The following is a 288,358-nucleotide window of genomic DNA, read 5'->3' as shown; positions in this document are numbered from 1 at the left end:
GGGAGGTGCTCAGGAAGAGAAGGGGTTGTTCTTTCCTGGCCTGCTTATATCTTTAATCATCAACTCTTCTTGCCTGCAGAGGCCTGAGAGGGAAGAACTCCACAGGCCTATATCAGAGCAGCAGAGAGAGGGAGAGGTGCTCCTCGAAAGAACTCATGCTTTCCCTTCGTGGGGAATTTTTTTCTGTGTCTGCCCCACCTGTGCCTACTTCAAAATGGTCTTGGACCTGGCTCCTTGCCCGCAGAGGGAAAAGTGAGGCAACATCACTTGACCCTCAACTCATCGAAGAAATGTGGATGCACCCTGCTTTAAGAAAATTCAATTCCTGGAAATCCAGATTTATGAAATTGAAATTGTCAAAGATCAGGTAGGTTTCTCATTTAACTTGAGAAACATTGAAGGATACCTTAAAATAGTATCTCCCATCGAAGAGCATTTGAAATATGATATGATTCTTAAGAATTTGATCTCAAATCAAATTTTGGGGAATTGGATCATGTATAGTTTTAATGGGAGTAGAGAGACTCATTAACTACATCTATGCAGTTACAAGGTTGGGTGGGGAAGCGAAAATTCTCAGGACAGAAAAAGATTCACTAATTAATTGACCACTTTTATAATTGGTTCCGATTTAATCATAACTTCCCATTTTGCTGGGTGTCTATCCTCACACATCACATCAAGATCTTTGTTGGACACTCTCATGTGGTCAATAATACAATGCAAATCAAATGCAAATTGATTGCAACCAAGTGAAATTGCATATCCTGCAAAAGATGCAGGCTTTCATCCAACGTGGATGAGGACACAATTTGAGCTTCAAAAAAGAGTGATTTAAATATCAGAGAATTAAAAGAGGCCCTTGGGAGAATGAGTGAAGTCCTTTAATACTTTTGCAAAAAATGACCCATTCAATAATTGTGTGGCAAAAGTCAAATATGAAGGTCATAAAATTTTGTCAGTGAAGTTAAGCTGAAAAACCAACACTTGATTCATTTTTCATTCAAGGGTGAATCTTGAGCTAATATCTGTGCCAAAGTTCCCCTATTTTGTATGTGGGTCGCCACAGTAGCATGGCTGCTGACAAGTGGTGTAGGTCCACACCCGGAATCCAAACACGAAAACCCAGGCTGCTGAAGCGGAGCACGCTGAACTCATGGAGCCAGCCCCAAATACTAACTTATTTTTATGTTTCATTTTTAATGATAAAATTCAATCAGTACTTTAAAAAATACCATTTATGGTGAAATTTTGGTAATTGTTTTAAGTGATTTCTCCTTTAATTTTTTAAACATCAATTATCATTAAGTAATGAGGACCACCTGTGGTTCTTTATCATTTCATGTATATTTTGTATATTTCATTTAATACTCACAGCCATCCTATCTGTTAGACTGAACAGGTATTAGCACCATTTTACAGGTAAGAAAATTGAGGCCCTGAGAGGATGATTTGAATAGCCCCATAAAGTTAGTAAATATTAGCTTCAATTATGTAGGCAGTGCAAGTATTCTTATTTTGTAAATAAGAAAATTGTGTGTCTACGAGATTTAATGACTAACCCTTGGCCACACGGCTAGTAATATTAGTCATATTCAAACCCAGGCATTCTGACTCCCAGATCAGGCCTTATCCTACTGTACCACCAGATTTCTTTACAGATAAAAACAGCAAATCATCATATAACTAATATTTTGAGCGCTTACTATCTACCAGGTACCATCCTAAGTGTCTTACGTGTTCATCTCATCTAATCTTTACAATAATTCTGAGACAAGTACTGTGCTTTCTCCCCACTGTACAAATGAGAAGTGAGACTCAGAGAGGTTAAGTGAATTGCCTAATGTCACACAGCTGGTAAATGACACCAGCTAGAATTAGAATCCATGTTTATCTGTCTTTGTGCTCTTAATTGACACACTACTGTGTCCCTTCTGAGGAGTAGATCTATTCCAGAGAGTGAGGCTTAGGATCTTTGCCCTTAACAATTACAGTCCTGCCCTTAATGTATAATGCTTTATGTTTTCTGAGGCATATTGCCCTAGAACTCTCCTTCCTCGGCTGGTCTACTGGAAAGGAGAAGCCTGAAAGAACCAGGCACAGGATAGTTAAGTTGTACGGAGTTGTTTGCGAGCAGGGATGGCAAATAGGCTTCTACCATGTCAGATGGCAAACCGGCTTGATGGTAGAGGCTGCTAGAATGCAGCCTAAGGTCTAATCTGGGCTCCATAGGCTTTAAACAAAGCTGCCTCTGGAGGGAGGATTGGCCCACACCGGGGCCATGTCCTATCTTACCCTAGGGTAGAGGGCCAACGTATGGGCACTTGAAGATTCAATGGACTCATAAAGATTATATTCCCTCTTATTTCACACCACAGTGAGTGCACAGGCTGCCTGAGATCGCAGGTGAGGGAGGGAGGTGAACATAAAAAGCGTCAACACTCCAAATTCAAGAAAGAACCACTGCCCTTTGATCACAGGAACAAGTAACCGCCAGATTTAGTTTTAAACCCTTCCCAATCAGTTAATGACGACTCTGAATTAGTAACCATGCTTGCAAAAGCCAGCCAATCAGCAACAGCCACACCTGAGTACCGGCCTTCGGCGGCAGCAGGTCAGCCAATCCCCGAGCTCTCCCGCTTCTGAGAGGCCGCCAATCTCTGAGGCCCACGCTTCCCCAGCCCCACCTGAGAGCAGCCATCTGCCTTCTCCGGAGAGAGTGTCTTACAAACGTGTCCCTTGCTTAGCAAATAATGCATTCCGTTCTTTGTTTCAGGTATCGAGTGGTGGTCCCCTCGTTGTCCAAGGGAAAGGGCAGAAAACGAAAAATACGAAAAAAGACATTTTTATTATATATCTGAAAAGGTGAAAAAGAAATCTCTATCCAACGCACATAATGGAAACACAAAAATCCCTAGAAATAAACACACGCACACACACACACACATTCAACTTTTGTACTAACAATGTCGAAAGGGAACCTCCAGCATATTCAGGGAGCAGGGCTCCGTGCAACCTCCATTGCGAGGGAGGGATAATCGCTGTTAGATTCAAGTATATGTTTAATTCATTTTAGATTGAGTTAAATTGGCACTTCAGTCGTGAATACAGGAGGCTATATTCTCCTCTTTCAGTGACCCATTTGCCAAAAGTACCACAGTGATTAAACACTAAGCAAATACATAGGTAAGATAAAAATAGCACTCAGATGTTGAAAACCTAAACTTATCCAGCACATTAAGCCTAGTGCAGCAAGACATATGTGGTATCTGTTTTTATTAATGGATTTCTATTTCTGGCTTCTTTTTCCCTTCCTGCGTTGGTAACACTAGATGTATGTACAAAAATCTGGATATTTATTCAGAAATTGGTACTTTATCACTGATGAGTTGATACAAACAATATAACTGAGGCCATTATAATGTTAAGTGAGTTTTGAACAAATAGAGTTAGAAATTCAATTATCTTTCTATAGAAAGCTTTTGTGTAGAATCATTGTTAAATAAAGGAGGGAAGCCAGTGGGAGAGTTAGAACGGCAATTTCTCCTGCCTGCAAAAGGACATTGCAGAATTTCATCCTGCACATACATTAATCAGTTCATAATGGCCACCCCCCTGCAGTCAGCCCACAAAGATCCCTTCCAGCTGCTGGAAGCTTCATTTTTTTTTTTTTAGGGTTGGATCTTTTTTTTTAATTGAATGTATTTGACATATAACATTGTGTAAATTTAAGGTGTACAGCATGTTAATTTGATAGTTTTTTATTTTTATTTTATTGAGGTCATATGGGCTTATAACATTCTGTAAATTTCACTTTACACTATTATATTTCAGTGGAAGATTCCTTTTGGAAGTGGAGCAGAGAGTCAGGAGCATATGACTTGGGTAAGAAATTAAAAGATGAAATGTAGATCCCTGCACTGGGCAAATGGCTTGGAAGGCAGAGCACCCCTCTCCCGGGACCTCAGTCTAGGGCCTTCAGAGCTTACCAGAAGTGACAGAAAACAGAAATGCCTTAACAGTGGTTCCTAATTGACTGGCCTTGGGTCAGCCTTGAATTAGTGCCTCTCAAACTTTAATAGGCACATCAATCACCTTGGTATCTGGTTAAAAATGAAGGTTCTGATGAAAAAATTTGGAGTGAGATCTGAGATTCTGAATTTCCAAAAAGATCGCAGGTGATGCCCGTACTGTTGGTCCATGGACTTTGAGTAGTAAGACTCAAAATTATCCTAAACTTAGTTGGGACACAGAGTCTTCCACTTGACTCTCAGCAATGGCTGTTAAAACTACAGTCAGGAGAGAGCTTAGAGATCCTCTGACCTTTGAAAATTACCAGCTGTATGACCTTGGGCAAGGTATTTACCCTCTCTATGCCTTGTTTTTCATAAAAGTTTGGTCATGAGGATTAAATGAAATAAAGCTTACTACAGTGCCTGATATTCAGCATTTGCTTTGTAAATCTAACTAAAACCATCTGGCTTCCTGCCTTCATTTGCAGATATAAAGATAAGTCATTCTAGGATGAAAAATCTTGCTCAGCATGACACAGCTTGGTAGTGCCAGAGGTTGAGCGGGAATACTACCTCCTGATTTCTAGGCGAAAGCCCTCTCTGCCATTTAGTTAGAGCCCATTGCTAACTGAAAAAGCTGGCCCGGACGTGTGCCCAGCCCCCTTCCCTGCCCAGCCTCAGACACCCACAGAGCGACTGTGGCTTAACCCACACTCCGAAATATTTTTGCTACAGCCAATCCTGACAGCTCCAGTCTTTTGCTGTTAATTATGAAGATTATCCAGATAATTGATTTAATTGGGAACAGAGAGTATCTCAGTGCAACCCGCCAAAATGGATTAGATCCCATTATTGCACTATGCAGAACCCTGCAGCTCTCAAGGGAGAAGGCATTTCCCCTCTGGGGAAAATTATGGATGCCCCAATGGAACCTAAGGTATAGTAACTATGCAAAACACGAGTCTTGGTGACATGGTCCCCAGGGATAAAGTTAAATCTAGTCCAAATGTTGGGCACACACAGTCCTCTCTTCTTCCCTGCCATCTTTATAAACCCTCAATAGAGTTTTTAACGCCCACACTTGACAGTGATGTCTTTGGGAAGGTCAGAAAGCAGAGACAGTAAGAAATTCTCTCCCAATGTGGTTTTGCAAATGGACATTAGCCATAGGCTGTTCCAGCTCAATGGTGAAGAGTAACACAAACTCTTTCATTTTTCTGCAGTAAGAGGAAAGAAATGATTTCTTTCTACAGCAGTGCTGAGATATGAATAACTGAACTGGAAAAAAATATTAGCTGTCTGTCTAGTGTTGCTGCGTAATACAAAATATATCATTCCAGCATCTAATCCAGTGAAAAATTGCAAACACACTAGCAAATGCATGCTACAAAGTATCATCACTTTTGTTGTCCTCATTATTGGTGAATTCAAAATAGGGTTATCAATCTAGCTGTTTGAAATTGACTATTTTAGTATCCACTTATCCTAAAGACACAACCCTTTTAACAAATCAGCCTCACATCACTTTAACCTCTGTGGAATATTTTTTCTGTTTCTACATGTATTGAAGCCATGTTGAAAATCTAGTAGGTAGAAAGCCCTGGGGAAATAAGCTACCTGAGCAAGGTACAGGAAGCTGGTGTTATTGATACAAATACTGAAAGATGTGTTCCTGATATCTTCAAATTTGAGACACTAAAAATAAGATGGTTCTGGAAATTGGTGATGGGATATTAAGCCTTTATATTTTAGGTGACTGTTGACATTCTAATCAAGGTGAGATGGAAAAATAACGCAACAGAAATACTTCTATCCATTGTGGATACATTGTTGGATGTCTTAGTTTCTTTCAAAGTCTCCATGAACCTGCCACTACAAATAAAACCTATCTAAGATGTTACCTTACATGCTTTGGTAACATTCACTATTTGATGGGGTCAGATAATTTCTCATTCCCTATTATGGGTTGGATTGCGTCCTCTCACACACACACAAAAATGTCAGAGTCCTAACCCACAGTACCTCAGAATGTGACCTTATTTGGAAATAGGGTAATTTCAAATGTAATTAATTAAGATAAGAAGAGGTTATACCGGAGTAGGGTGGGCGCCTAATCCAATATCACTGGTGTCCTTATAAAAAGACCGCCATGTGAAGACAAACACAGAAAGAACACCATGTGAAGATGGAGGCAGATATTGGAGAGATGTATCTACAAGTTAAGGAATGCCAGGGATTGCCAGCCATCAATTCCTGAACATCACTAGAAGCTAGGGGAGAAAGATTCTCTCAGAGCCCTCAGAAGGAACCAACCCTGCTGATACCTTGATTTTGGACTTCTAGCCTTCAGAACTGTAAGAGAATAAATTTCTACCACCCAATTTGTGGTACTTTATTATAATAGCTCAAGGATACTAATATAGCCCCCTTCTAAGGATTGTTACATTTTCATCCTCTATGTCAAGTTAGATGCTGGTTGGCCCTCTGAGATAAGAATGAATCTTAAATTCCAGGAAATAAATGAGCTTGAAGATAGGAAACTTTCCCAGCCCAATGCTGGCTTTGGACTGAACCAGTGTTTTGTTAGATTTGTGTCACTTTTTTTAAAAAAACATACAGACAACCTTGAGTCTTCTTGACTGTCAGTCTGGGACTTGTCAGTGTGAAGCAAAACACATTTGGAAATGTGAAATTTTGGCTGCACCCCTTTCAACTGATCACCATCCTTTGATTCATTCAATGAATATTTATCCTCTGTCCACAGGGACAGGAAACTGATGTGTTGAGAAATTAGAAGAGACTGGTCTTATCTTCATTTGCCTTTCCATAAACATTTATATTCACAGCATCAGTGTCACAATCTATAGTTGATTGATTTGGAAGTTGTGTGTTTCTCTGAGCCTTACACCAGCTTATGAACAGATAAGACCTAGCAAAATTTCTGCTCAGAGTCTTTACATAAACTTGAACCACTGGCTATAGTTTATGCTGGAAAATAACTTTCATCTTGTATAGCACACAGTAGGCCAACGCTAATGGACTGGTAATGAATGCCAAGGCCGAGAGCTTTGTATTGAGGTCAATTATGAGACCACCCCTGGACTCAGCAGGAACATGTGATGTCTATGCTTAGTATATAGAGGTACAGCAGTGGTGAATGCGCTGAGTACCCCCCCGATCTTCAGGCTCAAATGGAAAGACTTAGGTTAGACTCTGAAAAGAAAACCACAAAGCAAAAAATATAACTTTAATAATAGAACGTGTGACACTGTGAATCTTGGAGAACAGCTTAAGAAACACAGCAAGCACTTTTCCTAGCCCTTCTCTAATGATGATGTATCTAATAGCTCAAACTAAAGAAGTAAAGTTGGTATTTTGCTTTTTGGATGATCACTTCTGCTTTCCAAGCTTGTGCGCCTGGTTTCTTTCAGGGCCCATGTTCAAAATCCTTCTCCTATTGCCTTAGTGACTCACATGTCAGAGCAGCTACAGCATCTCCAAGAGCTTGGAAACTATTAGCCAACTATTTCACACAACCCTTGTCCTTCAGAACTCATTAATCTAGGTTTAATGTGAATATCAACTTTCTAGACATCCCCTCTCCAAGTAGCTTGTGACGATAATAGCTACTTATTGAGGAAAACTAGTTTCAACACGTGTGTGTTTGAACAACTGCATCCCGTGTAATATAAGAACGTCTCTGGATCAGTCAATCTCTTCCCTGGGGAATTTCATGCTGGTTTTTATATCATGTTAAACAGGTTGGCAGATCAAATATCATCAATCTATGGATTAGTTCCACTCCTTTGGCTGTAAGAAACAGATAACACCCATATAGTGATGCCAGTGTAGACGCTGACTAGCCAGTTTAGGTCGCAATCCTATCCCTGTGGTAGTAGGGTGTGGTGCTCCATTGATAACCCTATCAAGATCCTAAAAAATGGGGGAGAAGTTCCTCTGATTGGAACCAGCACAATAGGGATGGGACAGCATGCTGATCAACAGTGACTGTGAATACCAGAGTCCACTTCAAGATCCTGATCCCCTTAAATTCAGGCACCCCATATTATATCTCTATGCATCCTCCATGGTTTCCAGCACTGCACTTGGAAATAACAGTCTGTCGATAAATGCTGATCAAACACAGAGGATGTAGTGAGGCAAAGAGCTCTTCTCCACACCTCTGCCTCACCTCTTCTAGAACCTGGTCTGATGCCAAGGCAGAAACAGGGCCCCAATCCAAGCTACAGTGGCTCTGGGGCTTCCAATTTGCACAATTTTATGTGGTGGAGGGTCACCTTAGTGTAGAATGGAGTCCACTAGGCTGGACTGACAGTGCCTGGGCTCATCACAGTTACCTCAGGCCTCATTCGAGTTGGATGAGAAACCTAAGGCTGGTTTAACAGGCTGCCTCTAGGTAAGGCCAGAACTGAATTGTGCCCTGTGGCAGTGAAATAGACAGAATGAACTGCTGTCTGGTGCCTCGCAATCTCTGCCTTGTCAATCACCATGCATTTCTCAGTCTGGGCTCTACAGCACCGATTTCCCAGAATCCTCAGATACACAACAAATCTCCGCTCTTCTCTGCAAGAAAATGGACTTCTGTTTCCACTCCTTGCTCTCCTCTTCGGGAGCTCCACTACTCAAGGCCCTCCAGTCAGTCCCTTCCCCTCTGAGGGAATGCTAAGCTGGTTTGGAAAAGAGCACACTTGATTGTCAAGCCACACATCCCTCACATCTTAGAACTTACTGACACCTGCTGGACAGTCTCCCTCTCTCTGGAAAGCATCTGAGCAGAAGCCTTTGCCGTGTGTGATGGTCCCAGGACATTGGCTTCTGGGCTGGGATAGGAATGGAGAAATTTCCATGCCTTGCCTAGTGCTGTGCCTGCTCGGTGAAAACGTGCCTCCTCCCTACAGAGAACAGACTTGAGAATCTCCAGCCAACTTCAAAGACAAAAACCCTGATGGTAAAAATGAATGCAGGAACATCAGGCAGAACAGGTCAAAGTTGGAAGGGTAGAATTGATGATCATAGTCAAATTCTGGATTCCTACGTTTTTTCCTCCTGGAGAGACTGAACATAAAGCCAGGCTTCAAAGGCATCTATTTCAGAGCGTAGGCCTTATCCTGGGCTCTGGGTTCCTAGAGCCAGGAGATGCTGCTCGACTGAGTCTGTGTTGGCCCGTGGCAAATGCTAAAGGAAGTAAATGTGGCCCTCGGTACTCTCTGCTCTCTCAATTCAAAACATTTAGTTATCTTTGGCTGCCTTCTGCAATTCCTAATGCTTTCAAGGCAGTGCACTCCTTTTATCAGGGAGGAATGAGCCAATAGAATAATTTATTGCATCCTGGTGAAACTGCATTTTTAAAGAGAACCTTGGGGTGAGATTTATGCTAAAATGCAGTGAATCCATCCTGATGGTAGCATTTTTAACCTCCAAGTAGGCTAATGTGGAAGCTATTGAGGGGCTTCCAGGGTCCCTCCAATTAGAACATGCGGGGCAGCTATCTGCAGGCGGCTCTTGTACACAACAAGGTGGTTATTGCCGCCATCTTGGCCAAGGAATCACCCTGCATGGAGACCGACTGCTGGACTTCCCACTTCCAGCTTCCTCTCCCTCTCTCAGGAAACAGAAGCACATGCTGGCTGGCTGGCTGCTCACAGGCTCACTGGAAGATCTCTTCTAAAAAAGCTGCCCTTCAGCAGCCCTGTCTGAACCGCCCCTCCCATCTGGGGCAGTGGGTCACTGGAGCAGCCCTGAGTCTCCTCCCAGCTTCTCTCTTGTCCGAGCTGGCATCAGACCAGCTTCCTTTCAGCTTCAGCCCAGCTAAAGGCAGAAAGAGGGAGAACAGGCCGGTGTGTGCCTCCGCGGAGGCAGAGAAGCCAGAAGCAGACCTGCAGCCAGTGCTGAGGGGAGAGGGCCTCCCTGGGAGTGGAGCTACACCCCTCCCTACAGGAACACAGCCTGCCCAGGCCAACCTCAGAAACCACACGCCTTCATTTCAGGCAGGAAATGCCAACCTCAAAGGGCCCCCACCTCTGGGCCCCCTCCCATCTCCAAAATGCTTCAGGCCAGAATTTAGGGAGAGCTCTGAAATTTGAGTTCTAATAGCTGGGTGTTGCCTACACTTGCTGTAAATGACCTCTGGCCTCCTGGGGGTAATTATACAGTGGGCTTTGAGGGTTTGGGGCGGGTAGGCAGATACTGGCAAATGCCAAAAGAATGTACTATTTCCCTTAAAAGCCTGTTAGGGCTAGAGCCTCCAGTGATGAAAGAGGTCAGGAAAATGCCATGATATTATTTGCCTTCTACCCTAACGTTTAGCCTCACTGAGACATTACACAAAGAAGCCCGCACTGCCTTGTCAAATATGAAAGACATTGCTACTTATCAATTCAAGGACAAGTAGAAGATTTACTCCAACAACCTAGAATTCAATGATTTTCAGAATCTAGCCTTTATAGAGATCTCTAATTTTTCCTATGAGCCCTCTCCTCACAAACCCCCCTCTCTCCCCTGGGCATACTCATTGTTCAAGCACAATCCTTTGTTCATAGTGCTCCCTTAGACCCAGCTGCACCTCTGGAATCTTTCTCACCACTTATCTGAGTCCCAGTCATGTTTCAGCATCCACCCCATGTCCCACCTCCTAATGAAGCCTTCCCCACCCACCGCTTCCCTCCCCACCCACAGCTCTCAATATCTCCTCTAGTCTGTGTCATGTACTTCCTACATTGTTGCTTATATTTTTACTTAGGCTTCCTTTCTTCTGGAAGAAAGTAGGCCCCATGAAGGTAGGTGCTTTGTCCTACATCTATTTGTACCCCAGTTCAAGCTCAGAGCCTTATCACTGCAAGTCACCTTGGGAGGAGCCCCAATATGGCTGAAGACGCTCATCCCATCTCTCCATGAACATTTCTGGTGACAGAATTCTCATGACTTCATCCCAGCCCATTCCTTAGAATAGCTCTAAGTTTTATTATGTTCTTCTTTCTACAAAGCCAAAATGAGCACTCTCTGGATTCTGCATGATGGGCAGCTGCTATTTCTCAGTTTTTAAGTTAGGATTCTCTTCTCCAGACTAGAGATCCTCAGTTTTTTAGCCTGGTTCTTCACTTATCATAGTTTCCAGATCCTGTATCATCCTGGCAATTCTCTCCTGGGAAACTTCTGGTTTCCAATAGCCCTCATGAAATGTGCTGACCAAAACTGAACACAGTTTTCAGCTGTTGGAGGTGTGCACTCTGAGTGATGAGTACAGCACAGGACAGGGGGCACTCGAGAGGGATTTTTTGATGATAATTGTGATGACCGTGATCACGACTAGATTCCAATGATCTTTTGCTTAAAACAAGAGGAAATGCTTTTTGAAGAAAGAAAGCAAGTATTTTACCCAACCAAGGGTTTCCAGTTTTAAAGGAAACCAAAAGCGTAGGAATTGGAATCACCTGGCTTATGGCAGCCATGGAATCTATTTGCTCCATTTTATCTCATAGCCTTCTGATGGCACAGTTGTGGCTCGTGTGACTTCTACAAAGAAGTTCACGTAAATGGTTGTCCAGCTGTAAGTGCTACCAACCAGAAAGGTCACCAGAGCAAGTTGGAGCATGAAGGGTGTCAAGGCTGTGAGCCTCCCAAGCTGACACTGGCTCACTCTATGGATTCTTGTTAGAAGGCAGCTGGTCAACCAAGTACCCTCAGCCTCCTGGAGGTGCTCCTACACCCCCGGGTCTCCATCTCTGCAATCCTTGCCCATCCCTAAGCCTGCTCCTAGCACCTCAAAATCTCTGAAGTTCCTTTAAATGACCAAATCAAGAGAATGGAGTCAACAAATGTGAGAGGAAGGCCCCAGGAATACACAATTTATTTTTTCCCAAGCCACTCAACATACCAAGTAATGCCTGACTTTAGGGTTTGGGAGGCCAGATGATTTTCTTTGGTTCTTGAGGGCCTTTTGTGTATCTGCGTGGCCTTAAGTACATGAATTCTCCTTCCTGACCCTCAGTTTACTTCCTACTCCAAAATCTATGAAACTAAAAGTCGACAGGTAACGGAGGAGAGAAGCCTGGTTTCCTTTTGTCCTGAAAGTCTAAGAAAGCAGAGGATTTTCCTAATCGCTCCAGCCCATGCTGATCTTTTGTTTTGTTTTACTTCTGAGGTGTTCATTTTCCATACCATTCATGTTAATCTTTCACTGTCCTTTTACTATTATTTTCATAGATAAAAGGAATAGTCAGCCCTGGAAGGAAATTCATCTAACTCCCTCAGAAAGTTTAAGGAGCTCGCCTGAAGTTGCAGAGCTGGTTAGTACAACAGCAGATTTATCCACCTGAACTAGATGCTAAGCTCCCAAGAGGCCAGAAGAGACCAGGCTGACACATCCTTCTTTCCAGATCCACCCAGTGGCTGGCTTTTGATAAATATACCCCAGGCCACCTTAACACCAAACTAGGTTAGAGCTTGGGTCTATGACAGAGGCTTCTTAGAGACATGTGATGGAAAGGAACTGCCCCTGCCATTCAGTGTAGCGCTGAGAGACTTCTGGTTGCAGAGACCCTGGTAGTCATTTACTCACCTTTAGGATCTGCTCATATTCATGATCTCTTATCCCATGCACGGTGGTATTTTGAAAGACAGCAGCTGGGGTGGCGGGGGCTGGCCCCGTGGCTTAGCGGTTAAATGCGTGCACTCGCTGGCAGCCCAGGTTCAGATCCCAGGCATGCACTGACACACCGCTTGCCCGGCCATGCTGAGGCAGCATCCCACCTACAGCAACTAAGAAGGATGTGCAACTATGACATACCACTACCTACTGGGGCTTTGGGGAGAAAAAGGGAAAAAAAAAAAAAAAAGGAAGAGGATTGGCAATAGATGTTAGCTCGGGGCTGGTCTTCCTCAGCAAAAAGAGGAGGATTGGCATGGATGTTAGCTCAGGGTTGATCTTCCTCACAAAAAAAAAAAAAAAACAAGACAGCAGCTGGGCTTAGGATAAAGAAGATGTAGCTCACAGGCTCACTCTTTTGCTCTATCACCTGGAGTCCTGATGAATTTTCTGCCCAGATAGGAAGTCGAGGGGATGTCTTCTTCTCCCAGGCTTAATCCCAGGAGCCTGTCACTACAAACGTACACAAAACAGAAACCCATATGGTGATTACAACATATGCCTAGATATAAGCTGACTCTAAACACGAGGTGATTGCCCATAAGAAGATCCAAAGGAAAGTTTTTGGCCAATTTGAATATATAAACTTTTAGGGATATAGATGAAATGTTCAAGTGTCTGCTCATAATATTTAATTTGTTAATTATATATTGATATTAAAAATTATGTATTACATAAAATAATGCTTAATTTAGAATTTTTTCCACTCTCATATTCAGTCTTCACCTAAATTTTCCATCTTCATTGTCTCCTTCATCACAATGGGCAATATTTTTAAATCCTTTCCTGAGTTGTCCAGAGCACATGTCTTCATGCTTCAGCTGTTTGACATATATAGGACTTTTAAAAGTCGTGTAAGATGATGTCGCTGAAAAATCTCTTCCAAACCGTAAGCTTTCATAACAATAAGAGTTTCCATTCATCCTGTAGGTTGACAGCATAATCATTTACCTTTTCCCTTTTTTAAGTGTTTGCAAAATCCAACAACTGAAATTTTGAGGGATTACCCCCAGGAATAATGACTAAATCTGTGTCAAATTTTGGTACCTCCTTGTTAGAACTCATTTCCATGGTTGACCCCTGTAAAAATGCAAAACTAGCAGTGATTGAATCATTTCAGGATGTCTTACCAAATAGCATTTTGTAGTTAAAAAAAAAGAGGAATTTGAAGTGATCTAGAATATGAGAAACTTCATGAGAACTTGAATAATATCTATATTTATATCCGTATCTCCCTCCTTTCTGTGAAAAAGCTTTGAAGAAAAAACTTTGCCCTATAGGTAAGAAGGTCCAAGTTTATATCTATTTTCCTATAATTATTCATAGTGCCTCTTTTTATTCTCAAAAATGTCCCAGTTTGGACAATAAATTATATAGTTACTCTACTTGTAGCAAGGAGTATACTATATATTGTAATTCTGTGGCCTTGCCAAGGCATTCAACATATTGGCCTTTCAGCAAGTTTCCTGTGAGACTAATATCTACAAGGCTGCCAGACGGAATTCAGAGGCACAGTAGTTGGAAATGAAAGTAATGCAGCTAATTATCTAAAGTGGTATTAAAATGTCTAAGATTCTGGTAATTTGACTAATAGTCAACACAACACCTGCTTCCAAAGGAAACATTATTTTTTTTAAATAATTCTTTAAAAAAAAATCTAATTACAAAAAGCTCTTTTAGTTAAGAAGGGCAGCTTTGATCTGAGAACAGTCCATTTAGTTTATTATTAGTTTAAACTAAATACTTAGTTTAATTTTTCTAAATATTTGGAGGGAAATTGTCTTTATTTCTTATTTTATGGTTTAACCATTCATACTTAGAAAGATGTTTCGTTTAAGGCAAAATTCATTTCCAACTGACTATCTTGCAAGTGAGCGTGTTGTGTGAAGGGTGTGGGAGCAGGTAGACCAGCTGCTGAGGGCTCTGGGCCCATGAGGCTCACTTCAGAATTCCAACCCTTGTGCAAGCCCGTGAGCTTTCCTTGCTTTCTTTGAGTTGGGCTGACTGCCTGCACGATACTGATGGTTATGAAGAGACTGAAGAGGTGAATGTGGGCAAATCCATGCAAATCCACTCCCACCCATCAGAAAATCACTCTGAACACCAACTCCCCTCATCAGAAACTCCATCTTCACACATGAAGTCTGCCATGCAAGGTAAAAACCAGCAAACAAAAACTCAAGAAGTTGTTTCTTAAAACTAATCTCCTCAGGGCCAGCCTGGTGGCGTAGCAGTTAAGTTCATGCATTCCACTTTGGCAGCCTGGGGTGTGCTGGTTCGGATCCTGGGTATGGACCTACTCACCGCTCATCAAGCCATGCCGAGGCAGTATCCCGTATAGAAGAGCAACAACTCTACAACTATGATACACAACTATGTACTGGGGCTTTGAGGAGAAAAAAGAAAAAGAGGAAGATTGGCAACAGATGTTAGTGCAGGGCCAATCTTCCTCAAAACAAACAAACAAACAAACAAAAATTAACCTCCTGGTTAGAATGGCTATAATCACCAAGACAAAAATCAACAAATGCTGGAGAGGCTGTGGAGAAATAGGAACCCTAATCCACTGCTGGTGGGAATGCAAACTGTGCAGCCTCTGTGGAAAACCGTATGGAGATTCCTCAAAAATTTAAAAATAGAAATACCTTATGATCCAGCTATCCCACTACTGGGTATCTACCCAACAAACCTGAAATCAACAATCCAAAGAGGCTTATGCACCCCTATGTTCATCGCAGCATTATTCACTATAGCCAAGACATGGAAGCAACCCAAGTGTCCCTCGACTGATGAATGGATAAAGAAGATGTGGTATATATATACCATGGAATACTACTCAGCCATAAAGAAAGACAAAATTGTCCCATTTGCAACAACATGGATGGACCTGGAGGTTATTATGTTAAGTGAAATAAGCCAGACAGAGAAAGACAAACAGGGCATGATTTTACTCATATGTGGAAGGTAAACCAACACACACACAGATAGAATTGTTTGGTGGTTACCAGAGGCTAGGGGGGTGGGGGTGGGCACAAGGGGTGGAGGGATGCACTTATATGGTGACTGATAAACAATAATGTACAACAAAAATTTCACAATAAAAAAAAAATTTAAGCTCCTGTACGTTTCTCTGCTCCTGCCTCTAAGAGTTGACTGCCTGCATGTAAGTAAATCAGCCCAGGTCAGTGAGATATATATCCCATAGATAAGGCATTTGTCACACTGGGTTTAGGATATGGGTTTTATTTAGAGGGTCATTAAATAAACTGCTTGCCTTCATATCACCTGCTGTATTTTATGTTAAACACAGCTCAGAAACCTCATGACAGTTGGTGAGATTCGAGCTCTTTCTATGTGTTCAGCTTTGGGCAGCCTATCTCCCTGGATCCATGGATAAGGCAGTGGAAAAAGGGCCTTGCCAAAGGGAATGTCTCTTAGGTATTCCCTCTCCTCAGCCATATAAGCATCTCCTCCAGATGCCCAGCAGCGTAGGGAAGCTTCTCATGGGATACAGTGCTGGAGACATACTTAGTCTATGTAGAGAACTTCTATCCTCTCTGCTAAAGCTCTCCTCTGATTTTCCTTGCAGTGAGTGGGCCTGAGCAGAGACTAACCAAAGGAGGGCAGTCCCTCAAAACAACCAGGACCTCCAGGCCTTTGCCCTGGCCCCACACTGTGAGGATAAGAGAAAAGAGAAAGGAAGAGAAGTATCTCGGGCGTCTCTCCTGCACTCTCCAAATTCCTAAGAAAATGGCCCCCTCAGCTCTTTCTTCTTGACAAGAGTTTTCTCCCTCCCACCATTTCCTATCCTGACCAAGAGCATGATGGGAGAAATAAGGAACAGTAAGAGTGCTGTGGAGGCCTGTTCTACTTCTTCACCACCTTTTATGTCCTGGCTGCCCTTTGTCCCACCTTCAATGATGTCCTCTTGCCTTCTAGGGTTTCTTCTTCAATATGAGGCCAACTTTCCCATGTGTCCATGGAAACTGAGGATGTGATTTTTATCCCTCCACATCCCTCTTCTACTAACCCCCCTAGACACATTGGTCCTACATTCAAATGTGTCAGGGACGTCCTCACTGGGAGGTTGAGGGGCCTCAACCTGCACTAAGTGTGCACAGATGTGCACACATATGACCCAAAGCCCACTAACTGACTGGCAACCCTGTCCCCTACACTCTCCACTGGGCTGAGGCCTTTCCTGTCTTTTGCAGCCTATCCCTGTGGAATGGTGCCTTGGCCTCACTGTAAACCCCAACCAGTGGCCTCTTCATCTCTCAGGTCCCAGGTTTGCAGTGACCTTGCAAATGACTTGGCCTTCCAGTGGTCCAAGGCTTGAAATTGTCCTGTGGTGAACCCTCAAGGCCTCTGTTCTCTGGCCTCAGCCCACTGGCATCCTCACCTGCTGCTCCCCCTCCTAGTAGAGAACGGCTCAGGTCCACACCAGCAAAGTCACAGCTCCGCTGTCATTTTTAGTTCAGAACTGCCCTGGTGTTATTATGCTTATCCAGAGCTTTTTTTTTTCTCTCTCTCTCTCTCTTTGATTTTTCTGATCCTGACTATAGACCAATAAAAAGGAAATTTTACCAGATGATACTTTTTATTTTTTAATGACCAAATTGCACCTGCTCCAAAAAAACAACTTCTCGGAAAGCTTTTAAAACACTTTCTTTGAGTGACATTTTTCATTTTGCAAAGACTACAGCCTTTTCTTAAACAGATTTTTATCTTTTTTCTGGTGTCTGATGTGGAAATCTCACTAAATTCCTCCATCTAGAGCATGTCAGTATTTGAGTGAAATGTGAGTTTGAAGTCTCGCCTGTTAAACCACTTCTCTTTGTATCCTTTTAAAATTAATTCACAGTTTTAAAACTAATGATGTATTTAATATTGAAAATAAGTTAAACCTCATGATGACTCGCAGAGCATTTCAAATAGATGCAGAATATCACCACCTTGTGGCCACTGTGGAATCTGCCACTTAGACTTTTGCTGGTTTTTCCCAGGGTTCGGGGCCCTACTGCTAATTAAATTAAAGGACTTCTAATGTGATCTTTTCCCATGCAGTTCACATCCCAATTCTGCTGCTTTGTAGGTCAACTTGCAGAGATTTCCTGGCAGTTTGGGGAACAGAGGCTATTCTGAGTAGTCTCAGTGGTTTAATTGAAGGAAGCCTTTTTGGTCCTTATTAAGCTTAGTTTTCTTCAGGAGAGGAAACTACCTCTGTGGAGCCCAGGTCTTTATTTTACTCAAACTCTATATGTTCTTATTCCTATATTTTGAAAAAGTGCTCCAAGATGATACATGTATGAGCATCCTTGAGGAAGATATTAAAAAGGTAGGTTTCTGGGCTCCCCTACCGGCAAACCTCAGAATTGGAATGTCTAGGTATGGGTTCTAGGATTTGTCTTTTTTTTTTCCTGAGGAAGAGTAGCCCTGAGCTAACATCTATTGCCAATCTTCCCCCCCCCACACTTTTTTTTTTATTGAGGAAGATTAACCCTGAGCTAACATCTGTGCCAATCTTCCTCCACTTTATATGTGGGTCACCACCACAGCATGGCTGACGAGTGGTGTAGGTCGGCACCCAGGATCTGAACTTGTGAACCCAGGCCACCAAAGCAGAATGCGCAGAACTCAATCACTATGCCATGGGGTCAGCTCCTGGGATTTGCATTTTTAACAAGTTCCTTGGGTGATTTTTATGCACATTGAATTTCTAACAATGCCACATTTTAGTCTACTAAAGGAGGAAATTAGACAGAGGCCTAACAAATTAAATGGGTTTGACCCTAAGGAGTCTCCCCCAGGCACTGGGAGGGAGAGGATCGGGACTGAAGAGAGCTCAAGAGACCAACGTGGCAAGTTTCAGAAGCTCCTGCCAACTCTAATGTTTGCTGCTTCAGCAAAGGAGACTCCATTAAAGACTGCAGTGGCCTGTTGACTTCAGTTGAACCCTCTAAACAAGAAGCCATCATCTACCAATAGGGTAACCCACTTGTATCAGTTACCTCCCTCTGGCCTACGTAGGAAGCAGTGAAAGGCAATGAGACAAAGGAGAGGCTACCCACGCTCACTGTGTCCACCCCCTCCAGAAGCTCCTCGTCATGTAGTCAAGGGGCATCACCCAGGCCGAGGCACGAGGCAGGAGACCAGCTTCCAGGCCTGGCTCTCCCACTGACCAGCCATGTGGACTTGGGCAGATCACTTCAGTTGTCCTCATCTGTAAAATGGAAGCCATTGGATGACCATTACTGAATTTCTTCCCAGCTCTCACATTCTGTGATCTCATAATTTTGAGCTTTCAGAGGGAGAAGAGGCTCCCAGGAGTGATCCTGGGAGTCTTCATTCCAAGCTGAGGACTAAGTCTTTGCTGCTTGCAGGAATTAATTCTTAGAGAGTGTCACAACGAATGACAAGATCCTCTGTCAACACGAAAATATCACACTTTTGCATGTCAACTCTCTGTGGGAGAAAAACAGACCACTGGGCTGAAAACCCTCCAAATGTCCCCACAACCCCATGACTTCATCACTGCCTTTCCCCTCCCCCCATTATTATCCAAGACTTCGGGTCACCCTCTCATCAGACTCCCTTCCGTGCCTACCACCCCCAGGCCTCTGGCCTATGGACCTACTTCTTACCCGAGAGCTTATTTTGGAGGGCACTGAGACGCGTGCAAGAGATTGTCTAGTCAGAGACCACTCGGCCCATCCTTTTTCTCCATTCAAGCTCACTGCCACCAGCTGCCACTCCTCTGTGACTCCATCACTACCTGGGCATACATGTGACATCATGTATCATCTATTTACATGCCGTAGTGCTAGATGTAAGACCTGTGTCAACCACATAGTGAATATTCAATAAATATTTCATTGAATGAACGAAACTAGGAATGAAAAAAATGAATGAATGAATAAATTAAAGAATTAAGAGAATGGAGGCTGATTATTATACAGAACCTCCACATCCATTTTTTGCACAAGCCTGGATGAAGAAAGAAGGACCTGGTCTAGACTCGATGGGCCCTGGAGTATTCTGGGGAGAACCTGGGAATGGGGCACTGTGCCTAGGGTTGAAGAAACATGGCAACTTATCATTACGTCACTTGTCAAAGTGCAAGTCACAGCCCATTAGAGGGTTGTAAATCAATTTAGTGGGTTCAGACCAACATTTTAAAATGAAACAGAACAGAATAGAATAAATTAGAAAACATGTCTCTTAGTAAGAGCAGGTACTGTTTCATGGAACTTTTGTTTTTATAACTATATGTATGTATATAATGTCATATATATGTATATCATGATGCAAAAATATACTTCTCTTCTACACATGGTGGTCAAAAAATTTAGAAGCCACTGATCTAGGAAAGGTCATCCCTATGCACTTCATTGACACCATTTGAAAAAAGTAACTTACCTTATGGGGACCCATTTATAAGTAAATGAATATGGATTCCATGATTCTTTTGAGATATCAATATATTTTCTAATTATATGAAATGATAATTATCTGATCTTACCTAATTTCATTTATGTTCAGAACAGGGAAAATCCTTTCTAGGGATTTTTATAGTAAGAAATAGGGACCTTCCCCTCTGTTTTTCCTTTGGTGTCTACCCAGGTATTACCTTTCTATGCTGATAGCATGACACCAGCCCTCCCCGCTTTCCCATCAGGGTGAAAAATCCACTATCTAAGAATTAGTGGAAAGAAGTGATGAAGGCAAATTAAAAGCCTTCAATTCCAAAGCCAAACTTTAAAAAAATCTATCTGAATGTCTCAGTGGGGAATCACAGTGGAAAGTGAGATTCTAAAATTAAAATCACAAAGGAAGGAAAATAACAACTGACCTTGCTATGAACTTGAATCCAAGCGCATAGGATATACACATTCTCTCTGCCATGTTTTGTCCTCTTCCATTGGACAAATGGCCATGTGTTAGGATTCCCCTGGTTTGGCCATGACACTGTCCCCAATCTTGTCTGTTGACATTATATGGGACCATCACTGTTCCTTGTTTACAAAGTGTCTCCTTTAATCCCTAATATGGAGATTTCAAAGGGGTGACCGGCAGTCAAACCCAACCCAGACATGTGCTTAGGTAGACTGGCTCAGTGTTTATAAAAACATTACGCTGACACTTAAAAATCAGAAAACTTCATTTAAAAGTTTGGAAGTTGGCTTCTCTTGGAAAATCAAAATGTTTGGCACGACAAGGCCCATATTGCTGCACAGGGATGACTGCTCTTAACCCGGGTCTTTGGGATCCTTGTATTTTAACATAATTAGTGTCTTTTGCAATCCCATGTATTTTATTTCATTTAAAACGTCATCCTGAGAAGAGATCCAGAGGCTTCCACAGGAGCCCATGGCCCAATAGAGGTTAAGGACTCCTAGCCTATAGTCAAGTAGCAGCTGTCCCCTTTACCCATAGTTGGCCACAATTCTCATCATTCTTTGCTTGCTCTGAGGCCGTGCATCTATTTCCATTTTCCGGTATACTGACGCTTTTACTAGAGTTGTGAAATACTTCCCTGTAATCATGTCACTTTTAAAAGTTGGAAAAAGAGAAATGAATCAAGAGGACCTTGGAATTCTTACCTAAGCTGTCTCACTTATTTATGCTTCTTCAAGGGTCTCTGTCCACAGGGGTTCTGTTCAACATCCTTGAACATTGGTGGAGCATGGCCACAGCCAGTCAGAATGGTTGCCAGCCGTAAACAGACAATTCCACGCATGCCATCTGAACTTCAGCCCTGCGCCTGGAGTCTTTTTCATTCCTGCTCCAATGGGCTTCTCTAGCGCTGTGGACATTATTCCCTGCAACATCCTCCCTTCTTCCTGGGATATCAGAGTCTGTGTGTAGAGGGCTGTTTAGAGCGTGTTTGGAAGTGTCAACACTTACAGTATCCTGGGAAGCTAAAAGAAGATCAGCTTCTCTTCTATTTTGCCTTCTCAGCAAAGGAGCAGAGATGCCACCTCGACCCTGCTGTCCAGTCTTTGGACTGGAGGGTCCACATAGCTGGTCCTAATAATACCCATACTTGCATTGCAGTTTACACTGCTCTCTCCTTGGACCTCACCTGAGAGGATCCTCATACCAACCCTTCCAAGGAAAGAAAAGGAATTAACCTGCTTTGTAAATGAGAACCACTGAAGTTCAAGGAAAGTGAGAAGCACAGTCAGAAAGAGAGCACAGACCTCCTGAATTTTAGACTATTCGAACACCCTGAGGGGGAAAGCAAAACACCCGCTTTTCAAAAAAGGTGACTTTTTGGGAATTCCACAGCAAGTGTTTAACAAGTGTTGTTTAATTGGATGCACTAATGTTTTAAGAGTGCAAGTCTGGACCTCTCAAGTAAATCTGGTCTCTTCTCAACAGCCACCTGAGCCTTTATGCTAACTACAGAGAGAGAGAGAGAGAGAGACCTTGGATCTTACAAGGGAGCTGGGCTTTTTTTTCCTTATGGCAGTAAAATGTTGCCTTTTATTTTACTTTTTAAAATTATAATACAATGAAAGTGACTTTTTTCTTTTGGTATATAGTTTTATGAATTTTAACATATGTATAGATTTATGAAACCACCTTCAGGATATAGATCCATCACTCCAAAAAGCTCCTTAATGCTAGCCCTTTGAAATAGTTTTTAAAATAATTACACTGGTGTAGACATCAATTGAAAGCTACAGGGATATTTGTAAAATAAAGTATGCATTTTGTTTGCAAGACAGAATTTCTGTGTGTGTGTGTGTGTGTGTTAGAGAATTTGATTTCCTTCCACTTTGGAGGATATAAAAATTGTTGAGAAATAACCCACACAGGCCCTTGTTAAAGGGCCTTTTCAATAATTTTTTAAGGCAAAATGATGGTTTGACTATTTTCAGACTGTTACAGAAGACATTACTGAAGACATTACTGACGTACTGTAAACGATGGGTGATGCATAATGAAAATGGCCCCAGGAAGGAGGCCCCTGTGCATTCTCCCCCACCACCACCCAGTGGGGTCCCGCCCTCCCCACCTCCTGAGCCTGCCCCACTCCCAGACTCCCTCCCAAGCATTGGATCCTGGTGTCTCCCCAGCTTCTTCCTCTCTTCCTTTCATGCCTCCCACCTGTATATCCCACCCCCTTGCCCCTTCCTTACCTTCTTTTTGCTGTTCTTCTCTCATCTTTCTATCACCTACTGCTCTGGTGAGTATGTTAGGAATGGAAGAGTCTATTGACAAGAGGGAAAGAATTTCCTTTTTCCTTCCCACTAAAACTCTACTCTGCATAGATTTACTGTGCACCTAACATTACAACATTCCCTGAAATAAAGGGCATCTGTCCACACTGCCCAACTGCTTTCCAGCCAGAGAACTAAGCAGCACACTTTCCCCAGACAGGTGGGAAATAACCATACCCAGCCTTCCAGCCTGCGCTTCTCAACTCAGTTGGCTGAATCTCCCCTAGGCTTCCTCCCTTAGAAATAAACCGAGGCTGAGAGTTGGGAGAGAAGGGAGGAACAATTGAGTACAGATAAAAAGGAAGCTAATGCTCACACAGTGTATTGCTACAGGGAAAAAAAGACACCACGCCACATTCCCTGCCCTCTATAAATACTGAAACAGAGGATGTTAGTGTCATCCAAATGGTCTTAACAAGACCCCTCAATTCTGTGAACAATTGCAGTCTTACTAAATATTTTTGGAAGCAGATATTTCATGGGAGTTCACAGAAAATAGAACTTTTAGTCAATGACTAAAACTAGTGTACTTTGGATAATGCTTAATATGGCACCACATAAAAGAAACTGTTTACTAAATGCTTTTCATTGGTTATGATACAGTCTAGTTATTGTATGTGACTTCAGTGGGAAAGAGAAGAAACAAATAGATGAATCGTTTTCTCATTTTTTAGACAGCATTTTCATTATATCTAAATGGGGCTGCACATACTGTGTTAAGCTGAAGGCTATACTGTGTGTGTATGTGTATACGTATATGTATGTGTGTAAATATATATATTTAACATATGTATTTAATAGACTACAACTATTTTCAAAGAATGTAAGCTTAAAAAGAAGAAACAAAGGTAGAAAATGAATTGTTTGTGCTTCTCTGAGAAATGTACGGGAGCTCAATGTGATCAGAGAATTGCAACTCAGTGATGAAACTGTCAATAAACAAAAAGCATTTGAGTATTCCAATTAGTTTTTGGACTTAAATTTAGTTCCCCGTATATGGGGAACTAATCAGCTTTTGTATGTCCAAAAACAACAACTCTAAACCAGGTGTTGGGGGTATGAACTTTTCACAATGTCAATACTCAGATGTACAAATATTTGACTTCCTCTAAATTTCTATAATAAGTGACTTTAGCTTTTGAATCTTTGTTTCAACTTGGTGGCATAAATTTTAATTTTGCCTATTTGAAGTACAACTCAGTCACTTCTGGAGTTAAAATCAGTATGTTTTGAGTAAACGGTCAATTCAAGATTCTTCTCTGTTCCCACTTCCATCCAGGAGAGTTGTAAGTGCCAGGAAGGCTAATGCATTGTCTAGAGAAGTGAATTTAATAGCTTAAATATGTTGCCCTATTATTCACAAGGCACTTCTGGGTCACCTTTACTATAAACCTGGAGAATATTTTTTAAACAAAGTTAGGGCACGATCCATAAAAGTTTTACAACTCACTTAAAACCATAGAAGAGCTGTATATTTCATGATGAAGATTTAAACTCCGGTTATTTAGCAGGGTCTTGGGAGGTAGGAATTGCTGTGTCAACTAATGTTGTGTTCTATATTTCATTACTGCCTTTATGCTTTTTTAAATACCTCAAGAATAAAGTTTATTTAAAATGTCACACTTTGCCAGCAGCACATTATATCCATAGAATATACTGTTACCATTGCATTACTCTTATTTATTACCGTAGATTACTTATGGACCCTCTGCCATAATATCTTGGCTTATTAACATACTGCATACTAAAAAGTGTAATGAATGGCCCCATAATGAGCGGTTACAGAGTCTAGTCACTCATTCTTCCTTGGCTCTCTCTTTTGTGCAGAGGGAAAAATTGAAGAGGATTGGACTTATGCCTGAAACATGAACCATCTGATTCAGCTTGTAAGGTGAGGAGAGAAGGGGACTTCATTATTGAGAAATTCTTGGTCTTCCTCCAGGGTTAGAGACAAAGGCTAGCAATCATCAAGGTTGCCTGAGCTAATCTCAAGTTCAAATTCCACAGGAAGAGGAGACGGGCTTGGGGAATCAACACCTAGACCCACGGCATTTGTTTATCCAACTCAGTTTAAAAAAAAAATGGCAGAAGCACACCAACAGTGTAGAACACCACAGCACTATCTAGTTCACAAAAATTTTTTTTCTAACATAAATCGCCCATCAACTTCTGTACAAGGTAAAGCCTTTAAGAGACAACTTGATCCCCTCAAGATACTCAATAAATACCAAGGACACTAAAAAAGGGTCTTCATGGAAAGGACTGATAAAAATCTTCTTTCAACCGACATTTTAAAAAAAGGAATCTTTTAAAAAAAGTTTGTTAGTTTTTTTTTTAATGACCATAATCAAGGTGAGTTAAATGATGCTCAGAAGATTTCTTATGGGATAGAAATGCAGGTAATTCTGTTATCTATACTGTTGCTAGACCAAGTTTTCTGCCTCCTACAAGTCAACGTGGCTAGCATTCTGAAAAACTCTATCACCATAGAACCTAAGGATTCTTTTGGAACATAAGCATTATTTTCAAAAGAATTTGGGACCCAAAAGTTACTTGGAAACCAAATTTCCCTAGGAACCTCAAAGGTTTGGCTGTTTTGCTGTGTTGGACTGGGAGATGTGGAGGAATTTGGTGTGACTCTTTCTAGGGGGCTGCTTTTGTGTTTTTGATAATAGTGAACAACTGTATCCATCAGTAGCAAATTATACAAGGCACATGCCTTATGTTTCATTGCTTAGTTTTATGCTGTGCAGCAGCAATTTGCTAAGCACAGTCCTCATGAAATAAAGCTGTGCAGCAAAGGGAGCATATATTATCAGAAACACATTTCTTTTCTGACTTAAGGGAAAAAAAGTCCAAATTAACGTACTTTTAATAAGAGATGGAGTGCCGTTGGAAAACTGTTAAGAAAACTGTGGCTTTAGCTTGGATTCTGGGAAGCTCATAACAAAATTGTACCACCTTCCAGCTCAGTACTGCAGCAAGGCCCATTCAGCAGAGCCCGCCACTGCTTCATTGACTCAGGGGAGTATTGCTAGATGGGATTGTTCTACAAGAAGCAATCATCCATTGATGGGCTCCCCTGCTTAACTTTCCTAATTGATTCCACCAGACCCTCCTAGTAGACTAGTCGCACCCCCACCCCAGCCCAACTGTAGCCTGCTCCTCATGATGGCAAAGTCTTCAGAGACCACTTGCCAGTTCGAAGCTGGGCCTCAGAGCTGCAGTTCAGGCTTGTCAAGCAGATGTGTGGTAAAGGCTGCAGCCAAGTGCACAGCACATTTTCCTATGCGGAAAAACTGTGTTAGAGACAGAACATTACTTAACAGTAGGTGGGCAGTTCATTCCTAAACAGCTCAGTTCTTCCCCATCAGGGACCTAGCAAAAACACGCTTCTGCCAGCTCTGGGAGTAAGAGGCAGCTCTTGGAACTGTTAGGAGCAGACAGTGGCTACGGAAGACAGTCTCTTGGGAAGCCCCTGTCTGTGATTTTCCTACGTAAACAACATGAAACTAGACCCCTGGGCTTATCTCTCTTACAAACAAGCAGTACAAAACTTTCTTCATATGCATGTGCTAGTTTGCTGTTCTCCCTGTAGGTTTTACTGCTCTGCAAAGGTGCTTTTTCTCCAGATATGTAAAGATGCCTGGAAGACTGATAGGTAAGCACACTTCTCCTTCTCAGGAAAAAGAAGTGCTGATACTACTGAGTGCCTGTTGCCATCCAGGGACTCTGCACCCATTATCTCTTCTCTTCCTCACCAAATACATTTATTCCAAGTGAGTTGCCCAAAATCCACTGCTGGCACCCAACCTGAGGTTATGCTTCTGTTTTCATTCTACCAGAATGGGAGACAGAGAGTCACAAACGGTGTGCTGTCTTCTCACCTTACTAACCACCTCTGCCTCAGGCCTTTCCACATCTGGGACTAAATGTCTGATCCTTGTCAGCCGGACCCACCCCTAACATCTGTGGGGCCTAGGGAAGAGGGCAACCAGAGGCCCATGTACCATATGTCTAAATATTTAAAAGTTATAATGTGCATCTAAATACGGGCACCTCATGCCTGCATCAGATATGTGCACCAAGATTTATGTATAAGAATTAGTTAAAATAGCATAAATTAGAAACAATTTAAATATTCAACAATGGGGCATTTTGATTAGTTATAGTATCCAGCCATATAATAGAATAACTATGGGCCATTAAAAATTGTTAATAATAGGTGCTGGCCCAATGGCATAGTGGTTAAGTTCTCATGGTCTGCTTTGGCTGCCCGGGGTTCACTAGTTTGGATCCTGGGCGTGGACCTACTCACCACTCATCAAGCCTCGCTGAGGTGGCGTCCCACATAAAAGAGCTACAACTCTACGACTATGATACACAACTATGTACTGGGGCTTTGGGGAAAAGAAAAAAGAAAAAGAGGAAGATTGGCAACAGATGTTAGCACAGGGCCAATCTTCCTCAAAAACAAAATTGTTAATAATATAGAAAAATGTGAAGTATTGTTGAGTGAATACGCATTATTAAAGTGTCTTTGTAGTTACTCTTTTGTTTAAAGTATATGTATACATAAAAAGAAAAATAGCCAACAAAATTGTAATAGTTACTATCTCTGTGTAGTTAGCTTATTAGGAATTAGATTTATTTTCTTCTATGTATTTTTAGGATTTCTTAAAAATGTTATAATGAGGGAAAAATGGAATAAATTTATAATAACAATATTCATATGCTTTAATCTAATAATCCTTTTTTCAAGAATCTCTTTTAAGGAAAATCAAAGATGTGGTTAGAGATCACAAGGGAATTCATCACAATGTTATTTATAATAATAAAAATTATAAATAACTAAAATTCCAAGAACAGGGTAATAGTTACATAGTTAGGGAAAAAATACAAAGAAATATTATAAAGACTCAAAATCATATTTTCAAAATCTAAGAAAACAAAATGCTCAAAACAAAATGTTATAGAGAAAAACAAAAGTGAACTTAAATTATTTTAGCAACCTAAGTTGCTTTAGTATTTAAATAAAATCCAAACAATGCAATGGGGAAAAAATTTCCTTTTGATTGTGTGCATCTTTCAAATATCTTAAAAGGAGAAAAAACTCAATAATATTATTGAACCTTTGCAACTTCCTCATGTTTGTTATTTTTTATTATTCTCTCTATGTGGCAGGGAATACAGGGGTGCTTGGGAAAGTAGGTGCAACACCAAAGCCAGAACTGAGGAGGAGAAAATACCCAAAGGTTAAAGAGGGTATTTACTGAGTCAAATAGAGAAAAAAATAGGATTCTTGGTTTACACTCAAACAAAGAAAGAAGAACATACATGGCCATAGCAAGGGAGGGGAAAAGGCCCCAAGGTTCAATAAAGGAAGGAAACTTGTGGTTTCTCCAGCTCCAGAAAATAGTAAATGCACGCCATCCACTTACACTTACCCTGGGATCTTCCACTCATCTAGAAAGTCTTTCACTTATCAAGCAAATAGTTATTGGGTGATGTGATAGACAGACAGGAGTGGGAGGGAATCTGTTTTAGGTAGGTGTGTCAAGCTATTCATCTCCTCCTTCTTTAGAGAAACTACTCCTTCTCTTTCTCTCTCTTCAGATGTTCTGTCTTTTCACATGACCCTACATCCATGTCCACAGTGATTGGCTGAATAGTGGCCAACTTACCCAAGCTTAGCCAATCAATGTATCTCATTCCCTGGGGCATTGCAATTGGTCAAAGGGTGGTCATGTGGCCCAAAACAGGTCAGTCAGACTTCTTCTCTGGCTTTTTTCAAAACTTAGCTGGGAAAAGAGAGCTTCTTCCCTCCAGTTAAAGGGCTGTGAAGATGAGAGCCTGGAGGCTGCAAAGAGCCAGATAAGAAGCGGAGGCGAAAAGGAGGCAACAAGCAAAGGTACGCAGAGACACAGGATGAAGAGTCCTACTGGCATTCAAATCCCTCTTTCAGACCTCCCTGATTGACCATTTCCTGTGTCCCTCTGGGTGTTTGGTTACATGGGCCATTATCTTCCTGTTCTTCTGAAGCTAGATCCAGTTGTGTTTCTGCCATGTGAAACCAAAGAGTCCTCCCCAATACAGGCAGCTGGCATTGCAAGGCTCTGTGTTAAGTGGTAAGGACACAGAGACTGATAAGAAAGCCTGCCAGGTCTAGTGAAGAAGACAGGTGCAAGGTCAAATGCTTTAGCAGGATAATGAGGGAGCTGATGGTGCCCCCACTGGAGGGACTTTATTGCACTCCCTCTAAGCTTATAACACAACTCTCCCTTTATTCAACATTAATTTAACCAGTATTTACTGAATACCTACCAGTCTCCTCTCCAGTCCGTGGCCTTGTCAGTAGAACTGATGCATTCTCATTCTTCTTTGCTGATTTATTTCATCCAGCCTACAGGGAAAATTAAGAGAGAGGATCTCACTTATGCCCATAACTGTGAAAATGCAACATATCTTTAGTGGAAAGTCTACAAATAACCACAAGATGGGGCTGTCATGCAATGAAAGTAAAATTTTATGGGGCACAAGGAGAGGATGCAATATTCTCCAACATCCAGAACAGGATATTTAAATTTTTCCTCGCTAAAAAATTAGAAAAAAACATTTTATGAGTGGATATGCCTCTAAACTTTTTATAAAATCAAAGCACTGCTTATAACAAATTTAGAGAATATTCCTTTTAAAAACCTAGTGATTCCTTTTTGGGAAAAAAAAATATGATTATTACATTAGATATTTTCCCATCGGAGATTCTGCCCACATTGAGGTTGCTTGTCTTTCTTCCTGGTCCTTTTGTCTTCATTCCTCTGTCCCTTTCAGTGAAAGACCATAATATAAAACGGAAATGCATTGATTTATTTTTTCTCTTACAGACTCCTATGTCCTCTGTATTCAATTTCAAAAACAAATGAATGGCATTTGACATTTTCTATCAACGTGCTCTTGTTTCCTGGTCTCTTCCACCTCAATCTAAATTAAATCGCTTTGACCTCACTCCTTGTCCCTTCAGGTTTACAGTTTGAAGATATAGACTACTCTTGATTAATAACGGTAACATAAGGTCGCCACTCTTTCAGAAAATCCAAAAGAGATACAAGGAGGGAGAGCCCCAAGGACGCCTTTGCCTTCTCAGAGACCACCCTGCTTAATGGGGCAAAGTGACCACAGGGGGCAGCCAGCTGGAGAGTCCCAATCCACCCATGAGATGCACGAAGCAGGGAGTCCCCGGATGGAAGCAAGGGCAGCCGCAGACTGGAGGATCCCTCCTCCTTCTACAGTGCGATGAGTCTGTGCTGCAGTGACTCAAAACTTGGAGCGTCCTGTTGAGAAATGGAAAACCTAAAAATAGGCCTGCAGAAAGTACTTTGACCTTGGCTTGAAAGGCAGCCCAGCGCTACGACAAGAAAGACATTTTCCATGAAGATTATATTCTTAAAAGCCATGTTTCATCTGCATTGCAGACTCGCAGTAAAACCACACAGAAAATGCGCATCTTGGCTTTCTTTCAACGGTAAAATCATTATGTTTGGCTCTGGCTATACTGGACATTACATGTCCGTGGAAGGGTTTCTTTCCAAAATTCCTCGCACAAAATGTTAGAGGTTATAAACTGGATTAATAGTGACATTTAAGCAAATCTGCTATTACTGTATGTATCCAATACTTAATGATTTTTGGACAGAATTCAAAGACAAGGCAGGAAGAAATGTTGCCTTCAAGTCGTACAGAATATGCACGCTTCAGAATTAACTTCAATAAACTAATAACTTCTCCTGAAGAAATCTATCCAGAGTACCAAGAGAATGTATTTTTTAAGTTTTAGTAATTAAATCCAAAACTAGAGGGTACTGTCCTATAATTTCTTGTGTATGTTAGAGTTATAATATTCAAAAATTTCAATATCAAAGAACTTCAGGGGACCTTCATACGTATTCCATATATATTTCAAGGATAACTCTTAAACCGTGATTTTAAAAAAGCTATTAAACAGGGAAGAAAACTCACTTTTATATACTTAGGGAACTTTCTAAGGAACAGCTGCCACCAATTAAACAACACATACCTTAAAGACTCTTGGGGCTTCAGTGTTCCTTCAGTGGACTGAAAAATCTGGAAAAATGGACTTCATTAGCTACTACAAAATCATTGAAAGGATATTTGAAATGGTGTTTAATACCTGCTAAGACAGGAATAATCAGTGGTTTAAAGTTTCACTGTAAAGATTGGTAAATAATACTGATTACAGGTCTTATTCAAACAGAAAATAATGAATACGTGATGAAAGGAGAATAATGCTCCAAATTGTTCTTAATCTTGGAATTGTGCCTATTGATTGGCCAAGGAATAATGGTGCTAATCTTATGGTAGGAAAGCCAAATGCTTGAGAAAGTCATTAACTTGGGGGGAACAGGATACCCATTTCATTGTACTAGCACAGTATTTTATTGAGTAAAGCCTTACAAACAATTGTGCAGTTATAGGAAAAATTCTACTGTTAACCCAAGTCAAATAACATTCCTCTCCATTCCTGTGTAACTTGTAAAAGCTATTTAGGTATTCTTTATAACTCATCAAACATTTACTGAACAGCTACTGTATGCCTCGCACACAACAGGATCAAACAAGTTATCTAGCATTCCAAGAGATAATTACTAATCTCATGTTGGCTTATTTCTAAAAGCTGAAGAAGTAATGACCTTCTCAAACCACTAAATTTACCCTTTAGACCAGCATTCCTGAAACACTCTAGAAAAGTTTCATGAACAAACATATTTGTAAGCAAGAAATCATATTAAAAAGACACAAAGTCTTTTTAAAAATCATGATTTCTCATCGCTAGGAAAAGCCTCAAAGGATTTAGAATTTGAAATATCCTTACTTCCCCTTAACTTTTCTTGAGGACCCATGGATCCAATTACAAGTTAAATTTACTGTCATTTTAATTCATTTTTGAGACCTTAAATGTATTCTTAGATCCTGATCTTGACAATTGATCACTCTTATTTTAATTTAAATGGTAACACATAAGCATCTGATTAATGAAAATAGAAGTGTAGGAAAAAGTCACGCTCCTGTTAGCAAATGTGTGTTGACCAAGAAACTAGTGAGTGTTAAGGCCTGCCAGGTGGGGGCAGCAGAGAGCACTTTGCAAAGACTGGTTAGCTGAGGACCTCGAGACCGGGTGGTTGCCAGGGAACCCTCAGGGCGCCAGGAAACTGGGCAAAATCAATCTGTTGTGGGGAAGTTAGCTGAATAGAGAGGCTGGTCACAGGAAGCATGAGCCAGGAGAAACAAGGAAAGGGAACAAGAAAGGGCTGAATGCAAAGAGGAACGAGCTGGGGCTTTGAAGTTGCAAAAACCTGACTTCTGACACTTACCAACTGGTCACCTCAGGCAAAGGACTTAATCTCCCGGGCTTGGTGCTTTTCGTCTGTAAAATGAGTATAATGATATTATATCACCACCTCACAGAATTATTACAAGGTTGTAAGATGATGCATGGAAAATGCTTGGCACATTGCCTACCAATATACAGAAAGGGCTTAACAAATGTTGTGGGCTATTATTATCACTTACTGCTGCTGCTGCCAGAGAGGCTGGCAAAGTGGAGCTGAGTGCCAGCCTCAGAGAAGGAAATGAATGAGTACCTGACAGAGGTCCAAGTCAGGGGGTGAAGGAAGCAAGGCGAAGGGAGCCAGGATGGTATCCTAACTGAGCTGAGCTGATGGTTTTTTGGACACTAAAATCTTGTACACTTAAATCATCCCTGTAGGGACATCCACCTATCCCCACCCTATCTTCGAGATACCTTTTGAATCCAGTCATTTGTAGTAGCTACTCTGGAAAGGAAATCTGGTGTCACTTCTGATCAAAACCCAGTTATCTTACAAATGCGTTTATTAAATAAGAACAGGAATGAGAGGCTCATTGCATAGAACGCCTCCCAGAGGTATACTGGTAGGGTATCCACTGGAGATCGTTTTTTAGCTTGTTTACAAAAACAACTGATTCTTGGAAGTTGCTTTTCTTTTTTATGTATGTGAATGGACCCTTTATTTGCAAAAATGTGAAGCAATAACCTCTCTCTTTTTCTTGGAGAAGATGGCAAGGTTTCTATACATCTGAGTACAGACGTTGCGGTCTGTGAGATGTGCAGTGTTCTGCTTCGTAGTGGAAATTATAGACATTTTTAACTGGACTGTGCTCTTGAAGAATTCAAGAGATCTTTTTCTGGCTATAAAGTGTTTGTAAACTGGACTATCCCCGCACCCGCTGTACTTGAAGACTGAAGAGCCCAGAATTTGGGGAATATATTTTGGGGCATTTTGCTGATTGCCTTGGCTGGGGAGTGTAGCTGAGGTCATCCCCCATGTGGGGGATGATTTTTTCCATCCTTAATCATCCTAAGGTGGAAGATGAACATGTCTCAGAATAGAAGAGGAGAGAAAACGATTTGCTCTAAGGGGACTACTGGGTTAGGCATGGGACTGAGGCTTGCAGAGGCCTGGACATTTTGCAGGTGGGATTTGAGCTGGTTCTGGCCATGCAGAGGCCTCCAGGAGCTAGGCTGAGACCCCGAGGTTTGTTTGGGGCCAGCTGTAAGCCCAAGAGTGCCCACTGGTCTCTGTAGTGTCAAGCACTCAGCTTGAGATTCCTTTAGCACTGAGAGTTTTTATTAAATGCAATAGGTTTTTCCCATTTTTAATAAATGGCACAGCCATACAAATTTACCCAAACATTCAAACTGAAAACTTCCCTATTCTTTCCCACTCCTACCCTGAATCCATCTGCAAGTACTATGGCTTCTGCCTCCAAATAGGCTAAATTTCAAGCCCATGCTGTTTCCCTTTTGTCTCTACGGCTCCAGTCCAGCCTCCACGGTTTTCCACCTGGGTTATAACAGAGCCCCACTCAGCCCGCTTCTTCTCTTGACTGGTCCACCTCATTCTTTACAGAGCAACCTGAGGATTCTTTTTAAAATACAAACGAAGTCAAGTCATTCCCTTCTTAAAACCTTTCAGGTTTTCAGTGTTCTCAGGATAAAGACCCAAATATTCAGCATATTCTGCAAGGCCAAGTCTGGACTTGGCGTGCTTTGGAGAGTTTAATGCAAGCCCTGGCCCCTGGGAAGAGCTGCCTGGAAAACCCAATTATAGGTCAGTGCAAAGTGACCATTCAAAGTGTGGACTTCTGGGTAAGTGACAAGTGACCATGACAGATTTCTTGAGATTCCTTCTGGAAGGCAACTCAATAGAAGAATGGAATTCTTAGTCCTGTAAGTGGGAGATGTGGTAGGACAGTAAAGGAATGTGATTAATTAAGTAGGACAGGTTAGTAAAGTCTGGGGATATATCGGTGACACACCCAACCTGGGGAAGGAAACAACTTCACTGTAAATCAAACAACCCTCCTTATCTTAGTTGCAAAAACAAGAACCAAAAATTGTACAACTTACATATAATAAAGGCTTCTGTTTATCAAGTACCTGCTAAGGGGCTGGCTTTATGCCAAGCATTTAACATATTTGATTACAACCTTATAAGATAATTATTATCTCCACTTTTGATATATGAAAACTGAGGCTCAAAAGGTTACTAAAAGTCAAATGATTAATAAGGCACAAAGTTTTAAAAATTACCAAATCACCTTTCTTCATGAAGGACAGGGACTGATCTAAAAACACCAACTGATGTGTCATATATAAGACATCTGATATAGACAGTGTCTGCTCAGAGCCCTGCTTAAACAAGGATTGATCCATAGACTGAAGAAATGAATGAAGAAGTGAATTTTGACAGCTGCTTTAATTACCCCATGCTTTTGATTTAGAGCTTTACAAAATAGGAAAAATTAGTGTGAATATCCATGTGTCCATAGATTTGGCGTTAGGTATGTTTTTCTTATTCTCTCCACTAAAGAACTGCTATTAAAATACAGCTATGCCTTGTTCCACCAGAGGTTTCCATTAGCAACAAGAATTAATTAAATTATGAGTCATCAGCAGATGACATACTGAGGCAGATTATCTCCCCACGATTATTGTTTTTCTGTTTTTCTAATTATAAAAGTAATATAGTAAAGAACACAAGCTGGATTTATTAATTTAAAAAAACAAAGTATGTACTATTATGAAAAGATTTTTAAAATATATTTTTAGTGGGAAAAAAAACAAGATGCAGAATAATGTTCATGATATGCTTGTATCCCAGGGGATAATAATAACAATCGTTATTGAGAGCTCACCAGGTGCCGGGCACTGTATTATACCTGCTACGTGAATTATCTCATTTAATTCTTTTCCTGACCTCATGTTGTTAGTACTGTACTTCCATTTTAAATAGTACTATTACCCCATGTTAACAGTTATTTTGGTCTTTATTTTGAAACAATTGCAAAGTTAGAGAAAGGTTGCAACATACAAAGTACACACAAACACATATATGTACGTTTTACATCTCTATTTCTATTTCTCTGTATACTGCAAATCATGAGATCATACTAGTATCTATCATTCAATTCTTATATCACAGAGTTTTAGCCTTCTCTCTTTTTATGTGTATATTTCTCTTGTCCAATAACGAGAAGCCTGACTCCAATTGTCCTCGATATATTTCCTATTGCATCAGTCCCCCTGCATATAACCAATCTCCTGTTGCCTCCACTGTCCCCATCCTTGGCGGGGGTGTCTTTCTCATTCTACCAGTCTCCAATGCTCCACATTAGCCCCTCCTGCACCCACTCTCCACCTTCCCCCATCATAGAACAATTTCCTCCCCCCGCTCAGGCTCCAACACCCCATGGCAGCACAGAGCACAAAGACCCTCCTTCCTCTGTGCCAGGCTCTCCCTACTCCACTTGAGATGTGACACTCCGCCCCCCATCTCGCCCTAACATGGCAGGGACAGCTCCCTTGCCCATTCAGGGATAGCCATAAAAAAACATCTCTGGGGGTCCAAAGTTTTGAAACTGGGTCAAACCTAATACGTTAGCGTCTTCAGTCACTAATTCTTGAAAAGACCAGAAGCAGAAATGGTCATTTAGCCACTCATTTGCGTGAGAATGAAACATGAAAGGTGAAAGAAGGAAAAAAAAAAAAGGAAAGGAAAAAGAAAAAATAATTGCACCAGTGAGGAAAATATTTCATGAGCTGAATCCCAAGCAGCAAAGTCACCACTGATGTCACAACAGTGTTGCCAGCTAATAATGGGCTGCTTCTTAACTGTCGGGAAATGCAAACAGCACAACATTAAAATGGTTCTATTTTTTCCATCCTTACAATAGCAACACAGCAACAGAGTGCTGGTCTCTGAAAGACAAAGGCTGTGAAAATAAATATGCACTTAAGCCAGGGGGCATTTGAGTTGTGAGTTTTCCTTTGAGATATTAGGTAATATATCCAAAATACTCAAACCACCACTGGGACCATCTCTTGAGATACCAGCCTGGAAATCACCCACCAATCTCAAATGGCTCAGCAAAGCTCTTGCTCGGTGCAGGCTTGCCAGACAGCCGGGCTTTCTCTTTTCCTCACTTGCCTTGGCTGAGTTGCTTCTGAGGTGTTTCAGAAAGCAAAATGCCGGATTCAAAATAAAGAGCAGACTTCTGGGCCAGGCCTGCATTTTCCTCTAACCGCGTTAATCCTCAGCTGCTTGGCCTCTGGTTCATCTGCCACAGCCAAAGCTGGACTGAGGCCTGCTCTTTCCCTCTAATTGCAGGATTGCCTGTGGTTGAAAGTATATCTTTAGTACTTCTTACTTTCCATTTTGCTACCACTTCACCCATTTCCTTGACTTCACTGTTATCTGTATATTTTCCAGCAACTTGGTTCTACCTCATCTCCCTCTTTTACTGTTACTATTATTAATTTTTATTCCCCTTGCTCTATACCTGTGGCTTCCTCTCTAAAGACTTTGAAAAATGAGGTGAACTTTATGTCTGTGGAAGATGCTGAGAGGCGGATCTTTAAAGCCATCCCCAGTCTTCTCCTCCCACATGAGTCCACATGAGGTAACAGCTCTCCTTTCTTGATGCAAATTCTCTCTAGTCAACCAGTAAAGCTACTCCTTTCAAGATATGGCTTGATTTAGTTCACAAAAAAGAAGAACAAAACTTCCTGTTATGAGGCTGCATATTTCCAGACATTTGCAACTGGCATTTTGCTTTCTTTTTTTTTTTTTTTTGCTAAGGAAGATTGCCCCTGAGCTAACATCCGTGCCCATCTTCCTCTACTTTAAATGATACGCTACCACAACATGGCCTGACAAGCGGTGCATCAGTGCGCGCCCAGGATCCAAACCTATGAACCCCGGGCTGCCAAAGTGGAGCGCACGCACTTAACCACTTGTGCCACCAGGCCGACCCCCTGCATTTTGCTTTCTTAAATACCAGACTGTGGCTAGCAATCTGTGTCCCCATTCCTGGTTGTAGAAGTTCAGAGTTCCCTACCTCTGGACCACGGAAATCCTGAGCATACAAAGGCCTTGTGAACATGACCAGGAATAGGTTGTTCTGAGAATAGGGATGGAACCATGAATCCAAAGGGACCAGGAGACTAACCAATAGGATCAAGGTAGTTGTAATACACACACCCAGGGAAAAGCATCCAAACTAAGTCCATGATCTAGGAGATGCTGGATGTTTCCTGTTTGTTCCTCTAGTCTACTCTTTTCCTTTTGCCACCCTTCTCTGTGCCCCAGGCAGGAGGCTGGCCTATTGGACTGTAACATCAGGTTCCTTTGTCCTGTGGCTTTCTGTTGGATTCAGCTAGTGGGGAGTGCTGGAGATCAGGAAGAGGTAAAGGTCAGGATATTTATTCACTGGCTCCTTCTCCATGGGGTCACTACAGGCTGGCTGAATATCCCAGCTCTGTCAGATGCCCCCTCTCTCTGATACTAGTCACTCTTCTGTCCTTTGTCCCTTCAGGCCTTGGAGAACAGCAGTAGCTTTCTACTAGCCCAGGGTCCTGCACTACCCCTCGTGATTTCCCTCTAACCTGCCAACATCTTTGCTAATAATCCCTTTATTAAACTCTCTTCAAATTACCCAATTTGAACAGACCATCTGTTTCCTGCTGCTAATTTGATGCTTACACAAGATCTCTGCTTAAGCAAGGCAGAAACAGGTATATTTGAGAAATTGCAGTGGGAAATGATCAGGAACCCAGTTACTTGGAAACTGAGGCCCATAGGTAGGAATTTAAGCCACTCTTGACACAGAGAGACAAAGGAAAAACTTCTTTACTGAGGATTAGTGATACAGAGAAGTGAATAAATTTACTGACACCTGGAGTTACCAAGCTCGGACTATTGATAATAACATAAGATTTACCCTGCCTTTATTATAGGCCAGGCACTGTGCTAAATTATCACATTTTAGATTATTTTAAAGATGAGGAAACTGGGTACATTGATCACCGATGTTTGTCTACCCAAAATCCCTCCCTCAACATCTTCCAGTATCAGAACTGTTCTTTCCTGCAAGGAACTCATTTTACATGTGTTAAGTAGGGTTAACTCTGGCCTTGCCAGTCGGAACGATCTGCCTTGCATAGACAATATTTGGTTCAGTGATGGATATGTAACCCAAACGGGCCAATAAGTCTTCCTTAAGATTTTATATGTAGACTTAGGGAAACAACTAGAAGAATGATGATGTAAGCTGCCACTGTTTGGGGTCACCTGTCCCTCTGCCTGGAGGAAGCCATCTCCAGTAAGAAATCATACAATATCATGCAAAGAGAACCAGAGACAAGAGACAGATGGACAAACAGCAAGAGCAAAACACAAGAGAGATGATCTCATTTGCTTCTGCATCCACTGTCTTCACGTAGGTTCTATCCCTGGATTTTTCTTGTGAGCCAACAAATATTCTTTCTAGGTTTTACTTAATCTAAGTTGGGTTTCTGTTATTTATCATCAAAAATATCCTGTAAATATCTTGAAGCTTACTTAGAGATTCTTCAGCTGAGTAGTGATCAACACGCGTGTGTGAGGAAACCACCCAAGTTTGGGGAAAGACACTCAAATGGAGCAGGGGAACAATCCTCAGACTTATGTAGATCCAGAAAGAGTAGATCCCACAAGCCAGAATGAAAGACCTTGTACTACACAGGACACCAGGTAGAGTACTCAGAAATATATTACATGAGTACTAGAGAAGAAACATCAGTCCTAGACTTTGTTAGTCCTGCATAACAAACCTTAAAAGCAAGCCTCAAAAGGATCAAACTATTTCCAAGTAAATTAACTATATCCTAGAACAAAGCTCAAGAATATGTAAAGAAATATAAGAATATGCAGCATCTAAAAATGTAAAGTTCACGATTGTTGGCATCCAATCAAAAATGACCAGGCATGCAAAGAAGTAAGAAAATATGACTCATAATGATGAAGAAAAATCAATTAAAACTGATCCAGAATGACACAGATAATAGAACTAAGCAGTCAAGGGCATTGTAACGATAATCCACATGTTCAAGAAAGTAGAGGAAACTATAAGCATGTTAGGGAAAGAAATAGACAATGGTATGAAAGAGACCCAAATTAAACATCTCGAGTTGAAAAATACGTCTGAGGTGAAAAATATACTGGATGGGATTAAGAGCAGATTAGACAATGCAGAATAAAGAATTAGTGAATTTGAAGACATGTCAATAAAAACTTTTCAAAATGAAACACAGAGAGAAAAATTACTGAAAGAAAATTAACAGCACATCAGTGAGCTGTGGGACAATCTCAGGCAGCCTACTATACATGTAACTGTAGTCCCCAGAGGAAAGGAAAGAGAATAGGGAACAGAACAAATATTTGAAGAAATAATGGCTGAAATTTTTCCAAATTTGTTGCAAAACGTGAACATACAGATCCAAGAAACTCACTAAGTCCTAATAAAAAGGAACATAAAGAAACCATACCAAAGCATATCATAATCAAATCAGGGAGCCCATCTCAATGGCAGCATCCCCAACAGTAATACGTGGCCTTCAAATGAGAGTGTTTAAAGCACTCTGTGCTTCAAACCACAGAGTGTCTCAAGAATGCAGATATTTCCTTCACTAATGTATTTCTCAATGGCTTAATGAAGGGAATGCATTCTGGGTCTCCTAGTGGAACACAAGTATGGGGATGGGCATGTAAATTGCACGTAATAAATCCAGTCCGACATTATTATCTCCCTAAGCCTATGGATTCCCTCTCCATATCATGCCAGGGAAGCTCTGGCATGTCATCTCATTAAATGTAGGCCACCACTGAGTCCAAGTTTTAGTCAATCAACCAAGAAAGATGTTAGAGCCACCTCCAGCTGCACGAGTTGACACATTAAATCCAGAATCTCTAGGCAGTACACCCGTGTCAATGAGTTCAACCCAATCTACTGTTACATCTTCTTTGTACAGAAGCCCTTAGAATGCACCCCTACAGATGTTCCCCAGGTTTCTACTGATATGTGTTATTAGCAAGGTCTTGAAATTGTTTGGGAGTGTAAGTTATTTCCTTCTAGATCATAGTGTGTACCCCTCCTCCCAGAACATGCTGAGATTTGACCCAATCCACGGGTCCAGTGGTAAGTAGGAGAGATTTTGGTAAGTCCTATGGAGAATGGACATCCCCTTTCAAGGCATCTGCCCCAGGTGAGGTTATCACACAGTTTTCCCAGCAAAGGACGTGTGACAATGGGCTAAACGCTCGTGGAATTACGTGGTCTTACGACAGACTCATTTTTTAAATATGGCTGGACTGTTTGAAAGCTGGAGTGGCTTACTGAAGACTCAGCTACCGTGGCAATTGAGAGACAATAGCCTAAAAAGATGGAGTTCCGTCTTACCAGGTGCAGTATATGCTTTGAATCAGAGAACACTACATCTCCTCCACAGCCAACATGCATAGATCGAGAAATTAAGGAACAGAAGTAAAGGAGCAATCTGTCCTGAAAAGGGAATTCAAAATTGTATCTCTGGTGAAACAGAAATTTGCCAACAATTTAAAAATAGCTATTTCCAGTCCCTAGTCCTGCTTTCTCCCCATTACTACTAAGCAACAGGGCTCCAGAAAAATATTGAAATCCAATTTTAGCTGCCTAAAAATGTGGGGATCTTTATACATGTTCAATAGTATATTATAAAATGATAACCTTACAATAAAAGAAATGAGCAAAGATTCCCAGTAGAGTGTCTGGCAGCAAAACAAAAAATAGGAGAGCCAGAAACAAAATATTATATGGTGTCCCCAATATGTTTTCCTGATTCCATGATAAGCTCTCTAGTTCACCCTCCTATTTGATCTAATAATCAAACAGAGAAACAGTCCCCTAATGTTACAGGCAGACAAATTACCCTTAGAGTTTAGGGCACTATTCCAAAGATACGTTGTGAGAAAACAATAGGAAAGTATTCCTGCATGCAGCCATTCCTTCAGCTTGCGGCACTCTGCCACTAAGTGGTGTGAGGACACACTGTTGAGGTTAAAAGTTAAAGGTCAAGTTGATGTTATTACTGTCTTAGTCCTTTAATTGACTTAAAAGTATTAGTTGAGATGGATGCAGTTCATGAAAATAATTATGGTTACTTTATTAGTATGACTGAATAAATGTTTTTTCAGAATGACACACTGAAAGTATGTCATATTGCCCTAAAATTACTTACTCAATTTCTGGCCAGAGAGGGTTTCTTTATAAAAATTCTCTGCTAAACTTCTCATTAATGTGGGCCCTGATCAATATGGCCTCCAGAAAAGCAAACCTAGGATTTGGAAAAGTATCTGAGTCCCTGTGAGTAATATCTGAGCTTACCCAAAAGGTTGATTTTCAGCTTGCTTCTTCTCTGCTGAATTCTAGAAAGCTCTAGAAGGGTTTGATGACCATGCAAATCTTCAAAGAATACCACTCAAGCGTAAAAATGGCTATCATATGTTTAGAATTAATTGGAAGAATATTTTCTTTAGGATCTAATTCTTATTTACAAGTCACTTTTAGGAACTCAAAATTAGGCAACAATATGCAACAACATGACTAACTCTGACTTCAGATGGGAAACCATCCATTTATTTTGATAGGCGGTAAACAAGTTCTAGGACAATATGTGATAGAATAAATTAATCACAAATCACTTAGCAAGAAAAGAAGAGCTCAGAGAAAATTAGAACCACGCTTTAAAAAAAAGGTATGTTTAGGGAATAGTCATGTCTCCTAACCAGAACTACAGTAAATAAAGATATAGCCAAAACTATGGTCAACTATGAAGAAAAGCTTTTCTCCAAAGGAGAGAGAATTTATTCTCTCTCCAATCATATGAGCATAGTGTGTGTGGTGTGTTGGCAGGAAATCTTCTGCTCTCCTGAGGTTCACAGTATGTACCTAAGTTTGACAAGCAGTTAAAAGGAGAAAACCAAATAGATTTAGATCTAAACTTTAAAAAGAGGTTTATACAAACAGGCATTCTTGCACTGAGCTGGGACTATATATGAGTAAAACCAATCTGTAGGACAATTTAGCATATACATCAAGGACCCTAAAAATGTACGTGTTCTTTGAATAGGATATTTCACTTTAGCCTAAGAAAATAATCAAATTTTTTTACAACAATGATCTTCATAGCAAAAAAAAAAAAAAAAGGAAATAATTCAAATGCCCAAGAAAACTATTAAAGTGGGTTTTTTTCCAAAATTATTAATGCTTAATACATTAACTAGAAAAAAAAAAAAACCCAGATCACAAACCATGTGCCCATTATTTTCTATTTTGTAACTTTGCGTGTGTGTTTGCATGTGCATATGAAAAAAATATGAAAGGACTAAGAATAATTTCTCTAGAGTCTTTCTTTTTGTATTTTCAAATTTTTCTCTAATTTAAAAAAAAAGTTCTTTCTTAAAATTAAAAGACTTTAAAAGTAGCCCACTACATCAAAGAGTATTATGAAGTTACGATTAAATAAGGTGTTTGAAAATAAGGCACCAGTGCAGTGCTGTTCACAGAGCATACTCTTCTAAAATACCCTCCTCGGGCCGGCCCCATGGCTTAGCAGTTAAGTGTGCGCGCTCTGCCACTGGCGGCCCGGGTTCAGATCCCGGGAGCGTACCAATGCACCGCTTCTCCGGCCATGCTGAGGCTGTGTCCCACATACAGCAACTAGAAGGGTGTGCAACTATGACATACAACTATCTACTGGGGCTTTGGGGGGAAAATAAATAAATAAATAAAATTTAAAAATATAAATAAATAAAATACCCTCCTCCATCTTCTGTAATAGCTGCCTGCCTTTCAGTGGGCCTATAGCCTCAAAAAAGTCATGAAATTGTGCCAATATGTGTTCCACCATCCCTTAATTATTTGTGCCAACTGATAGGAGCTGAAATATGGAAAACATCAAAAAGATAATGCTAAATTAATTTGTACTTGGACTTGGAATATGACCAGACACATGTGCTTAGGCATGAATGTATTTACCCCCTACTAAACCTCAGACCTTGTCCTCATCACTTCTTGGCCTGATTCCTACTTGCAGCACTGGAGAGGTCTCTAGGAATCAAAAAAAATCTGAGAAAAGATTGTTTGGTGACAGAGATTTGGCTCTGAATTGTGGATATTTATATGTATAAATGCAAAAACACCCATATATAATCGTCCACATGTGTATATTCCACTTACAGTAGTTAATTTTCCATAGTTTTTTGATTAAAAGAGGAATTTGATTTGTGTAGAATCCTCCAGATTTAGTGAGTGGTAACTGGGGTAATTGAAAGAAAAGACGTCTTGGCAGGAGCAGCTACATAATTTAAGGGCCTCTACAAAATAAAAATGTGGGGCCCCTTGTTCTAAAATGGTTAAGAATTTCAAGATGGCGACAGCAGAGCACTGAACCAAGAGCAGGACCCTTCTAAGCACGAAGGCTGGTGTGAATGCACTGGTCACATGCACGTGAAGCTAGGCCTGAGTCTTGGAGTCAGGTAGATATGAGATCAAATTCTAGGTTTTTCATATACAAGCTGGGCATTTAAGTTATTTAAACTTTTAAAGCTTCAGTTTTCTCATTTGTAAAATTGGAATAATGATTGTATGATATCATTCTCAAGATTGTTGTGGTGATTAAGAGAGAGCATTACACTAAATGCATAGCCTCGTGCCTGGCTTGTAGAGACTCTGTCTTCTCTATCCTGTATACTGCAGTTAGAGTTCCTATTTTAAAATATAAGTTTGAGGATCTCTCCCCAACTTAAAACTATTTTTGGTTACCCATTGTCTATACAACAAAATGAAAATGCATATTATGGCATATGAAAACCTTTGCTATTCAGGTTTTATCCACTTCTCTAGACTTACCATCTACCACTTTCCCACAAGTATCAAGGTCTAAAATATAATTTCTGGTTTTTTCACTTTTCCTTAAGGGTCAATAATTATAACAGACTTAGGTGTCTTATGTTAAAAACAAGACAACAGGCCCCAAATAGAATCATTTATGCTAAGTCCCATGTCACCAAACTAAGATTTAATTACAGTTCCAGCTCTCCCAGCAATGGAATCTTAAACCAGTCAATCAGGACTCGCCTGATCAGCACTAGTTAGGTCATCTGCCTGACAGACCCCTGCTATCCCCTAAGGGAAAGTGACCTTGCAATAACCAACCTACTTTTTTGCCTAGTGTAACTTCCTTCTGCCTGCTCACTTCTGCCTATAAAAGTCTTTGACTCTATACAGATCTTCGAGCTCCTTTCTATCTGCTAGATTGGATGCTGCCCAACTGGAATTGATTTTTGCTCAAACTCTGAAAATTTTTAATATGCCTCAGTTTATCTTTTAACACATATAATAAATATTTCTTTGTGTCAGACACTGTGCTATACAGTCTGTTGGAGGGAACACTTATTCTCCACTCCTGATGTTTCCTCCCATGAGCAGGGGCTCCATGAGCTGTAACACTCCTAGATACCTCCCACCATCCCCCAGAGGAGGAGTGATTTATCTCATTGGTGAGCTTGGAAGAAACTGGGTATTTATAATCCAGCCTCTTCCTCTCTCTGTAGCAAATCTCCTCATAGGGAGCATGTGTTCTCAATTGATCTCAGGCATGCTATAAGCTTAATAGCAAAGACCTTTGCCCAATGAGAGACCTATTGTCTAGAACTGCTTGTGACTAGGTGGTAAGTCTGTCTATTTCTGGTATTCGCTGTCGGGAAGCCCATGCTCTCCAATGTCAGGTGTTTAATGATAATTAAACATTCTCTGACATTCTCTTCTCTGCCTTACTCTTGTCTATTTCCTAATTGGTTGAGAACTTGGGTGGGGAGAATAGGTATTATTTATCGAAGCTATGCAACTACTCCAATACAATCTACACCGATTAGTTCTGTCAAACCTCGTAACTATCATATGAGATAAGCATTTTTGTCATCCAATTTTCACAGATAAATGAGGACTAGCAATCAAGTAAGTGGCAGTCAAGGTCTGAACTAGGTCTGTCTGATGCCAAAGACCATGTCCTTAAATTTTCCCATTTTGTTTTTGCATAAAAGTTTAATATTAAATGATAAGAACATTCAAATTTTGGGTTGATGTTGAAAAGAGAGCTAACACAGTATTATATCTAGTATACTTATATTCTATTTGGCAGAAAAGTAAGCCAAGCTAAACTTAAATTCAGCAAATGCTGAATTTTATTTTAGGAAGAGCAAGCTGCAATCATAATAAAGAACTGTATTTACAGCTAACAGCAACACCCATGTTACTCTAAGGTCTTACACTACAATCTGAAACTACATTTCATGATTTACAAGGTCTGAGATGTAAACAGTAAAAGGAATGTTTTTGGAGATTTCTCATTAGCAACCGCAAAGCTAGCAATTTTGTGTGGAATTGTTTTGTCTGTCCTTTCTCAAAACATGTGCAAGACATCTCTTTGATGGTGAACCCATTCTGATTTGAACATCTGACTATTTTCAACATTCTGGGAACTCCTCCACACCCCACCTATCTCTGGGAAGGTTAGACTCCCTACCACCTTGGTGAAAAGAAGGGAATTTAGAACATTTGAGGTGGCAGACTGCCAACTTATGACACTTGAAGAGTGAGCTCTGCCTACCCCAGCTCCTTTATGCAAGTACATGAATGAGTTATAAAAAATTCACTAGTACTTCAATTTTTTATGCTGATGGCAGTTGTCCTAATAAGAGAAACAACAAAAGGGTGCAGTGGCCAAGAAGTTCTAGATTGGGGAGATTTAATGCATCCACTTACGTCTGTAACTCAACCCCTTCTCCATATGATCCTAGCTATTGTATTCCATAAGAATCCCCACCAAGACTCTACCAAGAAAACAATATATACAAAATACTCCCAAGCATATAATTACTTTTTTTTTACATAGATCTTCCTACATCTCCCACAAATATTGCCTGAACTGACATTTTCCCCTTTTTTTAATACAATGCTTGCCACTCCTCATTGTCTCTTTAACATTCTATCCAAAATTGCAACTGGAAAGGCAAAGACAATAGAAGGTGAAGGAATGTAATTTGTACTCCTTATAAACTTCATTATTTATCAAACATACTTTTTTTTATAACCACGTTTGTAGCCCTTCAACACATGTCTAACAGCCAGTGTTCACTCTTTTACAGGCCCGGTGAATAATGGAAAGCCTGGAGAATCCTGGCTTGGAAAAGGCAGTCAATAAGGTTAGTTTGACACTACTCTCTATTGGAGGAATTGTCTTTTCTTTGAAAGAGAATGTTGACTGATGGCAACCCAGAGGAGGCTCCAGAGAACAGATGTAGTCTGAAAACGTGAGTTTTAGTTTGCATGGGTATAGTACCTGGTTTACAAAAAGCCCTCACTGATATTCATATAACCTGGTGATGTAGGGAGGATTTTGCCTATTTTTTTAAATTGATACCTTGAGAGGTAAATGACTGACCCAAGAGCACGTAAGGTGTGATCAAGTCAGTTTCAAGTTAACTTTGAATCCAAACTCCCCTCAGTAACCTGATGGTGCAAAGGACTTCAAATTCCTAAATTTCCTACACTGCATGATGTAGAGAATTCAGGAGCATGACACTGACTTGCTTTGTCTTGCTGTGTAGAAGGATATCCAACCTGAGGTTGAGAAGTTCACATCAGAGTCTACAGGCCTTTTCTTCTGCCCGGTAGGCTTTAGTTGCCTACCTTCAATCTTTTCCTGCCAACAGCAACTCTTACCTCTCGAGTTTAAGCAGGCAGTTCTAAATAGTTGTTGGTGGTTACTGTGGTTAACAGACGCTTATGTTTCAGCTTCAAATCCCCCTTTTAATGAGGTAATTTTAGGAATATTTGTGATAAATTACCAGACCATAGACTTAACTGTGGGAAGTTTTGCTTCGGAAAATCTAATCAAAAGAAAGCAGAAAGAATGAACAGTGGATGCAATAGAGAAAATGGGACCAGATTTGGAGGGGCGAATGGAAGGGATGCCAGGTCTGACTACCAAAAGCCAAATCAGAATCAATTCAAACCAGAGCTTTAAATTATAAATGGTCCCTGAAGGGCTACCCGCCAGACTGAGCCAAGATTCCTCAGGAGGAAAGGTGGAGAGGGCAGGACTTGAGTATGTCCTACAGAAGGCTGTGTAGTTTAAAGAGCTTCCGTTTTCTATTTTATTGCTGACTGTGGTGGTTAAATGTCGGCAACAATCTTCCTTTTGTTTCTCCATTTCTCCATTTCTGAAACCAAAAGACACTATGACCTGGAGAGGACACAATTAACTAAAATGTGAAATTTGGCAGAAGTGAATTTCATAGCAATCTAGGTTATCCACAAATCCCAAAGACATAGCAGTCTTGATAATGCTGCAGGATTCTGTCATTAATCTATCTATTCTAACCACTAAAAATTTCGCAGAAAGATAAAAGAACTTTAATACATTGCTATGCTATTACATGGAAAGAAACATATCACAATTACCCAAAGGAAGACATGTCAATCATCCTTGTTATGTTTTAGTATAAAAGCATGCCTGGTCTATATAGGAGGGCTTAAGTTTATACCCGGTTGAAGGCAAGAGGATAGCCTAAAAGAGCTTTCACGGACACTTGAAGTTTCTGGCAGGGCTCCTTACGTCCCTACAGGAACGTCTTACTCTTGTTGCTCATGGAAAGCACCAAGGAACAGATGCATTACAGTTTGTGACAAGAGAACAGCCTGTGGATTCCGCCTACTCCCTCCAGTCCATCTGGGAGGTGGGTGAGACAGGGAGCCCACAGAGAGGGAGGCTCTCCTGGGAATCCCTCAAGTATCATGGCTATCAGTGCTTTATTTTCAGTAGATGGCACTGTGTCTATTGAGATAAGCAAAAGGAGAGTCTAGGTGGGAAATCTAATTGTTTCTAGAGAAAGCACACTGCCTGTGAGAATGCATGGTATTTTTTTGACTTAGTAACATGATAACAGAAATACTATTCAGTATTCACGTTAGCACCCTCTTTTGAGCTCAAGGAACTTTATGATTTATTATTCTGGCTCAGATGCAGTGCTACGGTGGAGCCCAAGGCCATTCTATGAGGGATATGGTTGGGATAAGAATAAATCACCCTGAATCTTCACCCACTTTATCACCCACACACATGCTTCAGCACCTGTACTCCATCTGTGCCCTGGATTTCCACCCTGTGCACCGGATCCCCCTTTACCAGACAGGGAACTCTGACATCTTGGTTCCTGCCCAGCAAACAAGAATCCTCACACCCTCAGAGTCAAGGCAACCAGAACAGTTCTTGCACACTGGTGATCCTGTGTGGTGGATACTGTTACTTGCTCATCCACCCTTTTTCCTTTCTAATGGACATCCAATTTTGCTTTCAGGAAAGTAGACCCCAGCACCAGAAAACTAACCAAGTTTATTTTAAGTTGATCGTGGTCTTTTAAATGAGAGAAGAACCTCAAGTTTGCTTCTTAGAAAATGAACTCTAAGCATGGTATGGAGGATGGGGTAGATGAAAGGCAGCTCTGCAAGCCAAGCACTGTGCTATGCACTTAATAGAATACTCTCTTTTATTCCTTACAATAATCTTGAGATAGGTACTATGCTACCCATTTTACAGAGGAGAAAATTGAAGCTCAGAAAGTTTAAATAACCTACCTAAAATCACCCTTTCTATTGACAGAACATATGATGAGATTCTCACCATTAGAAGAGAAATCTGTTATGGGACTTCTTGGAAAGGGACATGCAAGGAGAAACCTCCCATTTCTGTCCTTTGACATTACCTTCTGAATATGACCCCTGAGACTGCAGCAGTCATCTTGAGACAATTGTAAGAGCCAACCTAAGAGAATAAGACAAAAGTCTGAGGATGACAGAGCAGAACGATGGAAAGGATCTGGGACCTTGATGATGCTGTTGAGCAGCTCAATTAACCAACCTTCAAACTTCAGATTTATGTTTCAGCCACTTTGAAATAGATCTTCTGTTACTTGTAGCCCAAAATATCCTAACTAATACAACCTAAAACCCTAGACATAGATGATTAGAAAAAGAATTAGTGCCTGAGCGGAATGCAGCTACCCATATGGTGACTGCCAAGAGAGTCAGGATACGAGAGTTCACTCATCAGGGCCTCTATATTGGATCATGCCTAATGAGACCAATCAGCTCCTTTCCGGTGGAGTCTGAATAAGATAACATTTTCTCCCGTGTCCTCAGGAACCCTCATCAATTAACCCATCTCTCTTCTGTATCTTCAATGTTTTCTGCTTATACTAGCACCTTCTTAAACATCATTTAAATTTTTCATATTAAAAACTAACATAACACCTTTGTCAAATACAGACCTTCTTATATACACCACTCTAAACAGCTTCTCTCTTTCACAATCCACTTATTAAAATCGTTGTCCCCAGTTCCTATCCTTCAAGTCACTCTTCAACCCATGGCAATTTACATCTGCAGTACCTCAACAGGACGTCGTCCCTTATAGATGTTACAAAAAAGTAATAAAATAGGTTATCTATTGCTGAGTAACAAACTGCTTCAAAACTTAGTCATTTAAAACAGCAACCACTATTATCTCTCATGAGTCTGTGGATTGACCAGGCTTGAGTGGATAATTCTGTTCTGCATGGCATTGGCTGGAGCTGTGGTCATTTGGAGGCATAACTGGACTAGAACATACACTATGGCTCATTCATATGGCTGGCAGGTGGTGTTGGCTCTTGGTTGGGAGCTTAGCTAGAAGTCAGTCCTTCTCCTCATGGCTCCTCCATATGTGAGATTCCCACAGCATGAAAGCTGGGTTTCAAAAGGGGGTGTTTCAAGCTTGTGAAAGTAGAAGCTGCCCAGTCTCAGACGTTAAACAATCTCACTTCTGCCATATTTTATTGGGCAGTATAAGCCCAACCCATTCCAGATTCAAGGGGAGAGAAATAGATTTCATCTCTTGATGGGAGGAATAGCAAAGAATTTGCAGCTATCTTTAATATACCACTGTTATTAATGGTCTTCCTTATTGCTAAATCCATTGAAAATGATACAGTCCTTATTTTATGTGGGAACTCAGTTCTTGAAATACTTTCTTCTTTCAGCTTCCATGACAACACACTCTTCTGGTTTTCTTGGTACTTCTAGAGTCGCTCTCACTTTCTTGTGAAGAATCTTCTTTTCCTCAAACTCAAAATATTACTATTCCTTAGGATTCCATCATTGGTCCTCTCCTATTATCACTTTATAAACACTTATTGGACATTCTAATGACTTCTAATCGAAGTCTCAAGACTTCCATTACTATCTACATATTAATCACTCTCAAATCCTTACTCACAACTTGTATTGCTCACTTAAGTTCCAAACCTAGATATCTAATCTTTACCGAACATCTCTTATTTCCTTTTAATTATCCTACAAGCATCACAAATTCAAAATGTCTAAAATTGAGCTCATCATATTTTCTCCCAAAGCTCCTATTTCAGTGCTATCTCTCTGTGAATAGCACCCTAATTCCCTCAGTTACATGAGACAGAGAATTAATCATTTTCACTCTTTCTTTTGCTCAACTCTACATCCAGTCACCAAAGCCAGTTAATATTATCTCCTTAATATCTTTCAAATTTGTTGTCATCTACATCGCTTATCCAGTACTCTGGTACTGAATTAATTCAGATCACTATCATCTTTTACCTGATATATTTTAGCATCTTCGATCTAGTCTTCTCACCTCTAGATTGGCCTCCTCTTTAATTCATTTTCCACACTGAAGCCAGAGTAGTTTTCAATGGCAAGAATAGATTGTGTCATGCTCAATTTGGCAGCATGTATACTAAAATTGGAACAATACAGAGAAGAATAGCATGGCCCCTGTGCAAGGATGACACAAATTTGTAAAGAATTTCTTATTTTTTCTGCATAGATGGGCATACAATCTATAAAGATGTAATTTGCATGATAATAACAGCACAAATTAGGGGAGAAAGGATAGAGCCGTATAAGAGCAAAATTTTTGTATACTATTGTAATTAAATTGGTATTAATCTAAACTAGATGGTTATAAATTAAGATGTTAATTGTAATCCTCATAGCAACCACTAAGAAAATAAATCAAAAAATATAGTAAGAAAAACAATAGGGGAATTAAAATAGTACAATAGAAAATATCCTTTCAACACAAAAGAAGTCACAATGGAGGAAGGATCAAAAATAATGATAAGATATATAGGAAACAAATAGAAAAATGACAGATGTAAACATGACCTAATCAGTAATTTCATTAAATGAAAAAGCATTGAATTGAAAGACAGAGATTAGCAGAATGGATTAAAAAATAAAATCCAACTATATACTGTCTATATGAGACACACTTTAGATTCAAAGACACAAAGAAGTCGAAAGTAAAAGTATGGGAAAAGATATACTAGGTAAACAATAACAAAAAGAGACCTAGAATGGCTATACTAATATCAGACAAAGTAGACTTTAAGATAAAAATTGTTGCTAGAGGCTAAGAAGGACATTTGATAATAGTAGAGTTAATCCATCAAGAAGATATAACAATTATAAACATATATACGACTAACTACCCCAAATTCGTGAAGCAAAAACTAACAAAATTGAAGGTGAAAATAGACAAATCAACAATAATAGTTGGAGATTTCAATATCTCACTTTCAGTAATGGCTAGAACAGCCGGACAGAAAATTATCAAGCAAGTAGAAGACTTGAACAATACTATAATCCAATTAACAGAGACCTATGGAACACTCCATTCAACAACTACAGAACACATATTCTTCTCAAGTACATGTAGAACATTTGCCAGGATAGAACATGTGTTAGGCCATAAAACAAGTGTCACTAAACTTTAAAAGACTGAAGTCATATGAAGTATGCTGTCCAACCATGGTGGAATGAATTTAGGAATTAATAACAGAAATTTGGCAAATTCACAAATACATGTAAATTAAATACAATCATAAATAATCAAAGGGTCAGAAAGGAAATTAGAAAATACTTTGAGATGAATGAAAATGAAAACACAACATACCAAACCTTATGATATGCAATGAAAATAGTGCCTAGAGGGGAATTTAGAGCTGTAATTGCCTATATTAAAAAAGAAGAAAGATCTCGAATCAATAACCTAACATTCCACCTTACGGAACCTAGAAAAATAAGAGCAAACTAAATCCAAAGCAAGCAGAAGGAAGGAAGTAACATAGGTTGAAGTGGAAATAAGTGAAATAGAGAATAGAAAAACCATAGAGAAAATCAACAGAACCAAAAGTTGGTTCAGTGAAAAGATCAACAAAATTGACAAATCTTTAGCTGACTAATCAAGCAAAAAAAGTGAGAAGACTAAAATTACTAAAATCAGCAATAAGAGAGGGGACATTACTACCAACCTTACAGAAATTAAAAAGAAAAAAAATGGTTATAAGGTGTTATGGGCAGAAAGTTTGTGCCCCCAAAATTCGTACACTGAAGTCCTATTGCTCAATGTGATGGTGTTTGGAGATGTAGCCTTTGGGAGATACCTAGGGCTAGATTAAGTCATGAAGGTGGGGATCTCATGATGAGATTAGTGACCTTAGAAGAGAATAAAGAGGTCTCTCTCTCTCTCTCCCTCTCTCTCACTTCTTACCCACCTACCCTCTCCACTCCAGGTGCACGCACCAAGGGAAGGACATAGTGAGAAGGCGCTGTGTGTAAGGCAGGAAGAGAGCTCTCACCAGGAACCAAATTGGCTGGCACCTTGATCTTGGACTTCCCAATCTCCAGAACTGTGAAAAATAAATTTCTATCATTTAAGCTACCCAGTCTGCAGTATTTTGTTATGGCAGCCTGAGCTAAGACAGATTTTGGTACTGAGAAATGGAGTACTGCCGCAACAAATACCTAAACATGTGGAAGTGGCTTTGGAACTGGGTAATGGGTAGAGGCTGAAAGAGTTTTGAGGTGCATACTAGAAATATGGACATTAAGGGAAATTCTGGTGAGGACTCAGAAAGAAAAGAGGAGAGCTGGAGAGAAAGCTTCCATCTTCTTAGAGAATACATAAATAATCATGAATAGAATGTTGGTAGACATATGGGCATTAAAGGCCATTGGTGAGGTCTCAGATGGAAATGACAAACATGTTATTGGAAACTGGAGGAAAAGTGATCCTTGTTATAAAATGGCAAAGAACTTGGCTGAACTGTGTTCGTGTTCTAGCATTTTGTAGAAGATAGAACCTACAAGTGATGAACTGGATATTTAGCTGAGAAGATTTCTAAGCAAAGTGATGAAGGAGTATCTTGGTTCCTCCTGACTGCTTATAGTAAAATGCAAGAAGAGAGAAATGAATTGAAGAAGGAATTGTTAAGCAAAAAGGAATCAGAACTTGAAAATTTGGAAACCTTTCAGCCTATCATATTTCAAGAAATTAGAAAGCATGCATTGAAGAGAACACCAAGGGTGTGGCTGGACTATCACTTGATAAAGAGTTTGTGGGATTATATGAGAAGAAACACTGACAGTTTGAACTGAAGAGAATGGAGATGAGACAAAATGAAGAAAGGCTGTGTGACTTCATGGATTCAACAAGACTGAATGATAGTGCTATTTGGCTAGAACAAGTGCTATTCTTCAAGAGGAAGAAAAAATGTCCATAAGGTGATTCAGAGATCATCACGGCCACCGCCTTGGTTTCAACAGAGCAGATGGCCTCTGATGGAGGCTTTGGGACTGGGACCACCAAGCAGAGCTGTGGGGCCAGGGCCACTCTGAAGAACCTTGGGGGCAGGACCCCTACCTGGTAGAGTTTTAGGGGCACAACCCCTGCCCAACAGAGCTACAGAGCAGAATCTGCACCCCAGTAGTTCAAAAGGCAGAGCATCAAACCAAAGATGATTATTCTCAAGCCTTAAGATCTGATGGAAATCACCTTTCTAGGTTTTGGACTTGCTTGGGACCTGTCATCCTTTTCTTATTTCCTATTTTTCCCTTTTGGAATGGGGACGTCTATCCTCTGCCTGTCCTATCATTGTATTTTGGAAACACATAATTTGATTTCACAGATTTACAGCTGGAGAGGAATTTTTCTTAAGATGAATCATAGCTCAAGTCTCACCTATATGTGATTTAGGTATTTAAATGAGACTTTGAACTTTAGACTTTAGAGTTGATGCTAGGATGAGTTAAGACTTTTCGGGTTCTTGGGGTGAAAAGAATATATTTTGCATGTGAGAAGGACATGAATTTGAGGGATCCTAAGATGGAATATTATGGGCTGAATGTTTATGTCCCCCCCCAAATTTACATGTTAAAGCCCTATCCTCCAGTGTGATAGTATTTGGAGATGGGGCCTTCATGAGGTAATTAGGATTAGATTAGGTCATGAGAATGAAACACTCATGATAGGATTAATGGCTTTGGAAGAAGAAAAAGAGAGCAAGAAAGATCTCTTTCTCTCTCCACATGCATGCACTGAGGAAATGCCATGTGAGGACATAAGGAGAAGGCAGCTCTCTGCAGCCAGGAAGAGAGCTCTCACCAGGAACCAAATCAAGCAGCACCTTGATCTTGGAGTTTCCAGCCTCCAGAACTGTGAAATACATTTCTGCTGTTTAAACCACCCAGTCTATGGTATTTTGTTGTGGCAGCCAAGATGACTAAGACGTAAGGCATACAGTGGACAATTGTAGGCCAACAAAGCTGATAACCTAGATGAAAAGGACAAACTCCTAGAACCATAGAAACTACCAAAGCTGATCGATGAAAAAATAGAAAATCTGAAAAGATACATAACAAGTAAACAGCTTAAGTTTGTAATCAAAAAATCTTCCAGCAAAGAAAAGCCCAGGACTGTATAGCCTCACTGGTGAATTCTACCAAACATTTAAAGAAGAATTAATTACCAGTTCTGCATAAACTTGTGCGAATAACAAAAGAGGAGGAAACGCTTGCTAATTAATTATTTGAGGCCAGTATTTCCCCGATATCAAAGCAAGACAAAGACATCGCAAGAAAGACAACTACAGATCAGTATGCTTATAAATATAGAAGCAAAACTCCTCAACCAAATACTAGCCAACTGAATCTGGCAAAATATATAAAAGGATTTTATACAATTACCAAGTGGGATTTATTGCAGGATTGCAAGTTTGGTTCGACATATGAAAATCAATCAGTATAACATACCACATTAATAGAATAAAGGACAAAAAACCCACATGATCATCTCAATAGATGCAGAAAAAGCATTTGACAAAATCCAACATCCTTTCATGATAAAAAACACTCCACAAATTAGGAATAGAACAAACTTCCTCCATCTGATAAAGAGCATCTACAAAAACCCCACAGCTAACATCATACTTGATGAAAGACTGGAAGTTTACCCCCTAAGATCAGGAACAAGACAATTTTCTTGTTCCAGGCTGATATTACTTTATAATTTTAAAGTTATATGTTGTGGTTAAAAATACTTTTTGAATGGTTGATCCAATTTTTATTCTTTAAATAAGTACATGCGATGCACAGAAATGAGTTTGGAAGTCTATGCACCAAGATGCTGGCAGTGGTAAGCTTGGGATGGTGGCCATGCTAGTGATCTTTACATATATTTTGTTTGTTTGTTTGTTTTTGTTTTCTATAACAATATTATTGAGATGTAACTCATATTCCATATACTCCACCTATCTAAATGGTACAATTCAATGGTTTTTAGTATACTTATGCAAGCATCAGCACTATCCAATTACAGAACATTTTCATCACTCCAAAAAAACCTCATATATACCCATTGGAAGTCACTCCCCACCTCCTCCTCCCCCAACATTTGCCTATTCTGGACATTATCGTATAAAGATGTCATATAATATGTGACTTTTGTGTCTGGCTTCTTACATGTAGCATACTGTTTTCAAGTTCTATTCATGTTGCGGTATGTATCAGTACATTCCTTTTTATGGCTAAATAATTTTTCCACTGTTTGAACATATGACATTTGGATATCCATTCATCATTTGATGGACATTTGAGTTGTTTCTACACCTTGGCTATTATTGATAATGTTGCTATGAACATTTGTGTACAAGTTTTGGGGTAGACAGATGTTTTCATTTCTCTTGGATATACAGTAAGTATGTGTTTAACATTGTAAGAAACCGGCAAACAGTTTCCAAAGTGTTTGTACATTTTACATTCCCGTCAGTAACGTATGAAAATTCTAATTGCTCTATATCCTCACCAGCATTTGCTTTGGTTAGTCTTTTTCATTTTAACTCTTCTAATGAATGCATAATAGTATCTCCTTGTGGTGTTAATTTGCATTTCCCTGATGACTAATGATGATGTTGAGTGCCTTTTCATGTTCTTATTGGTATATCTTCTTATTTAAAGTGTCTTTTCAAGACTGTTGTCCATTTTTAAAACTGGGTTATTTTTCTTTTTGATACTGATTTGTAGTTTTTATATATTCTGAATACAAGTCCTTGTGAATATTTTCTACCAGTCTGTGGCTTGCCTTTTCATTTTCCAACATTGAGTCAGGCTCTACCATTACACTCCATACATTGGGCAACCCTTAAGCTTTATCTGTTCCCCATCCCCACTTCCTATTAAACCATCAAAACTGAAATATCAAGAACACCAGAGTTTGACACATATGCCTCAGACACAAGCCATCTCTAGCATTTCCTTACCTTCTAGGAATTCACTTTTGGCTTCTTAGAATCTTTACTTTCTTGGCAGCTCAATAATGTGTTTGAAAGTTTTTGTTTGTTTCTTTCTTGTTTTTCACGTTTTATATGGCAATGTGATTGCTTTCAGTGGTAGGATCCCACTGCAACCAGCACTAGCCATGTGACAGCACTAGCTAGTTCTGGCCAATAAGACAGATGAAGAAGGCTACTAGCAATGATCCTTTCCCCTTCCTTCCCCTTTTCTGCTTTGAATACAGATGTAAAACCCAGAGATGCTGCAGTGATCTTTATTTCATAAAGCGGTAAAATAACAGATTTGCCAAGGATCCTTGGCAAAATGGAAGGAAAATAGGAGCAATAGATAATGACACCATGAGCTGTAGCACCACCCCTGGGTGGCCTAACTCTACTTCTTAACTAAAAAAATGTTATAAACCCTGATTTGTCTAAACTACAGTTAGTTAGGTTTTCTATTACTTGCCATCAAAAGTTAAAGTTATTTTTAGAGATATATTATTTATACATTCATTCATCTGTCTAATCAATAAGCATATATTAAACACATGCAGAGTGCCAGGCACTGCTTATAGCAGAACTTCTCAATAGAGATGATATTATTATTTGAGAGAATTTTGAATATTTGCGGGAAGATTTTTATAGTGTCAGAATAACTGGGGGCTACTGGCATTTAGTGAATTGGTACTGGGAGTATAATATTTCTTAAAACGCATGGAACAGTCCCATGCAGTAAGAATTGTCCCACATTTTGCATACTTTTTGACATCCACTACGACATATTTAGGTGAAAATGGTGTTTTTAATTATCTGAACTTAGAACCTAATTCCAATTTACAAATAAATATCAAATATTTTATGCACATGTTTAATAGATCCAAATTTTCTAGGAATATTTTGTTAGAAATTTACCATAAATTATTCAACATTTAGGAAAATCACATCACAAGTAGCAATGCTGCATATGGTTTTTGAGTCTCCAATATAACACACCTGTATCTGTCTATGTTTATAGCGGTCTCATTTACACTGATTCTACATATAGGTGCAAGCATCTGACTGTGTTATTATGTCTACTAGTCACACTTAGACATTTACATGTTGAAGTACATACTACTTTATTATAAACAACTTTGCTTTTATTACTCCTTCTTACAATAGGCATTATGCTTTTTGAAATTATGTTCATATGTAAGTTATGTTGATTTAAATATTAATTTAATCTAATGACAGAATTGTAAGCAGATCTTATAAAATACTTATCATAAAAAGGGAGTTGGGCTTGATAGAGTTAAGAATTACTGGCTTTAATAGTAATCCCATATCTTTAAGAAGTTGTCAAATAGCATTTAATATTTTTTACTAAGATGACAAGAAAATGTCTAAAGACAAAGAAAACCCTTGGTTGTTTGGAACACTAGACCCTCAGCAAGGACTCCCTGCTTGTAGATTTTAAGGATCTGAGTTTATACCCTATGGCTGTTTGACGCAGATCACAGAAGTTCCTGCCCCTCTACCAACTGCCCCCTTCCTGGTTTCTGCTGGGTAGGGTTGTGAAATCATCTTTCCAACAATTTGGATTTATTTCTCTTGAAGTGTGACATCTTTCCTTTGAAGGAGAGAACACAAGTAAGGAGTGTCTCTACTGACTTAAAGATAGAGACAGAATGGCAGGAGAAGTGTGACTTGTCTAAGATCATGCAAAAGGTAGTGAGTGTTCAGAGCTAGTGTGCAAATCCAAATTTTCTGACTCTTGCAGCTAAGTTTTAATCCACTAGTGTGTGTTTTGTATGTTGAGGGGGAAAAAAGGGAGGGATGAGAATATCTGTGTATGGTCAGGAAGATCTCTTACCTCTTTGAGCTTAATAATTTGAAGAAGGTGGCTTATAATTCCATTGAACCTCTCCCATTGAATCTTCCCTTTTTCTAAGTAATTTCACGTGATAAGTTCCTCTGAGCCTCACAACCATCCCATTGTCCCATTTTGTAAGTGAGGAGAGTAAACGCAGGAAAATTTCAAAGGTTACAGAAATATTAATTGATAAGGTAGAGACTCAGCTCCCTGAAGTCCTAGCCAACCTTCTTTAATATAGAAACGTACCTAGAAAGGAAGTCAATGTTCACCTCTTATTATCACTTTAAAATGTCTTCATTAGCGAATTATACTCAGTCCCCTATGCCTTTGTTATCACTCCCCACTTCACCCTTACCTCTCGTACTGGCTACATGAAGGTTTCTTACCTTTTATAATCAATCTTGCCATTTGGCTCTACCAGAGAAATTTCATTTAAGTGAATTATCAGAATCAGATGCGAGATTTCAAACACAATGTGACACTTGGACTAGTCTAAATCTTGGGCAAATGTCAAACTCACCATACTCCAGTTCATCACGGCTTCATATCTGTGATTGTTTGTGCTTTATAAATACCCACAAGAGGATTGTAATATCCCTGGTATTAATTGAGCCCATAAAGCTACCTGTAATTTTAGATGGAGTGTAAAAGGAAACAGAGATGGGTCTGGTTCTACTGGGAATCCAACAGGGCTTTGGCAACGTGGACTCTTTCCTGTTTAAGAGTGGAGGTGGTCCAAAGCTAAAGTAAGAAAACTTGTGGAGGGTATCAGGGTGAAATACAAGGCAAAATGGTAGAAAATGAAAAAGAACAAGAATATTTGTATTATACATTTTGCAATTAAGAATGTAAAGGGGAGTGCTCAAATAGTATTGCTGTGAAACTACACTGCCACTTTAGCAAATGAGATAATTTTGGCTGTAAATGACAGAAAACTTAACCAAGAGTGACTTAAACGTTAGGACAATTCTTCCTCAATTGACAGTTATCTAAATGCAGGTGATCCACAGTTGGTTTGGAAGCTCATGGTGTAGTCAAGGCTCTAGCCTATTCTCATCTTTCTTCTGGGCCATCTTCAGCATGTTGACCAAGTCTCTCATCGTGGTCATATAACAGCTGCTGGAACTCCAAGCATAAATCTCACACATCAGCTTCGATTATTACCTAAGCAGGAAGGAAGTAAGAGTGGACAAAAGGAGACTTTTTCTTTTTATGTCTTTCTCTTATCTGAGAGGATAGTCTTTTCCTAAAGTTCTCAACAGAGCGTAACTTGGTGACATGCCCCTAGACCAATAACAGTCAAAGAGAAATGAGATTGCCATGATGATTTAAACCAAACATAATCCATGTTCTGAGATCAGACATATTACCTCAAGAGAAAGTAGAAGAGCCAATGGGTAGGCAAACATCAGAGTCTGTCACATAAATAAACACACACACACACACACACGTGCATACATATGCACACACAAATATACACATGCACAGACTTGCAAATACAAGTATAGTAATAGTTATTTTGTATTTTACCCTCACTCTCAATGTTCTTTTAAAAAAATCTTAATATACTGTGTAGATTTTCGTTTCTGTTTCAGTACATGTAGAGCCATCTCTTTTTTTAACTACTGCAGAGTATTGCATAGTATGAATGTGGCATTGTTTATGTAGTCATTCTCTAACTGGTGAGCATTGTGTCACCACTCCCTTTTAAAACCTCCCCAAAGTGGACGTTGCCTGCCCTTGGCCATGATTACTAGGTAAGCTGGGTAATTTAAGCATGCTTCATACCAACTGTGATTCCTTTATTTGGTTCATTTCAATTCGAATGTATTCAAAAAACATTAAATGAGTAACCACTATGTTTTAGGTACTGGACTTAACGTGAGGAATACAAAGATTAGCAATACACAATCCCTGCCATTAAATAATTTACAGTCTAACAGGGAAGACAGATCCCTAAATAACTAAGAACTAATATAGTGGTGTGTACCTGGTGTTATGGGCATTCAGAAGGGAATTTAGTCCAAACTGGGGATTTAGAGTAGACTTCCTGAAAGAAATGTCATCTGAGTTGAGTCTTGAAGATGAGTCCATGTTAGTTAAATCAAGAAAAATGAAAGGGAATTCTAGACAGAAAACAGAGTGTGTTCAAAGATGCAAGACTTGAAAGAGTATAGTGTATGGTTCTGTTAAACAGTTATGGTGATAGCCTGTCTCGTGTGTTGCACTCTGCTCATATCAACTTCACTGAACTCTAGTAATACCTCTGTACAAAATAGTGCCCAGCTGTACATAATATAAGGCAGGCTATCACCATTACTCTTTAGTATTGTACTGGAAGTACTAGCTAGGTCTATAAAGAACGATAACAAAAAAAAAAAAACAAGAGATGTAGGATTTCAAAAGAAGAAAAAGAATCTGTCATTTTTGTAGATGATATGATTATCTACTCAAAACACACACGGCCGGCCCCGTGGCTTAGCGGTTAAGGGCGTGCGCTCCGCTCCTGGGGGCCGGGTTCGGACCCCGGGCGCACACCGACATACCACTTCTCTGGCCATGCTGAGGCCGTGTCCCACATACAGCAACAAAAGGATGTGCAACTATGACATACAATTATCTAGTGGGGCTTTGGGGGAAAAAAAAAGGAGGAGGATTGGCAAAAGATGTTAGCTCAGAGCCGGTCTTCCTCAGCAAGAAGAGGAGGATTAGCATGGATGTTAGCTCAGGGCTGATCTTCCTCACAAAAAAAATAAATAAATAAAACACACATACACACAACACAGAATCAACAAACTATCAGAACTAATAAGGAATTTTGGGCAAGGCTGACAGATACATGACTGTACTAAAAAAAATGATTGCTTTTACTCTCAATACACAAGTAAAAAAATATATTTTAAATGATGCCATTCTTTTTTTGCAGCAAAAAGAAAGTATCTTAAAAACAACCAAGATATTTTGTTAAAATTAACCAATTGACCAAGAATACACAAGACATCTATGGAGGGTATTTTAAAATCTTAATAAAGTTCATAGATATGATTTTAATACATGAAAAGACTTCATGCTGTCAAACTTCATATTTTAAAGATATAATTTCTCCCCAAATTAATCAATGGATTTAACACAGCTCATAAAAATTCCAGTTGGATTTTGTGACAAAATTTATACTCTAAAGTTTACATGGAAAAATAATATCCTCAGATACCTATATTGCCTTTTAAAAATAGAATAAAACTTTGTAATATAAAGACATTGAAAACAACGTTAATAAAGAACAGGATATATTTATGAATGAGGAATTGGAAAGAGACGCAGAGCCTCTATTAGTAGTACAGATCAATAGATTTATTGTGTTAGACCCAATGCAATTACGGGAGCTGGTGGAAGAGTCTATACAGCGGTTGCGTTTGCATCTAGTGTTGAGCCTGAAGTCTCTATAGGTCAGTGAGACCAGCAGTTGGAAAGGAGAGCTAGACGTGGATGAGATCACAGACAACTTGGGACCGGTGAGACAAACCGAGACCCACAGGACAAAGTAGAACCAACATTTGTCTCTCACCATCTGCAATCTCAATTCTATGAGTGATCAGCAAGGGAAAGTGTCCGTTTCCACCATGGAGCTGCCCACACACTTAAGGCAAAACTTGGGGAAGCTGTAGGAGATTTGACGGGAGCTGGAGGAGCTGAATGTCTGGGTTGACCTAACAAGGTGAGCTAGCTGATCAGTGACAACACGTACAAGATGTCACTGTACCATTGACCTTCAGAGCGTCAAAAAAAAAAAAAGAAAGCTGCCCTTTCACTTACCACCTTTCAAATATCACACGAGTTGTTTCTTGGGGCCAACACTAAGTCAGAACCATACATAAAAGAGAATTATAGTAAATGTACTTCCAGCATAGCTAATTTGATGCAGTACAAAGCCACGCAGTAATGGTTGTTTGGTTCAAGAACAAACGAAGATGAAAAGGAACAGAAGTCAGTGCCAGGGACATATTTATGGGGGACCTTAGTAGACACTAAAGGACAACTGGCTATATGTACACAAGTAAAACTGGATCTTTACATAACACAACCAAAAAGATGGAGTCCAGGTAGATTTAAGAATAAACATGAAAGGTACAACTCTAAATTAATAGAATAAAATATAAGAGAACATCTTTGTGGCCTAGGTGTGGGGAAAGATTGCCTGTACAAAACTTCAGAAGCACAAATCATAAGGCAAAAAGAAAAAAAGGAAATGAATTTTATTATATCTAAATTGAGGCTTTCTAAACAACATGTGTTGGAGAGGTTGTGGAGAGAAGGGAACTCTCATACACTGCTGGTGGGAGTGCAAACTGGTGCAGCCACTATGGAAAACAGTATGGAGATTCCTCAAAAAATCAACGATAGAACTACCATACGATCCAGCTATTCCACTGTTGGGTATTTATCCAAAGAACTTGAAAACACCAATTTGCAAAGGTACATGCACCCCTGTGTTCATTGCAGCCTTATTCACGATAGCCAAGACTTGGAAGCAACCTAAGTGCCCATCAAGGGACGAATGGATAAAGAAGCTGTGGTATATATACACAATGGAATACTACTCAGCCATAAGAAACGACGAAATCCAGCCATTTGTGACAACATGGATGGACATTGAGGGTATAATGCAAAGTGAAATAAGTCAGAGGGAGAAGGTCAAATACCGTATGATTTCCTTCATTAAGTAGTAGATAATAACAACAATAAACAAACACATAGGGACAGAGATTGGATTGGTGGTTACCAGAGGGGAAGGGGAGGGAGGAGGGTGAAAGGGATAATTCGGTACATGTGTGTGGTGATGGGTTGTAATTAGTATTTTGGTGGTGAACATGATGTAGTCCATGCAGAAATAGAAGTACAATGATGTACACCTGAAATTTTTACAATGTTATAAACCAATGTTATTGCAATAAACAAAAAATTAAAAAAAAAAAAAAAAAAAAAAAAAAAATAAATTGAGGCTTTCTGTTGAACAAAGAATGCCCTGGGTAAGTTAGTAGATAGATGACCAAGTAGTAAATCTAAAAATCATAAGGAATACTAGTATATCTAATACAGTCATGTATTGCATAATAATGTTTCCGTCAATGATGGACCTCATGTATGATGGTGGTCCTGTAATATTAGTACTAAAAAGCCTAGGTGTGTAGTAGGCTATATCATCTAGGTTTGTGTAAGTACACTTTACGATGTTCGCACAATGATAGAATCAACTACCAACACATTTCTCAGAAATTATCCCCGTCGTTACACAATGCATGACGGTATTGATAAAGATCAACTACAAATCAAAAGGGAAAGATAGCAAGCCTGGTGGAAAATAGGACAATGAGAATCATCATAGCATGAGTTTCCCCAAAAGCAGAGCCTGAGACCAAGATTTATGTGCTACAATACTATTAAGGAGTTCAATCCCACAAAAGAGGAATAAGGGAAAGGTGAATAAAGAAAAAAGAAAGGGAGAGAGAGAGAGTATTTATTTATACACATATAAAGTCATAGTTTCCTATTTTATTCAATGGGTTATAATCCTTTACACTCATTAATTATTCTCATGCTCAAATTTTTCCTAATTTGGCCAGTGAGCACCCCTTCAAGCTGGCTTCTTTGTCATTTTGATATGTCTTTATCATTCTTTGAGCACAGTTGGAAGATAATCTTCCATGGGTCTCATATTTCTGCACATCTTGTGAGCAGAAACACTGTGTTTTTTTCTGGGTCATCTTTTCAAGGATATTTGTATAGCAAAGAGCTTAGAAGATAGAGAGAGTAACATCGTCCAGAGCAGAGGTCAGTTTCCTTACCATCTAGTGTCATAAATACGACTTCATGCAGGGCAAGGTCAGGCAGATTGCTTGCTGCCTGTTATAAAAATTCAGGTTCCCTAAGGTCAGGGTTCCTCAGCTGTGACACAGACTCACTGTATGTGCAGTGTCTACCTCTGTGTCACGCCCCATAAGAGTTGGGAAGTGAGACACAAACGTGAAGCTCCTGCTGCTTGCTGTGCCATGACTAGTAAAGGAGTTTCGTGTCTTCTGTGAGCATTGATGAAATCATGGCAAGCTAACTTGTTGGTTCGCAAGCAAGGTAAACTCTCCGACCCTTCACAATTCTTAACAAACACATGCTTTCTAGAACAACATGTTTTATGATCATCTTGTACTTTTCCTGCCCCAGTCTGGAATCAGCCACTTCTTCAATAAGCGTTAGTCCTCTTGAATGGAAAATAGTATTTAAAAGTCACATTTGAGTGCTAAATGTGCTCCTTAGTATTAGCATGTCACTGCTCCCAGTCCCTATCAGTGGACACAGCTAGCTACACGCACACGCACACACACATACACACAGTTGCATCTATTTTTTATTTCTCTATCTATCTATATATATTTAAAACTAAGAGTTCACACCAACGCCTCCAATAATCTAAGATCAAGATCCAAGATTTTTATTCTAATTTTCTCATTTTCTGTATTTATACTTACCTTCTTCAACATTGAGAAAACTGGCTCCCACTATCTTTAAATATTTACTTGTTTCATTAATTCTCCTGTATGATGACTTTCCCAACTCTGCTGTCATTCTCACTTCCATATGTATGCTTTCATCACTCTGATTAGCTTTTATTCCCCATTCCACACTGGTGCTACCCTCCTCACATCTTCAGAGTAGGGGATTAAGGGTGGTATTATAAGTTGAATTCTCCAGAAGCACACTCTGAGATAGAGTTTAATGTGAAGGATAGCTGTTAGAAATCAACACTCATGGAAAGAAGGGGAAGGAAGTATGATCGGGCAGAGGGAGATGTCGAACTACAATGAAGTTCTGGCAAAGTCTTAACTAACCCCATTGGAGCAGCTGAGATAAACTGTGAAGGAGCTGACAGGGCAGCAAGTCTTTCCTTGAAGGAAGATCGTTGTAGCTTATGTCCGTATCCATTACGGTCCACCCTATGTGTCACTCAGATACATTTCTTTAGGTACACACATATATATTTGGAGAGCTATTCTTCCAGGATGCTAATGTACCTTTCTTCCCAAAAGAAACTTAGAAGAGAAAGGTTAGTGGGGCAAATTACAGTCCTTACCACCAGAGCTGGTCTTAGGACCATAACTGATACTTATCATCTTTCTCCTCCAATGTTCATTCTAGATTCCTCTTACCTCAGCACTACTTCTTCTGGTTATGGTGACTTATCCGATGATGTTGCCCAAACCCTCATATCTGAGGGGTATGAGCCCCTGGACACCATGCCTTCTTGAGGCCAGGGTTGCTGACATGTTCATTTACCATCACAGTTGAGCAAAGGAGTATAAAAAAGCACTCAAATGTATTAGCTAGATGCCACACATATTTATCCCAGCCCCCATTGTGTAAGAGCAGCTCTACTGCCTCCTGATGATCAGGGTCCGTTATCCCTGCCAAGATGGTAACTCCTCTCCTTGTCTGCCAGTCCCTGAACACAAGGAGCCTGAAGTGCCTAGATGGCAGTTGCAGTCTATATTTCAACGGAAGTTTTGCTGGTCCCCCAGCAAAAATATACTGCCTTTGGAAACCAGGAACTCTAACCCTGTAGAGTCTAGAATTGTGGGGACAGAAAGGACAAAGTCCCCAGTGGGTCATTGAGAGAGATGGTAATTGGGATCACTCCTGCTTCCATCCCTTGGTTCCTGGACCTATGTACTAGTCTTCCTTGGGGATCCAGTGTCATATAAAATTTTTTGATTCAATCTTCTGGAGGATGGATGCCTTTTTCTTGCAAAATGTTGCCTCTAAGCTGGCATTTCAACTGTGTCCTCAGTACGTGATTTCAATGCTTTATCAGGCAGGTATCTTCTGAGTGAAACAGTATGTGATATAACCAGTAGATCCAATGGCCATAACCCACTCCCACACCTCCTTTGCAGTAAAGTGGGCTCCCTGCTCTGACAGAATGTTACATAGGATCCGTTCCAAGGAATAAGATATTCTATCAGTTCTTGGATAGTTATGGTGGCTGAGGCCTTGCAGGCAGGAAAAGCAAACCCACTCCCAGAATATGTGTTTATTCTTATTAGAACAAGCCTCTGGCCTTTCTAGGATAGAAGGGTCTCAATGTAATTAACTTGCCACCAGTGGTCTCCTTGAGGAATAGTACTCTATCAGGGCTCAGCACTGGGGTCTGCTGCTGGCACATTTGGCACTTGATGGCAGCAACAGTTAAATCAGACTTGGTAAGTGGAAACGCATGTTGTCGGACCCATATGGAACACCCATCTTTCCCACCATGGCCACTACATTTATATGCCCATTGAGCCAGTACTGGAGTAGCTGATGACAGGGACTGGTGGAATAATCTTGTTCACTTGGCTGTTTAGATCTTCCTCCATGGTTGATGCTTTCTGGTGGGCATAACATATGATACAAAGATTTTCACACTTTGTTCCCACTCCCTCATGTTCTCCCACCTCCTTGTTCCACCCTTTCTTACTCTTACCTGGGCACCTGCCCATGAGTCTGGATATAGTGTAACCTCAAGCCACTTCTTTTACACAAGAGGATAAATAGGTGCATCACCCAAAACTCTGCCCATGAGGAGGGTTTTCCCTCACTCCTCTCTTTCAAAGCCTTCAGAATGAGGCTGCACTGCAGCTGCTTCCATTTTTAAGCACCCACATACTAAGCTGTTCTATTTGTAACCAAGCTTGGAGTTTTTGCTCTTCCGTCAGCTGGTAATAAGAGATTCCCGATGTGATCACAGTGAGGTGAGGGAGAGGCACTGGTGCACAGTGGGGAAGGTCATGGGAGTCTGGGCTACATGCTTATGTGCCTTGTTTTTCTCTCTAGTCCTTCTCATGCTTGGAGCTCACGTTCCTCTTACAATAAACTGCTACAGGGTTTGAGCAACCTTATGACTTGAGGGCTCTATGAGAACCCAGCTCCTGATGGGCAGTCCTGGAGGCGTGGTCATTTGGTGTCTTATGGTCAGGCATTCCACCTCTACCAATGCCCCCAATCGCATGCCAGAAATTGGGTTATTTTAAGTATATAATTCTCCTTGCACCAAAATCTCAGGACTCTGCATTATTATTCTGCCACCTGGAGCTTGCTGTAAGCCCTGCCACTGATATCTCTAATACCATAGGACTTGCAGGCTCTTGTGGCCAAGCCACAGGACTACTTGGATTTGCTGCAGAACTCTTTTTTTGCACTGGGACCAACTTAAAGCTGGCAGCATTTCTTATTGCCTGGTCTATGGGCTGGAGACATATTCTCTGATGTGGAATACACTCTCTTTAGAACTGAGACAACCTATCAGGAATAGGAGTTCCTTCTTTGTAATGGGAGGTGCAATATATAATGATTTGTCTTTTACTTTGGAAGGTATGCCCTGGCACATCCCTGACTACAAGACTACAAATTTTACTTATGTGTCAGGACTCTGATTCTTTACAGGGTTTATCTAGCATGGAGCATGTGTCTTACTAAGTCCTCTAGTGTGCTAGCCACTTCTTATTCTTTAGCTCAAATTAGCATAATATCATTGATATAACAGATCAATGTGAAGTTCTGTGGGATGTCTAAACAGTCCAAATCACTTTGGACTATATTCTTATAGAAAGCAAAGAATTAACATAGCTTTCGGACAAAACTGTAAATATGTATTATTACCCACTCTATGTAAATGCAAACTGTTCCTGATGCTATTTTTTGATCAGAATATAAAAGAATGCATTTGCCAAGTCAATGGCCATGTATCATGTATCTGAAATCATGTTAATCTGTTCTAGCAAAGATATTAATCATATCTAGTACTATGGCTGCAATTAGGGCGACAATTTGTTTGTTTCCAGTAAACTATCATCTTCTAAGATCCATTTGGTTTCTTCTAGGGGTCAGATTGGCAAATTAAGTGGAGATATGATAGGGTCCACCATCCCTGCATCCTTTGTATCCTTAAAGGTGGCACTAATTTTTGCCATCTTCTTATCCTGGGGCTGTGATATTGGTTTGGTCCTTGGATGGGATTAGGGGGATGATGGAGTGTTTTCAGAGGCTTTTACTTGGACTTCCCCACTATGAGAGCTCTCACCCCAAAGGCCAAGAACCCAAAGTTGTAGTTGTGTCAACTACTACACAAGTAAACCCCAATTATACATTTGGGAATCACGCAAATGACTGCTGGGTAGATCAACAGATTCAGTAGGTTCACTGAAAACAGGATCTTGGTCAAGATTCCAGAAGCTTTCGTTCTTAAAGGGACACCATGATGATACTTTAGGTCTCTGAATATCAATATCAACTCAGAATTTTGTTTCTCACAATCTCCAAAATGTTTAGGATACTTAAATATAAGTGACTATTCAGTCAATGGGTTCTGTACCTGAAAACAAGTTCAGGCCCAGGAGCTGACAAGGGATCATAACATTTCATTACCCTCAATCTAGAGGTCATCTATCTTTGATTTCTTCTGACAGTACAAGCTGAGTTGTACCCTTGCTGGGTGCCCATCTATTTTTGCCCCTGGAGATACTGTATTCCATTAACCATCTCCATTACTCTCTGCGGATCAGGCCCCCTTAGCTATCCTACAACTCTGCCACTCATTAAGAAAATTACATCCACCCTGCTTCTGGCAGTTACGTGCCACTCCCTACTCTCTATTGTTTTGGAGTTCTAACATCCCCATTGCAATCATTGAGCCAAATTCTGTAATGGCCTCTTCTACTATTAATCTGGTCTTATAAAGAAGCTCCCTCATTAAACTTTTTAGTGAAGCTGGCACCCGTCTCACCAATGCATTACTTATGGTCTTGGCAATGAGGTATCTAATAGTCCTTCCCATGGTACGTAGTCATCCGATGTCTCTTCCATGTAAATCCATTTCAGCATGCCCATTTCCCTGAACCTTTTAATCTCTTTCTCCACTGTCTACCATAGCAGTTCTGGCATTTCAACTTCATTTAGCACGAGCCATCATTTTTTCCACACTTCTAGGATCCATACTAGTGGTGAGTTCATGCTATCTCCTCAGATCCTTGACAAGACGTTAAATCTTATATTTTTAGAGAGTGTCCACAAATCAATAAACTCTCCCCTATCTAATATATTGTTCCAGCCTACTTGATGGAGCAGCCACAGAATCCAATCCCTACAATGTTCCCACAGCCCCTACCAGTGCATTCTAGTTAGATCTTGCAACTCCTTTGGGTAGAATCTCTTTCCTTCCTTACCAGGCTCAGCTTGTCCCCCACTGTGTTATATTGGGACTTAACCCATTAGAGGCCTAATGACTAGGAAGGGAAATGGGGAATGCTCATGAGGAAGGTACATGCTGCCCTATAGAGAAAGGCTGCTTCATTGTCTTCTAGCAAGGAAAGAGTGTAAGCTTTTAATGGAGAGGGATGATCACATCTGAAGGCCAGGAGGATTCAGAGAAGTCTGGAGTTCAAAATCTTAAATAGTATCTACCCAAATGTCCTCAGCTTGAGTGTCAGTGTTCCATTCTTCCTAATCATGGCCCTGATCTTGGCATAACAGAGTTGCTTTGATTTGACATTTAACATTATTGTTATCAATTTAAAACAAAAAACAAAAGGCCTCTGGGGCCAGCCTGGTGGCATAGTGGTTAAGTTCGCACACTCCACTTCAGCAGCCTGGGGTTTGCGGGTTCAGATCCCAGGCACAGACCTACACACCACTCATCAAGCCATCCTGTGGCAGCATCCCACATACAAAATAGAGGAAGATGGGCACAGATGTTAGCTCAGGGACAATCTTCCTCAAGGAAAAAGCAGAAGATTGGCAACAGATGTTAGCTCAGGGCCAATCTTCCTCACCAAAAAATAAAACCCCCCCAAAAAAACCTACAAAAGGCCTCTGTGTCTGTTTGTGTACAAATACACACAGGCATGTACATGTCAAAGGAGTGCACAAACATTTAAAGAAATTTCTGGAAGGAAAATCAAACTTTTAATAGTGGCTAAATATATGGAAGTGAGTGAAATGGGAAGATGTGGAGAGAGGAATTTGAACTATTTATTTATTCTTCCATGTTGTCTGAATTTTTTTTCAAACATTTGTACAATATTTTAAAGTATTGGAAAAATTAAAATGATCATTGCCTTAGAGGGAGAGAACTGAAAGAAGGAAGAAGACTTTAGCAATGTTCTTGATTTCTCCCCAAGAGGTTTGACCTCACTTGTCCCCATCCCAAGGTGAAGGAAGGGATGGGTGAAGGCCATTGTGCAATGAACCAGTCTCCTGTTCCTGAAGAAGGTAGAAATGAAGAGGAGAGGGCTTATTATCTGCAGTCAGCTGTACTCTTTCATTCATCCTTCAGAAGGGACCTAAGGGCTTTGAGATTGCAATTCAGATCCAGGGGCAATGAAAACTGCATCAGAAACTGATCAACCTGTGTGCCTGTTACAGAAGGGCGATTCAATAGGGGGCGGTCTGCCAGTGATACCACAGGAGGAGTTGAATCTGTGTATTAACAACTCTTCTCAGCTTTTTGGCAAGTTAGCAGGATAGAAAAGGGCCAATAATCTATATAAATCAAATAAAGTTTCTGTCTCTTACAGCTTTTGGTTAGACAGATTTTTCAATACATTTGACCAATGTATTTAGGATGGTGTATTAGTTTCCTGCAGCTGCTGTAACAAATTATCACAAACTTGCTGTCTTCTAACAACAGAAATTTATCCTCTCACAGTTCTGCTGGCCAGAAATCTAAAATGAGTTTCACTAGGCAGATATCAAGGCATCAGCAGGTCCACACTCCCTCTGGCGGCTCTAGGGGAGAATTCTTTCCTTGACTCTCCCAATTTCTGGTGGCGACCAGTATTTCTTGGCTGTGGACTCATCACTCCAATTCTGCCTCTGCCTTCACATTGTCTTCTCCTCTGTGTGTGGGTGTAATTTCCTTCTGCCTCTCTCTCATAAGCACACTTGTGGTGGCATTTAGGGACCACCCAGATAATCCAGGACAATCTCTATCTCAAGATCCTTAACTAAATCATATCTGCAAAGACGCTTTTTCCTTACAAATTAACATTCACAGGTTCTGGGGTTGAGGACCTGACATCTTTGGGGTCCATTATTCAGCCTACTACAGATGGACTGATTTTAAACATGTAATACATGTGAAATAAACTTGGGGGGGCTCTGGCTTTTCAAAGAGTAATCTGCTTCTAGAACCCCAAATTGAGAAACAATGGGAGTTTCATGTATCTGCAAATCAGAAGAGAGCCACCATTTGGATTAAATCACCATGGATGGAGAAAATAATTGGTGGTTTTAAGTTTGATCTCCAGACACCCCCTCCCCACCCCCGGCCTACTGAATCAGAATTGGTTCGTCTGATTTTTACCCTCACTAAATGCATCAGAGTAGACACTGGTGTATAGGCTCCAGTTTACAATCAAGATGCTTCTCACATGGGCAACTCCATATAGCTGGGTAATAAACACGGATTTATTTGTTTAACCATGCAGGATCTACCAAGTAGGAAATCAAATTGGAGTAATAATACTAGCTAACGTTTATTAAGCATTTGTTATTTTCCCAGTGCTGAGCAAATTACTTCACATGTATGGTCTTATTTACTTCTCAAAGCTGACTTTTGAGGTGGATTGATTCAGAAGGCTCTTTGGTTGTATCCTTTATAAACACAAAGGATTTACCGGAAGACCTCTGGACTGGCCCATGAATCAGAAGAGCTGCACAAACAGGATTAGAAAAGACAGAAAGGACAACAGCTCTGAGGCACTTAGTCACAGATCTTGGTTCTTTTCTCAGTCTATGGCACTATCATTGGATGACTCTATCTAAACTGTCTTCTACCTCTGTGGGTTTTCACTCACAATCTGAATTCCAAGCAGAGGTAATCTAACTCTGCTGGGACAAGAGCCATATCATTGGCCCTGCCTGGAACAAATGCCCACTTTGGGCCAAAAGAGCAGGTTCAGTTATGAAAAAAAGAGTGAGGAAGACAAATGGAGCAGAGTGGAGTGATAATTGCTTCATAAATATTGTTACCCTCATTTTACAGATGGAAAAAAATGGAGCCTCAGAGAGTTTACAACTTCACTGCAAGTTGTGAAGCCGTAATTTGAACCCAATTCTGCTCAACTCAGAGCCTGGATTCTTAACCACTACTTTCATCCCAGTATGTGCTACAGCCTAGGAATCAAAAAAGACGGATTCTAAAACAGCTTCCTCATGAAGTTACCAGGAAGAGTTGTATTATTTTAGCCAATTTTGAGACCCAGAAAAGTAATTGAACAGTGAGAATTCTCTTTGTTCACTCATTTGGTATGTATTTTCTGAGCAGGTATTGATTGCTAAGCATTGGGGATGCAGTATTGAACAAGATGAACATGGTTTATAGCTTAAGTCTGGTTGCAAGAAGCAAAAATTCAACTCAAACAAGCTTAAACCAAACAGTATTTATTGACTCAAGAGAATGGACAATCTAAGGGAGAAACAGGATTCAGCAAAGCTAGATGCAATGCCATCAAGACTTGTCCCTCTCTCTGCATCTTCAGGTTCTATTTTCCTCTGTGACAGCTTCACTCCCAGGAAGGTTCCCTCCATGTGAGGGCAGAGATGGCCACCAGCATCACCAACAGCCAGCAACAGCAAGGAAAAGAACCCCTCTCTTCTCCCAGCATTCGTGGCAATTCTGAAAAAGGATTCTGACTGGCTCTTCATGGGTCATGTGCTAAATGACAAGCTAGACCAATCACGGTGTCCAGGGAAATGGTGTACACATTCTGACCTGCTCTTCTGACTCTTGTGTCCATTCCTATGGTGGGATACACGAGACCACATGATTGATAGACCCACCAGGATCACGCAGAGTGGGCTAAAAGCACTTTCCAAAAATAAAAGAGCAGTGTTGTTCCAGAAAAAGGAGAAAAAGATAGCAGGTGGGAAAAAAAATCACATTATAGACAAACCATGGTTTTATGCTCCCATGACCTAGAGATTCTTTCTTCTCAAAGCTTTTTCTGTCTTCACCAGTCATAATCATGAGTACTGGAAGTGCAAGCTGATCTTCCGTCTAGAGGAGAAAGTCAAAAGGCAAATGAAACGCTTTCTACAGATCAGCTAGTTAGAAAGGCTGAAGAGCTCATCTATATCAGCACGTTCAAAGGCGAATGTACAACTGGTGGCAACATCGTCACCTGGGAGCCTGTTTGAAATGCAAATTCATGGGCCCCACTTCACCTAGTGAATCAGAACATTTTCACATGATTCTTACACATGCTAAGTTTGGTCTATACTAGAGTCTGTAAAATGAAAGGAATTCCAGGAAAGACACAGAGGAAAAATAAGATTATGTGGTGTCAGAAGTGAATCAAAGCCAGGATGAAGACTAAATAATAAAAGAATGAAATAAAGAGGAGAAAACGAGAGAAAGAAAAGCAAAAATATACACAGTAGCAGAGGCAGCATTTGGATGGACCAGGCACGTTCGGAGGAGTCAGACACAGCTCTCAAGCCTACAGGCAACTTTCCCTCATACATCTGAGAGGTTTTTGTGTAGACGAGATGACTTCTGCAGCATGATGGTGGAAAGATATATGAAGTAATGAGGCATATTCGGCTTTATGAGTTTAGACAGATTACTCATTCTCCCTGATCATCCTCTCTGAGATCAGTCTTCTGATCTGTAAATCAGGGATTGTGATATCTTCCTCACAGGATTCTCCTGAGACTTGAGAGAGATAACGTAAGCAAAATACCTAGCAAAATAGTTGCTCACTGTGTTAGTTGCCTCTTATTTCTCTTAACCCTTTCTGCAGAATTAAGACTAAGAGATAGAAAGAATTTAGGAAGAGACGGATTTGGGCTTCAGATGAAAAAGAGCTTTCTAACAATTTAAGTCACCCTACAGCCCAATGATCTGTGACCTCCTGGTTATGGACTGAATAATTCCCCCCAAAATTCATATGTTGAAACCCCAATGTGACTGTTTTTGCAGCTATGGCCTTTATGGAGGTAATTAAGGTTAAACGAGGTTATAAGAGTGGAGCCTTATATTATAAGGATTAGTGTCCTTATAAGAATAGATACCAGAGAGCTTGTTCCCTCTCCACCACCTGAGGACACAGCAAAGAGGGCTCTCACCAGGAGCTGATCCCTATTGGAACCTTCGTCTTGGACTTCCCAGCTTCCAGAACAGTGGGAAAATAAACTTCTGTCATTTAAGCCAGCCAGCCTATGTATTTTGTTATCACAGCCTGAGCGCACTAAAATAATCTCCTCACTGGAATCATTAAAATGAGCTGACAGTCACCTCTCGAGGATACAGAAGGACTTTCTGCAGGAGGACAGTGAAGTGAGAGCAAACTATGCCTATAAGCTTGTCCCAGGGCTTCTCAACCTTGGCTGCACATTAGATTCACTTGGGGGACTTTTTACTGATATCCAAGCTTTCCCTCCCAGACCAATTAAATCAGGATCTGTGGGTGTATGCATTTTAAATAGCATCCCAGGTGATTTTAATGTGCAACCAAGGCAAGGTTGAGAATCACTCCCTTAAGAGATCTGAGACCCTTTTCAGTGTGGAGTTATTATTAATTTATCGAGACTTAGATCTGGTGACTAGTGAAAGGAGTACGTGTCATGAACCCTGTTCTGCGATTATGAAAGGGGGAGGAGATAGAATTGTGAAGAAGATGTTAAGTACCTTTAGCTGTGTAGTAGACGTCTGTTGTTTTTGCTATGCCACATCCTTTCCCTTGTTTTGGAAGCAACTTGTCTTTTGGGGGACAACTCCGTCCCAATTCTATGTAGTCTTAATAGGACTGTCATCACAGGGCCCCCCATATGACCCAAACTAAGCCAATCAGACTCTTTCTTCAGGGAGAGTGACAGAAGGACTCCAGGTGGGTGGAGCTGGATTATTCCCATGACACAACCTAAAGAAAGAGGATGTATTCCTTACTAAGATCCTGTAGCTTCCTGCTTCCCTTTCTTCCCAAGACCTGGCTCTCAGCATTTCCTTTAATTCCATGAGCTACAGAGTATCCTTCCAATAAATTCCTTTTTCCACCTAGGTGAGTCAGAACATTTTTCAGTTGCTTGCAGAAATGGTTCAAAAATTGGTACCTGGAAGTGGACACTGCAAGCAACAGACTCTCAGCTGTGGAACTGACAGAGTAGGTGCAAGGCAGTGAAAAGTCTCCAATTCAGTTGAGCAAGTTGAAGCCTGTGTTTTTTTCTTGAAATTCCCAATTTTCACATGCGCGAATACATTTCCCTTTTTGCTCACTCTAGTCCTGATTAATATACACTACTTATGCAAAATGCAAAGACTTAGACCAGTAAGGTGTTCCTCTCTTTGTGCTTATTTGGGTGATTGGAGGGCTGGGGCTGCCATTGGGTGTGCCTTGTAGCATTTTTTTTAACCCATTAGAGTAGCCTCAGTGCACATTAAGACCAGGCCCAAACCAAGCCTTTTGCTGTGACACCCTCAAACCAATAAATGAGAACTGGAAATTTAGGTGCAGAGAAGTACCTAACCAAACTCCCCATCTTTCTAAGATGGTTGTACTAGAAAGAGCCAGTGGAAAACAAAAAGGCAGAGCACAGCAAGCAAGCATCATGATAATCACAATGACCACCATTTGTTAAGCCCTTACTTTGTGCCAGACACTGGACTATTATGTCATTTAATCCCAGAAGAACGATACTATTATGTTTTGTTTTGTTTTATTTTGTTTCTAAGGTTGAGCTGCAGATGCACAGAATTGAATTGATTCAATCAGTCATTCTTTTCCGTTACTGGCATGATGTAATCATCTGTCTAGACATGACCCCTATTTTTTCTTATCTTCTTTATCCCTCATCCCTGAGTGTATCTAATGTGTGTCCCTTCAATCTATTTTCCATAGATTTACAGATTTACAAAAATATGTAGTGTAGTGTCTGCTTTTAAAATGTATATAAAAATGGATCATACTGCATGTTTCACTCGGCAATTTGCTTTTTTTATTCAGCATTATGTTTCAGAGATCCATCCATGTCGATATATATAGAGAGAGCTAGTTCATCTGTTTAAACTGCTCCATTGTATACTATCATATCGATATACTATAGCTTACCTATGTGTTTTCCCCTGATGGATATCTAGACTGTTGCTAATTCCTATTACAAAAAGTGCTTCAATAAATCTTGTACATGTCTTTCTATGCATTGAGCAGGAGTCTAAGATTTACCTGGAAGTGGAATTGCTGGGCCTTAGGCTTCGTGCATTTTCAGTTTTAGTAAATCCTGCCAAATTACGAAGTAGCTTTACTGATTTACACTCCCACCAACAGTGTATGAGAGTTCTTGAGATAGATACTATTATTATCTCCATTTTGCAGATGAGGAAACACACAAAATGTCCCAAGTTAAACACTGTATCTGAACCCTGTCTTTCTAGCTCTGGAACTACACTATACAGTCATGCACCACAAAATGTCTCAGTCAACAACGGACCACATGTACCACTAGGGTCCCATAAGATTAGTACCATATAGCCTAGTTGTGTAGTAGGCTACACCATCTAGGTTTGTGTAAGTACACTCTATGCTGTTCACACAACAATGAAATCACCTAACAATGCATTTCTCAGAACATTCTCATCGTTAAGCAACACGTGACTATACAGTGTCACTGTACAATATACACTAATTAACAGTTGGAAATACATTCAGCTGCAAATGACAGAACCCCCCCGGCAGTGGCGTAAGCGGTATGGGTATTTATCATTTCACTTAACAAAAAGGCAAGAGGGTGATGGTTCCAGAGCAGTTCAGCAGCTCAGCTGTGTCATCAACAACATGGGCACTTTTTAGTTTTTAATTTCACCACCCTTAGCTTTTGAGTTTTCAGCCTTATTTCATCTCCTCTCAGCCCTAGGATGGCTGACATTGCTCTAACACCATGTCTGAGTTCAGAGCAGGATAAAGGGGGGAACAGTGGCACCGTGAAGCTCCTTTCTTGTTCTTGTTCTTTTTACAGGAAAGAAAAATGCCTTCGATGAATCCCCACTCATGCCAACCTACTTTCTTTTTTTTTTGTCTCATTAGTTGGAGCCCACTATTAGATCAATCTACAGGCAGAGTGGAATGAGATTATTATGTCTGGTTTAGTTCAACCACAACTCAGCCTCTGGGGAAACAGGGAGGGTTTCTCTTCCTGGATCTCAAGCCATCTCCATGTCTAAACCCTGTTCTGTCAGCAAGAAAGAAAGGCAATGACTGTTGGATAGCAACTTGGTTTTTCTTCTATCTCTCTGACCTTTTCCTCCCAGATATTTTTTGCTGGCTTCTTCTCCCCACTCAGATGTTACATACTTGTTTTTTCTTAGGCCTCATCTCTTCCCAAGATTCTTAAGAGAAGACCAACAGATGGCCAACAGACCAAATTTGAGTTTATGACTCCTGCTTTGTACTCTCCCTAGGCTGATAGCATCCATTTTCATTGCTTCAATTACCATATACATATTGATAACTCCTAAATTTATATCTCCAGCTTCCTCCTCTTTCTTAAGTTTCAGATCCATATATATCATTGCCTTCTTAGATAGTCATAAGACACATCAAACTCAACACGTCTAAACTGAGCTTTTCACCTCCCACCCAAACTGACTCTTTCTTTTCTGGTGCATCTTGTTGCAGTGAATACCACCCCCTTCCATCAAGTTGCCAAGGTCAGAGACCTATGAGACTTCCCACACAGTAGTTCTCAAATCTGTCTGCTTTTCTTTATCTGCATTGCAAACACTTTGATCTAAAACTCTGTGACTAAAGTGTTTGTGGTATGGACCAGCAGCATGGCTATGTGGTGTTTTGTTCAGGGCAAATTATACTCAGAAACTGAGATTGTCTTTGCCAATAATTTATTTAACACAAGTTCACTGCAGGAATTATAATTTATAGTAATAATATTTTCACAAGCCAATGGCATACAGGATAATGTCTTTTAATAAGTCAATAAAGAAATAACATACTCCAAACCAATGATAGGTTAATTACACTATTGTTCCAGGCAAAGGGGAGATGAAAAAAATTAAGTCAAAATTTAGTTGAGGTGTACCTTTCTACAAGTTGGTTCTCAGTAGAGTCAATCTTTCCAACTAAAAGATGGGCTTATCAGCTGCCAGCGTAGGTCCTTTGCTGCTGGGGCACACAGCTAGCAGGCAATGGCACCAGTGTTGGCAGGCAAGGTGGGCTTCTCCAACGGTTATTACTCTAGGGATGGTTACACAGCTTGTGCCACTGCCTATGAGGAGTAGCCTACCAGGGCAGGAACAGATGTCCCTTCTCTTCCTGAGACTGCTGCATGGTTTAACACCACTGCCCACCAAGAGTAGCCTGGTCACACCAAGAAGTGTCTCAAGATCTTTGGAGAGCTCCTTAGATCAGCAAAGAGTAGCCTTACTCAGACTGAATGCTCTTGAGTTGCTGGTCAAACCTCTTTGTTTTTAAAGCTTAAAAGTGCATCATGTGATGGACACCACTGCTGTTACTATAGTGCCAGTGACATAATGGGTCCTCTCCCCTCCAGGTGCAAGAGCTTCATAAGAGAGTACTAACATCCAATTTCAAAACAGTTTCATCAAAACAAGTTATTCAAAAGTTCAAACCACAAACAACTTTGTCCAAAACAAGCTTTCAAAACATGGATTTGAAATCATAACAAGTCAGTACACAGCACTTGGGTAATAAATGCAGAATCTCTCGCCCCGCCCCAGACCTCCTGAATCAGAATCTGCATTTCTAACAAGATCCCCAGGCAATTCACTAAAATTTGAGAACTTCTCACCTTAACTTTTGACATAGCTTATCAACTGGCCTCCCTGCATTAGTCTCTTGCCCCCTAAAACTCTCTCTCTACACTGCAAACCTCGTAAGTCACTTCCCTCATTAAGTCCTGTAACTAGCTCCCCATTGCTTTGGAGATAGAAAGGAAAAGCCTGCAGAATACAAAGCCCTGTGGAAGTTCCCCTCCTGCCTAGTCTCCAGCTCTATTCTGCATTCTGGGCTCCAGCCACATTAGTCTTCTTCCAATTCCTGTGCCAGGCCATATTTTCCCAAGTCAGGGCCTTTTTGCCTGTTGCCCCCTCTAACCTCCACCCAGCAGGATCTCAACTGCCCTGGCACATAGCTAACTACTACTCCTTCCTTTCCTCAAAGAAGCCCCCTCTCTTATAGCCCACGTGAAGTCAGCCACTTTCATGTTTAGCTCTCTTTGCACACTGTTTATCACAGTTGTAATTATATAATGAAGTGTGTCTTTCATTGTTTAAGGTCAGTCTTCCCCCACTGAATTGAAGCTCTAAGACAACAGCATCAGCTCTTGCATTGTTCCATCCTTCCAGCGCCTAGCACAGTGCTTGTTACAAGTTCAATGAGTAGCTGTTGACTTGATGAATATAAATGAATAATCATCCCCAGGGAGTTGTCCCGGCTCAGGGTGGCCCTGCTTTCTTAGTCCAACTGGAATCAAGACTCTGAAAAAGACTGAGGAGGGCCAAGGAAGTATAATTTGACCACCAGCAAGCTAATTGGGGATGAAAATGTCCAATTCTGACAGATGTACCCGGTGCACGTGCTGAAAGAAAAACAGAAGCAGCCTGCTGGAGAGTGATGGTAAACATTTTGTTCCCTGGCCAGTGCCCTCCTCCTCAACACACTCCCAAGCTGACCTGTAGAAGGACTTTTGTATAGTGGGAGGTCTCTTTTAACGTCAGTGAAAAAGGGTGTGAAGTGATGTTTGCTTTTTTCCCTTTGTTCTCTGGCTGAGTAAAGTCTGGAGGCGGTTGAGTGAGGCTTAGTAATACAATTGCCTTCCCTTTCAAATGCTAAAGAGAGTTTTTGCTCCTGGTTTAGTGTAATCTGAGAGTTGTAGAGGTCTGGAAGGGATCCACTCCCCTTCCTTTTGGCATCTCATTTCCCTTAGGCTAGTGGCAACTTCACAATTAATAGAAAAACCAAAGCTGCAAAAATATAGTCAACATTGCCCTACAGGCATCTTTGCATGGTGGAGAGTTAAATGTTAAATTTACGGGGAGGGCGCCAGAAGAAATCAGGATGTGTCAAGTCCCACAGTCCTGGAGCTGGCCAGAGATCCTGGCGTTCGTGGCATTCTTTCTCCAGGAGAGAGCTGAAGTCAGAGGTTGACGTGCTCCAGGTGGCTCTTATCGCAGCCTTTTGACTCCTATACAGGTGTGGATCTGGGTTTGGGAGAGCATGACTTTTACACAATTTGGAGGATGCTCTTTAAGAAAGAGAACGCAAAACTATGAATAAAGTCAGATTCAGGACTTCGGAAAGGACAACTGAGGGTCTTCATTGGCTTCATGATACATCCACCTCTGCCCCCAGTGGAGTGTACTGGAAAAGCTACTCACTCCTTAGAGCCTTAATGGAGTAATCTGTAAAATGGGACCTTCTACCCCTCCTCCATAGAAATAATGGAAGATAGATAAAGATGAATGAGACAAGAGAAAGTACCTAGTATTTGATAGGCAGTGCTCAATAAAAATGTCATTTTGGAGACGTCCTCTCTGAGAAGTTATAGATCCATTTTGGGCTGCCTTCTCCTCCTCTTCAGCGTCTCCTTTAGCTTTATTGAAGTTTTTGCAGGTACTGCTGTAATACATCTGGAACGTACATGATTACTTTGGAGACTTAACAGAAGTTCCCAAACTGATAGCTGAAGTCAATTCATTTTTTTTGAACATTGCAAGGATTTCTAATAAATTTAATTTGCTTTACTTTTTAAAGAGCCAGTCCAAGGTTTTTTTTTTTTTTTCTTTTTTGTTTTGTTTAATTTGATGTGTTATTTAATTTTTTTGCCACTGTGACAAGGTACTCCAAAGGTCAGTGTGGTGGTGTGTGTGTGTGTACAGCCTGAGAGTCATATTGTTTACCATCCCTAAAGTTTGCCACCCCTCACCAGTTCCACGTTTATAATCCTGAAGGCATCTGAGTTTATAATAAATCAAAATCAGCTAGTAAAGCTGTAGAGGAATGGAAAAGGAAGAAGGAACCTAAAACAACAGTGATGTGAAATCATAGGTAGCAAGTAGGTCAAGAGTATCAAGGTTAGTTGGGGAGCTTCTGGCCTTGTACTATCTTGCTCAACTCCCAGCTTTGCCACTTACCAATTTTTGACCTATAGCCTTATTCATTTGAACTTTGTAAATCTCACTTTGCTTATCTATAAAACTGGGATATTTATAGGACTTTCCTAAGAGGTTCACTGTGAGGATTAAATGAGAAAATCCTCTCAATGCACTAAGAACAGTAACTGGAACAGGGTAAACCCTCAATAAATGTTAGTTATTATTAAGAGCACCTCCTGTGTAGCCTGTAGTGAGCTTTATATATGTCACCTCGTGTTCACAACACTGGGAGGCTAAATGACCTGCCCAAGATGGGGAATGTAAGAGTTTAGACAATAATCGAGTTTTAACAAGTCTCCATGTACTGGTATTTACCAAATCAAAGACCCATGGATTTGTAAGAAGAATGCCTGTTTCCAAGTATTAAAATGTGGGAAAAAAAGATGTTTCTCAGAAATGAAATATAGTAGCGCTTTTTCTACCATACTACATCTTGCATCTCTCCCCCAAATTTCCCTTCATTAGAATTGTTAAAAGATAAACTGAGGCATATTAAAAACTTTAAGAGATTATTTGAGCAAAAATCAGTTGGAATCGAGCAGCATCCATTTTAGTAGACAGAAAGGAGCTCCAAGGAGTTGTACAAAATGAAAGACTTTTATAGGCAGAAGGGAGTGGGCCTTTTTTTACCAGGCAAAAAAGTGGGTTGGTTATTGCAAGGTTACTTTCCTTTAGGGAATGGCAGGGGTCTATCAGGCAGATAACCTAACCAGTGTTGATGAGGCGATTCCTGACTGACTGGTTTAGGATTCCATTTCTGGGAAAACCGAAACTATAATGAAGACTCAGTTTGATGATGTGGGGCTTAGCGTATGTGACTCCATTTGAGCCTGCTGTCTTGTTTTTTGTAACAGCATGTTCTCTATTGCCAGCATTACTTATTAGCTGGATTACATACAGAGACATCAGTGTGGGGTCTCGTAGAGTTTTCATTGTACCCTCCATTGTCGTCATTTCAAGATGTGATCCAGATATTTGGCAGGTCAAGCTAGGGAGGCCACCCTTTTTTCTGTCTAAAGAAAACTACTAGGCAACAGCATGGTGATGTTCAAAATTGTATTCTAATCCGAGATTTGAGCTGACCTACTCTTTAGGACACATCAGCTGAGGCTGGGGAGACCGGGATATGGAACTCGCCTGGTGGGAAACAGTGTGACGTAGGAAATAAAGTTGGAGGACCCAAGTCCAGTTGCAACTTCTTCAGCACAAGTAGTTTGAGACTTTGGGAAAATGACATTGTCTATAAAATGACACCAATATCTCATCCTGCCTACTTCTGAAGATGAGAGTGAGGATCCAGGATATAACACATGTGAAATGTAATGTGTGTGAAGGTGCTATACAAATGTAACCTTTATTAATGTAATTGTTAATTGCTATAGCTTGTGATTTTTAGGGGAAATGAGATGGTGCAAGTTGAGCAAGTCACATATAGAAAAGACACATGCATATATGATTGTGTATATATTCTGAAAAGCCTAGAAGGGTAGATGCCAAATTGTTTATTGTGGTGGAGCTTTCATATTTACTTCTATATTTGTGGATTGTATGAATTACTTTTACAAGCATGTATTTTTATAATATCTTTATTTCAATAAATTCCTCTAAAAACAACAAAGAACCACTGTGCGAAAGAGAAATTCTTTCAAAAGCTGTGACTTCGTCAAATTGAATCCATTTTAACACATCTTATTCTAGCCCCCAACCCCACCCCCAATATGTTATCAGATCATGTGAAAACCAGCCTCTACTAACCCCCATCTCTTTAAATTCTTCAGCCTAATATTTATTTGGTTCTTGTTGGTTTTGGTTATATATCTTCATATAAGAATGGAATATCTCTTTTGAAAGAAAAATGACTAATTTTCACACCACTAATTATCAAGATTTATAATCAAAAGAGACCCAATTTGAGTAGAGAATCAGCGGTTTCCTCAAGTCAGAAGCACAACATCTCAGAAATTAAGAGTTTCCCATAAAAATTTAAAGAAAAAAAAATTACTTTTAGGAAAACTAACATAAGTAATTTCACCTCTGCGGCCAGTCTTTGTCTGGATCGTTTGCTAGATGGATTTCCTCCTCTCATCTTAGAAATTAGTCACATGTTTATAGCTCTGTCCTCAGACCAACCTTCTCTCTGACAGACTCTTCTCTGGAGATCTCTATTCTCCCGCCTCTAGTATCATCTCTTTGCATATAATCTCCAAATATTTTTCTCTAGCCCCAACCACCCTTTTCATTTCTATAAGACTTTTCAATTATCAGCTCAATTTGGGTTCGTTGCTGGTATCTCAACCCAAACAAGCTCAAAGCCAAATTACTCTTTTTTCCTGTCCACCATAATTCTCCCCAGTTGCCCAGGGCTGGCCAAGACTGTCATTTTATCTTTAATTTCTCCCTTCTCTGTGTCCCTCTTCCCCATAATCCTTTGCTTAGATTTTTATTACATCCTTTGCTTCTTCCCATGTCTACCCCCACGTCCCTGGTTCAGGCTCTTGCTTTCAAAAAAAAGCAACATGAGTGAAGAGAGACAAGCAATGGGAGGTCAGAGAAGCCCTCACAATGGGACTAGTATGAGACTCAGAACTTGAAAGATATTGTCCTTACGTGGAAAAAGTTATTTCAAAATAATGGAACAGCATCAGTAGAGGAACCCCAGGCATTGAAATGCCTGGCATCGTTAAAGAAAGACAAGGAAGCCAGTGGGGCTTTTCAGGTTGGGGATGTATAGATATTCTCAGTGATTAGGCTGGACAGGTATGTTCATTCCTGGAAGCCTTTGAATTTCATTCTGCACACAGTGGAAAAATACAGACTTACGTGTCAAGAAAACCTGTTATGAAACTGTGATAGTTAAGGGAACAAGTCATGCAAATACTAACTATGGTGATAGGAATTTATACACAACATATTTGGCTCTTGGAATCAATTGTCTTAGTGATTAGTTGTTTGTGGGAGGAGGAAAGGTGGGAGATGAAAGTACCAGAGATGACACTGAGTTTGGTAGCCTGGATGTTTAAAAGCATGATTAACCTTGAGGAGAAACACAAATTAAGCTTTGTGTTTGTGAATGACAGTCGAGTTTAGTCTTAGGCATGTAGAGTGTGATGTGTCAGTGGGATATACAGGTGGAGGTGTCCAAAGCACACTATTACCTCTGTGAGAATGATCTCCTGGGAAACCTATTTCTAGCTCCCTGTTGGATATATGGCTTTTATTTATATATTCCTTCAACACAAAGACAACCTGTCTAGCCCTGAACCCATCATGATTCCCTCACTACAAACCACCTTCACATACCCACTGCCCTATTTTGGTTAATGATATTTTCATTTCCCAAACTCCTTGTCTACTACCTGTGGGTTGTTCTCAATTCCTCGCTCTCCTTTGATGCTTATATTTATTTAGGCATCAAACCTTATTGATTTTTCCTTTACAGTGTTTCTCACTCCACATATCTTCTGCCTCTTCTAACTCCACTGCCTGATTCTGGTCCTTTTTTTTTATGGCTTAATAACCACCTTCTAATGGAATCCTTGCCTCCGGTCTGTCTCCAAATAACCCATTCCATCTACCACAATAAACTTACTCTTCCTAAAACCCTAAATTGATCCTGTCACTCCCCTTCTCACAAACTTCCATTGACTTTCTGTCATCAACAAGGGGAAGTTCAAATTCTTTAATATTATAAAATTCATAATATATCTACTCTAGCATTCTCTCCAGTCAAACTGATCTATTTAGTAGTCTGGGAACTTACTTTTCTCTCTCTCAGCCTTGCTTCATTGCCTGCAATTTTATTGGAGTATATGGAGGATGAAAGATAAGTTTATAGAAATACCTTGAAATGGAAAAAGAGAGGGGCTTGGTATCCTTGCAAAGTCTCAGATGGGACTCCATTGAATACACCTGGCTAACCTGCTGTGCCAGCGGGCTCCCATCACAGACCTAAAGTCTATGGAAGGGAAGGAAACGGGAAAAGAAGAGGAAATGAGGAGAGGGAAGGAAGAGGAGATAAAAGAAAGAGATGCAAAGGAGTTAGACAGGAGTGACACAAACATCAGAGCTCTAAATAACAGTCTTTATAAACTTAAAAGTGATTATCCTCTTGTCTCTGAGCTTCTCAAGGGCAGAAACCAGGTCTTGATTGCCTTTGTCTCCCAGCACCCAGCACAAAGGCTGGCACATGGATGCTGCTCACTAAACAATTCTTAAATGAATTGTCGGCAATTAACTCGTCTTCTTCAATTAAAAGATCTCGGTTCCTTCACTATCTCTTCAGTTTGTGTTTCACAGTCATCAAGATTTCCTTTGCTTTCTGTGTGCCTTTTCCAAGATGCCTAGAACAATATTGAGGAAAAAAACACAGCACTCAGAGAAGAGTCTTTAAAATATGGTATATAATGGGGAATTTATTTACCCCAACACAGTCTTATTTTTTCAGCCCGTTTCCAGAGTCATATTTGAGTTTCTGTCTCATTTCCAGCTTATGAGCAACTTTAACCATTAACTCTTTCCAGCAACGATCATTCATTGTTAGTCACTGCCCTTGCTATGTTTTTCCTCTTAATAAACAGATTACTCTCTGCTAGTTGCTAATGAAGTTCATTCTTTTTGCCTCCACCTCTTCTCCATCTTGCCAGACCATTTGGAATTCTAATCCTGTCCTGGATGCTAGCCTTCCTAACTGACGATGGGTGTCATCTGCTAACAGCATGTATCATCTGTCAGCTTTAGGAGCTTATTTTCTGTTTTATCCATGTAAATCATTGATGAAATATTAAAGAATCAGCCCCAGAATGGAGTCCCGCGGGATATGATCTCTAATATCCCTGAGTTTGACATAAGTGCCATCAATAACGAACTGGTTGTAAGACTCCCTACCCCAGAGCCACATTTCCCCAGTGTTTTGATTGAATGCGGTCTTGGGGAAGATAATCAAAAGTCTTTCTGGGGCCAAACAGCTATGAAAAAGTTTAGAGAGAAATTTAACAAACTGACTGCCCACTCTTCTGCTAGGCACTTTACTTATGTTAATCTAATTGATCCTCCCACAATTCTCTGAGGTTCTATAGCATAGTGGTTAACACCATAGATGCTAAGGATGGACTGACTGAGGTTGAATTTTTACTCCATCACTTTCTAGCTGTCTGATCTTGGCAAGAGATTGAAATTCTCTGTGCTTTAGTTTTATCATCTGAAAAATAAGGAAATAGAATTCATCTCAGAGGATTGTTTTAAGGATTCCATTGCATGTAAAACACTTAAACAGTGCCTGGCACAAAATGAATCTTCTACAAATCTTAGCTATTATAATAATTCCATATTAAAGTTGAGGAAACTAAGGCTGGTATGTAGTGGAGCCAAAATTTGAGACCCAGGGGTGTCTTATTCTAATTCTTAAGCTTTTTCTATTCTACTATGCAGACTTTAAAATTCATATCCCACATATTTCCAAAAGAGACTTCAGATGAAAATGGCCATAGCAATCAGAAATGCATTAGATTATACTGAAACCTCATAATTTAAGCCAAAATTTTTTTTGATAGGGAGGTGTTCATATTTGATTAAAATATTTTTTTTTAAAATGTTATTTTATAAGAGAAAAAATCAACCTAAATTTAAAATAAAAATCATAGAATCTTAAGTTTGAAAAACTATAGGGATCATCTAGTTTAAACTACTAATTAATAAGAGACGCTTGGAATTTTTTTTCTTTTTACCTGTTTATTTTTTCTAATTACATAAATTGTAAATGCTCAAAGTAGAAAACTTGGAAAACTCTGAGAAGTCCAGAAGAGGAAAATCACCCGTAATTCAAACACTAATGATAATCACTATTAATGATTTCATGTACATACTCTTCAGTATTATTTTTTCATACACAAGTTTTCTTTACAAATGTATCAACATATATGCTATTTTAGTAGCCTGCTTCTTTTCACTTAGTAGTAGATTATAAGCATTTCCCATGTCATTATTTTATTGATTTTTAAAATCTGTAAAATCTGTAAAAAATAAATCATATGAGAGTACCATAAATAATCTAACTAATCCCCTATTGTTGGACATTTAGGTTGACTCTATTTTTCTTTCCTACTATTATAAATAAGACTGTCATGAAGAGCCTTGTATTATGTTGTTGCATAATTCTCTCATTATGCACAAATCCTTTTTATCCTTAACAGATGGTTAGCCAGCCTCTGTTTGATCACTTCCAGTAACAGGGAGCTCACTTCTTTGCCAGACAGCTCATTCCATTTATGGATAACTCTAATTGTTAGAAAGTTCTTTATTTTTAGCCCAAATCTGTTCCCCTTAACTTACACTCATTGATTCTAGTTTTGCAGTCTGGAATTGCCCAAAGCAATCTTTCCTTTTTGTACTCGGCAGCCCATCAAATACTTGAAGAAGGCCATAATGAAACTCCCTAAATGTTCTCTTCCTGAAGATAAATATCCATGCTTATGAGTCTTATGATAAAAAAAAGGATGAGGAATTGGTAGCAGTAGGGGGTTCCTCATGAAAGATATAAATTTGGTAACATCATATTTCCCTTTTTGCTTTGGCCTCCTGGAAGCTCAGAGCCTAATTGGTTGCCCGATCTTTGTAACAGTATAACCTTATCACCTACATACATGTGTACTACCTTTTCCCCTAGGTCTAATCATCCTATTTTGCCTATATTTTTTCTGGCTATTATTTTTCCTTAAAAAATTTTTTTTATTAAAGTCTATCTCTGTAAACTCTGTACGTTTATGGTACAAAGTGTATTATAATCAAATAAGTTTCTCTATTTCCTTTAACCATTCTTTGTATGAAATTAGTTGATCATTTTTGTTTCCTCTCACCATTTTAGTATACATGCATGTCTTTTACTCCCAAAACCTACCAAACAGTTGACTAGTTTTAATTCCCTGCCCCTTTTCTCTGATGGAGAAGCTTAATGGATTGGGAAGATAGAAAACATAATCTCAATCCTCCTGCATCATGAATAGTTTCTATCAAATTGTCAATCTCTCCTCTGTCATCCAGCAATACCATTTTCTGGTCTCAAAAGAAGTTAGAGTGCGTATCTCCCCACCCTCAGATCAATGATTAACATGAGTGTGACACTGCAGGGTTGACAATCCTTTCTACACCCACATGAGGATGGGTAATCCATCCCACAGCACCTCTGAGAGGACGGTAGTGTTATCCTCATTTTACCATAAGGGAACAGAGACGCCGAGAGGTGAGACTCGAACCCAGGTCCTCTCACTCTGAACCTGAGAGCCCACCCCTGCCCCTAATATGCACTGACTTCAGAAGAGCTCTGGACTGACCCAGGCCACAAGGATTCCACTACCGTTGGACGAGAGGCAGGCGACTCTGCATGTTCCTCCTTTCATTCGGGAATCCAGCTCTGATTATCCTCTTCCCACAGAGAGAAGCGTGGTGGCTGCCAGTTGCATATGGCTTGACGAAGATAGGAGAGGACATAAAGGCGGCCCCCCTCCTCCCTGTGCTCCCGGATGAGAATCAAGCAGATTGTTTCCTATTTGGAGGAAGTAGATGTGAGAAACCTAAGGCAGCAGGCAAAGCTCAAATGGGTGAGAATAAAAAATACTCCCCCGACCCCCTTGCGAGGTTCTGCCTAGAGGAGCCAGGTATGAAGGCACCAGGGCTGTCTGTGGGCCAGAGAGCTAGAATGTTTCTGCCCCAAGAGTTTCCTTCCTGAATATCCCCTCCTGAAGAGAGGCTGCGATTGCCTTCGGCCTCCCTGGAAGACCTCTGCTGCTGGCAGGCTGGCCTGGTGTAACAGCTCAGAGTTGAAACCCTCTTAAAAATAGCTCTGTTCCCTTCTGGGTTTAGCAACTCACACTTGAAAAGCTCTTTATTCTTTATAATGAATAGAGAGCAGGGACTTTTCATTGAAAAAGAAGAGCTATAACACAAAATAAAGGCAGACTGAGGGTAGTTATTCTTTTGAAGCGGTGGACAGAGAGGGCTTCAGCACTCGGCTTTCACAGGTATCAACCCTTTCCTTGGATTATTCCTGGAATAGAGGTGTGGAGAGGCTTTTGAGCGGCTCTTGCTGTCAAAAGCGCATGTGTGGCGAGCGGTATTTCAGGTGACAGCACTAGCTAGAAACCAGCAGAGCAGACTGAAGTTGAAATTTCAGTCTAATTAATTGACTGAAGAAGGAAAAGACCTGAAAGAAAGCCTTAACTCTTTGCTATCCAAACCTTTATGGCTTGTGCCCATACCCTGGAGGGACTGAGAAGGGCTGAAAATAAAAGGATGGGAGTTGGGAGGTCATGAAGCTGATGCCTACTTTGGCAGGAAGAATCATTGTGAGGTGTGTGCTGGGGAGTCTTGTCTGTCAGAGAGGCCTTCCTCAATTTAAGTCTTTTCCAGAAAGGAAGAGGAGTTCAGATGGAGAAATGAGGTAAAACTCTTACTCTACAATGTCAAGTCTTGTTTCAAAGTAATGCATTTTCTTTAAATCAAATGAAATGCAACTCTCAGGATCCCATTGAGCCGGTGAGAAATTCAGTCTCAGCTGTTGTTGGGGTCTCCTCCTCTACTAAAGATTTTAGCATTTGGGGGGCGTAGGTGTTGCATGGGAAAGAGGAGGAAGACATCTGAATTAGGCAGGGTAATTAAACCTAGTTATTAGGCAAAAAACCTCCAAATTGCAGTGTCTTAAGATAAGAGGTTTATTTCGTACTCACACAAAGTCCAGTGTGGGTGTTGCAGGGTCAGGAGGTCATCCTGGGCAGCTTTCCTCAAGTGGTAACTCAGGGATCCACGGTCCTTCCATCATGGGCTCTTCTAGTCATTCTCTGAGCTTTGCAATCCTTTGCTTCCTGCCACTCAGAGCAGAAAGGGATTAGAGGTGGCAATGGAGAGATCACGAGGACGTCTTTAAGGGCCAGGCCAATGGTGTACACTACTTTAGCCTACGTTCCATCGGCTAGACACAGTCACTTGGCTCCACTTACATGCAAGGGGGCTGGCAGAGAAATAGAGTTGAACTGTGTGCCCCAGGAAGGAGAGTGAAATAGATATTGATGAAACTTAGCCATCTCTACCAAAGTACCTCATCTTCGGGCTACGTGGTCTTTTCTGTTATTCTCTCTGTTCACCCCACATGGTCCGTAGAAGCCTGGTGCTCTCTGTTGCAGTGGGATTCAGTGGGGCTGGAAGCCACACCCTGTGGTCTTGCCACTTCTCCTGGCAAGGGGCATCATGGACCCAACAAATTCTAACCCTTCTGTGTCTGGAGAAAAATCTCTTTCTCTTTCCTTCTCTCTGACCTTCCTCTAGAACTCCTAACATAGCCTTTTCAACATACTCAGCCTTTCACAGAAGATAAGAAGCAAAGTTACTCTGAAACAGCTTCAGCCAACCAGTGGCCCAACCATCTTCTTGGAATGAAAGGAGGAGAAAAATACAGAGAGCGCAATACAAATCAATTATTTCAATAAATCATCATGCCACCAAAATGCCTGAGTCCCCTGGCATTTATGAGACATTTGACTCAAGACCTTCACAAACTTTCAAACTCAAGAATATCATCCTTTTTTTAGACCTTTTTTACTTCCATCACAATAGGAGATAGTTTTTTTTCAGCATCATTTTCATAAAGATGGAGAAGTTATAATCACTGCGATGGGACAGAGTCAGAACACATACTTGAGATGGGGATGTTGGGCAGTTTACTAGGCTGTCACTACCTAGGCAAGCTGATGCCACCTACCATTATGAGAGTGGGCCAGAGCCAAATGCCTCAACAAAATAACAAATTGTTGCTAACCATGGATCTCTGAATCTCTCATAGAGAGTTGAAAACTTGGAATGACAATTACCATAGTTTGTTTTAATTTTCCCAAGAGACAAAATTTGGCAGGAGTTCACCTGGTGGTTTTTATGAGTTCAAGTCTCTGGACCTTGGGACTTACATTCCATTGGACTGAACGAAATTCAAGTGCCATTTGACAGCCACAGAAATCTCAGAGGAATTGTGGCTCATGGAAGTGGCTTCAAAGACAAGATATGGAGAAGTAGTCTGATTTTCAGAAAGGGGAATCATGGAAACTTTAAGTGTGTAACTTGGAGGCTGATTCATTTTAATGCTCATCTAGATTTTGCTAATCAACAGATAGTTTATTACTTTTTAAAAGAACATAATAATTGCTATGGGCTGAATGTATGCTGAAACCCTAACCCACATGTGATAATATTTGGAGATGGGTCCTTTCAGTGGTAATCAGGTCATGAGAGTGCAGCCATCATGATGAGATTAGTGCCCTTATAAGAAGAGACACCAGCGATCTTGCTTCCTCCCTTGCTGCCTCCCTGGCTCTCTTTCTCATGCTGGCACTGTGATCTCAGACTTCCCAGCCTCCAGAACAGTGAGAAATAAATTTCTGTTGTTTAAGCCACCCAGTCTATGGTAATTTGTTATAGCAGCCTGAACTAAGACAATAAGCATTTCAAATTAGGATGAGTTTGCTCAAAATAAGTCATACCTTTTCTCCTTTTTAGTTGGACTATTAAATTGTCAGATTAGGGGAATATCATAGACCTACTTCAATCTCGATTATGTTGAAGCCCTCAATAGTAATATATTTTGATGGATTTGAAGTCGTTGAACAATCAAATGTAGAGTGTTGTTCAAGATTGCGCTTTGAGAACAGTTAATTAATAACAAATTGCTCTTACCTGTCTCAAGTCTGAAGCAATGGATAAATAAATGCATGTGTCACCCCATAGACAAAAAACCCTCAGCTTTGTTTTCGGTAAAACTGATGAGAGAACATGGCTAGTTATGTGCCACAATCTGTCCTCTAATAGTTCCTAATATTCCAACTCTCACACAGTTAAACTTTCCTATCCAGTCTCGGGCATAGCTGGACCACCGCAGGCCTCCCCCTAGGGGGCAGCTCAGTGCTTGATGGCGGAGGAGAGTTTGTGTGTTCTGAGCAGAGGCAACTTCAAAGAACTCAGAGAAGACTCAGTCAGGCATTTTCAGTGGCTTCTCCAAAATTCACTAATCACCAAGCATGGCTGGAGAGAGACGGAGTGGACTAGAAGTGGTAGAAGTTAGGATCCTGACATTTCTGGAAGAGCCGAAGTTCTTATTTTACCAGCCAAGTTAGGAATGCATGGAGAGGGATAGAGAGTCGTTACTTCTGGCAAACAATGAGGGAACCTAGAGTCAGTCCTTTCTTCTTGCTGCTGTTTCAGTCAACATTGTGCTATTTGATTCACATGAAGTCATAGAAGGAATGTACATCTTTTTCGAATAGGAAGAATAGCTGACATGACAAATGAAAGGACCACAATTAAAAATTATCTCAACTCAGTGCAACCTAGGCTGGAATCTCCTAGATACAACTGAATAGCAATAAATATCAAGGCCTTTATGTAGGTTAAAAAATTTTAAAAGAAAACTACATACACAATGCAACTGTTCAGATACTGGGTGGAGACAGACAGCTTTGACATCAATTTATATAAAAATGTTCTAGGATTTTAGTTTATCTGAACTTAATATAACAACTATTATGTGTCTGCTAAAAATGTTAATGCAGTCTCCAGCTGCATTTGTTCAAGAAATGATTGCTTAGAGTGTATTCCATGGCAGGTATTGTGCTGAGTCCTGGGAGTTGATGGTCGCACAGTGTCTGAAGTAATCTGTCTGGTGAAGGGCACATACTTAAAGAGCAGCATTCATGAGTTAAAATGGAGGATTAGTGGGTGCAGACTTAGTCCTATTTCTTTAGGTTTCCATGAGGCAACTTCTACTAACCCATGAGAACAATATTTGAGTATTTTATTGGTAGGAATTATTTTACCTGGAAATGACAAAAACACTGACATAACTAGCTTAAACAGTAAGGAAATTTAGTATCTTTTATAATTTAAAAAGTCCAAAGGTAGAGCCAACATGTTATAATTGGCGCCGGGGATCTATTTCTCTGCTCTTCTTTGAACCCTTACAGTTTCTAAGTGAAGACTTTCTTCAGACTGGCTCCTCTTGTGGTTAGAAGTTGGCTACCATCATTCCTGGGACAAAATGCTTCCTCATTAGAAAATCTCTTCTCCAACCATTGAACAAAGGTTTTCACCTTCAGTCTAATTAGGTTAGTTTGTATCACATGCCCATCCCTGGTCCAACAGCAGGCTCTGGAAAAATGCCATGCACAGATTGGCTTAAGCCTAAATTCTGGAACCAATCACTTGCAAGGGGATTAGAGTTACTATGATTGGCTTGACTTGAGGATAGAGTGAGCTTCCTGAGATATTTGGGCAACGGAAGAAGGGGCTTTTGTAAACAACCTCAGGGTTCTGTTTGAAAGGAGGAAAATAGTGGGAATGGATGCTAAATAGGTGACCAGAGGAGAAGGAAAGTCTTATTGGATGGGTGGGTTTAGGGGAAAAGAAGCTAGGCAGCTTTCCATTCTCTTTTTTCAGGAAACCTGTCATCTTCTAGTGGTGGTGCCTTTCTTTATGTGGTAATAACCGTAACTCTTACCCTCAAAACCTTGCTTAGTGGTGTAGATTCAATTGTCCTGCTTCTCTGTATCTTATTATGTCACATAAATTCAATTAGGTAGGGGTTAGTAAAAAGGCTGATTGTGATCAAGGTCCATGTTCTACTCTACAATCTATGTTTACTGGAAATAAGGCTGACCTTTTGATCTTCATCTCTTGGATTCCTGTGTCTATTTCTAATTAATTCATAACCAAAGGGAGGCATGATTATCACCCCTAAAAGCCTCAACAAATGTGCCCTCAGGAGCAAGCAAGAATCTAGAGGATTCTGAGAACTCTCTCACATAGAGGAAATGTAGAGTTCAATATTGAGACATTCAGCTGCCCTCAGATGTCTAAATATATCTAGATATATCAGATATTCAGAAAGTTCAAAGGGTGAGAATTTTCACAGGCATAGCTGTGGAGAAGGCTGCTCTGCTAGTGATGAGAACTTTGTCATTGGAAGTATCCACACACAGACTGGATGGCAATCTTTCAAATACGTTTTAAAATGGAATTCTGCACATTTGGGAAGTTAAGCACAGTTATTTCTATAGTATAATCCAACGTTTAGTTCTGTGTAGTCCCGTGTTGTAGATATTTTAGACCCGTGGTTTTCAAAGTGTGATGCCTGGAGCAGCACCAGCATCACCTGGGAAGTTGTTAGAAATGCAGATTCTCAGGTCCCACCCTAGACCTCCTGTTATGGATTGAATTGTGTCCCCCCAAAAAGATATGTTGAAATCTTAACTCCTAGTACATCAGAATGTGAAATAGGGTCATTGCAGTTGTAATTAGCTAAGTTAAGATGAGGTCATCCTGAAGTAGGGTAGGCCCTTAATGCTCTACGACTGGTGTCCTTCAAAGAAGAAGAGACAGACACAGAGACACAGATATGAGAGGAGAAGACCATATGATGATGGAGGCAGAAACTGGAGTTGTGCAGCTTCAAGTCAAGAATCACCAAAGATTGCTGCAAACCATCAGAAGCTAGGAAGAAGCAAGGAAGGACTCTTCCCTACCTCAGGAAGATTTCAGAGAGAGCATGGCCCTGCCAACACATTGATTTCAGACTTCTAGCCTACAGAAGTGAGAGAGACAATAAATTTCTCTTATTTTAAACCACCCAGTTTGTGGTAATTTGTTATAGCAGCCCTAGGAAACTAATACACCTACTGAATCCAAAACTCTCATATTGCTGCCCAGCAATCTGTGTTTTATAAGCCCTCCTGAAGATTCTGATGCATGCAAAAATTTGAGAACAACTGATTTCTAGTCTAGATCTAGACCAATGTCTCTCACTCTGATATGCATGTGAATCAACCAGAGATTTTGTTAAAATACAGATTCTGATGCAGTAGATCTGGGGTAAGGCCTGAGATCCTGCATTTCCAATAAGCTCCCATGTGATGCTATACTGCTGGTCCAAGGACCAGACTTCGAGTAGCAAGGATCTAGATCAGTACTATCCAACAGAACTTTCTATGATGACGGAAATTCTGTATATCTGTGCTGCCCAATAAGAAAGTCACTAGCCATATGTACCTATTAAACATTTGAAATGTGGCTATCCTGAGAACTGAATTTTTAAAAATTTTATTTAATTTTAATTAACTTGAATTTATATAGCAACATGTATTAGACAGTGCAGGTTATCATCTCCTCGTTCCAAGACTTAAATGCCGTGTTTTACAAAGCTTGCAGGGCTCTCAACTTTTGTTCTTCTGAATTATCCGTAATTTAGTAGCCAGGACTGGTGGTGGTGTGCCCTATGCAAGCCTACGTGTGCTCAATAGTATATTAGGAGCCACTGGAGAACATAAAATAAAGATTACAGTGCCTTTGCCCTTAAGGAACTTCCTATTTAGAACCGACTCTCATTGTATTTCTACCGGTTTCTGCCAAGCCTGACAGCGTTAGTTCAATGTTAAAGGGGGGGGGGGGGAATTAAGCAATAATTAGAAGAGATGATGCTTGGCAGGGGCTTTTTTATCTCAAGGCTACCAGATTTTGTTCATGGAATTTGAGAACATGAGTGATTTGCATATGTTGCATAAATTTGCATCTTGTATTCAAGAGACCTGACTCCAAGTCTATGAAGTACAATTTAATTAATTAGTGGAACCTACTAGCGTTGTATTCAGAACAGAATTCAGGGCATAACACACATGAAATAGCTAGCAGTTGACAACAATTCGGGAGATTCCAGACCAGGTCAGGAGACACCAAAAAAGGAGCAGAAGAGGTTCACAGCTAAGGGAAAGGAGAGATACCAGGAGTTTGTTCTCATCCCTGACCCCTGCCTCTATGCACCTCAAGTCTTTGTGTAGTTGGCTGTTTATTTTCCACAAACTACACCAGGTCAATGAAGTTCCACAAATGAATGGAATTAGGCCTTTTGCGCCAGCAAGTGTGTGTTTCCTTGTCTTTGACATACCCCATGGGTGTTGGAAGATAGTTTTAAAGAGAAAAGATAGAACAAAAGAGAGGATGCTAGGCTTCGGGGATAGAAAGTTAAATAACACAGGATCCTTGTCATGAAGGGGCTCAACACTACAGCAGGGGAGATGGGCATCTGAGCAGTAACTACCATACTGTGTGTAAAGAGAAATGATGAAGGCATGTCCTAGGAAGAGGAGGGCCCAGGGAAGAGAGAGAAAAACTCTGCTCGTGTGGAGGAGTGGGAGGAAAGTTTTCACATAGGAGGAGCTTAAAGAAAGAGAAGGACTGTGTGTGGGGTAGTGGATTCTAGGCAGAGAACAGCCTGTGCAGAAATGACATGGTGTGTTTCACAAACTGTAAGTATCACTAAATGTGAAGGGGAGGAGGGAGGTCAGGGAGAGGTACAAAATCCAGACCAGCCTATAAATGCTTTATTAACTTGCTTTCAAGAGCAAGGGGAATGTCACTTAGGGCACTTTAGTCCACCGTACCTAGGAATGAAAACATACTGGAAGTCCAAACAGAGAGGCTAAAAGGTCTTTCCCCTGGGAACAGTCATCCCCTCCTAGCATCTCTTGACCTACGTTTGCTGTAAACCAGCTCTTAACATTTCCTTCACATGCCCCTTTCTGGGAGAACCTGAATTCTTTTATGACCCAAGTTGACTAGAAACAAGCATCTACACAATATAAGCTCTATTTGCTGTCGGTAACCAAATATACCCCCTGTCTGCTGGGCGGCCTGTAGAGTCAGTTAGATAGAGCTGAAGGGTCATCCGGAAATGATCATGCTAAGCACCTGAAAGATTCCCCTCAGATTATCCCACCTCTTCATTGTGTTGGTATTTACTCCCTCTCTCATTTGGAACCTCAGAATCAAATGATGCACCTGCGTGCAGCCCCAGAGATACTGCAGATTCATCTAGTCCCCGCCGTGGCCAAATCTGAGAGCCACAGATTTCCCCATGGTACCCAGCTAGCAGAATGGAACAAGGATAGAGACTAAGTCTAGTGCCTCCCCTTGCCTTGCCCATGTAACTCTACTGTATGAGAGGACTGGCTTTCATATCTCATTGATTTACCAAATATTTCAGAAAAACACAAAGTATAAAGTATAAAACAACTAACCCTCATGTACATACTCCTTGGTTTAAGAAATAAAACATTCCAAGATCAATTGAAGTCTTTGTGTATCTTTCTCTAATCACACTCCTTTCCTTTCTCTCAAGAAGTAATCACTATCCTGAATGTAGTGTTTATCATACCAAATACTTGTCTCTAGATGGTTACTTTGGTATATTGTGTTGTTTTAGATATTTTAAGATTTATAAAAATGTTATCCAATAGCATCCTGGTAAATGTTTAACACTTGGCTCTCCAATGAGGGAAAAAAAAAAAAAAGACTTGATTTACTGGCATCTGCCAGTTTCCATGGTATAAATATTCCCATCATGGCTGATTTCAAGCTACCACATGATGCCAGTGAGCAGGAATTGGGAAGAGATGAACTCAACAGGTGGGAGCCTGCTCCAGCACCACGCTGATTTGTTATACTGTTCTACATGTCCTCTGCTTACTTGATTTTTTTTTTCTCAACATTATTCTATTTGAGATTTATTCATGTCGATGCATGTATTTCTAGCATTTTTCACTTCTACTGCTATATAGGATTAATTGTATGAATGTGCTGAAATTTATTTTTCCTTTTGATGAACATTTAAGTTGCTCTCAATTTTTCGACTCTTAAAAATAACGCTGTAGAAATCATTTTTGAAAGTAATTCCTGGTGCACTGGTGCAAAAGGCTCCAAATCTCAGGGTGGAATTGCTGGGTCTTAGATATGCATGTTTCAACCTGACTAGATTTTGCCGGACTTGTTCTCCTAAGTAGCTGTAATGATTTATCCTCCCACTAGCGGGGTATGAGAGTCTCATTACCTCATTTTCTGCTGCTCTTACTTTTGATAGATATTATGGACTGAATTGTGTACCCCTAAAATTCATATGGGAAGCCCCAACCCCCAATGTGACTGTATTTGGAGACAGAGCCTTTCAGAAGGAAATTAAGGTTAGATGAGGTCATAAAGGTGAGGCCTTCATCTGATAGACCTGGTGTTTTTATAAGAAGGGGAAGAGACACCAGAGCTCTCTCTCTCTACCCATGCACAGAGGGCAGGCCTGTGAGGACACAGTGAGAAGGTGGCCATCTACAAGCCAGAGAGTTCTCAGCAGAAACCAAATTTGCTGGCACCTCGACCATGGACTTCTAGTTGCCACAACTGTGAAAAAATAAATGTCTGTAGTTTAAATCACCCAGTCTGTGGTATTTTGTTATGGCAGCCCAAGCAGACTAATACAACAGACTTTAATTGTTGCCTTTGAACAGATGCAGTTTTCCTTTATTTTATTTTTAGAAACTCTTTGTTTCCTCCTAATCAACTCTTATCTAGTTTGAAGAAACTCCCAGACTGGCCTTTCCCTTAATAATCCACCTATTTACTTATTCCCAACTTACCCCTCTGCTCTACTCAACCTGATTTTCTCAGATTCCCCAAACATACCATACTCATTCTCATCTCTGGACCTTGCCCAGAATACCCTGCCTTCTTCCCTGAGCACATCCAAATTCTACCCATTTTTTATTACACAATTCAAATCCCACATTCTAAGAGTTAGGACTCCTGGTTCAAAAGGAAGAAAATCCAATCCAAACTTCTGTAGGCACAAAACGGAAATCTGGTTTCAGGAAGAACAGAATAGCTTATCTCAGGGGTACGGGGATGCAAACAGTGCTATTAGGCCCCTCTTCTCATGTCCAATCTCTACTTCACCCTGCCTTGAACTTATTCTTTCCTTCTACAGACATCCTTTTACTAGACTGAAGGGACTGACACATGCCACAGAAAGCTCCAAACTTACATTGTCCCCTCTTATGCATAACCCACGAGAAAGGGCTTTTCCCTCCCCTCCTCCATTTATAATATCTTGAGAGGATTTTTCATTGGCCTGATTTGGATCAAGTGCCATTCCCTTGTTCAATCATTCTGGCTGGCAGGATGGGATACTGTGATCACCAAGCCTGGGGCATATGCCCACATCTGGAGCCAGCAAGTTGCATTGTGTTATAATCACGTGGTATTGTGACTGGCTTTAGCAAACCCGCTAAAACCATACGGAAGGTGGAAGATCAAATCCCCAAAGAAGGGACCTTGATAAACACAAACAAAGGAATCTAGCGCGTGCCTGCCCCATGAAGCCGCTCTATTTCTCTAGCCCTCATCCCTCCTCTCCACTTCTGAACTAATACCGTTTCTAGAGTATCTATCACTTACTTATCAATATCTTGTGTTTCATGCTAAACTATATTCTTCTTAAAGTTAGAGATCATGTCTTCACTTTCTGTGTATCCTTTGTAGCCCCTAAAAGAGAACTGAGCATATGTGAGGCATCTGATAAATACTTATTTATTCTTAGAACCTGTGACCTGCTATTTCTAATGGGAGCAGATCTTTTAAATCCATTCTTACTGACTTCAACTGTAGTTTTAACTCAGATTAGAATTTTGAAGTTATAATGAGATTCGGGAGACAATAACACTGCCAAAAATATGTATGGTGCGTTGCAATTTAGGAAACACTCTCACATTCTATGATCCTTACAACTGGGTAGAAGGTGTTATCCCCATTTTCTAGACGAAGAAACTGAGGCTCAGAGTGATTGTCTTGCCCAAAATAGACGGGCTGTTAAGTGGCAGAAACAGATTAGCCACCTTCTGACTGAGCTTTGGGAGCAAAGCTTTCTATCACAGCCCCCAGAGAGGGCTGAGTGTTGTGGGAGGTGTGATGAGAGACTCTTTTGGAAACAGCACTCTGGGGGGCTGCCCTCAAGAGCTCTGATCACTTCTCTATCACTTGAAAGTTCCATGAATGGATCAGCCTATGGAAGCTCTACCTACATTTGGGCACTCGCCACCTGGAACATGTGTTTGAAGCCTGGAACCAAAGCATCTTTGTGGCCCCGGACGTTACTGAGGAGAGATTCAGCCCACATTTAAATGCCAGATGATAGAAGCAAGTGGCCAAGCAGTGCAGGCTTTTTTGCCAAGTTGGAATGGGAGCAAGTGTGACTAAGCCAATGGGACTAGAGGTGGCAAACAATTCGTGTCTGGTTGGAACCAAGCACTGTGTTGGCGATAACACTTCCAGAACAAGCAAGGGTGACCAGAAACCCGTGTTCCAAGGAGCCCTGTAAAGGAATGAGCTGCACACACTTCTGTTATTTAACAGAAATTCACCACTGGGGCCCATCTTTCAACCTCAGAGCAAGAACAGAAATGTCGGCAGTGTCATCGCCAGGCCCGCTCTGTCTGTTGCTAGCCCTGCAGAAGCTTGTAAAGGCGGAACTTCAGGGCCCAGACGTCTTGTTTCTGTTGCTTTTGCCAAAGAGTTGCTCCAGAGGAGGTTTGCATTGTGTTATAATCACATGGTTTGCAAAATGATAGTTAAGAGTCTGTTAGCATTTCCACCCCAAACCTCATATTTTCAGCTGCTCACAGTGACTCAAATATAAGAATTCTCTTTAGGCTGAAATTTGGCACACAGGGTCTCAGGCCCAGCTGGGGAGCAATTTCAACCTTTTTTGGGACCGGATTTCAATAACATCCATTTGGCTGTTTTTGAATAACAGCAGAAGCACAACAGAAGAGAAGTTAGCATTTTTATAGCAAAATGTTGCCATTATGTGACTCAAAAACTGGTGTTGGGGGTGTGGGTGGGGGGGTACCAACCCCAGCAACTCACAATAAACCCTGGCAGGTGATTAGCCTTTGAGTGGACTAAGCATGTATACTATTTTCTTAAATCTATATTAAAAAACCCAACTGCTAGTCTGTTGTTCAGAACAGAGGAAAGATTTTGTTTAATAACATATTGTGTTTTTGAAAAGCAAAATTGACTCAGGAACAATGACACATACCAGTGGATATTGAATTTCTACTACACCCACTCCTTGGTACAATTGGGGCAGTAGCAAATTGTAGGATGCAACTGAGTTCCCAAATGTAAAGGGAAAAAATTGCAAAGGGGGCAGGGGACAGGGAGAGGAAGGCAGCACCATGACTGCAAAGAGAGGAGGAATATTGCTGATGATCTAAGATCAGAGACTCAAGATCTGGTCCTTCCTTCTGGAAGGAAGAAGACATCAGAACTCAGATCCTCTTCTCCACCTCCCTGCTTGCTAATAACAACTCATCAAATTACAAATGACACATTCCAAAAAAGTGAAATATACCAAACTTACTTTTTTAATGAAATATTTTAGAAAAAATAAAGGAAAGCATAGAGTATAAAGTAACACGTACCCATGTACCCACCACTCGGTGATATGAAATAAAACATTGCAAATACAATTGAAGTCTCCTTTGTGTATGTATCAGCTTTTTTGATGATTTCCTTGTCTCTTAGTGTGAAGGTTTATTATTGTTTTCTTTATATAGGATGTTATGTCTCCAGTTTGTATTTTGTAGAAGTAATTATCTACGATTCCTCCTCCTCTTCCTTCTACATTATTGAAATTTATCTAAATTCTGTCTAAATTTATGCTTTTTCCCCCAGAAGTCCCTAGGTTCCACCACTGAACAATAGTCACCTATACCCCAAGGTTGGGAACTTGAGATTTAAAAGCACCTTTCTTGGTTAAAGTAAATAGGACAATTTTGCTCAACCTCTGCCAAAATGATGACCCAATATACCCTAAGAACATTCTGGTTGTTCCATTGTAGTGACTGATGCCTAGAGCATCTAGATTCCAACCTTCGTGTGCTTTCTGCCATATCAAACTGCCTCTTCTGCAGTTTAGGAAAACTGCCTATTGACATGGCCATCGGCCCCACCCCTTCTGTGCTGATCAACACCTTTGCAAATAGAAAACTTGACTTACAGGCACCTTGATTCTGTGTGAGCTACCTCAGGTTCTCTCCTGACATCCTAACCATGACCTTGGAGCTTCTAACCAGACCCTAAATAAAGTGGTCAGTTCTAAGATTGGAGATACACTTGACCCAAGAAGTCCCAATGCAGCAGGCTATAGAAGTCATAGTAGTTGCCCCTCTGGAAGCCATGGTCCACCTATTCCTGGCTCATAGACCCCTGATTTCTGTTCAGGTGTCAGGTAACCACGAGCGTCAGGGAGGCTGGACCTCTCGCAGCCCCAGGGCAAGAAGCAGCACTGCACACCAGGTAAGAATCTGGGCTCATGATTCCTTCATTTAGTAGTTGTGTTAGTTTAGGTAAATTACTAAAACTCTGTGTGTCTCAGTTTGATTCCTCTTGTCAGAGATGGTTATAGATGACACGCTGAGTTTAGCGGAGTTTAAAAAAACCTGGGAACTTGCTAATGTTGAGTCACTGAATTAACCAATCATAGACTATAAGCCCCCTAAAGGCAGGGATTTTTGTCTGCTTTATTCACTCAAACATCTCCAGCACCTACAGCAGTGCCTGGTACATAGTAGGTGCTCAGTAAATATTGGCTGAATTGACTTGGATCTCAGACTCACCAAATTTCAGACAAGACTTTTTATCATAAGAGATAATTAGTATCTTCTTACTTGTTGCCAAAAGCATCTTGATACACAGATATCATTTGTCTAGAAAGCACCATCCTTTTCTAGGAACTGTCCGCTCACATCAGTACAAACATGGTTATGATGGGAGCTAAGTTTAAATAGAGTGTGACTCTATGGCCACAGTTAATTCATTTGGAGGTAGGTTACTGACTCACTCTGGGTCAAGCATAGTCCTTCCCCAGAAATTTGGAATTCAACTAAGAGATTCAAGCTCAGTCTTGATGCTTTTTGAAGTGGAAGAAATGCGAACTTGTAGCCTGTTGGCAATTGTATTTCCTGTGTGTACTCATGAGCCCCACAAACAGGTTAGCAGTCAGCAAGAAGATAGAATGAAACAGCTTGCTGGAGAAACAAAGACAAAAGATAGACAGAGAATGCTCATGGTATTTAGGTATGGTTCCAGTTGTTTTTGAGACCCACCTAATTCCAGTTCTTGGAATCTGGGAAACACATGAATTTTCTTATAATAAAGTCTCCTTTTTCCTTAGGCTATTTTGAGTTGGGCTCCTGCTAATTGCAGAGAAAAGATCCTAAGAGTTTTTGTTTAATTATAGCTATGAATTCTGAGCAAACTGCACCTTACTTCCTATGACTTATACGCACCCATGAAAAGTAAAAACTTTATATAAAGTAGAAACACTGAAGGACAGATATAATCCAAAACACAACCATAAACCTTTAGAAACTTACACCAAGAACAAACCAGATGAGGCCAGTTGTCTCAAGCCTACCTTTAATCCATCGTTTGCAACCCTTGTAATCCAACCCTCTTTCTTTGTCAATATAAACATGGTGACCAATCTGGGATTCTTCAAGTTTACAGTGCTGTGCTCCACTATCGTCCCCTGGTTTTTCCATGTGGCATACTCCATAACTGGAAACTGTTCTATTCTAGCTGTCTAGTACTTAACTCCTGCAGCTCTCTTTTTTGAATTAGCTTCAAATAACTTCATGGTTTTGCTTTTATTTTCCTTTGCAGTTTCAATGTACAATTCCTAGAACTATCTCTATCACCCTGAAACTTTGCTGGATTCCATGTCAATAATTATTTACTAGACCACAGGGACCATCTGGTCTAAGACCACAACTCTGTTTGCCATTTGTGCAGCTGTCTACACATCTGTATGTTCTGATGCCCCCTTTTACTATGGTCTGCTTTCCACTGCATGTTGTCAAATGCTTGGAGACTGCATCTGTTTGAATCTTGCTCTTAGGACTCTGAACATAGAGGAGTGTGTGGCTTGGAACACGGAAAACATTACTCTCAGCAAACTGGATTCATGGAGTCATGATGAATGGAAATGATGAGAGATTCTTGTGCCCAGGAATAGGACCTGGATTCCGTATTCACCTCCTAGCTAAGAATGGTTGTTTTAAATGTTGTTCCCACACTAACTTCCCTCATCAATGCTTTGAGCTGAGACCTGTTCACACGATGGTTATTTCCTTGTAAGTATTTGTTATTTAGTTGACTTAGCTCTTAAATATTAAGAGTTTTTATATTGGCTTTTTAGAATTGATCACCACACATTCTTTAACATGTATTCCCCTATCCTCTCTCTTTTTTTCTCTCTCTCTCTCTCTTTCCACACACACACACACACACACACACACACACACACACACACACAGGTGTTCATTTAAAAAAAATCAGTCCTTAAGGCTGGATCTATACTAGGCCGACATCTTCAAGGTCACTGATGTTACTTGTCTCTGCTGTGTGGGAGCCAAAGAGAGTGAGTCATCAGGGTGAATAATGCCTCTGTAATACTACCAGATTGTGTTTGTCTCCACTTCAAAGCTCTTAGTTCTAACAGAATAGTATTTCTCCATCCCGCCCACCCCAACAGCAGTCTGGATTGCTGAAAGGCAACAGTTAGATGAACAGTAGCATCATTTCTATAGGATAGACTATGCCCTACCCCACCTGTTCCCCCCACCTCCCCGTAAAAAAAACTAGCAGCACCCCTTATGGAACTTCTCAGGCCAAATTCTAGTCAGGTTTTGCTGACTAGAGATCACATCTCATCACCTCTTTTTCTCTTCTTTTCTTTCTTTTTTTTTTTTTTTTTTGTGAGGAAGATCTGCTCTGAGCTAACATCTGCCAATCCTCCTATTTTTTTTGCTGAGGAAGACTGGCCCTGGGCTAACATCCATGCCCATCTTCCTCCACTTTATATGGGACGCCGCCACAGCATGGCTTGCCAAGCGGTGCGTCGGTCCGCTCCCGGGGATCCGAACCGGTGAACCCCAGGCCGCCGCAGTGGACCTCGCGCACTTAACTGCTTGTGCCACTGGGCCGGCCCCACTTCTTTTCTTTCTTTTCCTTCCTTCCTTCCTTCCTTCCTCCCTCCCTCCCTCCTTCCTTCCTTCGTTTCATTTCTTCTCTCTTTCTTTCCTTTTTTCTTTCTTTCTTTTCGCCTCACCTAGGATTATCCTTTCTTGATCAATCTTTAGTCACTTCCTGTCCTTTTAGCCCTTTATTTTCTTTTCCATCCTAAAAAGAGTTTGTGACTTTGAGTTTGTCATAAAGAGAAAGAAAAAGAAAGGAAAAAAAGGAAGGAAGGAAGGAAGGAAGTCTTTATACCCTAGAATCTATTCCTATTTCCACAGCACCCTCATGACTCCTCTTGCAAGGACTCTCTTTTAAAAGTCATGTGTCTTCGGTGGAACTACAGTGCAGAGTGGCCATAATGGAAAGAATAATGGCAGAACTATCTTTATTGAGCACCTAACCATGGTTCCAGGTGCTTTATACACATATTTCATTAAATCCTCACAACTAACATAAGCTTTGTTATCTTTTTTACACATGAGTAAAGTGAGGTTCAGAGATATTGAATAACTTGCCCAAGGTCACAGCAAGGAAACAGAAAGGCGGAAAATATCTAACTCTATATGGTGCCAAGATGCATGCTTTTTGGCTCAGCTGTTTGTGTGAGAGGGGAGATATTAACCAGTCTAGAATTCCTAGTTTTTCCATGCCCTTCCTTTATTGATGCCCATTTGTGGAATAACTTGAAAGAGTACAATTTTCTTTGATCATTCCTGTGTCATTTCAGCCCAAAGCACCTCCTCATTGTTGCTGATGGTATTTAGGCATATCTTTCCTACACTAGTGAATAATGTATCTTAGACATTTTGCCAGCCCTCATCCTGTCCTACATGTGCTAATCAAAGTTCCTCTAGACCTAAGGTAATGATACAATCAATCATCCAAACTGCGATACTTTTGATAAGGAAAAGAAGTGCTATTAATATCTATTCTGGGCAACCCAGGCTGCCCCAGGCAAACTGGGATGTATGGCCACCCCCTTAGGATAAACTATAACCAAGTTAACGTCTCCTAGGAGAAAAGAGAGTATGGATAGTCCAGCCTTAACTAAACACTATGCAAAACAAGAGAATAGAGGTTGTGGGGAAGAGAGGCTAGAGCTACCAGCCCCAAACCTCTGTCTCACAAACAACTGCTGCATTTCTGGGCCTGGCAGTGTGTGGTGGGAGATGGAAGGTGGATGGAAATGACTCAAAATTAGAATTATCGTTATCCCTGTTTCTTAAGGGAGTGGTTCTCAAACTTCATTGTGCTTAAGAATCACCATCATTTTTATTTAACATGAAGATCCCTGAACTCTATACCTTAGAGATGTTGAAAATATAGTGTGAGGTGGGCCCAGGAAACTGCATTTTAACACCCTCCCATAGGGATTTTGATCTAGGTAATTTATGAACTACCCTGGGAAGGAAAACGATGTTCTGTGATATAAAGTATGTGTTTACTCTACAAAGCCAGGTGCAATTTCAGAGGAAGTTCCTGCAGGACTTAATAATACAACCGTTGACAACATGAAGATTTGTTCACAGATACCGTCTGTATGACCTGAATCACCATGCGAATCAAATAATTTAAACCATGTTAACCTTATAATTACTTTCAACATAGATTCTCAGTATCTTTACACTGAATTCAAAGAAAAGAGAGAACATTTTCTATGCTTTCTGATAATGACAGTAATAATAGTTGACATATATTGAGCAATCCTCTTGTGCCAGGCATTTATATATGTATTACTTCGAACACAAAAACCCTCAAAAGTAAGTCGCGTTAGCTCTGTTTTATAGATGATGGGCCCCAGGCTCAGAGAAGTTAGAGGACTTGCCCAAGGTCTCAGAGCCAGGAACTGGCAGACTTGTCATTTGAAAACAGGTCAGCTGCCTCGCCCGTGAAATATTTAGTGAACTCACAAGCACCCCATGAGTACTGAAAAATACTTGTTGGAAGGCCACATCATGCAGGTAACCTAGTATGACCTTTCTAGACGAATAATTCCTAGACAGAGTGGAGACCTGAATGGTGACTTGGAGAAACACTGAGGCATTTCTTTGGTATAAAAAGGCAAGATAAAACTGATTATCGGTTAACATTTGGGAAACTTGGGGGTACAGCTAACCATTTTCCAGGCTGGCCTTTGGATTTATTTCTCCTTTGTTGGCTGTGCACTGCCACGCTCTTTATTCATATTTTCTAGGAAACACAAGTAAAGCGACTGTTCTCTAATTGCGCTCCCTTGCAGTCTGCCTGCTTCTTCTGAGTACCACGGGCTGGTTCCATACGCAGTGCGTCGTGTGGAAGGACTGGTGGCAGCTGCAAGTTGGTGTGTGACACATTGAGTAGTCATATTTCTCTTCTCTGTGGCCCTCCAAAGCCCTTTCCAACATAACTTTTCCCCATCTGTTCTCGTTTGCACTGCATAATAGGGGACAGGTTTTGGAACTTGGGATTCAAAAAAAACATTAAGAGAAAATAAAAATGAGATGGAATTTGAGTAGAAAGAAACTCACTGGCTTCCCCCACCCCTCAGTTACTGGGATCATTACCAGAGTATTAAATCGATCACGTTTTTACTCTAGTCTAGTTGATTCTCTTTATGTGGTAGTGGGGAGATGGGAGAGCATTTAAAAATCTCCTTAAACTGTCTGCATAGCAATAAGATAGACAGCATTGGCTGAGTCATTAGCAGGTACAGAGTTGCCCAGTACCTGACTTAAAGTTTTTCCACATTTGCTTAGAATCTCTAATAAGATCCATTAATTGCCTCCTGCCTCAGCTGCCTTCTCTACAAAATGGAATGCGTGATGTGAATTTCAGAATACTTAGAGGGAGGATTTTCCAAAGTGCCATAAGCCCACCTCTGTGCATGCAATGAATGATTTTGGAAATGACACAAACATCTTTAAATTTTAAAAGTAACGAATTTCTTCTCATATATATTGGGAAAAAGACTGCAAGTGGCACAATATACCCATGATTTCAGAGGTATTTTTGCATAGGATGAGGCTAAACTAGGCATTTAAGTTTAAAAAGTGAACAAATTTAAAGAATATTGGGTAAATAATAATAAAAGTGAAAATGGCAAAACAAAAACAGAAGTACAAGAATGGCAGCCTAGAATGCAACTACAGCAAAGCAGTGGTTCTTTTATTCTTTACGGATTTTTTTTTTAAAGCTTATTATGGGCCTCAGCTTTTCAATGTTGAATGACTCATAGTCCTTGGGTCACAGAACACTATCATCATCAGTCTAGCAGGGGCTTATAATCCTTTCCAGATCACAGCCTTCTTTAAGAATCTGATGAAAGTTATAGATTTCCCAAGAAAAAGGTATATTCTCACATACAAACAAACTTCTGCACATAATTTCTGGGTTTTCAGGACCACTTGGAGTCCATCTGTGGACTCCTGGAGATTTCTGGCACATCAGTTCCAGGTTGTGTCCACTTGCTTCGCAACTTCATTCTCTGCTTCCTTAAGTTCCTAGGTCAACAGCTAAGCCTTTAAGCCACTCCTTCTCTATTTCTGCAAGGAACACCATCTTCTACTTCCTGCCCAGGGCGAAACCACCCCTGCTGCCTGCAATCTCTTCCTCTCCTTTTTTTTAAATCAGAAATACTACAAAAAAGTCTGCAGTTGGGACCTGCAGCTGTTTGCCCAGCTCACTTCCTCTTCCCTTGGGATCTGCTCCTCCCCACTCCGCTAATGTGGTCCCTTGTGAGAGCTGACACTTGTTGACTGGCCCAGAGAGAGGCTTCTGCCCCAAGCTAAACCAATCAGTGTCTTTCCATTATCCATCAGAACTTGGAAAGAGAGGTGCATGTTATGAAACTCAGGAGAGGGTCTTATTTGTTAATTCTGCAGAGAAGAGTGCCAGGTGCAGAGAAATGATCTATCAATGCTTTTGATGATATTGATTCCTTCAGCAGATCCCTTGGGAGCTGAAAATGCTCTGTTTTAGTAATCACTTCTATAACTCCCACAACTCCCACTGTCATTTTCTACCCTCTTCCCCAAATACCCAGTTATTTGTGAGAAAGCTGGTGGTAATATTAATATGAAGAGTAATGATAACTGCTAGCACTTGCTGAACATATCCCAGTTACTGTACCCCCTCCCCTCCATGCTATATGTCTGCCCTCATTCAGTATCCTCAGCTCCCTCATGAGGCAGGTAGTATTATCTTTTCCACTTTACAGATAAGGAAACCAAGGTTATAGAGTCAGAAAGTGCTAGAACCAGTATACAGAACCAGGACGGCCTCACTCCAGACTTAGCACTTTTTTCTTCTGAACTTTGAACGTTTTCCTATTCAAAGTAGTGAAACATCCTCCCATTGTCCCTGCCTTTCTGTGTTTCCATACCCCCACCCTGCCTTCTCCAAGAATTTTTGTCCAATTATACCAACCAATATAGATGTATATATCTCTTTCTTTTTTAACTCAAATGACAGCATATGATCCAATTTCCTAAACTTTGCTTTTTTTTCTTATCATTATGTTGAGGCATCCATATAAATACATTAAGAACTTCCTTATTATTTTTCCTCATAGTGTTCCATTGTAAGCATGTATCATAATTTAGGGACTCAGTATCCTATTGATAGACATTTAGATTGTTTTCAACCTTTTACATATAGTGCTGCAATGGAAACCTTGTACATACATCATTTCACAATGATGGTGAGGGTATGTGCAGGAAATATTCCTAGAATGGAATTGCAAGGTCAAAGGACATATGCATTTGTAATTTTGCAAGATAATGTCAAATTGCCTTCCCTAGACCTTGTACCAACTTCCACTTTGACCGCAATGTATGAGAGTAACTTCCAGTATTATTGATGATTTCAAGTTCTTTTTCTACTCCCTCATCTGAAAGTTTCATCTTCTCTAAAATGTCTCAAATTGCTTTATTAAAAAGAAAATCATAAAGGCTTCCACTCAGTTTCTGCCCCCTGGTCACATACACATGGCATGTAGAATTTCATCTGTTGTGCATTTTCACCTACTTTGCTTAGAGCTCCCCCTAACTTCCAAAGGAAGCTCAGAGGATAAGCGGCAAGTCAGTCCTGCGTAACCACTCACCTAGCAGATTTCCAGGCCATTTACCACTAAGCCTTTCCATGGAGTTTCCAATAACATCTTCCTCCTCCCTGTCCCCAACCCTCCCTCCCCTCAGTCCACTGTCAGGCTTGCCCACCACAAAGCCCCTGTCTCCAACCTTCCTAATAGTTTGTACCAATTACATCTTTGCTGCCACACCACTCTATTTATTCTTCACATTCTTTGGGAGGTTAATGACTCTGTGGAAATCTAAAACAACCCCTCCTCAGGAAGTGGTAAAGTCTCTTAGAATAACAGAAAGAAGTCTTGAAAGAGCTCTTGAATTCATCAACATTTTCAATTAATCAAAAACCCCCAAAAGCAATGAGATGCATAAAAATTCAAGATGATATAATGAGCTGTGACCAAAACCTGGTAAATCAATATGGATACTGTCCGTTAAGTATGAACAATCAAAGTATATCTCAAGGAGGAACAGGAGCACAAATCTTCTTCACAAATCCACGTCCTTTCTCCTCCTTTAAGTCATTTTTATGTAGCAATTATTTAGCAGAGAAGAACCAGAAGCAGTCTCCTCTTTGTAGTAATAATGCTTTGTCTTCACAGGAACTCAAGTTCAGTTCAGAAACTTTGAAACATGGTTTTAAAGGCTTTTGTGAGTCAACTGTTAGTGAATCACACAAAAGGGGCCTGTATTAATAAGCATATTCTGTTCATTATAGAGAAATGAAAGCCTCAGAATAATTCACCAAATGTTTAAAGAGAAAACAAAAAACAATGTGGTAAACATATCAGGACTTGATGAGCTGTCTAGGTAATTGGTTGTTTCTGTGCACCTGGTTCCAAAGACAATATTTAATGTGTAATATGTTTCATTTTGCTTGGGGAAGTAAGTGTAACTCTACCCCCTTGGATCACATCTGCATTAAAATTAGGGGAGGCAGAGTCTTGTTTCAGTGAGTGGAAATTTATGCACATGAGTTGTCTTTTACATGGAGACAGCAATTATACCCCTAGAAATGCAGTCTGTGGGAGAAAATGACATATTCAACGCTGGGGAACAAAAGCCTAATGCTAAGGGGACATTAACAAGGTTGGGAACCCCCTCCCAACAATTAACATGATCATTTACAAAATCTGCAATCTATAAAATTATTTTAAAAACATGTTTTTCAAAACAATGTGGTTTTTTTCTCCTTCTGTCTCGGGAAAAAAAAAAAGATGCAGCAGCAACCATGCAGAATCTATTCTACTGTAACAGATAATATTTTAAATCTCTTCAGATATATTTAAGGACTGACATAAACAAACCCCAGAGAGTAGTGGTAGGTGACCCCTGGTTTAACAGCCTTGTAAGGACTGAGGAGAAAATGTGGCCAAGAATTTTTCATTTTTATGTGAGGAAGTTATGGTGTTTGAAAGCAACAATTCCCAATCAGAATTCTAGAACACAGGAAGATTGCATACAGCACATGCAAAGAAAAGTCTCCGTGAGTTAAAACTGGTTTTAAAAAAATGATTTTTTGGTTGATTTATTCAAAAGAACAAAGCTGGAACCATTGAAGTGGATTAAGTTATTGTTTCTTCTCTCCATCTTCTCTGGAGACTGTAAGAAATGGATGAGGAAGGCTGTGTTTTCTGCCCTCATTTCCCCTGTGTCTTCACCTTCGTGCTTCCTGGGAACATATAAAGTACCAATGACCACACTTTATTTCAAGTACTAATTGTAACACCAATAGAAAAATACAAGCCTTGCTTAACTAAAATAGGTTACGGTAAATCACTTTGTTTTTGAGTTTTTCCAAGTTTTTAATGCTTGACCCTAATTTTTGGTATATGTGTATGTGTGTTTTTGTTTGATTAGCTTTGCTTCAAATTCTGAGCGAAAAAACTAGTACTTTTTATTGATCTGCTATGGGATATTTTGTTTTGCTTTGTTTTGGGGAAACGAGTTTTTCAATTAATTTTGGTATATTTTCAGAAAGTAACATACAGAGAGTAACTTTAATGGGCCAGGCACTGGGGAAAAGCAAGCTGCAAATTTTAAATCCGGATTAACTTTTGAAAAATACTAGGAATTTTAAATGTAAACAAACATGGAACAAGTAGAGTTTAAAATGAATTCAATATTTTCTGAACCACCAGAATGCTAAAATCATAGATACTGTAAAACTATGGCCTGGTAATATGATATATGAGAAAGGCTGTGATAGAATGGGATTAGGAGACCTGAATTCTACACTGTATTCATTAACTACCTCTTTTGGGGTAATTCACTCAAGTTCTTTAAGCCTCTATTTCTTCAACAGTTAAAAAGTAAAATGGGGGGCTGGCCCCGTGGCTTAGCGGTTAAGTGTGCCCACTCCAGTACTGGCGGCCCAGGTTCCGATCCGGGCACCCACCGACCCACTGCTTCTCCGGCCACGCTGAGGCCGCGTCCCAGATACAGTAACTAGAAGGATGTGCAACTATGACATACAACTATCTACTGCGGCTTTGGGGAAAAAAAAAAAAGGAGGAGGATTGGCAATAGATGTTAGCTCAGAGCCGGTCTTCCTCAGCAAAAAGAGGAGGATTAGCATGGATGTTATTTCAGGGCTGATCTTCCTCACAAAAAAAAAAAAAAAAGTAAAATGGGAATGGAGCTCACTGACATGATTTCATCCACAAATCAATGGCATCGACATCATCACCACCAACAACTACCATAACAAAATGGGTGGGATTGGGGGAGGGGTGGAGGACTAATTAAAGGAAAATTAAAGGAAACTTAATAAAAGGCGAACAACCAAATGATGTAAGCAGTCATTGTCTAGGTCCTGATTTGATAAGGCTTTTCTGAGAAAATCTAGGCAATTAGAATCTGAACGGGGGATTACATGTACCAAGTAATCATTAATTTTATTAGGAATCATTAATTTTGTGAAGTGTGATAATGGCATTATGGTTGGGTAAGAAAATCTCCATATGTTTTAGAGATGCTTGCTGAAATATGTAGGAATGGAATGACATGATGGCTGAAGTTTACTTTTAAATAATTTCCCAGAAAAAGGGAGATGTGAAAGGGGGGATGGGGAATAGATGAATCAAATCCTGGCTAATCTTGATCATTGTTTAACCTGCTGATAGGTATATGGGTTCATTATTCTGTTTTTTCCCTTTTTGTTTATGTTTGAAAATTTTTGTTAACAAGAAACCCTAACATCATGAAATCTTCAAAAAAAAAAAAAAAAGTGGAGGCTGTATTAAATTATTTCTAATTTCTCTTCAAAATAGAAAAATCCAACATTCTATTTCAAAGCCTGAATAGTGATGACTGCAAAAATATAAAGCAGTTTTTGTTTTGATTTTCAAAATCAAATAGTATCTAATTAAGGCTAAGTTCTGATTATTAAATTTTACTGGTGCCTATTACATAACTAACTGAAAATCAAGGAGAAACAGAAAATTCGAGGTGGAAGCACTTCTGATGAACACTTGATTTGTCAACAAATCTACCCTTCATTTGTCAACAGGGAACCCCAACCTTTAGCAACAATAGAGCGAGAGCTTTTCCAAATCGAAAGCTCATCTCAGCTCTATGAGAGGTTGCGTGGAACGGCCTTTGCTGTGTGTTCACCCAGATCAATAAATTGCCTTTTTCCTCTCTCTTTTCACCAAATAGGTTATGTGGCCATTTTCTATCCAGGAATCATCACTGTCATTATCACTCTTTCTTTGCTGTTTGTGTATTTCTTTTCCCTTCCAAAGTCCTTTCCATTACGAAGAGATTCAAATGTTTTCACATTTCACATTTTGAAACTCCAGTTTCTTAGATGCGATTAGTATAACACCTTTAGCTGTTAGAGTGAGCCATTTACTTCCTTCATTCCCAATAGGATCTCTGTGTTGGAAACTGGAGGATTTGGTAAACTTTTGTACTCTGTGGTGGAGCACTAGGAGGAACTGAGTCATAGTTAAACTTCAGGCTGTTTATTGGCTTAAAAACTCATGTTTGTCAAAGAGAGAAGTGAAGTGAGAGCTGGGTGCATTGTATACACTCTAGTACGATTTGGCTCAGTGTTCATGTTACCCTTTATAGGAAGGAACGAATTGGGTTCGACACAACTTATCTGGCTACTTGGGAAAATCAGTTTATTATGGCAGTTTTCATTTACTGTGGTAAATACAATATTATTTTGGGAGCTTTAGAATGAAATTGGCGAACAAGTGGTTTATCAAAATACGTGTAAGGAACTTCACAGACCGCCCCTTCCCTCATCCCTAGCCATTTCTTCAGTATAATAGAAATGAAGAGTCCCCCAAAAGAAGGGCAGCCAGTCCCACAGCAGAGATGTGGGAAATAATAAGCGAAAACCAATGAATGAAATAATGAGATGCTATCAAAAGTTGTGGTACATTCATAGGTTTAAATCACTAAAAAAATCATACTCTCGGAGAATATCTAATGACTTGGGAAAATGCTCTTAACATAACTAAGTAGAGTAAGAGAAAACTATGTGTGTTTACACATAATATATGATATGCACAGAGAAGAACAAAAGAAAATTATCCAAAATATTATATCTATTTATATCAGAAATAGTAAAAATAAGTGATTTTACCTTCTTTGAAATACTTTTCTCTATTTCCTCTGTATATTTATTTTTACAGTAAATATTGCATTATTTTAATTTGCTTTCTATTTTTTATTATAAAAGTAACAATTACTGCAAAATTCTTAGGAAATATAACATAAGAATAAAAAGTATAAACATGGTGAGCTAATGTGTACAGGGTTTCTCTTGGGGGTGATGAAAATGTTTTAAAATTGATTGTAGTGATGGTTGCACAACTCTGTGAATAAAACCATTGAATTGTACACTTTACCTGGGTGAATTGTATGGTATGTGAGATATATCTCAATCAAGTTGCTATAAAAAACAAAAAAGTATAAAGATCACCTGCATTGCCACCATTCCCAAATTACCACTGGTGTATCTTGGTCCATAGCCTTCCAAACTCATTTCTGTGCATCATACATGCTTGTTTAAAGAATAAAAATGAGATTGCACTATGCATACCATTTAAAAAGTATTTTTAAGTACAACATATATAACTTTATAATCAGAAAGTATAATCAGACGGAAGGGTGATTAGGACAACGGAGTTCCAGTTCCAGCCTCGTCTCAAGGAGCTGTGAGACCTTGAGGAATCACATGACTTTTCAGACAAAACTTTGGCATGTAAAAGGCAGGGCTAGGACTAAATGAGATTTTGGTCCCTTCCAATGTTAGACTTCTGTGAGTCTATGCTGTCTTGAGTGAGGGTACCATAATAGCAGTAACAACTTGGTGTAATAACATTGTTGTGATAGCAAAGACTACGTATCAATACGGACTGGTAATCGTCAAGATATACTATTATGTTGATAAATGAAGAAAGCAATGGATAGAAGAGTGTGTATGGCATGCTATTATCTGTGTTAAAGCAAAAGAGGATACATGTATAGTTTCTTAGGACTACAACATTTCCGTAAGGATACATAGAGGCAGGCATCAAGGTGAGGGGAGTGGGTGGCTGGGAAACTGGTGGTTGTGGAATTTACTTTTCACTATACAATATATCCTTTTGCACTTGCATATTTTGTATCTTTTTTTAAACAATAAATTAATTATTAGGAAAATAATCTTTTAACAAAGGAATATAGAAGTCTTGGGTGTAATGATAAATGATGTTAAGCAAACTTGTCACTCACTCTCTCGCTTAAACTCTTTGAATCATTTCCTTTGCCCGGTTCTTGTGAGACCTGCATGATTGGGCCAGGCCACCTCAGTCCTCCTCTATGGCCATTTCGTCACATGCCCCTTTCACTCCAGTCACACTGGCCTTTTATCAGTTCCTAAAATTCTTAAGCTCTTCCTTCCCAGAAATGTCACATGTAGCATCAGCAACTTCAGATAATATGCTTCTTAGGATGCCGGCCGGGTGGCACAGCGGTTAAGTGCGCGCGTTCTGCTTTGGTGGCCCTGGGTTCGCAGGCCCGGATCCTGGGCGTGGACAGACACACCGCTTCTCAAGCCATGCTGTGGCAGCGTCCCGTATAAAGTAGAAGAAGATGGGCACGGATGTCAGCCCAGGGCCAATCTTCTTCAGCAAAAAGAGGAGGATTGGCAATGGATGTTTGTTAGCTCAGGGCTAGTCTTCCTCACACACACACACAGAAAATGCTTCTTAGGAATTCCAACTCAAGTTGTGGAACTTCGAAACTGGGAGACCTCTGAAATGCAACTCACCCTCACTTTACACCTGAGGAGAAGCTAGGCTCTATAATCTGGTTACCTGCCCGAGGTCACTCAGCTAGTTCTCCACTATATGTAATTAACCTTAGCAGCTGATCTCTGGAGTTTCATTAAACAAAAGTAGGTTAATAAAAAGGAAGCCTTTGGATTTTAGATATCAGTAGAGTAAGGCTACGCTAGGACGTGGAAAGTTAATTTGATTTCTTATCCATGGAAATGTCTTCATGATGCCAATGCTCAGCGGGACCAATCAGGCAAAAGAATGTTCCCCAAAAATGAAAAGCCACTGTGATGCTGGATTCTACCAAGAACCACACAATTATATTTGAAATATATTTGTTTAACTTGAGGAAGAAATTAATTTGATCGTCCAGAGGGCATGCATCCACCGGAACTAGCTTTTAAAAATCCACATCTCCACAATGTGGCTAAATTAACCGTAGTTAAGTAAATTAGAAACTCAAGCAGCTTTAGAATGTGAGCAAGACCGTGGATAGGCCTGATGGGCATCTAGCCCTCAAGGTTTCAAGGAAATGGGTCACAAAGAGACTGAGATGCAGGCAAAGGATGAGATAAGGCTGTGAGTCCTCTGGGAAATTTTCTTCTGAAAGAAATGGACCTACCAGCAGAGCACAAAAATACTAAATTGGAATTCCATTCTCTACACCCTACCTCCCACTTCACAAGTATAAATCCATATACATTCCTCACCAGTTAGGTTTTGTTCCAAGATTGTCAGACTCTTCTAAAATATATGCATTTTTATTTTTATAATGTTTATTATTTCTACTTATAAAAGTAATGTTATAGAAAAGCTACAACAGACAGACATGTGTAATGAAGAAAATAACAATCATATTCATGATCTAAAGATAATTACTGCATATCCTGGAATACTTTCTTTTAGTCTTTCATCTTTGTGTATATGTGAGTGCGAGGGATTCATCTGTTTGTAAGGGTTATGGAATTGGAATATTACCTTTGTATTCATTTTTTTCAACTTTTGCTTTATTGTTGGCATTTCCAAAATTATTAGATGATGCTTATCCTTTTATACAAATCTTTGTGTGATTGTTGATTATTTTCATAGCATAAATTCCTGAAATGGGATTCAAGTGTCAAAGGGTATAAATATTCTTAAGGCATTTGATACATATCACCTAACTATCTTTAAGAAATTGTTTTCCAGTTTACACTCTCTGCAGCACTGAGCGTCCTTTATAAACTCAATCTTACCAATAGAGAATATGTTCAATTGCTGACAAATTGTGTGAAACATTTTGTTTTGTTTGTCTTACCTTTTCTTCAATTTTTAGAGTAAACGTTTTTCCTAAAGTTCATATGTAATAATTTTTCTTTATCTATACACGACATCTGCCCAACTTTCTGATAAAAGGTGCATTTGTTACTTTGTAAGTTTTTTTATACAGTAAAGATTTTAACCCTTTGAGTATATGTCGTAAGTAGCTTCATTATTTCACTTTTTCCTTTATTTGGTTGACTGTTCCCTAAAAAATTTTTACGTAGTCAAGCCAACGCATCATTTTTATTTCCCCCATAGCTTTTATTTAGAAAGTCCTTTTCCCATCCAAAGATAAGTATCTACCTATATTTGCTTTGAGTTAATTTACAATTTTAAAAAATATTTAACTCTTTATTTCTTCTGGAAATATTTTCAGGAGAAGCAGGAATAGGATTTTTTCCAAGTGCCTCAACATTGTTTAATGAATAATCTTTCCTTTCTGCAGGGTTTTGTAATGCCTCTTTATCACATGGTTGGCCCATAGCTGCATGTTGGTTTGCATGTAACCTGCTGTGTGAGGAGTGATTGGATTAACTTTCCCAAGTGGGAAGTAACTGTAGGCAGTTTGAGGACTCACCGTGCAGCTCCTGCAGTTCCTAAAATATGGTAGATATTTAATAATATTTAATTTAGTCTTGTCTGAAATGAACAATTAATGAGTCATTCATACACCTGGGAAAGTTTAACTGGAACATAAACAAGTGTCTGTCCTGACTGGTTAAATGTTTACCTTTTGGGAAAGAAGGTGCCAGGCCTGATAGGATTTTTAGTGACCCCTTCAGGTTATGATTTTCTTTTCTACCCCCTACTATTCTGATCCAGTCACTTCGATCTTTGGAACATAATATTGGTTTCTTATGGGCCTCAGGATTAGGACTAAATTCCAGATCTCAAGGCCTTTTAACTCATCATTCTCCAAGAATAGTTATGATGCCACTGGGTCAGTATTTCTCACACCTGAGTAATGTATAGATATCTTTAAAAGGAAAAAAATTCCCATGGACCTTCAGTGATGCCTTAAATTATTTTTATTAAAATATCATTTAAATAAACTGCATGTTCTTACAGGTGCATAACAAAAAAGTGTAGTGGGGTCATGGTTGCATGGTAGACATTCATATGATCCAGAATAAGCATATTAATTTCTTTAAAAAATATTGTAACTGAAGCAAAAGCACAAATTTCATGGATTTCATAGAGAACTTGGAGGTCCCCTAAGAATATGTGTCCTAGTTCCACCCTAACAAAACAGAAATGGGAGAAATGCTTTACCATAAACCACATCCAACCTTCAAACTTTGTCCTTTTTCTAAGCAGTTTGGCTGTCTACCCAGTCTTCAATGCTCAACTTAAATGTGAACAATCACATTTAATTAATCTAGAGGCAAACTAATGTAACTAGTGTAATGTAAACTAATCTCCATATGCCTGTAACCATTACACAACTATAAAACCAAAACTAAATATGAATAAAACTATAAAACCAATGCTTCAAATAACTTTATTTAATAAGACAGATGATAATGTCTTGCTGAACAAAAATGTCTGCTCATTTCATCAACATGGTACTATTTCCTCCTGGATGCAGGGTTTTTTGGTTCTACGTGCCCATACTGAGTGAAGAGACATCAGAATTTGTTTGTTCATTTCTTCAACCATTAATCTTTATTTTTCTTCAAGAAACATTTAGAAATTGAACTGCAGCCCATCAATCCATCAGGATTTTCATCAACAACACCAGCTCTCAAACATCCCACCAATATTCTTCTAAAGAATTTGTTTCTGGAGGTTCATATGTACAACTAAGCTGATTTTTGCTTTATAGGTTTTAATAAACCATGTTATCTTATATCATTATGAAAAGAAAACTCTCTCTGGAACCAAAAAGAAATGGCTTCAAGATGAAAGGAAGTCACTCCATGTAGTTACTTAAATATTTTAAATGAAATAATTTCTAAAAACTACAATTTATACTCTTTATCACTTACAATCTAAGTGCAGAGAGGTTGTGGTTATTGTTTGTAAGTAAATGCTTAACTATAAAAGGGAAGCTTTCTAAAAATTTTATGGAATAACTTCCCCTGATTTTATAGCAAAATATTGTACAGGAGTCTTAGGTTGCTCAAGACCTTGTTTCCTAGTAGTTTTTGAAAGCTGTTGACTTTTAGAAATGAACATGTTGATCTGGGCGTAAAGGAGGAGGATATGCAGAAAACAGAGGAGATGCCAATTCACAATGCAGCAGGCAATTAATTAACAAGAGTCGTGCTCCTTGAAACATACGATGGAGGAGATCTGAGAATCTTAGAATAACAGACCATGTTATTTCCTCCAAGTTACTTTACTGGTGTGATTTTCCACCAGACTTAAAGCAATAGATTAGCTGTTGGGGTAAGGCAGTGGTTCTCAATAGGGGGTGATTTTGCCCACCAGGAGACATTTGGCAAAGTCTGGAGACATTTTGTCACGACTGTGGAGGGAAACCATCCTACTTGCATCTAATGGACAGAGGTCAAGGATGCTGCAAAACATCTTACAATGCACAGGACAGCACCTCACAACAATTATCCAGCTGAAGATGTCAACAGTACCAAGGTTGAGAAACCATGAATTAAAATGTCTATGCCAAAGCACTGTATCTGGGCTGTATCCTTGTGTGCATAGGGCTTGCATGGAGGGCTGTATCCTTGCATATCCTCCTGCTCCACACACACACACACACACACACAATCAATCAATTAATCAATTTATCTGTTATTAGGCCACAATCAATCTTCAATTTATCTATGTTACAAGGCCACAAGAACTACCCAGCATCTTCCCAGATAGTCTCCTGGAATAAATGTTAGTCATCACAGGAGGGTTGGGTTAGAGGGTTTTGCATTGAGCCAGCCACACAATAAGACCACTACTGAAAGAACAGATAAAAGGAACAGTTAAAAGCATAGCAGGATCATCAGCTCCTTCATTCACTTAGCAAACCTTTATTGAGCACCCACATGTGCCACTCTGCTAGGCATGATGATTCATTGTGAATGAAACCAAACCTGGTCCCTGTCCTCATGGAGCTTACAGCCTAGAGGAGACTATAAAGAAGATTACCAAGAGGACAGTAAAATGATGACTTGGTAAATGTACCCGATTGAGGAACTCTTACACAGCAGCTCGAGAAGTTTCCATGTGTGTAATCTATTTGAACCGCACAACAAACCTCATGAGACAGGCTATATTACCTTCTTAGGGAGGTTAAAAACATGCCCAAGGTCACACAGTTTGTAAGTGGCAGGGCTGACACTTCAGCCAAGTGACACTGAGGTCCCTGTGACATTGTTCGACAGAGCAAGGATACATCTAGGCACTCTTGCTTGACTGACCTGGAATTTCCTCTCTTGATTCCCACCAATCATATGGGTCCAAAGCCCTTCTCTTTATGAAAAAATGCCCCCAGCCTTCTCCATCTTTTTCCTTATATGATACCTGGGGATTATTTTCCACCTGTTTCAAATATATATATGCCTTGTGTTCCTAATTAGATTGTAACCTCTTGACCTGCAGGGACCAGACCTTCCATTTCCTTTGCAACCTTTTGCAGTACTGCAGCCAGTCACCCAATAAAGGCCTGCTGCATGAATGAACCTCTAGAGATAAAAATACTTTACAGTATTTCCATTTATTGGTTTCATGCTTTTATTTTGCTTTGTGATAGGACTCTACATTATAAGCTTCTAGAGGGTAGAGAAAATGGCTTGGTGCTTTCCTTACACTCAGCAGGCACCATGCACAATTTGATCCTCGCCTGCCTTTTTTGATGCTCTGGATAATATTAGTAGACTGGAGTGTTTTTGTGTATGTGAGGACCGAGGTTGTTAGCCTCTCGGCGGCGGGGAATGTTCCTTCCTTTCCACTGTGAGCTCCCATGGCGCCTAGGACAGGGCTAGATTACTGTAGAAGCCCCCCCACGCATCTTTTTATTACTAAGGATGCCGACTGCGAAAATGGCAAGCTCGCATAACCCCAGACCTCACGAGGAAATGAGCAAAGTGGAAGGAGATTTGAAGTCAGGAGAGAAATGGCCTGGATGAGAATGCTGAGGCTTCTCTCTGAGAATACAGCCCAAGTCTGACAAGCAGGACTCCAGCCGCGCGCCGCCCGCAGTCCCGCGGCCCGGGAGGCAGCCCGGCCGCCCGCCCGCCCGCCCGCCCCGCGTGCCCCCGGGAGCTGTCCAGACGGCCCCGCCCGCGCCTACCTGGGCACTCACCCGCGCAGCGCGGCCTCTCCTCCTCCCACCCCGGCCGCGGGAGCCCGGCTCGGGCCTGCCCCGCCGCCTCCCCGCCTCCGAGGAGCCCCGCGGGCGGCGCACTCGCAGCCTCCTCCGGGCCGGCCAGACAGCGCGGGGCGCGCCGGGGGCGGCCGGGTCAGGCTCGGCGGGGCTCGGCGGGCTCGCCCCCGGCCGGGCGCCTGCAGGGGGCGCGGGGACGGCCCCGCCCCGCCGCCTTCCCTCTCCCTCCCGGCTCCCTGGATCCGCGCCGGGAGGAAATGATGTGTTGCTGCCTGGTTAATCACAGCTCCAGACACTCATTGGCCGAGCGCTCCGCAGCCACTTCCTTCTTCTCCTCCTCCTCCCGCTCCTCCCGCTCCGGCTCCTGCTCTTTGCAGCCGCCGCCGCCGCAGCCTCCCCCTCGGCGCTGGGGGAACTTTTCTACTCTGTGTGACCGTCTCCCCCGCCGCCCCCCGGGCAAACCCCCACCCGGCTCGCCCGCCCCGCCCGCGGCGGTCCTCTCAGCCCGTGCCGTTGCGCCTCGGGAAGTTTATTCCGCCCGCCCTCCTCCCCTTCCTCCTCCTCCTCCTCCTCTTCACCCCGCCTCCCCTCCCTCCCCCGGCTCTTTCCCCGGGGTGGCTGCCGCTGCCGCCGCTGCCAGGCTGCTCCCCGGCCAGCCGCGCCGGCCCGAGGGCTGGAAAGCCCCTGGCCCCACGCACCGCTCCGCCTCCGCCGCCGCCCGGGGTCGGCCGCCGGCCCTTGGCCCCGCAGAGTTCCGGGCTCCCTCGCCGGCTGCACCGCCCCGCCCCGCCCCGTGCCGACCTGCAGCGCCCGGCTGCCTCGCACTCCGCCTCCCCCGGCTCAGCCCCCGGCCGCGGCGGGACCAGAGGTGAGGGCAGGTCGCCGGCTGCGCCCGCCGGAGCCGGGAGGACCGAGGGAGGAGGGAGCCTAGCGGGAGAAGAGGCAGGGATTGGGGGTGGGAGGGTGGGCGTCTGCGGTGCCTCCCCCTCGCTTTCATTCCTTTCTCCCCCAAAGCTTGATCCACTCTCGGTGGGGGAAGCAGCCGCGGAACAAAACTGCCTTGCTTTGGGCCTGACCTGCTGGTGGGATATGGGAGAGGGCAGAAGCATGGAGTGTGTGTGTGGCGGTGTCTTTGGTTTGCAGTGTGTGTGTGTGTGTGTGTGTGTGTGTCTGTGTCTGTGTGTGTCTGTGTATATGTATGTATGTAGTGAACTCCTTCAGGGTGTGCGCCTCTGACTTGTAAATCGATCTAGCCGCCCGGCCACGGGGCTCACCTTCCTAGCTGAGCTTGGTAGAGAGTAAAGGGATGGGCGAATCACCCCCACCCTCAAAATAGCCGTCTCTTCCAAGAGGAATTTTCTGCTGGAGAGACAGCCAATAAACTCTGCTCAACTCCCTCCCTCCCTCCGTTCTTCCTAGCTGCAGTTTTAAAAAGCTTCAAAGCCAGGAATGTGGGATTCATCTTCCGATCCCCAGAAGGCAAATGTGGTTACAGATGTTGCACGGTACTTTGCCAAGTTTAAAACCCTTCCTTCAACACTGTAACCAAAACATTGAGGCTAGAACCTTGGGCGCGCTGGGGAGAGATGTGGGCCTCTGGGGCCGCTGGATTCACTAACTTCCGTCGGGTTCTAGACTGGCTCAGCTCTGTCCAGTTTGTGCCAGATATGTCTCCCACTCCCCCCACCCCCCCTTTTCCCTGGAGTTTTGAATACTCCTTGCATGGGAGAAAAGCCACAGAGGAAGCTACTTAGGGAAGAAAACATTCCGCTTAGTAGTAGAAGAAAAGTCTTGGATAAAAAGTTGTGCTTAATTTGTCTTTTGGAGAGATGTGGCAAAATAATACAATGGATTTGTTAATTTTATTGGGCTTTCTTTTCTTTCTTTTTTGAGGTGTGTGTGGTGGCAGTTAGATTATGAGAAAAAGGACTCATCTCATACATATTTTGTATATTTTTGAAAAGAGGCCCTCGAATTGAGACATAGACATAACCCAGTGGTTTTAAAGACGGCTGTCCCAGAGATGCAGACTGCTCTGACAGCCCAAGGGAAGGCGGTGGCAAAAAATAGACACCACCTCCCTTTTCCCCCAAAAAGAGTCTTCCTGGAAAGGTGATGTTAAGAAATTTCAGAGATGGGCTGATCCAAGTGGCAGGCCTTAAATGGAAACACTATAGTATGTCCTGGCACTTGTCTCTGGAGGTGGGTGGCTGGCCAGGGGCCCGGACTTGGGCAGCCAGCAGACACTAGACTTCTGCTGACCTCAGACACTGGCTTTGCCATCCAGCTTTACAATATGCTTGAGTATGAAATACTCATTTCACTGATAGGGACGCAGGGGTCAGGAGGTTATCTTATGCCTGGACAGGACTTAGATCATCCGGCTTCTAAGACCAAATCACTTTTTTTGTGATTCAGTTGTTTTTGTTTTCCGTCCTGGAATTAAAAAACGGAAGTCTTTTGAAGCTGAAATGTGTAGGCCTTAAATTGATGGGATTGTGTGTTGGAATAGCATTTCTACTGTCTACTGTCACTCCTCGTAGAAATACTCAAAGGTGGTGAATGATGTTGCAATAAATTCTGGATAGATGACAAAAATCAACGGCTGAGCTGGGTATAGACTGGGTTCATGCTCTCCTTTTCCAGCAGTATGGGTGAGTTTTACTTGAAATGGAGAGAGTGGTTTTAAATAAAACTTGATTTAGGTAGTAGCTTTACAACTTTTGTACCTTGGAAGAGAGGGATCGTTTGAGTCCGAATGAGTTTCTTGTTATGTCTGAGTAATTTAATAGAATATTAGGGATGCAGAGTAAAGATGGGGTAGTGTGCCATATTCAGGAATGTAATTAATTAATTTCAGCAGTGAGGAACCTAATTCCGTTAATAGCATTGTAATGATTTTTTTTCAGTGTAGTGATTTACCAAATTTTCTGCCACTATTCGCGGAACAGATAACCGTGATTGAATCAGTAAATAGAGACTATGCCTCTGTCTTACCCTAGATTGCACTGAACTAGTCCTGTGATGATCATGATAGGCTTCTAGGAAAGGCTGGATTGAATAGTCCAGCCTTCTGAGGGAGGGAGGGACAGGACAGAAATGGATTTGAAAAATGATCCTGCTGTTCAAGGTCATGAGGTGTAGGTGGAATCCATGCGTATAGACGGTACTTTAGGCGAACAAGAGCTGGGACTGGAAACTGTCCTCTGTGCTTTTTCTGCTGTTGGATCTCTGCATCTTGATTTATTTTTACGTGAAGAGATCTAACTCACAACTTGTTAGAAATTAGGGAGAAGTAAACTATTGATGGTGCAAAAGCCTTTGATATGTTTTGAGTGGATTTAATGACAGACGCGATTTGGGGAGGGGGCCACTGGATATGTGCCAGGCACTGTGCTCAGCTCTTTATACACACTTTGTCATTGCATTTTCATAACAACTGTATGTTTTCTTATTTCACTCTTTTCCAGTAAGAAATTGAGGCTTGGCAACATTAAGTGATTTGCTAGTCGGTGGTGGTGTGGGGATTTGAACCAGGAGTTTGTGGGACTCCAGGACCTTTGTTCTCGGCCACTTTCACCAGTGTTTGCCAAGTTTCCTTCATTCATATGCTGTCCTCATAAGTTTACCATAGCTGAGTCTCACTTAGTCTATTAATTATTAAGTATTTTTCTTTAAAGCAACAATTCACCTTTAAAAAATGAAAACTTAAAGACATCATCTCTAAAGAGGAAACAATATATCATTGTCATATTTGGAAAGCCAACTCAGTTGTTAGGAATAGGAGGCAATCATTAAGATGCATTCATACTTACATTGAACCCCCAAATTCATGATAATGACTGCCTGGGTTGGAGGTATGTGTGTATTGCAGGGACCTGGGGATAAGGGTGGAGGAGGTAGGTAGATGATACAGTATTGGTGATATTCTGGTTTTTGGATTGAGTGATGGGTTCATGGGTGCGGATTTTATTTTTATACTTGATAACCTACATTCACGATACATATTTTTTGTAAAAAGATAAAGAAAATTAAACACATAACCATTCACATAATGGTTACTTGGGGAATATTTCATTGCACTATTCTAACGATAGACTTCGCTTAGTGCCTGTGTGAAGTAGGCACACAAGAACTATTGGCTGATTGGCAAGACCCCAGGTGATAATTTTAAAGCAAGCTGATTGTTGTCATACCTGAATAGATTGAGGTATGTCCCCTCCTCTACTTTCTCCTGCTTCCACTCTCATTTCCAATATTGCAACTAAAATAATAGCATGGGCTGCAGCGTGGTTTCTCCTGACTGGTTGTGGGAGACACAGGCTGGGCTGAAGCTGGCACTTTTCAGCATCACCTTGTCTTGTACATCTAGTGCTCAGGATAGGGCAGAGAGTGCTGTCACGAAGTGTTAAAAAGCTTTCATTTTTACCCAGTGGTAAGTGTGACTGTTCAGACCGGGAAGTCAGTATTTAAGTAAAAGCAATGCCTGGGTAAAATGTTAACAGCATTAAACTGGCAAGGCTGGCAAATAAAGCCATCAGAGATTTTAATTGGAGTCCACATAGTTTCTTGTTTTATTTTCCCAAGGAAGTATTGGGCACTGTGGCTTTATTCTTAGAAATGAGGATTTGAATTGGATTTCCTGGTACAAAATGCCTTCTTTGATCTCTTGGAGTGAAAACTTTGTGTTTCTTTCTGTGGCCAATTTCAGCTCTCAGAAGAACCAAGTGGAAGGTTTACCTCTTCTTTTTTAGCAGTTGCCTGTAGACTGCTCTTGCTTGCCATGCTAGTTTAAAAATCAGAAATTCCAAACCAGGATTTGTCTGTTGGAAAGGGCATTTAAAGTAAAGACTCCTTTTGAAAGAGCTTCAAGTTGGTGTGGTTGGCACATCATGGCCTTTGGTTCAGACGGGAGGTAGTTTTGCTTGAACTTATGCTCTCAGAATTAACTCAGAAACCCAGCAGCTTCCCGTTCGAAGTTAAAACAAATATTCCCCTTTGCCCCCAACATTCAAACCGACTGCACAAGTCGAATAATACTCCTGTGCTCTTATATGCATTTCTAGAAATCTGAGCTTGCTTATATGTCTAAAGACTCTTCTATGATCCATGAGAGCTTTGTTTTCCAGAGCCACCACCACTCAGTTGTTTGATTTTTGGGTTTCAGTCTTTGACCAGCATTCCACTTTGCCCATTAGGGTTGCTTCATTGTTTGCTCTGGGTATTTGGCCTTTATTTCTGTGACTGGGAAAGTGGCTTTCAATTTTAGTCTTGCCACATTTCATGGAGGTTCATGCAGTAGGTGAAGGTTGCTTTATGGAGGATTGGGGCCAGGTCAGGGGTCTAGTTTAGCATAGGTGTGCTGATGGTCTCCAAGAGTTTGGCTGTCTCTCACCATAAGGCCAATACTTAGTGGTTCTGTCCCTTTGTGTTGCCCTTCCCCTACTTTTGGGGAGAGCCAAATCTTTCAGAGCTCAGAGTAACCTCATTGCAAGCAAAAATGCTTCCCAGATTTTGCCTTTTGACGTTCTCCTAGTGTTTTATCATCTTGACTACTCATTCTGGGACTTGATTGATCTCTCTGAGAGCAAGGACTTCAAGTTATTCATTCCTCCATTTATTTGTTTGACACAATTCATTCTCCTTCACCCATTTAAAACCTTTCAAATTCTCTCACTGGGCTTCTTGAGGGCAAGGACTGTGTCTTATTCATCTTTTGTGTATCTTTCCCACCTAACACAATGCTTGGCCCAGACCACACAGTCAATAAATCGTTTTTTAATTGCTGAGAGAATGAATGGATGATTGCACATTAGGGGAGCAAACGCACCCAGTACTCCAGGCAAACAGGGAGGCAGAGTCAGAGATGACGACACCAGACACAGTGGTCCGTCCTTAAGTATGAGTTTGGGAAGCAGGAATGAAAGACACTCAAGGTAGAAGGAACTATTTTTGATACCCCTTTTTGTATGCTTGATTTGTAACTTAGTGAATTCAACAAGCATCTATTGTATTCTTTCTGGTATGTTTCCTTTTTTGATTGTTTTTGGATTTAAGGGTGACACCTCCTTTTGGGGGAAGAATATCTCAACTAATGTTTTGTATCCCGCAGAGCAAAGAATCCTGCGGTAGTGCGTGGATGGCTGGGACTCAAACACTTGGTGAATTGACTCCTTTATCCTGACTTTCTCTTGTTGCGTATATTTTCAGACAGTTGACAGTGAAAACAGTGTGGTAGGCAGCGCTCATGTGAGAGGTGGAATGTGGATGACCTCTTTGGAAAATGGATGGAATCCAAAGTAAACTCCTCTTTTGATAGCTTTTAAGGGCTGATTTGAGTGGGCACACCACGTAGCCCTTTTCCGCTTGAATACTTGATGGCAGGGTGCCTTCCTCATCTATGAGAGCCAGGAAGGGCCTTTGCTAGCCACCATGCAGCACGGATGCCATTGAAAGTAAAGATTGCTCTAGTTTTTGTGTCTTTTTCTTTTTTAGCCAATTATGGAAGAATTGTTAATTGAACTAATAAAAAATAACCTTGAGTTTGGTATGGAGGAGGTAAAGGAAATGTACAGAGGAGGTAAAGGAAGGTAGGGGTGGTCTTGGACAAAGCTGGCTATTAGATGTGGGTGATACTTGGAGGGTGGAGAGGGGATACTGAGAAAAAGGTGTGATAAAAAGAACTTGAGAAAAAGCATTTCTAATGCAGAGGGAATGGATTGAGGAGATATTTTAAACCAAATTCTGATTCTTGCACCATTGTAACTATTGATGAGTGGTGTTTCACTCCGGGTGAAAATATAGTGTGCTTGGTCCCTCTTAAGTGGTAGGTTAACGCTTATAAGCAAATACCACCAAGAGAGCTGGAGCTTATGGCCTTGTAACTTGATGTCAGGGACTTAGGCAAGATAGAAATATACGTAGGAACAACCAGTAGGGAGAAAAAGTGTAGGTGGTTATCTAGAGTGACCCTTCCCTTCCTTTTTGGGAATAAGGAAAATGGTAAGGGACTAGTGTGCCAAATGATATTTTTTATGATTTTTTGAACTTGAAGAACAGAACTCTTGTGCACAACAGGTGGCAAGAACAAATATTCTCTTACTTTATGAGTATGGCCTAGTGAAAAATGGAAAATCTCGGTCCCCAGAGATGATATAAACATAAATGTTCCATTTCAGTGTTTTAAAAACATTTTTGATTCTCGGCAATTCATTTTACATCATGACTGAATAAACACACATACATACATGCATATTAAAAGTAAAACTGAAATAAAAATTTTACAAAACAATATTGCAGTGCTTCCTAATGTCTATTCAATTTTTACTAAAAACAAATTCTGGTCTCTATCTACTAGATTGATTTCACAACTTGCTAATGGGTTCTAACCAGCAGTTTGAAAAAAACTATTCTAGGTATTCTGGAAATCAGCCTTAATTTTTTTATTGAACAGTTGCTAATCTGGATGAGAATTTTGTTTTTCTTTTTGTATGAGTCTCAGTCATTCTACAGATGGTCCACAGCCCTCTGCTTCCCCACCATCCCCCTACTCCATTGTTTTCTCTGTGTAGGGGGTCTTTGCTGTTTCTCCAAATCAGATTAAAGTGACTAATATGTGCTTTGGACCAACTCCAAGAGTGCATCATCATCTTGATCCTAATCAGCATCAAAGGTGGGGCTAATTAATTTAAATGGTGACAGGAGCCACTTAGCTCCCTGTTTATTTAGATTATATTTGAATGGGATGGTGACTTTTAGTAAAAAGGGGACAGCAGGAGTCCCTGTGCAGGTCACGTGCACCAAAAGGATGGGAGAGAAGTGAGGAAGATGACCCTATACGTTTATTGTTCAGAAACACAAAACAAGGTTAGTAGGGGACATAAATTAAGAGCTTAATTGGTGGCAGCAGTCATCATTGTCATTGTCCTTATTGTTGAAATTTCCCTGCCTTGCTGCTGCCGCTTCATCTTTTCCCCTCTTCTTCATCCTTTGTTTATTAAGCGTTTGTCAAGTCTTCCTGTACTTGGGGCTGGGCATGGAAAGTTCGGTAAAACCAAGTTGATCTTAAGGTGCACTTCAGTAAGGGATTGAAGATTTACATATCTTACTATAAATGGCAGAACAGCCAGGAACTTGGTCACAAGATACTGAGGGATAGGGATCAACCAACACCTTTGAGGAAGTGGCTGTTTGGCTGGCCTTGGAAAGAGGTACCATTTTGATGTTATCATTTTGAGAGGTATCTATATGTGTGTAGGTTGTAGAACAGGCAGCATTTCAAAACCAGGGAATGAGGCAAGTAAATATGAGCTAGTTGGCTTTTGTGTAAGAGCCAAGTTGTACAAAACATAGTTACACTTTTTTTTAATCACTAGAATCAGACTCAATCCTTGAAGTGTAGCTTCTCGGAGAGACACCAAGACCTGAGACCACTGAAAGGAACAACAGATTCATGTCTCTGGTTTTGCACTAATTCCAAGGCCAAAGTGTAGTGAGTAGAATGGCCAGTACTATGTAAATGGTTATATTGCACGCCCTCTGTCACCTTGTTTATTTTTTTTGCTAAGCATATATGGTAACTCCTGGAAGTTAAAAGCTCTTTGTGATGTGACTTGACTATACAGAGTACATTAAGGTGAGCACTGTAGAAGAAAGCTTAAAAAGGGAGATTTAGATAATAATACATATAAAGGAGGCCCTGGTGAGGCCCCTTACCTGCATTCTTTCATGTAATGCTCACACCCACTCTGTGAGGTACCTACTCTTATTATCCCAATTTTACAGAAGGAGAAACTGAGACCCAGAGGGCTGATGGAAAATGTCCAAGGTCTCACTTCTGAACTTTAATCCAGGCTGTACGTTCCCAAGTCACCATGGTCTATGGCAGAGGTTGAAAACTGGTAGTCCCTGGACTGAATATACCTCAGAGTTGTGTCCTGTTTGACATCATATTTAAAACTTTTTGTTTTTAAATTGTTGCCATCATTTAAATATGGAGAAGTTTCCCATTAAATGTCCAAATTTCCACCTGCTCCTGCAAAATTGAAAGCTCTGGCAGCAGAAGGCCCATATTCCTGCAGGAATGTGCCAGAGCTCCTGGTGATTGTGTCTGAGGGGCCATGGGTGCTGTGTTTGACACAGACCCAGCTCATCCTGTTTCCTCCCAGACACTGAGGCCCAGCATCAGTTGCTATTTATTCTTTGCTTATTCCTTTATACTTACAGCCTGCCTTACTCCTCTGTGCTAACTACATTGTCCCTATAGGCATATGAGTTTGAGACCCCTGTTATATAGCCTTCTGTTGGCCACAGATGAGTCTAGTGGTGAGGGTAGATGTCCAGCAGCTAAGGGGAAGTGACAGTAGGTGGGGTTAGGGTTTTGGCTGTGGGCTGGAGAAGCCGTAGGGTGAATAAATCATTTTTGTGAAGAGAGGGAGGGATGGGTGGTGTGCAAACATATCTGACTTTTGGAACTTGGATGACTGGGAGAATGTTGTTGATCTTAAAAGAAAACGGAGGGTTGTTAGGAGGAGCTGGTTTGGCATGGGGCATGGTATTGAGGTTGAGGTTCTGGTGGAACAGGACGTAGAAGAGGGCTTACCTGAATCTAATGAGGAGCTGGAAATATGGCCTGGAACCCTGGAGATAAGGGCTTGGAGCTGTGGCTTTGTGTTGGCGATTGCGAGAGGATGGAAGTGCCATCCTGGGGCATTTGGATCTGGGGGAGAAGTCTCTTGGAAATGGGAAGAAGTGGGCTAGGGTCTGAATGATAAAATAAACCAGCTACAAACAATCAAAGTCTCTTATTGACCTTTTTGGGTCAAGTGTGCTATCTTGCAAATAAATCAAACGTTTATCCTCATAAAGGAGTACAATAACAGTCGTCAGCTTTTGAATATGGGAACCAATAAACATCTGCTCATAGAATCAAAGGCAGATATACTGTTTGATGGGTGACACCTGTAGCTTATGTTTATGCCTATTTTGCTGAGCCTTATTTAGGTGAAAGGGAGTCCAATGATGACATTTTTTATTTCACAGGTGATAGAAAAAGTATTTGCTGTAGCCCTGAGATGGGGAAAAAAATGCCAGAAGAGAATGTGCTTGGGATTTATTCTTGTCTTTAGCCAGTTTAGAATGGAATGTCTTTTTCAAATTCAGATGAATTTTTTTTTTTTTCTTATCTTGGCTTGTTTGTTTAGGAGTCCCTCCAACTCCTTGTTACTTAATCAGGTAGGTCCATCTCAGCTGCTCTATTTCTCCCAGTTGGTTCCCTTTTGATCCCTAAAGGTCTTATTGTTTTAGAACATTCTAAGCATAGGTGGAGTGAATCTTTCTTAGATGTGGGTATTGAGCATGGAAATCTTCCAGGAGGGCATTTCTTTTGTTCTCATAGAGACATTTGTCTTGGATATTTCCATATCTTTTTGGACCATATGACTCTTTAAAAAAAAAAAAAAATTCAAATTGGTGTTTTTATTTCTAATTCATAGATAGCTTTATTTTATTACATGTGCATGTTAATATGGGTTCTTGTAAATTTTTTCTTAAAAATCATATTTTTATTCGTTACGATATTTTATGTTTAGAAACAATATTTATGTTATGTGCGCTCAATACAAGATTTGAAGTATAGGAAGTGTATGTAGATAAAGGTAACTTTCGTCCTCCAGCCTTCTACTTTCCCTTCCTGGAGAAAAACCATCATGAAAACTAATTGTATATCCTTCCAGAGGTAGTCTTTTCATTTATAAACATATACTAATGTGTTTTTCCTATATATATTGTATCATATTGTGCACATTTCAGTTCTGTACCTGGCTTTGTTCACTTAACAATTTTATCTTGGAAATTTTTTCCTATCAGCATAAACAGTTTCCTCATTCTTTGGAAAGATATTCCATTGTGTGGCTGTATCATAATTTATTTAACCAGTCTTTTACTTGTTATTTTAGGTAACATTATGTGTTACAGTGTTGCAGTGGCATCTTTACATATATACTTTACATATATACATATATATACCATATCAACTTATTGATTTATATATAGATATATAAGTAGATCTATCTATCTTCTCTATATCTGGAGGTGAATATCAAGAGTTGGAGTTACTGAATCAAAGGGTTTTTTACATTTTAAATGATAGCATAGGTTGTACCATGAATTGGGTTTTTGAGTTGTACTAGTGAAGCAGTGTGTCATGATGGAAATGAGAAGGCAACCCAGAAGACCCAAGCACTAGTCTGTTCTCTGGTGTCAACCAGTTTTGTGGCCCAAGAAAATCACTTTCTTAACCTTTTTCTTTGTGGTGGTTTTCTTTCCTCATCTGTCGAGAAGGGCATAGACTCAGCTGTTTCTAAAGTTTGGTAATTTGTTGATTTGGTCTCCCTCCTTTTTTGGTCCTTCCAGTAAATGGAGCTTGATGATTTTTTTTTCCCCCTGTGTAAGGTTGAGTCTGTGAGGAACCCTGGGCTTTGGAAGCCTTGCTAACCACAGCTTTACTCTGATTGTTTTAAAGCTCTGTGTCTGGTTTGCGCTTTATGTTAAAAGCAAGGCTTATATGGCTGATTACCTTTTTTTTTCTTTTGAATATGGTGAGTGGTAAATAGGCATTTAGTGACCAAGAAACTCATATAGTCAGCTTTTTATTATTGATCAAGAATAGAGGCAATGGATTTTTAGATTTAGGGAAAAAGTTTTATTTTTATAATAGCTTTAAGAAAAGCAATAGGCATATGATAGTCTTTAAGAAACAGCCAATTTTTATTTATGACTTTGGAGCAGACCAGAACATTCATCTTTTGATCTTTCAAAGTATTTTGTAATATGAAGAAGGTAAGATAGAGGTTATTGGAAATTTTGAGGTATTTAGCTGGGTATAGTTTAATAAGATGGTTGGATTTCCTGGTGGTTACCAAATTAGATGTATTTAAAAATTCAAACCCCAGTAAATAAAATTTAGTATAAAATTCATGTTGATTCCCTGTGCTGCATTTTTTTCCCTTAAAATTGGCGCCCCCTAAATTAAGCAACATGCTTGAATTTTTCATTTGAAAGACTTGGAAATTTTGGGCTGCTAATATAAATGTAATTTTCCTGGAAAAGACTTTGAGCCCTTGCTTTCTCAAAAAAAAAAAAAAAAATCACTTACTAAAGCTCTTTAAGAACACACATTTATTCATCTAGTTGTAGAGCAGCAAAAAAAAAAAAGAAAAGAAAAAATGGAAACAGATGTTCTACAATAACCTATATATAAACACACAGATATTCATAAAATGGAATATTATGTAATCACTAAAAATATTATTTTAGATGAATTTTCAGGGACAGATCTCACCTTAACAGTTATCTTCTCAAAGAGGCTTTTGTTAGCTATTACATCTAATTAGATCCTTCTTTTCTGTATCTTGCATTTAGTAACATATATATATACTACCAGTATATCTGTGGGGTGAATACCAAGAACAGGGACTATGTCTGTCTGTACTCTGTGTGTGTGTGTGTATCCTGTGCCCAATGTACTGCTTTATCCATAGTAGGCAGGCAGAAATTTTTGGAATGAATAGAATGACCATGGAGAGTATACAAAACAACATTAAGTAGAAAAAACAGTACTGTACAACAGTACAATTCCATACACATAAATTGTGTACAATTCCATAAATATAAACAAACATAAAACATAGTACAATTCCAGATTTGTAGTTATGTACATGTGGGTATGGAGAAAAAAAGACTGGGAGGAAATAAACTGAAATATGAATAGTTACTGTCTCTGGGCTGTGGGTTGTACATAATTTTGAAGAGAAATTCTTTAAATACAAACGAGTGAAGTAAATATTGGAAGATTATGTTACCTTGATAATATATTTTACCCTTTCAGCATTAAAGGTGGTCACCTCACCTAAAATGATGTATTACAATACTGTGGCCTTTTCTCTTCTTGAGTGAAATGTATTATATCTCTGTAGTGTGACAGGTTTTATATCTACTTTAGAATTAAATTATGATCTGAGAATTGCACTTTTAAGAAACTGGTTTTAATTTCACATCAGTTGAAGTTAAAGGGTAGTGCAAGTATATTAGATCTGGTACAAGTGTCTAATTATAATTATTGACACATCTTCAAATGCTCTCTTAAGTGTGATACATTGCCCGTGATTTTGACAGCCGTGACTACATTAAACCTACTGGAGTACTCTTTTCACAAAGGTTTGTTTAAACTTAGAATTGTCAGAAGGATTCTCTGTAAAGTAGATGAACACAGATTTAGAGGTCAAATGGTGTTTCATTTTCCACTGTGCCTGGTGATTTTAGTCTGTTAAATGTTAATCAGAAGATTATCTGGATTTAGTTTTCATTTCAAGAAAACTTGGAATTTTATGTTTTGTATAGTATAAGGAAATAGATGATGATATTTCTTTGTGGTTTGACTATCTGCAATGATAACCTAGATTCTGCTTGTTTCTCTTGCTGAAGGTCCCAGCCACAAAACTCCAAACTTGATACTGCATAATAACCTAATTTTCTGAAAGTCTGTCTGGACCAAGTTCATATATTATCTCCTTTGAGTGGCCACTCCTTCCTTTCTTTAAAGATTTGTTGAGTAGCTACTATGTGTCAGGCACTGGGCACATGGAGACAAAGAGGCTGTCAGAGAGCTTAGCTTGGGAGAGGCAGCAAAATAAATAGCCGAGCTACAGCAGAGCGAAGCATCAGAATGGAGCTCTAAACATAAGATAAAGTTGGGATGTGCAGTTCTGTTTGAGAGGGCATCAGAGGTCATCTTCTCAGGGGATTGATGCTCTCGGGCATCTTGAAGATTGGGTAGGAAGTTACCAGTTGGGAAAAGGGCCTTTGAAGCACAGAGGCTTACAGGAAAGACAGCATCCTTTAGAACTGAATGTGGCCAGAGCCCTGCTGCTCAAAACCCCATGGTCCTTGGATCAGCAGTAATGGCATCATATGGGAGTGAGCACCACTAGAAATGCAGAGTCTCAGGCCCACCCCAATCCTACTGGATCAGAATCATCATTGCAACAGTATCTCCAAGTGATTTGAATGCTTTTAAAAGTTTGAGAAAGATTGCACTAGAACACAGGGGTGAAAGATGGGAGAGCTGGGAAAGGAGACAGACCACCTTCTAAGGAGTTTGGACTTTTTTTTTAAAGCATGGGATTGATAATGAAGAAGTAACATTATCAGATTTATATTTTCCCAAAATTGTCTGTAAGTACAAGTGAGGCAACATTTAACAAGAAGTTTCTTGAACCCTCAGTGAGAAACTGCTCCACACAAAAAGGTCCTCAAATAAGTTTGAGAAATGCAGGATATCATATCCTTCTCTCAGACGATGTAAATTACCATAGTACATTAAAAGTTCTGAGAAGCTGCCATTGAGGAAAACCATTAACTTAATCATTTATTCTGGGATATCCCTGGGGTCTTTCACGTGTATTCCACAGTGGAACCCTTTGTAGCTGCACAGCTGTTAACACCTCAGGGAGAGTGGCTAGCTTTTCGCTGAACACATTTTGGTAAATGCTAGCACTTATTCCCAACTTCAGGTACTGCCTTATCTGAGTGGGTGACCAACTGTCCCAGTTTGCCTGGGATGGAGGGCTTTCCCGGGATGCTGACTTTCAGTGCTCAAGTCCTGGGCAAACCAGGATGAGTTGGGCAGCCTTCCTATCTGTTTACCATACCTTTGACTAATTACTTCATTTTCTTTAGATGAGCTCAGCCTTAAATGCCTGTTTCTGGCTCGTTCTAATGGAGTCATTCCCAAATTTGTCTACACATTGAAAGCACCTGGGGCGCTTCCAAGCCTGATGCCCGTTCCCACCCTACCAGGTTGTGAGTTAATTGGTCTGGGATGTACCCCAGGCGATGGAATTTTTAAAGGTCCCCAGGTTATTCTAACATGCATGGAAGTTTGTTCAAAGCAGTTATACCTGTAGAAGTGCGGTCTTGATTTGCATCTTAAGAATTTATTTTAATACGTAATAGAAAAGATGGTAACCATTAAACAAAAAAGGTTAAGAACCACCTAGCATCATGTTGGGGGACCACCAGTAGTACATGGTCCACACTTTGGAATCCACTTGTGTGGAGGCGGGGGAGCAGGCCATCTGGCCAAGAAATAGTGACATGTGGCTGGAGAGGATGGTGGAGATTTCAGAGCTGTTGAGGAGGTTGAGCTGATGAGATGTGGTAACTAATCTGATAGATGGGGTTGGGTAGAAGGAGGAGCATCTCAGGGAGCTTGTGGAGGTAGATGGTGATCACATAACAGAATAAGGAGGAGTGGGGAATGCAGGAAGGTGACAGGTTCAATTTGACAAGTCCTGTTTGGGAGGCCTTGGGACAACCAGATGGAGCTGTCCGATGGGTAATCAGAAGAAAAGAGTTAATAGCTCAGAAGAAAGGGCTGGGCTGGAGACAGATGAGAGCCTCTCCAGGACCAGGTGGCAATGAAGTTCAAGGTGGGAATCAGATTGCCTGGGGAGAAGGGTTGAGAGGGTCCATGGGGTGAGTGGGGAAGAAGGACCCTGAGAGAAGAGTCTGGGAATAGCACGAGGAGTAGGAGGGACGCTAAGGAGAGTGTATCTTCACTTACCCGGAGGAGCCAGTGGTAGTCCTGTGAACCAAAGAGATACGAGTTCTAGAGGGCAGTTTGTTTTGGTAATTTAGGACGTCATTAGTCATGTTTGTGTAAATTTAGCATGAGGGAGGAAACGAGATTATAGTGGGTTGAGAGGGAGAAGACTTGCTGGAGCAAGTGACTCTTTCTAGAAGTTTTAACTGAAGAAAAAGCCTGGGATAGCATGGCACCTTAGGGAATAAATCCGGGTTTGTTTGAGGAGTAGTCATCTTTTGGTTACTCATGGAAGTTATTTCAACACAGAATAAAGATTACAAGGAATATTCAAATATTCTCAGAAAAACTGCCAGAGCCCTCTGGGGCTCCATAAAATTGCTCTACTTTCAAATCCTAGCCACTCACCTTTCCTACCCTTCTTCTCTAATTATTCCCTGGACACAGCAATGTCAAGTTCTGAATTTATATGTATATTTATAAATGTCATTAAAAATTTTTTTATGGTGATGATAAGGCAGCATGTGATTAAATATTCAACCTTTGTTCCTATGTAGCTCACATTTGTGGAGGGCTCTGCAGTTTATCAAAGCAGCACCGTATCTTATGTGTGCCTCTTCATAACCTTTGTACAGGAGGTAGGGCCGAAAATAGTATTATTCCATTTTACAGGAAAAAAAAACAACTCTGAAGTTTAAATAGATTGAGGAGGACTTGTCTGTGATTAATGACTTAGTGATGGACCCAGGATGGAATCCTGGTCTCCTGGCTCAATATTTCTTCCATTATATTCAGGAAGGGGTGGGGCTGGAGAGTGTGCCCATTTTTTTCCAATTAGTTTGTAAATTCCTTGAGGGCAGAGACCATATGTTTACTGGTGAGTTGTTTATTGATTCCTTTACCCACTGCTATATTGAGACCTTGGGAGGTGGTGGTGGGCAGGAAGGCCCTTTCCCCCAGCTTCCTACTTATAAGGGGCTTCACATTGGTCTTGACATTACTTTTGAATGACAGGGCTCCAGAAATATACCAACAGGATTGAAAGAAGGCAGCATGGATCATACAGCTTTGAACCTGTGTCTCATTACTAGACCATGTAATTTTCTTGAGACCAGCCCCATAATATTGCCTGGCATGTTTTGTAAATATTTAAAACATATGCAGTTTTGTCGCTCTGTTTTGGCATTTCTTCATATTTTAATACCGGAAGTAATCCACAGTGGAAGAAGCTCAAACCCCTCTGAGCTTCAGAGGAGCCCTCCTCTGTGTGTGAGATACTCTGATGAGCGGTGTGGAGGGACATGAAGATGCCTCAGCCCTCTCACAAAGTTCACAGTCCAATGAAGCTGATCTTGTTTTGTAACCCCTACACAATGGCCACTCAATAAATACTTGTTATTTTGAATCAAGGGAGATGTGATTTTCTGTTACACACTCTCCATTTTATCACAATGGACCACTGTCATTTTGTTTTTTTTTTAAATGATCTTTCCCATGAATCATTAAAGATACGGTGTTAGGATTTGGGGAGGCGGAATGAGGAAAGAGAATAAAGAAATGGAATCAGCAAGTTTTAGGACACGAGATGAGAGGTTTTGAGTGAGTGGTGCAAAGTTGAAAGCAGGAAGGAGTTGCTCGGGAAGCTGCAGGGATGTGGAGGCACTTTTAAAAGAGCACACGGAAGGGATGAGGATGAGAGAGGAGCAATTCAAATCTGATGATGTCTCGGAGGGGAAAACTGAAGGCCTTTTTCAACCTTAATTATAGCCACGGGACAAAGCACACTGTAGTACTTTTTGTCTACCTCTACTAAGGGCTGGTAGTGTATAATCTCTTTTGTAGAGTCACGTCTAAGAATCCGTACTTTAGACTCCATTAAAATTTATTATTTTTGGGGGCTGGCCCCGTGGCGTAGTGGTTAAGTGCGTGCGCTCCGCTGCTGGCGGCCCGGGGTTCGGATCCCAGGCGCGCACGAACGCACCGCTTGTCAGGTCATGCTGAGGTGGCGTCCCATATAAAGTAGAGGAAGATTGGCACGGATGTTAGCCCAGGGCCAGTCTTCCTCAGCAAAAAAAAGAGGAGGATTGGCATGGATGTTATCTCAGAGCTGATCTTCCTCGCAAAAAAAAAAAAATTATTATTTTTTAGGGTGCCATGGGTTGAGGAAGAGGAATAAAAATTGGACTACCTTTCTTGTATTTACATTGAAATTTCAAGCTACTGGTTCATTAGGAAGCAAGGAACTTTTTAGTCATTGAGCAGATTTAGGCGGATGAGTTAATGTTTGGTCATCAGAAAATGTGCCATTAGAGCTTGTTTCTCTAAGAGGAGAAAAGGCAAAATATGAGTCAGACAGAGCATAAAGTCATTTCCCTCCTCTTAATTCAGCCACCCTCCTGCTGAAGGCCCATCGACCCGCAAGAATAATTCAAACAGTAATGACCGCTGGCGTTTGTAGTGGACTTTACAGTTTATAAAACCTTTTCCCCAAGACCACCCCCAGTTTTGCCCTGACTCTTATTTGTAAAGTTGGCACTTCTGAGGAGTGGGGCACAGGTAAGTTGTTTTTCTAGGGAAGGTGCTTTAATCAGTTCAACCTAAAAGTGTCATCTGCGAGTCTGAATGGGAAGACTTCTTTTGTGAGGGGCCAATGAACCCAATGAGGGGTTCATTGCATTTATGAAAAATGTTAAAAAGCAGAAAACTAATCTGTAACTTTGGGAGAGTGTAAAGTTTGTTTTATGGATAAACATTCTGCTATGAATTTTGTGTTTGCCATTTCTGTGTTGTGTTGCATTTTGCTGGTGATTGAGATATCACCAAAACTTTGTGCAAATTTCTAATTAACTAGAAATATGTCTATGGGAGATGGATGTGAAATGTTAGTAATAAAAAATTTTCCATTTTATTTTTAATTTTCTCAAACTCTTTTGTGGTCTGACTCATGCTTGTATCTGTTCAATTTTTTTAAAATACCAACAATGTGTTAGGCCCTGTGCTGATATGTGTTGGTGACACGGGAACCAAAGGTGCTATTCCTGGCCTCAGGAGAATTCACAGCTTAGTAAGGGAGACACGTGAATCAGCGATTATAGTACAGCTCAGCAAGTGCTGTCTGTCGCAGAGGTGTGTGGAAGGCGCAGGAGCAAGTCCAGAGGAGGAACACCTAACCTGCTTTGGGGGCAAGGATGTAGGGAAGGTTCTGACCCAAGGAGGTATTAGGTACACACTTTAAGAATAAGTGGAAATTAGCCTGGCAATGTAGGGGCAGGGTATTCTAGCATAGGGAACATTCACCATAAAGGTAGAAGGCATAAGAAGAGCATGGTGCATGCTGGGAACCTCAGGTAGTTTAGTTTAACTATAGCTTAGGGTACCTGTGGGAATTGATGTGACATAAGGCTAGAGAGGTGGGTGAAGTCTACATGATGAAGACTCCTTATTCTGTGCAGGGCAGTTCAGATCTTACTCCCAGACTATGCTAGTTATTAGAGAATTTTAGGTAGGAAAGAGATCTGATTAGATTTGGATTTTGGAACAATCACTGGCAGCAGTTTTGAGGATGATCTTTAAAAATTTTATCTATGGGGCCGGCCCGGTGGTGTAGCAGTTAAGTTTGTGGGCTCTGCTTCAGTGGCCCAGGGTTTGCAGGTTTGGATCCCGGGTGCAGACCTATGCACCACTTGTCAAGCCATGCTGTGGCGGCATCCCATATAAAGTAGAGGAAGATGGGCATGGATGTTAGCCCAGGGCCAATCTTCCTCAGCAAAAATGGGAGGATTGGCAACAGATGTTAGCTCAGGGCTAATCTTCCTCACCAAAAAAAGAAAGAAAGAAATTTTATCTAGCCATCTGTGCTATGGACTGAATTGTATGTGTCCCCTGCAAATTCGTATGTTGAAACTTGAACCCCCAGTGTGATTTTATTTGGAGGTGGGGTCTTTGGGAGATCATTAGGTTTAGATGAGGTCATGAGGGAGGGGCCCTCATGATGGGATTAGTGCCCTTATAAGAAGAGACGCCAGAGAGCTTGCTGTCTCTCTCTCCACCATGTGTGAACACAGTGAGATGGTGGCCATCCACAAGTCAGGAAGAGAATCCTTCTCAGGAACTGAACTGGCCAGCACCTTGATGTTGGACTTCCCGGTCTCCAGAACTGTGAGAAAATAAATTTCTGTTGTTTGAGTCACCCAGCCTATGGTGTTTTGTTATGGCATTCTGAGCAATCTATTTTATTTATTATTTGGGTAATTGTGATACTAGGAACAGGAAGGATATTACAGTAGTTCAAGTAAGTAGCAATCATTTGGCTACTCTAGTCTGTTTTGAAAAATATTTGAGCATGGAACTATTCATTTTAACTTAAAAAAATCCAATTTTGAGATATTATTGTTAAGACACTACTGCTATGCTAAGTCTAATGGGAGAACTTTGTCAAACATCTCAACGTATTATCTTTTATTAAAGTAATCTACTAATGCCTTGAGTCTTTTTACTGTCTTTTATTCTGCATATTGGTATAGGCCATGGTACAGCCCAATTATCAGTACCTAATGCCTGAGGGTTAAATCTGTTAAACAGTCCTCCCTTGATTCATCTAATTTTGATACTATGACATTGATACTATGACATTTAGACTATTTTAAAGGAATCTCGACATTTGGATGGTTTTAGGAATTCCATGCAAGCTGTATTTCCTGGGAATTAACACCATTTCAAGAATCATGGAACTATGGCTGACCGTGATATTTGTTGTAAAATTGGTACCTATCTTGTGTGTGTTTGCGCAACTATTTAAAAGAGACTAATTTTAAGTACTTTTATTCGTACATGTGAAGAGATGTCTTTTTTTTTTTTTGGTGAGGAAGATTCACCCTGAGCTAACATCTGTGCCAGTCTTCCTCTATTTTGTGTATGGGTCGCCACCACAGCATGGCTGCCGAGGAGTGGTGTGGGTCCATGACTGGGAACCGAACCTGGGCCACTGAAGCAGAGCGTGCTGAACTTAACCACTAGGCCATGGGGCTGACCTGAGGATGTGTCTTAAACATGTTATCTAGCACTTATTCTGTGCCAGATATTTTCAGGTTGAGTTGTCTCCTTTCCCAAGGTCTTGGTTTTTTTTGTTTGTTTGTTTTTGTGAGGAAGATCAGCCCTGAGTTAACATCCATGCTAATCCTCCTCTTTTTGCTGAGTAAGACCGGCTCTGAGCTAACATCTATTGCCAATCCTCCTCTTTTTCTCCCCAGAGCCCCAGTAGATAATTGTATGTCATAGTTGCACATCCTTCTAGTTGCTGTATGTGGGACGCCGCCTCAGCATGGCCGGAGAAGCGGTGCATCAGTGTGTGCCCGGGATCCGAACCTGGGTCGCCAGTAGTGGAGCGCGCACTTAACCGCTAAGCCATGAGGCCGGCCCTCCCAAGGTCTTGCTCTTTATTTTTCTCTCTGCCTTTTCCCCCCAACCTTCTCCAGTTTATCCTTTGTTGGTTTTTTCCCTTGAGCTTAGAAATAGGCTTACATGTTCCCTATCATTAAACAAAACGTTTTGAGCCCTATAACTTCCATAAGCCACTTCTTGAGGAAGCATTTCATAAACAAGTCCACATTCATTGCTGCTGCTGCCTCTTCAGCCCCTACCCATCTTCAAAACAACGTTCTGTCTTTCTCTTCTCATTCTTCTGAAGTTGTTCCCGTTCATTAAATGTTTCTGAAGTGCCAGGTTGGAACCATATGTGAGTGTCTGAGGGGTGTTCATGCCTTCCTCAGTGGCCTCTTCTTAGTAGTAGAGTCACAGGGTTGGGAGGAGTTACTTAGTTCAACCATCCAGGGCCTGCAGTTGCTCTGCATTGTACCCTCTGAGTGAACCCCCAGGCTTTGCTGAAATTAGGGGATGTGGTATCTACTATGAGTCCACTCTGCCTTGGGACAACGCTGACTGTCAGAAGGTTGGTTGTTTGTTTTTTTTTTGTCTGTAATAAATGCAGCTTCTGTTTATCCTTTGGTCATAGTTACTATTTTTTCAGCTATAAGGAATAGTGTATAATACTATATTTACGTGATTAGAGCTGTCATATTCACTCCTGATATTCTTTTATCTGAGCAGAATCTCTGCAGAGCTTCCTGCCCACTTTGTTGCTCATGCTTCTCTTTGATTGAAAGTCTTTAAAATTGCTATTTAGAGCAGATTGCAATATTCCTGACTGGATATTCTCTCCTCTAATTTTTTGACTTTCATGCTTTTACTAAATTGCAACCAAAATTGCTGTAGTTCAGATAGCCACATTGTCCCACTTACTGAGTTGACTACCAACAGATATCTCAGAATTTCTCGTATCGTATCATATCTATCTCCTATCAGAGATACTGCTGCTAGGTCCTGTTTCCCTCACATTCCTCTTGACTACTCGTGCCCTTGTCTTTTATTCCCTTTACTACATATAGGGCCTTAATTTTCAGTTTGCCAGTTCTCACCCATAGCGATAGCCTGTTGAATATGTTGGATTCTGTTTCCATTTCCAAATGGAAGTGTCTTCCATTTCCATAGGGTGACATGAGTTCTGCCTAATGCACCCTTTGAATGCAGTAACTTACAGATATATCTGCTTATCTTTTTGTCTATCTTGACCACAGATATTTCATAAGAGACTTTGTCAGATGCCTTGCTAAAATCTAGAAGTGCATGTTTCCTTGAACTTCAAGTTGCAGAATCTTATTGAAAAAGGAAATTAGGTTAATCTTGTATGACCTACTCTTAGTATTGGGGTCCCCAGGGATTAACACTTCCTAAGTGTTTAAAATCCATTCTCAAGTCTTAAGTGAAACTTTAGTCTGTGTCTATAGACTATTGACATTTTCCCCTCATTTTTATTTTCCAAAGCATCTGTTGATCACTTAATCCTTTCTGACTTGGTTCTTTGCTGACTTCCTTGTTCCTTTTCCCTCAGATTTTGGAATTTTCTGAGATAGCTTCTTCCTGTCTTTTCCAGTCTCTATCCTCTAAGGTTCTTGATACTTGCATTGTCTATTAAGGTAGCCACTAGCCACAATCTACATAGAGATGTTATCGGCTCTGAGGAATCTACTGACTTCAAGTTGAAAGTCAGAGTAGGAAATGCTGACACATGGAGTAGAAGGTTAAGGTTGACTATTCTGGGAATCAAGAGAAGCATGTGAAGGAGAGAAGTAGTCACGATTTAACCAGTCAGACTTGCTTGTTGCTATTGCCAGGTTATATGAACTACATAAGTAGTATATTTGTGGCCCTGTCTGCTGCAAACAAGGAGTCATTTTGCAAATAAATATTAATAAGGTAATGTGTAAAGTATTTTTTAAATAAAATCCTATGTGTAATGTGCCAAGAGATAATAAGTTTGGAAGCAAAATAAGTCCTTAAGTTGGCTATTTTGATATGTGATATTGTGTGGTGCTGCTAACCTTGCTAAGTCATTCAAATACTGTACAGTAACATTTGCTGTCATTTCCCAGTGTTTGAATGTTTTCTATATGCTTCAGTTTTTGTAAATACTACTAAAGTTAACATTTTTTATTTATTAAAACAAATTTTAAAAGATATTCATAACAGTAAAGAGTGAAGAATGTTGGAAGTATTTTAAAAATAATTTGTGACTTCAAGAATTCTCTGGTATTCCAATTTCTCATTCCTAAATCCCAAAGATTGATGTCTGGAGGGAATTTGGAAATAATAATCCATAGTGCTTGTGCCAAGAAGTATTTGTTCCTGATCTATAATGTGATAGGTACAGAAATTGAGATTAAGTATTTAGACTATTATGGCAATTTGAGATTACCATGACTAAACATGTGACCAGTGGACCCAACTCACCGGACAGGGTGTTTCACGAAAGTATTGGTCCGTTATGGATGGTAAATTTAGTTGGTTAAGCACTGGTCCAGGTTAGAGATAGTCATGGCTTGGACCAGGCTTGGAGGTATGAGAAGAGGTTGGTTGGAATCAGGATATACTTTGAAGATAGAGCCAATGGGATTTGCTACTGGATTAGATGTCAGATTATCCTAGATTATCTTTCCCTCTCAAGTACTGCATTTGTAAAATGGGAACAGTTAGGAGATCTACACTCAAGATTGTTGTATCTACATCAAGTGTTTCTCTGAGCTTGCTGGAAATCCCCCCTGTATGCTGCTAATATAATCTTCCTAATTTAGTCATATAATTCCCTTGACCTTCAACCCATCAATGGCTTACCATTGCACAGAGAAGAAATTTTAAATTGCTTAGGTTGACTTTAAGATATGTGGCATCTTCCTTCAGGCTCTTCTCCATGGTTATCTTCTACCATGTCCTCTCATACTCCTGACTGTATTGTTCCAGTCAAGCCACTGCTGTACAATAAACCACCCTAAATGTCGTGGCATAAAAGGACAACCATTTTATCATGCTCACAGTTTAGTGACTCAGAGATTTGAAAAGTGCACAGCAGGGATAGCTTGTCTCTGTTCCACAATGTCTGGGGCCTCAGCTGGGAATACTTGAAGGTTGGGGGCTGGAATCCTCTGAAGGCTCCTTCATTCACATGTCTGGTGGGTGATGCTGGCTGTCAGCTGAAACACCTACATGTGATCTCTCTGTATGGGCTATTTTGAGCTTCCTCAGAGCATGGCGGCTGAGTTCCAAGAGCAAATGTTGCAGGAGATAGGAAGTGGAAGCTGCTAGTTTCTTAAGGCTTGGTTCTGGAAACTGTTACTGTGTCACTTCAACTGTATTCTATTGGTTAAGCAGTCACACAGCCCAGATTCAAGGGGAGGGGATATAGATCCCACCTCTTGATGGGAAGAGAGCCAAAGAATTTTAAGGCCACGTTTCCAAGTCCCTCTATCTGTCAGCTGCTCTCCCCCTCCACTGTATACTCCTTCTCCAGTTCAAATGCCATTTCTTTCTCCATGTAGCTTTTGTCATATCTCATCCTCTGGCTCAAATCTTTCTCTCCTTCCTCAGTGTTCCCACAGCATTACTGTTTATAATTCTTCTGTATTTTTCATTTTTTTCCCTTTATTGATAGATTATAAACTCTTTGAAGGTAAGGACCATATCTTATTTACCTTTGCATGTTTCTTAGCAGATAGGTTCTTTGAATTGAACATTCAGTATCAAACTGAGTCTCAAATTTGGGACCCAGGTGGGTTGGGACTTGGCAGTGGTTAAGTAAAAAATTTTAATGAGAAAATTAAAGAGTTTCCTTTTAATACAGATTGTTTCCCTTTAATACAAATTGTTTCAAAGCTTTTTTTTTTTATTGGCTTTCTGTTGTAAAGTAAAACTTCTAAACTTTTCACCCCTGTAGCCATAAAATTTAAGGAGAGTAGCCTTTTGATATTATCAGCATCTTCTTCCTGTCCAGTTCAATCTCTGCTACCCATGCCTTATTGTTTTTGCAAACTGTGGGTTGTGATCTATTACTGGATCAATTTAGTGAGTCACACTCAGCGTTAGAAATAAAAGTTTTGAATAAAAACTCATGTGTTTCAAGGGTTAGAATTGCTTCATGAAATTTTTGTTTCAGTTTTATATATGTATGTGTGTAATGAGTTGAAATGTAAGATATTTTTTATAACAGTTGGGGGTCAGAAAGTTTTGAAAGGAACTCTCCTATGCAAACCCTTTCTAAACTCTTCGTATTCAAATTCATTTCTTTTGTTTCTGTTTTTTAAATTTATTCCTCGTGATGTCGTTTCTAAGGGCTTATCTGCAGATCCCTTCTGGGGACCATGTATACATGTTCCTTTATGCTGAACCTTTTCTTCAGCTATCTAGCCTTTTCTTATAATAAACCTCAGTGTCCCAGTGTGACATATGTTACTTCCCACTTCTCCTTTGGAGACTTTAAACCCACCCTCCTGCCCTCTTTTGGTTTTTTTGTTTATGTTTTTATTGAGGTATAGCACACATAGAGTAAAGTGCACAAATCCTAAGCATACAGCTCAATGAATTTTTACATCGTATTCATCTATGTAGGCATCATGCAGATGAAGATATAAAACATTTTCAACACCCCAGAAGGAAACAGCTTATTCTTAAATCCTTTCTGGAACAAGGTGGGTGGGTGAGTAAATTAGTGGATTCTCTCCAACTCCCTTGTATGGCATATGTAGGTAATAATGATGAGTTTTGAAAGGCACCAAGGTCTAAAGCAACCAACCGAGTTAGGAAATGTTAAAACAGAGGGTGTCAAATGTGAACTTTGGAATAAAACAGGACCAGCTTGGGTGAGCCAAGGGGATAAGCAAGAAAGAATCATCTTGGGAAGAATTCAGGGGAAGAAGGGTGTATCTGAATTTCAGAGGAGAAAGCATAACACTTAGTTTCCTATTGCCACTGTAACAAATCATGACGAATTTAGTATCTTGAAACAACACAAATTTATTCTCTTACAGTTCTGAAGGCCCTGAGGGGAGAGTCTATTTCCTTTGGCTTGTGGCTCCTTCCTCCATCTTCAAAGCACATCCCTTCAATCTGTTCCATTGTCACATTGCCTCCTCTCTGTAGTTAAACCTCCCCGGGCTTTCCTCTTAAAAGGACACTTGTGGGCCGGCCCCGTGGCGTAGCGGTTAAGTGCGCACGCTCTGCTGCTGGTGGCCCGGGTTCGGATCCTGGGTGCTCACCGAGGCACCGCTTGTCAGGCCATGCTGTGGCGGCTTCCCATATAAAGTGGAGGAAGATGGGCACGGATGTTAGCCCAGGGCCAGTCTTCCTCAGCAAAAAGAGGAGGATCGGCATGGATGTTAGCTCAGGGCTGAGCTTCCTCACAAAAAAAAAACAAAAAAGGACACTTGTGATTACATTTAGGGCCCACTCGGATAATCCAAGATAATCTCTCCATCTCAAGATCCTTAGCTTAATCACATCTGCAAAATTCCTTTGTCATCTAAGTTAACGTTGACAGATTCTAGGGATTAGGACGTGGATACTTGGTTTCTGTTCTTCAAGAGTTTTCTTCACAAAAGGAACATTTGCTAGATATTTGCTTCCAGTTCATTCTCCTCTTTAATATTAGATTAATTTTCCTAAAACACCATATTGTACATTGTATTCCCTTGCTCAGATGTCTTTGGTGGCTCCTCTATTAGCTAATAAAATTAATATGACCTAGATAGACATTCAAGTTGCTATTTCACCCTAAGTTACATTTCAAGCTTTTCTCTCTGTCTCTCGTCTCTAATGCAGTGGTGTGCATTTCCTCATTGTTCTTCCACCACCAGCTTGTCTCCTTTTCCTTGTGTGGTTTCTTCCTCCTGCCTATGGTGCCCTGCACCCTCCCTTCAAGGCCTCCACCTGAGCAGCATTTTCCTCGCTATCTATATGAGTTTCCTAGGGCATCCATAACAAATTACCACAAACTTGGTGGCTTAAAACAACAGAAATTTATTCTTTCACAGTTGTGGAGACCAGAAGTGTGAAATCAAGATGTCAGGCCTGGCCATGCTTCTCTGATGGCTCTAGGGTAAGATCCTTCCTTGCCTGTTTCCAGCTTCTGGTGGCTCTAGGCATTTCTTGGTTTGTGGCTGCATAACTCCAGTCTCTGCCTTCGTCTTCACGTGGCCTTCTCCTCTTCTGTGACTCTTGTGTGTGTCTCTTATAAGTACATTGTCATTGGATTTAGGGCCCACCTGGATAATCCAGGACAGTCTCATTTTGAGATTCTTAATTTAATTAGATCGGCAAAGATCCTTTTTTCAAATAAAGCCACATTCACGGGTTTTAGGAGTTAAAATGTGGATATATGTTTTGGGGGGCCACCATTCAACCCACTACACCACCTTAGTCAGCAGTCATGGTTTGAATTTACTGGCATAACTACACGATTTGGAACCCTTCATCTCTGTCCTATTATCTATCTTGCCCTGGAATGGATAATTCCTGCCTCTGACCAGACCATAAGCCCTTGAGGGCAAGAGAGCTTCTTTTGCTGTGCTGCCCTTAGCTCACCTTAGCCATGGGGTGCTTAAGAAACTGATAAATAAAACAAAAGAGGGCATGGAAAAATCCTGGCATGGTGATCATCAGAGTACTATTTTGAAATATAGCAAGTAATCTTTCTCCCGGCAAGTATTTTGTTTAGTAATTTCTGATAGTCGTCTTTTTGGGAGGAGTGACTAAGTGCTTTTTATTTCTCAGGAAACTTAAGTGAGTAGTTGGGGGGGATCAGAGCTGACAGTGGAATTGCAGAGCTGAAATAGAGCAGAGAAGAGCCTCTGCAGGGAAGGGCAAACCTAGCAGAGACAATGAGTTTGGAGATCTGCCTGGTAAAGCTTCGAGGCCCATGGCAGATCCAGTCGTGTTGGGAATTTGTCTTACCTGGTCTCCTGGAAGTCTTGATCTTCACTGCAATCCTTTCCAGTGGATGTTACAAACCTAGAAGACAGTTCTTGTAGGCAGCTGTACTTGATCTTCTTTAGCACAGTGGAGGGGCATGCCAAGGGCAGCCCCCAGCCTTGCTTTCTCTGGGGAGATGGCTTCACAGTGTCATTTGCCCTACAGGCTCACCCTCCTTGGCCTGCCCTGTAAGCATGGCTGGTCTTTAAAGCTTAGCAGTGAGCGCAGGTCTTAGGCTGTTTTCCCAACAATTTTCTTTTCTTCATTTGGCTTAATTTCAAGGTTATCAGATAATATCTTCTTTTTTCTTTTCCTTTAGTCTCAGTCTTCCTTTGAATGGATACTGGCAGTCTAACTGTGTTCAAGTTTAAGTGGTGCTCTGATTTTTTTGTACTAAGCATTTGAGGGTGACTGATTTTCAGCCTTTTTGGTATTTTCAAGCTGGTGATACCTTCATTCGGAGTTTTATTATACCTATGAATCCTAGTATAACTGCTCGAATCTGTGAAATGTAACCATTGCTTATAGTGACAGCATTCTATAGCGAAGTTGTTCCATAAGGTACATGTTAATCCTCTCCCATGATATCATGGCTGGAAAGGAATGCAGAGACTATATCGTAATGGGAAAGAATAGATAATGGTGCCTGGCAAATGTGAATTTCATTCTGCCGTTCTAGCTTTGTGACATTAGGGAAGTTACTTAACCTCGCTGAGCTTCCATTTTATCATCTCCAAAATGAAGACAATAATTCCATTGTATTGTTATTCATGTTGGGAGGATTAAGTGTGGTAATATGCCTGCAAATCTCTAGCAGTATCTGGTACCTGCGAAGTGTTCAAAAAGTTGTAGCTGCTATTATTATTTATTTTGCAGGGAAAACTGGGGCACTAGCAATATTAAGAAATGTTTCCAAGTCAACCATAGTAAGATGCTAACTTGCAGGATTTAGTGAACAGACCATTAGTGTGTTGTGTAATGCAGTGTTGAATACGTCAGTCATTACAGTGCGGCTTTATGGTATTTATTTGGTTAGTCTGTAGAAAGATAGAAAAATGACATGAATAAAAACACACTTATTGACTATATTACTGAGATGAAGCATTTATCATGCTAGCTCTATAAAGCTATACTTCTCATTGGTTCAAGGCCTCTCCCTCCAAACTCAGTGGGAGGATCAAATTTAGAATATGGTTTAATTAGTGTTAAAGTCATATTTTTAGGAATAATTTTGTGACTGTTAAAGTCTGAGAGGTTTATTCTGTATCACTTGGCTTTTATAATAGAAATGTGATTAACTACGTTGTTCTTTGTACTAGGAAACCCTGAATTTATACACTGCGTTACTGGTTTTCAAATGAAGGAAAAAATCATAGTAGATGAGCCTTAGAACAGTCCCCTTGCAGAACCAATATTTTGGGCTAAAATTACTTTCCCTAAGCCCCTCTGTGTATCAGATCATTTCAGGGGAAAGAAAAAGGGCACAAATTGCTAGAAACTGAGTAAACTGGGTCATCACCTGACATTGAATATCAGTGTTGTGACTGGATGTTGAAGACTTTTGCGAGAGTTAATTGGTTCAGGAGTTGAAGAATTCCTGATGTACATTGTTCTTACAGTGGAGGGAATCTTCTGAGATTTGGGGTCTTATAGCAGGAGACTTATGGTTAGATGCATGAAGGAACTTGCATGTGGTGTTTTCTGCCTGAGTGTAAACTGCATGATGGTAGGAACCTGGTCACCTTTGCTATTATACCTCCAGGGCCTAAAACAGTGCCTGACTCATTGTCCATGCCCAGGACATACTGGTTAAGCGCATGAATGACTACAAAGAGGAAAGGCAGTGAACTGGGTAGGGTTCAGAATACCCTCTGTACTCTGTGTGGTTTATTTCTGGCTTAGCCTTTCCTAAGGGTCAAGAAGTTGGTGGAAGAGAGATCCATCCATGCTGGGGACAGTTACATGTTGGGATACCAGCTCTTTGCCAGTGCTGTGCCAGGTACTGGAGATGAAATGGTATAAAAGACCTTATCCAGGGTCTTTTTCAGTATTTGGATAGTTGTAGTTTCTGTTTTTCAACAGTGACTGTAACCAGGGCTGTTTCCCTAGAATGACTCCTAAGTACTGGGGTGATCTCTGGCTTCAGGGGATTGCGTGGATCTTCAACCATTAAGCCTAAGTCAGTCCTGAGAATTTTGGTCCATTTGATTGTCCCTGAGAGGCAGCCAGGTAAATGTGGTCATTTATTTATTTACATGATTTTCCTAGTAAGCAATTTTAGTGGCCTTCGTGTGCTTCTTTCTGCTCTCCACAAGTGAAGAGGCAGGGCAGGTTCTCCCCCACACCCATCCCACTTCCTTCCATCCTCTGATAGAAGAATGAATATAAGGGTTTGGAATTCCTAATGATTGTCATGATGCAGAGGGGTTGAGAGTAACCTAATCTTATTCCCTTCCCACTCTCTTCCCTGTATCACAGTTTTGAGTCTGTATGTTCTACAGTGTTTTCTAAGCACCAAACTGAGATCTTACTCCTCAGAGTTTCCCTCTTTCAAGTCTCTTCTTTTTGATCTCTGGGGCTCAGAAGCCAAGTATGGACAAGAGGAGAGTGAGAAGCAAGGCTTGCCCAGGGCATTGAGTAAGCTTGTATGCATATTTCCTAATTTTTGCCATACCTGGTTGGTTGTGCTGAATTTCTTGGGGGAAAAGGCTTGCAGTTCTGTTACCAACAAGGGAGCAGGAATTGTGGTTGCTGTCAGGCCAGCAGGCAGGAGGATATTTATAGTCGTAGTGAGTGGCTGTGAGCCCACCCTGGTTCTGGATATGCCTCCTGCCTTCAAGTTCCCGGTGTTCTTGAACCGAACCCTGCCCTTGTTGGCCAGACAGTAGTTAATGATAAAGCGGACGGCTGCAGGATGTGGCGCGTGATGGCCTTGGCGGCTCACGGCCTGCAGGTGCTTGGGCTCTGGCTGACCTGACCTGCCAGTGGAAGACCAGGTGTCCCCCTCCCCCCTCTGGTCAGGGCTGCAGTAGTTTCCTGGCCTTTCTCTGAGCTGGCTTCATTGATATGGTGCTGATGGACCACTTGCCAACCAGAGTCCACTTTCTCTTTACCACATGGGCCGGGTCGTGTTAAGATTTAAAACACTAAAAGAAAATGCAGATGATGAATTTAGCTTCCTCATCTCTCCTTGAAATCAGGTCAGGTATTTAGACTTGCCTTGAAGAAGGGACCAAAACCAAGTGATGTTTTGTATATTTTAGCTCACATTAGGGTATAAGGACTAGAAGGGGAAAGTGAAAGAGTAAGTTCTCACAGGAAACAACCAAAATTGCAAAACATTTTTCTTGTTTACATGGTAAGGTGTAACATGTGTTGATGCTAACCCGCGGGTGTTTTTAGGATGGAACAATGGCTCATCTGGTAGTTTGCATTTGCAAGTGACAGAAAACCCAGACTAGCCTTCGTAAGATGAGAATCCAGTGGCTGCCATACTGGGGAGTCCAGAGTAGGACAGGTTTTAGATCTGGGTTGACCCAGGACTCAAGCAGTGTCCCTGGAACCCTGTTATTTTTCCCCTAATTCTTCTTCCTTTGTTGGCTCCATTCTCAAGCAGGCTCTCCCTTTGTGGTAGCAAAATGACTGTGGCATATTCTCCCAGGTTTAAGTATAATGAGAAAATCCAACTTTTTTTTTCTAGCCGTTCCTGTAAAATCCCAAGAGTCATTCTGATTGGACCAGCCTAGGCCACATCCCACCCCGAGGTCAAATGCAGTGTGCTGATTGGTCTAGCCCCTCTACTCCAGCATTCACTCAGAATAGGAGGGCGTGTATCCCCAGCCCGGGATCAGGGGTTGGTGCTGGAAGTGGGGGTGGTGTGAACAGAAGCTAGCGAGGCAAACTTCCTACAAAATGATTCTATAAAGCACATACTGGGGGCCTTGGTTACCATGCAAGAGTATTGTTCTTGGACCTCCTGGATTGTTGCTTGATGGTCACCACCTTGGTTTTCAGGAAACAGTAAGTTCTTGGTGTGTTTTCTAGGCAAGTCTGTCTTCCCCTAGAAGCAGAGGGCCAGTGATTTTGCTGATGCTCGGGGATACTCACTGCAGGGTATCAAATTACGATGGATCTTAATGGATGCCATCTCGGTAGCTCTATGGTGTGACATTAGCTCAATTAGCTTTAACTGTATGCCATTACATCAAAGATTGTAGCTGGACAGCTATTCTTGACATATGTTTTGTTTGTCCCAGAAAACACGTGTTCTGTTTCTCTCTGACCATTCAGATTCATTTTGGGTGACTGTCTCCTCAGCTGAGGGTTAGAGGGAAGGAAAGGCTGCATTTTGGCAGCGCTTCAAGCCTGGAGCAGCATCCTACAGCCAGCACCATAAGCTGTATAATTTGTCCACGGAGGCCTATGCATTATAGAAATGAAAATTCCTTCCCTGACAGCATTCATTGCTTAGCACGCAGCAATTTGGCTGTCAGAAACAGCTGGCCCTGCAGGGTGGGACAATGGAAAGGAGAGACTAGAGAGAGGCCAGTGCTTACTCAAGTCTCCCACTGTGAGAGGATCAGGTTACTGAGACTGTCATTAACAACAGACTGCAAGGGGCTCTAAGGCAAAGCTTCCAGTGAGCAGGAGCCTGTGGCTTAGACAGTGATTTTTCCCCTTTTTTGCTGAATGGGACAGAAAGATAAATTAAAAATAACCTATTAACCTTTGCTGACACTCAAATTTTGGCTTTCCCTAAATGTTCAGTTCTGAGTATGTCTTCTGCTTGGTGATGAGCATTTCTGAGGAAGTAAATCCCTTCTAATCTAAGTATAGTTGTTATTGGTGCATTTTAGAAAACTCAGGAGTGGGGATGAGGCACATGAGAGATTGCTTGACATCTGCATACTTGAGGTCTGTAACTTTTAGTTTCTATTTATACAGAAGCAATGCTGAAAGGACCAACATTGAGGACCCCCTGAGGCATGTTCAAGCACGAAGTAGAAAGAGGCTGTGCGTTTTCCCCTGATGTATGTGTTGGACGGGAAAGGGACGGAGGTGTGTTGTGGCTTGAACCTGCTCTGCTGTGTGAATCTGCGGTGTGGCTGGCTCTGTGCATTTTCCTGTATTGATTCCATGACTCACGGAGCATGATCTAAGCAAAACTACTCTTAAACTACAGAGGAGACAGCTGTCTGTTAACGGGAGGATGTATTTTCTGGGTTCACTGGCGCCAATTTTTCCCTATTAGTTTGTACATTGGAGATGTACTGAGTCTCATAAGGGGTCTTTTTTTTTTTTCATTTTTGAAAAAAATGCATTCTTTTAAAAAATCATCCTCTAAATATAATTCTTGACTTTTCTTTCACAACTGAACTTCCCGCTAGGAAAGCAGTAATAACATTTTTTTTTTAAGGCTATGTATTAGAATGGGATTTTTTTCATGTAGCAAGGGCCTAGAGGAGATTTAAAGCAATGCGGTGGGAAGTACCTTGCCTTTTTGAAGAGAACAGCGTTTCAGAGATATTGGCTGGCTCAAGATAAGTTTGGCTGTTGGAATCTGGTTGTTGTTAAGTGTGGCTGGAACTGTATCCCACCCACCCCCTTCCCTCTAAATCTGTTTCCTTTTTATATGATAGAGGCTGAAGTTCCCAGATGTTGTTTGGATTAAAGAGTGTATGTGGGGAGGGAAAAAAAAAGCTTTCTTAATGATAATAACAGAGTCAGACTGGCTGGTTCTGTACTGACAGGAAAATGGAGAGATAAAAACTCCATTAATGGTGTGTGCACTGCCTAAGTAGCCAATAAAACAATGCTGTCCTCACTGGAAGCCGGTCCTAGACTGGCAGCGCTTCGTGCCAACTGCAGGAGACAACAGCTGCAAAGAGGGGCAGAAGTATTCAGGCAAGAGTCTGCCTTAAATGACTGGCTTGGAGGGCGGTTCTTTTGTTCCCTTCCTCCTCCTCCTCCTCCTTCTCCTCCTACTTTTGCCCATTTTCCTTGATGAGCCCTTCTTAATGCTCGCTGTTCCAGAAATTGAACCACATCTGATTAAAACTTAATGGTTACTCACAGAATGACGTTGGCTGGTAGTTTTCAAGCCTATTTGTCTGGGTTAGTTTGAGTTTGTGACAACAGAAATTGTCAGTTTATATAAAATATATTCAAAGGTTACACTTCTTAAAGTTTGATAGTTTTACTTAAGAACCAGGAGAATAGTCACTTGTCACAGATGTCACACTGTAGTTTCCCCCTAAATGTCTTTGAAGTTCCATGTTCAACATTAGTAGCAAAAAAATAAAAGTTTTTTTTTTTCAGTGTGTCTCATTTTGGAGAGTGGCAAAGGCTTGGTTTAGTCACATTCATTCTATGTCTACTTTCTTTTTTTTTTTTTTTTTTTGTGAGGAGGATCAGCCCTGAGCTAACATCCATGCTAATCCTCCTCTTTTTGCTGAGGAAGACCGGCTCTGAGCTAACATTTATTGCCAATCTTCCTCCTTTTTTCCCGCAAAGCCCCAGTAGATAGTTGTATGTCATAGTTGCACATCCTTCTAGTTGCTGTATGTGGGATGTGGCCTCAGCATGGCCGGAGAAGTGGTGCTTTGGTGTGCCCCCGGGATCCGAACCTGGGCCGCCAGTAGCGGAGCGCGCGCACTTAACCGCCAAGCCACGGAACCGGCCCTATGTCTACTTTCTAAGCCCATTCTCAGAAAGCCCTCTGCTCGGACCCTGGGCCAGGCAAGGCGGCGTGCAGGAGAGCTGACTTTGGGAACTGCTGTCTCAAGTCCAGGGAAGCCCTGAGGTCTCCAGAGAAGGGAAAGAAAGAAGTGCTATTTGAGTGGCAGAGAAAAGCAGCTCTGAAAATTCAAAAGAGAGGTGATCCAGTGACCAAGTTCTGTCTCTGTTTCCTGTGAGTTTGAAATCCAAGTAACTTTGACTTTTTAATTTATGGTATATGAGGGGGTGGGAACAGATATTTGAGTGTTTACTTTTGTGCCAAGTCCTGTGCCACAGACTTTACATATATTAGGACGTTGGTATCGGTAGCCTTGTTTTACAGGTTAAAGAAATATAAAGCTTGAGGAATTAACTTCCTCAAGGCTGCAGAGTCTGTTTCTCTTATTCTTGGTGCAGGTGGAATGAAACAAATTATATGAACCACTGTGTGGTATTTATTGCACATAATTGCAGTGGACATCCAGAAGAGGAGGTGAGGTATTCTTTATCTAGATCCGTCAGGATGCTGGCGGTGGAGGGTAGAGGCACACACTGCTTTTAAATCCTGGAAGGCTCCGTGGAGAAAGAGACAGTCATTTATTTTTCACACACTCCCTGAATGCATGCCCTGGGTCAGGCACCATGCCAGGGCCTGGGAATCAGAGCTGAAGAGGACAAAGTCCTACTGTCAGAGGGTGACCTTCACTTCCTGGTGGGCAAAGCCAGGGCAAGGGAGAGCAAGGATGCATGTCCTGGCACCTTGGGGGAAGTGAATCTTGAGAAAAATAACTGGTGATGGCTTGGCTGGGAGTGAGGCTTGTCCATGTTGCCCTCCTGAAATGGAGGGCTTTGACTGCCCTCCATGATTTTAGGTGCACTCTGTGTTTCCCGTTTGGAAATTACATGTGGGTTGTGAATGGTTTTATGATTCTTGGCTGCAGACCTCTCCCTCTGAGGCCGTACCCAGTGGCCAGTGGTCAGAGTATGTCAGGCCTGGTTTCTTCTCCTGTGACTGAAGGTGGCAAAGTCAGGTCCATGTTCTTTTAGATAAAGCCTGTATGTGAGGCATTTTTTAAAAAGTATGTGGCCTTTCCTGGTATAGTTTTTATATAGATGGCAAACTGGAGAGACTGTTCTGAGGAAATACGATTCCTCAGTGATTAATATTAGGTATTGAGTGACCTTTAACATGTCATGCTTACACTATTGTGCAGCTTGTCTTTTTCTAAATGTCAGGGCATCACTGTGTTAATTTCATACATTGGAAGGACTTGAGTGAGTTTCAGATGTGACACTTTAGTTTTCATGTAGACATTATACAATAAATGGCTCCATAGTGTTCTTGATAGATGTCTGTATATACATCCATATTGATAAAGAATAGTGCCATATATTAAATTAAAGGTAGCGTTGGCTCTTTGGCTGGTGGTGACTTGCTTTCAGTTTTCTTCTCACTAGATAACCCTTGGGGGATGGAATCTGCAGACTTATTATCAATGTGAGGGTTTCCCTTTAGTCTATCAGTAACTCTACTGGTTGAGGGATCCTTGGTTTTACTGTTGGTTTTCAGTTCTGCCACAGGGCAGAACTAGATTGCATGCAGTTCATTGTGAGAATTGCAAGTACTTTATTCATCCTTACTGAGGTAAAGAAGTTTTGACATACTTGAGAGCCAATTCAGCACCACCCTCTCCTATGCATTCTGTTATGTCTTCCAGAGTGAGAAAAGAAGGGAATTCAAAGACAAGTCAAAGTAACTGTAATTTTTAGTTATTAAAAGGTAAAAACTATTAAGAAAAGGAAGGAAATGAGTTTCACAAAAGTCAAGATTAAAGTTCTAATCATAACAAGATCATCAATAATAATAAAGGCTGGCCCTTTGATGGTACATATATATCAGGTTCTGTTCTGAGTGCTTTACATATATCCACTCATTTAATCCTTTTAAGTGCTCCATGAGGCAGGTACAACTTTTTTATCTTAATTTTGGAGATGAAGGACATGAGGTACATTGTTACCCTCCCGAGGCCCTCAAGATAGCAAATGGCAGAGCCTGAATTCTAACTCAGGCGGTCTGGCCTCAGTTCTGGGTTTTCACCACAGTGAGGGGTGAAAGGGGAGGAAGAGGATAGTGACTGAGGACACCTGGGGTGAGGTGGCACCTAGAGTGCTGGTAATTTCCTAAAAAAAACAGGGCCTTCACTAAAGGGTTGCAGTTGCATTTTTAGTATATATGGATTGAATATATATATATTCATATAATATGTGTTACATATGTGTATATGTATATATCTCCATGAATTCATACTGTATTTGACAAATGGCAGTAAATGTGTGTGTGAAATACTTAGTTTACTTACCATTCTTGCTGTTTGATGTACAATAAACCCCATAGTTGGGAATCACTCATCTCCCTGTAGAGAGAGAACGTATTCACGTATGGAAGTTATGGAAGCTTTTCTCAACCCTGGCATGCCCCTACTGTCGTGGAATATGCATATTTATTTGCCTTTTTTTCCTAAATAACCTTATATATTGGATCTTGTCTTTGCCAAAGGCATTAGGAGTTGAGTATGACTCTGAAGTAGAAGTTAAGCATATTTGTGTGTGTGTGTGTGTGTGTGCGTGCACTAGGAAAGTTCATACAAAATTATGTTTAAAATAAGATAGCTTCTAGACATGTATCTGACCCATTCTTCATATGTCCAAAGTGAAAGAGGATGGAAGGACACCTCACCTCAAATTTAGACTGTGTTAAAACCAGTCTAAATTTGAATATAAGTTCTAGGAGACCCAGTTGAATTTATGCTAGAGTGTGTTGTCTTAAAATAAACCTGACTGCACAGCAATGCTGGTAGAACCAACAAAAATGCTACTCATGAAACAACTAAAATGTTTTAAAAAAAAGTTATTATCTGAGAGTCCCCTCCTCCAGTACTTAATGCATTCAAAATTAGAAGTAACAGAAGCTAGCCTTTGCGTTCCTGCCAATTTTAGAAAATAAACCATTCTAAAACTTATAGAACGCTATCATTTCCCCTTGGGATTTAAAAACTGAAAAAGCAAAATCAGGGTGACAAATGTTTATGAAATGGACGAGGGTTTGGTGACCTGAAACTCAGTGGACTTTTTCTCAGAATTGTTGACAGTGTGAATGGTAAACATAGGGAACTGCCAATGTTTCTGTTTCCTTTTTATACTCGTGTTGGACATTCATGGTTCTGTCTTCTTGTTGAAAGAACCCCTTCTGAGTGATATTCAGCTCACTCTCCAGCTCCAAGAGAGCAATCTTCAGGTGCTTTAATATGCAGCCCGGGAAGACTAGTTTGTTAACCCATTGATCTCTTGAGGAGCTTTGAGTGAGGGAGTTTAGCTGGTTGTAGTGCAGCCTCTACCTTGGGGAGGACAGGGCTGGCAACTTGCTAGTCTTTTTCGCTCTTCTTGAATTGCTTTTCAAGGGTAGAAATGTGTGACATAAAGTTTATATGTTTATATATGTATATGTTTGTGTGTGTGTATATATAGATGTACATACACATGTACATATATACACACATTATGTATATTTTTTAAAGGTTTTTTTTTTCCCCTTTTCATTGTTGCTTGGACAAACAGCCTGTTTTGAATGAGAATGATGTTATTAAAACACTATGAAGAGTGAATTTCACATTGGAAATTCTGGCCCAGTTGGGAATTTGGGTTATTGATGATAAATATAGATTTTTTGTCTTAATTGTCAGATAAGTTGCGTCTTAAGAGTTGCAATATCACAAATGATCTAAAAGCTGATGTTTCAACTTGTGCTGATGTAAATTAATCACAGGTGTGGAATCTTGAGGCTTGAGATGAAAAGCCTGTTAACACAGTCAACTTCAGGCATGTTTTATTATATAGAATTAATGTATAAAAAAATGAACCCTAGTGCAAAACTATGTGTTCTAATTAATAGCAACCCAAATCAAGAGGTTATAATTCCATTAGTGGACTGAATGTTTAATGACACTTGAGGAGATTAAAAGTATAGAAAATGTCTTTCCTTTGTGGTTACTCATATAAAATTACTTAAGTAAGGAATGCAGAGATTTAAGTATCATAGATTATGTAGTCTTGATAATAGCACATGCTTCTGGGAGCAAGCCCATTCCTACCCTCCCACTGCACATCGTCTCCACCCCAAAACGTCATTGGAACCAAAAAGGGGATTCCAGAAGAGTGTAGTGTACCCTGATTCTAGGTAGGCTGGCTTTGCTCCTGACTTTTCACTTGGCACATCCTTCCTTCTTTTGCATTTTCCCTTTTATTTTCTCCCGACACCTGACGTCCTTTCGTAGAGCCTGTTCCATTTTAATTTTTTGCCATTTACCCTTGGTCTGAACGTTGTGGAGATTTGCAGATTCTCAGTCTCCTCGTCTGATGGGTGTGTGGTGTCTCCTGTTTTATTGCTGGGGACTGGGGCTCAGAGAGTAACATGCTCAAGATCCCAGAGCCTGGGAAGACCTAGGTTCAGTTCCCAAACTGTGTGATTCCAAGGCTTCAGCTCTTTTCCACAAAAATGACTTCCGAGACAGAGTATGTCCATGTAGTTAACAGGTACGGCATACATTCAAGGTCTAAGTCATACAGAAAAAGATGTAAGAGCTTTCAGACTGATTTTTAAAATAATAGTTGTATTAAGTTAGTTCATATACCAAAACATTCAAGCTTTTATGGCGTACAATTCCGTGGCTTTTAATAAATTCACACAGTTGTACAACTGTCACCACTATCTGTTAGAACATTTTCATCATCCCAAAAAGAAACTATCAGCATGTAAGCCTGATTTTAAAGGTAAGATCATTGAAGTAGAAGTCAAAGGTCAGGCTTCGAATCATTCTGTGATCTCAGTGAGGATAGAAGCTGAGTTCCTGGGCCAACCCCGCAGTGGGCACCAGTGTTCGTTAACTGTCACAGAATCCTCCAGAACAGTCATTCTCCACATTTTTTTTTTTAACCCTTGTTCAAATTTGGTAAACTAAAATATCTCACATTCTTCTGCCCCTTTATAAGAAGAAAACAACAGGATTTAAAAATTTAAAAAATTTTTCATATTTATGTGTTTGATTTTTCTAAAATATGTTTGTCACCCCCATTATTTTGATTGGATAATCATCTGCATCACAAGAATTCTAGGTCATCTGTATTGCACGTTTGCTTGAACACATTAAATGAATCAATACAGTTATGATTTGAAATGACTCATGCATTAAGCAATCTCATGTGTAAGCTTAAAGTGATCCCAGCCAGTGAGTGCTAACAACAGGCAAGTTTATTCCTTGGATCTTCTTTCTTCTTATCATTCAACTTTGGCCATTGCCTCTTCTGTTACCTTCTTTATGTTCATTAAATTAAGTTGAATACATTCTATAGCAATTTATGTATTTGCTCTTTTCTTCCCACTATGTGGTGTGAAAATGTAGGGGTTGGGAAAATGAGTGGGGGTGGGGGGGAAGAACCATTAAGAAGACAGCATTGTCATGGTAAGAAGAACTCATCTTTTTCCCACTCTGGCCCCCAGCACATTGACTGAAGATATCTGGAAGGAGGCCAGGGAGTGAGAGCCTCGCCAAAGGAATTGTATGGGGGCCTGGCTCCAAGTGACCATCTCGGGAATAATTTTCTGGGAAAAAAATTAACATTGTTCTTATGAGATGAAGCATCTCCCTTCTTATATTTTACTGACAACATCTTAGTTTCCAGTAATATTACAGTGTTAGCATGGTATTTGAGTGTTGTTCTCAAGTTACTTTTCTGTGTATATATAACTTAGAAAAAGATTATGTTCTAAAGTGTTGCAGTAGGGAATACTTCCTTGTTTTCCATACGTAAGTCAGTTGGAAGCTATGGTTTAGTGTATACGTTTAGTTTACACGTCTTTTTGTATGAAATAAACACTTTAGGTCTCAGTCTCTATAATTTAGGATTTGGGAGAGTTTTTTTGCTTTGAATTAAAAGCCATGACAACACTAAAAGTGAATTCTGGTAGGCCTCCCTTCTTTTTTCCATTAGCATAATTATTTCTCAAATTTATTGTTCATATTTCCCTTGAACAGTTCCTCTTATGCTTTGAATCCATTATCAGTGTTCACCCATTCATCCATCAGTATTTATTAAGGACCAGTTGTTTATAAGACTATCTCTGATGTTTCAGAGATGAAAAAATGCTGCTTATCTTTGAGGAATCCACCGACTCACTAGGCAGTGAAGTAAAAAAATTGAAATGCACTTTCTAGGTGCTGTGATAATTAAGTTTGAGAAAAACAGATGAGGGTGCATGTATTTCAGACACGGTGTGGGCACGGGGGCTTCAGGGGAGGCTTCCATCAGGAGGTGATTCTTGAGCTGATCCTGAAGCATAGGAATTTGCCAGATGGAAAAAGACGTTTCAGGCGGACAAGGCAGGAGGTAAACAAGATTGTGGCATCCTCAGGGAGCTGTAAGGTGCAATTAACATCAGAGTACCTTTGGGGTGATGACTGGATGGGGTTGGAGAGGCCTCAGGCTAGGTCATGGAAGTCAGGAATCGGCACATGCTAAGGAGAGCCACTACTGGCTAAGCAGAGAAGAGGCAGCTCAATGGAGATTGACTGCAGTGTTGGCAGGTGCTTACTGGAGATCGTGGAGGAGGCAGCCGGAGTGCTGCTGGTGGGAGAGAGTAAGGCCTGCGCTGAAGGCAGTGGTGGGATTTATAAGCTGAACTCCTCAGTTTCCAACTTGGTCATCAAGGTTCATTGGTGGTTCCATTGCATGAGATAGAACATAAATGAAGATAAGCAGCTTTGAGGTGATGGGTGAGGTGACCATGCTGACTTTAGTTTTGTTGATCTAGATTTCCTTGTTTTGGGAACTGGGCGTATTCTCGTAGACTGTTCTTGATAGACCCCCACTGTTGTTCTGCTGCTTTTTGTGCATTTTCTTACTCAATTATCCTTCAGTTGGCAAACAAATTATTGGTAAGCAAATTAAATTAAAAGCAAACCTCTGTGAGTTCAGAATTAAATTGCTAAATCAAATGAAAAATGTTATTTTTATTTTTTTTTAATGAGTGGGTTGGGTGCCATCTCAGCACAGGAGTAGTTTGGAAAACCACCTTTAATTAAAGCGGTAGCCTTTCTTGTTAGCATAATTCTTGAGGAATCCTGCTAGCAATTGTTGAAAGAAATATCTGAACAGAGAATCTTGGAGCTGGAGGGAAGCTTAGCAACTTGGGCCACCACTCTCAATTTATAGTTAGGAAAAATGGGCGCTAGAGAGGGTGAGTGACTTTCCAGTGTCACACAGCTACGTTCCAGGGGTGTGTCTAGCTAGTTCAGTGTTTTCTGCACTGCACCTTGATGACTCGCTGCAATAATCCTGTTGAGATGGTACAGTGTGAAGAGCTCAAATGCTCAAGGCTGCTCAGTCAGCGGTAGACCCAGAGTCACCTGGATTCTTGACTTTAATCTTAATTTAAATTAATCTTGCTCTTCATCAGTCAGCAAATATTTGTTGACTATTTAGTATGGAAAGGATGCTACCCCAATTATTATAAAACCAAAAGGTAAATAAGAGGCTATTTTTCTCTTCAAGAAACTTGCAGTTTTTCAGATAACTCATTACAGGACTGGCAACTACTTCTTATAAAATGTATAGCTTGTCTGACATAATTATGGATATGTAGTACACACACACACGCATAATAACAGCAAGAAAACAAAGCCATACAAAATATTATCCACTTCTAATTTTTTTTTTTTTTGGCTGTACTGGGTCTTTTTTGTTGGTTACCTTGTTGTCTCTGCACAGGGGGCAATCAGTTTCCCACCTGGCCTTGGAAATATGCCTGTGGGCAAATAATACCTTAAACCAAACAATTACAAAAAGAATGTTGATTGCCTTTTTTCAGTTTATTCTCGTTGAACCTTAATTAGGGAGAGTGATCTGGTGAAAATTTTATTTAGGTTGGTAACTGACATAAATATTTGCAGGAGGGCATTAGAAGAATGGTTTGTAAAAGCTTTCATTCTCTGTTTATTTACTTTGGTACCTCTCTTTTGTAGTAGCCTCTTCAGTGTTTCTGGAAATTTCTGTACATACAGTTTGAAGAACTTAACCTTAATTTGGTGTAGTTGTTTAGTTAATAAATGTACTAAGAAAACTTATTGCCATTCTAAAGTGAAGACTGCTTTTATGAAATGGTACTTTTTCTATAATTCTTTGTATGTTTCTTTATGTTTTTTGTGTTAACCTATTCCACTCAAATACAGTAGTGGGTACTTTTTGCACTGCTTTGAATTTAAGTCTAGGTTAGAAATTTAGCCATCTAGTAATAGAGAAATTTTCTTTACCAAGTTTACGAGCTTGAAACTGTTAATGTGTTTGGTGTTTCTGTAATTTTAAGCTTCATTCATTTCACAAATATTTAAATAAGTCTGGCATGATGCTAGACCAGTTATTGGAAGATACAGCAGTTGGATACACCGAGTCCCTACTTTCAAGAAGCTCCCCATTGAAGCTTTGCTAGTATCTGTCTAATGAGGGTATTATAGACACAGGAACCCCGGAGTAAAGCTTAGGAGAAACAAAATGCCAGACACCCCATTAGAAAACCAGAACATCTGGTTCTGGCCCAGGTGGGTGGCATCCCTGTGAACTCTTGTAAAAGCCCTTTGAGATCATCAGCTGATGAAAGCCTCCATAGTATTATGTGCGAGGGTAATTATCCAGGATTACCACATTACTGAGAGACAGCAGATAAAACCCCGATGCCTCATGGTAATGTAGAGTGCTCAAGTGCTGCAGGAATGGGATTTACATACGTGAAAGCTGGACCCAACAGACTGAGAATAGCGATCTAATTACCAGTGAAGTCTGATTCTGTTTCGGAGTAGTGGGTTGGAAGGATGGAAGAAATGACAAGTTCCTCCTTTCATACCTCTGCCTGTTCTTTGTGCCTTTCTACTCCACGTACTTTAATTCCTCCCTCAGAACCTCTTTGAGATTTAGATACGCTGCTCGAATAGAGCTCCTTAGGTTTGGGCTAGTGGGGTTCCTTGAAACTCAGATCTCATCCAGAAATTGACATGACTCCGTGGATCAACTACAGACCCATTAACTAGGTGAAGACTAACATGATTTGAAAAAAATTAACGCCTATGGTATGAAGGGAAGATAGAAAAATAGGGGGGAAAAATGTGACGGATCCGTTGGATTTCTTTATCGAGCTACCAACTGTTCTACAAGGCCTACCGAAAAGCCTGTTGTGTAACTGGTAACACTAGCTGACCAGAAATGCTATTTCCTTCCCAAACTGGTTAACAGAAGATACCATTGGGCCTTGTGTAGGGAAGGAAATAAAGAAAGAAAAGGAGAGGACAGGAATGAAGAAGGAAGAGAGAGAATGAGTGAATTATGTGGGCTACCTAGGAGTGAGGTATTTGTATTTCTTTGTCTTTCTGTCTGCCTCTCTTTTGTGGAATCTTCTCCCTGAAGTAATTCCTTCTATCTGGTGAGGAATTGACTAAGGTGTATTCTATTTTAGTCTGTAGCCTTCCCATCTGGTGTCTGCATTTCTTCTAAGCTGCCACCAGTTGGGGAATGAGTATGGGGTATTAGTCTTTCGCGTTCTCTCCTTTCAGGCTTCCCTGCAGAGCCCTTTATAATATTTATTTAAAAATTGCTATTTTTATGAGTCAGAATGGTCAATTTTTGGCAGTTTCTTATGATGCAACCTAATAATTCAACCCTTGTGATTCTCGGTCTTTCTTACTATTTCCTCTTCTTACACCTGCTTCTTAAAAATTGAATTTATGATAATAGCTGCCATTTATTAGCTCCTCCTGTATGCTGGGTACTTTCCATGTGGCAACTCTGCAACGAAGTCCTGATGCCCATTTTGCCAGTGGGAGAATGCAGATCGGACAGTTGGCCCAAGATTACTTGTCTAGTGATTGGCAGGGCTGGGATTCAACTGAGGACTCTTTGGTTCAAGCCTAGCCCTCTTGATGCTACTATATCCCACTGCCTCTGTTCCCTTGAGTTTTATCTTTGATCCTTGTATGTTATATTTTTAGCACAGATAAATGAGTCTTTGGCTGGACAGATAAATGGGATTTTGGTGGGCCACCAAACCACTTCAGATGAGGGTGTTGAGGTTATAAATTATAAGCAGGTTATCTTCAGAAATATATTTTGGTACTTAATTACATTCACTTCTGTCCACTGCACAGCGGATGCCTCTCATCTCAGCCAAATTATACTTTAAATTCTAGAGGAGAAAGGTGCTCTGATATTTGGGCCTTAAATCCACCCTGGGGCCAAAGCATTAGGAAATCTCATCTTCATCCTGTCTCTGCTTGGGCTGGTCTTCTCTCTAGGCTTTGAGACAGACCTTAATCTTTTCCTTAAAACATTCTGGAGACTTAGTTCTTCCTTATGCCTGCCTCCTCTCCCCAACTCTTTTCTTCCATGCTTTAAAAGTCTACTGAGTTTGATCACTATTAAGGGTCTAAATATACACCTGGAGAGAATAGTGTGTCCATGGCATATTTCTTCCCAGGATTTCTTGGGAAATTTGTGTTTTTCGAAATCCCCCAAAAAATCAGTTAAGAAATCAGGTAAATGAGAAAAGGTGTTGGAATTCTCCTGTGAGAATGAAACAGTTGACATAGAGACATTAGTAGACTGAAGGAATCCAATCCACTGATGTCAAGTTGAAAGCTAACTTGCAGAGTTGAAGGATAAAATTGACATTTCCCAGAGCCAGGACAGGCTAGGAGCATGGAGGAGAGAATGGGTCATGATTGCTTGTAGCTGTTGCTATATTATAAATGTGTGTTTGTAGCTCTGTCTGCAGCTACTGGTGAGTCATCCTTGCAAATAATAAGTTTATATGCATAGCATATTGTATACAAATCCTGTGAGTGGTATTCCAAGAAATAGTTTCTGAAGCAAAATAAGTCTTTAAAATGACAATTTCAACATGTGATTCTGTGTAGTGCTGTTAACCTTCCTCTTAATTCCAAATACAGGTTATTGCAGAGGTCAACAAACTTTTTCTCTAAAGGGCCAGATAGTAAATATTTTAGGCTTTGCAAGCCATATGGACTCTGTCACAACTATCAGCTCTCCTGTTTTAGTGTGAAAGCAGCCATAGACTATATGTAAAATGAACAAGTGGGGCTGCGTTCCCGTAAAACTTGTATTTACCAAAACAGACTGTGCACTGGATTTAGCCCTCGATTGGAATACTACCCAATAATGTTCACTGGCATTTTCCAGCAGTTGAATATTTCTTATAGGCTATAATTATTTGTAAATACTGTTAAGTTTACTTCTTATTTATTTAAAAGTTTTTAAAAGTATATCCATAATGATGAGCAAAGAATGTTTGAAAGTACTGTAAGAGTAACTATAATTTGGAGAATTCTGGAGAAAGTCCTGGAACTTTTGATTTCTGGTTCCCAGATCCCAGAGATTAGTATCTATTGAGAATTTGGAAACACCTGGAGAAGAGGATTTGCTGTATCTCCTTCCTCCTCTATACTTCCTCACTCAGCCAATATTGATCTTTTCTCAACTTTGTGTGGCTCTCCCTGTTCTTTCTGCTTCATGGTGTCCCCTGAGTTTATCAGTTGTCTAGAACACGTGACCTATTTTAGTTCCACTGGGAGATTGGGAATCTTGGAAACTGGTTGATATCCCCTTTCTCCAGAATTGCTACTAGATCATACTTGTCTTTCCCATGTATTGAAGCATCTGGAGTAGATTATTCTTCAAGGACACTTGACATTTATATGCTTGGTTGTAGCAATACGATTTTAGAGCCAGAACAAGATGTTTGGAGTATCATGCAGATGATTTGTGCTTTGGTTTGGGACTGGTGTGCTTTATGCTTTGCTACCATGCTGCTTTAGCACTTGTATTACTCTTAAGGGATAGAAAGCAGAAAAGGGAAGTAAGAATATTTACTATGAGCATCCAGTTCAGTTCTTATAAAAAGTCAAGGTGCGGTTTAACTTATTGACAATTAAGAACATAGATTTTGGAATAAGCAAAATTTGAATTGATTCTTGGTTTTGCCACTTATTAAAAAAGTGTGATTTTGGACAGTTTTACTTAACCTCTCTAATATTGTTTTCTTATCTTTCAAATGGGAATAATAATATCTTCCTCTCAATTTTTGTGTTGTTAGGATTAAATCAGATAATGCAAGTATATGGTTAGCACAGTACTATAACAAAGGGCTCACTAAATGATAGCTGGCATTTATTAGTAACTCTCAAAGGTGAGAGATATTTACCCTGTTTCATGGAAAAGGTAACTGAAACTCACAGAGGTTAAATGATTTGTGTAAGATCACATTTAGTAGATTGGAAAACTGGGTTTGTCTCTTTTCTAAGTCCATGTTCTTGGTACCATGTGCTGCTTCTTAAAGTAATTTCAGTTAACACTAATTCTACAGCAAGATACACCATGGATTATTTGGGTTATGGGGCTGGGTGGATGAACAGGAAAAGTATGGGATGATGTCTTCTTTTTTAATTGAAGTATAATTGACATAAAACATTATATTAGCTTCAGGTACACAACATAATGGTTCGCTATTTCTGTATATATTGCAAAATGTTCACCACAATAAGTCTAATTAACATTCGTCACCATACAAAGGATGATGTCTTGAAAGGGCAAGGAATTGCAGTATTTGGAAGCCACGATTTCTAGAAGCCAAGGATACAGTTATAATGAAAAAGTTGAGAAAAGTTGCCCCGATTTTTTTGTTGTTGTTGTTGCTTAGCTGCTTTGTAGATTGCCAAGCACTTGGTTGATTTTTAAGTATCTTTTACGCTTGCTTGTTACTCAGGTCCCATCGTACTACAGTGACTTTGAAGAACTTATGCATGTTCTTTTCAATTGGATTAAAGAAAAATGTGCTACTATGTTAAGCCTGCAATTGCAGTTAGAACAGTTTTTTGGATTTCTCTTTTTTCCCTTTCTCACACTCACCCCCCACCACTTCACAGGAATGTGCCTCTAACCTTTATGGGTCAGATTTTCACATGGCACGATTAGCTGCCAATAATTAAACCTCCATCGCCAAACAAATGAGTTGGCTGAGGTTTTGGAAAAAACTCAGCTCAGTGCAAGTTTTGTGACAAATTGCTGGAATTTGCTATATAGATATTTATTTTATAGCACTGATTTTAATGGGTGCGTATGTCTCTTTTTTTTGTTTTGTTTTTATTTTTTTAATCACTCTTGAGGTTTTGAACACAACTACTGTCCACTACTTTTCAGGATGTACCAAGCTTGCTTATTGGCATGAAGAGTATTTGTGGGGAAATGAGTCCTGAGTAGAACATTTGAAGAATTAAGTATCCAGAATTTGCTCTCCACTGTAGTTCCCATTTTACCAACCTGTTCTTCCCTGTAGTACACCAGTTTTGACTTCAATCCATGGCTTACTTGAGCCTGATGAATTTTAAAACAAATGTTAAATTATGGTTAATTTGAAGTCTTGATCCAATAGAAATATTATATATTAAATATATGATATATAATATAACATATAATAATTATAATATAAATATTGGAAATTGTCATCCAATTACTCTTGAGCACCAACTATACGCTAGGTACCCTGAAGAAAGGATATAGCAGAAGAATAATATGTGATCCTCGCCTAATTTTAAATTGTTTTTGAGCCAAACCCAGTTCAAAGCAGAAGATTAAGTGCCAGGTTGAGTCATATAGAAAATAAATACCAGAGGAATTAGAATGCAAAGATCTGGAAAATATAAGTATCATTAGAGAAGGCTGAACAGAGTCAGGAGAACCTGAGCATGGTCTTGAAGGAATTCCATGCCATGATGGTGACAGGGCTGGGAAGTTGGAAGGGAAATAGAAACACCTTTGGAATTAAAAAAAAAAAAAAAAAAAAAAAAGTCAATCTCTGATTTTTAAAAAGAGTCAGAAAAAGATACACCGATGTTTCCTTAATTTCTTGCTTGTCTAAAGCTTCCCCCTAAAGCGTACCTATAACTTAAAGACATGGTTGGCCTTAGGCAGGGCAGTTTAGCACTAGCCCCCTCCTGAAATGCAGTTAGTTTTTGGCAGACGGGAAAGCCACTTCAGTGTGAATCCGCCAAGTTTCTCTGGCCCCAGCATCTCGGAAAATACCAGGATTTCAACAGTTTGTCCTGAAACTCAAGGTTTGTGGATGCTGCTTAGCTGATGAGTTTGTTTTAAGGATATTCACTCTAGAAATGGAGTTTTACTCTCTAACGTAGCTAAATGATTGCTGAAAATATCAAATTTCTGGTTGACCTTTCTGCAGAGGGGATATTTTTGTGTCTTATTTTTTGTGTGCCTTTTACATGTCTAGATTTTCTTTTCAAATTGATTGTGAGCCTCAATTTAAACCAAGCGAAGAAAGGTTTGATATTATTTGTAAAGCATTTCCCTTGAATTTCAAGGTTGATGTGATTTTCCTTCCAAATAATTATTTAGGAATGCCGTATTTTGGGTTTGTTTTCTGCTTGAATTTATTTACATGAATGTTTTCTTGGCAAAATGTTCCTTGAGGTTAAAAAAAAAAGGTGCTGTTTTCCAAAAGGAATAAGTGCTTCAATGTTTTGTGTTACTTAACTATTTGAATGGGAAAGTTTGGTTTTAATAAAAATTTCCTCTTCCTTTGGCAAATGTTGATGTTTTTAAAGTCTTCCTAAAGGAAAAGGGAGCTTGGATGGCTTTTGTTTTTTGTTAGTTATCTAGAGCCCCCTTCCCTTCCGCTGCATGCTCTTTCCCCACCATTGTTTCATGAGCCTTTGAACTAGATCTGTCTACAGCTGAGAATGGTGGTTGAAAATGGACCAAAACCAGATTATTTCTGGGTGGATACATAAGAAACTAGTTACTCTGGTACACGGGGTGTCTCTAGAAGCAGCAGGAGTCTGGAGAGAGACTTTCATTCTATACTTACGCACTGCTTGAACTTTTTTTTAAACCAAGTACATGTAATTATGCAAAGCCATTGTTTTTGTTTGTTTATTTTTGTAGGGGCTAGAGTACATGGTATATGGGCTTTCAAGGCACTTGATTTTCAAATTTACCAACTGCAGATCTTACTGGGTTTTGGGTCATTTAAAAAAATATTGAAAGACCAGTATGGATCTATGACCTCAACATACTGCCTGTCAGTGTTTTTCAACCCTTCCCATACTCGTTTCAATTGTAAATCGGCCTTAGTTTTGTGGTCCCAGTTGAAAGGTTTGTGAAGTGTGCACTTCCTTTAGCCAGCACATTCACAACTCTAGAATTTTCTTCTGCTTAGCTGGTTTTCTTTCTTCTCCTCCTCTGCAGCCCTGATCCGCTTGTGAGCGTCATTGCCAGATCCAGAGCTACTGGAGAACTTCTCATTATTCCAGGAGACTCCAGGAGCGTCTCTCCCACCCCCCAAGTCTCCGGGTGAAGGAGCGAGCGGAGCTCTGGACAAGGGCACAGTGCTGAAGGACTTCGGGAAGATATGACCGGGAGCCAGCTCTAAGGTAGCTGAGTCAGCTTTTCCCCAGGAGCTCTCACAGCAGCGTTGCCAGAGACGGCAGTACAGCCATTGCGACAAATCACCCCTTTTAATGTTCTTTGGCAGAGATCAAATCTACACGGTAAATTCTTAGCCACAATGACCATTTTATTGGTTTATATGAATCCAATATAAGAAAGTTAGGACCCAGCCTAATAGTTCTTAGTTCTTGCATGGCCTTGAAGGTAGACTTCTTTTGGTGGAGCTGCTTGGTTATTCTTTAACTTTGGCCAAGTTGTTCAAATACTACTGACATTTCCCTACATATAAAATGCTTCTGCCATTCTTTTCACCTTACAGGCCACTACTTTTTTTTTTCCCTTTTAAATAAACTATGTTTTAGAGCAGTGTAAGTTCATAGCAAAACTGAGCCGAGAGTACAGAGAGTTCTCACGTACCCCCTGTCCCTACACACGGACGACCTCTCCCACTATCAATATCCCCCACCAGAGTGGTACGTTTATTACAGTAGATAAACCTACACTGACACATCATTGTCTCCCAAAGCCCATAGTTTACACAGGGTTTGCTGTTGGTATTGTACATTCTATGGGTTGGGACAAATGTCTAATGACATGTATCCACCATTATATGTGTAGTAGTTTCACTGCCCTAAAAATCCTCTGTGCTCTGCCTATTCATCCCTCCCCCTATTACCCCCTGGCAACCACTGATCTTTTTATTATCTCCATACTTTTACCTTTTCCAGAACTATATTTGCATAATATGCTTCGTATAGAGTACTTTGAAATCTATGTAAAAAAGTCTTGCTGTCAGGATGAAATGTTATTAAGGTTGTATTAAGCAATGGGAGCAATACAGATAACTACTTTAGAACACAGTCTGTAAGATGCTTTCATGAGGGGAGACCTGAAGTGCTCAATGTTGGTAGGTGTGTCTCTCTGAGTTAAATGTTGGAATTGCTTGGATATGGTTTGAACTTGTATGTAGAGACAGAGGCAAGTGACTCAGGATTAAAGCTTGCCAGGGTTGGTCTATGCAGCCTCCTTAGGGTCAACACTTTTGGGGAAGGTCTCTAGTAGCTGTCAGGTGCTTTCTTTTTTAAGGAAAGCCTAATAATTAAAAACCTTTATTCTTTATATAAAAGTTTATTTTTGATTATTGATCGTACAAAACAGTATAAAGTACAGACGTATATAAAGGTCAAATTTCCTCCCTTCCTTCTCTCACCTGTAGCTCGTAATTTGGAGCACACATTTTTTTGTGTACAAATCTTTTCGTGTGCAAACAAAATATGCATATTAGTTATGTTTAAAAATCGATGGAACAAGACTCCACATTTTGTTTTACAGCTTGCTTTTTCCTTCCACTTGATATGTTATGGGCATTTTTCCTTTTAAGCAGAATTTTTCTTTTTCAGCAGAATCTTAGCCTAAGTAATGACTGCTTAGTGTTCCTTATATGGCTGTAACATAATAATAACCAGTCCTCAAGTGAGGGGTTAGCCTATAATTTAGAGGGGGATATGGGGGGAGACCTTTCCCATTAGGGAAAAAACAAAAGCCATGACTGTTGACATTGGACTTTTAGTCATTAAGGATGTGACGTTTTTATTTTCCAAGACAGATGATACACAGCTTTGGGCTGTTGCCGAGGTGTCAGTTATGTCAAATTTTCATCTTTTGGATGCCTGGAAGGAACTTCTTTGGCACTAGGCTATGTTAATATATTAGCAGAGTTGTTAGTTCTGGCTACCATCCTTGGAGCATTTTGAGATATTTTCATGCCCATTTAAGGTGGCGGGAGGTTGAATTAGTTTTAAGAGGAAGTAATGAATAACAGGGACGGAATTAAGAGACTAACTTTATTTTGCATATATGTTTATTTGAGGGAGGAGGGGGAGATTATGGTATTAGTTAACTGTTAACCCTGGGATTCTTAATTATGAAATAGAGTTAAAATTATTAAGCTCAGTAGTTTCCTAGTGTGGTTTACAGTGAGAATCACCAGAGAAGTTTTCAGATATCCAGGGTTGGGAATGAATATTTGTACTGTTGTTATTTTATAAAATATTTATTTTTAGGAAGGTAATATAATCGATGTTTGTAAGATTAAAAAGGTACAAAAGAGTGAAAAATAAGTCTCCCTCCTCCCCGTCTCCTTAGTGCCCAGTTACCCTTCCAGAGGCAACCATTATTACCAATTTCTTATGCATTCTTTCAGAGATTTCAGGGCATATATAATATACCAGTATGTAACCTGTAGATTATTACAGTTCCTTTTCTTTGACCCAAATGGTAACAATATACACTATTTTGTATCTATTTTCATTGAAATAATATTTTGTGGAAGTTCTTCCATTTAATACTGTATTCTTTTTTAATGGATGCCTAGCATTCCACTGTAGAGATGTGCTGTAATTTATTTAACTGGTACTATATTGATGGCCACATAGGTCATTTCCAGTTTTATTATCATGAACAAAGCTATAGGGAATAACCTTGTACATATATAATTTCTAACACATTCTTGAGCATATCTGTAGGATCCATTTCTAGTAGTGGAATTGATGGGTCAAAGGGTACGCACATTTTAATTTTGGTGGAAATTTATTGCCAAGTTGCTCTGTTCATAGAGCTTATGAAGTTTTAGATTTCACCAGCAATGGATGAGAACACTGCTTCCTCATACCCTTGCCAATCACAGTATGACTGTCAAACTGATAGATTTTTTCCTTTGCCAAATTGATAGGTGAAAAATGACAGTTTAATGGAGCTTTAATTTGCATTTTTCTTATTTTGATTGACATTGAGCATCTTTTCATAAGTTTAAAGGCCATTTGTATTTCCTGTTCTGTTCTTTCTATGTATGTGTCCTTCGTCTAATTTCTTATTGGGTTACTGATGTTTTTATTCTCAGTTCATAGGAGCTTTTATGCATTAACAAAATCAGCTCCCCACCCCCTTTCTCTTTGTGATATGTTATATTTATATTTGGTCATTTGTATAAAAATAATAATTATTTTTCTGTGCAGATTATTTTAAGTTTTGTATTCTCAAAGTTACCAATTTCTTCGTTCAACAAATATGTGTTGAATGCTTCTATGTCTTAGGCACTTGTTCTAGGCAGCAGGTTATACAGTAGTAAAGAAAACATCCCAATTCTTGCTCCATGGAGCTTACATTCTAATAGAACAGACAGTCAATAAAAGATGTTCAGAAAGATTTATAGAGATAAATATATAATCAAACTTTTTGTTGCTTCAGGATTTTGTATCACAGTTAAAAGATCTTTTCCATTCCTGGAGTTGAAAACCTATCTCCTGGTTCCTTGTAGTGTCATGTGGTTCTCTTTTTAGATTTAACTCTGATCCATCTGGAATGTTAGGTATGAATCCAACTTAATTTTTCTCCAGGTGCTCTATTATTTAGGGTAGGGCTAAGTTGCTGTAACCAAGTGACTGAAATAGGCTGTGGTTCAAAGAATACAGAAGTTGATTTTTCCCTCACTTAATAGTCCCAGGGTGAGCAGAGCATCCCTTATCCACTGGTCACTGAGACTCAGGTTCCTTCTGTCCTTTTGCTCCAAGAATTGTCACTGCAGTTATCTAGATGGTCATAGCTGGGCTGCTACCATATCTGGGTTCCCTCGGTGTGAAGGACAAAGGAGAAAGTCCAGGGCAAGTGATCAGAAGTTGCACACATCACTTCTACTTCCGTTGGTGAGAACATAGTCATGTGGGCTCCTCTAGCTGCAAGGGAGGGTGGGGAATGCAGTCTCTGCTAGTCAGCATGGCCAAAGAAGAAGCCAAGGAGAAATTTTAGTGGAAAATTAGCAGGCTCTGTCACATTGACTAGTCATTCTAATTTTACTGAATAGTCCCGACTTTTCTCCTTTAATTTCTTTTGTATTATTAATTCCCGTATACATTTTGGTTTATTTCTTGGCTATCCATTTAGTTGCATTGATCTCTCTGGCTACACATATACCAGGATCACACTGTTTTTTAACTCCTGGGGCATAACACGTATTTTTCTTTTTGGTAGTGGTAGTTCCATTTTATGGAATTTTTATATTTATTTTAAGTTCCGTTTTACAGAATTTTAAAGTCCCATTTTATAGAATTTTCATATTTATTTTTATGCATATTTTTTTAAAAAATATGTGAAATTTAAAATAATCATATCTAGTCACTACTCCCTCTCCCCTAAGAAGAAAACCTGTTGATATTGTTATACTTTGTGAGGGAGGGTTCACATCTTTATGATGTTAATTTTTCTTATTTGGTGATAGTGTTGCACAGTGTTTGGGAAACGTTGATCTGAACTCTACAATCTTTCTATATCCTTGACCCATGAAACTTATATAATTGAAGTAGGAGAGAGGAAGGACCAACTTATCATAAGATGTTGTGTTAATTTTATTTTAATACTTGATTTCTGATTATGACTAGGTAACTGATGCCTATTTCTCTATTAAAAATTAATAAACTTGGAACTTGAAAAAATAATGCTCCCGTTTGAAGGTAAAAAATAGTTGATATTTCAGAAGTTTATTACATAAACTTATTCATACCATAAACTTGGGCAAATTTTTGCGTATATACATGACACACAATGCTGCTACTTCCTTAGTGTATGCGTGCATGTATATTAGTCTGCCCCTTTTTTTAACAACACACATTCAGCTTTTGTTTTCTCCTTTTTACCTTTTTATTGTAAAATAAAACACAGATACAGATAAACACACAAAGCATACATAGCTTAGTTAATTATTATAAGGTGAATATTTTTTGTGACTCCCACACAGGTCTAGAGACAGAATATTAGCAGCCTCCTTAAAACTCCCCCTCAGTGTGTCCCATGTCAGCAGTCATAGCCCCCTCTTCCTCCAGAAGTAACCACTTTCCTGACTTCTATAGTAATTGCTTTGTTGTCTTTTTTATGGTTTTATTACCTGCGTGTGTGTATCTAGCCACTGTAGTTTAGTCTTGAACATCTTTTTGTGTCTTTTAAGTCTCTGAAACCTTAGGGTTCCTCCACCAACCCTTTCTTTTCCCTCCAGTTTATCTGTTGAAGAACTCGGCCATTTGACGTCTACTTTCCCTCTGACTGGATTTGGTGATTGCAACTGCTTGGTTCATTTCAACTTATTTTTTTTCTTTTAGTGGGAAATGGTATTTTAACACCACAGTCTGGGCACAAGGAATGCTCACGGCTACTGGGTAGGTCATTGTTTCTAGGACTTTTTAGTGGACAGAGGATGAATATATGTAAAATACATTATGAGTTCATAGTGACACTTCGAATTCAAATTCAGTTGATGAAGTTCTTACTTAACTTTTCTGTACTACATCTATATCTTCTTTATTACATACAGAGAATTCTGGTTCTCTGGACTCAGAGGGGATGATAGAATTTGAATTTGCCATAGTTACTCACTTGCTGTCTTCCACATTATACACGCAGTATTCTCAGTACTGCCACAGTCCTAACACTGCACCACTAGTTATGATAACTGAAAAGCGATAAAAACAATTTCTTTGTGGTATGCTATTCCTCTCCCCACAGTTTTCGGGGGGGGGGCCTGTGGGGGGATGTTTATAGTTGTTGAAAATTGGGCAAATTTAAACACTGATTAGCTTTTAGATGATATTTAGAGGAGGAATACTTTTAATTTTGTTAGGTGAGATGTTGGTTTTATGTTTATAAAAAGTCCTTATCAGAGAGAATTTGTGGGTGAAATGATGTGACATCTGGGAATCTTGTTAAAATACCTCAGGAAGAAAATCGGCAAAATAGAGGAAATAAGATTGCTTATTTTTGAAACTGGGTGGTAAGATGTTGCTTATTTTTGAAACTGAGTTCAAAAGTAGAGTTTATTATACTTTTCTCTCTGTTTCTGTGTAACTTGAAATATCTGTAATAAATAAATTTTTAAATTAACTTTATAAACAGTGAAAAGACAAGGACATAGTATAGGGGAGGAAGGTATTAAGGAAGGAAAAGAGAGGGAGGGGGAAAATGAGTAAAGAACGGGCGATTCCATTCTTACCCTGGGGGTTTGGTGTCGGCTCAGTGGCCCTGAAGCTGAGAAACTGGGTAACATCTTGAGTGAGAATAAGAGAAGGCTGAGACTGGGACCCTGAGGAAAACCAAGATTTAAGGGATGAGTGGCAGACGAGGAAATCCCTATCCAAGGAAACCGAGAAGGACCAAACCATAAAAGTAAAGACACCAGAGAGAGTGGAGCTTCTGAATCCCAGCCAGGGAAGAACCCAGGGGAAGAAGGGGGTCATCAGCCTCGCCACGCTGCAGAATGGATGATTGAGTCCACTCTCAGCATCACTGGAATTGCTTGGGGGCTGGAGGATTCCTAGGCCTCGTCTCAGGTCAATCAAGTCAAAATCTCTGGAGGCGAGGCTTGGGAATCTGAGTTTTGAGAACACTCCTCTGCGAATCTGAAGGATCAGGGAAGGATCTGAGTTAGAATCTCAGCGTTTCAGTGAGGCACTGGATGGAGGAGAGGGAGCTGTGTGGAAAAGAAAACTTTTTCTAGAAAGTTTTCTGTGAAAGGATGAAGAGGGTAGATATGGGAGGACTTGGGGCTGAGGGAGGTGGTGATGGTTGAAGTAGTTGTTGCTTACAATAATGTAAGAGAGGTTTGCCTGGAAATGGGGAGAACGTGAACGGTTCCCTGTGCAGGATGACTGACGCGTCAAACTAAGCATGAACTTAGGCTCCCCACCACTGGAGAGATTATTTTTGGGGAAGAACTTGATTTTTGATGGTTCAGGGAAAGCATGGAAACAGTCATCATGGATTAGATGTTCTTTTTATTTGTTGTTGTTTTGTTTTATATATTAAAAGAGGAGAGGCACCAGAGTCTTTTCTGTGCCTCTGCTTCTCAGCCCCAGTTCTGACTGGGCTTTATGGGCCATACCTCAAGAAGAGGGAAGGAATGGGGTCTGCAGGGCTGACACAGGCACTTGTATCTTATGCAGTGCTCCCCCTGCCCCTCGTCACATTCTCTTTCTCTGTTTCTCCGTTTCCGTCTCTCATGTTAAAGTGGCACTGTCATATGTGTAGAACCTCCACAAGGGGTTGTTTTGTACGGGGTGGTGTTTTCAGTTATTTGCTTTGGGACTGACGATTGGAGGGATTCCCACATTTTCATGATTTCATAACCACAGTCTTCGAAGGCTGTGGAGAGAAGACTGAGGTGAGAATCCTGTTCCTCCTGTTTTCCTCTCCTTCAAGGTCTTTGTTTTGTTTTGTTTTTAATAACAGATTGATTCATTGTTTCTATCCTGTAGGCTTTCTACCTCTCTGTGTTTGGGAGCATCATCTATTTCCTAAATTATTTTGTTCTTCCCACTTAGTAGAGCACATTTATTTTTACTTTTAACTTGCCATTAATTTCTTAGGTCAGTGAGTGTTTTGGGTCGAGTGGCTGGTGCTTGGTGACATCAATTTTCTGGTCTCCTTCTACCTGGTATGCAGAACCTCTCCTTGCCTCATCTCCCCTCTCCTCCTTGTTTTCTGTTGTGGTTACTTCCATGCTAACCCATTCAACTTGTGCACTGACCTTGTGTACACAGCTCATTTCTCATGATCATATTTATACTTTTGATGGATATATTTAAATGAACAGCTGTGCATTTGTTGAGTCATACCACAATTATCTGATTCTGCTTTAGCTGCCTGACTGGCAAAAGCGTATTTCAAGCTAAGTTGTGAGAGAATTCCATTAATCACATTCTAGTTGGGGGAGGGTAGAGGAGAAAGACCACCAAGAAAAGTCTTTTTAAAGATTAATGTTAATTAGTTATTCCATTATTTTAGAGTAGATTGGTTTGGTTGCTATTTAAGGTGTCAATTGAAGAAACTTTATAAAGGTGTAAATAACTGTAGGAGTTTAATGATATAGCCTTGTAGGCAAAATCCCAGAGACTCATTGATGTGCAGATAAAGTTAGTAGCTGGTGCTGGTCTATTTAAATAGATAAGGGGTCTTTAAAAAAAGAGTTCCTTTCTGTAAAGACCAGTGTTCTTGACTCGTATTCCTTGAATTCGTTGGCTAAGTATTTTGTTTTAAGCCTCCTGAACAGACAACAGATGATACAGAAGATGTTACAACTTTCTTTTTCTTCAAATGTATTAACTGCTAATTGCAACCTCTGATTGAGTCTTTGGCTTCCATCAGCCAGATCTATTTTTCTCTTGACACTTCCTGGGGGTTCTTTCTGAAGGTTATTAATAGGCATGGAAGCATGGCTTTCCAAATAGCGTCAATAACTGTTAGAAGACTGAGGGTGGGGGGAGATAATATGTCAATTTCTGACTCATAGGCGATGTGTTTTCAAGCTACAGAAGCTGTCTCAGAGGTCACTGGGGATGGCTCTGGGCGGATCAGCTGGTGTCTGCAACTAGAGATCCAAGCAGTCTTTTCCAAATGGGATATTGTCCACCAGGGAGTTGTCTCCTATACCCAGAGTCTGCCAGCCGTCTTTTTGTTTGGCTGCTTCTCTTGGATGACACCCTGGAAAACTGAAATCCAAGTTCCAAATGATATCTTTTAATTTATCTCAAATACCTGGTTGCTACTATATTAAATTGAGGACTTGGGGCACCCTCCTCCCCCGTCCCCATCCCCCAGTCATTTCCTTGTCAGGCTATATGAAATTCCTTAAACCTCACCTCCCCTTCCGTGCAAACCAAAGTGGAGCATAGACTGAGAAGTTAAAATTAATGTGTTTTAATTTATATTGAGTGCCTCGTATGTGCCAGGCACAAGGATGTAGCCACGAGCCAGGCAGAGTTCTTCCTCTCATGCTGGTTATATTTTGGTGTGTGGAAGAAGGAGGGATGGGAGAGAAGAAAACATAATAAAAATCAACAAACTAATAAATAAACGACAAATTTCATACAGTGTTAAGTGCTGTGAAGAAGACAGGGTGGGAAGGTCTGAGGCAGGAATGGGCTTGAGTGTGGGGGTGGATGAGAGGGAAGGCTCTTGTCAGGCTGATATATAAAGAGTGGTTTTTCTCACCTCAACAGAAATATGGTCTAGTGTCTCCCATTTAAAAAAAAAATAGAGAGAGAGAGAAATATACCTTTCTGGTGCTGATATCCCTTTCATTTTATTCACTGCTCCTTTGAAATTATTATAGGTTAAACATATTAGCCTTAGAATTGGGACAGTTGTGTCAGATGGCAGGTGCCTGAAACACCATTTGTCTGGTAATGGGAGGGATAGAAAGGTCTATACTGTTAGGTTAAAGGGGACACTTCAGGCATAGAAATGAGACAGAGGGCTGAGACAGCATTTATCTTATCCTTTGGGAGGAAGTGGGATTTTAAATGGACTCGATTCCACATCTAAGAGTTTTGTTGGGGGTATAACAGGGTCCTTCCTACCAGTAGGTAAAAAAAACTGTTCCAGTCACAGTTTGTAAACTGGAGGGAGAGGAGAGAGCCCTGAGCCGCCTAGGAAAATATAACAAAACAGCTGGGAGATGAGGGGGTCCTATCAGTTGAAACAAAGCAGGAGAGCCGTGGCTATTTGATACAGAGAGAATGAAGTGGAAAATGAGGGACAGTTTCCATGTATTCAAGCGTGTCGAAAAAAACCTAGTCTTGAGATACCAGTAAGGCATGCAGTGGGCGATCAAAACATTGGCGTCTCAGAAGCTTAGCGTAATTATTATCTGTATGTCTGGTAGGGGTGTAGCAAAGTCAATTTCATTCTGTATACAATTAAAGTAAATTTATTGGGGATTCTTTGGTTCTTACATGGTAGCCTAACTTAAACTTTTTCCTTATTTTCATTCAATTTGTATCCTCCCCCCCCCCCCCCTTTTTCCAGATTATGTTGTTCTTCCCCTTCCTTTTCAAGCTATATCTTGGGTCTGTCTGTCACAGCTGGAATGTTTGTAGTGTAACTCTTTCAGTCAAAACCCTTTCTTTTCTGAAATAATCTGTAATTATTTCCTCTAACTACAGGATGAACCGATCCAGGGGCTGGGTTTCAGTCCTATAGGACTAGTCCAAGAAGCTATTTGTATTTATCTATCTCGAAAGATCAAATTACATGCTAATATTTTGAAAGTAACATCCCACCAGAAACCCTCCAGCAGCAGTGAAGTCTATATAAAACCAAGCCCTGGCAACTTGCACATTGCCAGTTTGGACAGAGCGTGGTGTTAAAAATATTTCACAGGTCATTTGTGAACTGGAGAAAAGACCCTGACTTAACTTATATGGTATGGTGGCTTCAGTTGATCCTTTCTTTGCAGCTGTAACTGACAGCCCATGTCTCTTTTCACCCCTCCTAAAGGCCCAGGTAGTTTGGAGCAAGCTGCCCTTGGGTTATCTCTCTGCCTGTTGAGCATAGAAGAGACATAATTGTTCTCACATAATGGCTGATTTTTGTCCCACTTGGAGGTGGCTGTTGTAAGTATACCTTCCCTCAAAGTTTTATGTCTAGAAGTTGTCTTATTGGGTCTAACTTTGCCCCAAAATGTGCCTGACTTACACTGATTTTAGTTTTTATTTTGAGATACAAGTTACAAGAGGACTGAAGACTGAGGCTGGGTGATGGGAGATTGAAACCACTTGCTGTGCTATCAAGGTGGCTTGTTTTTTCCTTTCACATCAAGATCTTTTTTTAGGGGCAGGGGGAGAAAATCTGAGGTTACAGAGTCTATGAAATTAATTTTGAGGTTAAAGAAATGGAGAAAAGGGCATGATTGAAAGGTAGCCCAAATAACGAAGAGTAAAGATTGTTTTCTAAGAGGAAAATCAAGATGGTTAAAGTGCAGTATGTGTTGAGGCATGGATGAAATGTTAAGGATGACAAAAGGGGACAAAAGCAGCCAAACTCTGGCCGACTAATTAGTGAAGGTTGTGAGAGTGGTAGTTGATTAAGACCTAAACTCTGGTCAGATGGTCTTGGATTTGACCTTCCATCCTTGAGCAAGTTACTTCTACCCACCCATTTTCTTATCTGTAAAATGGTATTAATATGAGTATTTATTTTAGAGTGTTTTGGGGAGAGATTGAATGAGATACTACATATGATCCCTAAGCACAGTGCGTGGCTGGTTAGTAGGTGCTTCTACTGTTAGTGATAATGATGTAGTGTTGACAGATAATTAAGAGAAAGCAGAATTACTCTAGTTCTTTTTCTGCTTTGCCTCTACCTTTTATATTAAAGAGAATGATTTTTTTTTCTTTATTGAAAGTGTGGCATAGACTGTATAAAGAGATATAAGGAAAAAAACTGTCATGGAATAGTAGTGACAACCCTCACCAATGGTGAGCGAGTGACTTCAACGTGGATAGTGTCATTCAAAATAGGGATGGGTGAATGTACAACCTGTCTTTCAAGATTCTTTCTTTTTTTTTGAGGGAGCTCAGCCCTGAGCTAACATCTGCCAATCCTCCTCTTTTTGCTGGGGAAGACTGGCCCTGAGCTAACATCTGTGCCGATCTTCCTCCACTTTATGTGGGATGCCACCACAACATGGCCTGACAAGCCGTGCTCGGTGTGCGCCCAGGATCCGAACCTGGGCTGCCAGCAGCGGAGTGCGCACACTTACCCGCTACGCCATGGGGCCGGCCCCCTTAAGATTCTTTCTAACTTGGAGATTGTTAGAAGTTGAATTGAGAAGAGTATCAAGAAGGTCCCTATTGAATGAGTAGGTACTCCATGAATTGTGTTGAACAAATGGACAAACCAAATGAGTTTACGTCACCAGGCCAGACGAATATTTTGTAGAATTTTCTGATGGGAAAGAATCTTAGGGTTCATCTTATAACTTTCCCTTCATCCTCAATATTATGAATAACAAATTGTGTGCTGTCCATAAGTCTAGGTTTTAGAAACATCCTTTATTCCTATAGCAGATTATCAACCAGATTGCTTGATATGAGTTCTAAAAGTTGAATATGGAAGTGTATTATACTCTGGATTACTCTGTGACCAATATCAAAATGCTCTGTGATTTTTTTGGTACTGTACTGCAGTGTATCTGTGGCTTTATCCAGCTGTAAAATTGTGATGAGCAGAAGAAGTGCCAGGCTTGGTCTCAAGCCCACACATGTTAGAAATTGAGCTGAACGCTAGCTCCTTAACTGGATATCAGTCTGATCTATAAATGGAGTTTGAAAAGTACCATGGGATTTGGAAAGCAGCTCTGATTGCCCTGGTGATATGCCTGTTTTTAGTAGACTATCATGGGCATGTTCTATCTCTCAAGAAGGTAGTCCTGAGACATTGTAAGAGATGGTACTGATTTAAAGAGGGTACCTTAGTTAAGGGGAGAGGTCCCTCACCTTTTTCTGAACAGCTATTTTCCTTGTGTCTGAAGTATTTAGATCAGTTACCAGGGATAGAGGGCCTTATCCAAGAACAGAAAGGAGGTGGTGTATACTGGAGGCAAAAATTCATATTCTGAACCCTTCAGATAATCTTCTGTAATCCCCAGTAGCCAATGATTTTTCAGTTAGGGATTTTGGCCGTAGAATATTGCATAAGGATTTGGTTGAACCTAAAGGAGATGAGCAATTGAGTACCTTCCTATCACAGGTTATGTGTCATTTAAAAAATATTTAGTTGTGTACATAAAATATTATTCCTACATTGAAAAAATATCTAATATGTTCTTCCTTGACTGTAGATTTGTTGATTTCCTTGATGGTAGAGAGGCTAATGAGATTTCTAAACCTGTGGAACAGTAACATTTTTGTCAGGTATCAAGTAAATGCTCAACCTAAAATGTCTGCTACCATCTGATTATTTGGTATGGTAGAAGGGCTGGTCATTTAAGGAGTAAGGTAGTGGTTCTTAGAGTGTGGTCCCAAAACTGCTGGAGTTTCCCAGACTTTCTCAGGGATTCCATGAGATCCTCCTTCTTCCCATGACATACATATGCAAGGCTGGATTTTCTATATATACTTCTACCAATATAACATATCATAACAGATTGAATGCAGAATCATATGAGAATCCATTTGCTTTCTACTAAGCCAAGCATAGAAATTTGCAGAAATGCAGAACAATGCCACTCTTCCTCAATATATTTTTTTTGGGAAAATACAGTTCTTTTTTTAATTTATAAAAAATGGGGTACTACGTTTATTGTTATTTTAAAACAAATACAGTATTTTTAAAAAGTGTCCATTTTAATTTCTAATAGAGTAAGTATTGATAGATATAGCCCATATAGACACACTTCTAAGGGTTCTCAATAATTTTCAAGAGTATAAAAAGATTCTGAGACCAAAAGTTTGAAAACCACACTGGAGTAAGGCATCTCTGAACTATTGAATTATTGCCACTCTTTTTCCACTGGTCCCTCTTTTTTGCCAACCCACACCTGAAACTCCTTAGCCAAAAATACTTGAGAGCAGGGGAGTTCCAATTTTGCTCTTAAAAACAATATTTTCTTTTTAGTATATTTTAAAATTGGAAATAGATCGTTGGGGCTTCAAGTTGGGACTTTAGCATATTATGTTTTTTTATAATTAAAATATGATTAGGAAGTTTATTCCAGAACATTCTCCGTTCTGTGATCTTTTTCCCCTTTCCTTTGGGGGGTAACATTTTTAATAGCTCAATTAACTGGTCAGCAGCGACACTCCAGACACTGAACAAAATAGCAACCCATAAGTGATGCTGACGCTTTTTTCCAAAGATTTTTGGCAGATTTTGAGCTATCAATCTATAAACAGTGGATTAGCTTGGAGGACTGAATTTATAACTCTTTTTTTCTGTTTTCTACTTATAAGCCTAAATTAATGTTTTAATTTTGCTTCCACAATTATAATCTCTTAAAAGGTATTTTGAGGCATGGGCTTTTGTTGGCTTTGTCATAGGAAAAAAAGTCAATGGTGATTGTCTTTTAGATTTTTTTTTTTTGCATAGTGAAAGGATTCTTGGTTATAAAGCTTAAAGCTTGTGAACTGCTGACTTTCACTATTACATGAATGAAATTCTACAGATTGAAGTGACAGAGATAAATGTCTTAATCCTGCCATTTGCAAGGGTATGTGCTTGTGTTGGGGGGTGGGGGGATTGCAGATTCTTTAGAATTTAAGCTTAAATTGAGCTGATTAATTCAGGGAAAATTTGAATTCAACAAATATTAATTAAATGTGCACCTACTTGGCTCTGACAGCGATGAACAAAATAGACTAAAAATTTTGCTACCATGAGGTTTACAGTCTAGTGAGGGAGACAGATGTTCAAAAGCATACACAGGTATGAATATATAATTATTAATTATGATAAGTGCTGTGAATGAAATTTAACAAAGTAGTATGTATGAGAGTGTATGAGGGCATATGAGAGTTTAGGCAAGCTTCTAGAAGGAAGTGACATTGAAGTTACGACTTGAAGGATGAGTAGGAATTTGCCAGGTTGAGTCCTGTAAGAAGGTCCCAATCATGGGAGCGTTGTGTATATGCAGGTCTTGAGATGGGCAGGAAGCTGGCTGGTTGGAGTGCCTGGGAGAATGGGATGGCGAGGTGCCAACTGTGAGGACTAAGGGAAAGGGTCCTTGAGGGTGGTGAATATAGAGAGGTGAGTAGAGGGCTTACGAGGGCTTGCCATGCCTTACCAAGGTTCTGACCTAGGCCTACCTCTCCAACCTTGGATTTTCTCCTCCTTCTTATAACTCCTCTCTAGGCTCCCTGTGTCCTAGCCTGGCGTTGTTTTCACTTCTGAAATATGTCTTAAGTCCTCAGGACTCACCGTGCTTGCCCAGGCCACAAGGCCTCTGTGGAGGCTGAGACAAAAGCTGCGTTTTTTTCTTAAATGCTGCCCTGTTTCCACCGCAGGGTACTACCCACCTTAACACGCAGGAACACACACACACATGCATGCATGCATGCTTACACACTCTTATCCTTTTTCTACTACCTCCTACTCATCTTTATGGTGCCTATTTAGATATAACCTTCCCAGGGAAGCTCCTCCACGCTCCAGAAAATCTCAAGTTGTTTTGTTAGCAGTCTTATTTAACCATGTTTCTTTCTAACACTTAATTCAGGTTTTAATTATGCAGTCGTTTGGATGATTTGATTACCACCATAGAAAGATCTTGTAAGCTCCATGATAGTAAGGATCATGTTTGTATATCTTTATCATTTTAAGTTTATTTTCTTTTTTTGGGGGGGGGGGTGTTGAGATTATCCCTGAGCTAACATCAGTTGCCAATCTTCCTCTTTTTGCCGAGGAAGATGGGCCCTGGGCTAACATCCGTGCCCATCTTCTTCTACTTTATATGAGATGCCGCCACAGCATGGCTTGATAAGTGGTGCATAGGTCTGTGCCCAGGATCCAAACCCGCGAAGCCTGGACCGCCGAAGCGGAGCGCGCGAACTTAACTACTACACCACCAGGCGGGCCCCTCATTTTAAGTTTCTAATGTCTAGTGCATAGTAGGCTCTGAATAATTGTGGGAGGGAGAGAAGAAGGAAGAGACAGACGGAATGGAAATTCAAAGATAAGACTGAGATAGTCCAGTAATTTTCAAAGGCTTTTGATGACGTATCCTCTCAGTTAAAAAGTTTTTTGAGCTTTATATAACTTTAAAAAAGGTTTATGTACCCTCAATATGTATATTGGTTATAAGTTTTATATAAAATAAAAACTATCTATTATAAATCATACATAAAATAGAAATTTTAAAACGATTAAAGATGAAATATTTAAGGTATTGCTAATGGTGATGACATTGTATTATTAACGAAAATCTCAAGTCACTCAGGATAATGTTTGTTATTTATGATACTAGATGCAAATCTATTTTTCAAGTATTTTTTTAGTTTTGAGTTTGGGGAGCTGGCTTCATGTCAGATTGAACAGAATGTTAATTGCTTTTCTCTAGTAAAGTGATTAAGTAAGAATCACTAGGAATAGAAATATCAGCTCCACCATTTTCTTACTCTTCTCTGGTGTTTTCGTTAATAACATATTCAATCTGTAGTTTCTTTGATGGTTTTAGAACACTTGCAATTTGGGGAGGGCTCATTTCATTATAAGTAGCCAACACAACCTGTAATTCTACTTAAATGGACCTTCAAATGTAAAGTACATGGCTGTACTCTATAAGCAAACCATGTCCACCGTTTCACATTATGTAACTCCCACTCTTTCTGAACCATACCTCTTGTACTAGACTGTCATAAAGAACAGAGACAGAGACCAAATAAAGTTTCAGGTTATTTGTTGCTCTGTTAGATTAAAACATTTTTTATAAGATAAAAATTTTAGTATTTTCATCCCGTAAGTCAATGAATTGTCTTGCATGATCCTTGGACGCACGTACCCCTTTTGGAGACAAGTGGGCTAGTGCTGGAGACTGACATAGACAAATAATTGATTCCGAGTGGTGTTAGACCCAAGCTGGGGGGTTGAAATCATTGCTGATGGAGAGATGTTTCACCAAGCATTTGCCTTTTGAGCTAGATCCTGAAGGAGAGGAGGAGAGAATTGGGGGGGTGTGGGGGGGGTGGAGGAGGCGGCTCAGGGCATTTGAGGCAGAGGGAAGCAACAGTGTGTTCATGTGCAGAGCGCAGAGATGGGGTGGTGTTGGAGGAGTCAGCATCTGGTTGTGAGGGCGCTGGAGGCCAAGATGAAGCGGTTTGTATGGAGAAATAAGGGCTTGCTATAGAAAAGATCTATGTGAACATGAAAATAATAATAATAAAAACAGCAACAACAGTAAAAGGGGCTCACTCAAGTTTCATGTGCTTTTAAAAATATAAAAGGAAGGTAGATAAAACTCTGCTTTACCCCTCTCCCTCACCTTGCTATTAGAGAAGGGATAGACTGAAATATAATTATGAAATGAGGAGTGGTCAGATAGGATGGGGGTGTGGGGAATGAACAATCAGACCACCAACCAAAAAATTCAGTCTTAAGAAGATGAGTCAGAAGGTGTCCAGGTCAAACAGCTTAGTTAGCAACAAGCTTTTGCTCTTGCTTTGAAGCTGTAAGAGTAAGCTAGCACATGGACCTATTCATTAAAAAACTTTACCAGTTTTCTTCTTTATTTTCCATCTAGAAAATCACAACTAGTTAAAGGTTTAATTTTTAAAAATTATTTCTTATAATAAAGAATTAGTATAACCAAACTCTCATTATATTCCCAAAATTTTACAGAAATTATTCAAATGGAAGTGTTCTTTATTGTAGTCCTTTGACTCAGAAAATTGAGCTTCTACCAATGTAGTTTTAGGGCAATATCAACCTAAAATTTATATCAGGTATCTGACTTTCTCTCAGTTATAGTTTCATATATTACAAATTTACATGATTTCTTCCTGTCTTGGTTGAATCTATCCTTTGTTAAATTTGAGGTTCATGTATGAATGCATTGCTTTGCCACAGATGAGGGATAAGTTGTAGTTTTTTGTATTTTTCCTTTTGGGCTGTATTATGATATAGGCTGCCCCACCTCTAGTCCTTTTAAAGGAGAAGTAAGGCTCAAACATAGCCATTTGGCTTGAATTATTCAGTCACTTAATCTTTAACATCATGTTAGAACAGTCTATTCATGCTTCTCAGAGTTTTTAATTTAGTGCCAATTTGCATTCAATAGGATAAGATAAAATTCAAAACTAAAATCATTTGGGAATGCCTAGCCTTATAGCTGAGAATTTTTCATGTCCCTATTGAGTTCTTCATAAGAGGGTAGATCAGAGAAGGTTGCCTTAGAGAGGCTAGCAGTAGGAGGTAAATCTGATTAATTCCTTAAGATGATTTGTTTAGATCCACGTAAAGGGTATGTGTTTAAATGTACTAAGAAATAAGGCAACATATGTGAGGGGGATTTGTAAGAAAGACCTTGAATGGCAGTTTGAAGATGGTATGCTTAATTTAATTTGTCATCCTGCAGTCAAATTTTTTTGTCTTACTTATGTATTTTTTTCCCTCCACAGTTGTACAATGGTAGATGGAGTGATGATTCTTCCTGTGCTAATGGTGATTGCTTTCCCTTCCCCTAGCATGGAAGGTAAGTGGCTCACAGCTATTTGGGATAGGACAAGTATACTGTGTATTATTTAGCTTACTGTAAACTAGTTTGTTCTTAATCCTATCAGACTTAACACTCCTTTCCTCCCCCCCCTTTTTAAGACTTTATTTTTTTAAAGCCATTTTTTAGGTTCACTGTAAAATTGAGAGGAAGGTACAGAGATTCCTCGTATACCCCTTGCCCCCACACATGCATAGCTTCCCCCATTGTCAACATCCCTCCATCAGTGTGGTACATTTGTTACAACTGATGAATTTACATCGATGCAGCGTAATCACCCAAAGTCCATCGTTTACATTAGGTTCTACTCTTAGTGTTGTACGTTCTATGGGTTTGGACAAATGTGTAATGACATGTATCCACCATTACAGTATCATACAGAGTAGTTTCACTGCCCTACAAATCCTCTGTGTTCTGCCTATTCCTCCCTTCCCCCGTCCCCTTTAATCCTTAGCAACCACTGATCTTTTTACTGCCTCCATAGTTTTGCCTTTTCCAAAATGTCATATAGTTGGACTCGTACAATATTTAATCTTTTTAAATTGGCTTTTTTCACTTATTAATATGCATTTAAAGTTCCTCCATGTCTTTTCGTGGCATGATAGCTCATTTCTTTTTAGCACTGAATAATATTCCATTGCCTGGATATACCACAGTTTATTTATCTGTTGATCTACTGAAGGGACATCTTGGGGTTGCTTCCAGGTTTTGGCAGTTATGGATAAAATTGCTATAAACATCCACGTGCAGATTTTTGTGAGAACATTTGTTTTTAGCTCCTTTGGGTAAATAGCAAAGATTGTGATTGCTGGATCGTATGGTAAGAGTATATTTAGTTTCGTAAGCAACCACAAAACTATCCTCTGTATTGGCTGTACCATTTTGCATTCCCACCAGCGATGAATTAGAGAGTTCGTGTTGCTCCCCATCCTTGCCAACATGTGGTGGTGTCAGTGTTCTGGATTTTGGCCATTCTAATAGATGTGTAGTGGTGTCTCATTGTTGGTTTAATTTGCATTTCCCTGATGACATATGATGTGGAACGTCATTTCATGTGCTTAATTGCTATTTATACTTCTTTTTTGGTGTGGTGTCTGTTAAGATCTTTGGCCCATTTTTCAATTGGGTATTTTTTTCTTATTGTTGATTTTTAAGAGTTCTTTCTACATTTGGATAACAGTCTTTCATCACGCGTTTCTTTCACATATATTTTCTCCCAGTCTGTGACTTGTCTTCTCATTCTTTTGACATTATCTTTCACAGAGCAGGAGTTTTTAATTTTAATGAAATCCAGCTTATTAATTATTTCTTTCATGGATTGTGCCTCTAAAAAGTTATTGCCATACCCAAGGTCATCTAAATTTTCTCCTGTTATCTAATAATATTACATTATGTAATATTACATAATGTGGCTTACATTAAGTTTCTATTGGATAGTGCTGTTGTAAACCAATTTGAGTATCTATAGTCTACATTCTGCTCTTAGCAATGTTGTTAGAAGCATTCCAATAATATTGCAGTCAATTTACTTAGTGTCAAGAAGATATGAAATAAGAATCCTGTGTGGCAAGTTTAAAGGAATTGGAGGCTTTTAAACCAGAAGAGGGGTGGGGTCCTAGGTTGAAGGAATTACTAAGAAGAAATAGGCTGAAAAGATTTGATGGGTGAATAGTAGTTCTCAGCTGGGGAGTATTTTTACCCCCCAGGGGACATTTGACAATGTCTGGAGACAAGACAAGTAACAGTCGAGTTTCTAGGATTTTTCCTCCTCTTTTTAATTGCTAAACACTATGATCACTATACAAAAAACGAGGAATGTTGTAGAATAAAGTCCTTCCAAATTCCATGCCCTTCCAGGTACAGTATCAATTCTGTGTGGTATTAAGCAGTTCCTTTGAGTTTCATTTGATATCATGGGTGGACCTGTGGTGTAAGCACAATAGAAAAAAAAAGAGTGGAAGAGAAATTTGAGGTGGAAATGTAGAATGAATAGAGAAGGAGGAGAAAGAATGGGGAAAAGAGAAGGGGGAAAGGGCATTTATGGAACAGTATTAACAACCATGCCATTGGTTGTTTTTTCCTGCTTTTAGTCTTAAGCTGCCCAGAGAATCCAGCAAATGACTTCTTAATGCCACAGTGAAGTTGTATAATGAGACGAGTTAGTCTGGCTGAAATGGAAATGGATTGCCACTAAGGTTTTGCTATGTAGTGTACCACCATCACTAGGATGTTTACAAGTAGGGAAAAGAACACACCATCCTTTAGTTGCAATGGCTTTTATATTTTCTAAACAGAATATCCAGATAGTGCTACAGCCTAGAGTGCTCTAAACATAATAGCAGTTGCTTTAGTCCTGTCTTCCTTCCATGACTCAACTCCTTGTTAACTGCATATTCTATGAAAAGACTCTTTGTTTTTGTATATTTTCTAGGAATTAAAAAAAAAAAAAACACTGAACCACTGAGAACCCCTAATTGTAATACACTCTAATATACTTAACATTAGTCATAAAGCAAATGTTAAGTAAAAAATACTTGACCAAAAGAGGTAAATAATAGAGCAGATAACTAAAATCTTTATACTAACCCCACAGATTGTCTAATGCACAGCTTTAGATGACCAAGCTTAAAAGGAACTACACACATATTTGATCTTTGGAGAGCAGCAGCAGCACCTTATTCAATGAAGCTAGATGGCGTTCTTGGGCATAAATAAGAAAGTCATAGAGATTTTGTTCTAATGTATTTTGTTTGGTAATGTACTCTTCTTAGTCAATTAAAAGAAATAACTTCTTCCCCTTTGTCTCCCAAATTATTCCCACATCTCTTAAATATTGATTAGAAATAGTGATAACACTTCAAATAATAGAGTCCCAAGCAGTGGTTTTGGTAGAATTGGCAAGTATGAGTGTACTCGAGAACATTTCTCAAATTCTGTGGAACCCTAAATGCTTGGGGTCAAAAAAGTTTGGAAAATACTGCCTACTGTAACTATCTCTTTGATGATTATAGGTAATATTTCTTGAGTGGTTAATATGTGCCAAGTGTTGGGCTAACTGCTTTATATCTGTTATTTCCCGTAATCCTCATGATTATGCTAATGAGATAAATTTTGGGCGATGTGCTTTTGAATTGGTTAAAACTCCTGCTTAAGGTTACACAGCCAATAAGAGGTGTGATATACTTTGTGGAATGGTGTTCAAGAGTTTCAATCATTATCAGTCCTCTTAGAATTTTGCATTTTTTTGGTGCCCTAAATTAGCCACCTCCACATTACATTATATCTGGTGCATGCTAGAAACCAGCTCAATCCAGTCTGTCTGAGAGGTGGAGATGAGAGCTTGTAATAGAACATGATGAGGCCCCTTCACCTGGGTTTGTGTTTTTTATTTCTCTTGTCTCTCATACCAGTATTCATTTTTCATGTTCATTATATATACAGCTCTAGCTGCAGGAAGAGTTTTATTTGCTCTCACAGAGAAGAGCACTTGAGTCCTAATTACCCGTATATCCTTCCTTTTCCTTTCCATTAATAAGACTAATCATGCTCTAATACTGCTATTATGCCTCAAGGGAGAAGTCTGTTTTTATTCCAGAACCTCCATGTTTGGCTTTTCCTTTGTCCCTTTCAGGATTTGCAGGTGAAGACCATGACACAAATACTTAAAATGGAATATTGCTTCTTCAGAAACATTTCAAAGCTAAGATGACCCACATTTTGTTCAATTTGCAAGCCGTAGTTAGATTTTATTATAGCAAGGAAGGCTGGACTTTTGTAGAATTTTGTTGCAAGAGATTTTGGCCTGTCCTAGAGAAGATTGCTAAGTCTTCAATTATTTTCTGGGTTGACTTGATTTTAGTATTTCCAAAGCTATCACCACTCAGACTTTCCAGCCCAGTTACCCAATGAGGGAAGGAAGGGGATAACTTCAATAGACTGTTTGTTAGGGTCCACAAAGGTGCCCCTCTTTGCCACTGAGGGGAAGAATAGAATAAGCCTTTCTTTGAATTTCTCATTATTGAAGATTCAGCAAGTTCTTGAAGGGGTGAATGAATGTAAGAGAAATGTCTCAGTATTAAATTTGTTGCTCTCATTTCCCATTACTATAATTTATCCCTTTTGTTTGGAATAAAATCTTTTTCATTGACACATCATCAAATGAGAGACTTTGGAGGGAGAGAGATGAGATGCACTGAGTTATGTGCCACTACTAGGACCTAAAATATCTGATGAAGCTGCACACTTTTAAGATACTGCTTCTTTTTTGCCAAATTTTCTTATTGAACAGGATAGTGGCATATTGGTTAATGCAAGGTGAGCTGTGATAAAGCTTTCTTTTAGCCTTTCTTTCATGGGGAATGTTTGTTTCAGCTGTGGATCGTTCAACTAAAGCCACCTTCATTTATATGAGGAGGGGGTAGCAGTAGGGTGTAGAGGGGACTCTAAAAATTTCAATCAAAGTCAAGTATTGAACAAATGTGAATACAAATCCAAGACCCAAGCTCATTTAATAATTTCTTTGTGGTCAACAGTGAGTGGGCAATGCAATAGCTTCTAAGCTTCTCTTTCATAAAGAGAGGTCTCAAGAGCAAGAGGGTGGATGCCATCTTCTCTTTATGGAAAAACTAGGGAACAGGAGATTTGTAGGAATATCATGTATGCAACTTTTGCTCTTGGGGAAAAAAACACCAAGGAAAACAAAACACCTGTACAAATTAATTTGCAACTCCCGAAACACTGCTGACTGTCTTCTGGAGTTTCCCTCTGCAGCCCGGCCTGACCTCAGGCAAGCTTCCATAGAAAATGATTATACGAAATAAGTCATCATTACTCAGAACTCACATCGACTCCAAGTTAGTGTAAGACACGGGGCGGGGTGGCTTTCAAACTTTTCACCGTGACTCACGGTAGGAAACATTTTAAAGTTGGACTTAGTGCATCTCCACTTGGAAACATTTTACAGTAGGACCCACACACAGCTGAAATGAAAATTTCATGAAATGGTGATTATTCTTACTGTGTGTAATGTACTCCTATTTCTTCTCTTTTTTATTCTCTTCAGTTTAATGTCACTTAGAAAGAAAGAAAGAAGGAAAGAAACCTTGTCCTGAACCACTCAATCTATTTCGCTGCCCACCAGTGGGTCATAACTCATAGTTTAAAAAAGACCCTCCAATCTGCTCCCAAGAGCTCACTGCCCAGAAGTCCCTGACGCCCTCAGGTGAAAGCTCTGACAACTAACCTTAGGTCATCTGGTATATTCTCTGCCAGAGCTGGCCTAGAACCTTTTATTTTTTCACAGGTTCATGTAGCCTGACCATCCTCTCTCTCCAAGCCAGTGATTTGACAGGAAGAGGGAAGTTTACATTTGCGCCTTCTCAGCCTCGGTCATAACACTGGAACAGCTGCTGCCTGATTCTAATCAGCTGAATCCGAGCTCCGCCGAGCAGGGTGTTTCCTAGATCCACTGTAATGCTACATCTAATTCTTTGTTATGGGTTAGAGTGGAGCACGGACTTTCCGAGGATACGTGTATTTGGGGGATGTGGGAAGGAGAGAAGGAATAGAAGGAAGAAGGAGAAATTCCTCTTGAGAAGGTGGTGAAATTCACCTTAAAGAAGCAAAACACAACTCTGCCTGTATTTTTTATTCAGATGGTGATTGGGAGGGGAACTTACCTTTCATTTATTTTTTGCTGCATTTGTTTTACATTCTGAATTCTGGTACCTGCACGAAGCCAGTTTGAATGAAAAAAAAAAATAAGATTCCTTCAGGAAAGTTGTAAAGTAAGAATAGATAGGAAAAAAAAGTACCCACAGTTCAGTTTAGAATTTGACTCCTATGATGTATATAATACTGTAGAATGCCACATGGAGTTACAGGGTCACGGCGTCTCTTTGTCTTTAATGTCATGTCCTGGCTCATATACTTCACAATGTCAATTTTGTGAAGGGTTAGCGTAATTTTTGATAGTTAAATGGTGTTGCTAGTCAAAGTCAAAGAGTGTCTTCTGAAGGGAAGGCTCTGGGCCATGCATAGGAGTCAGGCCTTTCTCAGGAGAGAGACAAAGTCAAACACTGTCATGAGCCAGCATCTTCCTTTTTCCTGTGTCTCTGTGTGTGTTACTTCCCCTCTCTGGGCCTGTTACTTCAGCGGCACGATGGAGACGGTAGCAGGGTGGCCGTGAGGAGTCATGGGGAGTACATCCACAGTGACCCTGGAGTGTGAGAGGCCGGGACCTGGTGGTGGTCATTGTTTTATCCCCAGTGCCTAAGATGGTGCCTGGCATGTAGCTGGTGCCTAATGAATATTTGACAAACGAATGAATAAATAATGTTGGCTGCAATCATAATAATTATTGTCATATAAAAAAGATAATATAAGAGACAGAGGGACTGATCTGGGTTGAGGAGATGATAAGAGAGCACATATTTTCAAAGAATTTATTCTGAGTTTGGGAAAAGAGAATCAGTTATACGACAGTCTTACATTCTTCCAGTTGCATCCACTGAAGTAGGCACTAGGCATGTCAGTGTAACTAGAAGTGGTTCTTGCTGTCAAGGGGTCACCGTCTAGTTGGAGACGCACAGCACCGGGAGTATGACAGGAAGGGCCTCATATCACACTGGGCTGGGATTGGGGACAGCAGTCCCGGGAGCTGGAGTGTGGAAGGATAAACAGGCAATAGACCGCCAAAGGAAGGACTGAGAAAGACTGTTTAGGCAGGGGAAGGGCTGAGCCCAGAGAAGTGGGGGAATGGAGGACACCGCCTGGGCAGTCCAGCATGGCCAGAGAGCAGTCTCGAGAAGGGACTCAGGTTGAGAGTTAGGTCCTACTAGCCTGGCTGGGCCTCATGCCTAATATGTTTCACTTGTATCATGAGGGCAGTGTGAGCTATCGAAAGATTAAGTAGAGGCAATTTGTGTTTTTTCAAAGAGTTGTGTGGTGGAGGTGCATCATAAGGGATGGCAAGATTAGAGGTGAGGGGATGAGAAAAATGAATCCTCCTGCAGTGTCTTGGCAGGCACGCTGCATTGTCAGAGGCATCCCAACTATAGCAACTTAATGGTAGCAAACAAAACAACAACTGAAAACCTTCGTTCAAAGAGTAGACCTTTGTTACAGGTGGTTCACGAATAATAACAGCAGCGCAAGCAACACTAATCTAAGAATAATTCCACTCCTACTTTTATTATGAAAACAGAAGCCTGAGCTGCTGACTTTTCTAGCAACTTTTGTGAGACACTTAAATCCCTCTAGCTGGCCCTTTGTTCCTGTGTTGCCATGGAGTGTCAATAAGCCCAGCTCAGAATAACCCAGGCAGTGAAATGAGAGGTACAGCTTGCTCACTGGCATGTTGGCTGGCCAGGTTACACTGTTTTCATTGCTCCCGTCTTGGGAGGAGCACCGGGCAGCTGGTTGCCCTGGCAGCTGTGAAAGGTGTATGTCTCTGGGCTGACCAGAGTCTGAAATGCAACCAAAACTTGCCTGCCTACTGAGCATATGCAGCTCCCGATTGAGCTGATAGCAACTGAAAATAGCCCACTGAGCACCTGTCCCTTGTACACCAGCCCTTGGCCGACTGCCATTTAGGACAGTGTGGACTCACTTGGTGGATAGGTGAGGGGCTGAGCGGATTTTCATGGTTCTTAGGAAGATCTTGGGAACTTTGGCCTTAGCTTAAAAGGAAGAAAAAAAAGCAACAGCCTCTCTGAGCAGTCCATTTGGCACTTCTGTGGTTAGTGGGTAGCCACAGTGGCCGTGTATGTACAGTATGTGCTGAAGACTCCATATAGTTCTTGCTCAGCCAAACTGCGGTCCAGTAGACTGAGACGTATAAGTTTTCTCTTGGAGGGAAAGGCTTTCCTAAAAAACTCCTGGATGGTAGCCATCCGTGGTTTATGCTGCCTTAGTTTTAGTAAGGGGAGGCATTGAGTTAAACTATTTTATTTAATTTTCTGCCTGCTCTTTAATCCCCAATGTTTGTTAGTAGGTCGCTTCTACAAGGTGTCTCTTTGCTAGATTGTCCTTTCTCAGCAGTCCAAATGTGGGCACAGAATAGAATCACAGCATGTTAGGAGCTGTCTGTTCCCCTTTGGGACTCCTTCCATTTCCTTCTGGGCTTTCATCTCTTCAGTGGGCTTGCCATTGTTGGGCATGCTTGGCACGCCAATGTGGATGGAAGCAGACTCTGGAAGGAAATACTTCTGAAATGACTGGTGGTATTAAAGCTACTATTTAAAAGTGACCCTTCGTAGATACTTGGGTTATCTTTAGGCCGTCAGGGCTCTGCAGCTACAGGAGCCAAAGGGAATCTGTGGAAACTCTGGCCTGTTGCTCTCGCCTTGGTTTGTGTTTAGATATTCTTGTTTCCCAGCCAGTGGCCTCGTGACACATCTCAGATTTAGCTGCCTTTCTTCTGCCAAGGCCCAAGATTATTGTGGAAGCTCGGAATGGTGTGCTGTGCCACAGAGTTTGGAGGGAGGGAGTGTGTGTTGGAAAAGCCAGTTCTGGTTCACAGCACTCTGAAGAAATGCTTTCAGTGTCTACCTTGACTGTAGATACCTGGAGCCTTTCTTTGGGCTCGGGTAAAAAAAGAAGCTCAAAATGATCCAAACTTAACCATCTCTTGGTGACTGTGGGATCTTTAGTCTATGACTAATAAGCCAGTCTTCTTAAGTGTGTTGAATTTGGGAGTTAATGAATTCTTGTGGACCATATTAATTAGACTGATAGGGGAAAGAAGATATGCAAAGCAAAGATCAAGTTATAAAGACTGGAATACAGATGCACAAGGCATGTATTCATGGGATTGAAGACGTGGGATTCCTTTCTTCATTAACCTTTCCTTGAGTTCTGGGCCTGGTGGGGCTTTGGGACATGAGCTGGGAAATTGGCGGTAGGGAAGTAGCAATATCAGAAGCTGGGCTCTGCCCAGTTTTTCGCCACTGGATATCTTAATCGCCTTGGCTTCATCTGGCCTGGAAAGAAAATAGTCTAGAAATTACCTTTTCTCTCTATGCTTTTCTCTGGGGTGGGGTAGAGTAGGGAGCTAGAGAGGAGGAATTTAAGTAATTCTAGACATTGTTACCTTTTGCTTTGGGTGCCACAATGCCTAGGGGCTGACAGTCTAAGACTGTTGTTCAACAAATTGGACCCTTGCCCATCTTTTGAAGGGTTTATCTCTGTGGTTTGAAAGCTTCCGGAAAGGGTGTGGGGGTGTAGTGAGGGCTTGCAGATGGTAATCAGAGGAAAGACTGGCAACCTTGGAGGCCCGGTCCCAGAATCCCAGCGAAAAAGATCAGGTAGGCCACAGGAGGGGAAATAGAGGTGGGAGCTGGGTGCCGAAGCTGCCCTACAGTTCCTTTGCCACTGTCCTTCCCATGTGGAGCCCTTGTTTAAGGTTTCCTGTGAAAACAAAATTTTCCATATAGAGCCCAGGTAGGAAACCCTCACTGGAGCAACCGTGCACTCCCTAGTTAGCCCCAGGGGTGGGGGTGGGAACAACCAAAAAGAGTCAGGAACATCTCTTTCCACACTGTGAACAGAGCTTCTAGCCTGAGACGTTTGATAGATGGTACCGTTATCACTGGCTCTCTTCTGAAACTGAACAGGGAATGACTTCTCTGAAATGTGTATAATTCACTGCCTCTTGGTTCCTCTTCCTTCAGGCTGTAGTACTCTCCCTATAAGTGCAGCTTCCCTCAGACATGGGCATTGTCAATATATGGGGGTGGGGTGGGAGTATTTTCTGGTCTCTAAAAGAATTCCCTAGTAGATAATTTCCATTAGGCCTTGTAAATCATTTGTTTCTCTGAAGCAGAAATTCAAGAAGTTTGAAGAAAAAATGAAGAAAGGGGTCATTATTTTTCCCCATATTAAGGAGCTGCTTCCCAGACATCATGCATATGTTAAAGCCAAGTTTGCTACATTCAGGGAATCATAAAAAGCAAGGAAAAGTCAGACTGATATTGTCTTGAGTCGGTACCCCACAATGTTCTTTAACTTGTTAGTCACTTAAACGCAGACCGAGTTTTTGGCTTTGAAATAGAAGGTGTGGCTGCTGCAATAGGTTTAATTTACAGGGATTATTTCAGAGACAAGGAGTCAGCCCAGACACAAAATAAACAGATGGCACTTTTTTTTTTCTCTCTCAGCTTCAGCAGTTCAAATGCAGGATGACTTAGGAATCCTTATCACCTTCAGCAAAGCAAGAAGGGGAAAATGATGTAATTCACTCTTCCCCACTCCCTGCTGGAAACACCATTATTTTCACTGATAGGAGAAAAATGGCAGCAAAGACCAGAGGCATTTTTTTCACTGCTGAGTGGGCAAGTCCTCCATGACTCCTCTAAACTGACTGGAGTCAGGCACTTACTGTGTTTTGATCATCCTGATCACTGTAGCATCCTAGTAGCCAGAAGTCCTCAAATCAGCCATCCAAGGAAGGACCACCCATAAAAGCCCTGCTGTTCCATTAATGTATGAAATAATTCCTTGTTTTAGGAACTCATGTATTTTACCTCTCTATTTTAACAAAGAAGCAAGCAAATAAAAAACCTACCACAGCACCACAAGCACTAATTTTCCACATTCGTGAGCCCGAGTAGGTGAACAGATGTGACGCTATGGCGAGCTCTAGGAAGAAGCGGTTTGCACAGACATGCTGGCTTGGTGACTAAGCCTTGCCTTAAGATCTCTGCTGACATTTAAAGACTTTATAGACTCAGTCTGCTCTGAAAACCAGCATCATGTCTCTTCCCACCTCTAAATCCTTTCTGTGAAGAGAAAATTCATTCTGAAACAAATACTCATCCAAGTTGTACTCTAGCCAAGTACGAAGGCTGTTGTGAGGTATGGTGAGCAAAGTAGGCTCAATTCCTACCCTCACGATGCTCACCGTCTAGAGGAAAGACTTGGACATTCAATAGCCATTCAGACACATGTATGTGAGTGTATGCAGGTAGTTCCAACTTTAAATTTGTGTGTGTGAACAAAGGCTTCTCTGAGGACGTGACATGTAAGGTGGGATCTGGAGGGAAGGTCAGCACTAGCTAGGTCAATGGGGGTGTTGGCGGGGAGGGAGATAAGCATGTGATGTGGAGGGAATGCCACGCCTGAAGGTCCTAAGATCCTGAAGCAGAAAGAGGCCTTCCAAGATCTGAGGGGAGGCTGAAGGGGCAGGCAGAGATCAGATCAACCAGGACTTGGGTAGGCCGTGTTGTTAACCGCTGTCTCTATTTCGAGCATAATGGAAGCTAGAGAAAATCAGTCTTGTACATCTGAATAGGGATGCCATTTGCTGAGTTAGGGAACATTGGAGGAAGGACACATTTGGAGTTGGAGGCATCATGAGTTCAAAATCTTGGAAATTGTAAAACCATTTTTTTGTTTTTATTCTAGTTTACAATGTGATCTCATTCAAATGCATTCATTCTCTCTCTTAACTCCTAGAATTTTCTTCTTGGCTTTGCAACTTTACCAAGTATCAATTTCTCTGACCAGAAAAAAAAATGTGATTTGGGTTTCCTAAATGAGTGTTTTCTAATGAGAGCATTTAGGCACTTGTTGTATTTTATCCCTGAGCATATAGCCTGCCTTCTTGCCAGACCATCAAATGCCCTTCACGAAGCATTCCGGACGGACCTTTGTGTTTCTGTCTTAGGAGCAGGCTTGCTGGCAGTGATACCTGGCATTGCAAAATCCTTCCTTAAGCCTTTGTTTAATGCCAAAGATCTCAAATGCTTTCAGATTCTGGAGAGGTGCCAAACTGCACTCTTGGATTAGGAGATGATGGAAGGACTCCCATATTTATAAGCCTAATATAAGCTGTCATTTCAAATGAATGAATCGTTTATACTGTTGGAAGGAGTCCAGGGATGTTTGGGGTTCCTTTTTTAGCCTACAAAGTTCTGAGCTATTGGACTTTTATAACAAAAGTCTAATAACCACATTGTTATTTGTGCTACGTTGAGGTGAGTTGATAAGAAATTCAGCCTGTTTCTTTCTCTGACCCTTGGGATCATAGCTACAGGCTGGTTTCCTTGTAGCATTTTCTCATTTGTCTTTTGTGTCAAAGACTTTAGTGGGAAATGTGGGGTTTTGTGCACCATTTAGAATGATAATCAGTTGAAGTGCCTTAGAGCATTATGGAGTGCTTGACTGGGCAGGTGGGTGGGAGAAGGTTGGGGATAAGTCCGTCCTGTTGTGCCTAGATGGCTCAAGTCCCACTTAAAACATAAATGTGAATACTTTTACTGTGAGGTACAAGATTATCCCAAGCCATGGACAATCTTAAAAAGTCTGCGATGCTCTTTGCTCTGCCTCTTCCTCTGCCAGTCTAGGATTAGGCTATGAGAGTAGATGTGTCTAGATGATGAACTCAGTATTGCCCAGAACAAGAAAAGTCTTTTAAAAGATTTGGCCGTGGGGAGCCCCTGGGATTCCGGGCCTGCGCCCCTGGTTGTGGAGCCAGCCCCGGATCCTCCCAGGAGGCGTCCAGAACTCGCTGCTGCTCCGAGTGTGTTCTCACGGGCCTGGTTCTAGTGATACAAAGGGCAAACAGCGCCAGCCATAACACTGAGTAATGCTGGGAGGTGCCTTTTAGAACAAACAATGTGGGTGAGCTTCTCAGAGAGGGAATACCTCTGGCTTGACATTTAAATTACTGAATTATTTAAATGAATGTCAATTAGGTAGAATAGACTTGCTGCCTTCTGCCAGGACACTTCCTAGTTATTTGCACAGGCAAGTGTAAAGTAGTAAAATACTTCATATCAGATATGGTGCTTCCTGTCTGTACTGTTGAAAATCAGTCACAGAAGGTGATTATCCATTTCTTGGTGTTCCTTGATGTGTACTGTATTTGTATCACGGTCTGAGAGATTCAAGGTCCATAGAACCTTACCTGTTGCCCTAAAAGGGGTTTTGTGATAATTCTCTCACCCCTCCTCCCCGAAAATTCCACTCCAAATAAAATATCACAGGCCCACACATGCTATGGTTATTCCTAAATTTCGACAAGACTAAAACAGTGAGTCATGGGCATTTTGGGGCCTGCTGTGTTCCTTAGACTTGTGGATATTAAGCTCTGAAAATGCTACTACTTTGCTTTTAGCTTTCTTTGTTGAATTAGTAATCCTAGCTCAGAAAATCCTTTTGGCATCTTTTCGACTAATCCACTCCGTCAGATGAAATTGCCAAAGTGGCATTTAACTAACGTGTGTGTGTGTGTGTGCAGGCATGTGTGTGGGTGCGTGTGGTCATTCTTATATTCTTATGTATTTAGGGTCTTCATTTATATTTGGCTGTATATAAAAAATAGATACATAAAGGGCTCTGCTAATTAGTTATATGGGAATATACAAATTAAAAGATTAAATGTTGGTAAGAATCAGAATAGGAAGAAGTTGGCAAAGGTTTTGTCCTTTCCGATTAGCTAACTGCTGGACTGAGCTCATGGTTCCACCATATCAGAGATTGAGTTAATTATTACATATCATTAACAGCCGTTTTTCTTCCCCTTTTTTCTTTTTCGTGATTGTGAAGGGGAGGATATGAAAACCCTGGTTTTTGACATCTTACTGAAAAGAATCACCAGTTTAAAGGTAGTCAACCCTGGACGTCTATACTCAACTATAAGGGGGATATAAACATTCAAGGAGAGTGTTTAATAAATGAATGAATCTCTTTGACTTGGTTTATGACCTCACGGGATAAGATCTGATTAAGATCTATACCCCATTCTGCCTGTGTGCACTGCATGGTTGGGTATAGTTAGCTGAATTTTACTAAACAAGGTACTTATTTGAGGCTGCTCAATTTTGGCACAGTTCTTTAGCTTACAGTTCAAACATCTGTCAGACCACTCCCCCGTCCTGTCAAAAACTAGAGACTTTGGAAGGGCAGTGTCCCTTCTTGCCATCTGTGGACGCAGAGTTCAGTTTGGGCTGGAATTTTAAAAGCAAACTTCAGTCAGAGCACATTAGAGAAATTATTATTATTGTTGTTATTTTATTTTTTAAAATTTGACATTTTTTATTAGAACCACAGAGTGTCATTAATTCTTTGGTACCCTGGACCATCCATTTCCATAGGATCCATTATGACTGAGCCCTTTATGGTCTGGGGTAACTTCTTTGTAGCTGTTCCTAGTGGACCTCAGGTACAGCGAGTTGAGTGATTCATACTCCATTATCAGTCCACAAACAGCTAATCTCCTATTTTATTTTCATTTTATCCCTTTATCCTAACACTAACCCTTCATCCCCAACCCAGCGTCAACAGGAATATCCTCTTTAATGTGTTAAGTATATATCCTTGGATATCTATGACCTTTAAAAAATCTTTAGCGTTTTAAAATATATGTTTATGTTCAAATTTCCACCAATGGTGTTATTGCACAGTTTTTGAATGTCATCTTTTGAATTTCCTGCTGTAGATCACAAACAAATCAATATGACACCATTAGCTCCCCTCCCCACCCCGCCTGTCCATTTCCTTCCAAAGAATCATCACCTGTTGGGCAGCATAGTTGGCAACCCTAAGCCCAACTTTGTGCCATTCAAGAGTGGCGAGCATGTCTAGACTCCCTAGAAATATTATCTTTCAACTTGCTTTTGGCAAGTGTAAACTTTTTGCTGGATTTTGTCAACAGATATGTATGTTTCGCATCCTCATAGAAATAGATTGGTGCTGGAATTTCTCTTAGATTTCTCTAGGCAGGGAAAATAAAGACTATTTCTTGGCTCATTAAAATTTTTGCTCATTAAAAATGTCCGAGGGCTCTTGATTCTCGGGGGTGAGACTGGTGACATACACATACTGTCAGTGGCTATTTTGGATTTTCTGCTTTCAGGCATGTCTTTGCTCTTAGATGAGCCCCTTGTGGTTTTCAAAAGAACTAGCAAGTCAATTATAAATAGAAGGCTTGTGTCTGTGTGTCTGCATGCACTTACTCCGTGGGATGAGGCACCCACATTACAGTGGGCAGTGAACTATTTTTCACTTCTTTGAAGAGGGAAGAAGGAAGATTAAGACTGATTTTTCTCTTTTTGAGATAACTCACATCTCTACACACTCCCACACAAATCTGTGTAAATGAACTTGACATTTTCAAAGACCTTACCTTAAGGTCGCCTCTTGAAAGCACAGCCACCCGACCTGTTATTTTAAGAAAGAAGCAGTTATCTCACAGACCTGCTACAGAGGGTTCAAGGATTAGAAGGCAGCCTGTCTGTGCCGTAGACCTTCGGAGGGAGCTCTGAAAGCTGAATTTCCTTATATGAACAGTGCTTCAGTTGAAAGTGACCTCAGCTAACTAATCAGTGGCCTCTAGGACTTGGCTGTTTACCTTCTGTCTTCCCTTTTCTTCCCTGCTAGTGGAAACCCTTGAGCCCAGCAAGTCTGAACTAATAATAATTCTAACAAGGGAGGGGAAAAGAAAGAGTGATTTGAAAAAATGAAACTGCAAAGAGTGTTTTCAGGAAGAGACAATTAGGAGGTCTGTTAGGTGTGCTTCACTGATGATACATTTCTGCCTCTTTCCCTTGTACCTTGGACCTACCAGGTGTGGGCTACTCCTTTGGTCCCACCTGTTACCTTATTTTTCAAACATTTTTCTATTCTCTTTGTCTCCTTGGGCCCTCATCCTCAATAATTAGTGCCAAATTTTTTTCTGCCAATTGAAAATGTATAAGCAGCTATGAATTCTCATTGTAATCAATGTAAAAACTTCAGTGTTACTACTATTGAAAAATTAGTCTAGACATCCAGCTGAAAATATTGATAATATGGATTTGTAATTATAGACTGTGCATCCTTGTAAACTCTTATTAGACTGGTATATTTCTGAAGCAGACAGGTAACAGCAGGTACGTCAGTATTCCTTATATTACTAGTTGATGGGGATGTGTATGGAGCTAGCAGGAACTGGTATTAACAGCTGCCATATATTTAGGAGCCATTTTTTTTTTAACATTACGTAAAGGTGATGAGCATTCTGCTCCGGTAAATCGTTTTATTTTGATGCAAGAATTGGGATATGAGAGCCCATCAGGCTGAAGATACCATGAAAACCACAGTGGGAAAAGTTCATTTTCGTAAGCCTGTGGACAAATGATAACCATTCTTTGGCCTAGTATGATCTAAAAGAATACACAGCTTATATAAATGCATTCATATATCGAGAGAGGATTATTATTTGGTGGTTGCTCAAGTGAGAGAGACAAGATAACACAATGTGGACATCATGGCCAATGGCATTGTTTAGCTTGACCTTCTGTTTGGTTAATGTGTTTGTAATAGTCTTGGAGAAACTATTTTTTTCCCCTAATGGGGGTAAAACCCATGCAGTAATTTTCTTTTTTCTCTTCCTCTCTCCTTTGCAGATGAGAAGGCTAAGGTAAACACCAAACTTTACATGTGTGTGTGTGAAGGCCTCTCCTGTGGGAATGAGGACCACTGTGAAGGCCAGCAGTGCTTTTCCTCGCTGAGCATAAACGATGGCTTCCACGTCTACCAGAAGGGCTGCTTCCAGGTGTACGAGCAGGGGAAGATGACCTGTAAGACCCCGCCATCACCTGGCCAAGCTGTGGAGTGCTGCCAAGGGGACTGGTGTAACAGGAACATCACGGCCCAGCTGCCCACTAAAGGTTCCCATGGACTTTTCTATTTCTAGATCAAGGATTTTTGTTACTATTGTCCTGATTCTGTGTGGGTTAAAGATGTAAGTAGCCACAAGGTTTTCCTCCTACTCTGAGCCAGAGGCAATGGGTGACAAGGAAGGTAGCTGTAGGTGAGGAAGAGAAAGGCATGGCCTTTTGGAATCTAAAAGGAGGATGGACATTTTTGGGAAAGTGAGCAAGGTGATGTTCACCTTGAGGATGGCTTGGCTGACCAGATCTCTCTCGGTAGTCATCAGCAGGTGAACAGCTCCTGATACTCTTTTCTTTTAAGGAGCCATGATGTCATAATTTCTGAAACAATTCTGCTTAGTAAATACTCATCTCTATGTTGAGTGTACAGGGAGGAAAATGGAACATAAAACTTCAGTGTCTAGGTAGAGTCCCTTTCTTTCTTTATGAGGAAAGGGACAAAGAAATGCTCACTAACTTTTTCTCCCATATCTGATTCCCAGTGATCTGTCACTGAAACTTGAAAATTTCACATGAACCTTGTAGTTTATGTATAATCTTCTCAGTGTTATATTCAACATGGATTCCATATCCAGTGGAAATCAGTCTTCCTCTGAAACTCTTTGCTCATAAAATGAGCGCTAAATTGCTTTCTCAAAGTCCCTACAAATATTAGTGTCTTTGTAGATTCACTCCAAGCCAAGTTTACTCTCTTAATACATAGTACATTTTTAATAGACATAATTATTTAATTTTATACCCACAAAAGAAGAAACAAACCAAAAAGTAGAGTAGGAGAGCCTACTAGGAGCATCCACTGCCAGAAATGTTAGTCAGCAAGGGAGGAAACAGAAAAATGAAAAAAACAGATAAAGGTTGTGTTAACAGCAATTTCTGGAAGTTATGGTGATGACCTTAAGGCATATATAAAAGATTAAATTCTGATAAGCAAATAGAGTTGAATAATAAAAGAAGACTTTTTTAAAAGAGAGATCAAGTATTTAAATGGTTTAAACTAAAAGGATACTTGATGGAATCAACTTTACTCTTCTTAAGCTTTTTGAGTATAGAGTGAATAGACATGAAGAAATGTCTGTATTTGCACAAAAATTATATCTACAGTATGAAAAGTTTCTAATCTGCAGAACACTCTACTAGACTGTAAGTTGTAATAGAAAATTTATTTTCTTAAAGAATTTCTCATTTAATTAGGGAGGCACAATATTTATAATTTACTGTTTTATGTAATTAGTTTTACACTTGATCATACAAGTGACACGTACCATGGAGTATTATGTGCCAAGTCATTGATTAACGTGGATTTAGAAAGTTAAAAGAAATGTATACAGGAAGTTAGGCTTGAGATTGGATGGCTGAAGGGGGCCAGGCACATGGAAAAGAGTAAGGCATATGTGAGGAAGAATGGGGCTTGGTGACATAATGTCATGAAGGGGTCTGAAATTCAGAGATGATTATTGTTTTGAGACCTTTTAATTACGGACCTTCACTATCCAACTATGAAATTTTGATTTAACTCACTAGGCAAAAATCTTTGTGAATATTTGCTTGAGTGATATGTGAGTGTTTTACTGAATGCATGAATGTTTGAGTGGGTAATGTAATAATGCCTGAACAAGGGGGTGAATGAGTGTTTAGGCAAGTGAGTGAATCAGTGAATGAATGTTTTGAGTGAGTGAATGAATGTTGAATACGTGAGTCAAAAAACAGATGAATGAATAGGTTCCCAGGCAGAAATCGTGATGTAAAAAGATCAATGAGAATTCAGCAATAGACATCCAAGATACATTGAAGAGAGAGACCACAGATTGGGTAATTTGCTTTTAACTCAGCACTTTTCCATAGGGATATTATAACACAATGTCTATCTGTAGGGGCTTGATGATAAAACATCCTTACAGATCAAATCCAGGTTAATAAGAGTAGTGCTAGAGATTTGTATAATGTTTTATATTTTAAAAGCACTTGCACGCACATACATTAACACAGTTGGTTCGCAGTGGAATGTTTTCAAACTCCAGGTGTGTCTAAATGAATAATGGTTAAAATGACTGGGCCATTCGAGTGTTAGGAATTATTTCAATTTTAACACTTGGTGACTTGTGAGACCTTGTGGTCAGGATCAGGAGCTACTTGTTAGGGTATTGGTTATGCTAAATAATAAGTAAATAGTGTTTCTTACAGCCAGTTACCCTTTCTCCCCCATCTCCAGGGAAATCCTTCCCTGGAACACAGAATTTCCACTTGGAGGTTGGCCTCATTATTCTGTCCGTGGTGTTCGCAGTATGCCTTCTGGCTTGCTTGCTGGGAGTTGCTCTCCGAAAATTTAAAAGGCGCAACCAAGAACGTCTCAATCCCAGAGATGTGGAGTACGGCACCATCGAAGGGCTCATCACCACCAATGTTGGAGACAGCACGTTAGCAGTGAGTTTGTGACCCAGGCAATCCCAAGCGTAATGAAGGCTGCTGAAGACGCCTTCTTATTTCCGGCATGAAACACTGCCCGGTCACTGGTGACCGGACAGTGTGCATTGCATGCATACCACTGGTCCCTTACATCCTAAGCAAGCATATGCTTAGTCTCCCCTACGTGAGAACATTTATTTTAGACATTTACATTAAATGAGGGAGGGGATTGATTTTAGTAGATTCTTTGTAGTTATTTTTCTTTTGGGAGTAAGGGAAAAGGGACAGAGAAGAGTTGGTTGCCTATAATTTGGGGGCTGGGGTGGGTGTTGGAATTTATGGTACTCAGTTGCTCTATTTTTAGCAATAAAAGTGCTTTCAAAAAAGCACTTTTTGCTTAATATTAAAAATCACTTTCCCTTCTAGATGAATTCAGCACCCTGTAATTTAAGACTTTAAAACTTGACATCCAAAAAAAGCAGCTATTGAATTTTTCCTGCTCCTGTGCTGCCCCCTTGTGGAGTTTAGTCATTTGGTTAAACCAGTGCTGTCCAACAGAAATATGTGCTCCACATCTGTAATTTTACATTTCCTAGTAGCCACCTTAAAAAAAGTTAAAAAAAAACCATAGGTGATATTACTTTTAACAGTTATTTAACCTAATATATATAATTATTATCATTTCAACATATTATAAAAAATTATTGAGATATTTTACATTTTTTTTGAACTAAGTTTTCAAAATTTGGTGTGTATGTACGCTTACAGCATGTGTCAGTGCAGACTAGCCACATTTCACTTGCTCAGTATCAACGTGTGGCTAGTAGACACCCTAATGGATAGCACAGGGTTAGAAACCATTGTACTTAGATGTTTTAAAGTTACTCTCTTGCATATTTTCAAATGATGAAATCACATTAAAAAGTGGCTGTCTTCCTTTTTTTACTTGTTAAAATTGTCAAGTGCTAATTTTAAAGAAACTTTAAACGTTAAGTGAGAAATGGGAATCGCTTGCTATAAATAGGTTACCATAAAGTGCAGAAGAGAAAAGTAATGACATTCAAAAGGGATACTATGCTGAGGCTGATACCTACTCTGAAAAATGCAAAGATTAGTGAGTGTTAGAGAGATGTTAAAGACATACCCATACCAAATCAAGACTCTCTCCTTGTCATAATGTGATGAATTGAAAGATGATTGAGGTAATAACTTGGTAATGTGATTCAGTTATTTAATGCCATGACTGTGTATCACATAAGATCATCTTTATTAAGTCTTGTTCTGCTGGACAACAAACTTAAAAGCGTCTGGTAGTTCTGCAGTTAAGCCTGCTCGGCAACTTCCTTTTTGCTGGGGAAGACTTGTCCTCACCAATGTTTGTAGCTCAGGTGCTACACCTAGACCCCACCTTGGTGCATTGTTAAAACATTTGGTGGTGGCTCATACAAGTTGGGAAATACCCCAGTCTACTGCCTTCCTCATCACTGGGCCACGTGTCAAGTGTGCTTTTTGGTATGAAAAAGGGGGAGGGAATCTTGTTTACCTTTCTTTTATCTACCTGTTTAAATTGTGGTACAGCAAAACTGGGAAAAGGTGGAAATAAGGACATTTCTGTTTCAAAAAGTAGAGAAAGAGTTTTTTGTTAGAAATGTACTTAGAAGCTTATTTGAAGTTTTAAGGCAAATTAAATGAATTTATTGAGTTAGTAGCAAGAAGATACAAGTCTGAATCCTGATGAAGCTTTAGCAAAGCAAGATTCGAAAATAGATTAGGCAGAACTTGGTTCCTCAGAACTGCTAATATAACTAATTATCATGGGCAATAATAGGAATATCTAGTGTAAATTACTGTTTAAATAGCTTTTGTAATTTTGAAAGAGGAATGAGAGTGTATGCTAAAAGAGTCTTCTCAACTCAACCATGTTAGATGACAGTATATCACGATATAATAATGCAGTAAAGAGCACTGTTTAAAACATGTTGTCAGGGCTGGCCCCGTGGTGCAGCGGTTAAGTGTGTGTGCTCTGCTGGTGGCGGCCCAGGTTCGGATCCCGGGCCCGCACTGATGCATTGCTTGTCAGGCCACACTGTGGCAGCATCCCATATAAAGTTGGAGGAAGATGGGCACAGATGTTAGCCCAGGGCCAGTCTTCCTCGGCAAAAAGAGGAGAATTGGCATGGATGTTAGCTCAGGGCTGATTTTCCTCACAAAAAAAAAAAACAACAATAAAACATGTTGTCATTGTTGGTCTACATACTTGCTTATTTAATCAATATCCTCATTTATATGACTCAACAAAGCATACCTTACTAAACGGCTCCCCTACATTGAAAAAAACGCCTGAGGATCCAGGAGTTGAAGTAGATGTTTGTTAGTCTTTGGTTGATTCCTCCCTCCCCTCCGTAGGTCTATGAACTAGGTTTAGCACCAGGGTTATACAATTTGAAAAAACAACACATTGGTTTAATTTTCAGAATTATTCTCTCAAAAAAAGTTGAATGAATAAAGAGTAAAAATAACAGCAAAAGAGAATGGTTAGGGAGATATGAAACTCCACATCATCTACATTCAATTACTTGTTGATTATCCATTTTGTGATTTTTAAAGATTCTAAATTTCTTCCTTTGGATGTTCAGATTTTGGTAATTTTGCTGATCAACATCACTTCACAGTGGTGCTCAGAGTAAGTAAAAGAAGATGAAATTCGAACAAATCAACGTATTGCTTTAACAGGCCAGCTAGAATGTTTGGGAAAGGATGAGCTTTGGGGAATGTTAGCTCAACGTTACTGCCACCTTACTGCCATCACCGTGGGCACCATATTGTTTATTACAGATATTCCATTCCTGATACAAAAAGACTTTTGCTTCTTGGCTTGCACTGAAAGTGAGAAGGAAAAATTTATGAATGAACTAACTGGGAATCTTTTTCACAATATATTCATTTTTAGAAGTAGATTTGGGGCATGGTTTTATGTTTTTAATGAAAGTTTCATTTTTTCTCTCTCTGATTTATGGGAAATTTCACATCAAGAAATGACATGTAGGGGCTGGCCCTGTGGCGTAGTGGTTAAAGGTTTGGCGTACTCCACTTTGGTGGCCTGGGTTCGCGTTCGGATCCTGGGAGCAGACCTACACCACTCGTCAGCCATGCTGTGGTGGCAACCCACATATAAAGTGGAGGAAGATTGGCAATAGATGTTAGCTCAGGGCTAATCTTCCTCAGGAGAAAAAAAAGAAATGAGATGTAGGTTAATTTTTGTGACCCTTTTGTTCCTCACCCACCTGAAAGGTACCCTCCATCCAGGTAGTTCTCTCTGCTTGAGTGTACCAGTTTGATGACCCACATAGCCACTGGAATCTTTCCATACAAACAACATTAGAGTTGTTTGTTCTTTATTCCTACTTTGTTTGTTCCTAATTAGAGTTCCTTAGTTGGCATGTCTACTAAAGTGGATCCCTTGACAGATATTTATGAGTAGAGCAGAATATGGTCAGTGATGCCCAGCCCTTGGACTTGAAGGCCCTTTCTCCTCTTTTTGCTTCGCTTGCCCTTCTTTCTACTGCTTCCCCTGTGCTCAGCCCCAGTTCTTGGACTTTCTAATTTGCATCTTTGACTTTGTCCACCTAGCTTCTTTCTTTATATATTTTATTCTAAAACTCTAGATACAAGAAAGGACTACTTATCCCTCAGGAAAACCTGTTACACATATTAGAGAAAGGGCTAGCTTCTGGTTTTCTTAAGAAATATAACCAGTCCTTCCTTCAGTGGGGCTTTCCATGCCATGTGTCCAGGATTGCTGCCTCCATGTCAGTGACATGCCTGCTCATACTCTAAACCAGGAGATGTTTCTTAATAGTTTCTTTTTCTCCTTGTCTTGAACCACAGGATTTATTGGATCATTCATGTACGTCAGGAAGCGGCTCTGGTCTTCCTTTTCTGGTACAAAGAACAGTGGCTCGTCAGATCACACTGTTGGAGTGTGTCGGTAATTCTTTTTCCCCTTCTTTTGCGGGTTACATACAATGTTGGATGTGGTTCTAGAAGTAGGATGGAACTTGGAAAATCTGCTTCTTGTTGTCTGTTGCTTGTTAAATGTCAGGAGATGCGGGGTAGCCATGGAGTGTAGCTATGTCTGTGTTCTCTGTGACTTGTGTTAGAGCACTTGAACTTGTTGAAGTTCCTGTCAAAGGAATCTGCCACTAGTTAGTATAGAGAATGCCTAGTCAAAAACTTTCAGCTGCAGATAGACCCTTTGGGATGATGGGAGGGCTTAAAAAATGAATTGCTATGGCTGCTTCTGACTACAGGCATTGAGTGGTCTGAAGTAAGTAGGCATTTGGATGATAAAGTTGCGTATTGCAATTCTCTGATCCCTCTCACTCTTCCTCTGCTTTTAAAAAAAATGAAATAAATTTACCAAAGCTACCTTTATTACTGCTTTATTTAAGCAAGAGCTTTATACGTTTCTCTATGGCTTCTCACATTTTTCCCATGTATGAACACATTTATAAGTAAATGTAATCATAGTATGTATGTAATTTGTGTGCCTTTTTTCACTTTTAAGGCTACACACATTTCCATGTATTTGCACACGTCAGACATATTTTAAAAGATTATGTAGTAATAGTCTATTGCATGATAGTTTAACCTTAACAATACTACTTGAAAAAGTTTTTGCACACATTGCTTCTTTCTTTTGAGGGCTCAGAATAAATTCCCAGGAATTGAGGTTCCTGGGTCAAAATTTGTGACTTTTTTAATGGCTTATTTTATATATTGCCAGATTGTCCTCTAGGAAGATGGTATAAAATGCTTTTTTTTCAAGTCCTGATTTTGATTAGTTTTACTTTTATGTGGCAAGTATTTGCTAGCCACGTGATAGTTTTCAGTAATTTTTCCTTTAGATGGCATACAGGGATGGCCACAGTAGCCATAATGAGTTGGCAACGTCCCCATGCTTTCCTAATTTTCCTGGTTTCTTTGGGCTGGACTTTGAAACTTTTAGGGGGTGGCTGGCTGTCATAAGCTGCCTCCACCACTTAGCTGCTATCTTCTGGCTTTTCTTCTTGTTTTCATGGAAACCAGGACACCGCTGAGCCCAGTAGTGGAAAGGGGGATGGGCAGAGGTAGTGAGAGCAGTGACTGCCACCTTCAGGCGCACAGATGGCCAGCAGGAGCCTGTGGCCTTTTCTCTAGGTCTGCAGCTACTGTGACTGTTTCTGAAGGCCACTTCATGCCTCTCCTCCCCAGTGCACTGTGAGCAGAGAAAATGAAAATGGCAAATCCCCAAGTGTGCTTATTGCATACAACCAGGGTTGTCCTCTTGTACCAGCTAACATCCTGTTTGATTATGAATAAGGATATCTGGGAATTGGGGAGAAAGCAGTGAAGAGGGGACATTTACCTTTCTGGCTTTCCCCCACCCTCCTGTCCCATGGTCACTCTCCATTCACAGAGCAGCAGCTCTCAAGAGCAGTCCTCGGAGACTGACCCCAGAGTCCAAAGGGCAAAATAATATTGCACCTTTAAAAATACATACTGTTTCTGGTTGTATATGTATTCTTCAGCATTTTTTGAAATAGTGTAAATTCAATTTTAGCATTTTGTTGGTAGACCCAAAGGGTCTATCTGCAGCTAAAGACTTTAATAAAAGCAATGCCTTTTCGGTAGCTTGTAGTTAGTGATCATGTGGTACAGCCTTGAATAAAAATGTATGTGATGGACTGCTTAGAGATGTTATCATTTTTGGTTCAGAAACATGGAAAGTTGGACTAGATCAGTCTTTAGTAGATAGTAATCAGTGAACCCCCAAAATTCATGTGCCTCAGGGATCCCCTTCTGGGGCTCCATAGCCAGGACTTGTGGGTAGTTCAGCTTCTGTGTTTAGGGACTTCTGTATAAGGTTGCATTTGCAAAAAGCACTTGACAACTTAAAAGCATTTGAAAACCATTGAAGTAGGTTTCTATTTTAATTCTATCTACTTACCCTGACACCCATCTCTGCTTTCTTTAAAAAAAAGGATTTAAGGTAACTTTAGAGTAATGTCCACAATTCTCTGGGATATATTTCTCTCCTTCCTAATGAGAATATGAGGACAAAGGGCAAGTAAAGACACAGAATGGAACCAAAGGCAGGAAAAGATGAGCATACCATTTTCTAGCCACTGATTTTGTAATACCTTAGCACCAGCCTTCATCTTGAACTACAGATGGTGGGCAATTGCTAAGACTTTATTAAAATTAATCCTGTACCAAATGCTATTTTTGTGACCTGACAGTGGCCCACAATGACCACTTCCCGGCCATATTTAACATCTTTTTGGATTACTCATTGGTATTTAATGGGGACATTGTTTATCATAAGGAAATCTAGTTTGAGTGGTTTTTGATATGTTTCAAGACATAATCACCTGGACAAACATGCTTTCTCTCTCCCTGTTTGGGTCTTCAGTGGCTTAGTTTTTCAGCAAAGAGCTGCGTTCCTGCTATGCAGGTGGTGCTGCAGCTGCTGATTACAAGCCGAGATTCCCAGCAGCCACTGGCCTTGGTAGAAAGCCCTGCTGCTGCATCGTTATCTAGGTGCCGCATATGTCTTTACCCTTGATTATACCCCGTGTCGATCCCCATAGTCTTGTGGTAATTACCTCCTCCCCCCAACCTCCCTGATCACCCCTAGCTATAATTAAGGAGAAGAATGGGAGAGGGAGATGCAGTTGACGTGCTGACAGTTGTGTTGCTGCTGCAGCAGGGGGCATGCCCCCAGCAGATCAGATCAAAACTACTCACCGTGTTTATGGAAATGTCTTCTCCAAGTGGCCTTTTCAGTGTAGCCTACTTGGGGCATCACGGGGGCTGTCTGACAAACAAATACCCATGACCAGTGTCAGAAATCAGAACTGTTCTGGGATTACGTGTTTAAGACTTTGCAAATCCTCTTTTGAAATATATCCTCTGCCAAGAAATCCTTTAGGAATGGCAGTGGCTGCTTGTCGATCTCCTACGGAGCATTGTTTTTTTGTACTTGTTGGTGTGTGTGTTTTTAAAAGTCCTCCAGAACCCACATCTCAAACTTAATAGTCTCCTTTGTGAAAAATATAAATGCATATGTAAATTCACAAATTTGGACTCTTAGAAAATGCCTATGTTGATGCTGTCTGAAGGGAAGGAATCAAGTAAGCCATTGAATTTAACCACATACGCTTTTTTTGGCTTTCAACACAACATTGAAATCTAAAAATCTGTATCATTATCTAAGTTTTACTAACTTTCATGTACTTTTAAAAACCATATGCATTTCATATCTCTTAATAGAGGAATTTAAATGTAAACTTTGTAATTAACAGCTAATTGTACAATGTAGATACTGAGGGCATTTCATGTTTTATCACAATGTGGTGGATGGGAGGGACAGGTTCCACTTTATTTTTGTGTGTCTTGACTGGCGAAAGGTTGTAGTGTTTATATCCCCAAACTGAGTTTTTCAGAGCAAACATGGGAGGGATTAAGAGTTGCAGGCACAAAATTTATTGGCTACTTCTATCCTGCTGTCCAATGTCGCCTCTGTGTTGCTTTCCAACAGGGAAAGGCAGGTATGGTGAGGTGTGGAGGGGCAGTTGGCAAGGGGAGAATGTCGCTGTGAAGATCTTCTCCTCCCGGGATGAGAAGTCATGGTTCAGAGAAACAGAATTATACAACACTGTAATGCTGAGACATGAAAATATTTTAGGTAAGTACAAAGATAATCCCCTCACTAATTGTATCTAGAGAGAAATAATTGCCTGCCTTTGCCCTCTCTGATTTGCTGTATATGAATTTGCGAGTCTCTCCTGAAAAACAATGTAAGGATCGTCAGCATTTATATACTATTTAATTTCCTTTCAACACCAATTTCTTGTTTAAATCTGCAAAGAAGCTAAGTTTGAAGATTCTCTGGAGGATGAAAAGGAAATCGTTACTGCTAATTCTTATTCTGCAGGTCGTTATTTAAACAACAAAAATTTGCCCCATATTGTTCACTTCAAGCTTTCCTCTGCTTACTCCACCCTTTTTGAATATTTATTACTTGAATCAAACTAAGAAAGATCTTTGGACGATTTCCTAGAGATTCGCAGCTCCCAGGGACATCGTAATTAAATGCACATTCCCTCAAACTAGGCAGCGTTTTTAAAGCCCAGATTTACAGAGGGATTTAGCATACATTTTAATTTGGAAACTAAAGCTTAGAAACATTTGTGAAATATGTGAAGAGCCCATTGAAATACTGCTATATATATATAAATATAAAAGGTGAGAGCATTCCTTGTGCCCAGTGACTTCTGTATTTTTGAAAAGTTTCTCTAAATGTGTTTGTACTAATGCACGTATGATGAATGCTGCCAGCAGTGCTGCTTTAATAGTGGATATAAAGTTTGTATAGAATTTGATTCTGTACAGGGTAGTGTTGGCCACTTCATGGCTATTGGATTAGATTTGGCTTATAGGAAGGCCGTTGCCAGAATTTATTTCTATTCCGCTACTGCCGCTTTAGTATTAAATCTGAGTCAAGTTGTCTGCAAATAGTGGTTTGACAGTCATCCAGAGCTTTGCTTCAACAGTATGGTGGTATGTTCCAGCTTACAATTGTCCTGATTTCTGCTGTTGTTTTCTCCTCTTACTCCTTGGGCCCAGCCATCGCCTAATCCTCCTTACTTGTATCGTTGCTGTTGGCTTCCCCTTTCCAATCCATCTCGCCACACTGAGTTATCTTCCCCTGGGGAGCCGAGACACTTCTGCTCAATGTGTCTTGGATGACTCCCACATTGCCTGCAACATTTGTAACTTCTGGGCCTGGCAATCCAGACTCCCTATTTTGGGGTCCCAAGGAGTCTCTGAAGCTTGCTTTACAAATATGCCCACATGCAGCCACTTCTGATGTTCGCCATTCCTTGGGGTTGCTGTGAACATTCAGGCGTCTGTGCCTTTGTTCATGTTGTTGTTGATCACCCACTATCCGCATCCCTCCCTCCAACCACTCCTTCCGCCATCAGAACTTCTCAGTTCCCTTCCAGTTTCTCCCAGTGGATTTAACCGTGCTTTTCTGCATGCCTCACTTGTGCCCCTCTGCCCTGACTCTTTTCACACCCTGCCTTTTGTTGCAGTTAGATGCATATGTTTAACAACAATAATGACCAGATACTGTGCAGCAAGCACTGCTTTAAGTGCATTTTCTCAGTTAATCTTCACCATGACCATAAGAGGGTAGATACTCTTGTTTTCCCACTTTTAACTGATGAGGTAACCGTGGTACAGAGAGGTTAACATTACCCAGCAGGTTGAGTAGTGGAGCTGGAAATCACACCGGGCAGTCTAACTCCTAACTACAGTTCTGTACTCGACACGGGCGTTAGGTAGTGGAATTGCTTAGGAAGATTCTAGAGTCAGAGTATGAGGTGAAAATTCATCTGCCGTCAAAATTACCCTTAAATGTCCTGAGTTTTCCTCTGACACTGGAACAGACTGAGGTTGAGCAACAAATAAAGCATTGGTTGTGTTAGAAGCCATAGTGTACGAGAAGTACTTATCTTTAAACACTAGAATTACTCTTAATGGGCAGATGCGCACACTCTAAGAAGCATGTGGGATCTGAGACGCATTGATGGAGGGGCATGTTCAGGCAAACCTCATACTCATGGGGCCCACAGGTTCATTGAGGAAAATGCTCTAGAATTTGCTTTGCTATGCAAGTAATCACTTTATCCATGCTCTTGAGTTAAATGACCTGGAATGATACTGCTCCATTGTACACTGAGGACAAGAATTACTTCTGTTGTTTTTGCTTTCACATTCAGTACTACTCTGCACATGCAGGGTGCTCAGTAAATATTTATTAAAATAGATGTAATCACGAGGGAAATTTGAAAGTGACCTTTACAGTATGATTCATGTGAGAGAAGTTAGGTTCCCTCAGTGTGATCACAAAGGGTGAAACATTGTCCACTTCTTAGTACCTAATGATCCATGGAAGTTCTGAATTCATGAGATCTTTCTACCCTCCTCCTGATTACAACCGTATGGATTGATCTCACTGTGTAGTCCTTTTAGTTGAGAAAGCTCGTAGAAATGAACCACCTTTTTTGTTAAATTTCTTTCCCTGCTTTACCAGTTTTCTGGAGGTAGAAACTTTAAGGTTTTCTGTGGTCATTTTCTTTTCTATCAGAAGAGCATATTGTTTTGAATATCAGAAATGAACCACCTTTTTTGTTAAATTTCTTTCCCTGCTTTACCAGTTTTCTGGAGCTAGAAACTTTAAGGTTGTCTGTGGTCATTTTCTTTTCTATCAGAAGAGCATATTGTTTTGAATATCAGATTATGATTTCCTCCCACCCTTGAGTATTGCTAACTCCAACCTCCCCAAATACATAATTAAATTACACATATGTGCACACGCGCACACACACATGTATATGTATACATACGTACATATATACCTATATGCATACATGTAAAACTCCAGGCCCTTATTTTTTACCCCCCTAAAACAATATCTTTCAAACAACTAGTTTGGATTTCAGCTCTTCTGCTATATGTGGTGTAGAAGTCAACAGATAAGTGATAATGGGAAGCTCTGTTGTATTGCAGCAGAAACAGTGGTTTGGGAGTCTGGGAACCTAGTTTCTACTCTCAGAACCATTAGAGGCCCACTGTGTGACTTTGGGCCAAAGTTGTATGTTTCTAAGCATTCTTTTCCTCATCACTAAAGCCAAGGAATTTGAGTTAATGTGAGAATTTCAGTTCAGAGTCTCGTCTTACATTCTTTTTAAAAAAATTATGGTAAAATATACATAAAGTTTACCGTTTGTATCATATAAGTGTACAGCTCAGTGACATTAAGTACATTCACATGGTGCAACCATTCCCACCCTTGATCTCCAGAACCGTCTCATACTCTTAAAAGGTACTGCCTAACCATTTAATCAGTCAGAGTTTCTTGAGACCAATTGGAAGTAAAGGCAACTACTTGCAAAAGATATTAAATTACAAAATTGTTGTGGTTTTAATTGAACCCTGAGCTATTTTAAAATACAGTCATGCATCACTTAACGACAGGGATATGTTGAGAAATGCGTCATTAGGTGATTTTGTTGTGTGAACATCATGGTGTACTTACACAAACCTAGATGGTATAGCTTACTACACACCTATGCCGTAAGGTACTGATCTTATAAGACTCCTCATATAGGCAGTCCATTGTTGACCGAAATGTCATTATGCAGCTCATGACTGTATAATAATAACCAACTGTTCTTGAACACTTACTGTTAGGCATCATATGAAGCATTTTACTTGTAATAACTCTTTTATTCTCACAATAATCCTTTGAGATAGATGATGATATTATCCTTATCTTACAAATGAGGAAACCAAAGTGGAGATTTTACTTGGCTTGTGTGAAATCACCCACCTCCTGAAGAAGAGCCTCAGGCAAGTCCGTCAGGGGCTATTCCAGAAAAAGGCGTTGTTATCACAGGAGATGACAGTTCCATGCATGTTATCGCCCCTGAAGACCTTCCACTGGGAAAGGATATGGACGTGGAAGATAGTGGTATTGATGATCCTGACCTTGTGTGAATCTGGACTAATGTGTGTGTTTCTCAGTTTTTAACAAAAAAGTATAAAAAGTGAAAATTTTAAAAATAGTAAAAAGCTTATAGAATAAGGATATAAAGAAAGAAAATATATTTGTACAGCTGTACAGTGTGTTTGTGTTTTAAGTTGTGTTATTATTAAAAGAGACAAAAAGTTTTAAAAAATTAAAAAGTTTATAAAGTAAAAAAGCTATGGTAGGTTAAGGTTAATTTATTATTGAAGAAAGATATTTTTTTATAAATATAGTGTAGCCTAAGTGTACAGTGTTTATAAAGTCTACAGTGGTGTACAGTGATGTCCTAGGCCCTCACATTCACTCACCACTCACTCACTGACTCACCCAGAGCAACCTCTAGTCCTGCACGCTCCATTCATGGTGAGTGCCCTATACAGGTGTACCATTTTTTTTATCTTTTATGCCATACTTTTACTGTACCTTTTCTATGTTTAGATATGCAAATATTTACCATTGTTTTACAATTGCCTACAGTATTCAGTACAGTAACATGCTATACAGGCTTGTAGCCTAGGAGAACTAGGCTATACCATCTAGCCTAGGTGTGTAGTAGGCTATACCATCTAGGTTTGTGTAAGTACATTTTATGATGTTCATACAATGATGAACTCACCTAATGACACATTTCTCAGAACGTATCCTTGTTGTTAAGCCATGCATGACTCTATTTTAGCTCTTGAGGAGCCTGGGAGGATGACTTTGGCTGTTAAGTAAGAGACTTCTGACCTAGTCGCTTTCTTTCCATGTTATGAACACATGCAGTGGCTGTGCCAGCGTTCCAACTTGGGGGCACCTGTTCTTTAACAGTAGAGTGCTTTGACTCAAAATGCAAAAATCTCGTAAAAATGCTCTAGCATTTTGAAGCAAATGTAGTTACATGATACACACTTGAGAGATAAACAGTTACCAAAAAAATTCTGCTATTTAAAAGTCATTTTTCCTGAAGGTCTAGAGCATATAATTAACGGGACAGACAAAATCCTTCTCTAAGACCTCTAGGGGGCTTAGGGAAAGTGAGAGAATAAAAATTTGTTATTTATTTATTTAAGCAGAGAGTACTCTCCCTTGGGCAGAGAAATCAGTACAGGCTACAGAAATATAGAACAGTAATTTAATTTCTTTTGAGTGGTGCTTTTATAGTTTGAGATATTTATTTTTGAGAAAGTCATTAAAGATTAATATCATTTGATTTAAAATGATAAAGCAGAAACATTTTCTTGAGTAAGCATAACTAATGTCTGAGTACACATTTTGACTCGTATTGGGGCCAGCTGAGGGCTCCAGGAGAGACGGCTGCGGGGAGACAAAGACAGACTGGAGAGTAGGGAAGGAGCGAGAGACGAAGGCTGGCTGTGGGAACCAGCTCAGAAAAAGAGGGAGAAAACAGTAGGGGATCAAGGCGCAGAAATGTTATTCAGTTCACCTTGCAGATGTCCCATGGGTCAGATATCAAATTGTCTTTCTCTGAGGAGAAGTCAGCTTGTTTGAGGGCAGTATGCTATAGTGGGTAAGAGTGTGTGTACCGGGGACCGGTACTGACCTGACAGTCAATGATGTAATCTACCTACATCCTGTGGCTGTTGGAGGATTGCATGTGGAGCGCTTGGCACATTGGTAATACTCAATGATTATTAGCCACTTCTATTGTTGTTGAGGATGATCATCCAATAGGGGACCTTTCTTTATTCCCAGAGCCTTCCTAAGGTATAGTCTGCCATAACAACTAGCACCAAACTTGGAGTTGGTAGCAACTTAAAAGCTGTGTGATCCTTGGCATCTTCCAGCGGCAACTTCATTATTTGTAAAATGAGTATAGTGATATGTATCTTACTGGTCTGTTGAGAAAAATCCCATGGGAAAATATATGTGACAGTGACATAAAATTTATATAAAGTACTGAGCAAGTGTAAGGCATTTTAATGTATTTTCCTTTTACTTTACACTTCCACAAGTTATTTAATTCTTCCTCAAGCCATATCTGTCTTTTTTTTTAAATTTTTCTCTTCTATTTATATGTCCCAAATTTCACTGTCCATAAGGTTCATATATATATGTATAAATATGAACATACATCCACATATATGAATAATGCTAGAAAATCTCCTCTGTAGCAGAAAAGGCAAGCATACATATCAGAATTTATTTCATGGGTTTGGAAGTGCCTCTGACTTCCAGAGTTCCTTCAGTGTGCTCAAGTCCCCTCAGAATGTCTAGAAAAATCTCTGGGCTCATGTTGCCCTTTGTAGATATATGTTACAGTACTTTTCATATAATATTGTAATTTTTCCTTTTTATATCTGTCTTCTTTTCTGGCCAACAAACACTATCATCTTGGTTTTCCTGTGTGACTGATAGAGAGCATCATAGGTGCTTATTATATTTGATTGGTTCCTTTTTTTCATTTGATGAATCAGTTAATCACTTAATATAAACTCACCCCTTTATTTTACATCTGAGCAGAGATATTCTGAAGAGCCTAAATGAGTTGGCCAACATGACACAGCAAATCACAGGCAGAGTCAGGACTAGCACACAGGTGTCCAGGTTCTAGGTTTTGTGTTCTTTTTGGGTGGTTGATGAATGATCTTGCTTGGAATGTCAGCATAATGAAGAGTTTGGCACTATCATTATGAGTAAGCACAAAGATATTACTCCTATCTGAATCTTAGTGCAATGTGAAATATTTTTTGAAAGGATTATTTACAGTGGAAATGAATATGAAATTTTCCTATTCATTAGCAGGACCCTTTTAAGGAATAAATACTGTTATTTTTCTCCATTGATGCCTCTGTAAACCACCTTTTGTAGTAGTTGGTTAGTTTAATTACTTTTTGTCATCAGTGATGTCAACCGTATGGGTCACTATTTCTATCCTAAAAGTTATGATGTGGAATTCTCACACGTCTGTTAATTTTTTTCTTGCTCTCTCCAGGTTTCATTGCTTCAGATATGACGTCAAGACACTCCAGTACCCAATTGTGGTTAATCACACATTATCATGAAATGGGATCTTTGTACGACTATCTTCAGCTTACTACTCTGGATACAGTTAGCTGCCTGCGAATAGTGCTGTCCATAGCTAGTGGTCTCGCACATTTGCACATAGAGATATTTGGGACCCAAGGGAAACCAGCCATTGCTCATCGAGATTTAAAGAGCAAAAACATCCTGGTTAAGAAGAATGGACAATGTTGCATAGCAGATTTGGGTAAATTTTTAAAAATAGTTTTTAATTACCTTTTTTACTTTTGTTGTATTCCAATGTTTAGCCAGGTTTCATTCTTTTTCTCCCCTAACATTTTGTTATGAAAAATTTCTAGCATATAGACAAATTGAAATAACTTCACAGTGAACAACTGTATATCCATCACCTAGATTCTCCTGTTAACATCCTACTGTTCTTAGCTTTATCGCCTATCTATCCATCCTCCATTCATCAGTCCATCTTAATCTTTGATGCAGTTCGAAGTAAATTACAGGCAAAAGAGCTCTTTCCTCCAAAGACTTCAGCATGCACACCACTGTATCATTCACTAGAGTTCATTATTCGTTTACTTTTTTCTTTTCAGGTAAAATTTACATTTCATGTGAAATGCACAAATCTTAAGTATTGACAGATGCTGTAAAATTCAAATCCCAGGAGCCGGCCCAGTGGCACAAGTGGTTAAGTGCGCCTGCTCCACTGTGGCGGCCCGGGGTTCGCCAGTTCGGATCCCGGGTGCGCACTGACGCACCGCTTGTCAAGCCATGCTGTGGCGGTGTCCCATGTAAAGTAGAGGAAGATGGGCACAGATGTTAGCCCAGGGCCAGTCTTCCTCAGCAAAAAAGAGGAGGATTGGCATTGGATGTTAGCTCAGGGCTGGTCTTCCTTACACACACACACACACACACACACACAAATTAAAATCCCAATTGAAATACAGACCTTCCCATTACTCTAGAGAGTCACCTCATGCTTATTCAGCCAGTCCCTGCTTCAGCCCACTGGCAGAGGCAACGAGTATTGTTGCATTCTGATTTCATAAACCTTCACACAAAGCAGGTACACAATTAAACAATGGAATGAGTTTGTCTTAAAAATAGTTTCTAAAGTTGTTCTTCTGTAACCAAGGCAAAATTATCAATCAAGAAAGAGGAAAAAATCTGCAAACTAATTTACCATTTGTCCTGCTGGGATATCTCATTCTTATGGTGTTAGGGTAATGCTTAGTGTAGCTTTAATTGCATTATAAATAAGATTATTTTCATTTATAGTGGCATTCTGTATAAAACCACATTTATCCTAGACCACTAGAATATTGGCTGAATAATTATGCTAATGAGAACTGAATTGTAATATTGGTTATTCATTTCAGTGGACTATTGAGAATCTTCACTCTGCTTGATTAAAAAGTGGTTTATCTTATTTTCATATCATTGTATTGTTTGACTCATAAAAGTTTAGGCAATATTAGTTTTAATTATATAAATGATAAAATTTATTTTTGTTTGTTTATAGACACAAGGGATTTGACATGTCAGGAGAATTTATTTCTTTTGAATCCCTTTAAAGTCTTTGCGTTGACATTAAGATATTATTTTACACTGTTTTCCAAGTATCAGAGTCACGGCCCTAAATCTTTTTGCAGACAGTTTGAGTCGCGGTGTAGCCTTACAGCTGTGCTTTCAGAGCCTGGGTGATTTGAGTTTTCCAGTTATTCATGCAGTGTTTCTGTGCAGGTCTTTTCATCTATCCATTTACCTGCCCTACGTGCTGACCTGCTTACATCAGTCAAGGGTGGGGGGCTTAGCAAGGGGGACTTCAGTATTTGACACTGTGCATTATACTTCTGTATTGTTTGAAACTTTCATAATAACGTGTTTATGTATTAGTCATGTTACTAAAAATCAATTATGCCCACCTTACAGGATTCTTATAAGATCCAGAAATTATTATAAGTGCTTGGCGAATCATCGTTCAAATGGTAGCAGCTATTAGAGTCCAGTGGTCTAGGGAAGATGGACAAATTGAGGCAGCTGTTGGCTTTGGTTTATGGGACTTGGGGGGTTTTGCAGTAAGTCCAACTAATTAATTCTTCAACTGCAGTTCTTTTGGCATGCAGCCTTCTAATTGGATACATGGATTCATGCAGAAATCTGTGTTAAGGGGTCATTATTCAGCAGAGTAGATTGATTGATAGAAAAGGAGACAACACCTGTGAGACCAGTTTGTATGTAATTTTTCACCTTATACATACAAGAAATGAAGAATCACTTGTTGGAAATCAGGTTATATTATTAATACTGCAAAAATCCCAGTATTCTAGCAGAAACACCAGTATTCTGCTTATTTTTCTAACTTTTTATTAAAAAAATTCAAACATACAGAATGTTTAAAAGAATAGTATAATGATCATTAATACCTAGATTTAACAGTTGTTAAAATTTTGCCATATTTGCTGTATCTGTATGTGGCTATGTGTACATATTTGCTAATTCATTTGAAAATAAGTTGGAGACATCACAACACTTTACTCCTAAATACTTCAAAATGCATCCCCTAAAAATACTTCAAAGTGTATCCCCTGCATAATCACAGTTTATCACATGTAAAAGTTATTGATAATTCTTGAGTATCATTTAATATCCATTTTCAAATTTTTTCAGTTTTTTCAAACAAGAATTCAGCCAAGGTTTACACATCGCATTTGGTTGTTTTGTCTCTTTAGTTAGTGAAATAATTATCTATTACTGGGTAACAAATTACCTCTAAAACTTAGCTTAAAATAGCACAAATTTATTATTGCACACATTCCTCGGAAGGTCAGCAGTCTTGGAATGACTTAGCTCTATGGTTCTGGCACAGGGTCTCATGACCAAGCTGTTGGTCAGGGCTGCGGTCATCTGAAGGCTTGAATCAGGGCTGGAGGAACTTCCAAGATGGCTCACTCACATGGCTACTGACAGGAGGCCTCAGTTCCCTGTCATATGGACCTCTCCACAGGGCTTGCTCGAGTGTCCTCATTACGTGAAGAGTGAGCTGAGAGAGAGCAAACAGGAAGCCATAATGCCTTTTGTGTCCTAATTTTGAGATACTCACTTATTTCTACCATATTCTGTTCAATAGTCCAGCCCACATTCAAGGCATAGGGAATTGAGCCTTACCTCTTGAAGGGAGAAGTTTCAAAAAACTCGAGCACATATTTTTAAACCACCACAGCTGGTATCTCAATGCTCTGTTTAAACTGCACCTTTTTAATATTGTGTTATGTTGACCTTTTGGTTCTGGAAATGGTAGAGGGGCATATATGATTTGAGGAATGTACACAGTGGCCATAGAATCTTGGGTTTGAGTATAAAAATAAGGGAAAGAGGAACCAGTCTGATTTAGTTGAATGCAGTTGCTGATATCTTTGCTAATTATTAATGCTGAGATGACATATGTGCCATCTCCCTGGCGTTATGTGGAGTCATTATCCCACACATTCAAAGCCATAGAGTGGGAGGAGAAGCATTCTCCATAGATGACTTGAGGGATCCCCAAAGGATCGTTGGGTTGCAAAGGTTTACAGGGGCTGCTTGCTCCACTTTGGCGTTTTTCATTATTTTAAGTGTGACAAGAATCATTTTCAGGGGGCTGGCCGCGTGGTGTAGTGGTTAAGTGCGCACACTGCGCTGCTGGTGGCCCAGGTTCGGATCCTGGGTGCGCACCGTCAAGCCGGGCGTGCACCAATGCACCGCTTGTCAGGCCATGCTGTGGCGACATCCCATATAAAGTGGAGGAAGATGGGCACGGATGTCAGCCCAGGGCCAGTCTTCCTCAGCAAAAAGAGGAGGATTGGCATGAATGTTAACTCAGGGCTGATCTTCCTCACAAAAAAAAAAAAAAAAGAATCATTTTCAGTTGGTCTGCGTGTGCATCAAAGAGTAATTCCATTCTCAAATAAACCTTGCCTGTATCTGTCTATCCCCCCTGGTCTGTAGGAATGCCAGCTCTCTCTAATTGACTGAGGAATTCTGAAATGAGACATAGTTTAAGAAAGTGCTTCAAAACTGTTTAATATGCGAGTTGTGCTTTGAATTGAGGTCCAGTGTTATGTTCTCTGTACACGTGACTGTGGAGAAGGGCCTGTGGGTTTGGTCAGCATTATTGCTCAGACGAGCAGCTCCTCCTTTAGGGATGGAGCAGTGCCTGTAGCCGTAGGCGCTTTATATCGTGGTAAATTACCTCGAATTCTCTGTCTCACACTGTTTGAAATTTGTGTTTGCAGACTAGTGGGAGCTGTGGTGTTGCTTGAGAGCTTAATTGCTTCTTGTTAAGGCACTTTGAGGCCCATTTAATATGTGAGTCTGTTTTCCTGTGGACTTCAAACACCGGCCTCCTATTGGTTTGGTGCATTAGTTTATCATTTACCCAAAACCTTATGTCTCAGAAGTTCATATATTAACCTAATAGCCTCAGAATGTTTCTGGCATTAGTCCTTTTTCCTGCTCTCACAGAAGTCATCAAAACTTGAGCATTCCAGAGATCACTTTGGGTGTAATGCAACAGTGACCATGGATACCACAAGAGGGCGCTTTTGATTGGGATTGGTTTAAAATGCTGCAGCAACCCTCTATGAGTAAGGAAGTGAGCTGATTGACACTGTTGTCCTCTTCCTTTTAGGCCTGGCAGTCATGCATTCCCAGAGCACCAATCAGCTGGACGTGGGAAACAACCCCCGTGTGGGCACCAAACGTTACATGGCCCCCGAAGTTCTAGATGAAACCATCCAGGTGGATTGTTTCGATTCTTACAAGAGAGTGGATATTTGGGCCTTTGGACTTGTCTTGTGGGAAGTGGCCAGGCGGATGGTGAGCAATGGTAGGTATCTGATCTAATATAATATTGTCCTTATCCACGGCCTCTTGATTCTGCTACCTTTAAAAGAGCAAAGGGAATATTTAAGTCCACATTGTTCCAGGAATCATCCTTGTCAAGCTGTTGACATTTATATTTGATTTATGGCTGGTAGATGGAATGTAATGGAATTATTTTTTAATTACATAGGAGGAAGTGATGGTTGAAAAAGAATATTTAGAATATTTCCAGAAAAGACTAGTTGTTCCTTGTTTTTCTTTTTGATTGGTTCATATTTCCTTCCTTCCTTCCTCAGTCTTCCTGTTCTGTCTTTCTCCCTCCCTCCTTCTTTGCTCTTCTTGCAAGTGAGGTTTAATATGAGGAGAATGCTCAAATAAATCTAAGGGTGAATTCTGCTATTTTAGATATTTTTACTTCTTAAGTTTGCATCATTGAGAAAAGGCTCAGGTTGTACACTCAGAATTCACTCCTTTGTAAGAAGCAGCCTGTACCTTCTGAATAAGAGAAATTTAAATTCAGGAAGCCTTGAATAGGTGGCTCATGCTGATCCTCTTATCAGTAAGTTTTATGAAATGGTGTTGCCTTAGCAGTTAGGGAAGCATATGTCAATCATTTTTAACTCCTGTCTCCTGCAATAAACTCTCACTCTTGTCTTTCATGTATCCAAATCAGCTACAAATACATTGTTGAACTTTACTGTAAGTACATTGTATTCTGAAAGCACTAAGTATACTCTTTCAAATTGCACATGCCCCCTCTACCCACAAAGTGGTTATTATAACAGAATCTCTTGAATTGATGAAATCAACCTTTTCATATCTTCACGACTGGAAATCTTAACTTCACAGAGGATGTGTCTGAAATTGTTCCAGGTAACAGAAGAAAATGCCATATATATAGAGAGATTAATATTCATTTTCAAAAGATACCCTCCTATGACCCATTGGAAATCCTGGATTTGAAGTATTAAAGAAATAATGCATGAGGCCTCTAACATCTATGCACTATCCTACCTTCCACTGATATTCTCTTGTAGGGATTGAGGTTCTTGGGACAGTCATAATTTTCATGAATAACACAGCCAGAGAATAGGAGGTTCTGTGAGGGAAATGGAGTCAGGGTAATTTAACATAGTTTTAGTGCGTAATAATGAAAACTGGGATGCTTTCGTGGTAGCTTTTTTTCTTTTCCTGACATCAGAACGTGTCTGCTTTTAACAAACTGTCTAAGGGTATTAAAGCCAATGTTTCAGGTTAAACGTAAACATACATGCATTGTAACCTGATAGTTCTTTTAAAGTAAAGTTCTTTTTTTTTTTCCTTGATGGAGTCATGAACATTTTCTTGGTAATTGTTTCCCAATCATTGGGAACTACTGACTTGCATTTTGTGCCATTCAGGCGCCTTGAGAATTGTTTGCAACAGATTGCAACAGCAATAGATTGTTTTGCTGATTTATAAAGTTGTGAACTTTGCCTGAAATTACACATCAACTTCATTTCCCTATCCCCCCCCCAATCACCTTGAAACTGAAAAATCTAATTCTAATTTGTTTATCTTCACAGAAAATTTAGAGAAGGATTGGTGTCATAATATACCATTTGATGGAGAACTTGCCCCAAACTAAGAGGAAGCTCATATTCCAAGGCCAGGATGGTAGCAATCCAGCTGTGGGTGTGCTGGAGCGGTGCCATGCGAGCCTGCGTGATGAAAGCCCAACTTGGCAGAAACTTGGGATTTGGGGCTTTGTAAGAACTTGTGTTGCAAACTAGTTCCCTGTGTTACAGGCATAAACCCAAGTGGCTGTTAAAGATCATGATTAATAGCAGTCAGTGTGAAATTAGAGTCATCAGTTTAAAATTTAGCTCCACAAATGGTAGTTCGGTTGATCTGTTGTGTGTTTAACATTATTTTTGATTAAGTCATAAAGGGCAGAGGAAGAGAGAATATTTTGGTTGTTTTCTGATTGATTGATCTCCCTCTTACATCATCATTTAGATTGTTTTCTAGTTCCTAAAACTTAATGGGTTGAGCTTCTGTTCTGGGATGTGGTTTGATTTTTAGGGGGAGGTACGTCATGTCTCATTTTAAATCATCTACTGTCCTTGGCAATGACTAATGTGATCTTTTCCCCTTGTCTTTCTCTACTCCATCTTCTCCCGTAGTATTCATGTGCTCACCTGCACACACACACACACACACACACACACACAGAGAAACGTTTATCTAAACTTAAACTTGAAGTGTTCGGTGCTGCTTGCAAACCTATTTTATTAATATTAACATTTTAGTCATTAATACCCCAAAACAGAAAAAAATGAGTAGAAAGAAAAATAAGAAAAATTGTGCCCTTACATTCCAGCATTCGAATGTTTCTTTCTACTTCTTTATGCGCCCATGTATATATTTTTTGACTTAGTTGTAATCATAGTATAAATACAATTCTGTGTCATCTTTTTCATTTGTGTGTGTTTTTAATGTTGTTAAATAGTCTGTTTTTATTTTAAATGGTCACATGATATTTTATTAACCATTTCCATATTATTGGACATCTTGTCTTCTCCATTTGGGGCTTATTAGACATCTTTGTGCGTACAGCTTTTTCTTTTGGGGAATTAATTCTTAATCTGAAAAGGAGTAGACTTAATAGGTCAGAGAGTATGAATGTTTTTACGGCTTGATATGTATTGCCAAATTGCTTTCCATAAGAGTTGTACTAATTTACAATATTCCCCTCGCCCCAGGGTGTGATGTACCTATTTCACTGTCTTACCAGCTTTAAGAACTGTCATTAAAAGAATATAGGTTTTTGAAATTATTGCGTATAAAATGTAGCTCATTTAAATATATGAATATCTTATCTTAGGAAGGTCATTCCAGTTATGCATCCTTTGAGTTTCTGAGTCCGTTATAAAAATTGATGACCAGATAGTTCTCCTGGAGCAGTGTGAGCCTCAAGTGAATCATGAGTATAAAAATATGTTGCATTTTGTATTTTCATTGGAATTTTACATTTATTTGCTACTCCTAATAAACTTCATGCTGTTGCTGTATAGGAAATGAGAGTTAAGTCCATTTTCACAGCTGAAAATTTCTCGATAGTGTCTTTTAGAACTTACTTTTCATGTTTGATTTGACACTGAATTTGGAATTGGTAGGAAAGAACACAGTTTTCTCACCTTTCCTGTGGGAATTTTCTGTATGAACTTAAGACCAGAGGTTTGCTTGGATCAGTAGTTCTGAAACTGGAGTGTGTGTCAGAATCACCTAGATACACAGAGTGCTGGGCCCACCCCCCAAGTTTCGGATTTAGTCGGTCTAGGGTTGGACCGAGACTCTCCCTTTCTAATAGAGTCCTGGGTGGTGCTGATGCTGCTGGGTCAGGGGCCATACTCTTGAGATCCTGCATTAAAATGGAATGTGTTCAAGCAGTCTCCCCCAGGCCAGGCCAGTCTCCCCCAGGACGGGACAGAGCCTGTCCAACCAGAATGTCCGTGACTTGTGTCCCTGGTGTTTTGGTGAAACTTGCTCTCTCTTCCAAGCTTAAGAAGGGTCCATTTCTCCTTTGAGAGTCTTGTGTCTAGGCCTTGGCCTTTCTTCCTAGATTTTTTTACTTTTGTGGCAATTTTCTTTCTTCTTCTCTTCCTTTTTTAGCTCTGCAGACACGTTTGTTTCTGGTTACCTAAGTTCAATGAGGAAAGAACTTTACATGGGGATTTGTAGAGAAGTGGGTACATCATAACCATGGACTTGTGCTATTTCCCTGTGGTCTGATCAAAAACATTTCCTAGCCCTTTCCAAGCATCCTGCAGCATGTTCCCTCTTGAGTTCAGACGTCCTTACTCTGGAGCCTTAGCCTTAGTGTTGTACCTTGTCTGGATCCCTGAATGCAGAAACTCTATAGTTGCTTTGCTCTAATACTGTGGTCATCTGCTTATAGATTTGGAAACTAAATAAAATCTTCACTGTCCATCCTCCAGCATATCTTTGACTATAGCATCATCCGAGCAGCATGAGCCTCTGTCACCTTCATGAGGCTCACGGTCTACTGTATATTTTAACACAAAGTTTTCATTGTGATTTAAATGTCATATAAATTTGTTATTTATGTGGGAGGCACACTTCACTATCATCAATAACCCAGTTATTCTTAAAGGTACCCAGAGCTTAGAAAATGGAGTGCCAAGGTTCCCATCAGAATATACACCAGAATTTTTTTTTTTTTGCTGAGGAAGATTCACCCTGAGCTAACATCTGTTGCCAATCTTCCTCTTTTTGCTTGAGGAAGATTTGCCCTGAAATAACATCTGTGCCAATCTTCCTCTATTTTGTATGTGGGTCGCTGCCACAGCATGGCCGCTGATGAGTGGCGTAAGTCTGCTCCTGGGAATCGAACCTGGGCCACTGAAGCAGAGCACACCAAACGTAACCACTAGGCCATGGGGCCAGCCCCTACACCAAAAGTTTTGAAAAGGCAGTGTACCCAGATGGTGTAGGCAAACACGTTTGGAAGACAGGACAGATATGTTCCTTTATCATGTTTGGTTGCTGCACAGCTTGTTGTGAGGCGTTTCCTTGCTTGCTGTGACTCTCCTCGGGGCCATCGCGCTGCACGTAGAAGCCTAAGCGACTGGTAGCGCCCTCTCTGCAGCTGGGCAGGGCTTCTCCTGCGCCCGCCGGAGGCAGTGAAGTGTAATCATTAATATTCCAGGCTTGGTAATCATACTCTCTGACTTGATCATTTACATCAATTTCATCATCCAAAAAATATTGATAATAATAGTATTTACTTTAAAGGGTTCTGATGATTAAATGAGATAACGTATGTAAAGCAGCTGGTGCGCCTCTGGCTCTAGTGAGTGCTCCATAACACAGCCATGGGTGTGGTTACCGTTCCGTTTGAAGTGAGCGATGGAGGCCACCTGCGTGCTTGCACTTGCCCTTCAGTTGCCCTTCTCTTGTTATGCTGATCCTTCACCCTGACACTACATTCATTTCCCTTGTCACTGCCCACAAGAGCACTGTGTGGACACACTCTCATTACCTCTACCGGCAGGAGCCTCATCCTTTTATCCATTAATCATTTTTCTTTTTTTTTTCTTTTCTTTTTTTTTTGTGAGGAAGATCAGCCCTGAGCTAACATCCATGCCAATCTTCCTCTCTTTACTGAGGAAGACTGGCCCTGAGCTAACATCTATTGTCAATCCTCTTCCTTTTTTTTTTCCCTTAAGCCCCAGTAGATAGTTGTGGGTCATAGTTGCACATCCTTCTAGTTGCTGTCTGAGGGACGCCGCCTCAGTATGGCTGGACAAGCGATGTGTCCATGCGCACCCGGGATCCGAACCCGGGCTGCCAGTAGCGGAGCGCGGGCACTTAATCACTAAGCCACGGGGCTGGCCCCCATTAATCATTTTTGATGTGGGCCATGACATGAAAAAATGTTTTAATTTGTGATGCAATCCAGTGTTAAAATGTGTCAAGAAGTAGTTGTATCTCATAGAGAAATCCTTGCTGGCCAAACCACATCTCTTATGGGGTGGGGACTAGGAAATACTTGTTAGAATAAGCTTATGTTTGGCACACGTACTTTGGAAAACCTCATCTAATTAATCCTTGGGCTTGCCAGGGAACTGCCTGTGCTTCCGTTCCTAAGCGCCATGGGCTTGTGTACGGAAACCATGACAACTCTTATTTTCTTCAACTTAATAGCCACGATGTTTCACGATTTTGGTTCACTACTCTACTGTATATTAAGGTTTGAACAAAGGGAAAAATCATCATATTTAATGAATCTGAAAAAATTTTCCCAAAGTAATTTCTTTCCATTTTTTTAAAGGCTTTAGGTATGTGGCTGGGGGCAAGAATATGGAGGTGTGGGGTAGGAGGGGAAGATTTTTGTCCCACTGATTTCTGGAATTTCATGTCCCTGATTTAGAGATCCAGACCATAGAAAGGCAGTCAACTGACCTCATGACAAAATCACCTGAAGCCAGCATCACCTGAAGCCAGCAGAACATTATTGGGTGCTGTTCACTGCTTATAGTCTCTTTTCTTTGACATGCCTTTAAGAACAGCCCTCCATCAAAACAAGTATCAGTGTCTTAAACCTTATAACAGTCCAACATTCAGTGAATGATACATTCTTCTTCTCATGAGACCTCCACAGCTGCCAAATGTTTGGAACCCTTGTGGAGCTTCTCTCTCTAGGTTTTGGGGGTGTGCAAGATCTAAGGCGCCTTGTTCATAGCTTAACTCAGAGCATGGCTACGCATCTCTCCTAGGCGTTTTGCCCTCTCCTCTAACAACTGTAATGTTAATAAAAATAGTAGGGTCTGACTACACAGCAATCTATAAACCATTTACTTTGGCTATGTTACATCGGTGAGAAGCCCAATAATAGAAATTACTTTTATAATTTTAAGAGATTTCTGAGAATGCAGTTAGTCTTGTCTTTGAATGATGTCCATGGTTCCATATGCCCACGAATTGCAGTGGGGATGGAGGGATGAGGTCGTAGCTGCCGCATATGTACTTTACTTAGCAGAGAACAGAGCTGTCCTTCCAACTCTGTTCCTGTTTCAGAAAGGAGTACCTGCCATGGGGTAAGGCAGGGCTTCCCAATATGTGCTCTGCTGGGTTACAGGAATGCCTGAGATACTGATTTCTCTTAAACCTCCAGTGGTAAGGCAGGGCCGAGGAGGACCAGAACTCCCTGGGGTTACCTCTGCCATGAGCAGCGTCATCCATTTATCCATTAGTCATTTTTGATGTAGACCATGGCATGAAAAACTGTTTTGAAGTCCTCCTGTGAGGAATGTTAAGTGAAATAACACAAAATGGGATATGCCTTTTTGAATCCTATCTCCCCAGGAAGAATGCCTTTCTGTAAACTCCGTGTTTCCTGAGATTTATTCATATACATACTACTTTCTTGATTTTTTCCATATCCAAATGCTGCTTGTACCATTATTTTCCTTTAAGTTGGCTAATCTTTTTTAAACTTAGTTTTGTTTTAAAAGGATATTAATATCACTACTGAAATGGGAAAACCAGTATCACATGGCATAAAGTGGAAGGTAACTGTAAAAATAAATATGCACTTATAAGATGAAAAAGTTTTGTCCATGAACCACATCACATTTCCTCATGTGCCACCTCTGAACGAAACACCGTGTTAACTTATAGTCCTTTCAAAAGCCAAACATGAACCATTCTCTCTAATCCTCTCTAACAGGGCTTTAGTTGTAATGTTCTGATCTCTGAGGAATTTCAGAATTTCAACTGTCAACAGTAGCTCTCTGTCTGGATGTAGATGCCAGGGACTCTGTTCTCCTCACCTGTTACCTGGATATCAAATGTGTCTACCCAAGTTGGAGGACAGTGACAAGAGACAGTGTAATGGGAAGTGAATGTGCTGTGACATGAGGTTAATGCAGAGAGAGGCATATAATGTCATTGTTAGCTTGTTGGGAAGAATTCTAGAATATAAACAGGGAATTGGATTCTAGTTCAGCTTGGCCATTAATTAGCTGTGAACTTGGACAAATAAGTTTTCCTGTGTGGTCCTCAATTTCTTCTTCCAAAGGAAAGGAAGGCTGTGATCTACATGATTCTAACATCCCATTAATGTCTCTTTGCCTCACCTTTGGATTATTCAAAGTATAGTCAGGTCCACAATCCCTTATCTGCAATTGAGCTTGGAAACCCAAAAAACTTGTATATAACTTATTTGGCAGAACACCTGACCTGAATTGGCAGGAGTCTATTTATAGCCTTTATTTATCCCATTTAGTATGACTCTTCATATATTTTGCTGCAGAAATTGTTTGGCTGTGGGATATTCCTCGGACTCTGCTAGGGTGTCACATAAAACATAGTGTGTGCCTTTTATTACCTTTGTAAAATGTAAAAAAAGTTCCGAATTCTGCAAACACATCTAACCTCAAGGGGTTTGGATAAAGGATTGTGTACATATAATCAACATTCACTCAACTAATGTGTATTTAGCGTCTGTAACATGTGAGGTATTCTGTTAGGCTCTGGGGAAAAGTTGAGCAAAGAAAAAGAAATATCCAATTTAAAGGTGCTCACATTTTAGTTGAACAGACAAGTTATTATAAATTAATAGATTAAGCCATTATGGTTGAGGTGTACAGGGAGGTGACAAGTACAGAGTGGACACTGAACTTTGTCTAGGGGCCTGGAGTTGTAGAAGCAAGGTAGGAGGGTCTTCCCAGAAGAGAGAAGGCATGAATTGAGTCATTATGAGATGAATAGGAGCTCTCAGTTGGACAAGCTTGGGAGGAGATGCAAGTGGGAATGAGGACTAAAATCAGACAACGATGATGATTGGTATCCCAGGCAAAAGAAAGAGCTATGAGAAGTGGTCAAGATGCCCTATTGATGGAACTGCAAGTAATTCCAGTGTGGCTGTTGCCCAGGTATGTGGAGGAGGACAGTGATGGGGAATGGGGTTGCTGGGGAATGCGCGTGGTCCATGGGCACCATGGATGGATGAAATACACGAAGAGGAGGGACGTAATGAGCTTTTCCTCCGTTTTCTCCTAAAGATCTTGCTGGAGGCAGTATGATATGGCGGAGGGCTACAGGGGAGGACTTGAAGCAGAGAGACCTGTAAGTCCCAGCTGCAACTGTCAAGGGGGGAGAAGATGGGGGCCCTAGTTAAGGCATTGGTGGGGAGGATCACGAGGAAGGCCTTGTTTCTGGAGACTTGCATGTTAGAAAGACCGCTCTGGCGTGTCATGCTTTTTGAAGTACTAAGGCATTCTTGTTGATCCACACGTCAGCTCTGTGATGTGTACTTTAAAGGTGTTGGAACTAAGGCATGGCAGCTAAAGGGTTTACTCACAGCCGTGTAGCAAATTAATGGTAGGGATATTGATTGCTAAAGATACACTTGCCCCAGAGAAAACTTTCAATTACACATATGCCCAGGAAAGAATGATTGTATAAATCAGATACACATGCCAAAAGTTGTGGGGGAGTAAGTTATGAATAATTTGTCTGATTTCTTTCTCATGGCCCTTTGAGTCACGCCAGCCTCCTTACACAGAAAGCAAGGCCTGGCTCAGTCTGTCTTTGACCACTGTTTAAGAGCTCCTCTTCCGCTGCGTTCCTGTATCCTTTGTTTTCTGTACCACTCATTTGGCACTTGAAGTACTTTGTATTTTTAGTCACTTTTCCTGAATTCATGCTGTCGTCCATGCTGGCTCACGATTTGGCAGTTGCTCGTTGGGTGCTGTCTTTAAAGAACTTAGAGTTCACTTTTTTGCCTGGCCACCCAGATTGCTTGTCACTCTCTGGCAGAAACCAGAACCAGTTGTTAAGTAAGTAACTTCCTACCTTGACAACACAAGTCATTTCACAATCTGGCCTTGACCGCCCGCTTTCTCCACCACCATGTGGAGAAAGCCACAGGAAACTTCCCTCCATCTCTCCAGCATGTGAGGATTTTTGTAACTCCTGGTCTTTGCCCCATATCCCCCCACTCTGTCTGGGATGCCCCTTCTCCTTGGTGTTTGCTCTTGGGCATCCTCTTCTCTGCCTTGCAAACTCCTTCTTTTTCTATGTCTGCTCAAGCCCTAGCTCCTGGAAAGCTTACTTAGGCCTCCATGGCACCCAGTTCCTATCTGGTACTTATCCAACCACACAGGTGTTTTCTTCTCTGAGATCTGCCGAGTACTACATCCCACACCCCTTCTCCCTGCCCCTACCTCTAATGCTAGTTTGTCATTGATTTTTTTCTTATCTCCCTTTCCCATTATGCTGCTGCTCGTCACCAACATTGCATCTTTTTCATTTTTATATCCCTAGTGCCAAGCACAACCTCTGGCACACAGATTTTAAGGGATCAAAATGGTTGAGAGTAAATTTAGGAACCAACAAGTAAAAATACAGTGAGAATTTCTAATCTATCTTTGCCTTTCAAGATATAAAGTAAGAAGTGAAGTGAAAAAATTTGAGGTTCTTTTTAACAAGATTTCCATTATCTAAGAAAAAAAGAGAGGGGCTTGTGCTTATCTTCCACTAGATTTTGAATTCCTTGAAAACCAAGAGCATGTCTTATACTTTTATCATCCTCAATATGTAATATGGTGTTCCACACATAGTGGGTATGTAATGTACTTTATATTGATTGAAATAATTGCTTTTCTTGACCAGAGGGAGTTCATGTGACTGCTAGAGTTTAATCCAAGGTTTATTTTATTCTGGAGAAGCATGACTGGTGTCAGATGGAAACAATCAACAATTGATGGATGGTTGAAGAAAGAGAGGCATGACTAACTCCCAGGCATAATCAATTAAATGGTTTTTCTTTTCAAACTTGATTCCTTTTGTCAAAGCATGGGGACATTTACTAAGATTAAAATATGGGAAATATAAACACAAGGGAAGACTTCATCTTTGTATAGTGAAATGTGTTGTTGAGTATCCCCAGATCCCATGTTTTAAAAATCAGCCATGTGTTCTTTTGCATTTATAGAAAAATCCAAATATCAAACATAGTATTACTGTTCACAATCACATAACCCTTCCCAAGCTAGCCAGGTAAATTACCCCAAAAAGCAGGCTATTATGCTAGATTTTTAAAGAGTTAAGCCAGGCTATTAAAAGTATTCTCTTTCAGAAAAATTGAGAGGCGGCAAAGGGCACATCTCTTACTGTTTCATATAAATTCATGTGACGCTTAAAAATTCCGTGTCCAGTTGTATTTTATGTGGTATCTCTTAGTGCTGAAAAGAATTAAAATATTTTGGTTGAATGCTTCCCGGGATCCTTATAAGAGAAGTGGGGAGGGCCTCTGAGATGAAGTGTCTCGAGTCATCTTCTGAAAGCAGTGGTTTATGCCCAATATGAGCTGTTCATGATTTGCCTAGAAAGATTTTAATCCATTGACTAATGCATTACAAATGCAGTTATGCAGTGTGGATAAGTTATTTAGACTCAAGAAAGAATGTCAACTAGAAATTTTTTTTAGTGTAATTTCTACTATGTTCTACTTTTAAAATAAACTTAGTTGAATCTGTGAAGTTTAAAAAAATCTGTAGTATTTCTTTAACATTTGCTCCTTATCATGGTTTGCATAGGTTTGTATTTATATGGGATTTGTAAGAATGGATTCTCACTCTTAAGTAATTTAATTTCTTTGATAAATGAAAAGAAGATTGAAGCTTTTCAGGTGTTAGTAGGAACAAGAAAAACTTAATTACAACTTTCCTCACAGCCTCCTCCTGTCTCCCCCAACAACCTGTTAGGTATTTAGGAATAGAAGAAAGCTACATGGAGAAAGGAAGGAGAACATTAAACCAAGTAATCCACTGTCCTCGTTGTTGAAGCATTTGATGATGGAAGGAAAATAATGGATTTTCTTGGTTTCATCTCTATAAGTGGAAGAATCAATTTTCTAATTCCACATGATGAAGTTTTAAATTTCTCTATCTGTGGAATTACTTTTCTTTGTGAAAAGTAAGGAACTGATGTAATTTTGCTGGGGGAAAAGGCGCAGAAGCTGAAATTAGCCACTTTTGTATTTGCTTGGGAGTAAGAGAAGAGTTCATTGTTTTTTACCATCTTCTGCCTTCCTACATTTTATTTTGTGCCTTCAATATGCGAGTAAATAATAGAGCCATCAAACAGACAGCTGTGTCTAGCAGAGTGTCCTCAGTACGTGTAGAATGAATGAATGAGGAAATGAATATTTCATAGTACATTATTTGCATCCTGCCAGTGGGAGGGATTATTTTATAGCAATAATTGTTTCCCCTAGTCATTTTATAATAAAAAGGGATATTTTGATGATGGTCTTGGATTGTTTGTTTGCCTCTAGCTCTAGTTTGCGGACAACTTTTTATTTCTACTAATGGTCTGAAACCACTAGATTCATGTACCTTCTTTCTTGTCCCTTTTTGATCCCCAAAGAAATTTTTGTCCTGGGTCTCCTATGCCCTGTTGGGCATTATAGAGTTGTTTATATACACACTGTTAGAGTGTTTTGTTAATAATGGTAATTATGAGAAGTAGTCACATTTTCTCCTAACAATTATTCTTCCTCCAATTCTCTGCAGGACTTCTATTTATCGCCTTGCTCTGTTTTCTTAAGACCTACTTGTAGCTTTCAGAATCACCTTGTGGTGTGAGCAAGGTGGTCAGTACTTTTTCCTGTCACCTTATAACATGTGACACCCATCAATAAAACCCTGGGGGAACCTCTACTCTCTTGCTAACTCACCACAATTCTTGTCCTTGTGTGCAGGTATTGTGGAAGATTACAAGCCACCATTCTATGATGTGGTTCCCAATGACCCAAGTTTTGAAGATATGAGGAAGGTGGTCTGTGTGGATCAACAGAGGCCAAACATACCCAACAGATGGTTCTCAGACCCGGTAAAAGTGCCACTTTCCTAGTTTTAGAGCTTTCCTCACTTGTTTATTTACTTGCTCTTGAATTTCAACTGTTATAGTTCTTGAGTAATCTGCCCTATTGCTTTCCCTCTCCATTTTATGTAGAAGGGGCTTAGACCTGGTTGGGTAGGTTCAGAAAATGGTCTGTTTTCTTGAAAGAGCCATATCAGATAGATCTTGCCAATGAATGACAGTAGTCACAAGAATTTTTATTATTGACTAACTCCAGAGATTGGGATACTCATTACTCTGCTGGTAGCACTAGAACTGCAGTTTCATATGTAGAACACGAGGCTGTGAGGGATGCTTTTAACCTCTTTTCCATCTCTGCGTACCTGAAATTCCAAACATAAGCAGTTCAATGAAGATCTCTATTGCTGCTCTTAAGTAGTAGCTAATCTAAGACATTGAGAAATGACCCTTTCTGCAAATTTCAGTATTAATTCTGGGTTAATATTATCGCTTTTAGCACCCATAAAACTGGCAAGGGGTCCATCCTAGACTATTTAATTTACCAGGTAAGTCAGTTGGAAGCATTAGGAGCCCAGAGGATAGAGTTCGTGAAATACAAGAGTGGCTTCTTTCTCAGTGGTCAAGGCCTTGATTATTTGTTTAAAGAAGATGGCAGTTCCACCACTTTAACTTCACAAGACCTGCAGAGTTCTGCAGAATGGTTGACACAACATCGGCCCAACTTCTGGGGCCACTAAAAAGCCACTTTTTTGCTGTAGTGTTTCTTTTTTCTCTCCTCAGACGTTAACCTCTCTGGCCAAGCTGATGAAAGAATGCTGGTATCAAAATCCGTCCGCGAGGCTCACAGCTCTGCGTATCAAAAAGACTTTGACCAAAATTGATAATTCCCTAGACAAATTGAAAACTGACTGTTGACATTGTCATGGTGTCAAGAAGGAAGATTTGACGTTGTTGTTGTTGTCCAGCTGGGACCTAATGCTGGCCTGACTGGTTGTTGGAACAGCATCCATCTGTCTCCCTCCCCAAATGGCTGCTTTGACAAGGCAGACATCTTACTCAGCCGTGTGTTGGGGAGACACCAAAACCACCCTAACCTCGCTCAATGACTGTGAACTGGGCATTTCACAAACTGTTCACTGCAGAGACTAACGTTGGACAGACACTGTTGCAAAGGTAGGGAACCGGAGGAACACAGAGAAATCCTAAAAGAGATCTGGGCATTAAGACAGTGGCTTTGCATATCTTTCACAGGTCTCCTAGACACTCCCCACGGGAAACTCAAGGAGGTGGTGAATTTTTAATCAGCAATATTGCCTGTGCTTCTCTTCTTTATTGCACTAGGAATTCTTTGCATTCCTTACTTGCACTGTTACTCTTAATTTTAAAGACCCAACTTGCCAAAACGTTGGCTGCGTACTCCACTGATCTGTTGTTGGATAATAGGAATTCAATTTGGCAAAACAAAATGTAATGTCAGATTTTGCTGCATTTTACACGTGCTGATGTTTACAATGATGCTGAACATTAGGAATTGTTTATACACAACTTTGCAAATTATTTATTACTTGTGCACTTAGTAGTTTTTACAAAACTGCTTTGTGCATATGTTAAAGCTTATTTTTATGTGGTCTTATGATTTTATTACCGAAATGTTTTTAACACTATACTCTGAAATGGACATTTTCTTTTATTATCAGTTAAATTCACATTTTAAGTGCTTCACATTTGTATGTGTGCAGACTGTAACTTTTTTTCAGTTCATATGCAAAACGTATTTAGCCATTACCCATGTGACACCACTGAATATATTACTGATTTAGAAGCAAAGATTTCAGTAGAATTTTAGTCCTGAACGCTGTGGGGAAAATGCATTTTCTTCGGAATTATCCATTATGTGCATTTAAACTCTGCCAGAAAAAAATAACTATTTTGTTTTAATCTACTTTTTGTATTTAGTAGTTATTTGTATAAATTAAATAAAATGTTTTCAAGTCAAAAGTGAATTTTTTTCAACGTATAAAAAAGGTGTACATAATGTAAAGCATTTTCTTATGGGAACAATAGAAGCACAAAAGTAATCTTAAGTTGAATTTGCTTTTCAGTCTTAGTAACAAACTTGAGAGTTCTATGAGGATGTCTTCCAGCTTGAATTTGGTATCAGAAAATTTTGTTTCTTTTTCTTTGGCTGTGATTTTGTTTTTTCTTGGTTGGTTTCCCGAACTTTGAAGTGATGGTAACTGACCTATCTGACCTGCCTTCCTCACAAGGGTGTTGGGAGTATAAATGGGAAGAAGGATGGCAAAGCATTTTGTTTAACATAAGGTCCTGTGTGAGTGGAAAGTGGTCTTCTGCATCTCACCTTGCTGCTTGGGGAAGAGTCCTTGTTAGCTTTTTTCACCTCTTGTGTTCAACAGAATTGAAAAGGTAGGCTTTAGAGTAGCCGAATAAGAAAAGAGGTGTGAAAATTCCGGAATGTTCACCAGAGGTAAGTTAGTAATACATTTACTTGGAGGTTGTATGTTAAAGTCACATTTAAAAATCTTTTTAAAAAAATTGTGGTAAAATACATATAACATAAAATCTACCATCTTAACCATTTAAATGTAGAGTTTAATGATATTAAGTATATTCACATTGGTGTGCTGCCACCTCTACCATCCAACCACAGAACTCTTTTCATCTTGCAGAACTGAAACTCTGTACCTATTAAACAATAGCTCCCATTCCTTACTGCCCCAGTCCCTGGCAACCATCATTCTACTTGGCAACTGTCAATCTACTTTCTGTCTTTATGAGTTTGACTACTCACATGTACCTCATGTGAGTGGATTCATACAGTATTTGTCCTTTAGTGAGACTGGCTTATTTCACTTAGCATAATGTTCATCTTTGTTATAGCATATATCAGAATTTCCTTCCTTTTTATGGCTGATAATATTCCTTTGTATATATATACAACATTTTGTTTATCCATTCATCTGTTGAGGGATCCTTGGTTGCTTCCAACTTTTTGGCTATTGTGGATAATGCTGCCATGAATATGGTGTATAAATATCTCCTAGGGTCCTTGCTTTCAATTTTTTGGCTATATACCCAAAAGTGAAATGAAGTCACATTTAACTTTTATTGAAGTATTACATACATATAAAGAAGTCTGCAGCTTGATGCACTTTTATAACTATTTATAAATTGGTTGCACCCATGGAAATAGCACCCAGATCAAGAAGCAGAACCTTGACTTCTCTAGAGTGACGTCAGCATCGTGGCGATGTGAGTCATTCCTTTTTTCTCTCCCCTTTAATTTACAACTAATTGGACATCTATAACTGAACAAAAGTGTCTATGCATGTTACAGGACACCTGGGTGATTTCTACCCACCTGTGCCTCTGAAAGTAGGTGGATAGGGCCTCAGACGGGGCTACAGATCCAAGGGAGTCAGTGAGTCTGCCCCACCCCCACTTGCCGTGATCAGGAAAAGGGGAACCTGGAGAGTGCAAAACTGGGTGGACACTCAGGGAGATAGAGATTAGGTCCAGCCAACCTGATGGAAGATCTCAGCACGCTATTGGAGCAGGATAGAGATGAGTTTGGAGGCAGAGGAAAGGGGGACTGGCCAAGGTGGCCCCCCAACCCCAGGTGACAGTGCAAAGCACTGGGCTTTTGTTGGCAGTGGCTACCTTTCTGCTAGAGGAGGTGGAAGCAAAAGTGGTGAGTGACAGACTAGACTGCCCAGCTATGTGGGTTGCAGCTGAAGGGACCCATTTCTCTCCAGCAGCACCTGGATTACTGAGGGAGGGAGAGGAAAGGGAAGGAGGCAGACAAGAATATGAAAGGGCATTGAAGGAACAAGTTTCCTGCTGCCTGCTTTGGGATTTCAGTAGGAGGTCTGCCCACGGGCCTCTGGGAGTACCCCACTCGAGGATTCTCCTATTGGACTGCAGGTATCCCCAAAGCCCCAAGTCCTAAGCCCACACCTCCCCACAGGCTGCTGCCAGCTTTTTGTGTGCTCTCAAGAGCAGCCGTGAGAGCCAGCTCCAGTAGGAGAAACCAAAAACTTGAGATCTAGCACCACCTTCTGGAACACAAAAGAAAGGTTTCTAATTGCCAGCCTGTTCAACAGTAACAGCCAAAGTAAACAAACTTTTCACTAAGGAAAGTGTTTGCTACGTCAAATATGAAATATCTTCAAACACTGAAAAAAAACAAGGAAATATGGTATCACAAGAATAAAATGATAGTTCTCTAGCAACTGAACTCAGAGACACAGAATATTGTCACCTGATAAAGAATTCGAAATAACTGTTATGAAGAAATTCAGTGAACTGCAAGAAAACTCAGAACTGCATTTCAGTGAACTCAGGAATAAATTTAATGAACACAAGGAGTTCTTTACAAAAGAGATCAAAATTTTAAAAAAGAACCAAATTCTGGAGCTGAAGAATTCAATGAATGAGATGAAGAATGCATTAGAGAGCAAGGTAACAGGGCAGACCAGATAGAAGAAAGAATAAGTGACTTGGAGGATAGAAATTTAGAAATGATTCAGTTAGAAGAGGAGAGAGATCTAAATTTTAAAAAAGTGAAGAAACCCTACAAAAGCTGTCAGATGCAATCAGAGAAACAAATATAAAAACAATTGGTGTACCAGAAGGACAAGAGAGGGAGAAGGGGGCAGAGAGTTTATTGAAAGAAATATCTGAGAACTTCCTAAACCTGGGGAAGGAATTGGGCATAGAAGTCCAAAGCTAATGGAACACCCTATTATCTCAATGCAAAAAGACCTTCTCCAAGACTGTCAAAAAAAAAATCAGTGATAGAGGAAGAATCTTAAAGGAAGCCAGAGAAAAAGAGTAACCTACAAAGGAACCCCCATTAGGCTATCAGCAGATTTCTCAGCAGAAACTACAGGCCAGGAGAGAGTGGAATGACATATTCAAAGTGTTGAAAGGTAAAAATTGCCAGCCAAGAATGCTTTATCCAGCAAAATTATCCTTCCGATATGAAGGACAAATAAAGGCTTTTCCAGACAAACAAAAGCTGAGGAAGTTCACCACCACTAGACTTGCCTTGCAAGAAATGCTGAAAGGATTTCTTCAAGTTGAAATGGAAAGATGCTAATTAGTGACATAAAAACATATAAAAGTACGTAATACTCTGGTAAATGTGAAAATTAGAATTAGAAAACTGTAACTCTGTATTAGAATAGTATGTTAACCATTTATAGTATAAAGGTTAAAGGAAAAGAGTATTAAAATAACTTTGTCCACTATAATTTGTTAACAAGTTCACAACGTAAAAAGAGGTAAATTGTGATATCAGAAATACAAAAGGGGAGGGGAAAAGAGTGGAATCTTTTTAGGTGAATGAAGATAAGTTCCCATCAGCATAAAAAGGACTAATTTGTCTATAAGATGTTTTATGTAAGCCTCATGGTAACCACAAAGCAAAAATGTAGAATAGAGTCATGAAACACAAAAAAAGGAGCTGAACAAACCAACAGGCAAAATCACCAATTTACCAAGGTAGGCAGAAACAGAGGGAAAAAGAAACAATAAAGATACAAAACAACCAGAAGGCAAATGATAAGATGGCAGTAGTAAGTCCTTATATATCAATAATCACTCTAAATGTAAATGGATTGAATTCACCCATTAAAAGGTACAGAGAGGCTGGATGGATGGAAAAAAAAACAAGACCCAACTATATGCTGCTTATAAGAGACTCGTTTCAGCTCTAAAGATACACATAGGCTCAAAGTGAAGGGATGGAAGAGGATATTCCATGCAAGTGGAAAGCAGAAGAATGTGGGGGTGTCATACTTATATCAGACGAAGTAGACTTCAAGCCAAAATGGTAACGAGACAAAGAAGGTCATTATAAAAGGGTTATGATAAAAGAGTCAACACATCAAGAAGATATAACAATCATAAATATGTACACACCCAACATTGGAGCACCAAAATATATGAAGCAAATACTAACAGATCTGAGAGTGAAATAGACAATATAATAATAGTAGGGGATTCAATACTCTAGTCTCAGCAATGGATAGGTCATCCAGACAGAAAATCAACAAGGAAATATTGGAAATGAACCATACTGTAGAACAAATGGAGTTAATAGATGTTTATAGAACATTCCATCCAACAGCAGCAGAACACACGTTTTTCTCAAATGCATATGAAATGTTCTCCAGGATGGATCATATGATAGAACACAAAACAAATCTTAGCAAATTTAAGAAGACTGAAATCATATCAACTCTCTTCTTTGACCACAATGGTATAAAATTAGAAATCAACAAAAAGATAGCTGGAAAATCTACAAATATGTGGAAACTAAATGACACATTGCTGAGCAACCAAAGCATTGAGGAAGAAATCAAAAGGGAAAGAAAAACAAATGAAAATGGAAACACAACATATCAAAACTTATGGGATGCAACAAAAGCAGTTCTGAGAAGAAAGTTTATAATGATAAGTGCATATTAGAAAGATCTCAAGTAAACAATCTAACTTTATACCTCAAGGAACTAGAAAAAGAAGAACAAATTAAACCCAAAATTAGCAGAAGGAAGGAAATAAGCATCAAAGAAGAAATAAATGAAATAGAGACAAGAAAAACAATAGAAAAGATCAAGGAACTAAGAGCTGCTTCTTCAAAATAGATAAGCAAAATTGACAAACTTTTGGCTAGACTAAGAAAAAGAGAAGACTCAAAATTAGAAATGAAAGAGGAGACATCACAACTGATACTACAGAAATACATAGAATCATAAGAGACTACTATGAACAATTATCTGCCAACAAATTAAATAACCTAAAAGAAATGGATTAATTTCTAGAAATACAATCTACCAAGATTGAATCAGGAAGAAGTAGAAAATCTGGACAAACCAATAACAAGTAAAGAGATTGAATCGGTAATCAAAACCTCCCAACATGGAAAAACTCCAGGACCAGATGGCTTCACTGGTGAATTCTACCAAATATTTAAAGAATTAACATCAGTCCTCCTCAAAATCTTCCAAAAATTTAAGGAGGAGGGAACACTTCCAAACTCATTCTATGAGGCCAGCAATACCCTGATACCAAAGCCAGATAAGGACGCTACAAGAAAACTATAGATCTATATCCCTGATGAATATAGATGGAAAATTCTCAACAAAATATTGGCAAACCAAATTTAAGACTACATTAAAAGTATTATACACCATAACCAAGTAGGATTTATCCCTGGATGAATGCAAGGATGGTTTAACATATGCAAATCAATAAATGTAATACATCTCACTAATAAAATGAAAGAAAAAATTGCATGATCATCTCAATAGATGTAGAAAAAGCATTTGACAAAATACGACATCCTTTTATGATTAAAAAAACCCTTCAACCAAATGGACATATAAGAAACATACCTCAAAATAATAAAGACCATGTATGACAAACCCACAGCTGACATACTCAATGGAGAAAAATTGAAAGCTTTTCCTCTAAGATCAGGAAGAAGACAAAAATGCCCACTTTTGCCACTCTTATTCAATATAGTACTGGAATTCCTAGCAAGTGTATTAGGCAAGACAAAGAAATAAAAGGCATCCAATCATAAAGGAAGAAGTAAAATTGTTATTTGCAGATGGTATGATTTTGTATATAGAAAATTGCAAAGACTCAACCAAAAAACTGTTGGAACTAATCAATAATTTCAGTAAAGTATGTTGACAAAATCGACTTAGACAAATCAGTTGCAATTCTATACACTAATGATGAAACGTGAAAAAGAAAGAAGACTATCCCATTCACAATAGCATCAAAAATAATAAAGTAGTTAGGCATAAATATAACCAAGGAAGTGAAAGATGTGTACAATGAAAACTACAAGACTTTGCTGAAAGAAATGAAAGAAAATACAAACGAATGGAAAGACAACTCATGTTCAAAGATTGGAAGAATTAATATTGTTACAATGTCCATATTATCCAAACCCATCTATAGATTCAGTGCAATCCCCATCAAAATACCAATGGCATTCTTCATAGAAATAGAAAAAACAATCCTAAAATTTGTTTGGAACCACAAAAGACCCTGAATCACCAAAGCAATCCTGAGGAAAAAGAACAAAGCCAGAAGTGTCACACTTCCTGATTTCAAATGATACTATGAAGCTATAGTAACAACAACAGTATGGTACTGGCACAAGAATAGACACATAGAACAATGGAACAGAATAGAGAGCCCAGAATTAAACCTGTGCATATATGGTTGACTAATATTTGACAAGGGAGCCAAGAACATCCTATGGGGAAAGAACAGTCTCTTCAACAAATGATGTGGGGAAAACTGGAGAAACACATGCAGAACAATGAAATTAGACTCCTGTCTTACACCAGTCACAAAAATTAACTTGAAATGGATCAAAGACTTAAACATAAGACCTGACACTATAAAACTCCTAGAAGAAAACATAGGGAAGAAGCTCCTTTACATTGATCTTGGCAATGATTTTTTGGATATGACACCAAAAGCAGAAACAACGAAAGCAAAAATCAACAAATTGGGACTACATCAAACATAAAATTGGGAAGAAGCTCCTTTACATCGATCTTGGCAATGATTTTTTTGGATATGACACCAAAAGCAGAAACAACGAAAGCAAAAATCAACAAATTGGGACTACATCAAACATAAAATCTTCTGCACAGCAAAAGAAACAATTAGTGAAATAAAAGGCAACCTGCAAAGTGGGAGAAAAATTTTGCAAACCATATATATATCACACAAGGGGTTAATATCCAAAATATATAAAGAACTCAATAACCCAAAAAAGCAAATAAACAATCCATTTAAAAAATGTGCAGAAGAACTAAATAGACATTTTTCCAAAGAAGACACCTAAATGGCCAATAGGTACATGAAAAGATGCTCAACATCACTAACCATCAGGGAAATGCAAATCAAAACCACAATGAGTATAACCTTATACCTGTAAGAGTGCCTATTAGCAAGAAGACAAGAGAGAACAAGTGCTGGCAAGGATATGGAGAAAAGAGAAACCTTGTACACTGTTGGTGGAAATGCCAATTGGTTCAACCACTATGGAAAACAATATGGAGGTTTCCCAAAAAATTAGAAGTAGATTTACCATATGATCCAGCAATTCTACTTCTGGGTATATACCCAAAGGAAATGAAAACACGATTTCCAAGAGATATTTATCACAGCATTATTCACAATAGCCAAGACATAGAAACAACCTAAGTGCTCATCAATGGATGAATGGATAAAGAAGATGTGGTATATATATACAATGGAATATTATTCAGCTGTGAGATAGGAGGACATTCTGCCATTTGCAACAACATGGATGGACCTTGAGCACATTATGCTAAATCAGATAAGTCATACAGAGAAAGACAAATGCTATATGATATCACTTACATGTAGACTCTAAAAAAGCAAAACTCGTAAAAATGAAGAGTAAAATGATGGTGACCAGGAGATGGGACAGATGTTATTTAAGCATACAAACTTACAAGAGTAGTAAATAAGCCCTAGAGATCTAAGGCACAGTACATTTAATATAGACAACAAACTTGCTAAGAGCCTAGAACTTAATTATTCCAACCACTAAAAAAAAGGATAATTACGTAATGTGATAGAGGTGCTAATTATTGCAACAATGGAAGTCATATTACAATATATAAATGTAACCAATTAACATGTTACACACCTTAAATTTACAAAATGTTGTATGTCAAGTACATTTCAGTAAAAAAAAAAAAAGCAGAACATTACCAGCACCCTATAAATCTCCCTTTTGCTCCTGTCTCATCCCTGACCCTAAGAGTGATTACTATCCTGACTCCTAACAGCATAGATTATATTCACTTATTATTGAATATTTTATAAAATACAGTATATATGTTGGTGGGTATGTATGCAGCAGTAGCATTGGGTTGTAGGATTTGGTGTGTGTTTAGCTTTAGTAAACAGTACCAGAACATTTTCCAAAAGGGCTTGTTCAGTTTATATTCCTGCCAGCTGTGCATGAGACCTCTGGTTCTTCTGTCTCTTCAACAATACTTAATATATATTTTTATCATTTTGGTCATTCTGGTGGGTATTTCAACAAAGTGAAGAAACAAAAGGGATGGACTGAGTAAATGATACTGTTTAAATGGCTCTTGCCATTCTCAGTGACTATAGAACCCATATGAGAGCAAATTCTAAGATGTAAGTATATACAAAATCTCCTTTACCATGTGCTGGCTGAGTGTGAGTCTAGCATTTAGTGATAGATGTTGTTTTTTATACAACACGAACCTTTAACAATCATGACTTCATCTGGTACTCACCCATTGAAAGAGTCATTTCAACTCTAAGGATAATCTGGCTGTGTAGACTGATAGGTTATAATTTGTTAGACCTAGTTAACTATTCTCTCTACTAGGTCTCAAGATGGCATATTTCTATGCAATTTTGACCACATCTGACCTCCTCCTTATTTGCTAATCTTCAAACCTAACTTCACTTCAGATTTATGCATTTGAAGGGGCCAGGGAATGAATGGGTGAGGTGAGAAGACAACAAAACGCACTAGCCCCTCTAGAAAGTTTATGTAGAATCATACTGTCTTGGTGTCCAATATGGAAATTGAGGCCCAGAGAGGTTTGCTGGTGTGTCAGGACTAGACGTTTTGACTCCAAGACCAGCGTATACTTTCCTAGGCTGCACATCCATACTCAAAGATAATCTCTTCTACCCTCATTTGCACTGGGTCACATTCTCTGAGCTGTACAGCCACTATTGAAAGCTCTGGGGTGAGGACACATTTGGTTTGCTCAGTTCCTTAAGCAGGCCCCCTAGTTGTTTTCTAATATATGGAGATGTCCTATTTCAAAGGACCTGTAAGAAAAAACAGGCAGGCTGTTTTCGTCTCTCTTATGGGCATTGTCCAGATATGAAGCCATTGTCTCCTAGCTTAAAACCCACCCGTGGGGGCCAGCCCGGTGGCGCAAGCAGTTAAGTGCTCACGCTCTGCTGCGGCGGCCTGGGGTTCGCAGGTTCGGATCCCTGGCGCGCACTGACGCACTGCTTGGCAACCATGCTGTGGCGGTGTCCCATATAAAGTGGAGGAAGATGGGCATGGATGTTAGCCCAGGGCCAGTCTTCCTCAGCAAAAAAAGAGGAGGATTGGCAGATGTTATCATAGGGCTGATCTTCTCACACACACACAAAAAAACCCATCCGTGTATACACTACTTTGTGATGCTCAGGCTATGTGCTCACCAGCTTGGCTCTGCCATAGGGGGCATCAGAGGGAGACTGGAAGGCAAGAGGAGAGAGGAGACTTGCTCCTTCCGCCATGCTTCCTGTTCTGTCAGCATCGCTCCATCACTCCAGCCTTCCTTCCTAACTCCACCAGTGGGAGTGTCATCTAGTAGCGATAGGTGAATCCACTTTGCAGCTGTTCTAATATTTGCAGAAGTAGCTTTATTGTGCCCCCACGTCAAGATACCAGCACCAACTGACAAGCGTTCACTCTTGAGAGGGTGGAGTCCCACCTGCACAGGGCTGCACGTCTAAACTCAGAGCCACCAGCACCAGCTCAGCAGCAACCCCTCTTCTAAGATCTGAATGTCAGCTCTGGGGTCCTCCCCTTTAAACCTCTAAGTTCTAATAATTCCACCCTCTTCCCTTTGTTGCTCTACCCATAGGGGTGTAGCTGCTTCCTGTAGTTGCTTCCTCTGCCATACTTGAATGTGCATTTGGCCTTTTCAGTTACCCTAGTAATAATTTGTTTTACCTGGTTAACTATTCTCTCTACTAAAAAATAACAAAAATCTGGTGTGGCCTCTGTGTTCTGACTGATAGAAGTGTTATCCCATTACCTCTTTCCTGATACTTCTTGAGGTAGAGCAGCTGTTACATCCCCCATTGACAGATGAGGAAACTGAGGCAGTGAAGTGTGATTGCTCAGCTAATTAGTAGCAGAGCTAAAAAAGGATTAAGCTTTTAGGCCAGAGCTGTGACTCCCTCATACCTATTCCCACCCTCACCCCCCGGTTTGTATATCTCCCTAGGAGGAGGACTAAGAAAGGGAAGGTCATTTGGCCTGGCATTTGTTGTTTTATTTCTTACTGTTTGTATTCCACAGGAAGATCAAGTGACACATGTCCTAGACTGATCTCTATTTTTCTAGAATATTAGCCTATCCACAGAGGAGCTGTTCTTCCTGTCTCCCCCTCACCCCATCCCTAAATAAATGACAATTTCTCCCCTTAAATTGGAACGTCCTGAAGGATTTTTTTAAATTACTAGAGGTCTGTATTATCCCTGAGCATCTCTTTAGCCCCCAAGTTTTCTTTCCAAAGCTTCCTGCCTCATATTCTTCTGACAGGGACCCAAGACAGTTTTTCAAAACCTAATTAATTCACAGATTTCAGGAGGTGTCCTGCCACGCAGGACCTATGCTCTGAGTTCACAGCTGCACTCTGATTTTTAGAGTTTCCACCAGCTGAATCACCCTAAATAGCTGTTCCCTTCCCATACAATCCTTTCTTAATCACGAAGTCTGATAATATCATCAAAATCCCTTCAGAACTCCTCAGGCCTGTCATAAAACTGTGTCCATGATTCACTTATTTAACTTATTTAACATTTATTTAACAAGTAGACATGGAGTGTCTACCAGCCTCTCCAGAGAGCAGAGGCTTCCCTCCCGTCCTTCCTCTCATACTGATGACCCTTTGTGTTGGCTTTTGTTACAGCTCTTTTCTCATCCTGCCTGGTATATATTTTTGTGGTGTAAATTTTACCCACTAGGTGGTTATTAATCATAGTAATTTTAATAATAACAGTCAATGTATCCTCAGCGTTCCCCACCTGCCGGCAGCTGTGCTCACTGTTTTACAGGTTCTCCTCATATAATAGTAGCAGGCAGGCAATAGTATTACTTTTGTTTAACAGTAAGAGAAACTGAGGTGCAAGGCATTTGTGACGGGTGTCCATCCCACAACCAGAAAGCAGTAGAACTAAAATTTGACCCCAGGCAGGCTAACCCCAGCATCCGTGCTCTTAATTAATATACTATATACTGCTGCTTGTTAAAAGAAATTACTCATTTTTTCTGCTTTCTTTTTTCCATGAAAATGATGTCATTGACTTTCTTCCCAGTAGAATATGCATATTAAAATTCTGTACTACGAGTAGTGAGAGGTTGCTTTATTTCCCCCCAACAAATGACTTTTTCCTCTTGTTTAGTTTCAACGTTTTTGGAAATGAGTATAAGACACACATTTACATGCCAGGTATGAACTCAGTTGTTGAAAAAAGCCTAGAAAAAACTCTTTAAGATTATACAAAAATGTTTATAATAATTATCTTTGAGTGGTGCCACACTAGCTTATTTATTCATATTTGCTGTATTTTCCATCTTTCTATAATGAGAATGTATTATGGAATGTTGAAGGAATGACAACTTTGTGCTGGATTGGGAGGTTCAGGTCAGTCTGCTAATTACCAAGAGACTTAGTGGGTGACTAATAATTATTTTGGGGAATTTGTAATTTTAATTTTTTCTAAGTTATACGTATCTTTGTTTAAAAAGATTAATAATTCTACAAGGTTTATAATAAAAAGTGGCAATTCAGAGTGACGTTACCTAGATGGTGACACAGGACATTCCTGACTTTCCTCCCCCTCACAAGAACAACAATTAACAACTATTCATGAACAAGACACCACTGAAAGCCTCCTAGAACACAAGGGTAGGCTGAAGCAGCCCCCGGTACCACAGAGACCAAGACAGGCTGCATTAGAAGGGTAAGAGGAGTGGCCACATGCTGACTGCATTTCCCATCCCCCAGGCTGCACAGCACCACACCAAGAGGTCTCCCCTGAGCCTAAAGTTCCTCCAAGAGGAAAAGAGAGCCCAGAATGGACATCCAGCTCCCCCAGTGTTGTGGATCACTTCTTGGGAACCCTCGCTCTGGTCTCACCCCACAGGGATTGCAGGAGAATCTGTGGGGCCTATCCACTGGGAATCTGATTGTGATGGAGAAGGGGGGAGGGGCTTGCAACAATCAGCACTTAGATCTTGCGGACAGAGTTGCTACCTGCAGCTCCCTAGTAGTAGTCTTAACCAGCAGCTTTGCTCATCTGCAGAAATAAGTCAATGGTGCAGTCTGACCAGGGAACTCAGCGGGGTGTAGGTCTGCCTGATTTGGGTCCTAAAAGAGAGGTTTGCCAGCCCTGGAGCCTGGTTTGCTCCTGCGCAGGCAAGGGACTTGAGTCATAGCCTGGCCCACTGCTAAGTGTAGCTCCCAGCCCCATCTGACCAGAAAGGCTGGCAAGAACACCGGGAAACCACATAGCTCAGCAATACTTGCTGAGCTGATAGTCTGCAGAGCAAAGCCAGGGAGTTTGGGGCACAGTGCACAGTCTTGCCTGACTTAGGTCCCCCAAAGCAAGCTATGTAGGTCCTGAGGCATGTCCTGCTGCCCCCTCAGGGCAAGAAAGCATATTCTTAGCCCATCTACTGCTGAGTATAGTACCCAGTACTAGGAAGTCTGACTAGAGAACCTAGGTGACCATGGAGCCCATCCTATAGCCTTGCTTGGGCAGAGAATCAAGTCAGAAGTCCTATCCAACTGTTCTCAGCCAGTGGAAACCTGCTTCCCTGACCTCAGAGCTTGGGCAGTGACCTTACCCCAAAATAAACTTTGATAGCAAACCTCACCTGCTCTAGGACTTTACCAATGGACACAGTCAGAAACCCAAGCTAAGCTGACCTCTGAAGAACTGTCCTTGCTAAAGTGAACCTGCAAAGTCTGGAAGAGAAAACCACTTACTCTAATGTGCAGAATAACTGACCCTAAAGAAATGGAGATCTGTGAACTATCACACAAAGAATTCAGAATAATCCTTATAAATTTCAGTGAACTACAAGAACATGTAGACAGACAACTAAATGAAATTTGGAAAACAATGCATAAACAAAATGAGAAGTTCAAAGAAAAAAAAGTAAAGAAAGAAAGAACCAAACAGAAATCCTAGAACTGAAAAATACAATGGCTGAACTGAAGGACTTAATAGAGAGTTTCAAATGTAGACTCAACTATGCAGAAGAAAGAATTAGTGAGCTAGAAGACAGGACATTTGAAATTATCCAGTTAGTGAAACAAACAAACAAACAAACAACAAAAAAAGAAAGAAAGAAAAAGAGTGAAGAAAGCTTATAGAGTTTATGGGACAAAATCAAAATAGATAATATCCACATTATGGGAATTCCAGAAGAAGAAAATAGAAAGAGACAGAATATGTATTTAAAGCAATAATGTTTTCTCAAACCTGAGGGAAAAAATGGACATACAGATCCATGAGGCCCAGAGGATCTCGAATAGGTTGAACCTGAATAGGGTTACACCAAGACACATAATAATTAAATTATCAAAAGTCAAAGACAAAGAAAGAATTTTGAAAGCAGCAAGAGCAAAGAGAGAAGTTACATACAAGGGAACCTCCATAAGATGATCAGTGATTTTCTCAACAGAAACTTTTCAAGTCATGATATGTTCAAAATATTGAAAGAATAAAACTTAACCAAGAATTCTATACACAGCAAAGCTATCCTTCAGAAATAAAGGAGAAATAAAGATGTTCCCAAACAAACAAAAGCTCTGAGAGTTCATCATTGCTACATTTGCCTTACAAGACATGCTAGGGGGAGTTCTTTGAGTGCAAGTGAAAGGATGTTAATTATCATCATAAAAATATAAGTAGGTAGCATAAAACTCACTGGTAATGGTAAATATATAGTCAAAGTTTGGTTTTGTAATATGGTAAGTGTGATGCATAATTCACTTACAACTTTAGTTTAAAAGGTAAAAAACAAATGTGATAAAAATACCCATAACAGTAAACTGCTATTAGTTACACAATATTAAAAAATATCTAAACTGTAATACCAATAACCTAAAATGTGAGGAGGAGGAGGAGTAAAAGTGTAAGTTTAGGAATTCTATTGAAATTAAGTTGTTATAAGTTATAGGGTGTTATAATTTAGATATTTTATGTAAGCCTAATGGTAACCACAAGGGAAAAATCTGTAGTAATTACACAGAAGAACATGATAAAGATGTCAAAGCATATTGATAGCAAAAGACATAAAAATACAACAAAAGACAGCAGGATGAGAAACAAAGAATGATGGATCTACAAAACAGCCAGAAAACAATAACAAAAAGGCAATAGTAAGTCCTTACCTATCAACAATTACTTTCAAAGTAAAGGAATTAAATTCTTCAGTCAAAAAACATGGAATGCTGAATGGATGGAATAACAAGAGCTGAAGATATGCTGCCTACAAGACACTCAGCCTTAAAGAAACATATAGACTGAGAGTAAAGGGATGGAGAAAGATATTTCAAGCAAATGGCAATCAAAAAAAAAAATCGGAGGTAGCTATAAGAAAAAATAGGCTTATTTTATAAACCAAAATGGCAAAAAGAGACAAAGAAGGTCATTATATAATGATAAAGGGGTCAATCCACCCAGAAGATAAAATAATTGTAAACACTTATGCATCCAACATTGGAGCACCCAAATATATGAAGCAAAAGCTAACAGAGCTAAAGGAGAAATAAACAGCAATAATAGTTGGGGACTTTAATACCACACTCTCAACAATGAAAAAATCATCCAGACAGAGAATAAATAAGGAAACAGCAGATTTGAACTACACTATAGACCAAATGGATCTAACAGACATATGTAGAACATTCTATCCAACAACAGCAGAATACACATTCTTCTCAAGTGTACATGAAACATTTTCTAGCATAGTTCATATGTTAGGCCACAAAATAACTCTTAGCAAATTCACGAAGATTGAAATCACACCAGGTATCTTCTCTGACCACAATGGTATGAAACTAGAAATCAATAACAGGAAGAAAACTGGAACACACACAAACACATGGAAATTAAACAAGACTGTCCTAAACAATCAAATGGATCAAAGAAGAAATTAAAGTGGAAATAAAAAAATGTCTTGAGAAAAACAAAATGGAAACACAAGATACCAGAACTTATGGGATGCAGCAAAAGCAATTTAAGAGAGAAGTTAATGGCAATAAATGCCTACATTAAGAAACAAGAAAGATCTTGAATATAACAACCTAACTCTGTGTCTTAAGGATCTAGAAAAAGAAGAACAAACTGAGCCCAAAGTTAGCAGAAGTAAGGAAATACTGAAGATTAGCACAGAAATAAATGAAATAGGGAACAGGAAAAGAATAGAAAAGATTAACAAAACTAAGATTTGGTTCTTTGAAAACAAACAAAGTTGCCAAACCTTTAGCTAGACTAACCAAGGAAAAAGGAGAGAAGACTCAAACCAACAAAATTATAGATCAAAAAGGAGACATTACAACTGACACCACAGAAATACAAAGGATCATAAGAGGCTACTCTGAATAACTGTACACCAACAAACTCGACAACCTAGAAGAAATGAAAAAGTTCTTAGAAACATACAACCTACCAAGACTGAATCTGGAAGAATTAGAAAATCTGAACAAGCCAATTACTAGTAAGGAGATTGAATCAGTAATGAAAAGTCTCCCAATGAAGAAAAGCCCAGAACCAGATGGCTTCACTGGTGAATTTTACCAACTATTAAAGAATAATTAATGCCAATCCTTCTCAAACTCTTCCAAAAAATTGAAGAGGAGGGCACACTCCCCAAACTCATTTTACAATGCCAGCATCATCCTGAGACCAAAGCCAGAAAAGGACACCACAAGAAAAGAGAACTACAGGCCAATATCCCTGATGAATATAGATACAAAAATTCTCAATAGAATGTTAGCAAGCCAAATTTTGTAGCACATTAAAATGATTATTCATATTCACCATGATCAGTTGAGATTTATCCCTGGGGTGCAAGGATGGCTCAACATATAAATCAATCAGTGAGAGACATCACATTAATAGAATGAAAGAAAAAAAATCATATGATCATCTCAGTAGATGCAGAAAAAGCGTTTGACAAAATTCAACATTTGTTCATGATAAATACTTTTAACAAATTAGGTATAGAAGGAACATACCTCAATGTGATAAAGGCCATTTAAGAGAAGCCCACAGCTAACATCATACTTAATGGTGAAAGGTTGAAAGCTTTTCCTCTAAGTCAGTAAAGTTGCAGGATACAAAAGTACGTATAAAAATCAGTAGTGTTTTTATACACTAACAATAAGTTATCTGAAAAAGAAAACTATCTCATTTACAATAGCATCAAAATACTTAGAAATAAGTTTAATGAAGGAAGTAAAAAATCTCTACAATGAAAACTATAAGACATTGATAAAAGAAATCAAAGAAGACAAATAAATGGAAAGGTATCCCATGTTCATGAACTGAAAGAATTAACATTATTATGTCCGTACTATCTATAGATTCATTGCAATACCTATCAAGATTCCAATAGCATTTTTTTTACGGAAGTAGAAAAAACAATCCTAAAATTTATATGGAGCCACAAAAGACCCTGAATAGCCAGAGCAACCCTGAGAAAGAAGAACAAAGTGGAAGGCATCACACTTCCTGATTTCAAGCTACATGATAAAGCTACGGTAATCGAAACATTATGGTTCTGGCCAAAAAACAGACACATAGACCAATGGAACAGAATCGAGAGCCTAGAAATAAACCCATGCCTATATGGTCAATTCATATTTGACAAGGGAGCCAAAAATACTCAATAGAGAAAAGACAGTCTCTTCAATAAATTGTGCTGGGAAAATTGTATATTCACATGTAAAAGAATGAAATTAGACTCTTATTTCACGCTACTCACAAAAATTAACTGAAACGGATTAAAGACTTAAATGTAAGACTGGAAACCATAAAACTCCTAGAAGAAAACATACAGAAAAAGCTCTTTGTCATGAGTCTTGGGAATGATTTTTTTTTTTGATGTGACACCCAAAGCATAAGCAACAAAATAAAAAATAAAAAAGCAGGACTACATTAAACTAAAAAGCTTCTGCACAGTAAGGGGAATCATCAACAAAATGAAAAGACAGCCTAGGGAATGGGAAAAAATATCTGCAAACCATATATCTGATAAGGAGTTAATATCCAAAATATATAAGGAACTCATACAACTCAATAGCAAAAAAACAAATAATTTAATTTAAAAATCGACAATAGACACTTTTTCAAAGAAGATATATGAATGGTCAATGGTTACATGAAAAGAAGCTCAATATCACTAATCATAAGGGAAATGCAAATCAAAACCACAATGAGATATCACCTCACGCCTGTTAGAGTGGGTAGTGTCAAAAAGACAAGAAATAACAAATGCTCACAAGGATGCGGAACAAAGAAAACCATTGTGCACTCTTGGTTGGATTGTAAATTGGTACAGCCACTTTGGAAAACAGTATGGAGGTTCCTCAAAAATTAAAAATAGAACTACCATATGATCTGCAATTCCACTTCTAGGAATATATCTGAAGGAAACAAAAACACTATGTCAAAGAGATATCTGCACCACCATGTTCATAGCAGCATTATTTATAATAGTCAAGACATGGAAACAACTAAAATGTCCATCAACAGATGAATGGAAAAAGTTGTGGTATATATACACAATGGAACATTATTCAGCCATAAAAAAGGAGGAAATCCTGCCATTTGCGACAACATGGATGGACCTTGACGGCGTTATCCTAAGTGAAATAAGTCAGACCGTGAAAGACAAACACAGTGTGATCTCACTTATATGTGGAATTAAAAAAAAAACTCATAGAAAAAGAGATCAGATTTGTGGTTACCATGGGTGGGGGGTGTGGGGAAGGGAATTGAGTGAAACTGGTCAAGAGGTGCAAACTTCCAGTTATAAGACAAATAAGTACCAGGGATGTAATGTATAACATGATGACTATAGTTAACACTGCTTTATGGTATATATGCAAGTTGTTAAGAGAGTGAATCCTAACAGTTCTCATTACAAGGAAAAAAACCATCTTTTTGTTTTTTGTATCTGTATGAGACTATGGATGTTAACTAAACTAATTGTGGTAATCATTTCACGATACATGTAAGTCAAATCATTATGCTGTAAATCTTAAACTTGTAGTGTTTATGCCAACTATATCTCAATAAAATGGGAAAAAGTAGCAAGCCTCTGCTATTTCCCCTTCCATTTTCCCATTCCACAACGGCAACCACTTTCTACTTTTTAAACTGTCTCTTCTGATCTTTGCCTTTGTTTTTATAAATAGCATAATTTCCCTTCTGTTTTTTATGTTGTAGATGTTATATACCTACTTCTACGGAAGGTGAGAATTTAGCTCTCTTACCAGCTTCTCCTCACCCTCATTTGACCTGTGATTGCCAAGAAAAGAAGCAATGACAGACAAAATAGTGAAAAATCTCTTCCCTCATAGAGCTTTTCAGAGTACAATTTGAGGTTAAGTCAATGTCCCCTGTTTATTATCATCAAGTAAATATTATTCACAAATGATTACATTTCCTTTCCTTTAAGCTTTTGTTTTCCCTGAAGTCAATGATTTTCTTCTTTTTTGCATTTGCTTAGTTTTCAATGTACTATCATTAATTCCTGACCAAACGTACTTCCAGTCTGTTAATCTCCTCTCAATCCATTCGCACAAGATAATCTAGTAACATTTTCAAATGAAGATATTCCTCCTAGAGCCCTCTGTCCTGCTCCAATCTGAACTGGTTGCTATTTAAACCTGTTAACTGCTGTCCTCCTGGGATCTCGCTTTACAATTACTGTATGAATTTCTCCTGGTTTGTTCCTGTATAGGAATCCTGGTTCCTAGTATCTTCCTTATCATTTACTCCCTTGTTCTATTGAAGTGCATCTTCCAGTAAGTTTCTGAGAAAGAGTGTGTGTAGTAAGTTTTTTGAGACCTTTCAGGTCTGAAAATATCTTTATTCTACTGTATCATCTAATTAAGAGTTTGGCTGAGTACAGAATTCTAAGTTAGACTTTCCTCTTGGAATTTTGAAGGTATTATGACATCATCTAGCTTTTGTGTTGATGTTGAAAGTCATGTATTCTGATTATCAGTCTTTGTAATTGACATATTTTTTTCTCAGAATTTTTAGGATTTTATCTTTGTCCCCACAGTTCTCTCTATCTGGAGCTCCTATTATTTGGATGCTGGACCTTCTGGGCTGATTTTTTTTTTTTTTTTAAAGATTTTATTTATTTTTATTTATTTTTCCCCTCAAAGCCCCAGTAGATAGTTACATGTCATAGCTGCACATCCTTCTAGTTGCTGTTTGTGGGACGCGGCCTCAGCATGGCCAGAGGAGCAGTGCATCGGTGCGCGCTCAGGATCCGAACCCGGGCCGCCAGCAGCAGAGCGCGCGCACTTAACCGCTAAGCCACGGGGCCGGCCCTGGGCTGATCTTTTAATTAAAAAAAAAAAAAAATCTTTCCTCTCCCATTTTCCAGATCTTTGTCTTTGTCTTAGCATGAAGATTAGGAACATTGACTCTACAAAGAGCTGCCTCAATGTTAATCCCAGTCCTGCTAGTTAGTAGCTGTCTAACTTTGGGCAAGTCACTTTCCTTCTTGGAGATTTAGTTTCTTCCTCTGTAAAACGGGGATAATATTAGTATATATCTCATAGGTTTGTTGTGAGGATTAAATGAGTTAATATCTATAAAGTACTTAGACCAGTGCATGGCACATGGTAAATTCTCAATAAATATTAGCTATTAATATTTCTTAAGTTTTACTTTTCAACATTTATATTGCAGTTTTCATTTCTCAACAATATTTTTATTATATATTTCATAAAATACGTTGTTTCATATTACCTCATTTCTTCACAATATTTTAATTTCCAAAAGTGTGAAAGGGCCTTTTTAAAGATTCTTATTTCAGGATGTAAAATTTTCTCATATCCCCCTGAGAATGTTATAGATTTTAAGGTTTTAATTCCTTCTTTGTTTCTGTTTCTTCAAGGTTCTTCTTTTCATCGTTTAAGTTTCTGTGTTTCCCTTTAGAGCAATTCCTTAATTGTCTGAAAATCCTTGGCTGCCCATTCATATTTGGAAAGCTGATTGAAAGAGTTATGTTTATTATTTTAATTATATTAATTTTTATAATTATGTTTTATTAGGCAGTTATTGTTTATTATTAATAATAGCGTGTGTCAATTCATATTTAAAGATATTCTCGATAATTTGTCTTCTTTTGGCTAACTTGCTTAATCTTATTTGGTAATCATGCTTTTACCTGATAATATAGCTGATGCATAACATCAGAATACTAAGAATAGGAAAAGTGTTATCTGTGCCATGTTTTTGTTCACTTTTACTTGCCTTCTTAGTATTACATTTAACCTGAACTTTCCTTGTATGAATCTTTTTAAGTCAACTGTAATTTTGTGCCAGATTAATTTGGACAGAAGTAGATACATAATTCACAAATCTACTTAACTGGATAAACCTTAAGAGAAATTTGTTTCAATACACTGAAAGCAAACAAATGCTTGGGGGAGGGGTGCTCTGTCAGCTCTTCTACATTGGGGATCTTCCACTTTTCTCTGTTTAATGTGCTGCCAGTGCCCACCCCTGGGTTAGTATTAGTAATGCTTAAAATCTTTCTTTTTTTAGACATAAAATAAGTACATAGACACATAGAAATTTCTTCCTACCCCTCAATGGATCATCTTATGCACCTCTGTGATGTGTGGACCCCAGAGTCTCCTCTTTTGAAGACTCCTTTCTCATCATCATCATGAGGCCAACTAACTCAGATTCCAGGCAGTTGGGAGGCAGTAGTTAGAAACCTAGCTTCTTATCCGAGTTCTTTGGTGTTGAGGAGCTAAAGATTATGGATTCTCTGATTATAACACTAGATATGTCATTCTGGCTAGAGCCCAGGAGTCTGTAATTTTTGACATCACTTTAGTGATTTATAGACATTTGTTGCCATACACACTCATTTTGGAACCACTGGTAGGGAAAGAACGCTAGACAGGGAATCAGGAGATCTGAGTTCAGGTACCTTCCTGCCAGGCTGCTTATCTGGGCAAGGCACTTGACTTTGCCTCATATCTCTATTCAGTGAAATCCAGAAGGCTGGATGAGAGATGACCTAGTTTAAGCTCTTCCTCAGTGCTAGCATTCCATTAATCACCCACATCGCAGCAGGTGTCTTTTGTTTTCCCCCTCAATGGGTTGAAAATTCTTTATTGAAATTAACATTAAATTTTCCGTCTCATGAGATGTTGGTAGCAGTGAGTGATCTCTATCCTTACAGAAACTTAAAAATTGAGGTCCAGAGAAAATAATCCTTAAGAGTTAACCAATGTGTCAATCCATAGTCAGGAATTGAACCTAAATTGAATTTAGTGACATCAACCTTTCATAACCCAATGGTAGATTTTTAAAAATTTCAATCAACAGGTATTTTATTTACACCAATACGACAGCGTAAATTGACAGTGATTGGTCAAGGCCTTTTGAGCAGGGTGCTGACTGAACCACCTACATAGGAGAACCTAGAGAAGAAAGGGGGAAGAACAAACAAGTATAGAGACTTGGAGACTTATTAGAGGAACAGAAATGTGAAGGTGGCTACAGTGAGTTTGAAATGCAGATGAGGTGAAGTTAGGAAGAGCCCAGTCAGCAATGGCAGGGAGTTTATGCTTAATGACTGGAAATAAGCTAGAAACTACAGGGAGAAATTGTATACCCAACTGGGTATTCATATAGTACCTTTGAAGTTCAGTTCTGGGCCTGATACTGCAGAACTGGCAGCTAGACTCCACAGAAACTATACTGAGGGTTCATATAGAGGAAGGGGCTCATAACTTACAGAACCCTGACATACAGATAATCTTTGAGTCTAAGGAAACTTTAACTGCTGCCATGCTTCCCAATGGTAGATTTTTAAGTCGAACAGTCATGAAGCCAGGTTTAACACATCCTTGTAACCAATCCATTTGGTCTGATTAGATGATCCAGTAAAGAAAAGAATTGTACTCTTTGAGGACCATCAAGACTCATGAAATTCTGTTCTCCTTCTCCTTCATACCTTGTATTTTTCTTATAGTATAGCAGTTTTATGAACTTTTAGTTTGATGCTTAGAAGACCTATAATTGCAGTTAGAACTACGAAGGATTCAGTGGTACTTGGTTGGGTGGTGAGGGTCATGAGATACTCAGAGTCTCTCTCTGCAGGCAACTGCCTTCAGGAAAGCAGCTGCCTTCTCAGGGTTTGCAGATTGTTTTGATCATCTTTAGTTTTTCTCAGGCTTCAACTTCCATCTGTTGCAGCCACAGAGGACAAATATCTGTTTCACCAAGAGGAAAGGAGTTAACTTTGTTCTCACATTCTTGCTCAACTTCAATGGAAAGTGCTTGTACCCTAAAGACTTCATTAGCAAACTGTCGTCTTATGAGAATCTTCTTATATCCTAAAGTATCTTTCTTATGAAGGTTGTTCTTCTCCTGCCATTGGATCTACCTCTATAAACACTCTAGCAAAAAGTTCTATAGGCACAGGCTAATAATATGCAGAGGTAAGCACATCTTAGGAAAGAGTCCCAAATATATTTTTAGGCTGCTATTAGAAAATGGGGAAATGCTGTTAGGTGTAATTTATTATTGACTTCCTGAGGAAGGGCAAAAATCGACATCGGGGCTGAGAATTTAATAAATAAAACTTTTAAATGTGAACCCTGTGTACAAACCAACATGTAAAATTAAAAGGAAAAGAAGAATCAGTAGATATAAAACATATAACATCTAAATGTTCTCTATTATAAGCATCCTTGTTAGAAAACGGAAAAATTTCAGATCGTATACTTGTTTCCCATTTTATTGTGGTAAAATATACACAACATAAAACCACTTTCACTCTTTTCAAGTGTACAATTCAGTGGCATTAAGTACATTCACAATGCTGTGCAACCACCACTATCTATTTCTGGAATTCCTCATCCAACAGAAACTCTGTACCTATTAAATAATAACTCCTCATTCCACACTCCCTCTAGCCCCTGGTAACTGCTATCCATTAGTATTCTTTCTTTCTCGATGAATCTGACTATTATACGTTCCTCATAGGAGTGGAATAATACAATATTTGTCCTTTTGTCTGGCTTATTTCATTTAGCATTATGTTTCAAGTTTTGTCCATATTGTAGCATGTATCAGAATTTCATTCCTTTTTTAAAAATTGTGGTAAAATATACATAACATAAAACTTACCATCTTAGCCATATTTAAGCATACAGTTCAGTAGTGTTAAGTACAACCACATTGTTGTACAACCAGTCTCCAGAACTCTTTATCTTGCAAAACTGAAACTACATCCATTAAACAACAAATTCCCATTCTCCTCCCCATCCCCAGTCCCTGGCAACCACCATTCTACTTTCTGTTTCATGAATTTGACTACTCTGAGTACCTCATAGGTGGAATCATCCAGTATTTGTCTTTTTTTGACTGGCTTATTTCACTGATCATAATGTCCCCAAGTTCATCCATGGTGTAGCATATGTCAGAATTTCCTTCCTAAGATTGAATGATATTCCATTATATGTATATACCACGTTTATCAATACATCTGTTGATGTACACTTGGGTTGTTTCCACCTTTTGGCTATTATGAATAATGCTGACCCTGTACTTTTAGAGTATAATACACACCTGTACTATTTGGCTCAATCCACTTTTAATATTTTGTTTCTGAAGTTGCCTTCTCAATAGAACATACTATCAATGTCGTTTATGGCATGATATAGAAAGATTTAAATTCTGACTGGCCAGATATATGATCAAGTATGGCCTTGTTTAGGCTCAAAGGAAAGAAATATATGCTCAAGTTGAGAGGTTGGTTATTGTTTGGGCAAGAAAATGGTTATAGTGACTACTTGGGTCTGTTTGACTGCAAAGCCTGTGTTCTTAAAAAATGCACTTCACTGCCTATCAAAGGATAGTTCCTTTAGATTTGTCATTTTGTAATGTGTAGAACTCAGGATAGGTTGGGCAAGTCTGAAAGGAACTATGAAGAATCAGGAGTTAGACCAAAAGAGGAAATTTCCTGCATCCAGAAGACTAGGATTGTTTCTAATTATAATGAATGGTTAACGCAATTCTGGCTATTTCTGGGGAGGGGGGAGATCCCAAAGAAACCCTTAAAAATCCTCATGAATGAGTTTGTCTTTTGTTTCTCCATGAAAAATCTTGCATTTAAGAAGTCCAGATTTTCTGTAGTTTGTTGTTTGACAAGAAGCCAAATAATTTTTTTTGTTTATAAGAGTAGATTTGGTTGTAGATGATGAAGAGATCAGATTTTTAGAATATGCATGCCCAAGGATGATTTGTTAACAAGCCTAAGATAAGAAGCTGAGCAGGAGAAAAAAATATTTTCCCCAGAAGAGTAACAAGGCATACCTGAAACCCTCCAGAAAGTGGTCAGCTCCTTAAAAGTCAACTTAAGTGTAAAAGCTGACTGCATAATGACTGCTATAACATTATATCATCATTAAACGTGGCCCTTGTTTATTAAGTTAATGGAAACTCGATTCCGAAATTTGTCCTATTTCATTTGAAGTCTAGGCATGCTGGTTTTATGCTCCCCATGAGTCTTCCTCTGCCTCTTGTTTCTCTCCTTTATTTTGTTCTGGATTGGTGTGAGAAATTGAGGAAGAAGAACTCATCTAGATAATTCCTAGTTACTCAGATAAAGCTGGCTGGTAAGTTCAAGAAATTTTAATAACAATTGCAAATTTTTATATACTTTCCCACGTAGTTACTGTTTCCAGTGCTCTCCCTTCCATTGCGTGGAGCCATGCTTTCGTCTGGTATCATTTTCCTTCTGCCTTTAACATTTCTTGTAGTGTGGATCTGCTAGTGATGAATTCTCTCAGCTGTTCCGTGTCTGAAAAAGTCTTTATTTTACCTTCAGTTTTGAAAGATGTTTTTGAGGACAGCCATACCTCAGAGATATTGCAGGTTCAATTCCAGACCACCACAATACAGCAAATATTGCAATACGGTAAGTCACACAAATTTTTGTTTCCCAGTGCATATAAAAGTTATGTTTATACTATGCTGTCGTCTATTAAGACACAAGAGCATTATGTTTAAAAAAACAATGTACATACCTTAATTAAAAAATACTTTATGGCTTAAAAATACTAATCATCATCTGAGCCTTCAGCGAGTCAGAACCTTTTTGCTGGTGGAAGGTCTTGTGAAAGACACAATATTTGTGAAGCACAGTAAAGCGAAGTGCAATAAACGAGGTAGGCCTGCACAGTCATACATTGCTTAACAACAGGAATACATTCTAAGAAATGTGTTGTTAGGTGATTTTGTTGTTGTGTAAACCTCATCAAGTGTACTTATGCAAACCTAGATAGTATAGCCTACTACACAACTAGGCTATCTAGTACTAATCTTATGGGTCTACCATCATATATGCAGTTCATTGTTGACTGAAACAGTTACGTGGTGCGTGACTGTGTAGAATTCTCAGTTGACAGTTTTTCTTGTTCCACTGTCTTCTCGTTTGCCTTGTTTTGTGTGAGAAATCTGTTGCCATCCTTACTTTGTTCTTTCTGGAATAACATGTCTTTTTTACCCTTCTGGTTGCTTTTAAGATTGTGTTTTTATCAGTTTTTGAGCATTTGTTTATAATGTGCCTTGATATAGGTTTTCTTTTGTTTAATTTTTCTCGTGTTTGGGGTTTTTTGAGCTTCTTGAATCTGTGAATATATTGTTTATCAAATTCGGGACTTTTTCATTATTTCTTCAAGTATTTTTTCAGTTCCCTGCGTTCTTCTCCTGTCTTTTGGGGAGCTCAGTTATATATTAGGCCACCTGAAATTGTCCCACAATTTCTGATGTTCTGTCCATTTTTTCTATAATTCTCCTTTCTATGTTTTATTTTGGAGGGTTTCTATTGCTCTAAGTTTACTAATCTTTTCTTCTGCAGTGTCCAATCTGCCATTAATCCCATCTAATGTATTTTTCATCTCACATATTGTAGTTTACCTTTAGAATTCTAGTTCAATGAGTGTTTAAAAAAATCTTCTATGACTTTAATTAAAGTTTTGCCCATATGGAATACAGTTATAATTACTGCTTTAATGTCCCTGTCTGCTAATTTTAACATCTGTGTCAATCCTGGGACAGTTTTAATTCATTGAATTTTCTTCTCTTTATATGTCATATTTTCTTGCTTCTTTACAATTCTGGTAATTTTTTACTGGATGCCAGACATTGTAAATTTTACCTTACTGGGTGCTGGATATTTTTGTAATCTTTGAAATATTCCTAATTTTGTTCTAGGATGCAGTTAAGTTACTTGGAAACAGCTTAGTCCTTTTGGTTCTCGCTTTTAAGATTTGTTAGGTGGGCCTGGAGCCGTGCTTAGCCTAGGGATAGTTATTCCCCACAACTGGGCAAGACTCTTCTATGCACTTTCCCCAATGCCCTATGAATCATGACTTTTTCAACCTTAGTTTGTAGAAATAGACATTATTCCTGGCCCTGTGTGAAAACCAAAGGCAACTACCTCTAATCCTTTCAGGTTGTTCTTTCTCCAGATTTGGGTAGTTTCCTTACACACATGCACAGTCAGTACCCAGCTGAATACTCTTCCATAATTGAATACAATTATAGATCTTTGCCTCCAGAAGATCTCATTTGAAATCTTTATACTGTTTTACACAGCACGTATTTTCTCTAGTGCTAACTGATTAAGTTTTTAGATTTTGAGTTGATACCTTAGGGTAGTGGTTCTCAAAGTGTGGCCCTTAGATCAATGGCATCAGTATCACCTGACAACTTATTAGAAATGCAAATTAGGTTGCACCTCAGACCTACAGAATTAGAAACTCTTGATGGGAAGGTATTGTGCACTGCCAGCAATCTGTTTTAACAAGCCCTCCAGATAATTCTGATAGGTGCTAAAGTTGGAGAACCAATGCCTTAGAACCCACAGTTTGAGTAAGGAGCAAAAGAGTCTTAGGTAACATTTCAAGGGCCTTTGAATCCTCATAATTGGGCAGCTGCCAATCTCACTTGCACACAAGTTGGTCCTAAATAGGCAGAGAATTGAAGATGACAGGGGTTACTCAAGCTGAAGAGAATATAGGAAGGAGAAAACAGTCTTCTCGGGGAATTTTTTGGTTAGGAAAATTCTTCCAAATTCCCTCTTCCCTCATAGTGGAGGGAGTTTGGAAGATGAGAGGATTGTAGAGAGTTGGGCACTGGCGCTAACTAATCCTATTACTCACAAAAGGTTTTCAAGGCAAACAAGCTAAGGGACTGTGCTAAGAGACCATGTCCCCAGCTTTTAGGATTTCTTGGTCTCTGATGCCATGTCTGGTAAACAGGCTATTGACTCCTGAGGGGAAGTTGGCAGCATCAAAGAAGGGGAGAGGAGTTTATGCCATAGGGCAGTGTGCATTGGACAAGAGTTGCAACAATGTTGGGCAAAAGCATTTATCTTGAGAAAACTGGCCTTTCAGCAGCAGTGGGCCAGGTTCCCAGACAGGCAGATTTGTTTGTCCAAAAGGCCTCACTCTGTCTCTCTTGGCCACATGATGGCCCTGCCTCTCCTCTCTGCCAGTCAAGAAGGGGACAAGAAGGACAGAGAAGAGAAAGAGACAAAAGTTGCTGTTCTATTTGTTTCTGTAAGTGGTTTGTTTCCTCCTTGCCAGATGGTAAATTTATTCATATTTAAATAATCAGCCTCTTCCTGAACAGACTCTAATTTGGGAAGGAAAGATTGGGAGCCTGAGGAACACCTTGGGTAGTGTGAAAAAGAAAAAACTATATATATAGTTGATTTTACCAATGGCTGAACAACATACACAGTTCATACAATTGCCCAAAAGTTGTGAGTACTCAGGAATTGTTTAAATTGGTACCATATATTCTTTGCCCATAGAGCTGTTCAGTCTGCCAGCTGGGCCCCCCTTTACCCTCACCTGTAGGCTCACCCCTGCCATTCCCAAGCCTCTGGTATCTATCTAGTTACAAGTTTCTTCAATTGTTCATATACTTTTTTTCAATAATAATTTATTGATATCTATTAAGAGCCAAACTTGTAGCAGGTGCTACGAAGCATCAAACAAGATGTGCCATCCTGCTTTCAAAGAAGACAGCCATGCAAAAATGCAAAGTATACTCTAAGGGTATTAGGAGTCCTGGGCCAGGAGCTCTTTATTGCTGCAAGGTCTGTATAGTCTCTTTTGCCTGGGTGCAGTCACCGAGCCCTGCACATGTTCCCTGTAACCAAGTGTTGGTCTCCTAGCCCCCAACTCCCTCACCTCATCACTACCGTAATCAAGTTGCTACCTTAGAACTTTGTCTTAAAAGTTATTATAATCATAATAACTAGCACTTATAAGCCATATAATATGTGCAAACACTAAGGGCTTGACATTAACTCATCTAATACATCAACTCATTTAATTCTCACAGAAACCTAGTGAGAGGCTATTGTTATTCCCATTTACCGACGAGAAAATTGAGGTATGGAGAATTTAGATAATTCTCATTTCTGCCTTGTGGTGACAATCTTCTCTAGTTTTTGGAGCTCTGTCCTGAATGCAGATTCACGTGGGTGAGTCTATACTTGCTGCTGGAAGCACTCTGTCAGTGCCTGCCTAGAGGAATGCTGGTTGCAAACAAGAAGCTGTTCCTTACCTGGGTCTTAGTGTGTATGTTATTGTAGTTGGGCTCTTTTGTTTCCTTGCCTGTCTCTCCTTCTAGACTGTGGGCTATCTGATAGCAGGAATCACTTGGCATATACTTGATACCTAATAAATGTTCTTTTTTTTCCTCCCTTCATAGTAGAAGCTTGAATGGATGTGTCATAAATGCTGCTGGACCTTCCTGTGGTGCCTGCCTTACTTGGCAGCTTTGTCTAGTCCAAGGCTCTTACATTTAAACAAATCAGATAGGCTGAGGGTGATATAAGAGAGAATGGTGGGGATTGAGACATACTGGAAAGTATGTAGCCAATCAATGGAGGCAACTGTTATTCACTTCCAGCTGATTGCTACCATACAAAAATGATAACTTCATGTTGCCAAATTTTCCAATTTTTCAAGATAAGTCAGGAATATGGATTGTTATATAAAATTTGACAATTTTTAAGAACACCGTGCCAAACCAAGAAAATCTCTGAAGTCCAAATTCTCTACATGAATTCTACATGTTTTACTTTTGTAAAGAAGCTAAATAATACGGTTTTTTTTAGATCATTTGTTTAGCACACAGAGACAGACACATATATGAGCACTCAAAAAATGGTAGTTTATGATGATATCCTGTAACAGAACCAGAGCAAATGAAGCAATCATGAAGCTAGTAGATAGAGGCAAAGATTTCAAAAGGAGAGAACAAAGGTGAGGAAAGATGGAGACCAATGAGAACAGCTCTGGGATAAAGGGGAAAGTGTGGAAAATCTAATCATTGTCCGAAATAGGGCTTTCACTAAATCTATTCTCTCACTAAAGTGGCAGATCATGGCATATAGCTAAGGGGTTGTGATGCTTTGTCATTGTGGTGTCAATGTGATAGGGTGGCAACTTCACCTGTTTTGGATTTCAGGAGAACGTCTTTGCTAGCTTGCTTGTTTGGGAACCTGCTTCTTTCTGGAAGTGTTTTTCTTAAACTCCCTTTGCCTGCAATCATGCCCAAAATCATTATTAATGTTTGCTATGAGCAAGGCCCATAGCACATACAAGGTCTGAAAAGATAATTTTTTCACCAAAAACATGATTTTGAAGAGAATATAGATTCATATGGAATGTGTTAAGAATTTCCTGGAAGATGGCACCGTCTCCAGGAGAGTGATAAGCACTTGCTGATTTTTATGATTGTTCTTTCAACACCTATTATGCAGCAGTTGTGGTTGTAAGTGACTTTCACTAAGGAGTTATGGGTAACAAGAAATAAAAGCTGTGATGTCTATATTTCAGAAACATACAATTGGCCTGGAAGAAAATGTACAATGGAGCCAGCCACAGGGGAGTATTTTCAAGGAAGTTGCAAAATGAGGAGGAAAGAGAGAAACCAGAGAAGGGAACAAGTGTTCTGACTTTTGACTGAGAGTCTCTCTGCCAATTTCTCCTCACACAAGAAGGCTTATGTACTTTGCATACTCTTGCAATCTGTAATATTGCAAAACAAAGTCAGATTTTTTTCCCCTTATTTTAACACTCAACAAGGTCTAGGCCTTATTAGCTTTTGACAATTACTGCAAAACTTAACATGGTCTCTAAATAGCATCATTCTCAGAGCATGTTCCTAACTTTAAATATTGTACCTAAGATCAGGAGATTAGATATTGACATACATGAAAAATGAGAATTATAATCAAATAAAAACCAGGGTGACATCACCAAGATGGCAACATGGGTCATTCCTGACTTTGCTCCCCCTCAAGAACAACTAACAACTATTCGTGGACAAGACACCACTGAGAAAATCCTAGAACATGGAGGTGAGGCTGAAGCACATCCCTGCACAACAGAGACCAAGACCAGCCACAGTAGAAGGTTAAGAGGAGTGGGTACATGCTGACCACATTGCCCCTCCCTAATGCCAGGGCAGCACCACACCGAGAGGTCTCCACTGAGCCTACAGTTCCTCTAGGGGGAAAAGAGAGCCCAGGGTGGACATCCAGAGTCCCTCCAGCATTGTGAGTCTCTTCTTGGGAGCCCTCACTCCAGTCTTGCCCCACAGGGATTACAAGGGAATTTGTGGGGCTTGACTAGTGGAAATCTGATTATGGTGGAAAAAGGGGAAGGGGCTTGCAACAACCAGCATTTGGATCTTGGCAGACAGAGTTCCTATCTGCAGTATCCAAATAGAGGTCACAACCAGCAGCATTGCTCACCTGCAGATCCAAGATGGTGGTGTAGTCTGAGCAGGGAACACGGTGGGGTGCAGGTCTGCCTGATTTGGGTCCTCAAATGAAGAGGTTTGCCTGCCCCCATGCAGGCAGAGGAGCCAAGGTATAGTCTGGTTCACTGCTGAGTATAACTCCTGGCCCACCTGACCAGAAAGGGTGACAAGAGCACCTGGAAGGTATGCAGCCCAGCAACACTTGAGCAGAGTTTGGCAGGCAGAGCTTATTGTCCAAAGAACAAAGCCAGTGGCCCTGTTTGGTCAGGGAACTTGGGGCATGGGTCAGCTTGAGTCAAGACCACAAGCAAAGAGTCTGGTTGGCCTTGGAGCCAGTTCTTCTTCTCCACCCAGGCAAGGAGATTAATTCATAGCCCCACACATTGCTAAATATAGCATTCAGCCCACCTGATAAGGAAATCTAACCAGAGCACACAGGAAGTTGTGTAGCCCATCCACAGCCCTGCTTATAGTGGCACTTGAACAGAGAGCACAGAACATGCCTTTCTTCATCAGCAGAGCAAAAGTGGTGGCCCCATCTGCCCAGAAAATTCAGTGCATGGTCTTGCTTGATTTTAGTACCCAAACAATGAGCCATGTGGGCCCTGGGGACCTTTCTGCTGCCCTGCCAGGGCAGGGAGGCTAATTCATAGCCCCACCTACTACTTAGTACCCAGTCCTGACCATCTAGTAAGCCTGACCAGAGAACCAAAGCAACTGTAGAGCCTGTCCTACAGCCTCACTTGGGCAGGGAACCAAGCCAGCAATCCTATCCAATTCTTCTCAGCCAGCAGCACCTCCCCTGAACTCAGAGCTTGGACACTGTACACTTGTACACTGTACATGACCAATAATAGATCCTAATAGCAAGCCCCATCTGCCCAAGGATATTATTAGGGGACAAATCTAGAACCCAGAGTGAGCTGACTGGTGAAGAACTTTCTCTGTCGAAGAAAACCAGTAAAGTCTGCAAGAGGAGACCACTTCATCAAATGTGCATGTACCAATGTAAGGAATCAAGGATCATTAAAAAAAAAAAAAAATCAGGTAAACATGACACCACCAAAGGAAACTAATAAAGCTATAACTGATCCTAAAGAAATGGAGATCTATGACTGCCAAAGAATTCAGAATAACCCTCTTAAAGAATTTTAGTGAAAAATAAAAACAGAGACAACTAAATGAAATTAGTAGAAAAATGTATAAACAAAATGAGTACAAATGGAAGCCATAAAAAACCGAAAAAAAAATCCTAGAGCTGAAAAATACAATGAATGAACTGAAGAACTCAGTAGAGAGCTTCAAAGCAGACTTGGCCATGCAGAAGAAAAAAATTCAATATTCTAGGAGACAAGACATTTGAAGTTATGCAGTCAGAGGAGCAAAAAGAGAAAAGAATGAAAAGGAGTGAAAAAACCTACAGGACTTATGGGACACAATCAAAATAAACAACAACTGCATTATGGGAATTCCAGAATGAGAAGAGAAAGAGAAAGGGACAGAAAGTATATTTAAAGCAATAGTGGCAGAAAACTTCCCAAATCTAGAGAGAGAAATGGACATCCAGATCCATGAGGCCCAAAATACCCCAAACAGTTTAAATCCAAATAGGGCCATACCAAGACACATTATAATTAAATTGTCAAAAGTCAAAGACAAAGAATTTTGAAGGCAGCAAGAAAAAAGAGAATTACAAACAGGGGAACCTCACTAAGACTGTCAGCAGATTTCTCAACATAAACTATTCAGGTTAGGAGAGAATGGAATGACATATTAAAAATATTGAAAGAAAAGCTATCAATGAAGAATTTTATACCTGGCAAAGCTATCCTTCAGGAATGAGAAGAGAGAAATACTTTCCTAAACAAACAAAAGCTGAGGGAGTTCACCACTAGATCTGCCTTGTAAGAAATGCTCAAGGGGGTTCTTCGAGTGGAAGTAAACGGACTGTTACTTAAAATTAAAAATTAACATAAAGGACTTTTACTTAAAAGTAAAAATTAACATTATAAAAACATAAAAGGGTATCATACAACTCACTGGTAATGGTAAATATATAGTCAAAGTTAGATTCTGTAATATGGTAATGCTGGTGCATAATTCACATACAATTCTAGTTTAAAAGTTATCAACAATCATTCTAAAAATAATCATAACCACAGTAATCTGTTATTGTTTATACAATATAAAAAATATGTGAACTGTATCATCAAGAACTTAAAATGTGAGGGGGAGGAGAAGTAAAAGTGTAAACTTTAGGAATTTTATGAAGTTGTTGTAAGTTTAAAATAGGATGTTATAATTTTAAGATATTTTATGTAAGTCTCATGGTAACCTCAAGAGAAAAACCTATAGTAATTACACAAAAGAACATGATAAAGAAGTCAAAGCATATTGATGGCAAAAGATGTCAAAACACAAGAGACAGCAGGAAAAGAAATAAGGAATGATGGGTCTACAAAACAGCCAGAAAACAAGTAACAAATGGTAATAAGTTCTTACCTAGCAATAATTACTTTAAATGTAAATAGATTAAATTCTCCATTCAAAAGACATGGAATGGCTAAATGGATAAAAAGTAAGAGCCAACAATATGCTGTCTACAAGAGACTCACTTTGGCTTTAAAGACACACATAGACTGAGAGAGAAGAGATGGAATAAGATATTTCAAGCAAATAGTAACAACAAAAAAAGCAGGAGTAGTTATACTTATACCAGACAAAACAGACTTTAAGCTAAAAATGGTAACAGAGACAAAGAAGGTCACTATATAATGATAAAAGGGTCAATCCATCCAGAAGATATAACAATTGTAAACATTTATGCACCCAACATTGGAGCACCCAAATATATAAAGCAAAAACTAACAGAACTAAACAGAGAAATAATCAGTGGTATGATAATACTTGGGAACTTTAATATCACACTCTCAACAATGGATATACCATCTAGACAGAAAATGAACAAGAAAACAGCAAATTTGAATACACTATAGACCAAATGAATCTAATAGACATACAGAACAGTCTGACAACAGCAAAACACGCATTCTTCAAGCACATGGAACATTTTCTAGGATAGACCATATATTAGGCCACAAAACAAGTCTTAGCAAATTCAGAATGACTGAAATCATACCAAGTATCTTCTCTGACCACAATGGTATGAAACTAAAAACCAGTAATAGAAGCAAAATTCATGAACACGTGAAAATTAAACAACACTCTCTGGACAATTAATGAATCAAGGAAGCAATTAAAGGAGAAATAAAGTATCTTGAGATAAAAGAAAATGAAAACACAACATACCACTATTTATGAGATGCAGCAAAATCAGTCTAAGACGGCAGTTCCCAGCAAGAAGTGCCTCCATTAAGAAATAAGAAAGATCTCAAATAAACAACCTAACTCTACACCTTAAGGATCTAGAAAAAAAAGAAAAAACTAAGCCCAAATTAGGCAGAGGTAAGGAAATAATAAAGATTAGAGCAGAAATAAATGAAATTGAAATAAGCAAACAAAAAAAAATAGAAAGTATTAACAAAACTAAGAGTTGGTTCTTTGAAAACACAAACAAAATCGACAACCCTTCAGCTAAACTAACCACGGAAAAAAGAAAGGACCCAAATCAACATACAAAAATCAGTAGCATTTCTATACACTAACAACATATTATCTGGAAAAGAAATAAAGAAAACAATCCCATTTACAATAGCATCAAAAACAAAATACTTAGGAATAAATTTAACCAAGGAGGTGAAAGATTTCTACACTGAAAACTACAATACATTGATGAAGAAAAATTGAAGAAGATACAAATAAATGGAAAGGTATCCATGTTCATGAATTGGAGGAATTAATATTGCCAAAATGTCCATACTACTCAAAGCCATCTATAGATTCAATGCAATCTCTATCAAGTGGCTTTTTTTTTTTTTACAGAAGTAGAAAAAACAGTTCTGAAATTTATATGGAACCACAAAAGACCCTGAATAGCCAAAGCAAGTCTGAGAAAGAAGCACAAAGTGGTAGGCATCACCCTGCCTGATTTCAAGCTATAGTAATGAAAAGAGTATCGTACTGGTATTAAAAACGGGCACATAAACCCATGGAACAGAATCGAGAGCCCAGAAATAAACCCATGCTTGTATGGTCAACTAATATTTGGCAAGAGTGCCAAGAATACTCAATGGAGAAAAGACAATCTCTTCAATAAAGGGTGCTGGTAAAATTAGATAATCACAAGTAAAAGAATCAAACTAGACCTCTATCTTACACCACTCACAAAATTTAACTTATGATATGGATTAAAGACTTAAACGTAAGACTGGAAACCATGAAACTCCTAAGAGAAAAACAGAAAAAAAGTTCCTTGACGTGGGTCTTGGCAACAACTTTTTGAATATGACATCTAAAGCAAAGGCAACAAAATAAAAAATAAACAAGTGGGACTGCATCAAACTTAAAAGCTTTCATACAGCAAAAATAATTATCAACAAAATGGAAAGATGATCCATGGTACGGGAAAAAAATTTGCAAATGTTATATCTGATAAGAGGTTAATATCCACAATATATGAAACCCTCATACAACTTAACAGCAAAAAAATAATGCAACTAAAAAAATGGGCAGAGGACCTGAACAGATATTTTTTCAAAGAAGATATATGAATGGCTACATGAAAAGATGCTCAACATCACTAATCACGTCAGGGAAATGCAAATCAAAACCACAATAAGATATCACCTTATGCCTGTTAGATTCACTGTCATCAAAAAAACAAGAGATAAAAAATTCTGGCAAGGATGTAGAGAAAAGGGAACTCTTGTCACTGTTGTTGGGATTGTAAAGTGTTATGTACACTGTGGAAAACAGTATGGAGCTCCCTAAAAAATATAAGAACAGAACTACCATATGATCCAGCAGTTCCACTTTTGGGACTATATCCGAAGGAAATAAGACTATGTTGAAGAGATATCTACATCACCATGTTCATGGTAGCAATATTTACGATAGCCGAGACATGGAAGCAACCTAAGTGTCCACAAATGGATAAATGGATAATGAAATTGTGATACATGCTCACACACACACAGGAATATTATTTAGCCATAAACAAGAAGGAAATCCTGCCATTTGCAACAACATGGATGACCTTGAAGGCATTATGCTAAGTGAAATGTCAGAGAAAGACAAATGCAGCATGATCTCACTTATATGTGGAATCTAAAACAACAATAACAGCCAAATTCATAGAAAAAGAGATCAAATTAGTCATTACCAGGGGTGGAGGGGGAGGGGAAAGTTGGATGGAGGTGATCAAAAGGTACAACTTCCAGTATAAGGTAAGTACTAGGGATATAATGTACAACATGATAAGTATAGTTCACACTATTGTATGGTCTATTTGACAGTTGTTAATAGAGTAGATCCCAAGAGTTCTCATCACAAGGAAAAAAATCTCTTTTTTTTGTATCTGTATGAGATGATGGATGTTAACTGAACTTATTGTGGTAATCATTTCACAATATAAGTCAAATAATTATGCTGTACATCTTAAACTTATACAGTGCTGTATGTCAAATTATGTCTGAATAAAACGGGAAAAATCCAAAGCAATATCACACCTAGGAAAAGGAACTGTGCATTCATATAAGCACGTGGGTTTATAGTAAAGCTTGCAACTACTATACACTGAGATATACTATAGTGACTCTATATTTATATCTATCTATTTATATATTTAATATAACTTGTGAATATATAGGAAAAATGAAGTGACCATTATAGAAATCTATAAATAAGAATTTTTAATTTGTTTTCACATCTATATTCTAGTTCACAAAAATATAAATAGAAGTTAATTTCATGCTTTTGAAAGCCTATTGCCAATGGAAGGTTTTTTTCCCTCTGAGGAAGATTCACCCTGAGCTCACATCTGTGTCAATCTTCCTCTATTTTGTATGTGGGTTGCCACCACAGCATGGCCACTGATGAGTAGTGTAGGTCCACACTGAGGAACTGAACCTGGGCCACTGAAGCGGAGCATGCCAAACTTAACCACCAGGCCATGGGCCTGGCCCTGCCAATGATATTCTTAAGACTGTAAACAGTAAGGCTTTAAAATTATGTAAGAATTTACTTTTTTATGTTTAGGTCTTAAGCCAAATCCAGTACCAAAATTGGCAGATGTTATGGTGTATTGTTTATTTGCCCTTTGTGGTAGAGAGACTAATATCTCCCTAAATATGTCCTTGTCCTAATCCCCAGAACTGTGAACATGTTAGGCTATATGGCATAGGTGAATTAAGGGTGCAGATGGAATTAAAGTTACTAATCAGCTGAATTTAAAATAGTAGTGGAGAAGAGGGAATTACACAGAGAAAGAACATAAAAAATGTTTATAGGGGTGTGCCTGAATTTCTGGTTGAATAATAATTCACACACGTTTAGGGTAAAACCTCATGAGGCTAGACAATAAAAACTTCTAATAAGTAATCATAGGGGAGCTATAAGCTAAATAATTTCCCGTACTCACACAGTGATAGAAATTGTTCACAATAGCCATAGTGAAGAATCCTCATTGATTACATGAAACATTCCATAAAGACTTTAGAAAGGCTAGGCCTTAGTAGCAGGGCTAAATTAACCTTAGAATAGTAGATCTGTGAAAAAAGGTCTCTATTCTAGGTCTCCTAAGAGTCTCTAAAGGTCTCTAAAGAGTAGACAATTATCCTCATTTTCAAACTGGTTCACAAATAACTTAAATACTTTCCAGATCAAAGTCCAAAACTCGTTAAAGGAATATAAAAAAATTCCACACTCAACAATGTAAAATTCATAATGTCTGGCATACAATAAAAAACTTCATATATAAAGAAGCAGAAAAATGTAATCCATAACCAAGAGAAAAAAAGACAATATACATAGACCCATAAATGGCAGAGATGGAATTATGAGTCAAGGATGCTAAAACAGCTATTCTAAATATCCTTAATATGTTCATAGACTTAAAAGAAAATGTGTGGATAATGAGAAAAGAAATGAAAGATATAAAAAGTACCAAATGGAACTGCTAGAGAGAAAATAACAATATATGAAATGGAAATTTCACTGGCTAGGATAGCAGCAGATTACACACAGAAGACCAAAAGTTCAGTAAACTTGAAGACATAAAAATAAAGGTTACCCAAAATGAAGCGCAGAAAGGAAAAAAGCTAAAACACAGTGAAGAGTGCTTCAGTGATTTTGGGGCAATATCAAGTGGTCTAACAAACGTGTAATTGAAGCCCCAGAAAGCGAGGGGAAGGAAGAAAAAAATGTTTGAAGGAATAATGTCTAAAAATTTTACAAATATGATAAATGCTATATACATACAGATCCAAGAAACTGAATGGAAACCCACAAAACATCAGAAACAAATAAACACAAATAAAACCCAATAAATACCACAAAAAGCACACCAAGATGTACCATTAGCAAATTGCTGAAAATTAATGATAAAGAGAACACATTAAAAGTGGCTAGAGAAAAAAAACCACATTATGTACAGAGGAAGAAAGATAAGAATAATGCAAACTTTTCATTAGAAACTACCCAAGTCAGAAGTCATTGAAATGACATTTTTAAAGTGCTGAAAGAAAAACTACATTAACAAAGAATTACATACCCAGTGAAAATGTCCATCAAAAATGAAGTTGAGGGGCTGGCCCCATGGCGTGGTGGTTAAGCGCACACACTCCGCTGCTGGCAGCCCAGGTTCAGATCCTGGGTGTGCACCGATGCACCACTTGTCAGGCCATGCTGTGGCGGCATCCCACACAAAGTAGAGGAAGATTGGCATGGATGTTAGCTCAGGGCTGATCTTCCTCACACACACACACACACAAATGAAGTTGAAATAAGACTTTTAAGACAAACGAAGGCTAAAAGTTGTCATCAGCAGCTCCCACTAAAAAAAATATTAAAGGAAGTCCTTCTGGTTAAAGGAAATGACACTTGATGGAAACTTGGATTTATACAAAGGAATGAAGAGCAGTGAAAAAGGTAAATATATGGGGCCGGCCAGGTGACATAGTGGTTAAGTTTGCATGCTCCACTTCTGTGGCCCGGGGTTTGCAGGTTCAGTTCCCAGGTGCGGACCTACATACTGCTCATTGAGCCATGCTGTGGTGGAGTCCCACATACAACAAGTAAAGGAAGATTGGCACAGACGTTAGCTCAGGGCCAATCTTCCTCACCAAACGGAAAGGTAAATATGTTGATAAACACAGAAGACATTTTTTCATTTTAAATTTTCTTTAAAGACAATTCACTAGTTAAATCAGATAAAATCGCAATGTATAGTTGAATTTATAACATGTAGAGAGATCAAATGTATAACACAAACAACAGGAGAGGAGAAGTCGAAGTAAACTTTTATAAGTGTATATTATACATGAAGGGATTAATATTATTTGAAGGCATGCATACTGTAAACTCTAGAGCAACCACTAAACATACACACACACACACACGTATAGCTTATAAGCCAATGATAGAGCTAACATAAAATTGAAAACAAAAAAATATTCCCTATGAAAAATATCAGTCCAAAAGACGGCAGGAATACTTAGGGAAAAAATGGTAGATTTAAATCAAATCATATCAATAATTATATTAAATGTAAATGGTCTAAAGATCCCACTTAAAAAGCAAGACCCAACTCTATGCTGCCTACAAGAAACTCACTTTAAATATAAAGATACAGATTGGGTAAAAGTAAAAGCATGGAAAAAGATAAATCATCCAAATCCCAATTAGAAGAAACCTGGTATTGGTTTATTAATATCAAACAAAGTGGATTTCAGGACAAGGAATATATCCAGAGTTAAAAAGGAACTTTTCATAGGGGATAAATTCATCAAGAAGACACAAAATATCATAAATGTGTACGGTCCTAATAAGAGATGTTGAAAAAATTTAAAGGAAAAATAACAAAGCTATAATTATAGTTGAAGACTTCAATATTCTTTATTTATTAATTGCAGGAATGAGTAGAGATTTATGTGACAAATAATTTTATCAACAAATTTGACCTAACTTACATGTATAGAACTCTCCAATCATCAATAGTAGAATATACATTCTTTCGAAGTACATATGGAACATTTACCAAAAGAGACTATATGCTGGGCCATAAAAGAAGTCTCACTAGACTAAAAATAATTGAAATTATATAGATTATGTTCTTTGACCATCCACAGAATTAAACTAGGAATCAAAAAGAAAAAGAATATTTCCAAAATTTGCAATTAAACAAGTAACCAATGGTTCAAAGAAGAACCATTTAGAAACCAAAAGAATTTAGAAAATAGTTTGAAAAGAATGAAAATGAAAACACAAAGTATCAAAATTTGTGGGATGCAGCTAAAGAAGTACTTAGAGAGAAATTTATAGCGTTAGAAGCTTATATCAGAAAAGAAACAATATCTTAAATAATCTAAGCTTTCTCAAGAAGTTAAGAAAGAAAAAGCAATTAAATCTAAAATTAAAAAAGTAATATATGCAGAAATCAAAACAAAAAATGAATATAAAATGAAAATATCAGCTTCTTTGAAAAGCTCAGTAAACTGTATAAAAACTTGTCAAAAAAATGAAAAGACACAAATTGTCAATATCAGGAATGCAAAAGGAAATATCACTAGAAATACTACAGACATTCAAAGGATAAGGAAATATCATGAACAAATTTATGCCAATAAATTTGATGACCAAGTTGAAATGAACACATTCCTTGAAACACATAAACTATGAAAACTGATTCAAGAAGAAATATGAAACTTGAACAATTTTATAGCCATTAAATAATTGAACATACATTTAAAAACCTTGCTGTGAGGAAAATTCAAGCCCAGATATCTCTGGTAAATTTTATCGAATATTTAAAGAAGAAATAATACCAATCCTATGCAAACTCAAAAATAGAAAGGAAGACTATTCATCTATTTTATGAAGCCAACATTATCGTGATACCAAAGACACTACAAATAAACTATAGACCAAAATTTCTCATGGACAGAGATGCAAAAAATCTTAAAAGCATGATAGAAATTGAATTCAGCAATACATATTTTGAATCCAGCTGTTTATAAAAAGTGAGGTGCATCTAGGAATGCAGGTTTGGTTTATCATTGGCATCCAAATTGGAAGTGGAAAAGTAAAACTATCTCAGTTTGCAGATAATATGACATTATATATAGAAAACCCTAAAGACAACTAAAAACTGTCAAGAACTAATCAAATTCAGTAAAGTTGCAAGATACAAAAATCAATATACAAAAATCAGCTGTGTTTCTATACATAAACAACAAACTACCAGAAAGAAATTAATAATCTCATTTACAGTTGCATCAAAAAGACTAAAATCCCTAGGAATAAATTTAACCAAGGAAGTGAAAGATCTCTACACTGAAAACTACAAAACATTGATGGAAGAAATTGAAGATAGATGTGGAAAAATATTCTGTGCTCATGGATTGGAAGAATATTGTTAAAATGTCCATACAACCCAAAGCAATCTACAGATTCAATGCAATCCCTACCAAAATCCCAATGGCATTTCCTACAGAAACAGAACAATCCTATGATATGTATGGAACCACACAAGAAACCAAATAGCCGAAGCAATCTTGAGAAAGAAAAACAAAGCTGGAGGCATTATGTTTCCTGATTTCAAACTATTTTACAAAGCTATAATAATCAAAACAGTTTCTTATTGGCATAAAAACTGACACATAGAGCAATGGAACAGAATAGAAAGCCCAGAAATAAACCTATACATATCCGGTCAATTAACTTACGACAAAGGAGCCAAGAATACACAATGGCCAAGAATATACTATGAGGAAAAGATAGTCTCAATAAATGGTGCTGGGAAAACTGGACAGCCATGTGCAAAAGAACGAAACTGGACCACTATCTTGTACCATACACAAAAATCAACTCAAAATGGATTAAAGAATTGGACACGAGACCTGAAGCCATAAAACCCCTAAAAGAAAACAAGCAGTAAGCTCCTCGATATTGGATTCAACAATGATTTTTTGGATTTGACATCCAAAGCAAAGGCAACAAAAGCAAAAATAAATGAGTGGGACTCCATCAAACTAAAAAGCTTCTGCCCAGCAAAGCAAACCATCAACAAAATGAAAAGGCAACCTACTGAATGGGAGAAAAATTCTTGCAAATCATGTCTGATAAGGGGTTAACATCCAAAAAATTTATTAAGAATTCACACAACTCAATAGCAAAACCAACAATCCAATTCAAAAATGGGCAGAGGAACTGAATAGACATTTTTCATACAAATAGCTAACTGGTACACCAAAAGGTGCTCAACATCAGTAATCATCAGAGAAATGCAAATCAAAACCACAATGAGATATCGTCTCACATCTGTTAGAATGGTTGTCATCAAAAAGACAAGAGATAAGTGTTGGCAAGGATGTGGAGAAAAGGGAACCCTTGTGCACTATTGGTAGGAATGTAAATTGGTGCAGCCACTATGGCAAACAGTATGGAGGGTCCTCAAAAAATTAAAAATAGAACTACTATGTGATTGAGCAATTCCACTTCTGGGTAGTTATCCAAAGAAAATAAAAACACTAACTCAAAAAAATATATGCATCCCCGGGTTCTTTGCAGCATTATTTACCATAGCCCAGACACGGAAACAATCTAAGTGTTCATCGATGGATGAATGGCTAAAGAAAATGTGGTGTGTATATATATACACAATGGATTGCTGTTCAGCCGAAAAAAGGAAATCCTGCCACTTGTGACAACATGGATGAACCTTGAGGGCACTGTGCTAAGTGAAATAACTCAAAGACAGACAGACAAATACTGTATGATCTCACTTATATGTGGAATCTAAAAAAACCAAACTCATAGAAATAGATCAGATTTGTGATTGCCAGAGGCAGGTGTGGGGGATGTGGGTTAAGTGAATGAAGCCTGTCAAAAGGTACAAACTTCCAGTTAGGAGATTAATAAATTCTGAGGATGTAATGTATAGCAGGGTGGCTATAGTTAACAATACTGTATTGTATATTTGAAAATTGCTGACAGCTAGATCTTAAAAGTTCTTATCACAAGAAAAAAGTTTGTAACAATGTGAGGTATGAATATAATTAAATTTATTGTGGCAATCATTTCATGATATATACAAATATCAAATCATTATCTTGTATACCTTAAACTAATACAATGTTATTTGTCAATTACATCTCAGTAAAACTGGGATGTGGGGAAGATAGAAATTGAATCCAGCAATATAGATTTTGAATCCAGGCCTTTATAAAACGTAGGGTGCATTCCTGGAGTGTAAGTTTGGTTTATCATTTAAAAATCAATGTATTTCATCATATTAAAAGTATAAAAGAAAAATGCTATGATAATTTTAGTAGATACCAAAAATGTGTTTGACAAAACTTAATACCCGTGTGTGATAAAAACTCTCAGTAAATTAGGAATAGAAGGGAATTTCCTCAACCTAATAAATGATATCTATAAAGAACCTACAGCTAGGATCATACTGAATGGTGAAATACTAAATTGCTTTCCCCCTAAGACTGGAACATACTCTTTCATCCCTTGTATTTAACATTGTATAAAAGGTCCTAGCCAGGCCATATGAAAATAAAAATAAAAAGCAGAGAGATTATATATCTATTCCTAGACAACATGATCAGGTAGATAGAAAATTCCAAGGAATGTACAAATAGCCACTAGAATAATGAGTTTAGCAAGATTAATTTACAATAATCAATTTTACTTCTATATACTGGCAGCGAAGAGTTGGAAATAGAAATGAAAAAACAACGCCACTAACAATAGCATCAAATTTGAATATTGCTGATGAGGATGTAACAACCCACCAATTCCACTCTTAGGTATTTGTCCAAAAGAAATGAAAACATATGTCCACATGTAAATAGTGTAAAAGACTTTTACACTAATGTTTGTAGCAGAAAATTAAAAATACAATCTAAAGGATAAGAAGTATATCAAATAGAAAGTGAAAATATTGTCCCTCTCCCCAATCCCATTCTCCAGACATATCCACTGTTAACAGTTTGTCATATACCATTCTGGACTTTTTAATGTATAAATAAGCACATATACAAAACTGTAATGTAACCTCCTTTAGCATAGCAAAAAGTAGCACGGAAGTTATCCGTGTCAATA

General features: G+C 39.7%; 1 protein-coding gene, 1 long non-coding RNA gene and 1 other non-coding gene across 6 annotated transcripts; 2 read left to right on the top strand and 1 right to left on the bottom strand.

Annotated features, from left to right (window-relative positions):
• Positions 1-51,168: 51,168 nt before the first annotated feature.
• LOC147916275 (U6 spliceosomal RNA) lies at positions 51,169-51,273 on the top strand. Its single transcript, XR_015553287.1, has one exon. It is a non-coding gene; the product is annotated as a U6 spliceosomal RNA (small nuclear RNA).
• A 32,543-nt stretch (positions 51,274-83,816) lies between these two features.
• On the bottom strand, positions 83,817-123,190 carry LOC147916274 (uncharacterized). The gene is made up of 4 exons (XR_015553202.1): positions 122,949-123,190; positions 90,849-90,983; positions 89,457-89,668; positions 83,817-86,471 (listed from the first exon to the last, which is right to left on the bottom strand). It is a non-coding gene; the product is annotated as an uncharacterized LOC147916274 (long non-coding RNA).
• Positions 123,191-123,365: 175 nt separating this feature from the next.
• On the top strand, positions 123,366-244,191 carry ACVR1 (activin A receptor type 1). 4 transcript variants are annotated; one of them, XM_014785952.2, is made up of 11 exons: positions 123,712-123,849; positions 173,026-173,210; positions 191,157-191,230; positions 207,640-207,903; positions 210,116-210,327; positions 214,198-214,297; positions 217,892-218,038; positions 224,886-225,161; positions 229,599-229,796; positions 242,067-242,197; positions 242,969-244,191. In XM_014785952.2, exons 3-11 carry the CDS (start codon positions 191,164-191,166, stop codon positions 243,101-243,103), a joined length of 1,530 nt encoding a protein of 509 aa, XP_014641438.1. In that variant the 5' UTR covers positions 123,712-123,849; positions 173,026-173,210; positions 191,157-191,163; the 3' UTR covers positions 243,104-244,191. The 4 variants fall into 4 exon arrangements, with proteins under 4 accessions (XP_087291359.1, XP_014641440.1, XP_014641438.1 ...); XM_014785954.2 differs by lacking the exon at positions 173,026-173,210 and having other exon boundaries at positions 123,373-123,849; XM_014785953.2 differs by lacking the exons at positions 123,712-123,849; positions 173,026-173,210 and adding an exon at positions 173,217-173,327.
• Positions 244,192-288,358: the final 44,167 nt, after the last annotated feature.

This window comes from Ceratotherium simum, chromosome 9 (assembly GCF_057802395.1).
Source record: "Ceratotherium simum simum isolate JZ-2026a chromosome 9, ASM5780239v1, whole genome shotgun sequence".
Taxonomy (NCBI): domain Eukaryota; kingdom Metazoa; phylum Chordata; class Mammalia; order Perissodactyla; family Rhinocerotidae; genus Ceratotherium; species Ceratotherium simum.
This window is presented reverse-complemented; position numbering and strand designations above follow the sequence as displayed.

Excerpts from the sequence above, each read along its gene's own strand:
- ACVR1 (XM_014785954.2), top strand. The coding sequence starts at position 191,164 with ATGGTAGATGGAGTGATGATTCTTCCTGTGCTAATGGTGATTGCTTTC. Across the intron at positions 214,298-217,891 it reads CACACTGTTGGAGTGTGTCG|GGAAAGGCAGGTATGGTGAG; the intron begins GTAATTCTTTTT and ends GCTTTCCAACAG. Across the intron at positions 229,797-242,066 it reads CAGGCGGATGGTGAGCAATG|GTATTGTGGAAGATTACAAG; the intron begins GTAGGTATCTGA and ends CCTTGTGTGCAG.